The sequence below is a fragment of the Zalophus californianus genome, chromosome 3 (genome assembly GCF_009762305.2).
Source record: "Zalophus californianus isolate mZalCal1 chromosome 3, mZalCal1.pri.v2, whole genome shotgun sequence".
In the NCBI taxonomy this organism is placed as follows: domain Eukaryota; kingdom Metazoa; phylum Chordata; class Mammalia; order Carnivora; family Otariidae; genus Zalophus; species Zalophus californianus.
Window position 1 is genome coordinate 93,748,554 of NC_045597.1, and position 288,358 is coordinate 94,036,911.

Sequence of the window (288,358 nt, forward strand, 5' to 3'; positions counted from 1 at the left end):
GCTGTGAGGTGAAGGGCCGTATGAGCCTGCCTCCCTGTCTGAGGAAGTCAGAGAATCATTGGCAGCTGTGAGGGTATGAAGTGCATGAAGTCCCTGCTGGCTGAGATGAGAATAGGCAAATACTCAGCCCCTTCTGGAGATTTAGCACTGCCAGTCCTCCACCATCCCAAGACTTAATAGTTGGGCTTGGCAGGGACAGCTGGTCTCTGCTCCACGTGGCGTTGGCTGGGGCAGCTCAACGGGAGTTGGAGTTACCAAAATGGCCTCATGCATCTCTGTGGCATTTCAGCTGGGATGGCTGAAATGAACAGCTGAGTTCTGACTGGGGCTCTTTCTCTAGCAGGGTAGTTGGGGTGGCTCAAGCCTGGAAGCCTATTAAGGGAAATGCCCAGAAGTCACACCATGTCACTTCTGTTGCCTATTATGGTCAAAGCAAGTCACAAGGCCAGGCCAGTTCCAATAAGATCCCACCTATTTTTTTTTCTTTTAAATAAATTTCCTTTCTCTACTTTTTAAAAATAATTTCATTGAGATATGTCAAATATGATAAAATTCACCCATTTAAAGTGTACACTTCAGTGGTGTTTAGTATATTCACAAAGCTGTGCAACCATCATTACAATCTAATTGTAGGACATTTTTATTTCCTCTCATGGGAGAGGCAGCATGGGAGTACAGGGATGGGAGGAATTGTTGAGGGTCATCTTTGCATCTGTATCTCAATAAAAAGCAATGGTGATGATTATGATATAGGAGGGAGGGAAGCTATGGATGTATAGATGAAACAAGAAAGGGCCATAGTTTGAAGCTGGGTACATAGGTACATTGAACTATTCTATTTTATGTATAGGTTTAAATTTTTTGCATAATAAGTTCTTTTTAAAAAAAATACTGTCTGGGCTATATACTTCTTGGAAAGTCTTCATGTATCCCCCAGGGGACTGATTACCCCAGTTTGAAAACTACAGTCTTTTTTTTTAAGATTTTATTTATTTATTTGAGAGACAGAGAGTGCAAGCAGGGGGAGGGGCAGAGGGAGACGGAGAAGCAGGCTCCCTGCTCAGGGAGCCAGACGTGGGGCTCGATCCCAGAACCCTGGGATCATGACCTGGGCCAAAGGTCGCCGCTTAACCAACTGAGCCACCCAGGCGCCCCTGAAAACTACAGTCTTGAGTGTCATCCCCTCAGTCTATCAGGGCTGTCTCCCTCCAACTATTTATTACGCAGCATCTACACATTTGAAAGCTGCATTGTAATTTATCTGTTTACTGACCAATAGCATTTTCTGTCAAGACGTAAAAACCTACCTCATTGTCCTAAACTGTTGCATAGCTCACCAACTGGAGAAAGAGTCCTCTTGTCCCCTTCTGCTGAATCTTTATCTCTACCTCCTGTCAAGGGTGGGGTTGAGGGAGGCTGTGAATAAGGGGAGAGAAATAGGTGAGAAAGATGGTTATAGGCTGAGGGAAATATGAAGACTTGGGGAAGAAGAATGGAACCTAAGGACTTAAGTCATGCGAAGTTGTTCATGCTTTAATCATGTAAGATTATTCTTAATAATAATTTGTCCCCTCCCCAAATCTTCCCCTCCAAGACATAAATACCCTCTCCAATATCCCTATTTTGTGGCAGTTTGGTCCCCTAATTGGCTCCCACCAGAGTCAGAGAAGTTTCTCTCCTGGAACACAACTGAATTAAGTAAAAATGCTTTTGGCTGCAAGTAATGCACAATACAACTAACTGTACATAAGCAAATAAGGATTTAATGTTTTTCACATAAATAATCTAGAGGTAAATGGCTGCCTGATATTGGTTCAGGTCCTCAACAATGCTATAAGGATCCTAAACACTTTTGCTCTTTCTCTTCTGCCATCCTTAGCATGTTGAGTCTGGTTTTTATGCTCTGGCCACAGAAGGGCTACAGTATCTCCAACCCTTCTGACTTTCACGAATGAAAGGGAAAGGGGAAAAGACCTTCATGAAGACTTGTATTTTAGTTCAGGGAATGAAGTCCCACCACCCACTGTGTCATCAGTCAGAACTAGATTAGCTGCCCAGACTTGGACTACTTACTGACCATAGGGTAAGGGAACACCATGACATCTTTACACCAATCCTAATTCACTCTTGGGGTTTGGGGAAAGGCCTGCTCTCCAATCTGGGCTCTCCATTAACTTCTTTTTTTTTTTTTTTTTAAAGATTTTTATTTATTTATTTAATTGACAGAGAGAGAAAGAGAGATAGCGTGAGAGGGAACACAAGCAGTGGGAGTGGGAGAGGGAGAAGCAGGCTTCTGGCTGAGCAGGGAGCCTGATGCGGGGCTCGATCCCAGGACCCTGGGATCATGACCTGAGCCGAAGGCAGTTGCTTAACCAGCTGAGCCACCCAGGCGCCCCTCTCCATTAACTTCTTGAACAAATCCAAGTTTTATTAGCAGGAAAAGGGGGTGTTTCAAGGAAGAATGACTATGGGTGCGCTATAGAGGGTGCCTACCACAATAACCAACTTTTTGGTGGAATAGTCCTAACCCATGGAAAGATTTTCCTTTATTGAGCCAAGAGGTGTAATAAAAGGAAACTGTTTAGAATGGAGTGGAGAGGCCAGCAGGGGGAGCTCTCACACTGTTCCACTCAGACCCAACAGGAGAAGATGTACCTTATGCAGGTTTAGCTTCTACTTTAATATCCCAGCAGGAAGTAGAAAGGTTTTTCTCCTTCCCAGCCAATGAGAGACCGTCACAACTCAACCAATGAAAAGCCCCTATGCTTGGAACTCCCAGTTTACTTCAATGGACGTTTTGTCTTCCAACAGCCCTCTCAACTTCCCACTCTCCTGTATAAAAGAGCCAACCTCTCCTTGGTTTACTGGACTTGCCTACGGTTTTGCCATAACTTCCTTGTCCTGAATTGCAATTCTCTTTTATTCCTGAATTTTTTGCCAGTGAAATTATTGACGGTTTTAATAGAACATCCTCACTCTAGATTTCCCTTTCTATCTTAGGTCCTGGTTTGCTCTCTGGAGTCACACAAAAAGAGATAGATCCAATTTTGTGGGTTCTAAAATTCATACAACCGAGAGAGGGCTCTTAAGTGAAATAACACAAATTTAAGGATTCAATATTAGGTACAGGGGCTTGGAAGGGACCCACACAAGTCTGGAGACCTAAAGCTTAAACCTAATTATCTTCATCGTATATCTGCCTCTGCCCACAAAGAGAAACATAATTCCTTTTTCACGTTGGAACTCTAAATAGTCAAGGACGGGGTGCCTGGGTGGCTCAGCTGGTTGAGCGACTGCCTTCGGCTCGGGTCATGATCCTGGAGTCCCAGGATCGAGTCCCGCATCGGGCTCCCTGCTCGGCAGGGAGTCTGACCTCCCTCCCTCTCGTGCTCTCTCTCTGCCATTCTCTCTCTCTCTCTCAATAAATAAATAAAAAATCTTAAATAAATAAATAAATAAATAAATAAATAAATAAATAAATAATCAAGGACGTTTGTCCCAAGCCTGCAAAATCTCCTTCTCTTGTGCTGATTTCCAAAAAAGTAAAGAACTCCCTAAATAGTTTTTTTCTGAATCGGTCCACACTGGTGGGGTCACTCATGCCAAGGTATTCTGAGCAGAGGGAAGTCCAATGTAAGACTCACTTCTCTTGGAGACTGAAGGACCCCTGCATTCCAAAAATTCTCCATTTGAAAGAAAATACTCTCAGGGGAGTGGGTATCATAAAGAATTCATTTATCAGACACTGGATCTAAGAGAGCATTACCTATTCAAAAAATGCATGCAAATAAAATAAATCAAAAAACAAACCCAGTCATCAGGAAACACCACTAAGATAGGGAACGTTGTAAGTAGACTGCGAAGAGTCTAAACTTTAGAAGCTAAAACATCTAAAACAATTTTCAAGTCTGTTTGGATAAAGATGATACTACCTTCCTCGCAGGGGAGTAAGGAGTGTTACAGAAAACAAGTTATCTGAAAGTGTTTTCAAAAGTGTACAACATGACATATAAGAGAATGTAAATACCACAGATTAAGGAACAAAAGTACCTGGGGATGCAAATAGAAGATGAGGGGCTACAAAATGGGGCCATCACTTGTGCCTAATTTCATGTGGTTGGGTAGTTCCCTCTACCCAGCTAAATCTTTCCTGAGCCAGAATCTCATGTTTGAGAGTCCACCTTTTCTCTCTTTGCAAGTGTCCCTGGAGGGAATAAGATCTTAAACAAATTCACACTAAAGTATTAGCCATACAGGCTAATTGAAGAACACCTTAAAAGAACGAGGGATGGCTGCGGGAGACATATGCATAGAAGGGACACAGAAGGATGAATTGAAGACAAGTCACTTCTTTCTCCAAAGTACTCGGGCTTTTCCCTACATCTGGAGACTCAGGGAAGAAGACCTAAGTGTTCATGTTCCATGAATCCATATTTCAGGCATCACTTTGTCCAGCATTATTTGGACCAGAGTCTACTGATCTGGTGGCCTATGCATCTTCTTTATAATGATGAGGAGAAAAATTGAGAAAGCCTTGGATGGCTCCAGGAAAGTTCATAATATTTGGTAATAGAAAGGCGGAAATAAAAACATTTTGCCATTAGATTTGCCTGATGGTGAAACTATGGTGAGACTGAGTCAAGGGAAGAAAAAGGAAGGAGCCAAGGCTCAGTATTTCTAAAAGTTAATGTGCATATGTCACTGGAAGACCTTATTCAAAGGTTTAAGTCTAGGGTGGAGACCTAGAGTCTGCATTACCCACAAGCTTGCAGTTTGTTGATAGTGCTCATTAGTGGGTACATTTTGAGTAATGAGGTCTTTCACTGACTGCCCCACACCTGTGACTACTGACCCAACATCAGGGCCTGTAAAGGCATTAGAAGACATACAGTAGAAAGATCAGTGCCAGTAACTCACTTGAACAAGGATTCATTTTTTTCTCATCAGTTTTCTCATCTATAAAATGTAATTAGAACAGATGATGGGTTGGATTGTGTCCTATAAAAGATAGGTTGTAGTTCCAATCCCTAATACCTATGAATGTGACCTTAATTGGTCTTTGCATATGAAATCAAGTTAAGATGAAGTCACTTAAGCAAACCCTAAACAAATGTGACCAGTGTCCTTATAGGAAAGAGAAATTTGCCCCCCCCCATGTTTATAGCAACATTATTTACAATAGCCAAGACATGAAAACAATCTAAGCATCCATCAGTGGATGAATGAATAAAGAAGGTATGCTATAGGGGCTCCTGGGTGGCTCAGTCGGTTAAGCATCCAACTCTTGGTTTTGGCTCAGGTCATGATCTCATCAGTCATGGGATGCAGCTCTATGTCAGGCTCTGCGCTCAGTGGGGAGTCAGCTTGAAGATTCTTTCCCTCTGCTCCTCCCCCAACTCCCTTGAGTGCGCATGTGTACTCTTTCTCTCTCAAATAAATAAATCTTAAAAAAGAAAAGGTATGGTATATATATAATGCAATATCATTCAGCCATGAAAACATGAGGAAATTCTACCATTTGCAACAAGATGGATGGAGCTTGAAGGCATTATGCTATGTGAAATGAGTCAGACAGAGAAAGACAAATACTGTATTATCTCACTTGTTTAGCCATTAATCCAATGATGGACACTTGGGCTGCTTCTACTTTTGGCTATTGTGAATAACATTGCTACGAACACAAGCATATATATATATATATATATCTCAGTGTGTGTATCTTTTAGTTTTATCCTGCTTCAGGTTCGTTGAACTTTTTGGACATGTGTATTCATGTCTTTCCTCAGATTTGCAAAATGTTCAGCTGTTACGGTAATCCCCCCCCCACCATCTGCAGGGGATATATTCCAAGCCTAATTGATGCCTGAAACCACAGGTAGTACCAAACCTTATACACACTACATCTTTTCCTATACATGCATACTTATGACAAAGTTTAATTTATAAATTAGGCACAGTAAGAGATTAATAGTAACTAATAAAATAAAACAATTATAACAAAACACTGTAATAAAACTTACATAAATGTGGTCTCTCTTGAAATATCTTATTGTACTGTACTCACCCTTCTTCTTGTAATGATGAGATGAAATGAGGTGAATAACGTAGGCATCGTGATGTAGTGTTAGGCTACTATGGACCCTCTGATGATACATCAGAAGGAGGATCATCTGCTTCCAGACCACAAGTGACCACAGGTAACTAAAACTATGGAAAGTGAAACCATGGATAAGGGGGTTCTACTATATTTCAAATATATTCTCTGCCAATTTTTTTTCTCTTCTCCATCTGAATTCCTTTAATGTTTATGTTGGTATGTTTTATGGTATACCACAGACACCTCAGTTTTGGTTTTTTTTTTTTTTCGGTTTTATTTATTTATTTGAGACAGAGAGCATGGGGGAGAGGGGCAGGGAAAAAGGGAGAAGCAGACTCTCTCTGCTGAGCAGGGAGCCTGATGTGGGGCCCGATCCCAGGACCCTGGGTTCATGACCTGAGCTGAAGGCAGATGCTTAACCAACTAAGCCACTCAGACACCCCTCCCCTCTTTTTTTCTTTCTCATCCTGACACTAAATAATTTCAATCATCTTACCTTCAAGTCACTGATCCTTCCTTTTGGCTACCTATACCTGTTATTGAACCCCTCTAGTGGGTTTTAATTTCAGTTATTTTACTTTGCAATTCCAGAATTTTTTTTTAAAGATTTTATTTATTTATTCATGAAAGACACAGAGAGAGAGAGAGAGAGAGAGAGAGAGGCAGAGGGAGAAGCAGGCTCCCAAGGAGCAGGGAGCCCGATGCGGGACTCGATCCCAGGACCCTGGGATCATGACCTGAGCCGAAGGCAGACGCTTAACCATCTGAGCCACCCAGGCGCCCCAATTCCAGATTTTTTGTGTGTGTTTTTTTTAAATATTTATTTAAGTAATCTCTACACCCAATGAGAGGCTCAAACTCAGGACTCCAAGATCAAGAGTCACATGCTCTACCGAATGAGCTAGTCAGATGCTCCTGTTTGGTTCCTTTCAATTCTCATTTTGTTCAAACATTGTTTTCCTGGTTTCCTTCAGTTCCTGTCCATGGTTTCCTTTAGCTTATTGAAAATATCTAAGACAGTTGATTTCACATCTTTGACTAATAAATCTATGTGGGCTTCCGTGAAGATGATTTGTCAAATTCTTATTTTCCCCCTGTGAATGGGCCATATTTTCCTATTTCTTTGTGATTTTGTAATTTAATTTTTGTTGAGAGATGGACATTTTGAGTATTATGTTGTGAGAACTCTGAAAACCTAACTTCCCCACTCCTCAGGAATTACCGAGTCTTGCTTATTGAGATCCGGAGTTGTTCATTTGTTACCTTTCCAAAACATTTTTGCCAAGTGTGTATTTCTTTCTGTATGTGGGTCACTTACATTCCCATTCTTTTAATCCATGGCAGCCAGTGACTGACAAATATTGCCTTAAGTATCTGGCTCTCAAGAGCAGGAGGGGAACCAAGTACAGTTTTTAATCCCTTAGAAACAGCTTTAGCCTACTGGGGTTGGAACAATCAATACCAGCCTCTGTCCCGGCCCCTTGCTGATCAAACGCAGCAATCCTCAATCAGAACCCACAATCTCAATATTTGGAAGACAAGGTCCTTATTGCCCACTCTGGCTCCAGCAAGCTACACCAGAACCACAGGTAGCCATCCCTATTACTCCCTGCTACAGGGATGGGGGGTGGTAGTTGCTACCATGTGAAAGGCTGAAACTCACCAAAACTTACCAGTCTTGTCATCAGCAATCTTGTGGATGCTGCAAATATTTCAACTAGATCCAGAATTCCGAAAATAGTTACTCAAGAGAGTATCTGCAAGCTAATTAGTTGTGTAAGTGGAAGGACAGATTCTTGGAACTTCCTAATCCACCATCTTCTAAAACATTACTGCCATTCGTTCTTTTAAAAAATATTTTCCTGGGCGCCTGGGTGGCTCAGTTCGTTGAGCGACTGCCTTTGGCTTAGGTCATGATCCTGGAGTTCCGGGATTGAGTCCCGCATCGGACTCCCTGCTCAGCGGAGAGTCTGCTTCTCCCTCTGACCCTCTCCCCTCTCATGTGCTCTCTCTCTTTCTCATTCTCGCTCTCTCAAATGAATAAATAAAATCTTAAAAAAAATAAAAAATATTTTCCTTATCTCTGTTGTCCTCTACATCCATGACATATTAATCCTACTTACTACGTGTTTCATTGTCTTTTTCTTCTCATCTCATCTTTGCCATTTCTGCGTCTGTTTCTCTTAAATGATTTTTCTCCACTGGGTCATATTTCCTTGCTTCTTCCTATCTAGTTTTTCTTTGGCGGCTGGACATGATAACTTTTACTTTCTTGGATGGTATTTATTATTTTTTTTTTTTAGAGAGGGAGGAGGAGCATAGGAGCAGAAGGAGAGGGAGGGAGAGGGAGAGAGAGAATCTTAAGCAGGCTCCACACTCAGCACAGAGCTGGATGCAGGGCTCCATTTCATAACCCTGAGATCATAACCCTGAGATCATGACCTGAACTGAAATCAAGAGTCAGGTGCTTAACTGACTGAGCCACCCCTTGAATACCCTTTGAATGGTATTTTTAAAATAGATTTTACCTGGGGGAATGCCCAGGTCTCAGTCAGTGAAGCTTCTGAGGCTTGGTTTTGGCTGGGGTGGAGATCTAGGAGTTGTGATATCAAGCCCAGAGGGGCTCCGTGCTCAGCACTGAGGAGTCTGCTTGAGATTCTTTCCCCCTCCCTAACCCTCCTCCTTTACTCCTCCCCCCACTCTCAGGCTCTCTAAAATAAATAAAATCTAAAAAATTAAATAAATGGACTTCGTATCAGTTAAGCAGTTAAGTAACTTGTGAATTAGTTTAATCATTCTGAAGCTTGTTTTAAAAATCTTCTAAATGAGTCTAGAGTAGCTTTTACCCTACAGCTTGGTTCTAAAGTTTGGTCTTTCTTGGGTTTTGGCTGACTACCTTGTATTTTCAAAGAGGCTTCTCTACTCTACCTGAAAGAAACTTGAATTATTCTCATCCTTGCGGCCAGCCCTGGAAATATTCATCCTACAACTTGGTAATTGTCTTTCCTTAGAAGTTTGGCCTCACGGGGTTTCACCATATTTGAAGATTATTATTCAGTCTAGGACCCAAAGTGACTATGTAAATTTATTGAAATCTTTAGGTGGTTTACTCCTCTCTGGAACTTTGCTCCATACCTTCTAACAGCCCCAGCTTCCCAAAACTTTGACACCTGTCTCCTAGGTAGCAAGATTACCAGTCTTGTTTGGGCTCCATATTCCTGCCTCAGTTTATAAATTGCCTTGACAAAGGAAACCTAGCTTATCATATGGCTCACCTCACTTATCTTTTCTCAGGAATTATAGTCTTCTTTAACTTTTGTCCAATATTGCAAAAATTGTTTCCTATATTTTGTCCTGTTTTCCAGTTGTTTATACCAGGAGGATGACTCTGGACCCTATTACTCCCTCATGGCCCAAATAGCTTTTTGTTGTTTAAATAGACCAAGCTGCGAAACACAAAGGACCTGAGTAAGCAATTCACTAGAAAAGAAATATGCATGGCCAATAAACAATATAAAAAGATATTCCATTTGGCAAATCATATTTAATATATCTTATTACATGAGAACATTTTTAAGAGAGTCATAATATCCACTAAGGGTGGAAACACAGATGCATTATTGATGAGATTATAAAGTGATACTCATTTTTGGAAGCCAATTTTGACAGTATCAACAAAAACTTAAGATATACTTAATGTACCCAGCAATTAGATATTTACTCAGAAATGAAAGCATGTGTTCACAAGCAGATTTGTAAAGGAATGTTCATAGCATTTTTTTTAAAAGATTTTATTTACTTATTTGACAGAGTATGAGCGGGGGGGAAGAGGGAGAAGCAGACTCCCCGCTGAGCAGGGAACCCAACATAGGGCTGGATCTCAGGACCCTGGGATCATGACCTGAGCAGAAGGCAGATGCTTAACCAACTGAGCCACCCAGGTGCCCTGTTCATAGCATTTTTTGTTGATAAAATCCCACAAATTGAGAATGTCTCAAAGTCCAGCTACCCATTAAAAGGAGGCTAAGCAAACTGTGTTATATTAATAAAATGGACTACTACTTACTAATAAAAAGAAAACAAGAAATGGATGAATCTCAGAAATTTTGAGTAAAATGAATATATATATATAAGAATTTGGAATACTCACCATTTCTGATTATGTTGTAGATTTTGTGTCCATCCCCACAAAAGATATTTTGAAGTCCTAACAGCCAGTACCTCAGAATGTAACTCTATTTGGGAATAGGGTCATTGCAGATGTAACTAGTTAAAAAAAATGAGGTGCTACTGGAGAAGCATGGGCCTCTAATCCAATCCAATCCATGCGCTGGCTTCTTTATAGAACGATGGCCATGTTAAGATGGAAGATTGGACTGGTGTATTTAAAAGCTAAGGAAGGTCTAAGGCTACCTGAAGCTAGGAAAGACACATGGAATAGGTCCTTCCCTAGCACCTTCAGGGGATGCATGGCCTTGCCAACACCTTGAGTTTGGATTCTGGACTCTAGAACTGTGAGACAATCAATTTCTGTTGTTTTAAGGCACCCAGTTTGTGGTACTTTGTTATGGTAGCCCCAGAAAACTAATAAAGGGAGTGAAGGTGACGGGGGAAAGGGAAAGTCTCTCCAGTGATGGAAATGGTTCTCTGTCAAATCCCTGTGTAGGTTTTTTCCTTTTTTTTTTCCTTAAGATTTTAAGTAATCTCTATACATAACATGGCACTTGAACCTACAACCTGGAGATCACAAGCCACATTCTCTACTGACTAAGCCAGCCAGGCACATCACCCCCTCCCTTTTTTTTTTTTAATTGAAGTATAGTTGACATACAACATATTAGTTTCAGGTATACAAAATAATGATTTGACATTTGTATACATTGTGAAATGATCACCTCAATAAGTCTACTTACCATCTGAGACCATAGAGTTAAAAATATTTTTTTCTTGTGATAAGAACTTTTAAGATTTACTCTCATCAACTTTCAAATTTGCGATACAATATTATTGACTGTAGTACCATGCTGTACATCCCCTTCACTTACTCATTTTATAACTAAGTTTGTACCTGTTGATCCCCATAGGGGTTTGAGTTCCATAAATATATACATTTGTTAAAACTTACTGAATGGTAGGGGTGCCTGGGTGGCTCAGGTTAAGCATCTGCCTTCGGCTCAGGTCATGATCCCAGGGTCCTGGGATTGAGCCCTGCCCTGGGCTCCCTGCTCAGCAGTCTGCTTCTCCCTCTCCCTCTGCCTCTTCCCTCTCACTTGTGCTCGTGCTCTCTCTCTCAAATAAAATCTTAAAAAAAAGAAAATAATGAATGGTAGACCTAATATTTGTCTTACTGATAAAAATTTTATGTCAAAAGGAGGTAATTATTGACTATTAGTGATATGCAAGCTGAGGTGCTCAGGGGTGAGGTATACAGATGTAGGCAACATCATTTTACAAATGCATAAAAGACTTATTGATGGATGGAGAGGCTTAGGTAGATGGACAAGTAATAAAGCAAGTATAGCAGGATGGTAATTACAGAACCTGGGGGATGGGTATATAGATGTTAACTGTTCAATTCTTTCAACTTTATGTTTGAACATTTTTATAACACGTTGGGGGAAAATTTATATATAGTTGACCCATATGTATAAGCATAATTTAAAAGGGAATATGTAAAAGTTTAACTATATCATTTTTAATAGCAAAAACTTAAAAACTGTCTAAAAACTGTCTTAAAAACTGTCCTAATATCTAAATATTAGGGAGGAATTTTTACATAATTATGGTAGAAACCATATTTGATGGGATCAAAACTAATGACCAGTTGGCTAAATAAAAAAACATTTAAAGGAGAAATAAAAAACTACATGCATTTTGTTTTTGTTTTAGCCTAAGGCAGATAAATATCTATTCGTTTTTTTTTTTTTTTTTTTAAATGTAGGGCTAAGGTCTTTTACTTTGGGTTTGAGCCCAATTATAGTCCCTTAGTCTCTGTTGCAAAAAAACAAACCCTGAGTGCATCATCTATTTTTTTTTTAAGATTTTATTTATTTATTGAACAGAGAGAGACACAGCGAGAGAGGGAACACAAGCAGGGGAAGTGGGAGAGGGAGAAGCAGACCTCCCACCGAGCAGGGAGCCCGATGTGGGGCTTGATCCCAGGACCCCAGGATCATGACCCGAGCCGAAGGCAGACGCCTAACGACTGAGCCACCCAGGCGCCCCTCATCTATTTTTTTGTTAGTTTTTCAAATACATTTTTTTAAAGACTTTATTTATTTGACAGAGAGAGACAGCGAGAGAGGGAACACAAGCAGGGGAGTGGGAGAGGGAGAAGCAGAGCAGAGAGTGGGGCTCGATCCCAGGACCCCAGGATCATGACCTGAGCCGAAGGCAGACGCTTAACGACTGAGCCACCCAGGTGCCCCTCAAATACATCATTTTTTGTTAAGTCTCTCATAGCTGTCTTGCTCATACCTATTTTTAATAAAGTTTTAATGACATCGTAAGGCTTTTGCAAAAACCCAAGCCTCTTGCTTTTCACACACATTTCACTGGCTTACATAATAAACCTAAGTTTGCATGTATAGGTTAGCAAATAAGCACAACTAATTTTAGTAAGCTTACAACCTAACTGGAACCGAAAGAGCTCTGGCATGATTAAGAGCGGTCAATGGTGGCAAGAAGAGAACAAGACTGAAAAGTAGAGGGATGCCTGGGTGGCTCAGTTGGTTAAGCATCTGCCTTCAGCTCAGGTCAGGGTCCTGGGATGGAGTCCTGCATGGGCTCCTTGCTCAGTGGGGAGCTTGCATCTCCCTCTGTCTGCTGCTCCCTCTGCTTGTGCTCTGACAAATAAATAAAATCTTAAAAAATAAAAGACTGGAAAGCTGGGTGCAGTCTGAGTGGGTTACTTGGATGGTGGTTAAGACAGCTTTCAGTCACAGATGTAATGCTAATAGGGATTAGAGAAAAGCTTTTGCAGGTATACCCCAAACTCAGAAGTCACTAAGGAGAAGACGGATACGTTTGTTAATGAAAGTATTAAAAAATGTCATCATGTCCCTCCAACCCTGCAAAAGAATAAAGTCAAACACCATTAAGAAAAAGGGTTTGCAACATATAAATATATAGGACTGTCAAGTGACTAAATTTTTAATTTCCAACATCTCATATGAATAAAACATTAAACAACCTGATATAAAAATAAGCAAAGGATATAAATATGGAATTTAGAAAGGTCCCTTACTTTGACAAGATCTTATGTTACGAATACCAGAAGAGGGGCTAGTGCTGGGAGAAGAGAGGAGTCAAGCAGTGGTCACAGTGAAGGAGTATTTCCTCAGACATTCTATAATCCTCTAAATCCCTTTTAGTTCCTTACTTAATAATCCTACCCCCTCCCCACACACAGCCATTAGTGAACCAGGAATTCTAGAAATAAACTTTGCACTTAGCATTTCCCAGTTCCTTCTGATCACCCATTAATGAATATAACCAGTGTTAGACAAGCCCAACAACAAAAAATAATCTTCAAAACTCCTATACTTTAAATTACTAAAGCACATCTTTATTTTGCAATTGAACAATTAAAAGTCACAGCTAGTTTTTTCACGTTTGTACCTGAACAACTATTGTTCAATCAAAATGAAATATGGCCAACAAAATATGTGTAAAAGCATTTCACATAACATAATCGCTCTTAGGACTCAAACAGTTTTAATGCAAATTGGCACTTTTATCCTGTCTGCTGTTAGTATTCATAGAATTTTTTTTACATGAATAAACTGCAGGAATTCTAATTTTTCACTGAAATTGAGACAAATACACAAGGCCTTTCAAGCATACAGTAAGCTGCAGTGACAGATGCAGAGTATGATTTTCAAATTATCCAGTGTTGACCAAATTCAAGCTTACACATTTTAAATGAATCCTAAGCTTCTCTGCCTCTTATTTATGGAAACAAACCATATGGAAAGAGTTGTTTTTGTGAAATGAGGGAAGATGGTTTAAAAAATTAAGGGGCTAATTCCATTTTGCTACTAGTTCAGTATGATCAAACGTGAAATGACAGCAGAAATGCAAAACCATATTTTAATTACGAAATAAACTAGACTTTTAACTAAGTGAGACTTTTCGCCCTTCATATTTACATATAGCACCTGTTACAAGAAAAAAAATCCCAAATTAATAACCCTCTACATAGAAATAATTATTTGTAAAACTACTTAAAAATATCACTGATGAGTATATAGTAAATTATCTGTCCTAAAATTAAGCCTACACTGTAGAAAATAAAGACTAGCTTTTCTCATCTGAAAAGATTACAATATGGATTTGTAACTGCAATGTCCTGATGCTGTGAGAACACTGGGTGGACAGTTTTTAATTTTTTTAAGCACATATATTCTAATGATAGAAAATGAAAACAGCTTAATGTAAACTGTTTTTAGTGTCTTAAATCCTGCCCCTTGACATGTATATAGAGTGTCAGGACTTTGCCCTCTTCAACTTACTTGTGGTGCAGTATTGACTTAACCCCTACCTACGACTTAAAACCAAACAAATGGATTTCCAAGTATTCATGTAATGTACAAAAAATGCAAAGCAGAAATGATTACTGTAAACCAAACCTGGTTGAAGCTAGCTGAGAGAACTCAAGAGTCCAGTAAGACAGTCAACTCAGTCAACTGGGTAGTCTTTACTGTACTAAATAAATTACAGAAAAGTGGCAAAGCTAAAATCACACGTTACCTTTTAAATATCAAAAGATCAAGAGATCATTGTAAAGCATTTTACTTGGGTCCAATCCAATGAGCTCTACATACTAATCCATTAAAGTTTTTTCCATATTTACAAAACTCCTACTAGATTTTATTTTTAAATGTATAAATTAAGTCAGTAGTAAGCATGAAATAAAGTGCTACTATTTAAAATTCAAGAAATCATTTCAGCATTGAAATCTGACCTACTCTACAGAATACAAGAAAGACTGGATGATCTTGTGAACTCACCAAAGGGTTGGAAAAGATGGCTGGCAGAGAATTCCAGAATTGGACTGAAATTTTCTTACCAGGGAAGGCAAAAACTGCAACACAACTCAGGAGCAAAACCCAAAAAGCTTCTTTTAAATAAAAGGTAAAATGGGCTCAATTGTGACTACAGTGGATTTGGGGAAATCAAACGTCAGCACCTATTTGGGTTTAAGATTGTAAACTGGGCTGATCCTCCCTGATGACTTTATGGTGATAATTTCATTTAGTAAGGTAGCATTTCAGTTAAAGTTATCACAAGTAAAATTTACTAAATTTTGGAAACTCTCAGGGTTGAGGGGGCCCGATAGTAATCTCTTAAAAACAGTTAAAAAAATAGCTAGTGAATAAAGATATCACCTTATAGTTGTTCAGGGTATTTACTTCACAAAGACTACTATAAAATGAAATTAATGACTTTTAAAAGTTAGAGGGATGGAAGCAGGAGTCAAAATAATGAAGGCCCCACTGAGTCAAGTTTAACAAGTAATAATTAATAAATACTACCCTTTAAAGAGACCATTGAACAAATTAATCATGCCTAAAAGATGGTTAAAAATGTAGGGTTTTTGTTGTTGTTCAGCTGAATAACCCTTAAGCATCTAAGACACCACTGTTACAAGTCAGAACTGGGCTCAGTGGTCTTATCTGTCCAAGATACAGATAATAGGCAAAACTATTTGCCAGGGGCCTCTGCACATATTTACTGTAGTAAATCTGAGGCACAGACTTCTGGCTTCACCAAAGTCACATTCACAACGATGTCCTTATTTGTGGCTGCCACAGTTGACAATGCCTGAGAACGTTCCCTCATGGTAAACACATGCAGCAGAATGTTTACCCTCACACAAAAACACCCTTCCACACTCCAGAAGTCTACAATTATTTTACACTTAAAAATAGTAAGCACAAATTTTCTTGACATTTTCTATTCTATAGCTAAAACAAAACAAAAAGAATGTACATTATATTTGAAATATGCTTCAGTAATGATTGCTCTTGTTTATAATGAAAATTACATTTCTCTTCTAAAACTGATTTTATAGAATGAAGAATACACTCTTCCTTTTTTTCAATCCTTTGCTGACTTTTTTAAACAAAGAGTATCCTTAGAATCAAGTCATAATTCTAATAACATTTCAAAGATACATTCATTTTTCTTACAGCATGAAAGACATACAAATATCATTCTCCTTTTTACACAATGAAGTAAAAGAAGTTAACAGTTTCAATCTCTTGTCCATAGAAAAATATTTTCTCTATCATTTACACAACAATAAGTAGGAAAATTCTAGTGCTTAACTGAAACTTTTATGAGCACAAGGCTTTTAAACACTTTCATTCTTTCATTGGAAGTTTTAAAAGGTTTCAGGAAGTTAAACATTAGGACTTTCAACTAAAATTGTAGTCTTTAACTTGCAATATTGCTAATACTTCTCACTTTGTAAATAAAAAAAAAATTGGTTTTCTCCTTTATGCACGGAACCACATCTAGTCAATGTTGATGGACTGCACCCCAGTAGATACTACCTATGGCCGCCCATTTAGCTTGGATTGCTAAAATAAAAATAACAATGACTATAGAACTTTAGAAATCAACAGTAAACTGCAGTAGAAAAACATACAAATAAGTAGCGGCAAAATCTAGAAATGGAAACAGAAATAACTATTTGGTGTCTACCCAGGACAACTTCACCAAGATTATGAAATTAAAGTGTCTAATTTCTCGCTGATATAGGACTTGTTTTTGATAACAATGAAAGGCTTACTGTACTAATTGCTACTAAGAATAAATGAAGTCAGAAAAAAAGAATAAATGAAGTTGGTATAGAACAAAAAACTATGTTAGTAGTTGTAGACATTGTAAAGTAAGCTGAACCCCAAAAATACATTTTAGGGATTTCATGGGCTCTATAAAATTGCTGAACTTATCTATTAGCAGTTAGCTCTCAAAAATGTTTTATTATGTAAATTCCTTAGTAGCTATAAAATTCCCTAAGAATTTTATGAAACAGTTGCTGTAACTTATGTTGTGATCACAATGAGACACAAATAAATCTTTGCCAACAGATCAGTAATTCTGATATTTGAGAAAATCCAGTGGGTTTTAATAACATAGCTGTTTTACTTAGAGGAAACAACACACACGCAAAAATGACTGCAGACATTGTGGTTGGAAAGTTAAAGCAACTCTGGGAAGCAATGATAATATTGTTACTTTGTTGATGTGGCATAAAAGCCAGCTGTGACATAATTCATCTTTTTCATGTCATTATTAAGAGATGTTTATTCCAACAAATATTTACCATAATGTATTTACTCTAAGTGACTTATATGTAAATTCATCTAAACTACAAAATAAGAGATGTAAACACATCCCACCTTATTGTGGTATAAATAATTTTAATGAATTCAAAACTACTTTGGCAACCTTACTATCAGAGTATCTTAAATATTCAAAACACAGGTATTAAATAGAACATTGTTAAAAATTCTTGTTTCTTTCTTCCTGATAAGATTATAAAATAAGTAATGCTTTAATTCTACTACATGTTCACATTATGAACATAAATTATTTTATTATAAGTGGACATATATTCTAAATCCTAGCTCTATGTTTTAAGTGCTTTTAAAAATTAGTCTTCTAATTTACATTTCAGAATGTTTTCATACTGCATGTGTATCAGCCTAAATACTTTACAAAAGCTTATGTTCTATCAGGGAAGCATGACTAGCAAACTGAAGTCAGGGTCCTAATTAGGATCACCTTTGAAAACCTACTTATTTTCTAAATTAAGTGACATCTTCTAAGGTCATCATAGTTATTAAATGAAAACACTGCCTGAGTATAATTCTTGAGCTGAAATAGACTAAAATTCACAAGAATTTATGCTCTTCATATATGATGCCTAAAATAACAGAAGGTGAGATTAGATAAAACCATTCAGGTTCCTTTCAGCTCTCAAGTTAAGAGTATTTTTAGTGGAGAGCGGAGACTTTTGCTCAAATACCTGATTAGACCTGATCAGATCTGCCAACACATTATAAACAACTCTGCACTTAAAATAATCCTTTACCCCTGTTAGCATCAGCCTTTATGAAACACACAAATATATAAGCACACAAAAGTGTGTGTCTTAATGGCTTACCATACCTCTTTAAGTTTGAAGTCAGTTTTTATATATAAATTTTCTCTTTACTCTTAATCATAACGATCAACTCCTTTCCCCCCCTCCTACTTGTGCTGGCAGGCCACACAAAGGGCGTTATTTCTTACACTGTTTACTCGGCCTCTATTTTGAATGGATGCACTTGTTTAACAAAAACTACCAATTCTTCTTGTGAATGTAAAGTCTATTCCAAAATATTCTTCATGCTATGTACACAGTGCTGACACAAATCTGATGCTCAATAAAACTTTTGAAATGAACCTGGTAAAACCATTTTAAATCAGAGAGGAAAGGTTTTCACTAACATTTCTTAGCATTTACAAAGCCCCTTGATTCACCAATACCTATTTCCACTTGTGAGAATAACAGCACTGACTTCTAGAGTGTGTGTGTGGGGGGGATGAATGAACAGGGGAACTATGGGAGGAGGGGGAGAGTAGTTCAGATACAAGAAATTTGACATTTTATTACACAATATTACACTGATATGAATGGAATCTAGAACTACTTAGCATATTAAAGCTAGGATTATTCCTAGAACCCTATTTAGATTGATAAACAGGTTAAAAAATTCCTAGGTGTAATGGATAAAGTCTTATCTGTTGGGTGAACAGAGAAGCATAATTAGCATATCCATTTTAAGAAGATGTGAAGGATAATTTATTTTAAATTTAAGATCCTAATAAATATGTCTTTAAAAAGGATCTTTTCTATACATAAAAATACTGACAGATGGTAGCTACCAGATGAAAAATCCATATGTGAGAAACTTAAAGGTAATTCTAAACTTCTAATATTTATCAGTTAAAGACTGGAATTAATGATTACAAAAGGCAACAGTGCTCATTGCCAACAAATTATTAGAGTTTATCTCAGAAGTGTAAACAAAACTGTAAGTTAAAGAACATACCAACCATGACATTTATCTGTTTATATCTATACAACTGTGTCTTTTTATCTTTTTAATTTATGGTTGTCATATTCTATCCATACTGTTAGAACAGATTTTAATTTAGGTAAAAACTATCAAAACAGTTATTAATTATGTAGACCCCCAACATGATTTTACTTGTTCATTTTTCAACTTACCATGATGTCATAGAGCAGCCTAAATTGTATTTATCTGTTGGTAGAGAATGGAATGTTCAAATAAGACTATAGTTATTTACTAATTTATACTTTCTTGGCTGTGAAACCCAGGGATAGGAGAATTTCTCTCTGACATAAAGGTTATGTTACTTTTCTCTTAAAAAATTAAAATATTTGATTATAATAATTTATTTGATATCTTAGCTATTAATGTTTAGGACTTAACTTCCTAAAATTTATTATTATGGATTCTGAATATTTGAAATAACATCATTTCGATTACACTGAAGATTTTTAAACGTGCATTCTCCCCCTCATACTAAATGGCATTCCGAAACTATTCAACTCTTAAGTTTTATCAAGACTATACAGAAGTATTTGGAAACCACTAGGAAATGAATCTGTTTTAACCATAATCCATATAATTGTGTAACATAACATTTCAATAGGTGAACAAATTTCCACTTATATTAAAACTGGGCAATTTTAAAGTTCTATCTCTCTACAGACTTAAAAAAAATCCTGAAGAGGAAAATATACACATCCTTAAAGGGAATCAGATCCTCCATCAGGCTGGACAATCAAAACTCTCCATATTAACATGCTTGTAACTTAATAAGTATATATATAAACTGGAGTAATTTAATTGTATACAAAAAAAACCCCAGCAAAACCCTCATTTCAGTTGAGGGATTACATTTAGAAATAAGTCAATAACATTTCATTCCCTGTTTGAAGTATCCCAACCAACAGACCAGTGTGAACAAAGCTTGAAATGAACTGAAATGAATGAGTTAGAGTAATAATTTAGACAGTGATAGAAATAAATCACAATGAACTACTCTATCTTTAGCGAAAATATGAATATGTTTAACTTTAATGTGCATATTAGGTGCCATTTCTAAAGTTAGGGATAAAATAAATAGAAAATTTGAATAATAAAGCATCTTTTGACTTGAGCTGCTAAACTGTAACCCTTGTCCCTCAGGAAAGGCATGAGCAGATTTTTGACAATTCCATAGCAGCAGCATGCTCACTCAGTAGAACACAAATTACCTTTGCTTCTTGTGGCAAAAAACAGGAAAATTGAGTAAGAAATAGAATTTCCATACCCTTTTTTGACTGCGTAACTCTTCATACAAGAAGCTATGTTTTAAAATGTGAGCTGATTCAAAATGCATAAAAATGTAAATGTACAATATACATACATACCTCCTAGTGGGGTCAAATGAGTGCCTTTTCATTAGACATACAAAGACGTCTCAAGGCACTTAAGGGGTTAAGACACAATGCATGCATTCCTTTACATCAAGTATGTGAAATCACATGATTTGGAAGAAGCCAACCTTATGATAAATATAAGTTACATTATTAAATTCAAGAAAATTTGTAGATTCATATTTATACTTTCTATAAGATGCTGGTAAATGGACAATGTGCAGCATTTCCTGGGAAAAGCAAATTCCATCTTTCTTCTCATGAACAGCAGGTCTCTACAGGGGGAGTACAGGGAAAGATGTGCTGCATCCATAGGCAGTGTACTGGCTAATATTGAGAATGATATTGCTAAAATTTAAAAAATAAAAATCTGGTAACCAGTATAGTAATAAGTACATGAATCACTGGGAAACACCAGAGCTGACTCCTGATGTTTACTTCTTTTTGCTTTCAAGATACAGGTGTATAACAGAGATGATGATAATTCTGAGCCTTGTTTGTGGCAATTCTACCAGAAGGGGACTGCATGGCACCACCACAAATTTCATAAATTACCCTGAACATACTCAGTTATTCACTATTTGTTCGGAGCAAAGCATGAAATAGTCTTCAAACACGTGAATTACAGATTTTGAGAGAGTGACATTTTCTTAAACATAAAGTGCAACAGTGCTGAAGTTTTCAGTTTTTGTTAGTTCTTCATTTGTTTTGTCTAAATGCCATTTCCTGCAAGCAGATTTATGGCACAGTGAATATAAGAGAAAGCAGTTTTCTGACACATGTCCCAGACTTTTGCTTTCTTATTTATTTGATGATGTTGTTAAGGGTTTAACAAATCCTTCTTCATAAACTTTCAAAATAGCTTCACATACAAATCTGTATTGACTCTGAAAAATAGAAAGAATAGAATTGATCAGAAAAACTAGAAAACAACAACAACAAAAAAACTCACTTGGTTTGCTTATTAAAGAAAGGCAAAGTAAAACTGCACAGAGATACCATTTTTCACCAACAGAATGGCAAAAAATAAAGTCTGACAACATACTTTGTTGGCAACACACTCATACATTGCTAGTAGGGATGTAAAATACTACAATTTGGCAGCATCCAATAAATTTACGTTAATTTACCTTTCACCCAGCAATCCCACTTCTAGGAATCTATCCAAAGATAAACTAGAAAAAGAAATTGAAAATATACATTCATAAATAAGGCTCTTTGCTGCTAGATTATTTATAATAACGAAGGGTAGGGACAATCCAAATGGCTACCAGGAAGGGCCTGGGTGAATAACGAGTGGCACATTCTCACAGGGGAATATGTGGTGGGAAGTTGGGAGGGGAAGAAATGAAAGTCTACAGATCACTATAAAATAATTCCAGAATATCTTTTTTTTTTTAAGATTTATTTTATTTGAGAGAAAGAGAGAACATAAGTTGGGGGGAGGCAGAGGGAGAAGCAGGTTCCCCACTTAGCAGGGACCCCAATGTGGGGTTTGATCTCAGAACCCTAAGATCATGACCTGAGCCAAAGACAGATGCTTAACTGACTGAGCCACCCAGGCACCCCCGAGAATATCTTGTTCAGTCAAAAAGTACTGCAGAGAAAAATGCACACAATGTATTCTCTTTATAAAAGAAAAGGGGGGAGGAATACAAATGTCTACCTATCTCAATATATATGTTATAAAAAAGGGTAGGACAAATCATTAAAACATGATTTCCTATAAAGGGACAGAGGGAATAGAGTACAGGAGAGGGGTAGAGACTAGACTTCACTGAATATACTTCCTTCTTTTACAGATTTTGCTTTGGAACCACATAAATATATCCCATAATTAGAACATTAATTTAAAAGATCTCTAAGTTGAAAATAACATGAAACAAATCAATGTGTCTGTCTAGTTGACAGCATAACCACACAGAGAGGAGCGATTTCAAGGGACTTTGTAACAGTAATACGAGTATCTCAAAGAATATACCCAAAAAGTGGAAAAAACTGAAAATTCTTTTTAGGAACTATTTTGTCGGTGGCAGTAGTGTTCTTTTTGTTACTATGAGACTGTTATGTCATGTGTAATAAAACAAATGAGTACTTGTGACAGTCTAAATCTTTCATTGCTGGTATTGTAGAGAACCATTTATTCTTATTAAAGATGAATGGGTATAAGATGTAAAGTAGACCACATTAAGTAAAAACACTGTGGTCCTAAATTTGTATTGGAAACATTGGTATTAACTCCTAAGTTTGTTTTCTTAACTCTGGCAATGGAAGATTTCTAAAGACAAATACTAACACCAACTGAACAGCAATAAAAACACCTACTTCTCAGAAGGTGGTCTCTAAAATAATTTCTCTAAAACAAAATAAACAAAAACACATTACTTTCTGGGGGAAATTATGGATTCTAAAACTGGGGCGGGGAGAGTTTAAGCTGGGGCATGGATATCTTCACTACTAGCAAAGAAGCTATCCATTACTAGGGTCTTGACAAAAAAAGATTAGGAGCCAGGCTGAATAGGTTCCTGCTGGCCCCAAAATGGGACATCATTAAAAACGGGGCATCATTAAAAAAAAGTAACTACAATGGGTTGAAACATATCACATATGTTTAAGTCCATGATTTCAGAATAATATCAAAACAAACAAAAGTATGAGGTCACCATTAGAAGAGGCAAGTGAACCAACTCATTATACTGAAAACTTATAAAGGGAAAGCATTAAGTGTTTATCTTGCTTTTCCTATACTGCCTGTATATACCACTGGCTAATCAATAGCTGATGGAAAATTTCTCTTTAAAGAAGGAATAATAGACTATCACCATTCTTCAAGCCCCATAAGTTAATAATGCAGGCACTCATCACCCAAGGCTACTAACATCATAAAAAGAAAGACAACCAGACATTAAGTGCCTTTTGAAAGAACAGAATATCACCTAATTTGTTCAAGTCTATAGATCCATTTACCACTTTTAGGAAATACAGAGAATACTTGGTTTGTTCATCAAATAAACTGCAAGAAAAAAGAAAGAGACACAGGAAGAAGTGATAGTTTAAGAGAGATTTAGGAGACATAAACCAATCAAAATTTGTGAATTGTATCTGAATTGACTTTATACAAACGGTAAAAAAAACAACAACCCAAAACTCATTATGTATGATATAATCCAACAATTTGATTTCTGGGTATACATATACAAAAAAATTGAAAACAAGATCTCAAAGAGACATCCATACATCCAGGATCACAGCAGCATTATTCATAATAACCAAAGTGTGGAAACAACCCAAATGTCCACTGGCAGATGAAAGGATAAATAAAATGTGGTGTATACACAATGAAGTATTTTTCAGCCTTAAAAGAAAGGAAATTCTTCCACATGCTACAACATGGATGAACCTTGAGAATATTAAGCTGAGGTAAGCCAGTCACAAAAAAGCAAAAACTGTATGAATCTACTTATATGAGGCACCTAGAGTAGTCAAATTCATAGAAACAGAAAGTAGAATGCTGGTTGCCAGAGGCTGGGAGGAGAGGGATATGGAGAGTTGTTGTTTAATGGGTACAGAGTTTTAGTTTTGCAAGATGAAAAAGTGCTAGAGATAGGTTACCCAACAGCGTGAATATACTTAACATTACTGAACTGTATACTTAAAAATGGTTAAGATGGTACATTTTATGTTGTGTATTTTACTATAATTAAAAATGCATTATGTGTGAACATAGATACAAAAACCTCAAGAAAATACTAGCAATTCAAATCAAGCATCATATATAAAAAAGAACTGTACACCATGTCCAAGTAAGATTTACCCCAGGAATGCAGGTTAGTTTAACATCGAAATCAATATAATACATAACATTGATAGAATAAAAGACGAAAACCACATGATCATTTCAATAGATATAGAACAAGCATTTGACAAAACTGGACACCTTTTCATGATGAAAACACTCAACAAACTTGTAAAAGAGGGAACTTCCTCAACCTGATAAAAGGTACGCCTAACAAGATACTTAGTAAGTGAAAAACTGAAAGCTATCTCCCTAAGACCAGGAACAAGACAAGGATGTCTGGTTTTACCACTTTTTTAACATTATAGTGGAGGTTTTAGCCAGGTACTTGAGTAACAAAAAAGGAAAATAAAAGAAAGCCATCTAAAATGGAAAGGAAAAAGTAAACTATATTTGCAGATAACATCTTGTATATAGAAAATCCTAAGGAGTCCACTTTCACAAATAAAAAACTATTAGAGTTAATAAATCATTTCAGCAAGGCTGCAGGATACATGAGCAACATATAAAATCAATTTTATTTCTATACCCAAGCAATGTATACTCCAAAAATGAAATTAAGAAAACATTTTCCCCTAAAATAGCACCAAAAAGCCTAAAAAAAAAATAATAAAGTTGACAAAAGAAGTGCAAGACTTGCACACTGAAAACTATAATACATCACTCAAAAAAATTAAGGACATAAATAAATGGAAAGACATTTTGCGTTCTTGGTTTGGGAGGTGAAATATCATTAAGATGGCAGCACTCTCCAAAAAGGATTGATAGATTTAAGGCAATCCGTATCTTGCTTTTTTTGCAGAGAAAACAAACTAATTCTAAAATTCATATGGAAATGCAAGGGACTCTGAATAGCCAAAAGAGTCTTGAAAAAGAGGAACACAGTTGGGAGAATCACATTTCCTGACTTCAAATTTTATTACAAAACTACAGTAATCAAGACAGTATGGTACTAGTATAAGAAAAGGCATACTGAAGAGGGGTGGGGGGATGGGTTAGCCTGGTGATGGGTATTAAAGAGGGCACGTTCTGCATGGAGCGCTGGGTATTATGCACAAACATGAATCATGGAATACTACATTAAAAACTAATGATGTAATGTATGGTGATTAACATAACAATAAAAAATTTAAAAAAAAAAAGAAAGAAAAGGCATACAAATCAACAGAAGAGCTGAAAGTCCAGAAATAAACCCTTACATTTGTCGTCAACTGATTTTTGACAAGGGGCACAGAGACACGACAGAACGGTCTTTTCAACAAATGGAGCTGAGACAACTGGATATCCACATGGAGAAGAATGAACTTGGAACCCTACCTCAAACTGTATGTAAAAATTAACTCAAAATAAATCAGATATATGTAAGTGACAGTGAGACTATAAAACTCTTGAAAGAAAACAGAGGAATAAACCTTGGCGACCCTGAGTTTAGGCAATGATTTCTTAGCTATGACACCAAAAGCATATGTGATTAAAAAAATATATGAACTAGACTTAATCAAAATTAAAAGCTTCTGTGCTACAAATGACATAATCAAGAAAGTGAAAGAACAGCACGGAAGAAAACATTTCCAAAACAGAGCTCTATAAGACACTTGTATTTGGAGAATATAAAGAAGTCTTATAAGTCAACAATAAAAGGACAAAAAACCGCAAACTGAACAAAGGGCAAGGGGCACCTGGCTGGCTCAGTTGGTAAAGCGTTCAACTCTTGAGTAAGTTTGAGCCCCACGCTGGGTATAGAGATTACTTAAAAATGAAATCTTTAAAGAAAAGAGCGAAAGATTTGGACGGTTCTCAAAAGATATACAGATATATGGCCAATAAACACATGAAAAAATGCTTGATATCATTAGTTATTAGGAAAATGCAAATCAAAATCATAACAAGATACCACTTTATGTTCAGTAGGATGGCTAAAATACGAAAAAGACAGGGGTGCCTGCCTGGCTCAGTCAGTGGAACATGTGACTATTGACCTCCAGGTTGTGAGTTCAAGCCCCATGTTGGTGTAGACATTACTTAAAGTTAAAAAAAAAAAAAAGAGAGAGAGATAATAACACGTGTTGACAATAATGTGGAGAAAATGGAACCCTCATACACTGTCAGTGGAACAGCCACTTTGGAAACAGTCTGGCAGTTCCTCAAAAGTTTTAACAGAGTTACCATATGACCCAGCAATTCCTTTTCTGGATATATACTCAAGAAAAATGAAAACATATTCACATAAAAGCATACACACAAATGTTTATGGTACCATTTTCATAATAATAAAGAAGCTGAAATGATCTAAATGCCCATGAATAGATGAATGGATAAATAAAATATGGTATATTCATACAATGGAGTATTATCCCCAAAAAACAGATAGAGAAATGAAGTACTGATACATGCTACAGAATAGATAAATCTTTAAATATTATGTTAATTAAGGAAGCCAATTACATAAAAGACCAAGTTATATGATTTCATGCATATGAAAGGTCCAGAATAGGTAAACCTAGAGACCGAAAGTAGATTAGTGGTTGCCTCAGGGACGGGTGGAGGGGAGGCTGGAGACCGTATGAGGGAAAATAGGTATTGGGTTTCTTTTTGAGGTGATGAAATGTTCTAGAATTAGATAGCAGTGATGGCTGCAAAACTCTGTGATAAACTAAAAACCACGGAACTGTACACTTTAAAAGGGTGAATTTTGTGGTATGTGAATTATATTTCAATAAAGCTGTTCTAAAAAAACAATTTATATGCGACAAATGGAAATTTGACTATAGGTTATTTGATAATATTAAGAAATTATTGTTATTTATACTTACATGTGATAACGGTATTATGATTTTGTTTACAAGAAAAACCACTCCTTATCTTTTAGAGATACACACTGAAATATTTATAGACAAAATAATCTGATGTCTAGGATTTGCTTCAAATACCAGGAGAGTAGGTGACAGTATAGATGAAACAATATGGCACATGTTGTTGGGTCTCAGTACTCAACACAGTGTTCATTTTATTGTATTGTCTACTCTTGCGTATGTTTGAAATTTTCTGTAATTAAAAGCTAAAAAAATGATAGGCATTTATTAGATCATATAGGTTAATTCATTTAGGTAACAGTGCCATCAACAATGCTAACATTTCACCATGGCTTAATATAAAAAACAATCTTAACATTAAAGTTCCATGATTCCTCTTTTTTTTTTAAGACTTTACTTATTTGTCAGAGAGAGAAGAGAGAGAGAGCAAGCACAAGCAAGGGGAGCTGCAGGCAGAGGGAGAGAGAGAGAAGCAGGCTCCCTGCTGAGCAGGGAGCCCAATGCAGGACTCGATCCCAGGACCCTGGGATCGTGACCTGACCTGAGCTGAAGGCAGACGCTTAACCGACTGAGCCCCCCAGGGGTCCCGCCATGATTCCTCTTTTGATTCCAGGAATATAATTTAGAGTCTGTGTAGAATACAATAAGCTAGTAGCTTAATTTCCATGACTTTTGTTGTTGTTGTTGCAATTCAAGTTCTTATGTTAAAAGAAGGTGATTTCACCATAGCTGTTTCATCAAGAACTGGTCTACCAAGATTCTCCAGTTCAGGGATGCTATTGTTCTTGGCATCCCACCTGACTAACAGAGGGAAACTTCCTCTGTACCTGTTTAAGCACTCAAAAATTAACATGATAAGGTGGTACTAACAAATAGTTTCTGTAAAAGACCAGTTAGTAAATATTTTAGGTTTTGCAAGTCATATGGTGCCTGTTACACTTCTCAACTCTGGTATTTTAGGGTGACAGCAGTCATAGACAATATGTAAACAAATGGGCATGGCTATATTCCAATAAAACTTTATTTACAAAAACAAGTAGCAGGCCAGATTTGGCTTACAGGCAATATTTGCCAACCCCTGTGCTAGCGGCTATTGGCTCCTGTCAGGGAATTAAAAAGATAAAAATATGGTTTGCCATATACATTGATAACAAAAATCATGTTGAGAACACACATATGTACATGAAGTGCAATACTTACAGGTGTTTGGATCATCATGGCTCGTTGATCTCTCATTGTTCTTACAATGTCTAGTGGATAAACTGGTTGATTGCATTCAATGAGACACATGGCTGTTTCCATAGTAATAAGAACCCCAGTTCTTCCAATTCCAGCACTAAAAAAGATAAATAAGAGGCAGTCTCATTGATACTATTCTGTTAAACTTCTTGTGGCTTCTGTGCAGTAAATAAAAGTACTGAAATACAATACAATAGAAGAATAATTTGATTTTAATTAAAAGCTTTATATTACAAAAGTAGAAAGCCAACTAAAAAATAGTTTGAAAATTGAAAAACATTTCACACTTAATACAGATTAAATGGTTTGTATCTACTCCTCCCCCACTGTTAGTTGTAAAAATGTTACTTTAAAAGAGTTACATTTCAGTTTTTAAAATGTGAACAAGGTGTATAAGCTTACTGGAGCAGCCTCCCTTTAAAATGCAAACTAACGGGGCACCTGGGTGGCTCAGTTGTATGGCTGACTTCAGCTGTTTATGATCTCGGGGTCCTGGGATGGAGCACCACGTTGGACTCTCCACTCAGTGGGGAGTCTGCTTGTCCCTCTGCCCCTTCCCCTGGCTTGTACTCTCTCAAATAAAGAAAGTCTTAAAAAAATGTAATAAAATTCAGGACGCCGGGGTGGCTCAGTCGGTTAAGCATCTGCCGCCTTTGGCTCAGGTCATGATCCCAGGGTCCTTGGATGGAGACCCACATTGGGCTCCCTGCTCAGTGGGGAGCCTGCTTCTCCCTCTGCCTGCTGCTCACCCTGCGTGTGCTCTCTCTCTCCCTCTGACAAATAAGTAAAATCTTAAAAAGTAAAATGCAAAATAACAAAATTACAATAAATCATTAACAAATGCAAAAAGACAACAATATTTTCCACACTCAAATTGGTTTTTAAAACCAAATTCAATTTTGATTAAATTTTGGAATTGGGATAGTCAAGAACAACTTTTTGAAGTATTTTCTCCGAACATAATAGCTATAGCAGCTGTTCGGGATTTAGGATATGAAATGACCAAATGTGTTCATCAATCCTGCCATGTTGCCTCTCAGACATTTGGTCTACAATCTGTTTTGATGACCTGAAAGTCTGCTCTGAAAAAAGTGCTGGAAGGTGTAAGGATGAGGAGATACCTTTATTTATTCAGAGGACTCAACACAGCTTCTGAATAAATCACTTTAATAACAGAAGTGGCTAGGATAAGGAGAAGATAATTCATTTTCCTAATCTGGGTCTATGGCAGTGAAGGCTGGAGTCACTGTATTTGGCCCTTCAAAAGGCAGAACGGGGCCTGAGTATGAAAGGAAGAAAAGGGTAGCCTACCGCTGTTCACCTGGAGCTCTTGGGAGTAGCATATCCTTTGATGGTATTGGGTAGGGCCACTCTGAGAGAGGGGAGAGTACTTAACAAATGTCCTGGGAGGGGCCACAGGGCGGGAAGGAGTACACTGCTGGGAGGAGGAAATCTAAACCCTTAGGCTGCGACTGAATGCTTAGTATACTGGATTTCATCAAATCTAAGATACCATCCATTGTAAGACACCCAATGTCTGAGATGTTAAACTATGAAAAAGACAAGCTTCTAAGAATCAATCAAGTATTATTTTTACTTCTTATGATAAAGATTCTGACAATCATATGTTGGAACATACCCTTTGCCTTCCAGCTTCAGATCATAGCTCTGGGTTCAGTCTAATTACCACAGTGATGATAACAATTTAAGGACAAAATAAAATACACATTCCCTTTTAAAAGTGACTTATCAGGTCAACTATTCAATCATAAAAAACAGAAAATACCTGCAATGAACAACAATAGGTTCTTCCTTGCCAGCCCTCTTATTTCGTACATGACAAACAAAATCCAGAAAGTCACTTGAATCATCAGGAACTCCATGGTCAGGCCAGGCTATGTACTGGATCTGAGTGAGTTGACGACTCTCATTTTTCTAAGTGTAAATGAAAAATTATGCACCTTAACTTAGGAATTACCTTTAAAATAGAAATATTTGTGTCATTTTAATTTTAATTTTAGAAGAAAAGCAAAAGAAACTATTCTCACTACCCCCCAAAAAGTAATGTAAATTCAATAAAACCCAAAATTTCAATGAAAAAGAAAGAAACCATTTTACAGAAACAGTTGTATCCATTAAGTATCAGCTACTTGGATCACTCTTCTTATAATTCAATTTCTGCGTTTGTATTTTTCAGATGACAAATAAATAGGCAAAAACAAATTAAGATACAGAGAAATGTTTAAAGAAAACTAAAGAAGTGTTAGGTGAGCAAAAATGGTAGGGGAAAATTTTTTTAATAAGCAAAGTTGGGCTAATTCTGAAAAACACAAGTGAAATAATGGAAATTAGGAAAATAAAATCTCAAAAATAAATGTAGATTAAAAACCGGAGATCACAAAAACACAAAGTCCAATCAGGGTTTAATTCTTTTTTGGGAGCCAAGAATCAGTAAAATGGAGAAAGGTATTATTATTGGATTTATACATCTTGGTTTAAATATTGACTCTGCTGGTTAAGGCACTTAACATTTCAGAGCCTTACTTTCTTCAACTGAAAAATAAAATAACATCTATACCTCACAGGGATAGTCTTATGTTGAAAGGATTCTATGAAAGGACCTTTAAATCACCCAATCAGCTGTTTGCAATCATACTCTCAAAAACTGGTCATTCAACACTATGAAATCTGGTTATTGTCATTTACATTAAAGGGGGCTTCTAGAAAAGACCATTAAAGTACAAGGTAATTTAAGAAAAGGACTAATGAACGAAATCCCAAAGAGACTTCAGTATAACTTGATAACTAATTTTTCAGAATCCTGTGAAATGGATTGAAGGTATTTAATACAGACTACCTTTGATTATTATTAACAAAATTTAATGGTACCAAAAATTATAAGAATGGGTAATGTAAAATGGGTATTATGTTCTGGGGTATGTGTGTCAGTCCATCCATCCATGTATGTATGCATTTGGTATATAAATGTAATTTATATACCAAATGTGTTTTCCCAATTATAATTCCCAAATATAATTTCCCAATTATATTTGTCTCAAACTTTAAAAACTAATTTGTGTCTTGTCATAGTTCTGAGGTGCTCAAGGTTTGCAAAGAAAAGCCACTGTAAGTTTATAATCTGCCATGGGTAACTTATAGGTGGAGCATAAAGAGATTATGCTGAAGATATAAATATTATTTTATATGGCCAATATACAGCCTTTCATACTCATTTGGGAAAATGAAGAAATATCTTATTTATTGACTTACCTTGTTACATTGGACCAGGAGCTACACAAGCCCTAAATCGATTCTAATGGAATCTCTAGTTCATAAGATTTTGAAAATTTAATTTTTTATTTCTTGTAACTTAGCTTTATTCAATATCAGATTCCTTTATTATAAATCCCCACAAATTCTGGCTCCTTCCCTTTGAGTCAGTAAAGCTCTGTCTTGCTGGGCTCCTTTATTCATATTCAGGGAGGTGGAGTGGGATGGGGTGGGGGATATGAAGCTTTCATTTTCAAAAGGCTTAACCACTGATGGGATAGGCATGGGTATTCAAAACCTGTGCTATTTGTTCTTCTTTAGCAATTGCTTTTTTCTTCTTCTAGCCCCCTTCAAAACCAAAGATGGCTATAGGGGAATATCTAGCTGCAGGCAGTGAAAGTGGGGTGTACTATCTTTAACAGCCTGACAAGACTGGCAACATGCCACGCTCTACACTCATCTTCCAATTGAGTTACTGAGCCATCATTTACTAATCAGTTTCCATTTCTGGCTCTGGATTTGGAAGCCAAAGAGGAATGACCCAGGTGGCAGTAGGAACTAGCAATTACACAAAGCTATAATCTGTCTGCTGTCAGAGGATCCTGCCTACAATCTTTTCCTTCCTTAATACTGGGGAGACTGAAATTGCGCTCCTTCACTCTTTTACAAAAAGGATAATAATTTGATAGCTCTCAATTATTCTTTGTATTTCCACAGATGTACTCAAATACTTTATTGATATTACTGGCAGGAAGAAATCAAAAACAACCATGGCATAATTTTTATGAAGAGGCAGAATATTAAGAATAATAACTATTATTTACTATAATAGCTTTTTACTGACCATATTTACCCAGAGAAATTGAAAATACATTTAATATAGTAGGAGAATATACTTCATAAGATTTCAAAGTGTTCCAATGAAGCAAATTCAGGAATTTTTAAATATTATTTCCTAGTAACCAGGACTGAACACATTTTCAGCTTTCAAAGTTTTTACCTTGAACATAACCGTTCTACCGAATGGATATCCTGCCTTCCTACCTCTTGGTTAAATAGTGTCATCTTCCTGAAGATATATGCTGTGTTTCCTTCTTCTGAGTGGCAGGTGACTTGATAGCATCCATAGGATGAACTTCCTGTGGGTTCTGGCCAATACTGGTGACACTTAACCTGACATCAATAGATTTAAGAAAAATATATAATTTAGGTTCTCCAATTTTAACATGTTTTAATTTTTAAAAACTTTCAAGCCTACAGAAAAGTTACAAGAGTAATCTAATGAGCCCTCATATATCCTTCACCTAGATCTGCCAACTATTAAAATTTCTTCATCATTTTTTTCTTTGTAATAATAATCTGTTTGGATATATTTTGAGACTGCAAATATCCTGTCTATTACAAGTTTTCACCCAATGTTTTACCATTCTTGATTAATTCTTGCCTGAATCATTTAGTACTATGAGAGTGGCAAAATGGTGCACTAAACTCGGTATTTTTAGATTTAAGTTAACAATGAGAAAGAATCGCTAACTAAAATGCCAATCTATTTATTTTCATAATTAGGGTATTAAAAAAACAGCTTTACTCTCATATAATTCACATACAATTTACCCATTCATTTAAAGCACATAATTCAATTGTTTTTAGAACTGTGCAAGCATCAGCACAATCACTTTTAGAACATTTTTTCACTCCCCAAAGAAGTCCCATACCCATTAATAATCACTGTGTGTTCCTCTATCCCACCTCCTTCTCTCACTCTGGACCTAGGCAACCATTAATCCATTTCCTGTCCTCTATGAACTTGCCTACTCTGGACATTTCAGGTAATGGAATCACATAGTGTGTGGTCTTTGGTGACTGCCTTTGTTCACTTAGCATAATGTGTTCTAAGGTTCACCCATGTTGTAGCATGGACCATTTCTTCACTTCTTTTTACTGCCAAATGATATACAACTGAATGATAACACCACATTTTATTTGTTATATTTGGATTGTTTCCACCTTTTGGTGATTATGAATAATGCTGCTATGAACATCTATGCACAAGTTCTTATGTAGACATATGTTTTCATTTCTCCTGGGTATACCAAGGAGTGAAACTACTGATTATTAACTCTATGTTTAGCCTTTTGAGAAAATGACACTGTTTTCCAACATTTTACAAATCTAGCAGCAGTATAACAGGGTTCCATTTTCTCCACATCATTGTCAACAGTTAGTATTATCTGTCATTTTTATTTTAGCCATCCTACTGGATATGAAGTGCTACCTCTTTGTGTATGTGTGCGTGTGTGTTTAAGATTTTATTTATTTGTCAGAGAGAGAGAGAGAGAGAGAGCGCACGCACAAGCTGGGGGAGTAGCAGGCAGAAGGAGAGGGAGAAGCAGGCTTCGGGCTGAGCAAGGAGCCCAACGCAGGACTCAATCCCAGGACCCCAGGATCATATCTTGAGCTGAAGGCAGATGCTTAACCAACTGAGCCACCCAGGCATTCCTCTCTTTGTGGTTTTGATTTTGCATTTCCGTGGTGACTAATAATGCTAAGCATCTTTTTATGACATTATTGGCCATTTAAATACCTTCTTTTGAGAAACATCTACTCAGAATATTCAGCCATTTTTTTTTTTTTTTTTTTTTTAAAGATTTTATTTATTTATTTGAGAGAGAGAGAGAACGAGAGATAGAAAGCAGGAGAGGGAAGAGGGTCAGAGGGAGAAGCAGACTCCCTGCTGAGCAGGGAGCCCGATGTGGGACTCGATCCCGGGACTCCAGGATCATGACCTGAGCCGAAGGCAGTCGCTTAACCAACTGAGCCACCCAGGCGCCCTATTCAGCCATTTTTAAATTGGGTATTTACCATTTCATTGTTGAGCTACAGGAGTTCTTCATATATTCTACATCAAATCCCTTATCAAATACATGCTAATTCATTTAGATAATAACTGATAATAACAGTGGCTAACAGTTATATAGCACATTTATTATGTGTTAGTCACTATGATTTTAATAACACAAGAAACAAAGTTTAAAGGTTACAAAAAAGACTAAATCAATGTGAATATTTTGACCATATATGCAATGTAAGCTGAAAAAAGCCCAAGCAAAAGAAAAAAAAGAAAGAAAGAAAGAAAAAGAAAAAAGCCCAAGCAATTTGTAAGATTCAAGTACGACTTACTCTGCCACGTTCAACTTGTGTAGTCAACATTACAACCATAGAGGAGCCTTGTTCCCAAGTCATCTGCCAAAAATCTGTACAAGTGTGTGGTAATGGCCCTTGACAAGCAATATACTGATTTATAATGCTAGAAGAAGGGATTTCCATCTAAAAAAGCAAAGGACACAAAACTCAAGTGGTTTTACATTATTACTTTTTGCTATGATCAAGTATATGAAAATCATCCATGAAATAACTGAATACAACTGATCTCAATAAATAGCAAAGTCAGTAAAATAAGCCTTTACCAATAACATCTTTAAAAAGAGAAGAGAGGGAAACAAACCGTAAGAGACTTTTTTTTTTTAAATTTTATTTATTTGACAGAGAGAGAGACAGCCAGAGAAGGGACACAAGCAGGGGGGAGTGGGAGAGGGAGAAGCAGCCTTCCCATAGAGCAGGGAGCCCGACGCGGGGCTCGATCCCAGGACCCTGGGATCATGACCTGAGCCGAAGTCAGAGGCTTAATGACTGAGCCACCCAGGTGCCCCAATAAGAGACTCTTTTTGTTTTCCCCAATAAGAGACTCTTAATGGTAGAGAACTGAGGGTCAATGGAGGGAGGTGAGTGTGGGAGGGGCTAAATGAGTGATGGGTATTAAGGAGGGCACTTATTATAATGAGCACTGGGTGTTGTAGGTAAGTGATGAATCACTAAATTCTACTCCTGAAACCAGTATTATACTATATGTTAACTAACTAGAATTTAAATAAAAATTTGAAAAAGAAGAAAAATCCCACAATCTTTATTAGTAATTTCTTTATCTGCAGAAGAAATTTCTTAATTGTTACACATATTTATCTCTTAATTATTGGAAACAGAAATTTAAATATTTTCCAAAGCACTCTTACAGGTTTAAGAGAAGCTTTACAGAAAACCCTGTTTTAGAGACTCTGGTACAGAAATAAAAATACTTGTCTCTAAACAACTTATTGGTAAAATTTGCAAGGAGCAAAAATTCTGCCATTTGTTTTAGTTCAGACTTAACAAATTATGTATAATATATAATACATACATACATATGAAAAGATAGTAGAAAATATTTTAAGTTCATTCTTTTCAGGAAGAGTAAGATCATGAGTATTTGGGGAAGATGAGTCATCATCCTACTACATTTTGAGACTTAATGAAAAAAGAAGAAAAGTGACACATGCACCATGGCACTGGAAGAATACCAAAGGGTGAATAGAGAAAAAGGTCTCTCTTCCTATCCCAGCTTCCAGTTCACACCCAGGAAAGAATCCTTTTTTCTAATTTTGAATATATTCTTTCAGAGATACTCTGTACACAACACACAAATGTAGATGCAAAATTCTGTTTTCTGTAAAACATAAAAGGTAGCTTATAATGTTGTTCTGCACCTTGTTTCTCTTTTTCCAGTTTATCTTTGAGATGTCAGATTTTATTTTTTTAATGGCTCTGCATATACCGTAATTTATTTAATGAACACTTAAGTTGCTGGTAATCTATTTGCTACCATGAAGAAAGCTGCACTGAATACTTTTGTAAACTCAACATTTTTGTTAGTTACCTCTCTGAAGAGGTTGTACCTATTTATACTTCCATCAACAATGTATGAAGAATGCTTGTTCCGCGATAGTCTCCTTAATATACTGATAATCCCTCATCCACAATTCTGAAACTCCCAGTGCTGTGAAGTGTAAGTCTGTCCTTTTTTGGGTACACCTGACCTCACCTGGACTCATCTGACAGCAATATCTGGCTAATCTAAGACTACTTATAGTCTTTACAAGTCCCACTCAATGGAAGTATCAATAGTTTGCTACTAAGTATCAATACACTGATTACAGGGTAATGTCTCATAGTCTGCTAGGGATGTTACTTATTACAGTCTATGGTGCAGGCACTGAATGATTGTTAAAAAAAAAATCCAAAAAATTCTGAATCCTAAAGTATATTTGGCTACAAGATTTCAGATAAAGGATATACACTTATAAATGATATTATCACACTCTTTGATATTTCAAGTCTAATAGGTGAAAAATAGTAATTCCTTCCAGTTTTGATTTGTACTTTTCTTTTTGTGAATTTAGACAAGGGTCTAAACTTTAGAAAAGTCTTTCCCTTTCTGAGATTTTAAGCCATTCTCATAGATTTCCTCCAACTACTCTCACGATTCCATTTTTTAACATTTATATTTTGATATATCTAAAATATGTTACATCAAGAGTGAGTAGGTGAAGTCTTTATAGATAAATGATATGAAACATGGATCTGTTTCAAAACAATCTGGACAACTGTTGAGCTGAGTGATGTATATATGAAGGTTCATTTTACTTTTCTTCTACTTTTGTATGTTTGAAACTTTCTACATTACAGAATTAAGAAAAGAAGTTAGTAATTCTTTTATCCCACTAGAAGGGAAGGAAAACATCTTTACAATGATATATTCTAGATTATATCTAGATATATTACTCAACTCATTCACTAGATAATCTATTTTTATCTTCAGTGATTTAAAAGGCCATCTCTACCATAAACAAAAGTCTAGGCATTATTTCAGCTTATTCTATTCCACTGCTCTATGAATATGCTAATATGCCAGTACCAAACTATTTTTTTAACATTAGCTTTATACTAATTTTCAGTATCTGAAAGTGTTAATATTTTCTCAAGGTTAAAAGGAACCTCAAAGTTTATGGTGGTCCCTCTTATTCCCAATGACAAAGGCATAATAAAAATAAACTTACATTTATATAATTTGCATTGATATAGTCTTCATTACCCTTTAAAATGACCCGTGTAGCATCATCTGAAAAAAATTTAAAAGAAAGAATGTTTTGATAAAGTTAGGCTAAAAAGATTAAACTTAACAAACAGAGATGGTAGATACTTACAAGGCGAAATATCTCTGTATCTATTTTTGGAAATATTTTGAGGTAATTTGGCACAAGACATTGTCATTCCAGGTTTTTTCCGATATAGTTGCTAAAAGAAAAAAAAAAAAAAAAAAAGGAGGGGGGTATAAGAAGAGTCCAGCAAGCCATTAAGAGATTCTGTTTTGTTTTTCAGGATTATTTTATTTTTTATTTTTTTAAAGATTTTATTTATTTGACAGAGACAGACTCAGCAAGACAGGGAACACAAGGAAGGGGAGTGGGGGAGGGAGAAGCAGGCTTCCCGTGGAGCAGGGAGCCCGATGCAGGGCTTCATGCCAGGACCCTGGGATCAGGACCTGAGCCTGCGAAGGCAGACGCTTAATACTTAATGACTGAGCCACCCAGGCGCCCCTTCAAGATTATTTCTATGCTAACAACAAACAGGTTTTTTCCTTAGGGTACCTCATTCATACAATGATGTACCTTAAGCTAGTAGGATATTGAAACAAATTTGCGAAGGTGAATTCTGCACAATTTCTGACATAAATTATATATTGTATTTTTTTAAATGATAAAACAATTGAAAATAATTTTGCTTACAGAAAAGTAACTGAAGTTATGAACAGCAAATCTGCAGAGAACATTTAGCTCTCATTTAATTTGAGAGGTTTAAACAGTATATGAACCAAGAACAACTTTTTTTTTCTTTTTAAAGATTTTATTTATTAGACAGAGAGCACAAGCAGGGGGAGCGGCAGGCAGAGGGAGAGGGAGAAGCAGGCTCCCCGCCGAGCAGAGCCGGACCTGGGGCTCAATCTCAGACCCTGGGTTCATGACCTAAGCTGAAGGTGGATGCTTAACCAACTGAGCCACCCAGGCGCGCCTGAAACGGAAACACTGACACGCCCTAAATGATTTACAGTCACAAATGTTTTATAGTCACTTATCAATAGCACATACTTTAGAGCAACAAATATTAATGATGACCAACTAGACAGACAAAAATTAGAGAAGTATAAAATATGACAAAGAACAAAAGTTATTTTCCTTTAACTCAGGATTTTTAGCTCTACCATAGCCTATCTTCATCTGCCACCTTTCATAAAAATAGCTATTGAATTACAGAAAAAAATTTAGTTTGATGACATGCATAAAATCTCCTTATTCCTCTCTTTTAAATAGGTATCTATTTATGTAACTACAGCTAGTATTTTGGGAGCAATGTTTAAAACTATGTATTTTAGAATATTTTTTTATGTCAAATATTTCACAGAATACCATTTCAGTTTATAAATTATAAACGATAGATTAGGCAGTTAAGAGACCATGAAATTAATTAGAAAATATGGCCCAACATCCTTTCCATGCAGTATTACTTACATCAAATTGGGTCAGGACTGTTCCAGTGATAAGCCCCTCAGCTAGCTGGATCATTGACTCCCGCAGGGAATGGTCATCCTGATGGACACTATCTAGTGGGGCTTTCTCTGGAATGTACTGGAAGTCTGGCTCATTTTCTAGCTTTTCTTCCACTACATCATATACAGCTAAAAAAACAAAAACAAAAAAGCCACACGGAAATCTTAATCAACCGGCAAAAAGAATTTACCAGATGTGTTCTTTAATTCTGTGTCAGGAAAAAGAATTCATCAAATCTGAGTCGGGTGTCACTGCACAAGAGACAAAGTGGCTGTGAAGTTGAACTCTGGCTGTACCTTTAGGAAAGAGAAGCGTTCTTGGCCATACTGCTGAAAATGTCTGTAACTTGAAGAGACAATTAGAAAAAGAGGAGCGGTCAAGCAGCAGCTCAGACCTGCCCTTAAACTGTTGGACCTAGAACAAAAGTAGAAACAGGGACCTATATACCATACATCCAGATACGAAAAAACACAACTTCAGTAGAGTGCTAAACAAAACCTGTTCTATCCTCTTTCCGACACATCTACAAAACCTGGGAGACCAGAACCCATGGTCACAGTAGTATGAAGAGACCCAGACCCCAGACTCTGGCCCGTAGCTCGCCTTCCTTTTTGTTCCCCCCTAAACTCCATTCTTTAACATGGGAGCCTATGAACATATGCGCGAACATACCAGCCCATATGTAAGTCTGTTCTCTGCTCCTCTGCAAACTGCTGCCTCTTAGCTACCCTGTTGGCCTAGGGGTACGTACACCGCGTGATCCACCCACGGGAGACTGGATCTAGGGAAAACAGCCACACAGGCCCAGGAAGTGGGATCAGAGCTACTTGGACAGAGAACTGAGGGCTGAAATGAGGTGGTCTAGACAAGAAGGAGTGGTCACAGGTGATAGCGTGGCATGTCCTCTTGGTCCCACAAAATCCTGATCCCCACAGATAAGGGAAAAAGCTGAGAGAGAGCCAGAGTAGAGCCAAGCTAGGGGCTTTTGCCCATGCTTAAGAGGTCTGGTTCCTGTTCAGATGTGTGCACTTCTGAGAAGAATAAACTTCTGAAAAGAAGAATGAAAAGAAAAAGAAATGTGTGAATGCATTTTGTCTACGAAGGAGATTTAAAGGAAAAAACCCAGAAAAACAAGCTGTTTGTTTTTTTGATACTTTTTGTAAATACAGTTTTAAAGTTTGATTAAGTGTTATTTTAAATAAGAAGGGACACAACAGACTCATACTGAAAGTAAATACAGGTCCCAGTCCAGATATTTTCTTTTTTAGAGAAAGCACGCAACATGCAAGTGGGGGAGGGACAGAGAGAGCACGTGTGAAGAATCTTAAGAAGGTTCTACCCCCAGCACGGAACCGCACACGGGGCTTGCTCTCACAGCCCTGAGATCATGACCTGAGCTGAAATCAAGAGTTAGACGCTTAACCGACTGAGCCGCCCAGGCACACCCCCCAGTCCCGATTTTGACAACAAAACAACAGAAAGATCTTTTGCAAAGAAATAAGCCCTAGGTGGTTTCCTCTCCTAATTTAAAGTATAAATAAAGTGATTTGAAATTGCAAAAAGACATGCCTTTTCCATTATATGGAGTTTTGTTCATATTCTGGCTCTGTACAAGTCATGAATTTATGAGCAGATAACTGAATGTCTTGGTGCTAAAGTGCCTTCAACTATAAAAGGGGGATAATTCATCTATCTCACTGGATGCCTGTAAAGATTAAACAAGAATATACAAAATAGCCCAGGTGCAGAACTTACTATTAAGTTCCTTAGGATCTGTTATCAAGAGAAAACAGAACAAGCAAAATTGAGAGAATATTATTCTTAGTATAAAATTTAAGTTGCATTATGTGACAGAAAATACCTAATAATGAATCACCTAAATATCAGGTCCAAATGAATGAGTTCCTTGAAAAGTCAAAATAGAACATTCTGTTGAAGTCCCTTGAATTTTCTCAGAAAGCCAATTCTAGAGCACAAATGCAGAAAAACACAAAGTAGAGAAGATAAAATGAAAATGCCTGTTTGTACCTAAGAGACAAAATGAGAGTTCTGTATTTTTCTTTTTTAAAGGAACTCTCTTGGAAAACTTTGCAGGGTTGGGTGTGCGGGGTGGGAAATGGGCCGATTCTAATTACATTTTACTTCCTTATGGTATATAGTCAACAACTGGTAGCGAGGCATTAACCATTAATTAATCTTGTGGCTAAAACTATAATTAATGGCAAACTGTTCAGAACAAAACTAGAAGATGTGTCTAATGCTGGGATATAGCCATGTAAGAACTTTTCTCAGAGGAGATTGATAAAGTGTTACGGAAACTTGAAGCAATACCATATGAACACTGAAGGATCTGGTATTGTTAAACCGGAGAAAGGGGGAAGGTTTCTGGTAAAATCAGCTATTGTCAAAAAACTGAAGGAAGGGGGATTTAACTTATTCTGCATAACACAAAGGGACAGAATTAGGAAAAAAGAGATTGAAAGAAGATGAATTTTTAGTTCAATTAAATGTTCAAGCTACCCAAAGGGAAAATGAGCTGCTTCAGGAGCCACTGAGTGCTGCACATTGCCAAGATGATCTTGAGGCTGTTGTAGAGGAAACTCAAGCAATCAGCAAAGAAGCTGGAGTGTATGGTATTAAGGCTTCTCCAAACCTGGAACTCTGGCCCTGAATTAACAAGTCAGCTGTCCAGATAAGGAGATGACATGATTAGGCTACTGGCATTGTCTACTGCCAACAAAGACAGGATTTTTAAAAATACTTTAACTATAGCTTGTTACAGAGTTTTCTAAAAATGGTTCAAAATGTACTCATCTATTTAAAAAGTATTTACTGCATACCTACCACTCCCAGAGCAATGAGGGAAGTGGGAGGCCATTTTAGCTATGGTAGTCAGAAGAGAAGGACTTTCTGGGGATGACATTTGAGCAGAGACCTGAATGAAGTGAGGGTATAAGTCATATCAAAATCAAAGAGATTTAGGGGGAAGGAACAAAAACAAAAAAAGCCAGCACAGAATAGAGTGAGCAAGGCTGTGTGGTAGGCAAGGGGCCAAGAACTGAATTTTAATCCAAGTGTGAATGGAAGCCACTGTGCTTTGAGCAGGAAACTGCATGACATGATTTATGTTTTAAAAAGCCTACTCTGGTTGCTGTGTCTAGTAACAAATACTAACGGATTATAAAAATATCCAGTGCTGCATAGACTACTTACCATTAGGTCGAACCAGGAGTACGAGTTCCCCAGAATGTCTCTCACAGCTAGCTTTAATAAACAGGACAACTTGATCATGGGTATGTTCTGCAATGTCCCGACCATTGATCAATACAACTTGGTCCCCTTCATTCAATCGAGGGACACAGAGGTCAGCCTGTAATGTAACAAATAAGGTTTCAGATGTGCACATGGCTTTCTGAAAGTAAAGCACAGGAATTTATTTTTATAGATTCTACAGCAAGAGAATGAAAAGTACATAAAGAAAAGCATCCATCCATTTATTCATCTGTTTGTAAAAAGCAGAAATCTAGCTTTCCCATGAAGCTACTTTTTTCCTTTTTCTTTCAACAACTTTTCCCCTGATGCCCTATTATATGCCTAGATACAGAGAAAAGTCTAATGACCTCAAGGTGCGTAGATAGTGGCAGCCCTTACTCTGCACTGTCCAGATATATACAAACTTCAGTTACCACAGTTCAGTTAAATAACACCAGTCTCCCAACAAGGTTCAAATCACAGTCACAATACATTAATTGTGAATAACTGCATGAAGTACGAGTTTGCTACTAACTCATGAGTCCACAAATCACTACATAAATAATAGACACACATCATGATCAGTGACCAATCACATCACTTCTCTCAAAGTCTGCGGGTGATCTGTTGTTGTGCATCTGTTACTCAGTTCACGCAGAGACAGCAAAGCAGGTACCTGTGTCACCTCCTTGTCTTCCAGTGATAAACCCACGTAAATCTAAAGAGGCAACTGGCCAGAAAAGTTAAAAACGCAGCAAAGAAACAAAAGAGTGGTAGTGATGGAAGGAAAACTCAAGTCGAACATAAACCACTGACAGTGGAAATACTGACACTACTAATGTTAGAGAGACACCAGACATACAGTGAAAGGAATTCAGTGAAGGTGGACTTATTAACATAAATGGTGAAAGTGGCTCTGATGAGAGGGATGAAGGTATCCTAGATGAAAGTGACGCTGGCAAAAAAGTTCTCACTGAAGGTCACATTTCACAACATTGAAAATGCACCGATAAAATGCTGGAAGTGAATTCAAATTTAGAAATGATTAGGACAATTTGCCAATGCAAGAAAAATGCTCCCTCTGTATTTTAAGTTATACGACAAAAAGGGCAACAAGCCACTGTTCAAAGTACTTGTGATAAGTTTCCACAAGGACATAGAACACTTTATTTCTCAGCGTTTCTAGTGGTTTGAATTACAGGATACTAAACCAGTATGAGTTTTACTATTTTTCACCTCCCTATGCATTTTTAAGAGAAACTAAGAGAGATTTCAATTATTTGATAAAAAAATGTAAAAGTCATAGAAACCACCATATCTTTCCCCACTGATTATCAAGATGGCTTTGCAGTTTCAGCTTGCACAGTCATTTTTACTGTCCTGCACTATTGTGCAAAGGGAGGACTGCTTGTATTTTATTGAGAAAACAAAGGCTTGATTAAGCTAAAAGAGGTAAGCGGAAATAAGGATTGCATGCTCCAGGAACAAAGCAGTAAGAACATACAGGAGTCAAGTCTGAAGGATGATTAGGCTGGTAGAGAAGGAAATGACTGGGTCAGACCATACAACAAAGGGAGCTTGAAGAAATGAAAGCACAACTACTCAAATTCATAACGAACACAAAGTCAATAAAATCCAACAAGATATTGTCACTAGTGGAAAGAGCACTGGGCTAGGAGGCAAGTTCTTCCTTTGCTGCTTATGAAGTGTATGATTTTAAACACCTGAAACTCTGAAAATGGAGCAGATATCTGCACAAATTATTTCATAGAGTTGCAAAGACAAAAATGAGATGATTCAATGCACAGCATTAAAACCTGGAAAACTGGGGTGCCTGGGTGGCTCAGTTGGTTAAGTGACTGCCTTCGGCTCAGGTCATGATCTCAGGGTCCTGGGATCGAGCCCCGCATCGGGCTCCCTGCTCGGCAGGAAGCCTGCTTCTCCCTCTCCCACTCCCCCTGCTTGTGTTCCCTCTCTCGCTGTCTCTCTCTCTGTCAAATAAATAAAATCTTTAAAAAAAAAAAAAAAACCTGGAAAACTCATGTTTAGAGGTTACGACCATTCTCTCTAGTTGTTTCTTTCTCTACCTCTTGTAGTGGAGCAGATGACATTCATATACTCCCTCTGTGCACTAGTAGTATGATACTTTTGTGTACCCATTTAGTCCCAAGTTTTTGAAGTGCCTTTGCAGTACCCAAAGAGTACTGAACTGGGAGGTATCAATGGTAGTGGGAGGTATGTAATGGCTAGAACAAAGAGTTACCCTCTCACCTTACTTTGCGGATAGTACAGTTGGCAGAAAAGACGAGGCAATCCATGTGATAGGGAGAGAATAGCTATGCATTTCTCTTACTGTACCTTGTACACATCCACTGATACTTCCAGTTCAGAGACTGAGGCGAATGGGGCACTATGTTAACCAATACGCTAAAACAGGCAGAGAATTTTTTTTTTTAAACTTTATCACTGATGGGAATGCTCATACTTAACCTGCCTTTCGTCAGGTATGTTCACAGATTTCTACTTGCATTCTGACCTGGAAAGTCTAGATAAGATGTTTATTTAAACGGATTTTGTTGCAGCAACAGCTACTTGTTCAGAGATAATCAGATAGAAAGAAAAAAATGAATTCAATTGGAAATTAAGAATTGGGAATTATTTTATCCATTTCAAAAGGTGTCCAATATAAAAGATAACATTAAAATATTTGAAATCCTGTTCTTTTCCCCCAATCACCCAAAATGAGGTTTCCAACTGGAACACTGTGATGGTCTCTAAATTAATGAGATAATGTAAAAATGATAAATTTCTTTTGTTCTAATTTGTTCTAAATTCAGCCAATATTTAAAAAAAAAAATTATTTATTTATTTGAGAGACAGAAAGCATGCAAGTGAGGAGATGGGCAGAGGGAGAGAATCTCAAGCAGACTCCCGGCTGTCACGGAGCCTGATACGGGGCTCGATCCCATGACCCAGGAGATCATGATCTGAGCTGAAACCAAGTGCCAGATGCTTAACCAACTGAGCCACCCAGGAGCCCCCAACCAATATACGTTTCTTTTTAAAGAATTTTTATTTTTTCCTTCTAGAAGCCTCATTCTTCCTCCCTTAACTGTTATTCTGCTTCACTGTTTTTTTTTTTTTTTTCTTTTTTTTTCCATCCCCCTTTCTTGTCTCTCATTCTCTGCCTTTTGGAAACGTTTGTGTCTTATCTTTTAAATATGGGTCTATTTTCTAGCCTCTCCCTTTTTTTAGGTAGGCTCTCCACCCAATGTGGGGCTTGAACTCATGACTCCGAGATCAAGAGTCGCATGCTCTACCAATTGAGCCAGTGAGGCACCCATTAGCCAATATTTATGGGACATAGTTCTACATGACAGAAAGGAAAATTACCAATAATTTGTATACCCTAAAAAGAAAATTTAGAGTCATAGCATTCTGTTTGGAAATGAACCTGTCTATACAAAGTTCCCTGAACATCTCTGACTTAACTGAAAATGATACACTGTCACTGCTCACAAAAATCAGTATTTCTTTTGTGTCATTCATTGGCTATTGCAACTGGCATATACATAAAAAAAGATTCATTATTTTTTCTAATTACAAGAGCAATACATTCTCATTGTCATGATTCAGACAATTAAAAAGAAGAATACAGAAGAAAGTGATAAACACCAATAATTCTACTACCCAGATGAAACGCTACTAACATTTTGAGCATGTTTCCGGACTTTTTATTTTTATTTATTTATTTTTTAAAATTATTTATTTATTTGACAGAGAGAGATAATGCAAGAGAGGGAACACAAGCAGGGGGAGTGGGAGAGGGAGAAGCAGGCTTCCTGCTGAGCAGAGAGCCTGATGTGGGGCTTGATCCCAGGACCCTGGGATCATGACCTGAGCCGAAGGCAGCCAGCCGCTTAACTGACTGAGCCACCCAGGCACCTCCCCCCTTTTTAAAGATTTTATTTATTCATGAGAGAGAGAGGGGCAGAGGGAGAAGCAGGCTCCCAAGGAGCAGGGAGCCCAGTGCGGGACTCGATCCCAGGACGCTGGGATCATGACCTGAGCCGAAGGCAGACGCTTAACGACTGAGCCACCCAGGTGCCCCCAAAATTAAAAAAATTTAAAAACTGGATCAAACATACATGCAGAGCAGTAATATGCATTTTCTTTTTATTATTTTAAATGTCAATTCAATTAATACATAATGTATTAGTTTCAGAGGTAGAAGTCAGTGATTCATCAGTCTTATATAATACCCAATGTTCATTACATCACATGCCCTCCTTAATGTCCATCATCCAGTTACCTCATCCCGCCACCCCCCTTCCCTCCAGCGGCCCTCGGTTTGTTTCATATGATTAAGAGTCTCTTATGGTTTGTCTCCCTCTCTGATTTCCTCTTGTTGCATTTTCTGTAACACCATCTTATTTCCATACTTATATGGAGCTACATCATCCATCATTTCAACAGCTGCAAAGCAGCATATAATTTATTTCACCAACTCTAATGATGTACATTTTTGTCACCCCCATCTTTATTATAAACAATATTACAATGAAGATCCTTGTGTACCCTTTGTTCCCTAGTCCAACTGCTTCATTAGAGGTAACTGCTAAAAGTAGAATCAATGGATAAAAAGACAGGTATTTGATTTAAAAAATTATAGTTTAAATTTGTTTTTAGTAAAGTCATATATCACACAGGTCAAAGAATTGACTAGGTCTATAAGATTACTAAGACAAGAAACAAATTCTTGTGTTCCTCTCTACCATTCCCCCACCCCAGGCAACTTCAACATTTTACCTACATCTTTTGTATCTACTTCAGTATCTCTAAATAACATCCTCATTTTGTTTTTCTTTAGTTTTCTATTTTATTTTTTTAAAGATTTCACGTATTCATTTGAGACAGAGAGAGAGAGAGAGAAAGCGCACAAGCAGGGGGAGTGGGAGAAGACGACTCCCCACTCAGCAGGGAGCCCAGCCTCAGGGCTCGATCCCAGGACCCTGGGGTCATGACCCGAGCCGAAGGCAGATGCTGAACCATCTCAGCCACCCAGGTGCCCCTTTAGTTTTCTTTTCTTTTCTTTTTTTTAAGATTTTATTTATTTATTTGAGAGAGAGAGAATGGGAGATAGCACGAGAGAGAAGAGGGTCAGAGGGAGAAGCAGACTCCCTGCCGAGCAGGGAGCCCGATGCGGGGTCCAGGATCATGACCTAAGCCAAAGGCAGTTGCTTAACCAACTGAGCCACCCAGGCGCCCTACTTTTCTATTTCAGACATTATCTACAGGTGAGAATTTAGCAATCTTTCATCTTCTCATCTGCAGTCTGTCCCAAACACGTATTACCCATACTTATGTACTAATAAATAATTTGACTACTTCCCTGATCTTTGTCCTCATCCTTCACATGCAGAATAGGTTCAGGACGCATTTTATACATCATATCCCTGTCCTGTCCCCCCCCCGCCTTGCCCAAAAGTGATTTGTTGAAAAGCAGACATCTGATATAAGCTGGATCTATGAAGGACTTACTTCCCAGGAGTCTGTAAATTGGATTAAGGTTTAATCCCTCTGGGTGGCTGAGCTGGTAATATATGAATCTGAAAGTTACCACTAGCCCATCATATCAACTGAAAAGAACAGTGGTAGCTACACAATTTTTCTTTAGTAGATATGCAGGGGTCACAATCATATTTGAAAGTAGAGTGTGTGGTGGTGATGGTATAGGACTAACTTGAAGCTGTTACTAAGTACACTCTTTTTATTTAGATTGCATTTTATTTAGAGGAGTTAGAAAGATGAGGCTGATTCCCTACACAAATTGGTTTACTGTGAGAGAGAAAAATGGAACATAAAAAGAAATAGAGATGAAAACTAGAGGGTCCTGATATTCATTTTTAAAGTTTTTTTTCTAGAGGTCTAATTGCATTCCTATCCTTGGATTTTGTGAGAAACCTCTATAGCTATATGATTATGTGTATGATTTTGTAGCTATGCTTAAGCCAGAGGTATTTCAGAGTACCCTGTTATTTGCAACCAACAAAGTCCTTAACAACCAGAACCAAAACTATGTATCATGATATCCCTGATCAGTCTTGACTATGATCTTCAAACTAACTTCAAGGTTGCTGCAAAGCACCAAAAAAAGCATAACTGGCCTTTTTCTCTCAGGCTGCTGGTTTATACCTGTCCTAGGACAGAGAGACAAGTAAATGATAAAAGGTGCTGATTGAAGAGTCCTTGAAGACCATTTAGGTAAAGTAGGTAACAACACAGATGGGAATTTGAAAGCAATATTTGCTACATATAAGAGCAATAAAGATAACACATCCACAATTAAGAATTACCCTTATGATGAGCAGAAAGTTCATGAGTGCTGAAGGTGAATGAAGGGTACAGGAGGGTTCATTATAATGGGTACATAGAGTGTTTTCTCTACTTTTGTGTAAAATGTCTAATATAATACTTTTATTTAGTATGTTTCAATAAAAAGTTTAAAAACTGTCCCAATAGGGAAAACACTGGTATCATTTCTATTTAAAGTAAATTTTTTAAACACAAAGTAGGCAAAGAGAGTCTAGGTAAACAATTCTAAATGAAAAGATAAAGCAAACAAAAAAGAAAAACAAATACTATACTGTCTACACTCTGCTGTTTAAAGGAGTTATTCTGATAGAATCTTTTAACACTTTAGAGACACTGGAAGTTATATACAGCTTCTTTACAAAAACAAGGATTAAAAAAACTTATAGACTGGAAATAAAAACAAACTTCCCAGCAGTTTAAGAGATTTAGCCAGTATTTGATACTTACGAATTAAAAGAAATGATTAATTCGTTCCTTTATTTAAACTAATAAAAATAAAATGAGTACATTTTCTTGAAAACAGGATTTACTTGCAAGATTTAGATAACTCACAGGTGTTCCTGGTGCTACTCGGGACACAATCACAGGCATCTTCTGATCATATCCTCCCTGAACAACAGAGCAAGTCAGATATCAATCAAATATTACCAAAATACATACATCTTAATTTAAAAACTGAGTAAAATGTAAATTCTAGATTACCTTCACATTGAATCCAAACCTTCCATTTTCATCAGGTTTCATTCTGATTAGAACAAGATTATCTTGTGGAATACCACCATTAGGCTTAAAAAGACAAAAATAAATAAAGTATAATTTTCTCCATTTATAATTTCTCCTTCAAAGATATACATGATGTATGCTTTTTGCATGTTGATATTATCTATAGTGTATACAAAATCATAATTTAAATTCAAATGTTAATTCAGGAAAGTAAATTTTGACTAATAAACTTGCAGTTACACCAACTAGATATAGCCTTCTTGCCCCTGCATGCTAGGCTAAGTGCAAGGAGGAACAGGCATTATGAATTAAGTTATTAATTGCAGTACCCCTGGAACCCAGCTCAAAGCTCTGCACACAATAAGTATTCCTACGTGTTATATGAATTCACATTCCTCCCTTTTTTTTTTTTAAGATTTTATTTATTTGACAGAGAGAGACACAGTAAGAGAGGGAACACAAGCAGGGGGAGTGGGAGAGGGAGAAGCAGCCTTCCCGCCGAGCAGGGAGCCCGATGCGGGGCTCGATCCCAGGACCCTGGGATCATGACCTCAGCCGAAGGCAGACGCTTAACGACTGAGCCACCCAGGCGCCCCACTCCCTCTGCTTTTTAAAAACAGCTTTACTGGAATATAATTCACATGCTATACACTTCATCCAAAGTGTTTAATTCAATAATTTTTATTATAGTCATAGAGCTGTACAAACATCACTATAATTTAATTTAAAAATATTTTCATCATGTCCCAAAGAGACCCTGTACCCGTTACCAGTCATTTCCCATCTCTGCACCCCCATTCCTTAAGTCCTATTCAACCACTAACCTACTTTCTGTCTCTATGCATTTGACTACTGTAGACATCTCACATGGTCATCTGTTACTGGCTTCTTTCACTGAACATGTTTTATGCACGCTCTTTCAGCGGAAATATCTGGCTAATTCTTGCTTATCCTTCAAGACACAGGTCAGAGATGTTCACTTTGGGAAGTCTTCCTGGAACCCTACGGCTGCATTAGTTATTTGTATATAATTATATTACCTTCAAACTGTCTTCCTCCTTGCTCTAGATCCAGGCCCTCTTCCAAACTCAAGGATATTGCTACAGCAATTCTCTACACTTCTACATTATCAATTTTCTCCACCCTTCTGAGAAAAACTCTTATTTCTCCCCTAAAAAAAAGAACTTTCTCTGGACTCCGCTTCCTCATCTATCTACTTCCCCAATTGTCTCCTTCTTCTTGCTGCTAAACTTTTTTAGAGTTGGCCACATTTGCTGTCTCTACTTACGCTGATCCCATCCTCCCAGAGGTATGTTTTTATCCCCAATGCTCTATCAAAACTGTTCTAATTAAGGTCACCAAAGAGTTTCACATTGCTAAATCCAGTGCTCAACTGTCAGCCCTCATCCTACCTGACTTACCAGTAACACCTGACAAAACTGGTTATTCTCTCTGTGACTTTCTTCCCGTCAGCCAGTTAATGCCAGTGGACTAGTTTTCTTCCTACCTCGCTGTCTGCGTCTTCTCAGTCTCCTTTGCTGGTTTCTTCATCTCCCTAATGTTTGCATTTTGGAGGGCCAAAGGCTCACTTTCTAGAACCTCTTATTTAGTTATCCACACACACCACACTTCCTTGGTGATGTCTTCCTGTCTTGTGGTTTTACATATTGTCTACATGCCACCAAACCTCAATGTTATAACTCTAGCTTGGACCTCTCCCTTCAACTCCAGAATCATATCTGTAAATGGATTTCCAGTAGCCATCTCAAACTTGGCATGTCCCAAACTGTGCTCATGATATTCCACCTATACTTGCTCTACCTGTAGCCTTTCACATCTCAGAAAATGGCAACTTCATCCTCCTAGTTGCCCAGGCCAAAAACTGCTGTTGTCTTTGATTCCTCTCTTTCCCCAATACTACACACCCAATCCCTCAGCATATTATGTTTGCTCTGTTCTCAAACTCCAGAATACAGCCATGTCATTCTCCTTCCATGGCTACCATCCGGATCCAAATCACCAGCACATCCCTGGAATACTGTACTACCTCACAACCAGTTTCTTTACTTCTACCCTGCTTTCAGTCTATTTTCAATACAACAGGCAGAATGATACTGTTACAACTTAAGTGACATCATGCTGCTTTTCTCCTCAGGTATGTCCCACTCCTTCTGATTCCTATCTCACTCAAGGTTAAAAAACAAAATCTTCAAATGTTGTTAGGATTTGGCCCTCTCCTGCTCTTCATTAGCTTGTTTTGCTCTGGCCACACTGACTCCCTTGCTGTTCCCTGAAGGTTATCAGTCATACTCCTTCCTTTGTACCTCTATTCCCTCAGCTCACCTGCTCTTCCACTAGTTATCTCTATGACTCATCAGTGAGGTCATCCCCGGCTTACACCATTTAAAGTTGTGGCACTCTACTCTTGAAACTCTCTGGCCTCTTCCTGCTTTATTTTTCTCCTAAATCTAATGCACTATATATTTAAATTATTTACCTTGTTTACTGTTTGTCTCACTCTTATCCTCAGAATGTAAGTTCCTTGAAGGTAGAGTTTTTTGGGGATTTTTTTCCCCCTTTTTATTCCACTATATCCCCAGAGCCTATAATAATGCATGGCACATAGCAGGAACTCAGTAATTAATTTTTGCATGAATGGACAAACAAATTAGATTGTAGATTAACAGCAGGGACCATGTCTCACTTGTCTTTATATTCCCACTACGTTCCAAAGTACGCAGTAACAGAAAGACCTCAATGACTATGAACCAATGAATGATACATGAGAATCACAACAGAGGTAACACCACAGTTGTTGTTCATTTTTGGTAAGGATTCTGATCTTTTTTTGACGTGTTTGTGGTGGTGGAACAATTGTGGGAGAAGAGAGTGGCTGCCTCTTGCTCTTCAAACTTTAGATACAAGAGGGCCATGAGAGCAATGCTCACAAGAAACTTTTAGTATTGGCAATACCTGCTGTGGACCCTTCACTCCCTGCACCTTACCCTGATGTCCCTTCAAGTTTCCTGAAATATGCCCATATTTGTCTGTCTTGATACTTCTTCATGAACACAATGTATCCCTAAAATTTACCAACAATCTCACTTTTGGTTTATTTACATCTACTTGAGAAAGCAATGAAAATTCATAAATCAGAGGATTCTAAAAATTTACCATTTTGTTGTGATAAAAGCATGTTCTCTAAAGGAAAAATACCAACATAATTCATAAATATACTTTATAGAACATAAAGACTGATCATATACTCCAGGGACCTATACTCCATTTCAAAAGATTGATGAAAATGATAGTCTCGCATCCAGAGAATTACAAAGTTAGTATTTAATGCATTATTAGCATTTTTCTGAAAATGTGTGTTTTGCAAGACTAAAATCAACATAAATTTGTCAAGAATGAACTTTTAGAGCAATGATAAAAGGAAATTCCACAATTGGGTTATATCATGGCAAAATTCATGAGGAACATATGATGAAAAAGAGAAAGTACAATAATTTACAGACAAAACATATCACAGTATAAAAAAACTTCACTTCTGATTAAAACATTTCAAAGAAATGTGAGAATATCTGAAAGCTACTTACAGTAGATTTTTCAGGGGAAGATGGAACATCAAATGTTTCGTTAATATGGTTTTCCAGATCTTGTTGAGAATGTGAATAATGAATTTGGTTCCAACTGTTTTTCTTTGATTGTTTGGGTGGTAAAGCTGGAGGCTGCCCATCTCCAGGGGTCTCCTGTGATCTGGACAGGAAAAAGGGGAAAAAAAAAAAGAGTATTTTGGAAGCTGTCTTCTAAAACTGTTATTTTAATTCTTTTTTTTAAAGATTTTATTTATTTGAGAGAAAGAATGAGATAGAGAGAGAGCATGAGATGGGGGAGGGTCAGAGGGAGAAGCAGACTCCCTGCTGAGCCGGGAGCCCGATGTGGGACTCGATCCCGGGACTCCAGGATCATGACCTGAGCCGAAGGCAGTCGCTTAACCAACTGAGAGCCACCCAGGCGCCCTAAAACTGTTATTTTAAAAGCTAGGGTCAGGGCACCTGGGTGGCTCATTTGGTTAAGCGTCTGCCTTTGGCTTGGGTTGTGATCCCGGGGTCCTGGGATCAAGCCCCACATCTGCATCTGCATCTGGCTCCTTGCTCAGTGGGGAGCCTGCTTCTCCCTCTGCCCCTCCCCCCGCTGCTTTTCCTGCTTGTGCTCTCCCTGTGTCAAGTAAATAAATAAAATCTTTAAGAAAAAAAAAAAAGCTGGGGTCAAAAACAAAACAAAATAAAATAAAAGCTAGGGTCAAGCAACTCAGATATTTACAATGTCTAGTAGGAGACAAGCTTTAAATACTATATTTACAAGTGCTACTGTTTAATGAAATCTTTCTTAACTTTGAAGTTTAAGTAGTACATCAAATTCCCTACTTTATCAAATCTGTAAACAATTCTACATAATAATCAAATATACTTTAAGGGTATCACGATGAAGATAACCATTAATCTACTATAACAGTATACACACCTTTCTAAAACACTTTTTTAAAATAAGGTTATCAATGGAGTCACATGGGTAGCCAGGGAAAAAGGCAGGCAAAGAGAAATCAGAATTGAGAGTTGAACCATTCCACAGATAAAACACCTGGTACAATCTAGAGAAGTTGTGATTGGCCCAATTTACCAAGAAATAAAACACAAGGGACGCCTGTGTGGCTCAGCCGGTTAAGCATCTGCCTTCAGCTCAGGTCATGATCCTGGGTCCTGGGATTGAGTCCCGCATTGGGCTACTTGCTCAGGGAGGAGCCTGCTTCTCCCTCTGCCTGCCACTTCCCTCTGCTTGTGTTCTCTCTCTTTCTGACAAATAAGTAATAAAATCTTAAAAAAGAAAAAAAAGGAAATAAAACACAATTCACGAAAGTAATGAACTCAATACTGCAACAAAGATTAGAATCTGAGTAAGAGTGCTGAGCTCACTGAGGAGATAAAAATGGACAAGACATTGTTGGAGTATGTAATTTAAAGAAACAAAATCCAATTAACATTAGGGAGCATAAGCCTCAATTTGTGACAGCAAGAACTGATAAAAAGAGCTAGGTAGGAGAAGCTTCAAAGTAAAAATACTAGCTTTTTTAAGAACCAGCACAATATATTTAATAACATTACTTGTAAGTTTTTCACAAAGGCCAGAAGGGGGAACCAGTGGTTCAACTTGCATCCTAGGAAGCATGCATCCATGGAGGTTGTGGAAGTGAGGAAAGTTAAGGCAAGGGGAAATACTTCTTGGTAACAGCAGTGACCATTTCTGAGGTTATTATTTATCTCTGCGATGCCAGGAGGTCTTTGGAAAAATAAGAGAATTATTGTCCCGTTGCCTAAGGTCTCATAAGGGAGTTGACAACTGCTATGTCAAGGTGCATGGCTGCTGGCTGTACTATTCAGGCACAGATTTCACTGAGTGACAACAGATACCTAAGATACAAGCTGTAAGGTCTTGAGGAAGTGGAACTGCATTAGATTTCATTATTGTTCAAAAATCAGTCTCCACCCTCTGCGGTTGACATTAGGCTTGGCCGTATGACTTTCTCTGTCCAATGAAATGTGAGTAGAAGTGGTCAGTTTTGAAAGTCCACTTTAAGAAACAGCTCATGATTCATTATGTGTCTCTTTTTCCTTGGCCATCAGACTAGCCATGCACCAAACAAGAGTCTGGGTCCTGGAATGGACATGACATGGAGGAGAGCCACAGATGATCCATGATGTACATATAATCTAAGAAAGAAATAACCTTCGTTGTTATACATCTCTATAAGTTGGGGTAATTTGCTACCACAACATAATTTATCACAAGAAAATGGATACAGAAATTAGAGTCAGAGTGGTTCTTCGATACATATGCTCTCCCTAGGTAGAGAAGGTGTGAAGCTTACTTAGAGGCTCACTGCTAAATACCTGGTAGATACAGGGAATGAAGCTAAAAATTTTATTAGTGCCAAGGAAGTCAGCCAGGATTAATAATAAATGGTTTAACTGTATGGTGCTCCAGGGAAGTTCCTCTTAAAGAGAAAATACAGTCATTCCAAATTTTCATTAAACTTAATCATTAAATAAGTAGGTAAACCATAATGCCCACTCAGTCTAACTTTCTACATAGAAGTCTTTAGGGAACAAAATACTCTAAATTCTGAGAAGTCTATAAGGACTGCATCAAAGAACATCCCTCTCTTTTTCAGCAAAGCCTTCTTTGAGGTCTACCTTCATGGTCAGGGATTCCAGGTACCAAACACAATACTTTTTTTTTTTTTTTTAAGATTTTATTTATTTATTTGAGAGAGAGAGAGAATGAGAGATAGAAAGCACGAGAGGGGAGAGGGTCAGAGGGAGAAGCAGACTCCTGCCGAGCAGGAAGCCCGACGCGGGACTCGATCCCAGGACTCCAGGATCATGACCTGAGCCGAAGGCAGTTGCTTAACCAACTGAGCCACCCAGGCCCCCCACAATACGTATTCTACTAGTTTCAAGTGCCAAGAGCCCAAGCCTTTAAGACCCAATACATTCAAGTGTTGCTAATCCAGGAAAACGTTCCCACAGATGAGAAAAGAGACATGGACCTCAAACATGGCCTGCCGGAAGGGATTCGGACATAAAGATGGACATTCCCTGGCACAGCCTCACAGATGTGACATTTTTAAAAAGCAGTTATCAAAAGCCTCCAAGACTTTACAAAAACCAGAAGTCACTGGACTCCACATCTACCAATTAATAGGTCTCAGTCCCTTGCTTAGGGTTAAGTATAACCATGTAGGCCAGGTGAATGGAAAGTTTTTTTCTAGTTTTGCATACAGCTATCACACTCAGGAAACAGCCTCAAAACTACAGATCTATAGGGCATAGTATAAGGTTGAGATCAGAAGGGAATGGAACTAGAGCAACTTACTTTGTTCTTGGTCCAGTCAACAGCCTAATATATAACAGTTCTAAAATATACAAGAGGGACAAACTCAAGCCTGATCTGTAAAGCAACATCCTAAGTGACCCAAATCTGGTGGTTATGGGCATAACAGTGGCAATGCTCAGTTACAAGAGAGGGACAGTACTGACATTATGGGACATTCTGCTAAAACTGTTCAAGCTACATTACTGGCACTAAAGATTAGGCATATATAGTAAAAAAAAAAAGCTCCAGAAGTGATTTTTATTACGCATTGCTAATTAGAAATCATTGTCCTGAAACCCTGGTTGCAAATTCATGGCTTGTGGGCCAATTTTGGCCAACATACATTTGGCCCATTATTTTTTCTTTATAAAATGTGAGTTAATTGGCTCATTTAAAAAATTACATATGTATCTGGATTTCCAGAATGGAAAATCTGGAAGCTCTGGAGAGAATAAAACTGCATTACCGTTGGTCAAAGCCAAGAATGAGCTGCTGCCTTTAGATGGGCCATGGGCATCCCAGTCCACCTAAATCCCACCCAGGGTTACTTGTGAGATTCCAGTAGGTATTTGAGTATAACCTCTCCTTTAAACATTCAAAGTCCGCAGGAAAACACAGAAAGGAAGAGAGCCAAGCACACAGGCTTGGGTTGGGATTTAAGCCAAGTTCTAAAGAAAAGGTGAGGAGAATGCAGCATGCACTGAGAGGATTAGTCAAGACAGACCATAGGAAAGAACACTGTCATTTCAGATTTCAGGAAAAGGGCTATCTGACTTCTCTCATTGTTTTATGTAACTTTCTTGTTAGAATAACTTCTCAGAGAGTGATGGTCAGGCTCTCCAGATGGCAGATTGCTGTAGAGGGATAGGTTGGTCTGGGAGCTTTTATAAACTAATTATGTGCTCTCCCAGTAATCCCAGTAACTGCCCTTTCTATGTCTCCACATCCAATAACCACACTCCATCTATATCTATGTATCTCTTTTTGTCTCTAATACAGTCTATCAAAGTAATCAAGGATGTCAGCACAGACTCCTGAAATTCTTACTTTGAACAAAGGTTATCAATTACATTTTAAGACATATTCCAAGTATATTAACTCAATTTATGGTAACAAATAACTTCCTACTTCAGATCTAATGTAGAGATTATGAGTATAGTTAATTTATTACTTATTCAATTACCTAGGAAGGTGACTTTCATAAGCAACCCATGCATTATAATTAGAAATTATAATACATTTAAAATAATTTCATAAAACAGACCAGTTCTAAAAAAAGATACTATTTCTAGGCAAAAAAAAAAAAACAAAACAACCCCCCGCACCTGCTAATTATAAAAGAACAAAGAGATATCATATATTTTGGAAGAACAACCAGGCAGCACAGTGGAACACAGCCACATTAGAAATAATTCCCCTGAGAGAAGGGACCTATGACTTAAAGAGAAAGCCAGCATCTATCAGACAGTTCAGACAGGACTAGGGAGATAGGAACCAAAGAAAAAAGTGGGCATCAGAGCTCTGGCTGACATCTTACAAGTAAAGGTAATCCTTTGGCTTTAAACATGGGAACTAGAAAAGATCTGTTACAAGGAGGATATAGAAAGAAGTATAATCCTAAAGGGATTATTTTGTTACTTATAAAAAAAGAAAAACAGGCAAGGTAAACCCTGAAATTTGTGAATTAAAAAAACAATGCTGAAGATTCAACTGTATATACATACCACTCATAGAAGAATAAAGTCTATTATAATTTAAGACTAGAAAACAAACAAAACCCATCTTTTCTTGGTACATGGTAATACAAACTTGCCAGGACTGACGGCTCATTTTAAGATTCTAATGTTCTAAGATGGATACCAGGAGCTCATGTCTCCTTCAACTACAGTCACTAGTGCTATCCAAGTTCTCCCCGGGCAGTAACCCTACTACACTTTACTTGTACTAGGTAAAATGTAGATAAAATTGATTCAAAATTCAGACTTCTTGACATGTTGGCTAATTTATAGTGACATTCACAGTATTTCAAAGTAAACACCATTGCAGACTGATTATTAGTTAATGCTCAAGAAAATTTAAAAAGTGCATATAAACTCTCAGGGATAAGATAAATATGAGAATAGAATTGAAAATGTCATATTACTGTATCAGTAGGAATCTACTTCAGAATCAAGGTCCCAGACCTGAAATGCCTGGTTTCAACCAAACTCCAAGTCCCTGACCTTAGCTCCCCAAAGGGAGTACTGGAGACATTTGCCAGAGGTGGAGAGCAGGTTAGGCATACCGCAGCTACCGTAGCCCAGCGACCTGTATAATTAGTCTTGCTGCCACAAGTACAGCAGTAAATACAGTGTGCCCTCTGAGTCCCCATGGCTCGATCATCTCCTCCCATCATACCTCCTTTGGTTCTTTTACTTCCTTGTCCTAGAGTGGTCTGGTATTTGCAGAATCCATAATACAGATGACCCTTGAACAACACGGTTTGATCCCTGCCAATTCACATACATGTGGATTTTTTACAGTACAGTACTGTAAATGTATTTTCTCATCCTTATGATTTTCTTGTTAACATTTTTTCTCTAGCTTACTTTAAGAATATAGTATATATTACATGTAACATATAAAATATGTGTCAGTCAACTGTGTATATTCTAAGGCTTCTGGTCAACAACAGGTTATTAGCAGTTAAGTTTTGGGGGAGTCAAAAGTTATAAGTGAATTTTCAACTATATAGGGGTTGGCGTCCCTAACCCCCATGTTGTTCAAGGGTCAACTGTATGTTGCTAGACTTGATCAAGATTGGCATGGGAATTGGGTTAAGCTGAGTGAGGACATAAAGTTTTCAGTCGTAGTAGCTCAGAGGAGCAAAGTGAAGGCAAATCTTTAAAGACTAAGTGAGAGGAATTGATGAAGTGCGGAGAAAGCTGTGGTGACTCACTAGAAAAGACTAGAAGGGGACAGTCCAGGCAAAACGGCTCAGGGAAATGGATTTGATATGAAATCTGTAAAGAGTCTCCTGTGATTAGAGCCTAAGGATAAAGCTAAGAATTTGGAGAATTCCTCATTGTATTCGACCAGACATCTATACTTCAAACATGTAGACAGATAAGTGGCTGATAATATTCTTAAAGGCTGCCAGTATATCCCCCCAAATTAACAATTATATAATTATTACAGTTAAAATCTACTAAGCACCTTTTCTCTGCTTAACAGAGAAATTATACATCTCATTTACTGTTCACAGCAACCCTATGAGGTAGATATTATCATCCTGTTTTTTTACAGGTGAGGAAATTGAGGCTTACAGCGATAAAATGACTCACCCGAGGTCACATAACTGGAAGTGGTGGAACCAAGTCTTAAACCCAGCCTGAATCCAGAGCTTGTGCTCTGAACATTATGCTATAGTTGCACTTTAAACAAAACAACTGTTAAAAGGCAGGAGCAAAGTTATTTTAACTCAGAGGTTTCCAAACACTATGTAGCAGTAAACTCTTCTCCAAATAAAATGCTTCTCAGAAGCCAATATATAAAATATACAAAAGCTAAGCAACCCTCCTGACAGTATCTGAGGCTTCAAAGGAACTTATCAGAGCACATCCTGAACACGACTATTTTCTATCATGCTATTTGGTTGTAAGTGGTAATACTGCTCTGTATTTTAAGTTCTAATAAAAATGACTTATATTTAGATGGAGAGAATGCAAGATCAATAGAGATCTGTGCTCTAATAACACGTATTTTTACTTAATTGAGAACGTATTTCTAACTCAATGGTTTTAATATACTGAAAACCAATAATTTGCCTAAAATGATGGGGGGGTGGGTATTGAATGAGACTGGAGCTTGAAACATAATGTTCAAAATTTACCCACACAAAAAATTTTTTGGACAGATTACCTGTATTAACTTTTGGACATTAAGAAAGGAGAAGGGGAGATGGGAATGTAATTTTAAGAGTGCTCCAATGCCCAATTCTCATATTGGAGTTTTTCAATACAAATAACTTGCTTATCCTCAACTTTGACATTTTAAAAAATGTTAAGTGAAGAGCAAATAATGAAAATGTTAAAGCGCACTTTGTTGTCAAAGAGGGCAATATATTGTAACATAGCAGCAAAAGATTTGTTAAAACTGTCAATGAAGCCAGGTAGGCAAAAACTTTGCTGATTAATTTCAGTCCAGTCAGCTTTAAATTTCTTCATGAATGCTTCAACAGCAGCAGTCAAAACAGCTCTCCGTTGCTGTCTTTAGCAATTTGTATGAAAATAGAAAATAAAATCTTAACCACCCAACTCAGATGCTTTGTGATGATTTTGTAGAAATGTCCAAGCTTCCCCATTACATATTAATGGGAATATATTAATATTTGTGGTATGAATTTACTAAAATAAACACCTGTTAAGTATTTTCACATTAATTGAGGGTTAATGTTTTTCTCGGAAAAATCACAAACTGAAACAGTCTAGTTTTCTGTGAAACATTTAAAGAAAGGGAGGAAATGGTAGACTGTAGTCTCAATCACCCCTGCCTAAAAATGGTAACTTTATTCTAAGCAGTACAAACAAATTCCTATTTGTTTTTATAATAAACACACCTATGAGTTAATAGTGTTTTCTCCTTGTGAAGCAGGTGACCTTACCAAGTGACTGAAGTCTGGACCCAGATTTCATCTCAAAGGCCCTGTACTCACTCAAAAAACAGGGAACTGGTGAGATGATCTCAAGATTTGTTTCAGTACGTGTTGAAATGCTCTGTGCTTCATCCAACACATTGTCCGAATTCTTTCCACATTTGGCCAAAACTAAAACCCTATGGATTCCAAGTTGTAAAATATTTTCTCTGGATTGCAAATATCAGCCAGCCAAGCAAGCAAGCAAGCAAGCAAGCAATTGATCAATTAACAAAGCCTTGTCTTAGACACCAAGTTCTGCTGGTTGGCTCAGGTAGGGAAGACCTGACTTTTAGTTATGTAAATTGGGACAAGTCCTGTTAAGTGTGGCTTTCTCGTCTACAAAATGGGGATTACGTGTCTTTCCTATTTCATTGAGTTGTCTTGAACAGTGAGATAATTTCTGAAGCTGATTGTAAGCAACTAATGTAAGTTATTCGTTTATCATTAAGCTTATCTTTTCAGACCTCTCTCATTCTTAAGCTTAAAACTAGCTGAATTTTAAATGCAGTGTTAAGAGATACAAAACTAAATACAAACACATAAGCCTCATAAAATACATGTCTGAAGAGAAAGGTCCAAGCATTTGAAATTCTTGTGGATCAGGATGGGAAAGCAAAACCTGCACAATGCCAATCTGTCCTGAACTTGCATCTCCATTTAACGTCAGGAAGCCAGAACAAAGGTTTTTTTATGGGTTGATGAACCTATAAAATGTACATATGGAGATACTCAATTTTATGTGTATGTATACATATGTGTGTGTCTGTATGAAAAGGACTCTTCAAAAAATGGACTGAGATAATTTGGTTAGGTCCTGGGAGTTATATTGTTTCATTCTGCATTAAGATGGGCTTTTGAGATTTCTCTATACGGTTTATTTCTATGTGCTAAAAATATATCATTTTCAAATTTAATCAATTAACATCTCGATCATGTGCTTAATTACTGTACTTTTTAAAGTTTTATGAATTTGAACCGTGACAAGTGGTTGCAAAGGAAATTGTGCTTCATGCAGAAAACAGAATTAACGTGGCTTTGAACGAATGGATCCTTCTGACATTAAAATATAAAAAAAAAAAAAGTTTTTAGAATTAGAAAACATAGTTATTAAAAATCAAAGTATACAATGATAATTTTTAAAGTAATCAAAAATTAGGGATGCCTGGGTGGCTCAGTCGGTTAAGCGTCTGCCTTTGGCTCAGATCATGATCCCAGGATCCTGGAACTGAGTCTCGCTTCCGGGTCCTTGCTCAGCTCTCCCTCTGCCTGCCACTCCCCCTGCTTGTGAGCACTCGAGCGCTCCCTCTCTGACAAATAAATAAATCTTAAAAAAAAATTAAATCTCCACCAGTCTTGTCTCCCGTCAACTCATTCTCCACATGTGTCACTGTGTAGTATGTGTCCTTCCTACTCCTCCATCCTTTTTACTGTACACACACAATCAAATTGTTTTACCAAGATATGTTACCAAGACTAAAATTCCACTTGTCTTAATAGCTTAGCCAGTCTTCCTTGGCTGGCCCTATAGTGAGGACAACCACACCTCCTCTATATCTTGTCACATGTTCTGAAGCTCCTATACCTACCTGCTTTGCTAATCAGTCCCTCTACTCTTCACCCATCACTCTCATACCCCTTCTTTCTTCAGCCCTGATCACAGTCACTACATCCTATACCCCTTCCTTCTTCTCAACATTAATCTTTTTACTTATCTATGTGCCTTATAAAGAATTTCTTTTTTCCCCTAATTCTCACACTGTTTTTACTTGCATATGGACTAACTGCATTATATAAACCAATAAATGAAGACATTGCATGTTATTGTGAGGGTAGGCACGTTGTGCATTAAACTGATGGGGTATAAATACTGAATTATGAAGCTGAATTTATATACGAGTATGTAATATGAGGTAGGAATGAATTTTAAAAAAGATTATTTTCAGTATGATGGTCATCTTACTACTTAGTTCTCCTTTGCTACTTAAATTTTTCCCACATTGTCTATTCATTCTTATGGTTCCCTTCCTGAAAAATATTAAGAAAACTCTACCTTTTAGTATTTAACTGCTTGACCACAGTGCTACATTATCTGCAGAAACTAAAGGTTTAGTCAACAAAGTAATAAGAGGGTTTTTTTGGGGGGCGGGGGTTGGGAGGTGAATACAAAGAACTCTCAGGAATAAATAAGCACATTTACAAATACATAAAAAATTTAAAACACTGCCTAAATAAATGCTTCTATCAAATACCCTAACTTCCCAGATTATTTCAAATGAAACAATGTGGGGCATTATTATTATTTTTTTTATTTTTTAAAGATTTTATCTATTTGAGAGAGAGAGGATGAGAAAGAGAGAGAGAGCACAAGAGGGGGGAGGGTCAGAGGGAGAAGCAGACTCCCCACTGAGCAGGGAGCCCGATGCGGGACTTGATCCCAGGAGTCCAGGATCATGACCAGAGCTGAAGGCAGTCGCTTCACCAACTGAGCCACCCAGGCGCCCTGGGGCATTATTATTTATAAGAAGGAAGCTAAATGAAAAAGGTCTTACGGTGATGATTCCAGAACGATGCTATTAGCTTGTGTTGAAGATGGAGATCTATGATTCACAAACACTTCACTTGGGGAAGTGTGAACCACATGGTCTACCAAATGACCAACTGAAGATGGTCGTAACCGGGTTCCCTCTTGTGTGAATGCAGAATTTCGACTACATAAAGAGGAAGAAAAATTGAGTGAAAATGTGGTTTAATTCAACTTTTTCCAGTTTCTTACTTATATGATTACATTATAAAGTGGGTATATGTTTTAACACTAACCACACTGACTAAGCAAAATCTCTGACAAAGATAGTATGATGCAAACAGAAAGAATACCAAACAGGAAGTGACGTCTAAGATCTGAACTACGGTCAGTGATCTGCCACAAGGGTTTTACCTGTTCAATCTATTTATCTCTACCAACCTTAATGTCTGAAGGCTTTAGTCACTACAACTTAGTGTCTTAATCAGCATTTACAGGATTAGAGCATTTATACCTCATTTTACTGCACTTTGCTTTATTGCTTCTTCTTTTTAAAAGATTTATTTCTTTTAGAGAGAGAATGAGAGAGTGCACGAGCAGGGGAGGGGCAGAGGGAAAGAATCTCAAGCAGACTCCCCACAGAGTGCAGAGCCTGATGTGGAGCTTGATCCTACAACCCCGAGATCATGACCTGGGCCAAAATCAAGAATCAGACACCCAACTGACTGAGCCACCCAGCTGCCCCTCTTCTTTTTTTAAAAAACATATTGAAGGTTTGCAGTTACTCTGCATGGAGCAAGTCTATTGGGTGCCATTTCTCCAACAGCATTTGTTCACTTCATGTCTCTGTCACATTTTGGTAATTCTTGCATTATTTCAGACTTTATCATTACTGTTTTTGTTACAGTAATCTATGATCAGTGATTATGACTCACTGAAAGCTTAGATGGTAGTCAGCATTTTTTAGTAATAAAGTGTTTTTAATTAAAGCATGCACACTGATTTTTTACACACTGCTATTGCACATTTAATGGAATACAGCAGAATGTAAATATAACTTCTATATGTACTAAGAAACAGAAACCATTCAGTGACTTGCTTCACTGCAGTGGTCTGGAACCAAATCTGCAGTATCTCCAAGGTATGCCTGTATAAAGTAAAGGGAGAGGATAAATAATTCAGAAATATCTCTGGTGTGTGTTCTTTTTTAATCCTTATAAAAGTTTTTATTTATGGGTCTTCTTAAAATTCCTAAAAATAAATAATGTATCATATTTCCATCCTCATAAGTGACAGTCACAGGAATTATTATTTTCATTATTATTAATTATGACAGCTAACATTTTAACACTTATTATGTGCTAGGCATTGTTCTAAGCATTTTATATATATCACCTCATTTAACCCTTTTAATAATACTACAAGAAAGACACTGTTATTATAATTTGTAGATGACGAAAATGGGACAAACTTGCTCAAAGTTCAAACTTTCAGTAATTCCAGGGCCCATGCTCTTAACCATCACACTATACTGTCTCTTTAGAATTGAGGAAAAAAACTTTTCAGATCATATCTATAACTGTTTTATTACCTAGGAAATTTAATCAGAGCTACTGCTAATTAATTAACTCAATCATCTTTCCTCTGTCTTCTGTAATTTGCTCTAATTATTTAGTGGTACTAGTAACAAATGCAGAAATGGGTGGCTGGAAAATGGCCCAAAAAAGAAAAATGGTTCTGGATTTTCTTCAAATAGTTGATTAACCTCCGAATATATGCAGTATTTTATAAACAAAGATGATTTAGCAATTTGCAATTAGTAACAGAAAAACCTGTGAGTATCTTTTTTTAGCAGCTTAGCAGCTAGGAAGACACATAGGTATGAGGTAATGTTCTCTAAACCGAACTTTACTTTTGTTATGGTAAAAGTTTATTCTTGGGCTGAAAAACACCCACTGGTGACACAACTTTTAGAATTTAGTACAGGGGCGCCTGGGTGGGTCAGTTGGCTGGGTGTCCAACTCTTCATTTCAGCTCAGGTTGTGATCCTGGTGTCATGGGATCAAGCCTCACATCAGGCTCTGCGCTCAGCACTGAGTCTACTTGTCCAGCACTGAGTCTACTTTGTCCCTCTCCCTCTGCTCCTTCCCCTGCTTGTGCTCTCTAAAATAAATAAGTAAAATCTTTTAAAAAAGTAGAATGTAGTACACACTTATTGGATGTTAATGTGTTTAAAATACTTCTGAAGTTAGACTACTTCAAATATTATATTCCATACCAAAACTCAAATATTTTGTATTCAACCTTTTGGGTGAACAAAGTCTATGAATACACTGACATCTGTTTATCATTATTTAATTACATACATATATTACACATAATACATTTGTTAATACATTATAAAATTAACATCTTCAGCCAGTACAAATTGATTATCTTATTATTATCTATACCAAAGCATAGTTTTGGTGAGAAATACTAGAATGAAGTATATAAACAGTAAGTGGTGAGTAATACAGGCTTCTTAGCACAGATATGGCTAACCTTGTGGGAACTTATGTTGGAAACCCCTTTTTCCAGACCAAAGAAAGCGGTGGAACAGTTGGGGTAGGAGGTTAGGTAAGATGATCACAATCATTTAGCATTTTCAAACAATATATGCTTCCCCAGGAATTCTGGAGAGCCATATGAAAAAGGATTATGTCAGGAGCAACCACATTTCCCAGATTTTAACTCTACTAACAGATTTTTTTTTCCTACTAATAGATCTTGATTTATTGGCTAGAGACCCATTACTGTAAAGGAAAGTGAGCATCCTTGTTCAATGTTCTACTCCCTCATTCGATGAGACTTTTCCATGCCACTTATGCAGTAAGCTGCAGGCTATGAGGAAATAATGCTCTGGAGCAACAAAAATCATGTTTGACTAAGATATTTAAATGTAAAGATTTACATATTTTGATCTTCAGGCAAGTCTACAGTCAGTCTGTACTTACTGATTAGGAGTTCCAGGTGGAGATCGTGATGGAAGGCTTTGTGTTTCTAACCTGTCATCAGATACTGAATTTCTGCTTACTACTTCCCAATCCATTAATTTCCGTGCCAAGGGCTTACTTGGGGACCTGCAGAAATAATTTGATATGTAAAAAATTTTATTTTTATACCCCCAACTATAAATCAAATTTTAGAATTTGTCTTAATAGATCATATTCTAGACGAGTCACAGTTTACTTAAAAGAAATTAATGCATTTAGTGGCTATTTACCCCATAATTTCCTAAGAAATTAAATCTGCTTTGTATGAAGAAGGAAGGAAAGACATGTTAAGAGTATATCTTAACACATACTTAAGAGAAAATAGGGAAGAGGAAAAAAGAAAAGAAAGGAAAAAAGCAAAGGAGTAGCGGGCTACCAAGTTACCTCAGAGAGCAAATTATAAATATTGCCTATTCCAGAGTTTCTGAAACTTTAGCTCATCTTGTGATGTATTAAACTGCTAGCATATTATCTTCTAAATACCCTTAAATCTACACCTTGATCCTCTACCTTAATAGAGGATGGGGTGAAAATGATAATTATGTATATTATAATTTTTTACATTTTACATATAGTAGTAGGCTAGTGGATTGTTTTGTTTTTTAAAAAACATCTAGGTTAACATTCTGTCTTGTGGTAAGATAGAAGACTACGTTTTATTACCTATCTATATATTGTCAACTACCACAGTGATGAAGATGAGAACTAAGTAATCTTTTCAGAAAAGATACAGACCTTTGCAGAATATTAAAAAATATTCAAATTCCTATAGTGGCCAAAATTCATGGAAAATGTATGACATCTACTTTTTGACATGCAGAGTTAATATGAAGGTTAATATAAGGAATTACACTACTTACATAAAAACACATAATAAATAATCTTTTAAGCTGACAGTTTTATATTTCACTAATAAATTCACTGAAGCACATAGAAATAGACTGGACTAAAATGCACGGTAACACCAAGAATACACAATAAAATTTACAGACGTAGTAGGAAGCATTAAAATAATGATAAGTAGAGTGTACTAGTTTTGACCTTTCATGAGACAAAGCATGTAAGTATCTATGTCTAAATATCTAAATTTACCAGGACAATTATGACCCTAGGTCCTTCCCTACCTCCTGCATTTTATGATTTATGAGTATCTAAATTTTCAGTGCAATATTTTAGTCTATTAATTAAACCACAAGTATCTTAAATTACTTATGAATCCAAACCACACAAGTGCCCCATCATTTTGGATATTCATAGCCAAAACCTTTTTTTTAGCTTGGCCGAATGACATCTCCTTAATTTAAGAACATCATTTCCTAAAAGAGATGTAATGCTATTGATTAAAAATAAAAAAAAAGACACTGGCTCAGATTTCATTTTACATAAATGAATTCAAAGTAATATAAGGATGAACATTTCCCATTATCCTGAGTTAAAATTACAGGGTTTTCCTACTTGAAGACAATCAGGACACCATTTAGCCCAACATCCTAATACTGCTGTGCAAACTCATATTCCTTTAGTCACAATAAGATGGAAAAAAAAGAATATTTCATGCATTTGATTTTTAAAATGAAGATTACTAAAAGAAACCTTAGCATTTACTGCTCTTCTATTAGCCAATTCTCAAAGTTAATAAGATACTCTTTCTCATATATTAGACTACTAAATGTAAACTGCAGGAGTTCATAATCATAGTTAGATCAACTACTTTTGTTTTCAAAGAGAGGGAAAAAGTCATTTGAAGGAGGAAAAAATCTAGCTATACTCACCCACTATAGAGCATCAGAACACTTTACTGTTGTTAATAAACTAAACATGGTTGGAAATGCTCTGCGTTTTTTAAAACTAAATTTCAAGTGTTTTATTAACAGCTTTAACCTCAGAGACCCACCCACTCAAGCCTGCTGTCTATGTTTCCTGTTGAATGTGGAAATTTCAGAGAAAAAGATACCACACTTCATCAGTGTGTTTGCAATGTGGTAAATATATTTTCTGACCATGGCACTTTATTCTTCTGTTGCATGTGAACATTCTTTTGCTTTTCTTCTTAGGTTTTATACAACAATTGAAAAAGTGTGAAAGCAATTCAAAGAGGAGATATACTGGGGGAAAAATTATTTATTTATTATTGCTGAAAACACTTTAAGAAGAAATCTTTTCTATCTATATATATACCACCAATTAAAATTCTAAGAAGTAGACAAGAACTCTAGAATTCTCTAATAGTTTAACAGAATAACTCAACAATTGTTAAAACCATGAGAGTATTTTGGTAGATATGCATCAGGTCTCAGGTCATCACAACAAGATTGTGATATATTACAAAAACAACCCCAGAGAAGCTTAAGTCTTTTGGAGATGGCAGGATCATTAAAACAATACCATTGAATGCAACTTTATCCCTGTTGATGACTTCTTATTCAGAGGAGGATTCATGGAATTCCATGTAACAAAAGAATTGGGACAGTTATTTGAGGCTTCTAATATTGGAATTTTAGCCTACTCTTCATTAAGTAATGCATATTTGTTTTATAAAATAACCTATTAAACAATTTCTCATTTTAATAATGCATATACAAAATGAAGAACTAAGATGCAGGTATAATTGTGAATATTTCTCAAGGTCACATATGATCAAAATATTCAAACACTAAAACTTATAAAGTAATTTGCATGTGATATTAACATTAATAAATACATCTATAATTTGGTGTTCATATTAGAATATCATACTACAGTGGAACTAATTATCAAATCATGTTCACTATTTTTTTTTTTTTAAAGATTTTATTTATTTGATAGAGAGAGACACAGTGAGAGAGGGAACACAAGCAGGGGGAGTGGGAGAGGGAGAAGCAGGCCTCCCACAGAGCAGGGAGCCTGATGTGGGGCTCGATGTGGGGCTCAATCCCAGGACCCCGGGATCATGACCTGAGCCAAAGGCAGACACTTAACGACTGAGCCACCCAGGTGCCCCTCACGTTCACTATTTTTATAAATATCAAGAAAAAAACTTTAAGCTTGTTAGGAAAAGAAGAAAAAGCTAAGTATTTTGTTAGATGCATTTTTAACAGAAAAGAATCAGAAAAACATTGATTTTGATTTTAACAAGTCTGAAAGAAATGATACAAATAAAGTGTATACTAAGAACTTGAATACCTTTTATATTAAAACAACAAAGTTAAGAGGAAGTAAATTATTTCATTCTTGAGAAATTTCAAGGGAAAGAATTTCAAAAACATTTTCTGTATATTTTACCTTCCTACAGGTGCTTAGCACTTTCTAACTGGAAACAAGGGTATCTAAGACTGTAAGAGGGAAGATTCTGAATAATTTCAGTAGCCATGTCTATTAGAGTAGGCATCTCTGTTATTAATTTTTTTCTTTTCTCCCTTCCCTAATAATCAAAAAGTAACCAAATAACCATTAATATGACACTAAGATTTATATTTAATAGAGAAATGACAATATTTCCTTCATAAATCTAAAAACAAGATGTAACAATAAATCAAATTCAGAATTCTGAACAAATGTTGAGACGATTTACATCATTCAAATTCAAATAAGTTTATCACAGCAAAATGCTATCTAGCCCTGACCAGATAAATCCTTCAAGGCATTGTCACTGATAGTCTTCCTTTTGGGTAGATTATTCATAGACAAATGAGGATGAGGCTAAGCCAGGAATGAAGAAAAACAATGCAGGTAAATTTTATTATTCAAACACATAAAAATCATGTTTGAATAATTTTTTGTTTCAAATGTCCTTACTCCAAGGAACTTAAAATAGCCTTTATTATTTATCTTTACAAGCATTCAAGGCATATAGTACTGGCAAAGAGTCAGATAGTTTTAGCAGTGACTCCAACTCCAGAGGAAAGGAAGTGACAGGTTAAAAGGAAGAATCATAAAGTTAAATCTACAGTTTAGGATAAAAGGATTTAACTGTTTAAAGATTTACTGACATAAATGACTAGATTTTTCAATATAAAAGAAAATGCCTATAATACATTAAGTGAAAAAATAAGCAATAAAAAGTATGAAATAATTTTTAAATGAAATAAATATATATATACACACACACACATGTCTGTGAGATATACATGGCAAAATATAGTAATAGTAATGAATAGTAAGTACCAATTTTTTAAGGGGGGAGAGGGGTGAGGGAGGAAAAGAATCCTAAGCAGATTCCACACCCAGTGCAGAGCCCAAAATGGGGCTCCATATCTCAGGACCCTGAGATCATTACCTGAGACGAAATCAAGAGTCAGACACTTAACCAACTGAGCCACCCAGGTGCCCCCCAGATTTTTTTTATTTTTTTTTATTTTTATTTTTTTTAAATATTTAATTTATTTATTCATGAGAGACAGAGGGAGAGAGAGAGAGAAGCAGGCTCCCAAGGAGCAGGGAGCCCGATGCGGGACTCGATCCCAGGACCCTGGGATCATGACCCGAGCCGAAGGCAGACGCTTAACCATCTGAGCCACCCAGGCGCCCCAGATTTTTTTTAAATAATCGTGTTGGGTCATGATTTTTCTTTATATTATTTAGCATGTTGGAGTTTTTCCCTTTTTAAACAGGGAAACCTTGAACCCAGCTGGGTTTCCCATGTTTGGGGAAATCACAGGGGTCAGAATGGTCTGAGTGCAATTTACAAGCCTCTCCTGAGAGAGCCATCTTTGTGATCATAGTTATCTTCCCTGCCACGTAAGTACTGGCATGTTGGGATTTTAAAAAAACAATGAAGTATCACTTATATAAGTACAACAAACAATAAAGCCATTTCTACTTTTGGAGAGAGAAAAGAGAAAAACAAAAACTCCTTTTACTCAAGAAACACAAAACAGGAAGGTCTTTTTGATGAAGACTAAGAGCAAAAAATTAAGGTAAAACCAAAAGCAAAATTCTATAATTAATTTTTTATGTCTCTAATGGCAGTAGACACCAAGCAGATGAACTTTTTAAGGACTTACCCTCTGTAAGCCATTTCCACTGAAAAAACACTGCTTCATTTAAAACACATCTACCATACCGCACACATTACTACAAGAGCTGGGGCCAGTGGAGTGAATAAAACAGACAAAACTCCTGCCTTCATAGAGCCTACATTCTAGTGGGGGAGAGAGACAATAAAGGAAGTCATTCCTCACAGCTCTGAGACAGGAGGGCAGCCAAGCGTTCACCTATCTCATGCAGAACAGCAAGAACTATTCTGTAGAGGTTAAAAGTGTGGGTAAAAACTGGGAGGCCTGCATGAGAATCCTGCTACATCCCTTACTACCTCAGTTAAATTATTCCAAATGCGCTGTCCTAGGTTTTCTCACCTGTAATGGAATTTATCTCACTGAATTATGGGGATTGTGAGATCATACACAAAAATTGCCTGGCATAGATAAATGCAAAGTAAATGTTAGCCACTATTAGATACACTGGCTATCTTCTGTCCCCTCACAACCCCATACAGTTGATTCCATCACAGCAGCCAGAGTGATCCTCCATCCACTCCCAGATTTTATTATGGAACATTTCAAACATAAAAGTATAGAGAATAGTTTAATAAACACTGCACTCAGGCCTCAGGTTCAACAATCATCATCATGGTCAATCTTGTTTCCTCCCTACCATTTACTTGAACCCTCTCACCCCAATTATTCTCAAGCAAATCCTAGAAATCATGGTATTTGTAAATATTTCAGTTTATCACCGTAAAACATGACAACTCTGCCAGATTGTTAAAAATGCAAGTCAGTTTATACTCCTTCCAGGGGAGGATCTCAGCCCTTAAATCCAAAGTCCTTACCATTTCTAACATGGAGCCACACAAGTTCTGGCTGCTACCTATCTTCCTCTCTAATCACTTTCTCTAGCACTGCCTTGTTCCTTCTGGCCCATTACTGGCCTGCCTACTCTTCCTTCAACATGACAAGTGGGCTCCAGCTCCATGGCCTTGTGTTGCCTCAATCCTTTACTTACATTAGATATCTGTTGCACCAATCAGAATTTAAGCTCCATGGGACTAAGCTGTGTATTTTGTTCTTCATTGTATTCCCAGGGCCTGACACAATGCTCAGCAGAGTAGGTCTTCGATAAATATTTGCTGCCACCAATTTGGTCATTCTTCCTCCTTTCATTTATTGGATAATCCTGTTAGACTGTTGCTCACACATCTCAAACTAGACCTGTGCCAGTTTAACTCCTTTTTCCAATACAAATTTGTTCTCTTTCCTGTATCCCCTTGTCCATTTTATGTCACTCAAATCTGATGGTCTTTCCAGATACTCCTGTCTCTAACACACCTCCATCTAATTGATCAACAACTTCTTATAGTTCTACCTACAAAATGTTTCCCAAGTTTGTTCCCTAGTCTCCATTTCATCACCACTGTTTCAGTTCAGGCCTTTGTTATTTTCACTTGGATTACTGCAATAACCTTCTAATTGGTTTCTTAGTACTGAATCCTTACTTCTAACCCATTCTCCATCAACTGCTCATAAACCTGTTTTCTAAAACATATACCTATGTCATTTCACTCGTTAAAAAGCAAACTGGTTACAAACAGCTCCTAAAAATATGAAGATAACTAAATGGCACCCAAAAAAATAAACTTATTTAACAATGTGATTTAAAGAAATACGGAAATGGACTGAATACTACATGAAATTAATCATTATGTTTTTCAAAAATGTTTTAAAAAATGAAGGAAATGAACTTTCTAACAAAATGTTACATTAATAATTACTTGATTCAGCCTCGTCAGAACTATAATGCTTGGCACAGGGTTTATCTCACTCATGTAAAAAACAAAAAAAGGGAATGAATAAACTAGACAAATTATTTCATTACTCCCTCAACATAACTTATTTAGTTAAATAAAGGATCATGTTATAATTCTGTAATATTTGGAAAAAGGGTTTTTAGTAATTTTAATCTTTTAAAAACAATTCAGACACTGAAATAGAGGTGGCTTACCTTGCAAATACCCTTTCTTTATTTGCTTTTTCTTTGCCATACTGAACTGACTGGACTTCAGTTCTCCCACTGAAATACATAAACATGCACAACAATAAAATCTTAAAGAGAACTCTAAGATAAAATAAGAACATACAACATGATTATATTACAACTTCATAAGAGACACATTTCTAGCAGAGACAAGGGGGCAGAGGATAAGAAGAAAAGACTGGACTAAATTCCAGTTCTACCTGAATGGATGAAGCTTATTTATGGCTCTTCCACTAATGAACAACGATGTGTTCCATAGACACTCCATTTTCAGATACTTCTTTATTTGAGAATGACTATCACTCTCACATCATCGGTTGGGTCTGTCATTTAGCTAGTGTTTCTACTACTCCTTGATGAAGGACCTGAAACATGGGGAATCTTGATTCTTGCTCTTTTCTTGGGCTTTTCTTTCTTGTCTACTGATGATCACAGATATGAAGACTGTTTATATCCTCAAATCCTTCCTTGTCCAGACATAGGCAACTCCAGACTTTTGTATACAGGAAGGAACTAAGGACAGAAATATGGTTGCAAATTGTGCACTATAAGCAATTTGTCCTGAAGCTGATCCGTCTAGCAAGCACACAGTTTACGCATGGAAACTGAGCCTCCTCTGTGGTAAAGCAATGTGTTCAGACCAAATCTGTTACTAAAAACTTGGTTCTCAGAGAATTTGCTACTTGACACATCACATTATTTAAGTGTGAACAGCCATAAATGTCTAGTATATCAAATGTAACCATTTACACATACAGGTATAATTCATATAAGAACAGGCAAAAATAGGTTTCCAAAGCAAAGCAAGAAATTTTAAGATCATCTTCCATGGATAAGTATGGATACATGTGAACAGAATGGTCTGTCTGTTGAAGTTTTAATGGAGAAGTCAGAAACCTAACCATGATTTTTGAACTTAGGTACACTGAAGTTTCTTAAGAAAATGTATTTCCTCTAAGAAGGATAAAATATACTTGCAATTGTGAAAAAGCTAACAAATTGAGGTTCACTATTATTTTGTATTTCCACATTAGAACAATGATTTTAATCCCTTGGATATTTTGAAAGAGAGATAATAAAGGTGTGTATTTGACTAGGTTGGTGGAGAATAGATTGTCTGATATCTGAATTCCATCTCTTAGTCTAAATAATATATCAACATTTTAAGTCTTACAAAAGTTCTAGTATTTCCAACCACTGCTTATTATGAAGGAAAAAAATATTTATTTAACGCATACCCATTAGGGATAGGACCGTGTCCAGATAACATTTGTCATGCTGCCACTCCTTCCTCAATTACAGGATTATTAATCATTTTGATGATTAAAAAGTATTTTGGATATGTTTTAAAAGTTCGTAAGGACTACAAACATAAAACTTAACTTTACAATTATAAACATATATGGCTTACTTATATATACTAATTTAATATTAACTGAGCTGTCATGGGTCTCAATCCTCCCTCCTGTGATCGGCTGTTTCATAGGAGGCTTGCTAGGTTCCTTTGTGAGTTGGCTTTCTGTTAGGTTCTACTTTTTTTTCTGGTGGGAGATCAGAAAGTAGAGGAAGTCAAAAGCAGAAGACTGGCAGACGCTGGTGGCTGCTGTAACAATAGTGGGAATAGAACGCTGGGAGAAACAGCACCTTCTGGATGCTATGTACCATCCTTGATCAAAGCAGCCCCTCTCGGGGCAGATCCAGAACCGACTGTGACAGTGGCTCTTATGATGGAATAGCAGGTTTAGGCTTATGGACACCGGCCTAGATGTCACACAAGTTTCTGATCCTTAAGTATTACCCATTCATCCTATTTACTTCTCTAAAACCCTCTTTCTCCCTTTTGTTTTGACAGCCTCTCTAATACCTGTGTAACCAATTCCCTCAAACCGCTTTTATTTGAAAAATCAAAAGAACTTTCTATGTCTCTGACTGATAATTTACCAGTGAAGAGGATTCAAATGGGACACTATTACTCAAAAGGCTGGATTAACAAGTTGGATTTTGTAACAAAAACATGAAATATGAGGGAGCATATTTCATATTTTCCATAATATTGTTTTTTAGGGTTTAATATTACTATTATTAGAACAAAATGCAAAACTGTACCATAATCTAAGAACACCAAATTCTGAGAGTAAGATACTTATTTTCAGAACAATGAAAAAATGACAATTCGTAAAAGAATACAGCCTCATTATAAGTAATTTCAGCAATATAGGAAAGCAAAACAAAAATATTTTTTTAAAACCCCAAATAAAAAAAAATAAAGTTAAATTAAAAAACAGTAAGACCCCCAAATTTAGCCAGAGTCTTATCCCTAAGAAATAATCTCCATTATCAGCAGGTAAAAATCATTCTAAAACTCTCTCTCTATACATAAAAAATGCTATAAATAGGGACATAATTCTATTAACAAAATGATTATGCTATATATCCCACTTTTAATGAAAACAGTATTAAACTGATTTCCCTTGGACTAAAAGAAAGAAAAAGACTGCCATTCATATATAAAGAAAGAGAGATTAGGAAAACCTTAAGGAGTTGGTGTTATTAATATTTAATTTTTGTTAATATGGATTCTCATACTTCCACTAATCCCTTGCTTCCTCATTTTCTTATATTGTCACTTTTACTTTATCAAAGTTTACAGCATTTTAATTCTGTTCTATAGTCATAATCATGATAGTTATCAAGGATTAGTTCTATGTTTAAAGGACCTAACCTTTATTCTTACTTCTTTTACCAAGATTCTTTTTGAGTCATGTTGACTTATCTCTCGGATAGCTTAATTTTCTTAAAAAAGTTTTTTTTTCTGGGTGCCTGGCTGGTTCAGTCAGTAAAGCATGTGACTCTTGATTTCAGGGTTGTGAGTTAGAGCCCCACAATGGGTGTAGAGATCACCTAAACATAAAATCTTAAAAAAATTTTTTTTTTCCCAATGGGCTCAGAGATGTTATATTCACTGAAGTTTTGTATATTTGATGTTTATTGGCTTTAGACTTGAACGGCAAACTGGGTAAGTTTGATATTTTTCAGTCACTTTTTTTCTTTAGGACGTGGTAGACAAAGAGTAGTTCATGTTATTATTAAAAAGAATACCATCAACTTTATGCCAAAACATTAACTTAGAGGGAAGAGATAACTTCCTTCAAAAACATGAACTACCAAAGCTCACTAAGAGAAAGAAAACCTGAACTGCTTTGTATCTATTAAAGAATCTGAATGTGTTGCTCAAAAGCTTCCTATAAACAAAACTTCTGCTCTAGATGGATTAATTGGTAAATTCTGCCAAACATTTTTTTTAAAGATTTTATTTGAGACAGAGTGAGAGAGAGTGAGCATGAGAGAGAGCACAACCATGGGGAGCAGCAGAAAAAGAGGGAGAAGCAGACTCCCCACTGAGCAGGAAGCCCGATGCAGGGCTGGATCCCAGGACCCTGAGATCATGACCTGAGCCGAAAGCAGATGCTTAACCAACGGAGCCACCCAGGCGCCCCTGCCAAACATTTTAAAAGGAAATAATACCATCACTACAGAAATTTTTCTAGAAAATTGAAAATGAGGGAACACTCCCAACTCATTCAGTGAGGCCAAAATTACCCTAACACCAAAACCTAACACTGATATTACAAGAAAAGAAAACTACAGAGCAGTATCCTTCATGAACACAGATGTAAAAATTCTAAACAAAAATTTGGCAAACTGAATAAAACAGCATAGGAAAAGGATAACAGATCATGACCAAATGGGGTTTACCCTATGAATGTGGGGTGGGGTTAACATTTGAAACTCAATGTAATTCATCATACAAACAAATTAAAAAGAAAAACCATATAATCTTTGTAATAGCTGCAGAAAAAAACATTTGTCAAAAACCAATATCCAATCCTAACAAAAACTTCCAGCAAATGAGTTGTAGAGGGAACTTCCTCAACATGTATTATATATAGCATCTATGAAGAGCCTACAACTAACACTGTACTTAATAGCAGAAGACTGAATATCTGGCCCCCCTCCCAAGATAAGGAAAAGACAAGGATATTTATTCTCACCACTTCTATTCAGCCCTGTACTGGAGGTTCTAGCTGGGGGAATAAGGAAATAAAAAGAAATAAAAAGGATCAGAATGAAGAGGAAGAATTAAAACTGCCTTTATCTTCTAGGTAGAAAATCTGTTGGAAGCTACAAAAAAGCTCCTAGAATAAGTGAGGTAACCAAGGTCTCACTAAACATTAAAAAAAAAAAAAAATTGCATTTCTGCTTAATAGTGAATAGTATGAAATTAAAATTTAAAAAGACCTCAAGAAATTAAGGATAAATTTAGCATAGACCTGTGAAACTTGTAAATCTGTGAAAGACCTGTACACTGAAAAACTACAAACTGAGAGAAGTAAAAGACAACTTAAATAAGTAAAAGACATACCATGTTTCATGAGTTTGAAAACTCAATATTTTTAAGATGTCAATTCTCCTGAAATTGATCTATAGTTTCAGCACAATCCTAATTAAAATCCAAGAAGTGGGTTTTTTTGTTGTTGTTTTGTTTTGTTTTTGAGAGAGAGAGTGTACATGAGCGGGAGTGGGGAGGTAGGCAGAGGGAGAGGGAAAAGGGAGAGAGAATCTCAAGCAGGCCCCATGCCCAGCACAGAGCCCCAAGTGGGGTTCCATCCCACAACCCGGAGATCATGACCTGAGCTAAAATCAAGAATTGGACACTTAACAGACTGAACCACCCAGGTGCCCCCCTAAGAAGTCTTTTCTGTAGAAACTGATCAGCTAGTCCTAAGGTTCAGATGAAAATGCAAAGGACCTAAAACATTTGAAACAACTTTTAAAAAGAACAAAGTTGGATGACTAATACTAGTATACTTTAAGACTTTATAAATAAATCCAAAAATAAGTCCACACAAATACTGAAAATTTTCAACAAAGGGGCAAAGGCAATTCAGTGGAGAAAGAAAGGGTAATCTTTGCAAAAAATGGTGGTGGAACAACTGGCTATCCATATGCAAAAAAATGAACTTATATAGCTTTTGTATATACTTCACACCATATACAAAAATTATTTCCAAATGGATCACAGATCTAAGTATAAGAACTAAAACTATAAAACTCTTAAAAGAAAACAGAGGAATAAATCTTTTCAGATTTGGGTTAGGCAAAGATTTCTTAGATATGACGCCAGAAGAAAGATCCATGAAAGAATACAACGGTAAATTAAACTTCATCAAAATTGTGTACTCTTCAGAAGAGGTAACAACAGGCACTGATGAAAACGTAATGGAACTCTGATAGCTGGTGAGTACATAAAATGGTAAAAACCGCTTTGAAAAAATGATTGGCAGTTTCTTGCAAAGTTAAACATACATCTACCTTGTAATCTAACCATTCCACTCACAGGTATTTAACCAAGGGAAGTTAAACCATATAAATATTTCTACATGAATGCTCACAGCAGCTTTATTTGTAATAGCTCAAACCTGTAAACAACCCAAATGGGGGAACAACAATCACTTAATATCCATAAGCAAGTGAATGGATTAACATATTGTGATATATCTATACAGTGGAATTATACACAATAAAAAGAAAGTAACCACCAATACAGACAACAACATGAATTTCAGAATAATTATGCTGAATCAAAGAGGCTGGATTAAAAAGAGTATGTAACATATGTTTCAATTTATATAAAATCCTATAAAATGCAAACCAATTTATAGAGACAGAAAGATCAGTGGCTGCATGGGGACAAAGAAGGGTGGAAGAAAGAGGTTACAGAGGAGCATAAGGGAAAAATGGGGGAGGATATGCTTGCCATCTTGATTATGGGGATGGATTCAGGGATGTAAATATATCTCCAAACATCAAATTTTAGAATGTTAAATATGGTAGCTTATTGTACACCAATTATGCCTTAATAAAGCTGTTTAAAAATATAAAATCTGCCCGTACTAGGCCCATAATCTCCCAAGGGCAATAACAGCCTGAATGGCAGGTATTGCTCCTCACCCTGCCGATATTTTCTTAGATTGTTCTTTAGCTTGTTTTTATTAACTTCTGTGGTTGAAATTTCATTCTGTTTCAGTGATTCTTCTCCCAAACCGGTTTCTTTAACTGTCTTTTGTACTTGTTGTCATTGTGACTAGATTTTGTTTGCTGCAGTATAGATTGGGTAAAATCCTTGATTTTTTCCTCATTGTATCTGACACCAGTGTGAATTACAGTTGAAGGCAGGTTACTACATTCTATGTATTCTTTGTTGCCTAAAAGAAATGGTGTGAGTACATTTATGTATATGTCGTATTTTCAAGGACAGAGGGAAGGAAGAATTCTGCTAAAGGTAAGTGTAGTCCTTAGATAATAACCCTGATGGTCACTTAATAATTAAGTTTATTGAGGGACCACTGTTATGGTCTATGCTATTTTCTCAATGGAGATTTCTTCTGCCCCTCCTCAGATTTAGATAAGGCTTTTTAAATTTTTTTCTTGACTTTCACCAATGATCTAATAATATTTGCTCTCCCAGTCCATCCATCCGTCCATCTGTCCGTCTGTCCGTCCGTCCATCCATCCATCCATCCACCCACCCATCCATCCACGTAGGCTCCACACCCAGCATGGAGCCAAGTGCGGGACTTGAACTCATAACTCTGAGATCAAGAGTTATGCGCTTAAGGCACTAAGCCACCCAGATGTCCCATCAGTCTATTTATTTTTAAATTTACAAGTACCATCACCTTACTTCTCTCAAAATTGCTTTTAGGAAGGTTACAGAAGAGTTAAACATGACACTACTTAAGAATCTGCTGTGCCATTTTTGTGGTTAAAAGTTTCCTAATTCTGTTTAAGTGTTGCCACTGAATTTGGGGGCTGATTTGGGGGAGCATATATTTTTAGTAGTATATTAAAAGCTTTATACTGTTATTTTTTCTGAGATTACAAATTGGGCATTTATAAATGTTTGAGATTTATAACATATATCTTTTCTGGGCCACATCTAAATATTTTCTACATGAATATATAACATGAATTAATCTAACATATAATGATAAAAGGTTTTATTTACTGAAGATGGAAAATCTTTTGTGAAGCAGAAACAGAAATGGATAACATTTGTTTTAGTAGAAGATTATGAATGACTTTGCTATGTGATTCTTACCAGGTTGCACTTAAAAACTAGCTTTCATGGATCTTTTAGAATTCCAGAGGCAAAATTAATCAGAACTTCTCCAAATTTAGAATTATCCCTCAAAGACTGTTTCCTTCAGGAAAAAATAAAAGCTATCAAGAATAAATAAGACAGTTTTAGGAAAAGGAATCTGGGGTTATTGTTCAATGACTAAATGTGATTTTTGCATAACAGCTGGTTGAACTCTTTATAACAAAGGGTTTAACAAACTCATTCATAAAAAAGCAAAGTACAGTTATCCCCTACTTTTTCAAAGTTTGTGTTATGCCACTCTGCTTTTACAAAAGAAGGGAGAAAATAGTATTCAGCATTTGTTTTGTAGCAAGCCACTCTAGACGCTGCACACACCGCAAGCAGTGAGAGTACCCCACCAAGCTCCTTCCAATGAAGTACACTCAGCATCTCAGCATTAAGCCACCAGAGCTTTGAACTGTGTCTTTGAGTATCTGTGCTTCCTCTCAATTTATTTTGTGCATTTGTTAGCAAGATGTGTCCTATGAGAGGTGATTCTTGGGGTCTGAAAATGCAAAATAATTTTTCCATATAAATTAATGGTAATGGCTTCTTCACACCATTTGGCTTACAAAAGGTTTCATAGGAACATTCTACTTTTGGATAGTGAAACTGGCAATTATATGCTCATGCAGAAGATACTTTTGCTTTTACAAATAAAGATGTCTTAGAACAAAGAAAAGTTTTCTTGCAAATATTTAACAAAGACAATGGAATTCATAACATGTCTAGAACATAAATAATTAAATATGATTAATTTATTTTAGAAAATAATGATCTGAAATATAGTCAATGGAAGAGGTTTCTCCATCTGGTTAAATCACAAGAACCTTTAGAACTTTTTGCTGATCTACAGGGTCCATGCTCCAGAGAGTTTGACTCAGTAGGTGTGTATGAATTATAAACATTCTGTGATTGATTAAACAGACCTTTATTTTAAAGTGAGGAAAAATACAATAACAAAGCATGAATGCATAAGCAATACTTACCAGTACCGAAATTTTGAACCTAATGTAAAATAATGTGCAAAAAAATTCTTTTGAGGTGGAAGTGGTCTGTCCAAACGGAAGAATGTGTGATGTTCTACACATGCTTTCCATAAATTTTTGCATGCTCTGTAATTCACCATATTAAATCCCAATAATGTTTCTCTAGATTCATGCTGTAATAAATGACAAAATGCAGAGAATACCAGGAAAACATCAGGGTCTAATGCTCCATTTAGTTTACTTTCTACAGATAAATATTCTAGCTCCATTTAGTTTACTTTTTACAGATAAATATTCTAGTCTTACAAACAACTAATCCTTGTAGCAGTACCTTTTTTGCTTATCCAATAAAAAAGCAGTAAAATAAATGGAAAGGTTTGCAAAATGTGGATCTTACCTCATTCTGTAATATTATGACTCAGGACTTTTATTTTAGAACATAGTTAGAAATAAGCTTAAAAATTGATATATATGTTTTCAAAACTTACTAGGTGTAATTCTATTTCAAGGTATAATCCTGGCCCATAATTAAGCTTTAAGATATACTATCACACCTATTAAAGATAATTTGAAATTTATAAATCTATCTAGATTGTCAATACATAGGAATATTCATTCAGTACTTCTGAACGCTATTACGCAACTCAAATTTTTAAGTAGCAACATAAGAGAATCATTTAATTTTTCTCTAAAAGTTTGGCACAAATTAATATTTAAATGGTTTCAATGAAGTAAACTATATATAGTAAGGCACACATTTTAAGTGTACAGCTCTGGTTTTCACACAATGAGTGCAACCATTAAAACCCAACCAGAACAAGAACTGGATTATTACTAGCAACTCTTAAGTATTTTTTGTGCCCCCTTTCTATGAGATTATCTTTGGAAAGGTAATCACTCTTCTGACTTTTATCACCACAGATTATATCTGTTTTTGAACTTTATATACATGGAATCATACATACATTTCTTTAGGTCTGATTTCTTTTGTTCAGTATTATATTTCTATATTCATCCATATGGTCGTGAAAGTCATTTTCATTTTATATAATATTCTATCATATGAATATACCAGTTTAGTTATCCATTTGTTATTGATAGACATTTGATGTTTCCATTTGAGGATATAAAAATACTGCTATGCGTGTGCAATTCTGTTGTTGGATCATAAGATATCTGTGTTCATCTTTAGTTGATAATGCCCAACACTTTTCCAAAATAGTTAGATCAATATATACCCCCTCACACCAGCAGTATATCCTCCACACATTCACCAACCACTCACTTATCAATCTTTTCATTACACTATTCTGGTGGATATGTAGAAATATCACATTATGGTTCTAATTTATACTTCCCTGATGATTAATGAGGTCCAACACCTTCTCATGTTACTGGCCATGTGGATGTCCTCATTTCTGAAGTACGTCTTCAAGTCAGTAGCATATTTTTGGATTGGGTTGGATATATAACCAAGGATGTGGTGTGTGTGTGTGTGTGTGTGTGTGTGTGTGTGCATGTGTACTATATACATCTTCTTCACTTCTTTTTTTTTAAAGATTTTATTTATTGATTTAATTGACAGAGAGAGAGACAGCAAGAGAGGGAACACAAGCAGGAGGAGTGGGAAAGGGAGAAGCAGGTTTCCCGCCGAGCAGGGAGCCCAATGCGGGGCTCATTCCCAGGATCGAGGGATCACGACCTGAGCCGAAGGCAGATGCTCAACCACCTGACCCACCCAGGTGCCCCTACTTCACTCCCTTAATGATATCTTTTGATGAATAGTTTTTAATTTTAACACAGTCCAGGTCATTGATCTTTTAAGGTTACTTTTTCTTCTATGTCCTGTTAAATGTTTGCCTATCAAAAGATATGAAGATAGTTCCGTAACTAAAATACAGTAAGATACCCATGTATAAACATTAAACTACTATGCTAGAAGATAATATGCTTAAAATACCTACTTCTCGATCACCGAAGAATTCTTAATTATGCTTAACACCAGCTTTGTAGGCCCTAACTAATAGTTTACATGTTGTACCACACTCCATAAATAATGCAAAATGACAGAGGTCTTACACAGAGCAGTATGCAGTAATGCCTCTCAGTAGAAGAGCCGATCTAAGAATCATATACGTTCTTTTCACACATCTCAGAGTTCAAAAATTCTATGTGATTTTGACCTTCTACTAATTGTATTTGGACAATTTGCAACAAATTTGCAATAAAATTCACCCTCCACATTTTGTATACAATAGATACAAAATGTTGTATTGAAAGATAAGTAGTTTCTATAAAGTCTGGGTATTTAAAAGTAAAGAGATGTTTCAGAGAGAAACATTAACAAGGCAACATTCTGTAGACTATGACTATATACATCTTTAATCAGTTGTTAGATGACTTTTGTTGATGTTATCTGTGACTAAACACATTCCTAATGATATACTACCTCAGAGAATGGTTTTGAGGATTAAATGATGAAAATAGCTGTGTAATTATCTAGTAAGACCTCAATAAATGTTAAATACCACAACTATTATTGCTAACAATGATAGTACTATTAATAGGAAAAAATTAGAAAAACTGACTTCTACATTGCCTCCTACCAATATAATAATTTAAAATATTTGTTCTCTAGTTTCCAGATGTTTTGAAACATGTACAAAAATGTTCATTAGCAGCATTAGTCATAATAGCCACAACCTGGAAATGCCAAAATTGTCCACTAACGTAAGAATGAATAACTTATGGTATATTCACTGAATATAATACCATGGAGCAATAGAAAAACTATTGCTATGTGCAAAAATATGGATGAACTCACAATGTAAAGGTTAGATTATAGACAAAAAGAGAACATTATTTATGACAATTTTTTAAAGCTCAAAAATAAATGAACTAATCCATGGTGATACAAACAAATGAGAACAGTATTTACCTCTCAGGAAGGTTAATGACACAAATGGGCATTAGCTCCATTAGCAATAATAATAAGGTGGTAGTAATGTTCTACAATACTAATATTATATATTTATTATATACTTACCAAACACTATCCTTAATATTTGTATACTTTTCTGTGTAATTCAATAGAACTATAGAAAAAAACTTTTATATTTTTGAGTATAAATGATAAATCATAGTCACTTAGATCATCATCTTCTGATAAAATGCAGCTGACTCCAATATTTTTAAGGTTTCAAATACATTTTACACATATATGCACACACAACCATCTTGAAATCTGCATTAATTTGTTAAGATTTATAAGAAATAACTTAAGGATAAATTATTTTAATTTTGATTAAATAGATAAAATCATTAACAAGGTGAAGTTCTTTCCAACACTGTATTTTCCATGATAACTCAGTGTGTTGTATTTAAAATATAAAAAGGACATCACCATTCCCATAAAGGGAGGAAATGTACTATACATTCATGAACTAGAAACAAAACTAAACACTCAGTCTCCCTAAAGAAGTGCTGCAGATTAGTAGGAGGAAAAAAAAAAAAAAAATATATATATATATATAAAATATTCAGTTACCACCCTCATGAATAGACTCTGGCAACTGACAACGAACATCACGATTGAGATCAGCTTCAAAGTTCAAAAGAGAGCAAAATGGATATATAGAAGTACTTTAAATCAGAACCACAGTGACACTGTGGAAATAAACATTGTCATAAAATGGAATTAACTCACTAGGCAGTTACCAACAATATTAGTAACACTTTCACTCATACTAAAAGATCAGCCATGAATGACTTCATTTCTTAAGACTTCATTTATGTAAATATTATTTATTTTTATATAAATGTTATTTATATTTATACAAATATTTATAAATATATTCATTTATACTAATAATTATTAGATCACTACTCACCACTTCTTTTCTAAGTTGAATAAAAAACTGTTTGCACTTGAAAGAAATTTTCACAATCTTCAACCTGGATAAAAAGAGAATGAATGGGAGTATTTAAAATACTGAATAAAAATAAAAACATTAACTTAAGAAAATAATGCAAAAAGTAACCTTTTAACTGTATTTCAGTAACATCTAAACATTCAATCATATATAGACACATTACAAAAAAAAATCTAAAAATTTTGGTGCTTCATGAAAAAATAATTAGAATCTATATACTCAACTGAAGAAAGTTTCATCAGAATATTTGCTGTGAACTATATACCTTTCCCAAGATTATATCTAGAGAAATACAAAAAAACACATGTCACAAATTAAAATTTCAAGATATACCAATAAGATATACCAAGAACTACAAGTAGTTTTCTGGTTCTGTAAGGAGCTTAGAAATCAACACCTCTTCTTGGATTCCTAAGAGAGGGGAGGGCGCAGGAACTGCTGCTCCCAAGATTTGAGAGACTAACAGGTGAATACAGAGAACTGCAGCTTACCAGAGCAGAGACTCAAAGAGCAGAAACTGCCAGAGGAACCAGTGCCAGAGGAATCTGAACTGTAATTTAAGAATTGTTGGAGGCTCCGTGTGGACAAATTCAAGACTGAAAAACTACAGAGGGACCCAGTTATGGGTGAGGGAGGGCCTCCTGTAATATTGTGAAATTTACCTCGAGATGCCCAAGCAGATTCCCATGGTAAATACCAGACACAAATACCCTTGGGTTTCCAGCAAGGAAAGGGGAAAAGGAACCATTTTGAAATACACTCTGTTCTTTTTTTTTTTTTTTAAACTAGTTCACCAAATCCTCACCTGTTCGGGTATTAGCAGAGCTTAACCAACCTGAGGAAGCCTAATCAGCTCATTCTAGTCATCCTATCCCACCTAGCAGGGAGGAAAAACACAGAGAAAAACTTACGAAGCTCACAGTCTAGAGGCATGGGCTCACTAAAACAGAGAGCTAATCATAGGATACAGAAAACTTGCCATCCCCCTACACCTCACAAGATTACTAAGGACCTATTTATAGCACTTCCTTTTACTGGAATATCACGTCTGGCTATCAAAAAATTATAAGGCATACCAAAAGGAAAAAACACAATGTGAAGAGACAGAGCAGAACCAGACATGGAAGAGATGTTGGAATGATCAGACTGGGAATTTAAAACATCTAAGATTAATATGCTAAGGGCTCTAATGGATAAAGTAAAAAGCATGTAAGAATAGGTGGGCAATGTAAGCACAGAGATGGAAATCATCAGATTTCCTTAGAAAGCCACCCCCCACCCCCGCAAATGCTATGGGTAAAAAACACAACCACAGAAACAATACCTTTCATGACCTTATTAGTACACTGGATACAGATGAGGAAATAATCTCTAAGGCAGAAGATATATCAATAAAATCCTAAAAACCCCAAAAGAAAAGAGAACAAAGACTAAAAAAAGAACACAACAGATTATCCAAGAACTGTGGGACAACTACAAAAGATGTGACATACAGGAAGATATGGTAATGGAAATACCAGAAGGAGAAGAGAAAGCAACAGAAGAAATGTTTGAAACAAAAATGATTAAGGAACTTACCCAAATTAACATCAAATGCCAAACCACAGGTCAAGGAAGCTCAGAGAACACGAGCAGGATAAATGCCTTAAAAACCACACCCAGGGGGGCACTTGGGTGGCTCAGGCGTCTGTCTGAGTTAAGCGTCTGCCTTTGGGACCAGAGTCCTGGGGACTGAGCATCTGCCTTTGGGACCAGAGTCCTGGGGATTGAGCCCCACATTGGGCTCCCTGCTCGGTGGGAAGCCTGTTTCTCCCTCCCACACTTCCCCTGCTTGGGTTCCCTCTCTCGCTGTGTCTCTCTCTATCAAATAAATAAATAAAATCTTAAAAAAACAAAAACAAAAACAACAAACCACACCTAGGTATACCACTTTTAAATTATACAAAATTAAAAATAAAAAATCTTGAAAGAAGCCAGAGGAAAAAACATCTTATCTATAGAGAAATAAAGGTAAGAAGAATTAAATCCAACTTCTCAAATCATGAAGCAGGAAGAAAGTGGGTAAAGTGTTGAGAGAAAAAAAACCCATCAACCCCCAAGTTTCATATTCTGTAAAATTATCCTTCAAAAATGAATGAGAAATGAGACTTTCTCCAATAAAAATTAGGGGAATTTGTTGGAACGAGACCTGCCTTGCAAGAAATGTTAAAAGGAAAAAAAATAATATAGGCCACAAACTTTAATCTATATAAAGAAAGGAAAAGCCCTGAAGGACTAAGTGATGGTAAAATAAAAACTTGATTTTTCTTATTTTTACCTGATTGAACATATAATTTGTTCAAAATACTAAATAAAAAAATGTATTCAATTATGTATGTTTTTGTACCTATCCTATATATACAATTATATATTTATATATGCTTATATACAAGTGAAATGATTGACAGCAATGATACAAGGGACAGAGGAAGAAATTAGTATTCTCTGATTATTTTTTTTAAAGATTTTATTTATTTATTTGACAGAGAGAGATGTGTCTCTCAGATACATCCCCAGAAAGGGAACACAAGCAGGGGGAGTGGGAGAGGGAGAAGCAGGCTTCCTGCCAAGTAGGGAGCCTGATATGGGGCTCGATCCCAGGACTCCGGGATCATGACCTGAGCTGAAGGCAGCCGCTTAACGACTGAGCCACCCAGGCGCCCCAATATTACCTCATTATTATAAGGTACTCGCAGTACCTGTGACATGGTATACTACTATTTGAAAGTAGACCTGGATTACTGTAAATATAATTGCAAATTCTAGAGCAACCACTAAAAAAAAAATAAGAAGTAAAACTAATAAGCTAGGAAAGAAGAGAAAATGAGATCATATAAAATGCTCAATTAAAACAAGAATGGCAGAAAAAGTGAAACAGAAATGGAAACAAAGAACAAGGGCAACAAACAGAAAACAGTAATGAATATGTCACATATTAACACAAATATATCAAAAATCCTTTAAAATGTCAATGGGATAAATATAACAAAAGACATTGTCTTTTAAGACATTGTAAAAATATTTAAATAGTATTTTGTTTAAATATAAAAACATATATAGGTTAAATGCAAACAAATGTATAAAAATATACCATGCTAAGACTAATAAAAAGCAGGAGTACTACGGATATAATGTACATCACGGTGACTATAGTTAATAATACTGTATTGTATATTTCAAAGCTGTTAGGACAGATCTTAAAAGTTATCATCACAAGGAAGAACAACTGTAAACTATGTGTAGTGATGAATATTGACCAGATATACAGTGATAACCACTGTGCAAAATATACAAATACTGAATCATTATTGTACACCTGAAACTAATATAATGTTATATGTCAATTATATCTCAAAAATGTAAGAATGAAAGCAGAGTAGCTCTAATAATTTCAAAAAGCAAGACGTTAAAGCAAATAGTTGAGGATAAAGCAGGGCATTCCACGATGCTAAAGAGATAAATTCTCCTAGAAGACATTATAAAATCTTAATGGTTATGAAACTAAGAACAGAGCATCCAACTACAAGAGGCAAAAACTGACAGAACTACATGAATACAGTATCATATTCGGAGACTTCAACACCCCTTCATCTGAAATGGACAAACTCAGCACACAGAAAATCATTAAGGACATAGGTGAACTCAACAATATTCTCAAATGGATATCACTGACCTTTATAGATTACTTCTTACAATATGAAAATATACACTTTTCTCAAGTTCATCTGAAACATTCACCAAGATAGATCATATTCTCGGCCATAAAGCACACCTTAACAAATTTGAAAGAAAAATCACATAATACCTACTTTCAAAGCACAACAAATTAAGAGGACGAGCAAGATGGCGAAGGAGTAGGAGACCTAAATTTTGTCTGGTCCCAAGAATTCAGCCGGATAGGGATCAAAACATTCTAAACGCCTACAAACTCAACAGGAGAGTGAAGAAAAGAATAGCAGCAACTCTCTGAACAGAAAACTGACCACTTTCTGGAAGGTAGGATGTGGGGAGAAGTGAATCGGAGGCGATTTTCGGGAGGATAGACGGCGGGGGAGGGGGCCTCCGTCGGCGGCTTCCGGCAAGTGATAGAGCCACGGAGCACAAAATCGGAACTTTTAAAAGTCAGCTCTGCTGAAGGATGTGGCTCCAGGGGCTAAGCTAGGGGTGGAACCCTCGCAGGACAGTGTGGTCTCAGGACCCTCCGGGTCACAGAGAGACTGGGGGTGCCTAAGTGCAACAGAGCTCCCACCTATCAGAGCGGGGAAGCCGGCTGCAGAGACGGAGCCAAGGAGTGGGCTCTCAGCTCCGGGTTGCCATAACCCATGATCCGCGGCACAGTTGGGCCACTGCTCCTCCAGCAGGGACCCAACAAGCGGCAGATCTGGAGAGACTCTCCTTCCTCCCCCAGGAGGAGCGGAGCGCACCGGAGGACTTGGCTGGGTTTGGAGACTCCACACCGGGCCGGGTGCCAGAGATAGAAACACTCGGTCACAGGCCGGGTGAGCTCGGAGTGCGGCTGGAGACCCGGGAGACGGAAGTGACTAACTGCTTTTCTCTGGGGGCGCACTGAGGAGCGGGGCCCTGAGTTCTCATCTCCTCCAGGGCAGAGATTGGGAGGCCGCCATTTTCACTCTCGTCCTCCAACGCTGTGTGGAAAGCTTGCAAGGAACAAAAGCTCCCGAGGGCAAACCCGAGCTGATTACTTAGCCTGGAACCGGCAAGGTGGGGGGAGGGGGGGGCAATTCCGCCTCCGGCAAAGACATTTGGAAACCACGGCAACAGGCCCCTCCCCCAGAAGATCAGCAAGAACAGCCAGCCAAGACAAAGTTTACCGATCAATGAGAACGGCAGAACTCCAGCGCTAGGGAAATACTACACATAGAATTCATGGCTTTTTTCCCATGATTCTTTAGTATTTCAAAGTTAATTTTTTTTTCTTTTTGAACTTTTCTTTTTCCTTTTTTTAACCATCTTATCTTTTTTGGGGGGGATGGGTTAGCCTGGTGATGGGTATTAAAGAGGGCACGTTCTGCATGGAGCACTGGGTGTTATACGCAAACAATGAATCATGGAACACTACATCAAAAACTAATGCTGTAATGTGTGGTGATCAACATAATAAAAAAATTTTTTCATTTTGAGAGTCATATTCTATCCCTTCATAGTAGTTAACCTTATTTTTGGTATATATATGTTGTTCTCTCTTTTAAAATTTTGAGATACAATTTCTTCTAACAGACTAAAATATACCCTAAATCTCTAGTGTATGGCTTTGTTCTAGTCTCCTGCCTGATCACATTCTCTCCTTTTTTTTCAAATTCTCTTCTTTCTTTTTTCAACCAACTTATCAATTCCTTTTATAAAATCTTTTATAATTTTCATCTTTACAGACATATTCCATCCCTTCAAGGTATCAACCATTATTTTTGCACATATATGTTTTTCTTTCTTTAAAATTTTGGGAGGCACTTTCTTTTGACAGACCAAAATACGCCCAAAATCTAATGTGTGGCAGTGATCTTTGCACCAGCCTAATCATATTTGATCATATTCTGGTTTTTGTTTATCTTTTTTTTTTTCCTTTTTCCCTTTCTTTTCCCCCAGTTTCAGGTCTCATCTGATTTGTTTAGTGTATATTTTTCTGGGGTCTTTGTCACCCTGTTAGCACTTAGTTCTCTCATTCACCTATTTTCCTCTGGACAAAATGACAAAATGGGAAAAATCACCTCAAAAAAAAGAACAAGAAGCAGTACCGACTTCCAGGGACCTAACCAATACGGACATTAGTAAGATGTCAGAACTAGAGTTCAGAATGACAATTTTTAAGATACTAGCTGGGCTTGAAAAAAGCATGGAAGATATTAGAGAAACCCCTTCTGGAGAAATAAAAGAACTAAAATCTAACCAAGTCGAAATCAAAAAGGCTATCAATGAGGGGCAATCAAAAATGGAAGCTCTAACTGCTAGGATAAATGAGGCAGAAAAGAGAATTAGTGATATAGAACACCAAATGATGAAAAATAAAGAAGCTGAGAAAAAGATAAACAACTACTGGGTCACAAGGGCAGAATTCGAGAGATAAGCGATCCCATAAGACAAAACAACATTAGAATAATTGGGATCCCAGAAGAAGAAGAAAGAGAGAGAGGGGCAGAAGGTATACTGGAGCAAATTACAGCAGAGAACTTCCCTAATTTGGGAAAGGAAACAGGCATCAAAATCGAGGAGGCAGAGAATCCCCCTCAAAATCAATAAAAATAGGTCAACACCCTGACATCTAATAGTACAACTTACGAATCTCAGAGACAAAGAGAAAATACTGAAAGCAGCTCGGGAGAAGAGATCTGTAACCTACAATGGTAGAAACATTAGACTGGCAATAGACCTATCCACAGAGATCCAGCAGGCCAGAAAGCACAGGCATGATATATTCAGAGCACTAAACGAGAAGAATATGCAGCCAAGAATTCTATATCCAGCTAGTCTGTCACTGAAAATAGAAAGAGATAAAAAGCTTCCAGGACAAACAAAAACTAAAGGAATTTGCAAACATGAAAACAGTCCTACAAGAAATATTAAAAGGGTCCTCTAAGCAAAGAGAGAGCCGAAAAGCAAGATAGACCAGAAAGGAACACAGACAATATACAGTAACAGTCACCTTACAGGCAATACAATGGCACTAAATTCATATCTTTCAATAGTTACCCTGAATGGAAATAGGCTAAATGCCCCCATCAAAAGACAGAGGGTATCATATTGGATAGAAAAACAAGACCCATCAAGATCCTGTCCGCAAGAGACTCATTTTAGACCCAAAGACACCCCCAGATTGAAAATGAGGGGGTGCAAAACCATTTACCATGCTAATGGACACCAAAAGAAAGCTGGGGTGGCAATCCTTATATCAAACAAATTAGATTTTAAACCAAAGACTGTAATAAGAGATGAGGAAGGACACTATATCCTACTTAAAGGGTCTATCCAACAAGAAGATCTAACAATTGTAAATATCTATGCCCCTAACATGGGAGCAGCCAACTATATAAGGCAATTAATAACAAAAACAAAGAAACACATTGACAACAATACAAAATAGTGGGGGACTTTAACACCCCCCTGACTGAAATGGACAGATCATCTAAGCAAAAGATCAACACGGAAATAAAGACTTTAAATGACACACTGGACCAAATGAACTTCACAGATGTATTCAGAACATTACATCCCAAAGCAACGGAATACACATTCTTCTCTACTGTCCATGGAACATTCTCCAGAATAGATCACATCCTAGGTCACAAAATCAGGTTTCAACCGGTACCAGAAGACTGGGATCATTCCCTGCATATTTTCAGACCACAGTGCTTTGAAACTAGAACTCAATCACAAGACGAAAGTCAGAAACACCTCAAATACATTGAAGGCTAAAGAGCATCCTACTAAAGAATGAATGGGTCAACCAGGAAATTAAAGAAGAATTTAAAAAATTCATGGAAACCAATGAAAATGAAAACACAACTGTTCAAAATCTTTGGGATGCAGCAAAGCCGGTCCTACAAGGAACGTATATAGCAATAAAAGCCTTTCTCAAGAAACAAGAAAGGTCTCAAATACACAACCTAACCCTATACCTAAAGGAGCCGGAGAAAAAACAGCAAATAAAGCCTAAACCCAGCAGGAGAAGAGAAATAATAAAGATCAGAGCAGAAATCAATGAAATAGAAACCAAAAGAACAGTAGAACAGATCAACGAAACTAGGAGCTGGTTCTTTGAAAGAATTAACAAGATTGATAAACCCCTGGCCAGACTTATCAAAAAGAAAAATGACTCAAATCAACAAAATCATGAATGAAAGAGGAGAGATCACGACCAACACCAAAGAAATACAAAAAATTATAGGAACATATTATGAGCAACTCTATGCCAGCAAACTGATAACCTGGAAGAAATGGATGCATTCCTGGAGATGTATCAACTACCAAAACTGAACCAGGAAGAAACAGAAAACCTGAACAGACCTATAACCACTAAGGAAATTGAAGCAGTCATCAAAAATCTCCCAACAAACAAAAGCCCAGGGCCAGATGGTTTCCCAGGGGAATTCTACCAAACATTTAAAGAAGAATTAATACCTATTCTTCTGAAACTGTTCCAAAAAACAGAAATGGAAGGAAAACATCCAAACTCATTTTATGAGGCCACCATTACCTTGATCCCCAAACCAGACAAAGACTCCATCAAAAAGGAGAATTACAGACCAATATCCCTGATGAACATGGATGCAAAAATTCTCACCAAAATACTAGCCAATAGGATCCAACAGTACATTAAAAGGATTATTCACCACGACCAAGTGGCATTTATCCCTGGGCTGCAAGGTTGGTTCAACATCCGCAAATCAATCCATGTGATACAATACATTACAAAAGAAATAACAAGAAACATATGATCCTCTCAATAGATGCAGAAAAGGCATGTGACAAAGTACAGCATCCTTTCTTGATCAAAACTCTTCAGAGTATAGGGATAGAGGGTACATACCTCAATATCATAAAAGCCATCTATGGGTGAAAAACCCACAGCATCATTCTCAATGGGGAAAAACTGAGAGCTTTCCCCCTAAGGTCAGGAACACGGCAGGGAGGTCCACTATCACCACTGCTATTCAACATAGTATTAGAAGTCCTAGCCACAGCAATCAGACAACAAAAAGAAATCAAAGGCATCCAAATCGGCAAAAAAGAAGTCAAACTCTCACTCTTTGCAGATGATATGATACTTTATGTGGAAAACCCAGAAGACTCCACCCCAAAACGGCTAGAACTCATACAGCAATTCAGTAAAGTGGCAGGATATAAGATCAATGCACAGAAATCAGTGGCATTCCCATACACCAACACCACAGAAGAAAGAGAAATGAAGGAGTTGATCCCATTTACAACTGCACCCAAAACCATAAGATACCTAGGAATAAAGCTAACCAAAGAGGCAAAGAATCTGTACTCAGAAAACTATAAAATACTCATGAAAGAAACTGAGGAAGACACAAAGAAATGGAAAAACGTTCCATGCTCATGGATTGGAAGAACAAATATTGTGAAGATGGCAATTCTACCTAGAGCAATCTACACATTCAATGCAATCCCTATCAAAATACCACCAACTTTTTTCAAAGAAATGGAGCAAATAATCCTAAAATTTGTATGGAAGAGAAAAGACCCCAAATAGCCAGAGGAATGTTGAAAAAGAAAAGCAAAGCTGGTGGCATCACAATTCCAGACTTCGAGCTCTATTACAAAGCTGTCATCATCAAGACAGTATGGTACTGGCACAAAAACAGACACATAGATCAATGGAACAGAATCGAGAGCCCAGAAATGGACCCTCAACTCTATGGTCAACTAATCTTTGACAAGCAGGAAAGAATGTCTGATGGAAAAAAGACAGTCTCTTCAACAAATGGTGTTGGGAAAATTGGACAGCCACATGCAGAAGAATGAAACTACACCACACACAAAAATAGACTCAAAATGGTTGAAAGACCTAAATGTCAGACAGGAGTCCACCAAAATCCTAAAGGAGAACACAGGCAGCAACCTCTTCAACCTCAGCACAGCAACTTCTTCCTAGAATCATCACCAAAGGCAAGGGAAGCAATGGCAAAAATGAACTATTGGGACTTCATCAAGATAAAAAGCTTTTGAACAGCAAAAGAAACAGTCAACAAAACCAAAAGACAACCGACAGAATGGGAGAAGATATTTGCAAATGACATATCAGATAAAGGACTAGTATCCAAAATCTATAAAGAACTTCTTAAACTCAACACCCAAAGAACAAATGATCCAATCCAGAAATGGGCAGAAGGGGCGCCTGGGTGGCTGAGATGGTTAAGCGCCTGCCTTCGACCCAGGTCATGATCTCCAGGTCCTGGGATCGAGCCCTGCGTCTGGCTCCCAGCTCGGTGGGGGTCTGCTTCTCCATCTCCCTCTGCCTCTCTCCCTGCTTATGTGCTCTCTCTCTGTGTGATGAATAAATAAAATCTTAAAAAAAAAAAAAAGAAATAGGCAGAAGACATGAACAGACATTTTTCCAAAGAAGACATCCAAATGGCCAACAGACACATGAAAAAGTGCTCAACATTGCTTGGCATCAGGGAAATCCAAATAAAAACCTCAACAAGATACTACCTCACACCAGTCAGAATGGCTAAAATTAACAAGTCAAGAAACGACAAATGTTGGTGGGGATGAAGAGAAGGGGGAACCCTCCTACACTGTTGGTGGGAATGCAAGCTGGTGCGACCACTCTGGAAATCAGTAAGGAGGTTCCTCAAAGAGTTGAAAATAGAGCTACCATATGACCCAGCAACTGCATTACTGGGTATTTACCCCAAAGACACAAATGTAGGGATCCGAAGGGGTACATGCACCCCGATGTTTATAGCAGCAATGTCCACAACAGCCAAACTATGGAAAGAGTCAAGATGTCCATCGACAGATGAATGGATAAAGAAGATGTGGTATATATATATACAATGGAATATTAATTAATGCAGACATCAAAAGGAATGAAATCTTGCCATTTGCAATGACATGGATGGAACTGGAGGGTATTAGCTGAGCAAAATAAGTCAATCAGAGAAAGACATGTATCATATGACCTCACTGATATGAGGAATTCTTAATCTCAGGAAACAAACTGAGGGTTGCTGGAGTGGTGGGGGGTGGGAGGGATGGGGTGGCTAGGTGATAGACACTGGGGAGGGTATGTGCTATGGCGAGCGCTGTGAATTGTGTAAGACTGTTGAATCACAGACCTGGACCTCTGAAACAAATAATACATTATATGTTAAAAAAAAAAAAAAGAAGAAGAAGAAGAAGATAGCAGGAGAGGAAGAATGAAGGGGGGGGAAATCGGAGGGGGAGAGGAACCATGAGAGACTATGGACTCTGAGAAAACAAACTGAGGGTTCTAGAGGGGAGGGGGGTAGGGGGATGGGTTAGCCTGGTGATGGGTATTAAAGAGGCCATGTACTGCATGGACCACTCTGGGTGTTATATGCAAACAATGAATCATGGAACACTACATCAAAAACTATTGATGTAATGTATGGTGATTAACATAATAAAGATACAAATTAAAAAAAGCACAACAAATGAACCTAGAAATCAGTAACAAAAGAACTACTGGAAAATCCTAAAATGCCTGGAGATTAAATAACACATCTATAAATAAAACACAAGTCAAGAAATCTCAAGAGCAATGAAAAATTATTTGAACTAATGAAAATAAAAACACAACTCATCAAAATACATGAAATGGCATGCCTGGGTGGCTCAGTCATTAAGCGGCTGCCTTTGGCTCAGGTCATAATCCCAGGGTCCTGGGATCAAGGCCGACATTGGGCTCCCAGCTCAGCTGGAAGCCTTCTTCTCCTTCTGCCACTCCACCCGCTTGTGTTCCTGCTCTCGCTGTCTCTCTCTGTCAAATAAATAAAATCTTAAAAAAAAAAAGAATATGGCAAAAGCAGTCCTTAGAAGGAACTTTATGACATTGAATGCATATATAAGAAGAAAGACTAAAAATCAATAATCTAAGTTTCCACTTAAAAAAAAAAAAAGAAGAGTAGGGTTGCCTTAGCGGCTCAGTCGTTAAGCCTCTGCCTTCGGCTCAGGTCATGACCCTAGGGTCCCGGGATCGAGCCCTGCATTGGCTCAGCAGGAAGTCTGCTTCTTCCTCTCACACTCCCCCTGCTTGTGTTCCTGTTCTCGCTGTTGTCTCTCTCTGTCAAATAAATAAACAAAATCTTTAAGAAAGAAAGAAAGAAAGAAAGAAAGGAAGAAAGAAAGAAAGAAAGGAAAGAAAGAAAGGAGAGTAGAGCAGCACCTGGGTAGCTGACTTAGTTGAGCACCTGACTCTGGATTTCGGCTCAGGTCACGATCCAAGCATCCAAGCTGTGCACTCACTGGGGAGTCTGCTTCAAGATTTTCTCCTCCCTCTGCCCCTCCGCCCCCACTTGCACACTCACTCTCTTTTTCTCTCTCTCAAATAAATAAATAAATAAATAAATGTGTTTTTTTAAAAGGGAGCAGATTAAATCTAAAGTAAGAAAAAAAATAAAAACAGCAGAAATCAATGAAATTGAAAACAGTACACCAACAGAGACTATCAATGAAACTAAAAGGCAGTTCTCTGAAAAGTTAATAAAATCAATAAGCCTCTAGCTAGACTAAGAAATAAAGAGAGAGGACACATATTACTAATATCAGAAATGAGAGTGGACATCAATACCATTAAAAGCATAATAAAAGAATACCATGAATAAGTCTATGCCCAGAAGTTTGATAATCTCAATGAAATGGGCCAATTCTTTGAAAGAGACAATCAAGCAAAACTCACAAAGCAAGAAATACATGATTTGAATACACCCATATATATTAAAGAAACTTAATGAATTAGGAAACTTCAAAAAAAAGGAAAGCACCAGGGCCAGATGTGTTCACTAGTGAACTACCAAGCATTTAAGTAAGAAATTACTCCAATTCTCTACAATCTCTTTCAGAGGATAGAAGCAGAAGGAATACTACAAGTCATTCTATGACGCTAGCATTACCTAAATACCAAAACCAGACAAAGACATTACAAGAAAACTACAAAACAATCACTCTCATGACCGAAGATTCAAAATCCTCAAAATATTAGCAAATCAAATTTAACAATGTGTAAAAAAAATTACACACCAAAACCAGGTGGGACATATCCCAGGAATGCATGGGTAGTTCAATACTCAAAAATCAGTTAATATAAACCAATACATTAAAGACTAATAAAGAAAAAAATCAGTTATATATGCAGAATAAGCATTTGACAAAATCTAACAACCATTCATGATGAAAACTCTTGCTATAGTAGGAAGACAGTGAAACTTTCTCAACTTGATAAAAGACTTTCTAAAAAAACCACCTACAGTTAACATTATACCAATGGTGCGAAACTAGAAGTTTTCCTACTAAGATCAAGTAAAGAAAGGATGTCTCAGTTCACCACTCCCTTTCAGCATCATATGGGAATCCTCCTGTGTTAATGCAATTAAGGCATGAAAAGGGAATGAAAGATACAGACTGGAAGGAAGACATAAAACTTTGTTCATAGATGACATGATCATTTATGTACAAGATCCAAGAGAACTGACAAAGAAATTCCTGAAACTAATAAGCAATTACAGCAAGGTTCAGGATACAAGATTAATAAAAAAAAGTCAATTTCTTTCCTATATGTCAATAATGAACAAGTAGAATTTGAAATAAAAAACACAGTAACATTTACATTAGCACCCTCAAAAATGAAATACTTAAACATAAATCTAAAATATATGTATGTATTAGGGGTGCCTGGGTGGCTCAGTCGGTTAAGGAGCTGCCTTCGGCTCGGGTTGTTATCTCAGGGTCCTGAGATCAAGCCCCAAGTCAGGCTCCCTGCTCGGTGGGAAGTCTGCTTCTCCCTCTCCCTCTACTGCTCCCCCTGCTTGTGCTCTCTTACTTGTGCACGCCCTCCCTCTCAAATAAAATCTTTTTTTAAAAAAAATAAAAAATATATATATTAGAACTATATGAAGAAAATTACAAAACTCTAATGAATGAAATCAAAGAACTAAATAAATACAAAGACACTCCATATTTACGGGTAGGAAGAATCAGTACTATGAAGATGTCAATTCTTTCCACTTTCAGATTCAATGCAATTTCAGTCAAAATCGATCATTATTTTGTGGATATTTACGAGCTGATTTTAAAGTTTATATGAAGAGGAAAAAGGCCCACAATAGCCAATATGATATTGAAAGAGAACACTGAAGTTGGAAGACTGACACCATCCAACCGCAAGACTTACTTTAAAGCTACAGTTGTGAAGACAATATGGTACTGGTACAAGAATAGACAAAATAGATCAATGAAACAGAACAAAGAACCCAGGAATGACACCCCAAAATTACATTCAAGTGATCTTTTTTTAAAAAAGATTTTATTTATTGGGGCGCCTAGGTGGCTCAGTCATTAAGCATCTGCCTTCAGCTTGGGTCATGATCCCAAGGTCCGGGGATTAAGCCCCCATCGGGCTCCCCGCTCTGCGGGAAGCCTGCTTCTCCCACTCCCCCTGCTTGTGTTCCCTCTCTCACCGTGTCTCTCTCTGTCAAATAAATAAATAAAATCTTAAAAAAATTATTTATTTATTTATTTGAGAGAATGAGACAGAGAGAGAGAGAGAGAGCAGGGGAAGGGGCAGAGGAAGAGGGAGAAGCAGACGTCCTGCTGAGCAGGGTGCCTGATGTGGGGCTCGATCCCAGGACCCAGTGATCATGACCTGAGCTGACAGCAGATGCTTCATCAACTGAACCACCCAGGCGCCCTCAAGTAATCTTGGAAAAAGGTGCTAAGGCAATACAATGGAGCAAAGACACTCTCTTCAACAAATGGTGCTGGAACAACTCAACATTGAAGAGTACAGGTATGAATCTAAACAGAGACCTTACATCCTTCACAAAAAATACCTAAAAATGGATCAGAGACCTAAATGTAAAGTCAAAACTATAAAACTCCTAGAAGAATTCACAAGAGAAAACTTAGATGCCCTAGGTATGATGATACTTTTTTAGACAGAACACCAAAAACATGATCCATGAAAGAAATAATAAATAAGCTGGATTACATTAAAATTAAAAATTTTTGCTCTGTGAAAGACAATATCATGCAAAGTAAAAGACAAACACTAGAAGAAAATATTTGTAAAAGACACATCTGATAAAGGGCTGTTACTCAAAATATACAAAGAACTCTTAAAACTCAATAAAAATTAAAAAACCCAACAAAAACCTAGCCAAAGACATTACAGACATCTCACTACAGAAGATATAGAGAGCAAATAAGCATGGGAAAAGATACTTCACATCATGTCAATAGGGAAATGCAAATTAAAATAATGAGATACCACCACACACCTATAGAACGGCCAAAATCCAGAACACTAACAACATTAAATGTTGGCAAGGATGTGGAGCAACAGGAACTCTCATTCATTTTGATGGGAATGAAAAATGGTATAGCCGTTTTGGTTGATAGTTTGTCAGTTTCTTGTGAAACTAAACATACTTGTACCATACCACCTAGCAATTACACTCCTTAGTATTCACTCAAAGGAAATAGGAATTTACATATACACAAAAACCTGCACATGAGTATGAATAGCAATTTTATTAATAACTGCCAAAACTTGAAAACAACCAAGATGTCCTTCAGTAGACAGATATATGAATTAACTGTGGTACATCCAGATAATGGAAAATTATTCAGCTCTAAAAAGAAATGATGTATTAAGCCATGAAAAGATGTGGAAGGAACTTAACTCCATATAACTAAGTAAAAGAAGCCAATCTGAAAAGGCTACAAAATGTATGATTCCAACTATATGACATTTTGAAAAAAGCAAAACTATGGAGAAAGAGAACAGTGGGTGACAGAGGTCAGGGGGGAGAGGATTATGTGGGGCATAGAGAATTCTTAAGGCAGAAAAATTATTCTGTAATGTATTATAATGATGAATATACATACATCATTATATATTTATCCAAACCCATAGAATGTACAAAACCAAGAGTAAATCCCAATGTAAACTATGGACTCTGGGTGATTATGATGTGTCAATATAAGCTCATCCTTAGTAAAAAATATACCATTATAATGAGTGGTGTTAATGGGGGGAGGCTATGCGTGTGTGGAGTTAGGAGATATATGGAAATCTCTGTTTATTCTTCCGAATTTCGTTGTGAATCTAAAACTGCCTCCCAAAAAACAAAATCTTAAAAAAATTAATTAAACAAGACTATAAGCAATATTTGGAGAAAAAAATGTTAAGGTTTCAAGATCTTATGGAATAACCTTAAAAATATATATTTTTTTAAAGTGTAATGATTTTTTATTTTTGCTTTCTACAATACCTTTCTTCTTATATCCAAGTCATATGATCCTAGAAGAGGCGAGTTCTCAAAGCTTCATTAGTATAATCAATACCAGCAAAATAGATTTGCCTCATTTTTTTAACCTTTTAATAAGTAATACTAAGTTCTTGTTTTAACCTTCACACCTAAGAGGCCAAGAGATTCAACCTTACTTTGCAAAATTTGCTTTGGGATCCTGGCCCAGTCATCAAAGTAAATATCTTCATGGTAATGCAAAGTTTAGATATTTATGATGTATGGCACTAATCAATCATTCAAAGAGCTCTCAGCAGAAGACAGAACAAAGATTTAAAGGAAGCAATGAAAGTATGAACTCAGGGATTACAGCAAAAAAGAAAAATATTAGAATAATCAGGGTTCCAGAAGGAAAAAAGAGGAAAAGGGCAGAGAGTTTATTTAAAAACATAATAGTGAACATCCCAAACCTGGGGAAAGACTTGGACACACAAGTCCATGGAACTAAGAGATCACCCTTCTTATCTCAATGCAAAAAGGCCTCCTCCTAGACAAATTATAATGAAACTATCAAAAATTAATAATAATGAATCTTAAAGGCAGCCAGGAAAAAAATAATGTAATATATAAAGAAACCCCCATTATGTTTTCAGTGGATTTCTCAGAAGAAATCTTACAGGCCAGGACAGAGTAGAAAGACATATTAAAAGGGTTGAAAGATAAAAATTGCCAGACAAGAATCCTTTATCTGGCAGTTATCCTTCAGATATGAAGGATAAATAAAGACTTTCATAGACAAACAGAAGATGAGGGAGTTCACCAACTCTAAAGCTGGTGAAGGGAGTTCTTCAAGCTGAAAGATGCTAATTAGTGACATAAAATATACCAAAAGTATACAACACACTGGGAAAGGTGAAAACTATAGTCAGACGTAGAACATTCACGACATAAAAAGCTCCATTTTGACAATACTAATATAAAAGGGAATAGTAAAAGGGTGAAGCCTTTGTGGGTGTTTGAAGATAAGTTGCTATCAGCCTAAAATGAAATTTTATTTATAAGATAAACTCATTGTAATCACAAAACAAAACCTATAGTAGATGCATAAAAGGTGAAGAAAGAGGGAACAGATGCACAAAAGACAAAGGAAAAAGCAAGTAATTAATTTATACAAAGGTATGTAGAAATGGAGGGAAAAAAACAGTGGAAATACAAGCAAGCTAGAAAATGATAAATAAAATGGCATTTTATTTTATTATTATTTTTAATCTTTTTCTTTAAAGATTCTATTTTTTTGTCAGAGAGAGCGGGCACAAGCAGGGAGAGCAGCAGGCAGAGGCAGAGGGAGACGCAGGCTCCCCGCTGAGCAAGAAGCCCAACATGGGACTTGATCCCAGAACCCTGGGATCATGACCCGAGCCAAAGGCAGACACTTAACCAACTGAGCCACTGCGGAGCCCCATAAAATGGCATTTTATATAAAGTTCTTATACATCAACGATTACTTTAAATGGAAAGAATTGAATTCACCAATGAAAAGGCAGAATGCCTTGACAGATAAAAAGCCAAAATTCAACTACAGTTTCCTCAAGAGATTCATTTCAGCTTTAAGGATGCACAATCCTCAAAAAGAAGGGATGGAAAAAAAATATTCCACGCAAGTGGAAACCAAGATATATATATACTTATATCAGACAAACCAGACTTCAAGCCAAAAACAGTAACAAGAAACAAGGAAAGTCATTCATTATATAATGATAAAGGGATCAATTCATCAAGAAGATATAACAATTGTTAATATGTATGCACCCAATATCAGAGCACCTAAACATATTACACAAATACTAACAGATATGGAGAAATAGTACAATACAATAATAGCCAGGGAAATTAATAACCCACTTTCAAAAAGTGAAAGATCATCCAGATAGAAACTCAATAAGGAAACAATGGACTTGAACCACACATTACATGAAATAGATCTAAAAGACATCCACAGAACACTCGATCTAACAGCAGCAGAATACACATTACATATGGAACATTCTCAAGGATAGATCATATGGTAGGACACAAAAAAGTCTTAGCAAATTTAAGAAGACTGAAATCAAACCAACTATCTTTTTCAACAACAATGGTATGAAACAGAAATCAACATGAGAGGTGGAAAAACTACATACACGTAGAAACTAAACAACACACTCTTGAACTACATGTGCGTCAAGGAAGAAATGAAAAAGATAACCAAAAAAATCTTGAAATAAATGAAACACAAGATAATAAAACATATGGAATGAATGCTGTAAAAGCAGTTCTGAGAGGGATGTTTATAGCAATAAATGCATATACCATTGACCCTTGAATAATGTAGGGGGGTTAGAGGCACCAACTTCACACAGTTGAAAATCCATGTAACTACTGGTAGCCTACTATTTACCAAAAGCCTTATCAATAATATATAGTTAATCAACAAATATTTTGTATGTATGTTCAATGCACGACATACTGTATTCTTACAATAAAGTAAGCAAGAGGGGAAAAAAATGGTAAGAGAATCCTAAGAGAAAATACTGTTTATAATACTAAACTGTATTTATCGAAAAAATTCACATGTAAGTGAACCTATGCAATTCAAATCCAGGTTATTCTAGGGTCTCCTCTATTAAGAAATTAGAAAGATCATAAATGAAAAACCCAACTACACCTCAAGGAACTAGAAAAAGAACAAATTAAGCCCAAAGTTATTAGAAGAAAATAATTAAAAAGATGAGAGTAGAAATAAATTAAATGGAGACCAGAAAAACAATAGGAGGATCAAAGCTAAGAGCTGTTTTTTTTTTTCAAAAGATATGGAAAATTGACAAGCCTTTCATAAGACTAAGAAAAAAAGACTCAAATAATATCAGAAATAAGAGAGGAAAAATTACAACTGATACTATAGAAATAATAAGATCATGAGACTACTGTGAACAAATTAGATAACCTACAAGAAATGGATAATTTCCTAGAATCATACAACCTACCAAGACTGAGTCAAGAAGTAAAGTCTGACTAGACCAAATATTAAGAATCAGTAATCAAAAACCTCCCAACATAGAAAACCCCAGGACCAGATTTCTTCACTAGGAAATTATACCAAGTATTTAAAGAAGAATTAATGCCAAGCCTTCTCAAAGTCTTCCAAAAAAATAAAAAAGAAAGACTCCCAAACTCATTCTATGAGGCCAGCAACACCCCAATACCTAAGCCAGATAAGGACACTACAAGAAAACTACAGACCAATATCCCTATTGAAAAAAGATGCAAAAATTCTCAACAAAATTCTACCAAACCAATTCAAGAACTCATTAAAAAGATTACACATCGTGACCAAGAACAATTTATCCCTGAGATGCAAGGATAGTTCAACACATGCAAATTAATAAATGTGACATGCCACGTTAACAAAATGAAAGATAAAAATCATATGATCTTCTCAATAGATGTAGAAAAAGTAGTTGACAAAAAATACCTTTTCATGATAAAAAACCTCAACAGACTGCATATGGAGGGAACATACCTCAACATACTAAAGGGCATCTACAACAAACCCATTGCTAACATCACACTCAATAGAGAAAACCCAAAAATTTTCCCCCTAAAATCAGGAAAACAACAACTCTCACCACTCCTATTCAACATAGTACTGCAAGTCCTGGCTACAGCAATTAGGCAAGACAAAGAACTAAAAGGCATCTAAATAGGAAAGGAAGAAGTAAAATTGTTATTTGTGGATGATATGATGACATATGTATTAAACATCACAAAGATTCAACTAATAAACAGTTGAATCTAATCAATGAATTCAGTAAGGTCACAGGATATAAAATCAAAACATGAGAATCATTTGTGTTTCTATATACTACCAATGAAAATCTGTAAAAAGAAAGGAAACTATCCCATTCACAATAGCATCAAAAACAAAGAAATAGCTAGAAATAAATTTAACCAAAGAAATGATCAACCCAATGAAAACCACAAGACTTTGTTGAAAGAAATCAAAGAAGAAACAAACAAACGGAAAGACACTGAATTCCATGTTAATAGACTGGGAGAGCTCATATTGTTAAAAAGTGTCCATGCTATCCAAAGCCATCTATAGATTTAAGGTAATATCTATCAAAATTCCAATGGCCTTCTCACAGCAACTGAAAAAATCCATCCTAAAATTTATATGGAATCACAAAAGACCCTGAATAGCCAAAGCAATCCATAAGAAAGAACAAAAATGGAGGCACATAGCATCAATTTCAAACTATACTATAATGCTACAGTAATTAAAACAGTATACTACCATAAAGATAAACACACAGACCAATGGAGAGAGTGAAGCCAGAATTAAACTCCAACATACATGGTCAAATAATATTTATAAGGGAGCCAAGAACACCTGATGAAAAGGACACTCTCTTCAATAAATGGTGTGGGGAAAACTAGATAGCCACATGCAGAAAAATAAAATTGGACCCCAACTATACACCATTCACAAAAATTAACTTGAAATAGATCAAAGACTTAAACGTAAGACCTGATTCCATAAATCTCCTAGAAGAAAACATAAGGAAGAAGTTCAACAATGGTCTAGGCAATGACTTTTTTGGACATGACACCAAAAGCACAAATAACAAAAGAAAAAACATAAAACCTTGTGCACTGCAAACAAAATTAACAAAGTGAAAAGGCAACTTACAGAAGAATGAGAAGATATTTGCAAACCATGTACTACATAATGGGTTAATGTCCAAAATTTATGAAGAACTCATACGACTCAATAACAAAGAAACCTATCTATTAAAAAAAATGGACAGAGGACCGGAATAGACATTTTTCCAAAGAAGACATACAAAAGGCCAACAGACACACAGAAAGATGCTCAACATCACTAATCCTCAGGGAAATGCAAACCAAAACCACATTATCCCTTTATAACTCTCAGAATGCCTAAAATAAAAAATACAATAAATAAATGGTGAGAATGTGGAGAAAAGGGAATCCTTGTGCACTGCTGGTGGGAACGCAAACTGGTGCTGCCACTGTGGAAAACACTATGGAGGTTCCTCAAAAAATTAAAAATAGAAATACCACATGATCCAATAATTCCACTATTGGATATTTATCCAAAGAAAACAGAAACACTAATTCAAGAAGATATATGCAACCCTACCCCAGCTTGTTATTGTTATTTGTTGCATTATTTTCATGAAATCCACCCACATCCCCTAATCCCCAGTGTTAAACTTCTGCTGTTGCCTTTCAGGAAGGCACATCTTTAGGTATGCCCACAATAATCCTGAAATGACAGTGGTACCAGTCACCACATTCTTTTAGTAAACACACCCAGCTGTAAAACTCCCCTAATTACCAACACATTGCTCTACTGTTTTCCACAATGCCCCGAGACATGAATCCTTTAGAAACTAAACCAAATCAAATTATGGCTCCTTCAAAGGAACCAGTTTGTGCGGTAGATGTTTGAAACTACTGTTTCCTCTAGTTTCCTTGTTTTTGTCTCCCCTGTTGTCTTCAGGTTTCCCTAAAGAATCCTTCTTAAATAATCATTCCATTGTAGTTATTTAAGTTGTAATCTCCTGTTGTTATACAGGAGCCATGTTGATGTGGCAGTAAGGTGAGTGGCTGCAGAGGGATTGTTCTTCAACTTATCATTAGGATTTAGTGGTTTAGTGGTCTGTGCTACTTGGTTATGTCCTCCAGTGCTTTTCAGCTCTCCCTCTCCTTGGGTGACACAAGAGGTATAAAGTAGGCTGGAAATGGTATTTCCTTCCCCCACTTTGGTTATTTTCTGGTAAAATCCATGTTGGTTGAGTACAGGTAAAATAGATTTCCTTGAGGGCAGATCTTTGTTAAGGAGAACAGAAAGCTCTAAACACATTTCAAAATGGTTACTTCCCTGCTCACCCCACCCTGCCCTCCAGAGCATGAGTGGATTTTTCTCTAGTCTTCAATTTGGGAACCTGATGGGGTGACTGGTGGTAGTAAAACTAATGAAAGCATAGGGACCTTTGTAAGGCTGGGCCTTCAGGAGTTTTCATCTCTCAAGCCAGTCTTTGCTCAGTCTCTGGCAACTAGTCAATTATCCTTTAAGTATTCCTACTAGTGTGCTAGTATGTACTGCCATGAGTAGTTAGGATCAGAAAAAACCCTTATGTTCCATGATGATGCAAATATAGTGGCTTTACCAACTTTGAATCCCATCTATTCAGTTTAACTCTTGAAAATGAAATTTAAAATAAACAATATATACTTTCCAATCAAGATCTTAAAAATTCACATCCTTTTTTAACCTAACTTGTATGATAAAGACTTGGAAGTGTGAGTTTTATTTCTCAACATTAAACTAATTCTAAGCATATTTACCAATAAAGTAATATGCCAACTCCTTAGCATACAGAATATGTAGGATCCTTCACAATCTGAATCTAATTTCTCTTCTATACAACATCTTCCTAAATTCTTATTCCTTTGTTTCTGTCTTCAGTAAGCACAACTGAAGGAGAAACCAAATGAAACAGCTCATCATTTCCTCAACTTGCCATATCCTTTCTTACTATTAGGTCTCTGCAAATGCTTCTTACCTCTACTTGAGTTAGCTAAATCCACACATACTTATTCCACATTTCCTTTTTCACTGAGGAAATTTCCATTCATCCTTTAAAAAACAATCTCAAGGGGCATGTGGGTGGCTCAGTCGTTAAGCGTCTGCCTTTGGTTCAGGTCATGATCCCAGGATCCTGGGATCGAGCCCCCCACTTCGGGCTCCCTGCTCAGTGGGAAGCCTGCTTCTCCCTCTCCCACTCCCCCTGCTTGTGTTCCCTCTCTCGCTGTCTCTGTCAAATAAATAAAATCTTAAAAAAATAAAAATAAAAATAATCTCAAATATCATGGAGCCATTAAAATTATCCCTAGAGAGATTGTATCCTTTGTGTTTCCAAAACAAAAGTCAAAAACTCTTCTAAAATCTTTGTAACAATAAAAAGGAATATATATACAATATAGGGTTTGGAAAATACAGAAAAATTTATATTATCAGTTATTTTAATCCACATCATCTGAAAAGAATTTTTCAGATTTTGACATTTGTATAAGATATAAAATACAACATAAAATATTTTTTAAAATTGTCTCTAGTAAAATCAAAAATGTATAAAATCAAAGATGTGCGTTTATTATTTCACTGTTGTAAAAACTGACAATGACAATTATCTTCTCTGAAGATTTTAATTACATTTTTTCTTATTGTTATTAATTTTATAATTAATTCTTGTGTGTCCACTAATAGGCAAGGGGCTATTGCTTGAATTGTTTTATATCCTCTGAACATACCAGGGTTTGAATTATACAGTAAGTGTTTAAAAGATGTGAGATGAGGGGCGCCTGGGTGGCTCAGTTGGTTAAGCAGCTGCCTTCGGTTCAGGTCATGATCCCGGGGTCCTGGGATCGAGCCCCGCATCGGGCTCCCTGCTCGGCGGAGAGCCTGCTTCTCCCTTTCCCTCTGCCTGCCGCTCTGCCTACTTGTGCTCTCTACCTCTCTGTCAAATAAATAAATAAAAAATATCTTAAAAAAAAAAAAAAGATGTGAGATGAAACACTAAATGATACTTAGTTTTCTTTTATGGGCTTTACAGAGGTGTTATTTACATATAAAATGAAATATACCAACTTTAATGAACAATTCAGAGTTTTGACAAATGTATTCAGTTATGTAACTACCAGCCACCAAAATCATCATATAACATTTGATCACCTCAAAATGTTCCCTTGGTGTCCCTCTGAAGTCAATTGCCTCCTCCCATTTTCAGTTCCTAGCAACCACTGGTTGACTGTCTCTAAAATTTGGGTTTTCTACAATTTCATATAAATAGAAACAAAGAGTATGTAGTCTTTTGTCTGGCTTCTTATACTCAGCATAAAGTTTTGGGGGCAAGGTCATCCACATGGTTTAATGTATTAACAGTTCTTTCTCTCACTTTTTTTTTTAAGATTTTATTTATTTGTCAGAGAGAGAGAGAGAGAGAGCACACAAGCAGGGGGAGAGACAGGCAGAGGGAGAAGCAGGCTCCCCACCGAGCAAGGAGCCCGATGCGGGACTTGATCCCCGGACCCCAGGATCACAACCTGAGCTGAAGGCAGACGCTCAACCGACTGAGCCACCTAGGCGTCCCAACAGTTCTTTTTATTGCTTAACAGTTTTACACTGTGGTAGTGTACCATAATTTGCTTATCCTTTCACCAACTGATATTTGTACGTCTGTTTTGTGATGCTATAAACAATGTAGCTATGAACATCACTGTAAAAATCTCTTTATGAACTTAGGTTTTCATTTAGCTTGGGTAAGTATCCAGGAACAGAAATGCTAGATTATATGGTAAATCTAGGTTTAACTTTAAAGAAACTGCCAAATTGTTTTCTAAAGTTGGTATACTAGGGGGCACCTGGGTCGCTCAGAGGGTTAGGCATCTGCCTTTGGCTCAGGTCATGATCCCAGGCTTCTGGGACCAAGTCCTGCATCGGGCTCCCTGCTTGGCGGGAAGCCTGCTTCTCCACCCTCTCTCTCTGTCAAGTAAATAAAATCTTTAAAAATAAAATAAAAAATAAAAAAAAATAAAGTTGGTATACTAGTTTGCACTCCCACCAGGAATGTATGAGATTTCAGGTGCTCTGCTTCTTGCCATTATTTGGTATTGTCATTTTTTTTTTTAAACTGGACCTATTCTGTGGGTGAGTTCACTGTGGTTTAATCTGCATTTCACTGATGACTGAACATCTTTTCATGTTCTCATCTGCCATCTGTATATGTCCTTTAGTGGAAATGTTTATTCAATATTTTGCCTATTCTTTTTAATCAGATTGTCTTATTACTGAGCTATGAAAGTTCTTTATATATTCGTAATAGGTCCTTTATCAAATATTTATTTTACAAAAGACTGTGTCTTGCTTTTTCATCTTCTTTAAAGTGTCTTTTGAAGAGCAAAAGTATTTAATTGTCATGATGGTCATTTCAATTTTTGTATTTTCTGGTTCTATGTTTTTGTGACCTATCTAGGAAATTTATCTTTATTTTTTAAACAAAGTTGTGGCTATTTTCTAAAATAGTTGCTTCTGTCACTTATCATATTCCTGTTTAAGTGTTATTAAAGTGACTAATTACAAAAACCTACTAAATAAAAATCAGATAGTGAAAAATCAGACCAAATCTTTTAAAAGGAGATATAAAGAGAAACAGATTAATACAATGTATTTCTTTTTTATTTGTTCTGCTAAAGAAAATTCCATTTATTTTAAAAACCAGAGCTACTCGTATAATATATAAGACACATGACTGATGTGATTTTTATGATTTTCAATTTATCCCCTAAAGGAAAGTGGCAGATGCTACTTTTCTTTTTTCCTCATTCTGGGATACAGAAGTAATGGTAGATGAGTCATCCTGGACAATGAGGACAACATGCTAAGGATAGTAGAGTAGTAAAACTAAAGAAAGAGGAGTTTTAAACCCCAGGAGCCACCATATTTTCCTAGCACCAATTTAAACTACTGTGACAGTGGATCTTAAATGCAGCAACCATGCCCATGTTCCAACTAATAAACTAGCACCCCACTGAATACAGTTAGATGAAATACTGATTTAAAGCAATCAATCAACATGGTACAAGACAGAGTAAACATGACAGTATTAGCTAGTACAAATTCAGAGATTCTCCAAGAGAAAAATTCATGAAGTAGTATTCTCTATAAATACTGCCCTGTCTGGATTATGCACATTTAAAAATAAATAAATTATTTTGGTATTCTCTAGTAGATTTCAAGTGGGATAAGTTGCACAACAACATTAATATAGTTTAACAACCACTTCCTTTTTTTTTTTTTTTAAGTTTTATTTAAGTAATCTCTCTACCCCATGTGGGGCTTGAACTCAGGACCCTGACCAAGGTCAAGAGAGCCACACTCTGACTGAGCCAGCCAGGCACCCCAACAATCACTTTCTTTAATATGGATTATGATATTTGGTAATAAATGGTAAAAGCAAAAGTACTGATGGAAGTTCTTACCATGGAAAGGTATTCATTCGTACTCTGTTCTTATAAATCAGAATTCCTCCTGACATCACTCCAATCATAATTTCATTGTTACTTTGATCCTTCAAAAAAAGAAAATGACAAATCTAAAATACTGGGCTTTTCTTGTTAAATATATATTTTAAAAATAGGATAAGTTTTTTTTAACACAATATAACATTTTCAAAGTCAGCACATAATTGCATAATATTTACAAACCCGTATGGTAATTGTCACCTCATAAAAACGAAGAACCTATTTCACATCAAACTTAAATGCTGCATTATTAAAATTCATTAATCCAAAGTAAAAATGATCTCAGGATTTACCACAGTTCGTAAGTGGAACTGAGTTTTGAGATAAGGAATCAAAAGCCTTTTCATCTTGTAGAAGGAAGAGTTAATATACATTTTTCCATTTCTAAAGCTATTCTGACCCAACTACTGTTTAAATATAGTGCCAAGACTGCAAAAGTGAATAAAACATGGAGAAGCTCAGAGTTTGGTAAAGTGTAACCTGTAATAAAACAAGATTCCCAATATAATGATAAATCATATAACTAATATAATACAACAAAAACATCATGGCAGTATAGAGTAGGGAACAACTATTGGAGAGTTTGAAAGATTCCAGAGAAGAAAATTTGAACTATGCTTTGAGGAAAGGGAGAGTTTTCATGTTAACTGATCCAACTTGAATAGCTAACCTGCACTACTGACAAAATGAGTAGAATTAAATTCTTTTCTCAGATGCTAATCAACCCTGAAATAGCTTGCTACTAACTTGAAACATTCTACAGGTAAGCTAATAAAGCAATAATGCTTTTACCCCTTACTTATATGGACAGGTTATAATTGATGAAATTATAATTAAGATTTTAATAATTGTGTCCCTCAGAAAAAAAACCCTTTAAAATGTAGTTTCAATAATTTCTACTTAAATAAAATCTTACTAAATTAACCTGTTCGATAGGATAACACATAACAAATGGCCAAAGTAACCAAACAGTGTATACTGCATGGCCACACAATTTATTTAGCAATAACCACCATTATTGTACACTATTATAACAGTCATAAATAATTTTTTTAAAGATTTTATTTATTTATTTGAGAGAGAGAATGAGATAGAGCACGAGAGGGAAGAGGGTCAGAGGGAGAAGCAGACTCGCTGCTGAGCAGGGAGCCCGATGCGGGACTCGATCCCAGGACTCCAGGATCATGACCTGAGCCGAAGGCAGTTGCTTAACCAACTGAGCCACCCAGGCGCCCCGTCATAAATAATTTTTTAAAGAACATCAATTAGAAGTTTGGGCTAAAATGGAAGGCTTAATATACGCTCCTATTGCTCCTTCTGGTCCCAATCTCATAAAACATTGGAGAAGATACATGCAAAAACGTGTAACACTTGAAAAGATATATAATCCATGGGACCAGACATTTTGAGGAATCTGTAAAGACCTAATGAAGAGGATAAAATCAGATTTAAGGAAAGAAAAAATTATAGAAGACCACAGCCCAAACTACACACAGAAGAGAAAGTTCTATTTGACGGAGGAAAGAAAAGTATAGTCAACAGATACAATTTCATAGAAAACAAATAAAAAAAAAATAAAGGGAGCCCTCAAATTAGTGTCAGGATGATCAGGCAGAGAGCAGCTACGGTAATTAGCTCCTAGCAACCCTATAATCCTGCCCTGTCTGGATTGAGCTATGGGACACAGAAGTAGGTGCAGCCCATCTAAAACAGTGAGTGTGGGTACTGGGGACAGAGTCAGAGTGATCTCCGGAAGGGATAAAGAACTCCAAACTGAGAGAGGCCAACTATAGGCATGTTTCCCTGGCGGTATATTCCTTTCCTCTTCCACCATCACCTAAGGCAGGCCACAGCAAAGACAACATCCACAAGCAGGTGAACCAGGTATCACAAATACAAAAGGAAGTATGCAACCAAGGATCACCAAGCACTTGAGAAGAACAAATACCATTAAAGAGATATGCAAAACTCAACAAATAGATAACCAGTCAAGCTGCTATGTTGGTAGAAAAACATGTTAAAAAACAAAGAAAGAGAGTAGACGAACCATGAGAGACAATGGACTCTGAGAAACAGACTGAGGGTTCTAGAGGGGAGGGGGTGGGGGGATGGGTTAGCCTGGTGATGGGTATTAAGGAGGGCACATTTTGCATGGAGCACTGGGTGTTATGCACAAACAATGAATCATGGAACACTACATCAAAAACTAATGATGTAATGTATGGTGATTAACATAACAATAAAAATTTTAAAAAAAGAATGCTGGGGGCAGGGGGGAGAAAGAAAGAAACAAAGAAAGAGAGAGAAAGAAAGAAAAAAAGAAAGAAAGAAAAAAGAAAGAAAGAAAAAGAAAAAAGAAAACATGTTCAGGATATCTAGGAACTCAAATTCTTAAATTATAGCTATATCTAGATTTGAACTGGCAGTTCCCAAGGTGATGCTGGAAGTGGGCAAGATCAAAATAACAAGTGTTATGTCCTTAATAGACACAAATGCTATTCATTCCAATGTATAGGAAAATACATGATGACCACCTTATTTTAAAATCTTTGCTTTTCATCACTTGCTACTATCTAATATTATGCCATAAAGTGCCTTGTTTAATCTGTTTATTTTTTACTCTTCGTCACTAGAACCTAAGTAGCAAAGTACACGGCCTCTGTTTATTCCACTGCTGTATTTTTATGTGTAGAAAAGTGTCTGTTAAGCTGAACTGCTTGTTATGTCCCATAGATTGAGGTCTGCAGCTGTGGTTCCCTACTGTTTCAAGATAAATGAATCCAGTGAGAGGACCATGAACAACACAGGTTTGAACTGTGTGGGTTCACTTATACGTAGACTTTTTTCAATAAATATATTGGAAAATTTTTTGGAGATTTTCAACAATTTCAAAACACCTGCAGACAAACCACAGAGTCTAGAAATATCAAAAAAAAAAAATTTTAAGTTAGGTATGTCTTGACTGCTTAAAATATATGTAGATTCTAGTCTACTTTATCATTTATTACCATAAAATACACATGAATCTATTATAAAAAGATTTACCAAAACTTCTACACACTTACAGACCACACATGGCACCATTACAGTTGAGAGAAATGTAAACAAATGTAAAGATACAGTATGAAATCGTAACTGTATAACATTTACTGTAGTACATACTGTATTACTGTAATAATTTCATAACCTCCTGTTGTTGTGGTGGTGAGTACAAATGTTGCCAGTATCTGCTTAAAACACGGTGTGACACCAATCACCTCTGTGTGAGCAGTTCAGTCTCTCCAAAAAATTGCATATAGCAGTAAAAGTGATCTCTCATAGTTGTTGCTTATTTTTCAACGTGTTTAGTGTAATACTATAAACCTCCAATAACATTATGGGGCCCATACCCATACAAAGTGCTACTTAGTGATGCTGGAACTGTTCCCAAGAAGCAAAGAAAATCATGACATTACAAGAAAAAGCTGAACTGCTTGATATGTCCCATAGATTGAGGTCTGTAGCTGTGGTTGCCTACTGTTTCAAGACAAATGAATCCAGTGAGAGGACTATTGTAAAAAATAGACATTGGGGAGGGTATGTGCAAGACTGTTGAATCACAGTTCTGTACTTCTGAAACAAATAACGCAACATATTTTAAGAAAAAAGAAAAAGAAGAAGATAACAGGAGAGGAAGAAAAGGGGAGTATGTCAGAGGGGGAGACGAACCGTGAGAGATGATGGACTCTGAAAAACAAACTGAGGGTTCTAGAGGGGAGGGGGGTAGGGGGATGGGTAGCCTGGTGATGGGTATTGAGGAGGGCACGTTCTGCATGGAGCACTGGGTGTTATGAACAAACAATGAATCATGGAACACTGCACCAAAAACTAATGATGTAATATATGGTGATTAACATAACAATAAAAAAATAAAAAAAAATGAACAGGAAATTTGTGAAACCATTGCTCCAACTACACCAGCATGCACAGAAACCTGGTACTTTGTGTCAAATACTGTACCTTTTCATCTCGTATTGAAAATGCTTTTATGTGGGTACTAGAGTGCTGTAAGAAAAGTACGCCTATACCTACAGACTGATATGATCTGAGAAAAAGCGAAGTCATTACACAACAACTTAAAGCAAAGGGAAGGTGTAGGACCTAAAGCTGAAGAATTTAATGCAAGCAAAGGATGGTTTGATAATTTTAGAAGGAAGTCTGCCTTAAAAAATCACAAGATAATAGGAAAAGCAGCTTCTGCTGAACAAGAAGCTGGAACCATGTTCCCAGATGCCATTAAGAAAATCACTGAGGAGGGGCACCTGGGTGGCTCAGTCGTTAAGTGTCTGCCTTTGGCTCAAGTCATGATCCCAGGGTCCTGGGATTGAGCCCCGCATCGGGCTCCCTGCTCGGCTGGGAAGCCTGCTTCTCCCTCTCCCACTCCTCCTGCCTGTGTTCCCTCTCTGTCTCTCTCTCTGTCAAATAAATAAATAAAATTTAAAAAAAAAGAAAGAAAGAAAATCACTGAGGAAAAAGGGTATCTACTTGAACAGGTTTTTATTTTTATTTTTTTATTTTTATTTATTTATTTATTTGAGAGAGAGAATGAGAGAGAGAGAGAGAGAGCACATGAGAGGAGGGAGGGTCAGAGGGAGAAGCAGACTCCCTGCTGAGCAGGGAGCCCGATGCGGGACTTGATCCTGGAACTCCAGGATCATGACCTGAGCCGAAGGCAGTCGCCTAACCAACTGAGCCACCCAGGAGCCCTGAACAGGTTTTTAATACAGATTAAAATGCCATATTCTGGGGGTGGGAGGTGGGGAAATGCCACAAAGGACATTTATTAGTAAGGCAAAGAAGCAAGCCTGTGGATTTAAAGCAGAAAAAGACAGGCTAACTCTGTTTTGTGCAAATGCAGTTGGGTTCATGATCAGGACTGCCTGTATCTATAAAACTGCGAACCTTCCATCTTTGAAGGGAAAAGATGAATACCATCTGCCAGTCTTTTGGTTGTACAAGAAGGCCTGGACAATGAGAACCCGTTTTCTAGACTGGTTCCATCAGTGCTTTGTCTCTAAAGTAAGAAAGTAATTTGCCTGTAAGGGACTGCCTTTTGAAGTTCTTTTTATATTGGACAATACACCTGGCCATCTAGAACCCCATGAGTTCAACACCAAAGATGTCAAAGTATTATACTACTCGCCCCCAAACATAACATCTCTAATTCAGCCTCTAGATCAGGGGATCATAAGGACCTGTAAGGCTCATTACACATGGTCTCTATGGAACGGATTGTCCAGGCTACAGGAAAGAACCCTGATAGTACATCATAAAAGTCTGGAAAGCTCACACTATTGAGGATGCCATTGTCATAAAAAAGGCTGTGAAAGCCATCGAGCCCGAAACAAAAAAATTCCTGCTAGAGAAAACTATGTCCAGATGCCATCCATGCATGACTTTACAGAATTTACAACACAGCCAGTCAAGAAAATCATGAAAGAGATTGCAGACACGGCAAAAAGATGGAGGGTGAAAGGTTTCATGATATGGACCTACAAAGAAATTCAAGAGCTAACAGACACCATATCAGAAGATTAACAGAAGATGACTTGATAGAGGTTGAGTGCTTCCAAACCAGTGCCAGATGACGACGAAGAAGAAGCAGCACAGCAAATGAACTGACATTTGACAATCTGGTAGAAGAGTTCCGATTATTTAAGACTGGTTTGACTTCTTTTACAACATGGGCCCTTCTATGATATACGCACTAAAACGAAAGCAGACTGTGGAAGAAGAATTGGTACCATCATAGAAACTTTTTTAGAGAAATGAAAAAGCAAGAGAGTCAGGCAGAAATTACAATGCATTTCCATAAAGTTACACCAAGTTACACCGGCCTCTCCTTCCACCTCCTCCACTTCTTACACCTCTGCTATCTCTGAGACAGTAAGACCAAGCCCTCATCTTCCTCCTCAGAGTGAAGACGACAAGGATGAAGACCTTATGACAATTCACTTCCACTTAATGAACAGTAAATAATCATCATGCCATTCAGTTAGTAAACTTATCTGTTGTATCTGTGTGTGGTTATCTTTGTGCAGAAATCTAACTGTATGGCAAGAAGTATATGAGAAATTTCTGTGTCATCATCATCAACAACGTCTAAGTATCTGCCTGTAGAACATCACGTGCAAGACTTGTATGGAAGTGGACAGCTTATCCTCATATAGGAATAAACTCAGAGGTATCTAATATAAAGTTAGTAAGGTGTTAATTTTCATAATTTTTTTTTAAAGATTTGTTTATTTGAAAAAGAAAGGGGGAGAGAGAGTGCGCGAGAGCATGTGTGTAGGGAGGGGCAGAGGAGGAGAGGGAGAGAATCTCAAGCGGACTCCCTGCTGAACACAGAGCCAAATGGGGAGCTTGATCCCAGGACCCTGAGATCATGACCTGGGCCAAAACTCAAAAGTTGGTCGCTTAACCAACTGAGCCACCAGGCACCTTAGTTTTCTTAATGTTTTATTAACTTTGCTTTCAAAAACTTACATTATCATGCAGCATGCCTCTTTCTCTCATAATTGGAGAGGCTACCTATCAGCCTGTCATCACAGGTAAGGAGATATTTTTTTAATTAACAATGTTTCCCATATTGCATTAGGGCTACAACTGCAATACTGTATGCCATGAACATTTTGTAAGGATTCATTCATTAAAATATAGGCTACACTACCATAAAGCATTCATACTACTTCTTAATTATCAATGTGTAATGAATCATTACACATGTAAATAAATATGAATTTCTTTTTCACATTAACTTTTCATTTTTGATGTCTACTGTAATACATTTAACGTCTACAGTGTTTTGTATCTATCAGATAATATTGATATAGGTACTAACAGACTATCTTGTAAACAGATGGAGTACACTTATCAATACAGTACTGTAAATGTATTTTTTCTTCCTGATGATGTTTTTAGTAACATTTTCTTTTCTCTAGTTTACTTTATTGTAAGAATATAGTATATAATAAATATATTTAACATACAAAATATGTATTAATCGACTATGTTATCAGTAAGGCTTTGGGTCAACAGTTGGCTATTAGCAATTAAGTTTTTGGGGAATCAGAAGTCATATGAAGATTTCTGGTTGTATTGGTGGGAGGAGTAAGGGGTTGACGCCCCTAAGCCCTGCATTGTGCAAGAGTCAACTGTACTCATACGTTAAATGAATGGATCTCGGGACACCTGGGTGGCTCAGTTGGTTGAGCATCTGTCTGCCTTAAGGCTCAGGTCATGACCCCAGGGTCCTGGGTTCGAGTCCGTTGTCAGGTTCCTTCCTGGGCGGGAAGCCTGCTTCTCCTTCTGCCTGTGCACTCTGTCTCTGACAAATAAATAAAATCTTTAAAAAAAAATGATGGATCTCTATCATCAGTAGGAAGATGTCTTAGCTGTTTAGCTTGGCACTGAAGGTCTTTAAACAACCATCTCATCCCATTTTATCTCCCCTTTCTAACTAGTTTAAAACGGTCTTTTCCTTTCAGGCCAGTTCCATGATGTTTTGTGTACCCATAATTACACGTTTTGTTAATGCAGTTCTCATGACGTCTTCATGTCTCTCTGACTAATCACACCAAACCAAAGTCTAGATGCAGTCCATCTCTGTGAAAATTTCCTTAGCCCGTATCTACAAATTTCTCACCTGGATATTTATCTGTCTCTTAAACCACTCATCTGAAATGCATAATTACTGTCAGCTATGTGACAACAGCTAGGATAGTATATACATAGGGACCACCTATGGTAAACTACCTGTGGTGAAGGACCAGTTAGGTTTGTTTGTTTTGATTAAATTTCTAATCTGTCAGGTATTAATGCTTCTACAAACTATAGTGATCATACGGTTGGTGTCAGAATGCTATAAAGTTTTCTCAATGCTAACTCTCAATTTCTGTACTTATCTCATCATGGACCAGTAATAAGTAGTCCATGGATCATCGCCAGTCTGTGGTCATACTCTGAGCATCTATGAACCATTATACAATTTCACATTCTTCACAGAGCCTGGTTCTCAAATAAGTGTTTCTCAATTGATTACTGATGGTAATATCCTTATATTTACTTAGTCACAATACTAGAGAATGTTTCATATAATCTCTGATTATAAATACTTGTAATGAGCTTTAAATATATAGTTACCTATGGAACTTAGGTTAAATAATGATTAAAAGGGAGAGATTATAATATGCAATAGGTATATGACTTGACAATGTAAATTTAAAGCAGCCATAAAAAAATGGGGAAAATTTTTAACCATTTCAGTAATAACTGATATGGTGATATTACAATTATAGTTTTAAGTGTAATGTGTGATAAAAACATAACTGTGGAATATTCTAATTCTGGAATCCCTTGAGTCCTCTAAGAATTCAAATATCCTATGTATCTCAATATAGATATGTAGAAACAAAGATTCCAACTCGGTACACTTAAACAACATAGAAATAATGACAAACCAGTAGGAATGAACATTGTTAACAGTCAGAATGAGATTTTGAAATATCATTTTGCATTAAAAGAAACAAAGACTTCTTGAAGAAATAGCTAATTCCTGGTCTATGGCAGTAAATAGATAAGATGAGCCTGAAACATCTCAAAATACTAGACAGCATGGAAGCTGACTACAAAGGTCATGTCAAAAGGACTGACGGATCAAAAGAAGAGACAAGTGGCCACAACGGACAATCTGAGCTTCAATAAGGAAAAAAAATGGTAATATATTGAAACCTGTCAAAAATATTTAATCCATGAATTAATAATGATATTATTTAAAAAATGTGTATCTCTGAGGATGGCAGGGAACCAATTCATTACCCTGAAAACTTGGTAAAATAAGAGGAAAGAATCAAGTAACACTTTCCTTGCTTTTCTTATATGAACTGTGCTACTGGGTAATCAATGAGTAAAAGGGAGGGGACTCCCTATAAAATTATCCCAATGAATAAATAAAAACAAAAATAGAATTAAGATATTTCTATTTTGCAGCCTCCAGTGAATTTACAGATCTAGGCACTGAACATCAATGGCTGCTAACATTAAAAAAAAAAAAAAAAGTGAAAACCAGACATTATGTGCCTCCTGATGAAATAACACAAAAAAGGGATCAATCTAACTGTGAATATGCCCCTTGATCAAGCTGCCAATCTACAAGAAATACACACAATAGCAGAACATGTTGAATTACACCATGAGTATGTGATCAGTAAAGTCCAGACCATGAGAAATTAAAGGTGAAATGGTCAAATTCTTTCACAAGAAAATTTTAAGAAAGGAGGGATTAACAGATTTAAAGCTATCTAGTTAAAAAAAACAAAAAACAAAAAGCAAAACCTAGTTGTAGGATCTAGGAAGGCACACTTGGGTGATAAAATCATAAAAAAAAACCTCAATGTAGGAAGAGGCTGTTATTGGAGGCTATAACACGAAGAGTGTTTCTGGAATTGCTGACTAAAATCTACTGCTTAGGGGCACCTGGGTGGCTGTTGTTAAGCGTCTGCCTTCGGCTCAGGTCATGATCCCGGGTCCTGGGATCGAGCCCTACATCAGCCTCCCTGCTCAGCGGGAAGCCTGCTTCTCCCTCTCCCCGACTTGTGTTCCCTCTCTCGCTGTGTGTCTCTCTCTCTCTGTCAGATAAATAAATAAATAAAATCTTAAAAAAAAAAAAACTTTTAAAAAATAAAATAAAATCTACTGCTTAAGGCACATGGCTGGCTCAGTCAGTTAAGTGTCTGCCTTCAGCTTAGGTCATGATTCCAGGGTCCTGGGATCAAGTCCCAAATCGAGCTCCCTGCCCAGTGGGGAGTCTGCTTCTCCCTCTGCTCCTCTCCCCTGCTCATGCTCTCTCTCTCATTCTTGCTCTCAAATAAATATAAAAAATTTTAAAAAATTAAAATCTACTGCTTGACCTGGAGGTAAGTGCCGATGTTCACCAAAATATAGTACATACTTGTATCTCTGTTTTATTTTATAACAGGTTAAAAAAAATCAACGTAAAAGGATGAGATTTAGGATATGAATGGATGTTCTAATATTTTCCACCCATCCTCAACCATTCATTTCATGTTCCCCTATAGTGCCCTTCCCTCCTTTCCTTTGGAGACTACTGTTCCAAACACAAACTAAACAGCTATGACTACTTAATATTCCAGCCTGTCTATTGTCACATGTTAGAAGTAAAGTAACTCAGTCCCACTAAAATTTCATGTATTGTGGATGTGAGCAACATGAATTTTAAGTGGTGTGGGGTAGCTATTAAAATAATTCCCTTATTTGTAATTATTAAAAGATTTCAAAACAATATAGAAATATCAAGTAAGAAATCAATGACCATCCCTTACCTTCTCTGCCTCATTCCCCAGAGATAGCCACTATTAATACTTTGAGATGTATACTCTTCTAGCTCTTTGTTTATAAAAAAATATAAATATATATTATATATAACTACACAATTTCTTTAATCAACAAAAACTAGGATATATTATTCTGCAATTTTTCTTTTGCACTTAGCATTTTGTAGACATCTTTTCATATCAATATATATCTCTAACTCAATTTTAATTGCTGCATATTATTCCAAACTATGGATTTGTCATAATTTCTTAACCATTTCTGTTCCTTCATTTAGTGTTTCTAATTTTTTAGTATTACAAACAATATTATAATAAAAATCCTTGAACACATTAATTAAAACACCTATATAAATATTCTAAAGGATGGAATCTGAGAAATGAATGATCAAAGATTATATTCACATAATATCTGCATTCCAAAAGGGTTTAAGTTACAAGTTATACTTCAACAATGTTTCAGAATGTCCACTTTGCATACTCTGACCAAAAATGGATATTTTTAATTCTTTGAATTTTTGCAAATCTGATGAAATTGGTATCTCATTGTTACTTTCATGGATTTCTGTTTTAAGTTTATTTATTTTTTTAGTAATCTCTACACCCAACATGGGGCTTGAACTCATGACCCTGAGATCAGAAGCTGCATGTTCTACTAACTGAGCCAGCCAGGTAGGTGCCCTTCATGGTTATATTTTAGATGATTAGGGAAAACAGGCAATTTTTCACAATATCAATCATTTGTATTTCTCCTGTTAAATGCCTATCTCTTTTTCCTATATTTCTAATTACATGTCTAAAAGAATGCTTGGAATAAATATGAAGCATGAATATAAAATAAAAATATTATGAATAAAATAAAAATAATATTAAATTTTTCTGTAATCTATGTTGAAATTATTTTCTATTTAACCTTTTAGTTTTGTTTTCCCCCATGACTGATTTAAAATGTTTATGTTTGTATAAATGTTTATGTACTTAGGTGTAACATTCACTAATTCAAAAAAATGTTTCTGTGTTCCTTACGTAGGCTTAACAGTGTATGTAAATTCAAATTATTCAGTGAAAATGAATACAAGTAGTTTCATAAAGATGCCAAAAACAAAACAAAACACACACACAAAAGCTATGTCTAGACGGTTGTGATGAATGAAAGCACACAGAATTATGGAAAGTCATTGGGTGGGGGCACCTGGGTGGCTCAGTTGGTTGGGTGGCTGCCTTCCGCGTGGGTCATGATCCTGAGGTCCTAGGATAGAGTCTCACGTCAGGCTCCCTGCTCAGCAGCGGGCAGCCTGCTTCTCCCTCTCCCTCTGCCCCTCATCCCCCCTTGTGCTCTCCCTCACTCTCAAATAAATAAAATCTTAAAAAAAAAAAGTAAAAAAGAAAGTCACTGGGTGATCTGAATGCTGTAGGGTGATGCCGATGAAGTCATATACACAGCTCCACTCTGACAGAAGAGATTTTCTCCGTTTCAAGGGAATATATATTTACAGATTTCATGTATTTGAGAGAGAGAGAGAGAGAGAGAGAGAACATGCGTGCAAGGGGCAGAGGGAGACAGAATCCCAAGCAGACTCCCCGCTGAGCACAGAGCCTGACACAGGGCTTGATCCCAGGACCCGGAGATCATGACCAGAGCTGAAATCAGGAGTCCGACGCTCAACTGACTAAGCCACCCAGGCGCCCCTCAGGGGATTATATTTTTCAATTGTTTGATTATTCTAACCAATCTGCCAAAAAGTTTTCAAATACATGCAAATTAAAAACAAGGCTTAAGAAGAAGCTATAAACTGGTTCTACAATACAGAAATAGTTATCATATAGCTAAATTACTTAACATCTCTGTGTCTCGCTTTCCTCATCTGTAAAGTGGAGATGATAATACTCTTACCTCACTGGGATGTTGTAAGGATTATATGAGATTAATAGACATAAAGTCCAGGGCACCTGAGTGGCTCAGTCGTTAAGCATCTGCCTTCAGCTCAGGTCATGATCCCAGGGTCCTGGGATCGAGTCCCGCATCGGGCTCCCTGCTCAGCGGGGAGCCTGCTTCTCCCTCTCCCACTCCCCCTGCTCGTGCTCCCTCTCTCACTGTGTGTGTCTCTGTCAAATAAGTAAATAAAATCTTAAAAAAAAAAATCTGACATAAAGTCCTACCTAAGAAGGCACTGGGGCCCTTAGTAATGCTATTAGGTGTTGACTATTATTATTACCTGTGTCCAGTACAGTAAAATCTCTTGAAATTACTATCTTCACAGTCTTTCTTGAATACTCTGTAATCAGCCTCTGGCCATCATAATACCACAAAACTGTTCTTACAAGGTCACTGACGATGTCCACATTTCTAATCCAGTTCTCATCTGACACAGCTGATCACTCCTGACTCGCTTGGCTTCAAAGAAACACATGTGTCTGAAAGAATGAAAGGCCTTCTGTCTAAACGTCTGCTTCCTCCTGGTCTCCTCTCCTAGTTCTTCCTCATCTCTCTAGCCTCTAATCTCTGAAGTATTCCAGCTCTGTGAATGTTTCTCTTCAGTATCCTCTAGATTTCCCCTCAGTGCTCTCATTTCATGGCTTTAAATATTAGCTGTAAGCAGACAATTCCCAGATGCCTATCTTCAGTCCAGACCTCCCTTCTGAATTCCAGGACTGTACACTGAATTGCCCACCCTCCTTCCTGTGGATCTGTAAAAGTCTTCTAAATTTAACTTGTCGTAAGACTAATTCCTGACCCACCCTCCCACACTTGCTTTTCTTGGTTGGTCCCAACGTCCTGAATAGTTACTCCATTTTTCTAGTTGCTCAGGCCAAAAACTTTGGAATCATTCCTGAATCCTTTTTCTCTCACACCCTATAGCCAATACATCAGTAAATGCTGTCCCTTCCATTTTCTAAATATATACAAAATCTGATTACTTCTCACAACCACCATTATTTCTCACATTGATCATGGTAACAGTCAGTCTGCTAGCTGGGCTCTTCTCTCAAAAGAGCTGCCACTGTTATCTTTTCAAAATCCCACGTCTTTTACCTGTTCAAACTGTCTAATGGCCTTGCTTAGAATTAAAAGCCAAAGTCTTTAAAAAACGTCTTATAAAATCCTACTCCACCTTAACCTCATCAATACTCTCCTCTTCTAGCTCACACTGCACCAGCCATACTAGTCTCTCTGCTATTCCTTAAGCAACCTATTTCATGGCCTTTCATTGATGTTTCCTTTCCTCTAGGTATATGCAGAACGCCTTCTGTTTATCTTCTCAGTGAGGGCTTCCCTGATACCCTACTTCTGGTTGCCTCAATCCCCTTTCTCAGGTAATTTTTCTACATAGCATCTATTATTATCTATTACTTATTCAGTTAACTAAAGAAAATTGAGTACAATGTATATATAGTAAAATGTACAAATCTTAAATGTGCAACCCAAAATTTTACATGTATAATATACATACGTATATACACATCTTTGTAACCACTACAAACCAATATACATATTTTCAAAATCCAAGAGAGCTGCTTCATGAGCCTCCCAGCTAATAAAACCTTTCCAGGGGTGACTGCTATTCTCACTTCTATCAGTACAGATTGGTATTTTGCCTGTTACTGAACTTCACTTCCATGGAACGTCTGCTATGTATTCTGATGTACTCAATTATTTGTTTATAATCTGTCTTGCCCAACAGAATGCAAGTTTCAGAGGGTTTGGTTTTATCTGCCTCATTCACTGCTGTATCCATGGTGTCTATAAACAGGACTTGCAACATAGAAGGTGCTCAAGAAATATTCACTGAATGAATAATCAAAATAGCATCATTAGAAGAGGCTTTCCTCTTCTTGAAACTCTGACAGGCAAAATTTACTTTTCAGTAGAATTATTTTCATCATTATTACAAATACCTATGGAAAAAAGATATTTACAATGAAGCTGAAAACTTGGGTAGATGTTCTATCAGTAATTGAATAAGGAATATTAGAATCTGTCACTTTCTCTTTTGCTCTGTGAAAGACACTGTTGAGAGAATAAAAGGGCAAACCAAAGAGTGGGAAAAAAATATTTGCAAATCACATATCTACCAAAAACGTGTATCTAGGGGCCCCTGGGTGGCTCAGTTGGTTAAGTTGTCTGCCCTGAGCTCAAGTCATGATCCCAGGGTCCTGGGATCAAGCCCTGTGTGAGCCTGCTTCTCCTTCTCCTCCCTGCTTGTGCTCTATCTTTGTCTCTCTCAAATAAATAATAAATAAAATCTTTAAAAAAAAAGTGTATCTAGAATATATAAAGAGTTCTTTAAAAAAAGAGCAAAAAAGAAACAATTAAATAATGCGCAAAACATTTAAACAGACATCAGAGAAAATACGATGCTCAACATCATTAGTATTAGAGAAATGCAAAGTAAATCCGTGATGAGATGAAACACACCTATTAGAAAAGCTTAAAAAGAAACAAAACAAAATGGACAGCAGCACATGCCAAAAAGGATGTGAATGACTGGAACTTACAAATATTGCCAGTAGGGATACAAAGTGGTTCAGACACTCTGGAAAACAATTTGACAGTTTCATGTAAAGCTAAATATACACTTACCATATGACCCAGCAATCCCACTCCGGGGTTTTACCTTACAGAAAAGAGAACTTAAATCCACACAAAAGCGTGTAAATGAATTTTTTGCCATAGTCTATTAATAAAAAAACAAAAACAAAACGAAATGACCAGAAACAATTCAGATGTTCTTCAATGGGTGAATGAATAAACAAAAAAAAGGAATGAACTACTGAAACACACAATAACTTAAATTTTAAATGTATTATTGTAAAAAGCCAGTCTCAGAAGGTTACATAACATAGGATTCCATTTATGAGGCATTTTGGAAAGGACAAAACTATAGAGTCAAAGAACAGACCAGTGATTGCCAGGGATTGGTGGGGCGGGGGGGGGGGGGGGGAAAACAAGGTTAGATTACAAAGGAGTAGCATGCAAGATTTTATGGGGTAATGAACTGTCCTTATTCTGATTGTGGTGGTGGTTACATGAATCTATACTTGTGCTAAAACTTACACAACACACACACACCAAAAGAAAAAAACTATGTTATTTTTTTAAAAGATTTTATTTATTTGAGAAAGAGAGAATGAGAGAGAGAATGAGCACATAAGAGGGGGGAGGGTCAGAGGGAGAAGCAGACTCCCTGCTGAGCAGGGAGCCTGATGTGGAACTCCATCCTGACACTTCAGGATCATGATCTGAGCAGAAGGTGATCGCTTAACCTACTGAGCCACCCAGGCGCCCCCACTATGTTATTTTAAAAAACAAAATATCCCCCTGCTCTCTCACCCCAAATCTTTCTCTCCCTTTTATTCTGAAGTTTTCATTCTTTTTTTCTTACATTTCCCTTTTCCCTTATTCATATAATCTCCTAGGCATACAAAATGTTCGTATTTTCTCAAGTATGCCATGTTTCCTCTTGATTTCAGGTCTTTATTCATGCTGATGGTCCACAGTGAAAACAACTCTCTTGGCTAATTCTTATTCATTCTCCTGGCTTTAGTAAATTACTTCTTCTTAGAAGCCTTCCCTACCCTTTGCTCCCAGGCTGTATTAGATATTCTATCATATAATCCCATAGCATTCTGCACTTTCCCCTTCATGACTTCACATATTTAATTGTCAAGACATGCCCCATTTCTTTCTCCCCCACCATCCTGCAAGCTCCATGAGGGCAAAGATAATTGATGTTTTGCTCAACTAAGTAATCCTTAGCACCAACACTATGCAAGGGACCTATCAGACCCACCTCAATGAATGCTCTAAAACCTATTTGTATTTTGCAGATTGCTATTAAATAACTTGTTCTACTCTCTGACTTTTTCAATCTACATTTTGAAGGCAGAGAGAAAACATCTTACCTCGTTTTTCCAAATAAAATATTATTTCAAACACACTTTTGCTTGTGACAGTGAGTTAAAACTTAAGTATTCTCTTTATGTATCCTCTCCCCTCCACTTTTTTTTCCTTTTTGTTCAGGATGTTGTAAAATTCCCCTTCACATTCACTGAACATCTGCATGTTTTCTTCTTGAGTTCTCTGTATCACACAACAGAAACATCCTTCCCTGGCATTTTTTATCAGTACAAATACATTTCTAAATAACTTTGACCACTTAAAATTTAAATTAACTTAATGTGTTACTCTACATTTCTGGCTTTTTTAGAAAGGATTTTATAATCTAATAATTTAAACAATAAAAAAATCCTACCTTAATCAAATCAATAAATAACAATATGGTTAATTATGTCTGAGACCCAGCATGTCACTTAAATTAAAAAAGGAAAGTCTTAACACTCTGTATTTCATTGATAGCAGTCAGTGAGATCAGATACCAACGTACACTACCTTTACCCAAAACTGCTAAGGACTAAAATGACTGAATTTAGGGGCCTTCTTATTGTTAACCACAGTTTACTTCACATATGTAAAGTCCCGTTTTACAAACTTTATTATGATAAAAAACAAAATCTAGTTGCACAAATATTGACCACTCTGTTATATTTTGGAGAATCATGTTAAAATATAACAACCCCCAAACAGGAATAGAGGGGGATGGGGCACATTTTAAAGAAAACGAAAAGTTTGAGAGAGCCTTACCTACACATTTTAAATGGAATCAGACAAATAGATTTCCAAGTTACAAGCACTCAGAATTACCAGATATAGTCATGTGAGGAAAGCAAGTTATTTGGTTTTTTAAAGGAGAGACGGACATAAGCTTTGTGAAATAAAAGAACTAACACTCCTCTCTAGAAGAACATGGCCAGGTGAGGCCCTCAACAATAAAACTACTATATGGAACAGAACTTTGAATGTGTATATTAAAATAAATTAAAAATATCTATCTAAGGAAAACTTAACTCCCTTTTAGGCTGTTATCTTTATTCGGCTTGGCAATTTGTCCCAAGAGAATATAAAACCTATCACAAACTCAACCAGTGGTTACCTATAATCACTGGTTACGGAGAAAAGCTGGTTATGTAGAAAACCTAAAGTTATGTAGAAAACTGGTTATGTAGAAAAGCTGTACTCCAGGTAATTCTAAAGGACTATAACCTTTTGGTAAAGAGATCATGAGAAGGAATCTAGGTAGAGACACACAAATGAAAGACAGCCACTTCAAATATGCCTATAGCAGGGGAAAAGGGTTTTTTGGAAGCGGCAACGTTTGGCACAATGAAAAAGTTGTTACAGAGTGCTGTGTAGAAGAAGCCAATGACTGAAAATTCCATATCAATAAAGGGATTTGTGGCAGAGAAGAAACACAACCAACGTACGATAATATACTTCACTCTGTGCTTTATAAATAAAAATTTATAATGATGTCACTAAATGATGAAAACAAATAACACAAGCCTCACTGAGGTGAAAAGCATCTTTTATAATAATGATGATGAATGCCAAAAACCCTACTTTTCCTGTATAGTTTTTATTATCTCTTATGGTCTGCAAAAATTATCTTTATAACATAGAACACTAGCTTGAGGAAAAATAACAAAAAATCCACTTCAACCATTCTTCTCTTCAGGTATTAAATAAATCTTCTGTGATTGTGAAAATACTTTTTTTTTTAAAGATTTTATTTATTTATTCATGAAAGACAGAGAGAGAGAGAGAGAGGCAGAGAGAGAAGCAGGCTCCCAAGAAGCAGGGAGCCCAATGCAGGACTCGATTCCAGGACCCTGGGATCATGACCTGAGCCAAAGGCAGACGCTTAACCATTGGAGCCACCCAGGCGCCCCGATTGTGAAAAATACTTCTATTCAGAGGAACTTTTCAGTGCAACTATGTTGGCAGCACTCACTAGTTATTCCATTTGTTGCTTAATCCTAACAGGGCATTAAATAAAAACTTTGGTACTGAGTAAATGGAGCCTAACTCAACAACATCAAATTAGTTCTCTTCACTTACCCTTGCATAGTGGAATTCAACTCCATAGAGTTCTAAGGTACGTGCTGTGTTCAGGTAATTAAATTCTGCTTCTGCAGGAGATAAACCTCTGTAAAGACATTATGTTAAAAATTATACCAATCAAAAATATGGCAAAATTAGAAAAAAAGCTTATTTACCTGGAAATATTTCAGCATTCTAGTTGAACCTTTTATATACACCATGCATGACTACTCCTCTTAGTTCTGTACAGTAATATCTAACTTACCTGGAGGGTACATTTTCAGGAACACAAATCATTATTTTGCAGAATATTTTATTTTCCAGAAATACAAGAATGCACCAGGGGATGTGGAGAAAAAGGAATCCTTGTGCACTGTTGGTGGGAATGCAAACTGGTGTAGCCACTGTGGGAAATAGTATGGAGGTTCCTCCCAAAATTAAAAATACCATATGTTCTAGTAATTCCACTATTGGGTACTCACCCAAAGAAAATGAAAACACTCTTTCAAAACAATATATGCACCCCTATCCTTATTGCAGCATTATTTACAACAGCCAAGATAAGGAAGCAAGTCAGTGTCCATTGATAGATGAATGGATATGACATGGTTTTCAGCCATAAAAAAGGATGAGATCTTGCCATTTGTGACAAAATGGATGGACCTAGAGGTTATTATACAGAGTGAATCAGTCAGACTAAGACAAACACCATATGATTTCACTTATATGTGGAATCTAAAAAAATTAAGAAACAAAAAGCACAAAACAGACCCATAAACACAGAGAACAAACTGATGGTTGCCAACGGGGATGGGCAAAATGGTGTGAAAGGAGTAGGAGATACCAGTTATAGAGATTCCAGTTATAGAATGAGTTAATAGTGAGGAATCATTAGGCACAGCATAGGGAATATAGTCAATGGTATTGTAATAGCGTTGTATGGTAACAGATGGTAGCTATATTTGTGAGTGTAGCTTAAGGAACAGACTTCCCCAATTACTATGTTATACACCTGAAACTAATATAACTGTGTGGCAACTATATTTTAAAAAAATGGATGAGGTTTTAAAAGTCCCTAGCTGTTCTTATGACCGACAAAGTCACTGGCTCTCTGACAACTTTTTAGAAGAAGTGTTTTTCAAAATTTTCAAAATTTGGTCCATATACTGTATCTGCATTTAAATCACAGGTGCTTCTGAAACATGCAAACTTTGAGACAACTTCCAAAGCATGCTTCTTAGAGTATGGTGTACAGTCAGGTGTTGATTCATAACAAGTACAGAAACAGAGTCAAAGTCTTTTATATTTCATAGCATTTTGGCAGAGTAATTTCAAGTCTATTGAATCTAATAAGAGAAACAAAGACTTGTAATTTTTTACATCTCTATTTCTCCATTCTACTTTCCTAGTAATTCACTTTTATTATATCTTTCAGAAGTTTCATTCCATGACAGATTGGGGGGAAAATTGGTCTTTCATCACAGATAGTTTCAGAAGTACTGCTGTATACATCTGATATAGAAGGGATAACATCCAAAGTGTTTATATTTAAGAAATGTGCCCGGTGATTCTTATGAACTCAAGTTTGAGAACTACTACTCTAGCAAAGGCTTTCAAAACAGATTTACTCCTATATTATATGTGCTTCTAAAAACCTTCATTATCTGATGTTATCTGACTATAGCAGAACAAAAACAGCAAATTACAAAAGCAAAGATATCAACCTTTCACTCACTAATGATATCAGAAAAGGAAGCCAAGAGCCTGCCAATGCATGATCACAAAAATGGGATTCCTAATAAAAGTACATATACCTCAATTTTCTATAAAATTCAATTAAGTTAAAAAAAATATTCTACCTCCCCATCCCACCCCCTACTCCTCAGTTAAACTGGATGATTCTATTTTTTCTTTGTTTAAAGATCTGAGGATCCTTTCTTTAAACCAAATACAAACATATAATCAATACCTTGTCAAACTTTTTCCTTACAGAAGAGATTTTTCCACTACTGGCAAATTTTTTAAAAAAATCTGGTTTATCTTTAAACGCTTGATTTGGATATGCTATGTGTAAAACTTTTATTACAAATGGCATTTTTACTGTTAGACCAAAATAGCCCCCTCACCGGCATTAGGCCAGTCTACTGAAATTCTCATTTTATTAGTCTCATTTTATGTCAGAGGTCAGCAAACTTTTATTGAAAAGAGCTAGACAGCTTTGCGCAGTGGCAGTATCGTAGCCAATGAGGTTTATCTGAGGCACGATTATCGCTAATTTAAAACAGCTAGATAGTAAATACTTTAGACTTTTAGCTCACATGGTCTCTGCTACAACTACTCAACTCTGCTGTTATTTGAAAGCACAGACATGAGGACAAATAAGGCAATCTATGCTCCGTTAAGTGTTCATTTATGGACACCAAATTGTAATTTCTCAAAATTTCACATGCCACAAAATGTTATTCTTCTTTTTGTATTTTTCTCAAACATTTAAAATGTACAGATCATTCTTAGCCCATGGGCCATACAAAAATAGGCAGTGGGCCAGTTTGCCAACCTGTTTTAGATACATGGATGGGCCATTACCAAATGAAAGTTAAGTTTCCTTACTATTAAGAGCTAATATTTCTTTAGTGCTTACCATGTGCTGGGCACTGTTCTGAGTACTTTGTATATAAACTCACTTAATCCTTACATTAACTCCAGAGGTAGATACTTTTATTATCCCCAATTTACATATAATGAAACAGAGAAGCAGAGATAGAAAGCAATTTGGCCAAGATTCTAAGTGTTAAGTTGTCTTAACCAGAATTTCAGACCAGGCAGTCTGGTTCTCTAGTTCAAACTTTTTCTTAGCCAGTAAGCAATACTGCCTTAGTTCCACCGTTGAGCATTTTGAATTGCATGTTAAAGCAAAAGTAAACCAATAAACAATATTATTTTCTATTCAAAGCAATAAATCTCTTCTTGAAACAAATTATGTCACAGAAAATTAAGACTCAGAAAATATCGCTTCTTGACCTTTTGGCTAAGATCAAGTGTGAAGACTCAGAAAATATCAAAGTTGAATATTGTTATGAATGAAAAAATGCTACTTTTAAAAGACTTTTAAAAATTAATTTATATTACATAAGGTTCCTTTTCTCCTCTTGGCTCATTACCAAATGATTCCTTTCACATAGCTAAAAACTAAGAAAGAATTGCTAAGTAGATTGATCTGTAACAACTGATCTGTGAACATACTATTAATATTCTAAAATTCCTTCTTAAAGAACTGTCAACTTTACATAATGGCAAATATTTTCCTTCCTTTCTTTCTCTCTCTCCCTCCCCCTCTCCCCTCCTTCCCTCCCTCCCTCCCCCTCCCCCTCGCCCTCTTTCTTTCAGTTTGCTCCATGTCCAGCATGGGGCCCAACATGGGGCCTGAACTCACAACCCTGAGATCAAGACCTGAGCTGAGATCGAGAGCTGGAGGTTCAACCAACTGAGTCACCCAGGCGCCCCAATAGCAAATTTCTGTTTACATATAGTTTTATGGTTCTCACTAGAAATGAAAGAAAGCCTCATATATTCTATGAAATTAGCTATGATTTTTTTTTTGGTATAGACAACTCACATTTCCTTACATCAATTCTACTATTTTACATAACAGTAACTGTTCTGTATTAAGTAAATATAACAATCACATTAGAAATAATTTAAAACATTTCTCTAGAAAAGATACCACTAAGAAGTTAATGAAATAAGCATAAAAGTAAGTAAATCCTTACATATGTTGCTGATGTAATTTTGCAATTTCTTTTTCAAAATCTTGAGGTTGATTAGGAATGAAAGAATAATCTGAGAGGTAGCCTGGCAAGTTTTCTGACTGATTGTAGTCTCCAAGTTCAGCTATTACATGGAAGGAAAGTAGTCACAATTTAATAGACACGTTTTGTAATTCTGATAGCCAAATCAGCAATGTCGTGAATTCCATTATTACTTCTGGAAGTAAGATATTTGTTTAACTGCTAGCTACCATGTAAGCAAGCTATTACAACACACTTAACTTTCTTCTAGGTTTCAAACAACTTCAGAAAAACTTTTTTTCAGAAATCTAAGTAACTGCTAACTAATTGAACGTTCCATTATATTTCCTTTGCAATCACTTTTTTCTGTATAGTAATGTATGTCTAAAGAACTCCTGCATTAAACGCATTGTACTATCAACACAGACCATGCAATCACATGCTATGTGACTCAGGAGTGGGTTGATACTTACACTGAACAGCAAATGAAGCCAAAAGGGCAGCAGTATTATAAGGACAGGGCAATCTAATAAAACAGAAAATACATAACCCAAGGTTAAATACAGTAATTTCAAAAGCACTGTAATTTATGTAATACTATTCACATATGAAGTTTCCATGACTTACATTTTAACTATAAGTAAAGAACTTACCTGATGAAAAAAAATTCATGCTGCATGTAACCATCTTTCAATAGATAATTCATTTGCAATGATCATGACTTACTTAAATAATACACAACTAAAAGTACTTTTAAAGCCCATCATTAAAAATTTAAAATAGCCCACCTTCCAGTAAGAATGTCTTGTTTAATTTGCAAAAAATACTGGTACCTTAAAAAAAAAAGCAAGAGATAGCATTTAGCATTTACTGGAATTACAACATTTAGGGTTTAAAAATTGTATACTTACATTAACTAATAAAACTGAAATATTTAAATATTTGCTAAAAGCAATCTATATATTAACACATATAAAGATATTTTTAAATAAGCTTTCATACATTCATGAATCCCAATCTTTAAAATTCTTTGACAAATGAAATTCTGTACTTCAAATAACTTGTTTCCACTAGCTTCTATTATAAAAACTTTAAGAGTTACGTGACCAAGGGACATTAGGGAGAATATTCTAAATATTGGTGTTTGTAGAAATTAGAACTGGGAAACACAGAAAACTTGAGTCAGAGACATAGGAGAGCTGACGGTAGCAATGCACTAGAGATCAAGTGGAGAAGTCATCCTTTCTGCTGAGACAGAAAGCCAGCTGCAGACAGGCCTATGGTCATCTCATCATTACACTGTCGGAGGCTGCTAAATGTAGAAAAGCACCTTTCCATTTTCATTTAAGAAAGCTCTCTTTAGTCAGAAACAAAACAAAACAAAAAACTTACGCTGCCTTCCCTATCAGAATTGCCAAGTACCCAACTTCCTTTAAAACCAACAAAAATATAAATTTCTATTAAAAGAATGCTGAGATTGCTTATAAGATGGCACTGTCTTTCTGTCCCCACTACTGGGGTAAGTCATTCCCTCAGAGATGTGTCAATGCTTGCAACAAGTCACCTGTGATGCATAACGGTGGCAGAAGACCAAATTTTGTGGCTTTAAAAAGACTTTATTTTACCCCACTGAGAAAAGCATACACACTCCAAGAATCAAAAATCATGTCTAACAATTTTAGTTGTCTGGCTGATCAAAATTATTAAAGAGCTCCATGACAATATTCAAATTACCAAAAAACATAAGGCTTTCAGAGAATCAGATATTCGCTAAAACGTTTTTTTAAAAGCTGATACAAATATTCGGCTTCACATATTAATGAAGTACATAAACTTCCTGTGAGAACTAATATGTAATATTGTAAATATTACCTAGTTATTCAATGTAAGACAATATATTTCTACCTAGCTTCTTGGTTTCATAACTAAAAGTTAAAAGGTTCCTCGTAGGAACCAATTTTTAGTTAAGACTGAAAAGGCACGTATATTCTTGACATAATATTGTAAATCTTACACAAATAATACCTATGCCTTGCTGAATTTTATTTATATACCACCCAGTAAGGACTGACAGAGTGGAAACCAGAATTCAAGTCCTAAGCTAAACCAGCCAGTGCTCTTTAGCAAATTACTTAAAATTTGGCTGAGCCTTAATTTCTGTATTTGTAAAAAAGGAAGTAATATCACTTGCCTAGTATATGTATCCCACAGGCCCCAAATAAGGTGATAAAAACCCAATTTTTAAAGACAATTAAGACTTTTAAGATAGATCAATAATGTTTGAGGTAAAAAACAGAAATGACATGTTTAATAATAACTGTAAAAATAATACAGCTTTTCTAATCCAGACAATAACCAATACCATGAGCACTTATTACGTATTGAGTATACCTAAGCACAAAAAAGGCACCAAAGAAATGTCATCTGTAGTGTCATGACTCCTGAGAAAACTCCACTTCTAAGGTTGCCAGCACCTGCTAATACCAAATGACCTGTAGGCTCTATAGGTCCTTTTTCCTATGACTTATCTAGAATGGAATCTCAAGGTAAGGAGGTGTAGCATGTTTCCTGTTTTGTGGGTTTAAACTAGTCTTTAAAATTTAGCAACTGTAGCTGAAGGTGTCATATTATTATCATGACCACTGCATTAAGGCTACCCAAGCACTAAAGTTTTAAAGGGGTATTTCTTACCCCTGGCTGCATATTAGAATCACCTGGGAAGCTTTTAATAATGTCTATGCACAGGTCCCATCTGAGACCTAATTAAATCAGAGTATCTCAGGGGTATGACAAAGGCATCAGCATGTTTTAAAGTTCCCCTAAGTGATTCTAAGTTGTAGTGAGGGTAGAGATTCACTAATATACTCTACGGTAATATAATGAAAACTAGCTACTTAACTCATTTTACCAAATATCACCAGTTACAAGATTCTAGGACATTCTATTATAAAGGACTCTTGGAAAGAATACATTATTTTTAGTGAAAACAAAGATAATCCTCTAGACAACAGACTGAGCACAAAGTAATTGCTTGATTCCTACCAAACTTGGCTCTACCTTCTACTTCAGGAAGATATTATGACTTAATTATCATTGAGATACATCTATTCCATGATTATGTTTTAAACACAGGCTATAAAAGAATCAACACATTCAAGCTCCATTAAGGAATTCAAAGACATTATTTTGAGTGAAGTAAGTTATGAATGTGGCTGCAAATGACAATATTTTAATTGCTATGCTAACAAACTTTTCATAAATATTAAAAACATTAGAAATCCAATTTTAAATTATTGGTCTTTTAATTACAAATATTTCTTATATATTTAAGACTCCGATTACATAAAATATGTATTATGGAATACTTTGCTACTTTATTTCAGGTTACATTTACCAGGAAATAGTAAAATGCCTTAAAAATGTTTTATAATTCACAATTTTCATTAATTCAGAGTAGTTTCCTTGAAGTTAAGCCAAAATTAGGAAAAGTTTTACAATACTAAGAATTATTTATTAAAATAAAAGATTTTGTTAATTATTTAACAACAACAAAGCTTGACTGATTAAGAGCTACCACATTAAACTGAAGGTTATTCATATAACACAACTTTGCTTTTCAACATAAATTACCTTGGAAATAATATTAGTTTTGAATGTTAGGACTGCCTAATCCAGGGCCTACATTCCTAAATTCTTTTATAAAAAGGGTAACACCCTGCCCTCAACAGACACACAGAAAAGGACTCTCAAGTATGTCAATCTAACTCTTCTTACTTGGTCTACTGAAAACCCTATATTATAAACACCTGAGGACTGGCAGATACAGCTAAATATCTTTAATTTATTCTTTTGTTGCTCCACATCACCACAGTATTCTAAACAATGGCCAACATGGCAACATCTCACAGCCCATCTACAGGTAGCTTTAGGTACAGATTGCTAATTTAGCACCTACCTTTTAGAGTAATTCTGAATATAATCACTGACCTATATTCTTATAGCTGAGACTTTTATGGAAGGTCTTACATGCTAATGTTTCCTTTAGTCTGTAAAAAAAAACTAATTACTAATTCTGTCTTTCAAACAATACACAAGATTCAGGTACAGATACCACACTCTGATTATTCCCATTTCTACCTTAAACAGCTCACGTAATTTTCATACACTTTCAAAATACTCATCTCGGTCATTCTTCTGTACACTTTGTCAAGTAGAAATGACAACAAAATTCAATCATCACTCAAGAGCAGACTTAAAATGGCCAATGAAGTGGGCACTTAAAGATCTAAGTGTGCTAGCGCACTCCCTGCCAACATCCTTTATAAAAAAGTTTCACATGAAACTAACATAATGTATGTTAATTATACTTTTAAGGAAAATGGTAGGGGTGGAGGAAAAAAAAAAATGAAAGACTTTTAATCTTAGCAAAAGGGAACTACAGATTCTATTTTCAGAGGGGAAAAAAAAAGGTACCTGTTGACCATTACCCCTGCACATAATGGTTATATATTTTTCTAAATTCTATGTTCTCCTCAATGGAAATAAAATATATATATAGAATACGCTTTTATATAAAAAAAGACAATTCTCACTATGCAGCATCACTTGGATACAATTATAATATCATCTGATTACTTCAATTAGTTACAGCAGTACTTCTTAACCATTTTTTACAAGTAGAAAAATCTAATTTCATATGGTTCAGGAGGCTGCTTGTGGCTGGATGGGATGGTCTTGGGGTTCAAATCTCCTAAAGCCCTCCTAGCCACCCCAAGAGGGGAGGAAACATGTTAGATCTATAACCCATTCTGTGTCATGGCTGGGAATCTCAGAATTACACACCATGACAATCTATATCTGCCTAAATAATTTCAAAATTTCATAATAGTTCTGACAATATTTTCAGGAAAAATATGCTCCATAAACCCACCTTGTGTATTCTTCTTGTAACTTGTTGGGGTCACTTACAAAAAATTTGACTCTAAAGTTCAAACTGTAAGGAGATCCTCCTAGAATTAATAAAAGCAGTTCTAATTAATCAGATTATATTAATCCTTTATCTTTATAAAGTATACTTGTAAAATGTCAAGTAAATAGGTATGCTCACTCTTCAGCTGCTTCCTTATTGGTTTGTTTGGATCCAGCCACCTCTGAAAAATAAATAAATAAGACTGATTTCTTTTTCCTTGAGGAAGTAATATATCAATTCTTGCAAATCTGTAACATTTGAAGATCAATGCTAAAAATTGCATTCTGAAAACAGTCTAGGAAAAAATAATCAATTTACAGATATTCATATCAAGTATAACAAAATTATACTAGAAAGTACTGAATGTATTTGTGGTAGCTCTAAGTTTTTTATTTGAATTTCCCATGAAATTATATAGTGTGCAATAACCTCTATCCTAAAAAGAAAAATGCTTAATAATAGCAATCTGAAGTTATTTCTGTTAATTTAACTAACAGAACATGTCACTTCTTTGCGTAATAGCTCTTGGTAATTTCTCAGTGCAAGGTCCAAAGTCCCTATTACTGCTTACAACATGACTTCTTACCTCAATTTACTAAGCTCCAGCCATAATGGCTTCTTGTCTGTTTCTCAAAGATGCCATCTTACGGTCTTCAAATAAAGGCTTCATTATGCATAGAATGTCCTTCTCCAAATTTCCCATGGCTGACTCCTTCCAATGCCTTTTAAGACTCAGTTTAAACGCTACCTCCTTGGAAAGGCCTTCACTGGCCATCACTGATCACCCTACCAAAAGTATGTCACAAAGCTCCTATTTCCCTATTTTCTATAAATAGGCAAGGAATATTTCTTTCATAACATTTTCTTAATCATAATGTTTGTTTTGCCTTTTTATTGCCCATCTCCTTCATTAGATTATGAACTCCATGAGATAAGGGATAAAATCTGATTCATTTAAAGCAGACAGTCAGCACGTAGGCACAGGGCTTGGCATATAATTTGTATTAAAAAAAATTTGATAAATGAGTGACCACCTGCTGAATGACTCAACAACTGGCACAGGGTGGGGGGGATCTGTTTCTCCTGCATATCCACCCATTTTCCATCTTCCAACCCATCTCTATTATAGTGATTTCATTCTTCATGTTTTCTAGAAAAAGTCATATACTACATTCATTTTAATGCTTGTCTATAATCAAAATTTGGGCTTGGGTAATCTATTCAAAGCCTGTCTTCCACATCCAGTACTCCTTTAAAATATTCTAAAATAGTAGAGATACAAACACATTTACATCCACAAACAGATGTTGTATAACCATCAATACTAAATGTCAGAACACTTGCATCACCCCAAAAAAGAAATCCCATACCTATTAGCAGTCAGTCTCAGTGCCCCCCACCCACCCATAGCCCCCTAGCAATTACTAATCTACTTACTGTCTCTATTATTTTGGACATTTCATATGATTTATGTCTAGCTTCTTTCATTTAGTGTAATGTTTTCAAGATTCATCCATGTTGTGGCATTTAACAGTACCTCATTCCATTTTATGGCTGCCATTTAGGCCTTTTCTATCTTTGGCTCTCATGAATTACACTGCTATAAACATTCATGAACAAGTTTTGTGTGACTTGTTTTGTGTGACTCAATCTCTCCAGTGTATGTCTAGTTGGTATTATTTGCTCATATGATAACTATATATTTAACTTTTTAAGGAACCGCCAAATTTATTTCCGTAGTGGGCTGCAATATTTTACATTACCACCATCTGTGTAAAAGGGTTCTAATTTCCTTGTATCCTCATCAATACTTGCTGTTGTCTTTTTAATTATACCTATTCCACTATGTATGAAGTGGTATGTCATTCCTTTTAATTGATAAATTATACTCTACTGTATAGACATACAACTTGGGTTTATCCATTCATCCGATGGTGGACATGAGTGTTTCCACTTTTTAGCTATTATGAATAATGCTGCTATGAACACTGAGTACTAACTTGTGTGTGTGGACGTTTTCATGTTTAGGTACATACTGGGAGTGGAACTGCTTACAGTACCTTTTTAAATTACATCTTGAAAACAAGTATTGTAAGCCATCTAATTTTGTTCCTATATAAACAGGAACTGAGATTATATCATTACCTCTATTTAGTCATAAACCATAATCTGCTGTGCCCAAAATTGCTCTACCAATTGAACTACTATGCTGTATCTAAGAGTCTTCATTGTTTGCAATGCAATATATATGAATTTAAAATGCGGTATCTTGGGGCGCCTGGGTGGCTCAGTTGGTTAAGCGACTGCCTTCAGCTCAGGTCATGATCTCAGGGTCCTGGGATCGAGCCCCGCATCGGGCTCCCTGCTCCGCGGGAAGCCTGCTTCTCCCTCTGACCCTCCCCCTGCTTGCGTTCCCTCTCTCGCTGTCTCTCTCTCTGTGTCAATTAAATAAATAAATAAAATCTTTAAAAAATAAAATAAAATGTGGTATCTTACTAAAAGTGATTAATACCTACCAAGTATAAATAGCTAATAGGAAGGTTCTGATTCAAGATAGCAATGTAGGAGAATCCTAACTCACCTCCTCCCTGAATCTAAAAGCTACATATAGAACTATTTCCTCTGGAAAAAACTTCAAAACTAGATGAATGACTTCATCCCACTGGGTGAAAGGGAAAAAAACCCATGTCAAAGGGGGAAGGACAGGCCAAGATACAATCTCACCATAAACCACACCCCCAGCATGGTAACCCACAATCAGGAGGGAACTCACAACCTCACACTTCTGCCTGAAGAGCAAAGGGTTTGAACCACACATCTAGCACCCCAACTTTTAAGACCTGCACCTGAGAGACGAGCACCCAAAATCTCCAGCTTTGAAAGTCAACTAGAGCCTGTGACCCCAAGACTCCCAGAACTAGAGTAAACTGAGGTAGTTTTTAAAGGGTTATGCAAACTCACCTACCCCAGGACAGAGCAGAGGCAGCTGACTGAAAAGTGCCCAGACTTTCTACGAGACAGACTTACTTGCGTATCTTAAAGCATGGGCCTAAAGACATCTAATTTAACACACATCTGGGGGTGCCTACTGAAACACTCTCCAAAGATGGAGGCCAGCAAGTATCATCTTTGCACTCCCCCTCCCCTTCACTCCAGGTCACTGGTATCTCCTGTATATTCCTTGTCTGGCACCCTGATTTTTTCAAATGCCGCCGAGGAGACACCTCTAGATTGCTTGGCTCTGGTGACCAGTGGGGCTAAAGATTGCAGATCCACAGGACTCTAACAAATGGAGAAAGTTCTTAACCAGCTACCACCCACAGTAGGTACAGCAGAGAGGCAACAGATTGAGGCACCCAGTCTTTCTGTGATGGAGGCCTATTAGTCTCTCTCATAGCTGTGGTCAGAGTAGCAGGCGCCCAATTAAACACACATCTAGGGGCGCCTGGGTGACTCAGGTGGTTGAGCATCTGACTCCTGGTTTTAAACTCAGGTCATGATCTCGCAGTCATGGGATCAAGCCCTGCATCAGGTTTGTGCTCAGCAGAGTCTTCTTCAGATTCTCTCCCTCCTGCTCTGCTTCTCCCCCCGACTTGTGTTCTCTCTCTCAAATAAATAAATACAATCTTAAATATACACACACACACATCTATGAGCTGACTGTAATCCTCTCAAGAGACCTCGGAGGGCAGGTACGATCTTCAAGTGCTCCTTCTGCTGTGCTCCAGATCACCAGGGTCTCCCAGAGCAGAACTTGTCCACACGTCTGCTGCCCAAGGACTACCCCTTGACCATCTGGTTCTACTGCCCCCCATGGCTTGTGTTCATGGGTCCAGTTGGGACTAATAACAAATGGAAAAACAGTTCTTGGTTGGCTACCACCCCTAGGGCAGAATGCAGAGACAGGAGAAGGATACCCACGCCCAGTCTTTATGTGTAAGAGGCCTCTTTGCTTGTGTTGAAGATTTGGCCTTAGGGGCAGGCTTCTAGTTTGGCACACATATAAGAACTTACTTAGGCACTCTCCAGGGAAGGAAGATGGTAGGTGCCATCTTTGTACTCTCTTGCCCCACACAGGTTGTTGGGGTTGCTAAGAAAGAAGCTTGTGTCTGCTGCCCAGAGAACACACCCTTTGATGGTTTGGCTCTGAGGGCCAGCAGGGCTTGTGTTCACAGGTGAAAGGGGGACAGCAGCAAACAAAAAACAGTTCTTAACTGCCTATCACCCCAGGGCTCAGCATGGAGGGAGCAGATACAAAAGTCGATCTCCCAGTATTCCCCTAAAAAAAGGCATATTTGCATACTTTAAAAGCTGCTGCGGCAGGTCGGGCTTCCCAATCAGACTGAATCTAGGTGCTGACTGAGATGCTCCCCTTTGAGACATTGACAGGTCTTGGCACACCTTTAACTACTGGGAGCCAATAAAAATAAAATAGACTGCTTGGGAAATCATGAGCTAGGGCAGGGGTGAATGATAAGGTTCAATACAAGGCCATTTCTTTGAGACTGGGAGAGATGACTGATTTATCTAATGCATAGAAACCAACAGGGAAAGTAAAGCAAAATGAAAAAACAGAGGAATACTTCCAAACAAAAGAACAAGAGAAAGCGTCAGAACAAGACCTTAATGAAATGAAGTACGTGATTTACCTGATAAAGAGTTCAAATAATAGTCATAAAGTTGCTCACCAAGCTCGAGAAGAAATGATGAACACAGTGAGAATTTCAACACAGAGATAGAAAATATAAGAAAGTACCAAAAAGAAGTCACAGAACTGAAGAATACAATAGATGAACTGAAACATACATTAGAGGGGTTCAACAGCAGACTTAAATGAAGCAGAGGAAAGGTCAGTAAATTCAAAGGTAAGATAGTAGAACTCACCCATCACAGCAGCAAAAAGAAAAAAACAATGAAAATGAGCAGATAGCTTAAAGGACTTATGGGACAATATCTCGCTGTTCAGTATTCATATTATAGGGCTCCCAGGAGTAGAAAAAAGACAGAAAGGAGCAGAAAACTTATTTGAAGAAATGGCTGAAAGCTATCTTAACCTGGGGAAGGGAACAGACAACCAGAGCCAAAAATCTCAGGAGAGGTTTTGAGAGGTTTCCAAATAAGAGGAACCCAAAGAGACCCACTGTAAGATACATTTTTTTTTTCAAGGAGAGAATCTTAAAAGCAGCAAGAAGGAAACAACTTGTTATGTAAAAGGGAAATCCCGTTAAGACTACCAGATTTTTCAGCAGAAAGTTTGCAGGCCTGAAGACAATGGCATATTCAAAGTGCTGAATGAAACAAAAAAACTGACAACCAAGAATATACGGCAGAACCGCCCTTCAGAATTGAAGGAGTGATCAAGAGTTTTCCAGACAAGCAAAAGCTAAGGGAGTTCATCACAAATGGACAAATGTTAAAGGTACTTCTTTAAACTGAAATGAAAGAGCACTAAGTAGTAACAAAAAACCAGGAAACTATAAATCTCACTGGTAAAAGTAAGTGTATAGTAAAATTCAGAATAATCTAATGTCATAAAGGTGGTGGATTAATTATGTATTAAGCCAGTACGAAGGTTTAAAGATAAAACTAGTAAAAATAACTATAACCACAATAACTTGTTAATGGATGCACAAAGTAAAAAGATGTAAATTGTGACATCAAAAACATAAAATGGGGGGAGGGTAAAAATGTAGAGGTTTAGGATGTGTTGACACTTAAGTTGTTATCAACTTAAAATAGACTTAAAAATATAAGTTGCTTTACGTAAGCTTCACGGCAAGTACAAAGCAAAAACCTACAGTAAATACACAAAAGATAAAAAGAAAGGAAGCTAACCATACCACTACAAAAAATCATCAAATTGCAAAGAAAGAAAATAAGACCCATCTATCTATATGCTACCTACAAGAGACTTGCTTCATATATTAATGATACACAGACAGAAGGTGAAGGGATGGAAAAAGATATTCCATGTGATGTGGGGAACAAAGGCAGAAGGAAATGCATATAAAATTAAATTTTCTTATAACCTGCAGCCCACTGACAAATACCTGAGGCAGGCAGAGTATGACATTCCTCCAGGAAACTCCAAACGGTCTTAATGTTAATGCTTTGCTAGAGGAAAAAACAGTATTAGCTTGACTAGGTCTTCAGGATCCTGTCAGTCTTCCTTAGCATATGAAAGTCCTTCTGGAAACTTCCCTTTGTCTTTACTTCCCTCAACTCCAAGTATATAGTCAGTTGTTCCTTACAATCCCAGGGTAGCAGCTATTTCTGCCCAGGGATCCTGTCCCCGTGCTTAAATAAAAATTACCTTTTTGCACCAAGGACATCTCAAGAATTCTTCCTTGGCCATAAGCTCCCAACCCCACCTTCAAAACCACATCACATGCAAATGGAAACCTAAAGAAAGCTCGGTAGCTATACTTATGTAAGACAAAATAGACCTTAACACAAAGACTACAATAAGAGACAAAGTTATTATATAATGATAAATGGGTCAATCCAACAAGATATAAAATTTGTAAATATTTATGCACCTAACAGAGCACACAAACATATAAAGCAAGTATTAATAGACTTAAAGGAAGAAATAGACAGCAATACAATGATAGTAGAGGACTTTTCTTAAGATTTTATTAAAAAAAAAGATTTTATTTATTTATTTGAGAGAGACAGAGATAGGGACAGAAAGCGTGAGAGGGAAAAGCAGGCTCCCCACTAAGCAGGGAGCACCCATGTGGGACTCGATCTGAGGACCCTGGGATCATGACCTGAACTGAAGGCAGACTGAGATACCCAGGGGCCCAATCAGTAGAGAACTTTAATATCCCACTTTCATCAGTGAGATCATCCGGACAGAAAATTAGGAAGAAAATATTGGCCTTAAACAACAAAGAGCAAGTGTTGGTGAGGATGTAGAGAAAAAGGAACCTTTGTGCACTGTTAGTGGGAATGTAAACTGCTGCAGCCATTATAGAAAACAGTATGGAGGTTCCTCAAAAAATTAAAACTAGAACTTCAATATGATCCAGCAATTCCACTCTGGTATTTATCCAAAGGAAACAAAACCACTAACTTCAAAAGATACCTGCATCCTTGTGTTCACTGAAGCATTATTTTACAATAGCCAAGATATGGAAGCAACCTAAGTGTCCACTGATGGATGAATGGATAAAAAAGATATGTATACACACACACACACGCATGCACATGTGTGTGCACACACACAGGAGTATTACTGAATCATAAAAAAGAAGGGTATCTTGCCACCTGCCAATTGACTTTTAAGGGTATCATGCTAAATAAATCAGACAGGGAAAAACATTATGATCCCACCTACAAGTGGAACCTAAAAACACAAAACCAAAACCCAAACCCAAACCCTACCAAAATGCTGAACTCTTAGATACAGAGAACAGGTAAGTGGCTGCCAGAGGTGGCGCGTAGGGCAGGTGTGAAATGGTAAAGGGAGTCAAACAGTACAAATTTTCAGTTATTTTATAACTGGAAGTCCTGGGATGTAATGTATAGCATGGTGACTATAGTTAGCATTTTGTATTAATGACAGTTATTATATTGTACATTTGAAAGTTGCTAAGAGAATAGATCTTAAAAGTTCATCACAAGGAAAAAAATTGTAACCATATGGTGATGGATGTTAACTATACTTATTGTGATCATTTCATAATATATACAAATATCAAATTATTATGTTCTATAACTGAAACTAATATAATGTTACATGTCAATTATATCTAAATTAAAAAAAAGAAGAAATAGCTGTTAGGGATGAGTACTTCTTCATCCACTCTATCAAATCCTGAAGGAATTTCAATTTAGGCCTGGAGTTCTGTTCACAGTCTTCTCAAAATTAACTGCTCATTCTTTTCCCTTCGTAGAGTCTACTGTTAAATCTTCAAAATGTCTCATATTTGCAAGTTAATTCTGTATCTTCTAAAATGTAGTATTAAAAAAACAAGGTCACATGATTGCCTGATAAACTGTTTTATTAAAATATTCTGTGCTTGTATTATTTGTTGTTTCTATTAATGTTGAGGCATTAAGTCTTCTACAGCATCTACTCTATTTATCCTAACCAGTGAGCTTTTTATTGTGACAATTATATATATATATATTTGAAAAGATTTTACTTATTTATTTGACAGAGAGACACAGCGAGAGAGGGAACACAAGCAGGGGGAGTAGAAGAGAGAGAAGCAGGCTTCCTGCAGAGCAGGGAGCCCGATGCGGGGCTTGATCCCAGGACCCTGGGATCATGACCTGAGCCAAGGGCAGACGCTTCACGACAGAGCCACCCAGGTGCCCCGTGACAATTATATTTTTAATGTCCAAAACCTTTCATTGTTCCTTTTGCATGGATACAATATCCTCTCTAATCTGCCAATGTAAATTCGAGTCCTTTTGTTCGTTGAACTTAGTATTTATCAAGTATTTACTATGTTTCAATCATGTTCTAAGTGATTTCCATGTAAAAAGTCACTTCATCTCCACACTAACACCAAGAATGATACTATTTCCATTTTTATAAATTTTTACAAAATATTTTATAAATGTTTCCATTATTTCTATTTTACATATTTCCCATTTCCATTAAATGTAAAATTTGCTTACCTTGGTGCATCTCTTTCTGTTGGCTTTCCTCAAATGGTGGCATCTATTTTGTTGAGTGCCTATTTTTAAGGCTAAAATTCCCTGCAAGCTCCTTTATGAATCTTTTATGTGCCTGCCTACTTGTGGTGAAGAGACAGGATATATAGCTTGACTCTGGTAGTTGGTGAAAGACACACTGTGCTGCTAGTAGGGTATTATAGCTAGCTAGTCTCCGGGCAAAGGGGATTTTTTTTCATTTCATTGGGTGTCACCAGCCCTCTGGGACACTGACTTGCCTCTCTAATTCACACTAAATGGTAAACTTAGGGGTTAAGTAGTGTTAATTGCTTACCACATGGCCAGTGGGTAGGGAATGACCTGACGCACCTTGCTGCTTCTACAGCAGGGGACCTCCTCCCAACAATCCCCTGAAGTCTCCACAGCCTCCCCACCCTGCTCCCCAACCATACCTTGCTCACCACTGAATTAGGCACACCCCTGGAACTCCTCCCATTCACAAACTGTGATCTTGAACAAGTTATTTCACTTCTCCATACCTTCATTTTTTCATATATAAAATGAGGGTGGTAGTATCCAGCTATGTTGTTAGGATTAAATTTGGTAAGATTAAAATACTTAGTGCACAGTGTTTAACGTACACTTAAATAATGTACACTAGTTTGCCATCTTGCTACAGAAAAATTATGCTTTTTAAAATAGAATGCTTAAATATTTTTAAATAACATAAACACAGGATTTCAAAATGTGTAAAAGCTCACCTTTGAAGCCATGAAACAATCACACACACACACATACACACATAAGTGAAAAGAAAATGAAAAATGAAATGAAATTAAACAACAGAGTTAGAGAGGGAACCAGAAGTAGGATAGCTACTTGAAACTGGATTAACAAAGATACTCTTTCCCGTGCTTTCTGATGCCAGAAGGCTCGAATCTCCCCAAATCTTCAGTTGGCAATTCTATATGCCACTGTAACCAGGGGTATGTCTAAACACAAGTCTTATGTAACTTGTATAAATAAATCTTTAGGTGAGTATAATGTTACAGATTAAAAAGTATTCCATAATCTGGCATACTATCCATACTGCATTTTAGACCCACATTCTCCCCTTGCTCTATATTCCATTGATTATTAAAATTTTCTTTCAGTTCCTCAAATACAACATTCCTCATCCTCATTCTGGAACATTACACATGATGCTGATTCTCTCTGAAACACTTTTCTGCACCCCAAAATCTGTCATTCCCTCCCAAAATGGAACAGGGTTAAAAGAGACCAGAAAAAAAATCCATATTCAGCAGACTACCAAAGAGGTTTATACAATAGGTAGTAAAAGCCTAAGATATTACAGTAAAACAGATGAAATATAAAATATGAGAAATACTGAGATATGTGAGATAAATGCAAGCATTTTAGCAATCATATTGTCCTAAAATGCAGCTTGTTGAAATAAGAGTCATCCTCTACATGACTTTTCCTATAGTTTCTCAAACCCGATGAATTCAAGAATTTTGAGTGTGTAAAAAGAATCTCCAAAAAACAGAACAAGTTATTTGGTATGAATTACTTCTTACTTCAGTAATCTTAGCCTATTGGGTTAGAGTAGTGATTTTCAAAATATGGTTCCTTGGACTAGCAGCATTATTAGTAGCGGAACTTATTTGCAATGTAAATTACTGAGCTTCACACCAGACTTTCTGAATCAAAAACTCTAGGCAAAGGACCCAGAAATCTGCTGTATTTTAAGAAGTATCCAAGTGATTCTGATATGTTAGGTTTGAAAGCCACAAGGTTAGGGAATATAGAAATGGTAGTAAACAGTAAAAGATCCTAACCACAACACAAAAGTATCAGAAGGATGAAACTGTAGAAAGAACAAGTCAACAATAGTTGATAAATCTACTCTTTGTCCCACACTAATGGACACTAAGTCACTTTAGGGACAAAAACCCAAAAAAAACAAAAAAACAATAAATGCACACAAATAATGTAATTGGAGGGTTCCAATGAATATCATACTGATGAAGGTCAATAAGGAAGAGCCACTTTAAGTGCTTATAAAGAAATTATGCATAATGAATTGTAACCACATTACTCAGTATTTTGTGCACTCGATAAACATTCACTGACTACTACTATTAAACCATACATTATGCTAAGAGCTAAAGCTGTGATAAATAGGTTTTAATGAAACAGAAGAAATTTTGAAAAGACAAAGCTTTTAAGTAATTTTGTTTGTTATAATGGAACTCCTTACCCAGGAATATTGTAAAGAAAAGGATAACCTACTATGAGTACGTATTTGTTATGTACAAGATCACAATAAAACATTTGGTGCTTTTTAAGTTTATCAATTATAAGTCCAATTAAATTAATTTCATTGTTTATGTGCCTGAGTGAACATTAGCTCTGATCCTCTAAAACTATTATGCACACACACACACACACAACACATACACATATACCTAACATATATATATATATATATATATACACACATTTATACAGGGGCACCTGGGTGGCTCAGTCAGTTAAGTGCCTGCCTTCGGCTCAGGTCATGAACCCAGGGTCCTGGGACTGAGCCCCACATTAGGCTCTCTGCTTGGTGGGGAGTCTGCTGCTCCCTCTACCTCTCTCTGTGTGCTCTCTCTTCCTCTCTTGCTCTCTCTCCAATAAATAAATAAAATCTTTAAAAATATATACATACATATATACAGGTATATATTAACTCAACAGTGAAATGGAAAAAATCTGAACTAAGGACTGACAAGGATTAATTCTTACAGAAATAACCAAATTCCTTTTGATCTATGCTGGCAATTTTATTGCATGGATACCTCCTCTCCTCAACATGTTCATTTTTATAACTCTTGTGCATCTATATATCATCATCTCTTAAGAAGCAATATTTTGTGGTAGGGAGAGTAAACACTTTGGAGCCAGATGCAAGTTCAAATCCTTTCTCAGCTACTTAATTATCTATGTCATTAGACAAGTTTTCCATCTGAAAATATTTTAATGATACATTCATAAAATTGAGAATTTGGTTTATAAACAAGTCCATAATAGATGTTTTATAAATGTTAGCCCCTTACTCCTTTCTTTTTTTCAGAATGGCATCTCTCTGTCAGTCCATTAATTATCCTCAGAGTCTTGATGTATTTTCATATTGACAATCAGAAACAGGACATAACTTACAACATTTGTGCTGTCTACGGGCCCTTCCATGGCATTTGGCATTTCACAGATTCTTCCGAATATTTAAATACTGAAATTGTAGTACTGTGGAAAAGACCTACATGGGGAGCTGTGAGACCCAAGACTAGTTTCATTAATGCCAGCAAGTAACTTGGGCTTTATCCCACTGGATTGGGATAATTTCTCATGATCATAGGGTGTTAGGGGCGCCTGGGTGGCTCAGTCGGTTGGGCGACTGCCTTCGGCTCGGGTCATGATCCCGGAGTCCTGGGATCGAGTCCCACATCGGGCTCCTGGCTCAGCGGGGAGTCTGCTTCTCCCTCTGACCCTCTCCCCTCTCATGGTGTTTCTCTCTCTCTTTCAAATAAATGAATAAAAAAAAAAAATCTTAAAAAAAAAAAGAAAAATAGGGTGTTAGACAAGATACTTCTAAGGCTTCTTCTGGGTCCTTGAAAATTTAATTCTAAATTTTGGGGAAGAATTATTTTAGATCATTAGCAATTGGACCCTTGGACCTAGGAATATATCTTCTTTGGGAAGGAAAGCTCAAAATAGAAAAGTAAGACAAAATAAGAAAAAGCAGGGGACTACAAAAAGATCAACCCAGCTAAAAATACCTCTGCTTCCCCATACTCATCCTGCTGTATCTGCCTTAGAATAAAAATGTCTTCCTGTATACAAATTATATAACAGGATTTCTTATCTCTTATAATATATGTGATCTCAGTATTAGCCCTTCTAGAGTATTGTGTCACAAGTAATGGTTTTTCACACTCATGGCAGAGACAATGGTGGTGAGTAGCTGCTCTTTGTTGTCCTATCACTTCTCTGATCAATCTACAGATAGGCTTCCAGCTAGAGGGTTGGGCCTAGAACTGTCAGCAAGATAATCTAAGAATTATTATTTTTTTTTTAGCTCACTGTTGCACAAAGTGAGGTACAGCAGACACCTTTGGGCAATTTGCCCGGTTCACAATTTAACTTTCTGGGAAAGACTGCATCACTGACATTTCTACTCACTTCCATTTTCACATTGTTTATCAAGAAATAATACTCCTCCTCTAGGCCCGTGTAGAAGCTCTAGCCCCTGGTGAAGGCATCAACTTATAGGGAAAATTTGTTTTTATTTCAGTTCAGTACAAAAGGACTTCTTTGCACTGAGACTAGCTGGCTCTTGCTTTCTTTTATCCACATCATCCTCAGTTTTTCATACAAAACCAGTAAATGATGCCAAGAAAAAATAATATTTAACATCTCATATTTACTTTCCATTAACCATTCATTCAGCAACCCAGGATTCCGACTATTAGAGAGACAGAACAAGAGATAGAGAGAAACTTACTTTCCACATAAAAGTTTTTTATTTTCTACAGCCATTTTTTAATATGCCCTTACAAACTGATTTTAAAGCACTGAACCCAATTTTCTAAACTATATATACACAAGGTCTCCTTCAAAATAGCCATTCTCCTGTACTAATCAAGAGAGTACCATATTCTTTTGTAAAAGGCTCTATCTGTATAAGCATATAAATTTTCAAAGAATTCAACATTTCTGTTACTCATCACATGCTATCTCCTATGTTTGTAATGTGATTTTTTCCAACAAAAACAATCATGGTAACTTAATGCCTAAGAAATTTAGAGCTGTTATATTTAATCTCTATCTCATTTGGGAGGGTCTCCTTTGAATCTTCCTACTTGGAAAATTTATATTTAACAAATTAAGAATTTTAGTTAGAAACAGATTGCCATTGGGGCGCCTGGGTGGCTCAGTCGTTTAGTATCTGCCTTTGGCTCAGGTCATGATCCCAGGGTCCTGGGATTGAGCCCCGCGGGCTCCCCACTCTGCGGGAAACCTGCTTCTCCCTCTCCCACTCCCCCTTCTTGTGTTCCCTCTCTCGCTATGTCTCTCTCTGTCAAATAAATAAATAAAATCTTAAAAAAAGAAACAGATTGCCATCAATGCCACAAAAAAATGATTTCATTTTAATGGAGGCTAATTTATGTAAGACTAAGATACATTAACATTTTAAAATATTTTATTTACTTCAATATTTTAATACTGCATTAATATTTTAACCTTTATGCCCAATGTTCTCTTTCAGTCAAGTATCATGAGTTAGATTTACATCTTAGTTGTCTGAGACACATAAATAAGGAAAGTGGCACTAGATTTAAACTGACTTATTATTATGAAAACCTTAAGGAAAAAACTCTACAAATTAAAACATCAAGAAAATGAGGAACAAAGGCAAAAGAATTACCTGTAATCATTCTAATTAAATTCTTTAAAAAAAAACCCTCACTAATCAGATTAGTAAACATTATAAATCGGAGAGAACTTTATACTATGAACAGAGAGAAAAAGTGAAATGAAACAAAATACAACAGCTTAAACTTACTGGGTTGTCTGTGGAATCGTCAGCCAACTGTAAACCAAAATAGTCACGCTCAGTCAAATCAAGATGCTTGAAGACTATATCCAACAGAACTTGCCCCTGATCATGTTTCTAGAAGAAAAATAAAAGGAAATCGAAACTGGTAGGCAATATACTTTCAGATTTTTGAGCACCTGAACTTTTGTCCTCTTCTATTAAATTGACAACCTTTTCCACAACAATGACTTGATTAGGGAAAAAGAGTTTACATGTTATATATTACTTAAAAATCAGTCTGACTTGGGGATCCGGGCTGGCTCAGTCGGTAGAGTATGCAACTCTTGATCTCTGGGTCATAAGTTTGAGCCCCACACTGGGTGTAGAGATTACTAAAAAAAATAAACTTAAAAAAAAAAAAACCCAAACAACACCACAGTCTAACTTTAGTTCAGATGGTTCAAAGAGCAATATAATAAATATGGCATTGGGGTGCCTGCCTGGTTGGCTTAGTTAGTTAAGCATCTGACTCTTGATTTTGTCTCAGGTCATGATCTCAGGGTTGTGAGACTGAGCCCCACTTCAGGCTCTCTGCTGGGTGTGGAGCCTGCTTAAGATTCTCTCTCTCCCTCTCCCTCTGCCCCTTTCCCCCACCACTCTCTCTCTCTCTTTCTCTCTCTCTCTCTCTCTCTCTCTCTCGCCCCCACTCTCTAAAATAATAATAATAATAAAGATAAATAAATGACATTAAGGAAAACCTTTTGACTGAAATGGATTCTGCTTTCAGGCTATTATCACCATATTTTTGTAATTGTATGTTATTGCCACATAAACTCATGCATATATCTTTATCATGTATCTTATTGTTTTTATTCTTCCATTTAAATTATGACTGAAAAGTGATGCATTCCTGGTATTAACTGTCTTTGTAGGCTGTTAACAAGATGGTCATAGCAATTTCAAAATTCATACCAATACATGACAATGTACAAAAAAAACCTTCTTTGTAAGGTTATTTTACAAAGAACTTTCCTTCATGTCTTATTGGCCAGACTGATGTAATGTATGGTGATTAACATAACATAATAAAATAAAATAAAATAAAAAACTAATGATATACTATATGTTGGCTATTTGAACATAATAAAAAATATATATAAAAGAAAAAAAAGCCACTTGCAAAACTCATCAGTGGCAGAAAATATGTGCTTCAAAGAGTGCTTCACAATGGTAGTTGTCATTCAAATAACATGTAAATATTTTTTATATTGACGTAACTTACCTCCCCCCCAACCCCTCTCCTATTCTCATTAAATTAGTCCAGGATGGAGATCAAGCATTAGTATTTTAAAAAGCTACTAAGGTGAGTCTAATGTATTCTTCTAGAGACAAGATGGAGTAAATTTCTCCCTATACCTCCAGCTAAGTGAAACAAAGAAACAAAAAACAGATTAAAAATAAGAAAACTCCCGGGATGCCTGGGTGACTCAGTTGGTTGAGCATCTGCCTTCGGCTCAGGTCATGATCCCAGGGTCCTAGGATCGAGTCCCGTATCAGGCTCCTTGCTCGGCGGAGAGCCTGCTTCTCCCTCTGCCCTTCCCCCTGCTTGTGCTCTCTCTCTCTCAAATAAATAAAATCTTAAAAAAAAAAAATCATTTAAAAAAAATAAGAAAACTCTGAAAGGTGAAAAGAAAGTGGAAGCCTGGCTAAGGAACTCCTTTTTTCTTTCCATTTCTTTTTTTTTTTTTTTTTTAAGATTTTATGTATTTATTTGACAGAGAGAGACACATCGAGAGAGGCAACACAAGCAGGGGGAGTGGGAGAGAGAGAAGCAGGCTTCCCGCTGAGCAGGGAGCCCGATGTGGGGCTCAATTCCCGGACTCTGGGATCTTGACCTAAGCCAAAGGCAGATACTCAATAACTGAGCCACCCTTCTTTCCATTTCTCTTCATTGAGGTAAAATTCACATAATCTAAAACCAACCATTTTGTACAAATTAGTGGCATTCAGTACACTGACAATACTCTGCGAGCATCACTTCTATCTAGTTCCAAAACATTTTCGTCATGCCAAAAAAATACCATTCCCATTAAAGAGTATCCCTCCCCACCCCCTGGCAACCACTAATGTGCTTCCTGTCTTTATGGATTTATCTGTTATGGACATTTCATATAAATGGAACCAAACATATGTAACCTTTTGTGTGTAGCTTCTTTCATTTAGCATACTGTTTTCAAGGTTTATCCATGTTGTATCCACCCTTAGTTTCCCTTTTGTAATGGTTAAATAATATTCCATTATATGGATATATCACAATTTTTCAGTTGATGGCATTTGGATTGTTTCCACTTTTTGGGTACTGTGAATCATGCTACCAAGAACACTACTTTCAATTCTTTTGGGTAGGTACAAAGTGGAATTGATGTTTAACTTTCTGAGGTACCACCAAACTCCTGACTATAGCAGCTGTAGCAATTTACATTCCCACCAGCAATGTGTGAAATTCCAATTTCTCTAAATTCTTGTCAACATTTGTATTTATTCTTTTGATTAAAGCCATCCCAGTAGGTATGAAGAAGTACTTCAATGTGGTCTTGATTTGCATTTCCATAAAAACTAATGATATTGAGGATTCTTTTCATGTGCTTATTGGTCATTTGTAGATCTTTGGAGAAATGTCTAATCAAGTTCTTTGCCTATTTTAATTTTTTTTGGAGGGAGGGGCAGAGGGAGAGAGAGAATCTTAAGCAGGCTCCATGCTCACCATGGAGCCTGATGTGGGGGGCTTAATCCCACAACCCTGAGATCATGACCTGAGCCAAAATCAAGAGTCAAGACACTTAACCAACTGAGCCACCCAGGTGCCTCTCTGCCCATTTTAAAAACTGGGTTGATAATCATTTTGTTGTTGAGTTCTATAAGTTCTTTTTATATTCTGCATGCAAATATTTTCTCTCATTTGTAGGTGTCTTGATCATATACTTGGATACACAAAAGTTTTAAATTTTTGTGAAGCCAAATTTATTCACTTCTTTCTTTTGATGTCATATCTACAAATTAACTGCCAAATCCAAGGTCATGAAAAATTACCTATGTATTTTCTCCTGAAAGTTTTATGGTTTTAGCTCTTAACATGTAGTTCTTTCACCTTTTGGAGGTTATTTTTATATATGGTAGGTATATACCTAGATAGGGGTGCAATTTCATTCTTTTGCATGTGGGTATCCAGTTGTCCAAGCACCATTTGTTGAAGAAACTATTCTTTCCCCACTGAATACATCTTGGTAACTTTGTCAAAAACCCGTTGACCACATATAATTGGATTTATTTCCAAATGAATGGGTTATTTTCTACTCTGAGTCATAGTTTTGTTTTCATCTCCCATACATCAAAGATCTGGTTCTAGAGATTCCTACAGCCCAGAAATGCCAATAGGCGCTGATGAAAACAGGGCAGGAAAAGCCTCCTTTCATGGGGTGCCTGGGTGGCTCAATCAGTTAAGCATGCGACTCAATCTGAGGGTTGTGAGTTCCTCCACGTGGAGCCCATAAAACAAACAAACAAACAAACAAACCAACCAACCTACTTTCCCTACCCAAATGACAAGGAAAACAAGGGTTTCTTCTATTTTCTTTTTAAAGATTTTATTTATTTTATTTGAGAGAGAGAGGGACAGCGAAAGAGAGAAAGAAAGAGTGCACACATGCACACGGTGGGGGGCGGGTAAAGGAGGGGATTTAATTTCAAGCACACTCTGGAATGCAGGGCTCAATCCCACGACCCTGAGTCCATGACCTGAGCTGAAACCAAGAGTCAGATGCTTAACCAACTGAGCCACCCAGGTGCCGACCCTACTCCTGCCAAATCCAATGGAAAAAACTGAGCCCATATCCAGTAGTGCCATGGAAATCAAGTAGAGAGCCTAGAGTTCTACATGCCTCCTGGTACTAGCTGGGAGCCAGTGGAAAGAGACTGGTCTACTTTCTGCCAACCAAAACCAAAAGCAAGCTGCAAGACTCCTTAGTGGTGGTATCAGCAGAAACTGAGTATATTGCTGAACTTTCACTTTAGCGTCATGGTAATAGGCAGTGTTTGGCTTCCCTCACTAGTGGAGACAGCAGAAGGTGAGAGGGAAGCCTAGACTTCCACTTAACACCACCATTCAGCTATAGCACGTGGCATCTATGAAACAGAAAAAAGGAGCATTTGGGAGAGGAGTTAACTATAAACTTAGAAAAACAGAAAAGAAGAAAGAGCAACAGAGTGGGAGAAACTAGCAAAAATACTCAAGGTAGTAAAATATTGTTACCAATATACAGTTGACTCTTGAACAACGGAGGGGTTAGGGGTGCCGACATCCACCCTCTGCCCCACAGTTGAAAACCTGTATATAACTCTTGACTCCCCAAAAATTTAACTAGTAATAGCCTCCTGGGGACTAGAAGCCTTACTGATGACAAAAAGAGTCAATTAACACACATTTTATATGTTATATGTATTATATACAGTATTCTTACAATAAAGTAAGCTAGAGAAAAGAAAATATTAAGAAAATCATAAAATACATTTATGGTACTGTACTGTATTTATCTAAAAAATTCTACACATAAATTGACCTATGGAGTTCAAACCGATGTTGTTCAAATGTCAACTACACTACTGTAATTTGTATATATAAAACATAATAACAACAGCAACCAACAAAAAAAGCTATGCAAAAAATATACTCTCAAAAACACTGAAATAAAAGTTAAATTCTAAAAAATGTTCACATAATCTATTAGAAAGGGAAGGAAAAAAACAAATTAAAAAATATAACAGATAGAAAGCAAGTAATAAAATAGCACACCTAAGCTCTAACATATAATTACATGAAAGTACATGGTCTAAATAGATGAATGAAAAGGTAGACATTAACAGAGTAGGAAAAAACCATGATCTACCTACTCTTTAAAAAAACTTAAAACTTAAAATATAATAATATAGACTGAAAGCAAAGGGATAGGAAAAGATATATCATGCAAACAATTTTAAAAAGTAAACTTGAGAGCAAATAGTTTTACTAGATGGAAAAAAGGACATTAGAAAATATGCACAAAACATAGCTAGGAAACAAATGAAATAAAAATAGAGTGGTAAGAAAATTAGAAAATAGAAAAAGCACAAATATAACTGGCAATGTCAAATATTTAGCAATTGCTAGAATTACAAATAGAAAATTAGCAACAATATAGAAGAATTCAACAATACATCAACTAACAGGATCCAACTGACATGTATAGGACAGTCTCCAGTCAACATCAGAATACTCATTCTTTTCAATTGTCAATGGAACATTCATAAGACAAGCCATATCCTGGGTCATTAAATAAACCTTATCAAATTAAAAACTAAAATCGGTGCTCTATAATCATAATGAAATCAATAAAAACAGTAAACAGTAACAGAAAGTTAAGAAAAAATTAGAAAGGAAACACTTGGAAATTAAAGAACACATTTTTCAGCATTCCACAGAGTAAAGATAACTCAGGGAAATAAAGTACAACAACCTGGAAAAAAGAAAATGACATACCAAATTTGACTAAAGTAGTGCTGAAAAGAGAATTTATGATCTAAATGTTTACATTAGATAAAAGGAAAGGTCTCAAGCCAATAGCCTGAACTCCCTCCTAAAGAAAACTAGAAAAAGAGCAAAATAAACAGAAGGAAAGGAGTAAAATACAGGTAAGAGCAGAAATCTATGGAGGGGCACCTGGGTGGTTCAGCTGGTTAAGTGTCTGCCTTTGGTTCAGGTCATAATCCCTGGGGGTCCTGCGATTGAACCCCTAGTCAGTCTCCTAGTCAGGGGAGAGTCTGCATATCCCTCTCTCTCTGCCCCTGCTCCCTTCACTTATGCATATGCGCTTTCTTCTCTTCCCCCTTCCAATAAGTAAATAAAATCTTAAAAAAAAAAAAGAAATCTATGGAAATCTGGTTCTTTGAAAAGATCAATAAAATTGAGAAACTTCTAGCAAGAGTGGTAAAGGAAAAAGAAGAATATACAAATTACCAATTATAGAATTAAAAGTAAGGATGTCACTATACACTCCAAAAACATTTACAAGGTAAGTAAATAGAAGAAACGTATCTATACAATAAATCTATCTGACAATGTGGATGAAATAAACTAATTCCACAAAAAGCAAAAAACTATGAAGCTGAAGGCAGACATTTAACCGACTGAGTCACCCAGGCACCCCGCATAATTATTTTTTAATGAAATTATACTTTAAAAAAAAAAAACACCTCGTAAAAACAAACAAACAAAAACACCTCCCCAAAACTGAAGTCTCCTGGGCCTAATGATTTCACTGGAGAATTCTAAGAAACATTTAAATAAGAATTAAGAACAATTCTACTTGGAGTGCCTGGGTGGCTCAGTCTGTTGAGTGTCCCACTCTTGAGTTCAGCTCAGGTCATGATCTCAGGATCATGGGACTGAGCCCCGCATCTGGCTCCAAACTCAGTGTAGAGTCTGCTTGTCTTTCTCCCTCCACCTGCTTGCACTCTCTCTCTCTCTCAAATAAATAAATAACATCTTTTTAAAAAAAATTATATTAAAAAAAGAACAATTCTACTCAACCTACCGCCAGAAAATCAACTCGCTCTATGAAACCAGTATACACAGACACCAAAGCCAAAGTACAAAAAAAGAAAAGTATAAGCAAATATTTTTCATGAAAATAAATGTAAAATTCCTCAACAAAATATTAATAGATGGAATTGAGCAATCCTTAAAGGATTATACACAATGACTAAGTAAGGTTTTCCAGAGATGCAAGGCTGGTTCGATGCTCAAAATCAACCAGGTAATGATGCCCTGAAAGCAGTTCCATTGATCTAGTCCCCAGCAAAACAACTACTGCTAAGGAAAATAACTTAAAAAACAAACGAAAACACACACAAACCCCAACAATTTAATGTCTCAGGGAATTGTGGTAAGAGCATAAAACAAATGAAACAGCATTTAGTCAAAAAACTGTACTAAATCTCGGTAAGAATAGTGTCTGTGGCACTTGAGCCATGATCCACTTTCTCTCTCTTCCTCCCAGGCCAATACTATGCAAGCTCCATTCCAGTGTGGCCAACAAGATGGGAATTCCTCTATTCTTAGATCTTAGTCAAGGGACACAGAATCTCCACAGAAGGGCAGGCCACCAGCATTTCTCGTGCGTCTCAACTCCATGTTACAGATTTTAAAAGAGAGGATGGTGTGGCCAAAAGTTGGAGGCCTCAACACAGCCCTAACTCATAGGGCAAAAAGTAGACTCAATCACAGAAAGTAAAAAATACTGAAGCCATAAAGTAGATGTCTTTGCCCAGGATCAGAAGAAAGAGTAAGGAAACAGCTGATGGAGAACCTTGACACGTGTCAAAATCCCCAGCAGGCAGAACAGTGAGTGCCAAAGAAGGCAATAAAAATATATTTGATAATTGAATAAGTGAATGACAAAATGGCCTACAGAAAAAAATTTAAGTTTATATGGCTTTCAAGTCCCTTTGCAAGCATTTCTGGTTCTTCCATTTTTCTGACTTCATAAGAGGACCAGTTAAATAAGGCATTTGAGAAAATCTCTAAAGCACAAGGGATAGTGCATCTGCACAGAAACTTACTGGAACAGTTCCTTTAAAGATGAAGAAATTGTTCCTAACAGAACTTATCTAGGTTTGTCACTAGAACTTTAAGTCAGTAACAACTGCCAGGCGAAACTGAGATTCCTCTTGGCAGGCCAAGCACAAGGACAGATGTGTTAGACAAGTTTATAAGAAAACACCAAGCAGCAGCACTACAAAACCTACTGGCAGAGAAAAATTCTTTGGAGGGTAGTACAGTAAAATGGAAATAATAAATACGCCATGTCCTTATTTGGCCAGTTAGTATGTAGCCTTGGGTGAATTTTGTTTCTACCTAGGCCAATTTCATCAACTCTAACCTATAGGAATAGACTAGGTCATCTGTGTATTGAGGGAGGAAAGGTCAAATTTAGGCTTCCTGCTTCAACCATAGTTAAGTGTAACTGATCCACTACACCCACCCACCTACCTACACATATACATGTGTGTATATCTTCACGGCAGAAAAAAAAAGGATTCCACACTTTAAAATGTCTGAAAACAACTAAATTAGATGATCTCTGAGGCCCCTTACTTCTAAAGATGCTCTCCTGAAGATGAAAAAGAGGAATGTTTTCACATAAGAAAAAAGACAATTATGTAACAGGTAAGCAAGTTGGAACACTGAAGGCCTGCAGAAAAGAGTTATTTTCATAATGTTTAGGTCAAAGGCATATTGCTCTTAGAGGATGGCCTTTGATTATATCCCTGGATGAAGCATACACAATGGTAAAAGATTTTCATTAGGAGTCTAAAGTGAGCAGAGATTCTTAACACACAACATAAACTTTAAGAGATTACATAAACACACACTAATTTTGACTTAACACACAACATAAACTTTAAGAGATCACATAAACACACACTAATTTTGACAAGAAATGGAGGTAACTTATTGATGGAAAATGTAAAACTTAGTAGGGCTTAAGGTTTCTTGTTTTTTCTTTTTTTTTTTTTAAGATTTTATTTATTTACTTGTCAGAGGAGAGAGAGAGTTCAAAAGCAGGGGGAGCAGCAGACAGAGGTAGAAGCAGTCTCCCTGCTAAGCAAGGAACCCAAAGTGGGACTCAATCCCAGGACCCCAGGATCATGACCTGAGCTGAAGGCAGATGCTTATTTAACCAACTGAGCCACCCCAGCATCTCAATAGCTTCTTTATTCTGCCTGGAATGAATTTATAAAACAAGATGAGGGAAACAATATTATGGTACTCCAAATATAAACTATGCCTTCTACAGTTAAAAAACTCCTTTTTTTTTCTATACAGAAGTCAGAGAAAAGGTTTTGCATAAAGAGAAAGAACCTGAAGAAGTAAGAATTATGGCTAGCAAAGTGAGTAATAATTAACAAGAGAGATAGCCAACACTTACTGAATACTTGCTATGTCAGATGCTATTGTAAGTGAACATGTATTGATTAATTTAATTATCATAACAACCCTATGAGGTAGGTCTTATTAAGACTTTTTAAAGATGGGGGCGCCTGGGTGGCTCAGTCATTAAGCGTCTGCCTTCGGCTCAGGTCATGATCCCAGGGTCCTGGGATCGAGCCCCGCATTGGGCTCCCTGCTCAGCAGGAGGCCTGCTTCTCCCTCTCCCACTCCCCTGCTTGTGTTCCCTCTCTCGCTGTCTCTTTGTCTGTCAAATAAATACGTAAAATCTTTCAAAAAAAAAAAAAAAGACTCTTTAAAGATGAAGAAACTGAGACACAGAAAATAAACACAGATTTCTAAAGATCACACAGGTAGTAGCAGAACTTACATTCTACCCAGATTATCTGGCCCAAAAGCCTATGTTTACAGCCACAATAAAAATACTTTGTTTTATAGAATTATTTTGCTGTTATCAACAACGGAAGACTATTTATACTTTGTCTTCCCATCTGAAAGGAAAATTTTTTAAGCTGAAAATACACAATTGCTTTGTATAACCCATTTAAAAATACCAACTTTCCTTTCCAGCAATATGGCAGAGTAGATTATCTAAGAACTCTCTGAAACAAAATCCCTAGAGATGCTGGATAAAATGTAATAAACATTCTTTTAAATGTACAGCTGGGCTGAAAAGCAGCCTACAGCATGGAGAAAAGAGGAAATAGAAAACTTAAAAGCTGTGCTAGGACTACCATGGAAAGGCTTGGTTAAAGAATGAGGAGTCATGTTGCCTGGATGGCTAAGTCAGTTGAGTAGCTGGCTCTTCAGTTTAGCTTGGGGTGTGATTTTGGGGTCATGGGATTGAGCCCCAGGTCGGGCTCCTCGATTAGCAGGGAGGAGATTCATTCCCTCTCTCTTTACCCTACCCCCGCCCATTCATGTGCCCATGCGTGCTCTCTCTGTAAAATAAATAAAAATTAAAAAAAAAAAAGAATAAGCAGTCTAAATTTATCACACACAGGTGAGACAATGAGTTGGACATGGGCTTAAATAAGGTGAGATACAGGACTAAGACTTTCCCACCAAAACTCCAAACTTGGGTGGTGACATTTATTAATGAAAAGCAGACTAAGGGAGAAAAAAATCCTCCCACCAGCCCAGGATGAAATTAAAGAAGTTTTTCTACCTCTACCTGGGATCCAGATGAAGAGGAAAAGTCTACCCTGAAAATTCACATGGGTCTAAAGTTAGAGTTTATACCATCTTTTGTTTGTAGATTCCCAAAGGTGAATAATTATGATCGAATATTAGTCCAGGGTAAAAACAAAACATCCTTCAAGGAACACATCTTTAACCCAGACTACAGATGATTCCCAGAGAACGCTTATCTGAAAACAAGGTCACAATCCAAAATTATAAAACACCAGTGGAATCAAGAGCAAAGGTCAGGAAAGCTGAATTACATTCCTTTTAAAATTTCAAATAAAAGAACTATAAAAACTATAAACTTCATGAGTAAAAGCATTAAAAATATAAAAGGATTTTCTCTATCCAATACAAATACTTACTATAAAAAAGCTAAAATAATTAAGACAGTGTGGCTTGGCAAAGACAGATGAAAAGATCATTAGTACAGGGGGAAAAGGCCAGAAAATAGACCCACACAAACTTTATTTCCAACAGACTACTACTAAAGGGCACTGGGAAAAGGAAGTTCTTTTCAATAAGATACCAGTGAACAAATCAGATATCCATAAGGAAAGAATAAAAGTTAACCCAAATCAACACTTCACCATACTCCCAAATTACTTTGGGAAAAGTAATTACTTTGAAAAAATTAAGGACATGCAAGCCTCTAACAAGACTAACAATAAAAAAAATTAACAACAAGAACAAAAATGCAAAATAGAACCACATAGAGCATATGGACCTAAAACAATGAAAGAAAATCAGTAAGCTGTTTAAAATCTCATACCTAAAAGGCACATACAGCATTACTAAATCTGTGAAGTTCTAACCTTCAAAGAATACATAATCTCCATTTACCAGTTCAGGTAATTTTTCAATTAAAAAACTGAAAAATTGAAAAATTCAATTTCAAAGAATAGAAAAGCAGGGAATGTTACCCAATTACTCTCACTCTAGTTCAAGAGGGAATAATAATAGTAAAAAGAACATATAAAGGCAAATCATATTAATGAATAGAGATGCAAAAATCTCGAAAAAAAATACTAGCAAACAATTTGGCATCACGACAAAAAAAGATTCAAAGATTTTGTGGAGGATTTAATATCACAAGAGCTATACATATAATTAATAATTTAACATTAACAGAATGAAGGAGAAAAAGCACACAAATAACTCCTTACTCAAAGGGGGAAAAAGTAAAATGAAACTACATAAATTTTGCTGTAACAAAACACAAAGAAGGGCATTAGATAAAAAGGGGTCAATTCAAAAAGAAAATATAACATTCATAAATATTTACTCACCCAACATAGGAGCACCTAAATATATAGAGTAAATACTAACAGACAAAAAGGGAGAAATTGACAATAACACAATAATAGTAGGGAACTTTAATACCCCACTGGAAAGACTGATCAACCAGACAGAAAATCGATAAGGAAAGAGCGGCCTTAAACACCACATTAAACCAGATTACCTCAGTAGGTATATACAGAACATTTCATCCAAAAGCTGCAAAACACACATTCTTTTCAAGTGCACATGGAATATTCTCTAGGATAAATCATATGTTGGCCCATAAAACAAGTCTCAATAAATTCAAGAAGACTAAAATCATATCAAGCATCTTTTCTAGCCTCAACAATATAAAACTAGAAATCAATTACAAGAAGAAAACAGGCAAAAACACAAACACGTATAGACTAAACAACAAGCTACTAAACAAACCATGGGTCAACAAAGAAATCAAAAAAGAAAGAAAAAATACCTTGAGACAAATGAAAATGGAAACATAACTTTCAAAACTCCATGGGATGCAGGGCGCCTGGGTGGCTCAGATGGTTAAGCGTCTGCCTTCGGCTCAGGTCATGATCCCAGGGTCCTGGGATCGAGTCCCGCATCGGGCTCCCTGCTCCTTGGGAGCCTGCTTCTCCCTCTGCTTCTCCCTCTCTCTCTCTCCTCCTCTGTCTCTCATGAATAAATAAATAAAAATCTTTAAAAAAAAAAAAAAAAACTCCATGGGATGCAGCAAAAACAGTTCTAAGAGGAAAGTTTATAGTGATAAAGGCATACCTAAAGAAACAAGAAAAATCCCAGATACACAATTTAATCTTACACCTAAATGAACCAGAAAAAGAACAAAGAAAGCTCAAAAAGTTAGCAGAAGGAAGGAAATAGTGAAGTGAAGTGAAGTGAAGATCAGAGCAGAAATAAATGAAACGGGTGCCTGGGTGGGCTCAGTCGTTAAGCATCTGCCTTCCACTCAGGTCATGATCCCAGGGCCCTGGGGTGAGTCCCGCATTGGGCTCCCTGCTCAGCAGGAAGCCTGATTCTCCCTCTCCTCTCCCTCTGCCCCTATCCCCCTTGTGCGCTCTCCTGCACTCTCTGTCTCAAATAAATAAAATCAAGAAAGAAAGAAAGAGAGAGAGAGAGAGAGAGAGAGAGAGAAAGAAAGAAAGAAAGAAAGAAAGAAAGAAAGAAAGAAAGAAAGAAAGAAAGAAAGAAAGGAAGGAAGGAAGGAAGGAAGGAAGGAAGGAAGGAAGGAAGGAAGAAAAGAAAAAGAAAACAAGAGACTTCAAAAAACAAAAGAAAAGATCAATGAAACTAACAGGTTCTTTGAAAAGATATAAATCTCTAATAAGACCCATGCAAAAAAAAAAAAGAGGGCCTGAATGATTAAGTTACAATTTACCCTGTAGAAATAAAAAGGATAACAAACTACTACAAACAGGTATGCCAATAAATTGTAAAACCTAGAAGAAATGGATCAAAGAAATAAAAAATTTGAATAGACTAATTACAAATATTGAAATTAAATCTGTAATTTAAAAACTCCTAAAACCCTAATGCCATGACCAGATGGCTTTACAAGTGAATTCTACGAGAAACTTTAAAAAGTCAGTACCTAGCCTTCTCAAATTATTCAAAAAAAATGAAGAGGAAGGAATGCTTCCAAAATCATTTTATGGAGCCAGATTTCCCAATACCAAAACGAGACAAAGACACCACCAAAACAAACAAAACATGTCGATATCCTTGATGAACACAGATGCAAAATTCCTCAACAGAAGGTATCAGCAAACTGAATTCAACAATATATTAAAAGGATCGGGGGCACCTGGGTGGCTCAGACAGGTTAAGCGTCTGCCTTCTGCTCAGGTCATGATCCTGGGGTCCTGGGATGGAGCCCCACATTGGGCTCCCTGCTGAGCGGGGAGCCTGCTTCTCCCTCTCCCTCTGCCTGCCACTCCCCCTGCTTGTACTCTCTCTCTCTAATAAAAAATTTAAAAATCTTAAAAAAAAAAAAGGATCATAACCAGGACCAAATGAGATTTATTACAGGGATGCAAGAATAATTCAACACCTGTAAATCAATCAAAGTGATACACCACCACATCAACAAAGGATGAAAATCATATGCGCATCTCAGTAGATGCAGAAAAAGCACTTGACAAAATTCAACATCTACTTATGATAAAAAGTCTCAACATTAAGTGGGCATAGAACACACAAAATAAAGGCTACATATGAAAAACCCACAACTAACATCATACTCAATGTTGAAAAGCTTTTCCAAGATAAGGATTAAGACAAGGATAACCACTCTAATCTGTTACTGAGCTAGTTTTTAAAAAAGGCAGAAACAACATCGAAAACAAAGTGAAATCAGGAAGCCTAGCTATTCAAAAATACTAACGTCAGTTTCCAGCCCTTATGCTTTCTAGCTTCTACTTTAACCAAAGGAACATATGGGAATGAAAAGTGATACCAGGGTCCATGCAGGATGGAAATACAAGAGACCCACAAACTTTATACTGGTAAAAGTAAATAACAACAACAATCATACCACACAGAATGGCACAGAAAAATACAAGAAACTGAAAAGTAGAAGTACAACTTACCTACCTGGTCAGAATTCATCCTACAATGTGGTCTAAGAACCCCAGGTGAAAAAATACAAGAGATCCTGGGATGATGGTGCCCCCAACTCACTGAAAAAGCATATAAAAGTCTTCTCTGGGAAAAAGCAATTTTCAACTGGGACTCAGAGATTGGCAGGCAGAGAAGATATAAAATACAAGACCTAACTATATGCTGTCTCCAAGAAACTCCAAATATAAAGATTTGTTAGGTTGAAAGTAAATGACGGAAAAGATATACGATGTAAACATTAATCAAAAGAAAGGATGAGTGTCCACATTAATATCAGATAAAATAGACTTATGAGAAAAAAAATTTACCAGAGACAAAGCAGACATTTTAGAATGACAAGAGTTAATCCACTACCAGAATACAAAAGTCCTAAATGTGTCTGTAACTAAAACAATATTGAAAAAAAAAACAAATGTTAACATACATTTCTCAATTTCAAAACTTATTATGAAACTATGGAATCAAGACAATATTTTGTTCATATAAGGGGAGACACTGGAATAGAAGAGAATATAAAATTGAGAGTCCAGAAATAAAGTCTTACATTTACTGTGGACTGGTTTGTTATAAGAGTGTCAAGACAACTCAAATGGGAATGATTTTGTCCTTTTCACACTCTTACACCATACACAAAAATAAACTCAAAATGGATTAAAGAGGGATGCCTGGGTGGTTCAGTTGGTTAAGTGTCTCCTTTTGGCTCAGGTCATAATCCCAGGGTCCTGTGACTGGGCCCCACATTAAGCTCCCTGCTCAGCAGGGAGCCTGCTTCTCCTTCCCCCTTTGCCCCACTCCCTGCTCTTGCTTGCTCTCTCTCAAATAAATAAAAATAAAATATTTTAAAAAATGGATTAAAGACCTAAATATGTGACCTGAAACCATAAAAATCCTGAGAGGACAGGCAGTAATTTCTCTGACATCAGCCATAGCAACATTTTTCTAGATATGTCTCCTGAGATAAGGAAATAAAAGCTAAAATAAACTATTAGGACTACATCAAAATAAAAAGCTTCTACACAGCAAAGGAAACAATCAACAAAACTAAAAGGCAACCTACAGATTGGGAGGCTGTATTTGCAAATGACATATCCAATAAAGGGTTAGTATCCAAAATATTTTAAAAAATGATACAACTCAACAGCCAAAATAATCCAATTAAAATATTGGCGAAAGATGTGAATAGGCATTTCTCAAAAGACATACAGATGGCCAACAAACATGTGAAAAGATTCTCAACATCACTCATCATCATTTGAATGCAAATCATAGCTAAAATTAAAAAAAAACACTCTCTCCTGCTCTCTCTCTAAAAAAAAAAAAAAGATACATGCACACCCCTATATTTATTGCAGCATTATTTACATAGCCAAATTATGGAAGCAGTTCAAGTGTCCACTGATAAGTCAATGGATAAAGCAGAGGTGGTACACACATACAAACACACACACACACACACACACACACACACACACACACACTCTCACACAGGAATATTATTCAGCCAGAAAAAGGAATGAAATCTTGCCATGTGCAACAACATGCATGGTGCCAGAGCGTATAATACTAAGTGAAATAAGTCAGAGGAAAGACAAATAATGTATGATTTCACTCATATGCAGAATTTAAGAAACAAATGAGCAAAGGGGAAAAGGAAAGAGAGAGGTACAAATCAAGAAACAGACTCTTAACTATAGAGAACAAACTGATGGTTACCAGAGGGGAGGGGGGTGGGGGGTGGGGAGTGAAAGAGGTGATGGGGATTAAGAGTACTCTTATTGTGATGAGCACCCGGGAATGTACAGAATTGCTGAATCACTATGTTGTACACATGAAACTAATATAACACTGTATGCTAACTAGACTGAAATTGAAATTAAAAACTTAATTTAAAAAATGGTGCTGGGACAACTGGATATCTACATGCAAAAGAATGAAATTGGATCCCTACCTCTCGCCATATAAAAAGTGAACTCCAAATGGACCAAAGGCATAAAATTAATAGTTACAACTATAAAAGACTCGGAAAAAAACAGGAGTAAATCTTTGTGACCACGGCAAAGGAAATGGTATTTTAGCTAGGACACCAAAAGCATGTGACAAAAGCAAAAAAGAAATTGTAATTCTTTAAAGATAAAAACTTTTGTGTTTCAAAAAAGGATACCATTAAGAAAATGAAAAGACAACCCACAGCATGAGAGAAAATATTTGTATATCATATAACTGATGAGTGACATGAATCTAGAATATATAAAGAATTCTTAAAACTCAGTGATAAAAAGGCAAATAATTATAAAATGAGCATGGAATCTGAACAGATATTTCTACAAAGAAGATATACAAAAGGCCAGTAAACTCATGAAAATATTAAAAGTTAAAAGACAGGAAAAAAATACAGAAAGCAAAGACCAATCAAAGAAACCTGGTAGGAATTCTTGTATCAAATAAAACAGATTTTTAAAAACATTGCTAAGTATCAAGAAAATCATTATATTACATAACGATAAAAGGTGCAATTTGCCAAAACAATATACCAATTCTTAACTTCTATGAACCAAATAGAGTAGTTCCAAAAATACAGTGTAAGCCACAATAAAAAAACAAATACTACCTCATACCAAGATAGCTATAATTTTTTTAAAAAGTGGAAAATAACAAGTGTTGGCAAATATATGGAGAAATTGGAGCTCTTACACATTGTTGGTCGGAATGTGAAACAGTGCAGCCACTATGGAAAACAATTTTGCAGTTCCTCAAAAGCTAAAAAAAATTATCGCATGATCCAGCATTTACATTCCTGGGTATATACCCCACGGAACTGAAAACAGGGACTTGAATAGATACTTGTATGCTAATATTCATTGCAACATTATTCACAAGAGGTGGAAGGTGAAAACAACCCAAGTGTCCATCAACAGTTGAACGGATATACAAAATGTGGTATATCTATACAATAGAATATTTTTCAAGAATAAAAATGAAGTTCTGATATATGCTACATGGAATCTTGAAACATTATGCTAAAAGAAACAAGCCATACATAAAAGAACAGATATTGTATGATTCCACTTAGATATCTAGAATAGGCAAATCCACAGATTTGGTGTCAGGGGAAAATGGGAAGTTACTGCTTAATGGTTACAGGGTTTCTGTTTGGAGTGATGAAAAAGTGGTAATGGCTGCAAAGCAGTGTGACTGTAATCAATGCAAATGAACTGTATACTCAAAAATGGTTAAAGTGGTCAATTATATGGTGTATATATAATATTCAAAAATTAATACCACAATATACCAAAAACCACTGAATTGTACAATAAAAAAGATGAACTGCACACTTTAAACATGAAGTATATCTCAATAAAGCTGTTAAAGCATACACAGTATAAAGTTGACAGGTCCTACAAAGAGGAATTGACAAATATTTCCCAAGCAGGAGATTTTAGCAAAAGTCAACAAAATTACTGGCAAACCATAGAAAGAGTGAGGTTAAAAACCGGAAATGTAAATGATCAATAATTATATGGGAAACAACACCACCAAAGCACAATAAAGTGGTAGATAGTGAACATTCTTGTCTTGTTTCCAGTGTTAGGGGAAAACTTTCAGTATTTCATTTCTAGGTATGATGTATGCCATAGGTATTTGTAAATATCTTTCAGCAGTTTACGGAAATTCTTTCCTATTTCCAGTGCACTGTTTTTGTTTTTTAATACATCGGGGAATTGATCACATGGATTTTTTCCTTTATACTTTACATTCTCGAAATTAACCTAACTTGGTATAAACACATAAGAGTATTTTTGTATATGCATATATAGTTTTAATTTGTTAATAATTTGTGTGGAAATTTTGCAAATTTTGTTCATATTAGTCTATAATACTCCTTTATTATACAGTAATCTAACTGGCTGTTAATATGAAAGTTATGCTGTTTTGCAAAACGAGTTGTGAACTGTTACTTCTCTTTTTATTCACTGGAAGGGTGAGATTGGTGTTATTTTTTTAAATGCTGAAAAAATTAATTAGTGGAAGGTAAAACCACAATACTACAACACAAGCATCAAAATGGCTAAAATGTAAAAATACCGAATGTTGTAATGTAATGAGCACTGGGTGTTATATAAGACTGATGAATCACTGAACTCTACCTTTGAAGCTTATAGTACACTGTATGTCAATTAACTGAATTTAAATTTTAAAAAATGGTAAAAAAAAACAATAATAAAAATACCAAGTGTTAGTAAGGATGTAGAACACATGTAACTCTCAAAAACTGCTGATGGAAGTGTACATGCAAATACAACCACTCTGGAAAACTGTTTCACAATATCTGACCCAGCTTTTCCACTCTTAGGTATTTGCCCAACAGAAGTACGTATATATATTCACGAATATATATGTATAAGAATTGTTTAGAGCTGCAGTATTCATAGTAGCCCCACAGTGTAAACAAACCAAGGGTCCACAAACAATGGATTGGATAAATTTTGGTATACTTGTACAATGATATCTCGCTATCTATTGTTTTATGGCAAACACACCAAAATATTTTTTAAGAAGTATTAATATCTCTCATGCTTCTGTGGGTTGATGGGCCCAGCTTTGGTTCTTACTTGTGGTTCCAGTTAGACGGCAGCTAATAAATTCATCTGAAGTTTGACATACTGTGATGTAAAAAACGGCTCACTCACACTGTTGGCAACTGGTACTGACTGTTGGCTAAAATATCAGCTGGGACTGTTAATGAGAGAGACTACATACATGGCCTCTCCATATGGTATAGACTTCTCACGGCATGACAGCTGGATTTTGAGATTGTTCCAAGAGTGTGAGTCCTAAGAAACCCAACTAGAAGGTGGAAGTCTTCATGTTACTGGTAGTCACAAAGAGTCTCTTTACTGCTGTGGACAAAAATGAATCACATAGACCAGGCAAAATTCAGGGGTGAGGAATTCTGCAACAGTGTGAATACTAAGAGGTATAGTCCACTGGGGGGCCATTTTTGGAGAATGGCTACCAGAAATGGAATAGTATACAGAAAAGGGGGGAGGGTATTTAGGTTGAACTATATATGAAACTGCTGACACCGACTCACAAAAACAGCAATTTCAAATGATTTATTCTAATAACAGTAAAAAACAAACAAAACTAATCTATGTCAGTCTGGTGACCGCTTTGGGCAAGTAGTGAAAAATAACAAGAAGGAAGTACAAGGGATGCTTCTAACATATTGGTAATATTCTATATCTTAATCCAATGGTGGTTTCACAGAAGATTTCACTTTGTAATTCTTATCAATCTTACATTTAGGCTTTTTGTAAGTAGGTTCCACGCCAAATGTGGGGCTTAAAATCACGACCCCAAGATCAAGAGCTGCATGCTCTACTGAGTGAGCCAGCTAGGTGTCCCTAACATTTGATTGTTATTGTATATGTTATACTTCAAATAAAAAGTTACTTCTGTTCCTCATGACTACCAAAACCCTCAATGAAACACCAATTCATACTCATTTAGACTAGGAAAATTTCCTGTTTTACCAAGGAAAATTAGCAAGTAAAGTGGCCCAGTGGGGATTCTAATGTAATTTTTTTTTCTTTTAAAGATTTTTTATTTATTTGTCAGAGAGCGAGAGAGCACAAGCAGGGAAAGCAGGAGGCAGAGGGAGAAGCAGGCTCCCCGCTGATCAGGGAGCCCGATGTGAGACTCAATCCTCCTGGACCCTGGGATCAAGACCTGAGCCGAAGGCAGACGTTTAACCAACTGAGCCACCCAGGTGTCCCATCTAATGTATTTCTTGCTGATGCACTCAAAACTTGCAAATTTTACTCTTTGCACAGTAGGAACCCCCTATTTCAAAATTAGTCCCTAAAACATCCTGCTCTCCTTCTTTGCTTTCCTTTAAAGGTGAACTAAAATAGACTTTGTCACAGAGAGATGAGAGATCTGTGCACTGGTCTGTCTTAATTTAGTCATTCTCATTTTTCCAGTGTTATTAATATGCAAATGCACAATGCAAACTATCAACTTAAGAAGAAATGTTTGTGTATGCAGGTGTGCTAAGGGACAAAACAAAATCTCTTGACTCTTAACTTTCAAAAGTAAGAACACCCAACTGGTAGAAAACTGCAACTATAAGAAGATTCTTTCAAAAAATAAATGTATTAGTCAAAAAATTTTCATTTAACATTAACTTTAGAGCACAGTTTCTCAACCAACTTTGGCACTGATGACATTTTATGTCTAATAATTCCTGGGGGCGGGGGGGGGTCCCATGTATTACAGAATGTTTAGCTGCATCCCTGGTTTCTACCCACTAGATGCCAGTAGCTGCTACCCAACTGTGACAACCAGAATGTTTTGACATTGCCAAATGTCCCTTGGGGGGGTGGGGGGAGAAGGTACAAAATCAGCCCCATTTGAGAATTATCACTATAGATGTACATGGGCTCAAAACCTCTTCCTAAAGACACTTGTAAGACTATAGATTAATTTCTCATTCATTTTTAGAAAAATATTAAACAGAAAACCTGCTCTATGAGTGAGAACATTAAATATAATACAGCTGGGATCTAACATGGATTTTGACTATGTCCCATTATAGTAATCCAATGAATAAACAGGAAAATGTGCTCTATAAATAATGGCTAATTATAGAATGTTAATGAGGCCAAGGCAGGCTTCAGTCCCTCCCAACCGTATTTTTCTATAAGGACAGAGACTACATACATCCAAATCATCTTGTGTACTCTTGTAAAATACAGATTTCTGAGCCCCAAAACAGACCTATGAAATTGATGTATGGAGGTAGCAATCTAAATTTCTAATAAGCCTTCCTTAAGAGCCCACCATTAAATTCCTATGCATACAAAAATATAAGAAAAACAGCACCATGGACTACTTATTTCCAAACTTTCGTGACCACAACTTTCAACATATTTTTAATCTGCGTCACTGATCAGAAGAAGATGCAGAGAAGGAACAGACCAGTCAACTGATTTAGCAGATGGTGAGGAAGATAAAAGCATCAGTTTGAAGAGTCAGAGGGCCAGGATTGCATCTACCACTTACTTGGCCTGTAGCTATGAGCAAGGCACAAACTCCCTGGGTTTGAATTCTCTGTGAAAAAGAGAAAATTGTCATACCACATTGTTATTGACAAAAAGAACCAAAAACAGATGTGAAAGCTCCAAGGAAATAATACAGCATGATTATGAAAGATTACTATTACCTGACAGATATTAGTACAAAGGCTACAACTAAGAAGAGAGCCATATTCAGTAAAATTATCCAATAAAATATTAATTTGGATATATAAAAGAAACCTGTTCCTAAAGAAACATATCCTAAATATTATTTAAACAAAAAGTAAAAGCATATTTTTTAAATGTTTTCTTTTCTCGTTTTTTTCTTTAATAAAGACTTTATTTATTTATTTGACAGAGAGAGAGATAGTGAGAGCAGGAACACAGGCAGGGGGAGTGGGAGAGGGGGAAGCAGACTTCCCACCGAGCAGGGAGCCCGATAAAAGTAAAAGCATATTCATGAGGTATCTATGTTAAGCAAGAGAACATATTGACAAGCAAGAAAATTTCTATAGATGAGAAGCTGAGAGTCAGTCAAGTGTCACTTTATAGAAACAAGTATGAAAGTAGGAAAGATCCTATATAACTACCAAAGAAAAACTTGCTCTAGTATAATACAGCTAAGAAAAGATTTATATTCAATTTCTGGTGCAGACCAACATGAAATAAGCACACTAGAAGCTAAATTTTCTCACTGATTACAACTAAAGACTCGAGATAAAAATATATAAGGCAATTATATGAGTGATCCAAAAAGTAAATTACAGCAGGCAGAGTGGAGAGGCAAAATCACAATCTGAGGTATGGTGAACTTGCCAGGTTTTTTGTTCCCCTTTCTTTAATTTTCTTTACTTAAAGCTTTGACTCAAAGATGGGGTTGAATTAGGGAACTGCACAAGGGGCATGGGCAGCAAAAGAGAAAAGGGAAGCCCAATTTTCTGATAAGAGAACCAAAGAAGGAGCCCTGTGAACTGAAGAGTGTGTGAGGGGGACACATTTTTCCTCTCTACCAGCTTTGCCCCAGGGACAGCCCCAGTCATGTAATGGCATGGCCATGGTGATGATACTGTGGGGACTAAGACTCCCAAGAGAACACCCATCTCTGCATAGAAGAACCAGAAAAAAAGGTTTCAAAAAGAGTAGGGAGTAATCTCCGCTTGTTTGTTTTTTATACTTCACTTTTCTCTCAGCACTACACTCTAAGGCAATCCTACAGGACTGCCCAACACAGAAGGACTGCACCACACAGAAAAGAACCTCAACCTTCTGGCCAGAGTTAATTATGAAAAGTGGCTACCAGAACCCAGAAAATGTGGAGAAAAGCCTGCAAAGTATAGGAGAATATAAATCAGCATAAGTACTGGGCTCCTGCCAAAGCTGTGCATGTGCCGAATACACCCAAAGAACCACAGCAGTGACTGAGAACTGAGCTACATCATCAGCCTCAAACTAGCCCTCCAATGCTACATGCAATGTCAGACCCAAAGATCATAGGCTTTGGAACTGATTTCATGTTGGAACCACTACGCCCTAAAATGAGAAGAATCTGAGTACTGGGTTAATCTCCCACTAAAATAACAACAAAATTCCTATTATATAATGGATTCTAACAGGACACAGGGTCTTGTAAGATTCCGAAATGTCCAGGATACAATAAAAAAATTACCTGGTACACGGAGAACCAGGAAAATCTAAACAATTTTTTTTGAAGATTTTATTTATTTATTTGAAAAAGAGTGAGTGAGAGAGAGAGGGAGGGAGCATGGGTAGGGAGAGGGGGAGAAGCAGACTCCCCGCTGACATAGGGCTTGATCCCAGGACCCTGGGATCATGACCTGAGCCGAAGGCAGACGCTTAACCGACTGAGCCACTCAGGCATCCCTAAACAATTTTCAAGATAAAAGACAGTCAACTGATGAATACTTTGAGATGATTCAGATGTTGGAATTATCAGGCAAAGACTTTAACGTGCATAGTACAACCATCTTTCATGAGTAAGGAAAGTGTACACTCTTAAAATGAAAGAATATACAGAAATTCAAGAAAAAAATATATACATACAGACACACACACACATATATATGTAACTGGAAAGTCAATTTAAAGGTGGTGAGTAACATCAAATCTGAAAAAAAGAGAAAGTTTTTATAAAAAATGAACAGACTCAGGACAAAATTTAAAATTCACATTACTAGAGTTCCTGAAGAAGACGAGAAAAATATTTGAGAAAGTAACAACTGAAAAGTATCCTAATTTGTTCAAAGTTTTTTGAAAGATTAGAAAATCTCAGTTAAATAAAACCAAGGCCAGATCCTTGGTTAGAAAGATTAGAAAGATTAGAAAATCTCACTTAAATAAAACCAAGGCCAGATCCATCAAAATCAAAGTGCTGAAAGCTAAATTCAATTTTTTAAAAATTTTAAAGGAGGGAATATTTTTAAAATATGCATTTCATATAGGGAAACAATAATTTGAATGACTGCAGTGTTTGGATCAAAGACTATGGGAGTGGGGCACCTGGGTGACTAAGGCGGTTAAGAGTCTGCCTTCGGCTCAGGTCATGATCCTGGGGTCCTCGGATCAAGCCCCACATCAGGCTCCCTGCTCAGCAGAGAGCCTGCTTCTCCCTCTTCCTCTGCCGCTCCCCTTGCTTGTGTTCTGTCAAACAAATAAAATCTTTAAAAAAAAAAAACTATGGAAGTCACGGAACAGCTAAACTACTTATTTAAAGTACTGAGAAAAACGAGCTATCAACCTAGAAATCTATATCCATTGAAAATATTGTTCAGGTATTAAGACAACTCAAAACACTGTCACACAAAGGAAAATTAAGAGAACTTAAGCAATTCTTCACTTAACTGAAATGAAACTACAAGAAAATCTGAAACTTCAAGCAAAAGGAATGGTAAATATCAAAAACACTTTTCTCCTACTACATTATAGGGGCAACTAGGTGTCTCAGTCGGTTAAGCATCTGCCTTTGGCTCAGGTCCTGATCCCGGGATCCTGGGATCGAGCCCCACATCGGGCTTACTGCTCAGCAGGAAGTCTGCTTCTCCCTCTCCCTCTCCATCTGCCACTCCCCCTGGTTGTGCTCTCCCTCTCTGTCTCTCTCACTCAAATTAAAAATAAAATAAGTTATATAAAATACGTATTACTGTTGAAAGTAAAACTTAAGCATGTTTGGGAGATTTCATTCTATGTAAAATTAATACATATGACAACCATAACCAAAAAAGGGAGCGGGAATAGGGAACTGTATGGATGGAACTGTACAGTTTTACTTGAAGTAGTAAAACATGAAATCTTAACTGACTGAGCCACCCAGGCGTCCCATTGTTTAAATTATTTTTATTTTTTTTAAAGATTTTACTTATTTATTTGTCAGAGAGAGAGAGAGAGAGCGCACAAGCAAAGGGAGTGGCAGGCAGAGGAACAAGCAGGCTGCCCACTGAGCAAGGAGCCCAATGCGAGACTAGATCCCAGGACACTGGGATCATGACCTGAGCCAAAGGCAGACGCTTAACTGACTGAGCCACCCAGGCATCCCATAAAACATGAAATCTAAGTACATCGTAACAAGTAGGTATATATATTATAATCCATACAGCAACCTCGAAAAAACAAATAAAGAAAAAAGATACACCAAAATTGAATACTAAAAATATTCAAATAATCCAAAGACAGCAAGAAAGGAAGAAGAAACAAAAAACAGAAGGGACAAACAAAAGAACTTAAAAATGGAAGGACTAAATTGAATGAATTCAATAATTTCATTACATTTAAATTAAAAGACGTTAACTGTCAGATTGTATTTTTAAAGAAGCCCTGATTATACACTGCCTACTAGATTTCCACTTTAATATAAAAATGTACACACATTAATATAATAATAAAAAAATGAAAAGAGACAGAATACACAAACATTACTCAAATGGAAGAAGAAGTGTACAATCGGACAGAGTAGGTATCAGAAGAAAGAAAATGACCAGGGATAAAGACGGACATTACACAATGATAAAAGAGTCAACTCGCCAAGAAGAAATAACAATCATAAATGGGTAATACAACAACAGAGGTAATACAAAGACATGAGGTGAAACTAACATAATCAATACACATGTTCAATTATAAAATTATAGTTGAAGACTTTAACATTCTTCCTTGAAAAACTGATAGAGCAAAGCAAAGAGAGAAATCAGCAAGGATGTAAAAACAATGTGAATCAATAACCTTACTGACATGTATAGACCTCTCCACGCAAAAAGAACAGAATGTACTTTTTTTCCAAGGGCTATACCATTCACCAAAATACGCCATAAACCTTACAAAATTTAAAATAAACCTGACAAAAGCAAACCTCATCAAATTTAAAAGAACTGAAATCATACAACGCACATTCACTAGACATAATGGAATTAAACTAGAAATTAATAAGAGAAAGGGGATTGAAAAATCCTCAAATATCTGTAATTCGACATACATGTAAATAACCCATAGGACAAAGAATTATCAAGAGAAATTTAAAAATATTTTGAACTGAATGAATATGAAGTTACAACATATGATACTTGGTAGGATGTACAGCTATATCAGTGCTTGGAGAGATATTTATAGCATTAAATGCTCATATTAGAAAACAAAGTATTTCAAAATAGTAATCTACATGCTTCTTCCTTGAAAAATTAAAAGAGTAAATAAAACCAACACGAAAGAAGGAAGAAAATACTAGAAATCAATGAAATTGAAGAGATAAACAACTGACCAAATTCAATGAAACCCAGAACTAGTTAATTTTTAAAAATCAATAAATTTGATAACCTTTTAGCCAGAGTGAAAGAGGAAGATAAAAAGAGAACACCCAAATTACTAATACCAGAAATAAAAGATAGGCAATCAATACAGCTCCTTCAGAGAATAAAGAAACACAACAACTTCATGCTCATAACGTTGACAAATTAAATGAACTAATTTCTTAAAAGACACAGATTATTAAAACTCAAGAAAAAAACTAAATAATTTGAACAGTCCTAAATCTATTAAAATGTACTTTAATTTATAGTTTAAGACATTTCAACAAGGAAAACTACCAGGAACAGATGATTTCAATGACAAATTCCACCAAACATTTAAGGAAGAAGTAACAATTCTACACAATCTTCTCCAGAAAAGAGAAGAGGAAGAAACATTTCCCAACTCATTTTGTGAGACTAGCATTAACCTGACATCAAAAACACATACAAAAAATACATCAAAACATTACTAGAATGTAAGAATACATACCAACATCTCCCTCAGCACAGACATAAAAATTCTCAACAACATATTAGCAAACCAAATCCAGCAATATATAAAAAGGATAATGCATCATAACCAACTAGTGTTTAGATCAGGAATTTAAGGTTGGTTCAACAATCAAAATTCATCACTGAAACTTAACCATGTTAACAAACTAAAGAAAAACCAATGATCACAAAGACGAAAACATTCGACAAAACTCAAAATCCAGTCATGATATAAACTTGGTCACTTTTGGTAAGCTACGCATAGACGAGAATCCTTAAGCTGATAAGGAGCACCTACAAAATAACTATAGCCATCAACATATTTAATGGTAAAAGACTAAATGCTCTATTCCAAAATCAGAAAAATGACAAAAATTTCCACTCTTACCACTCCTATTCATTTCTTATTATAGTCACAGCAGTAAGATAAGAAAATGAAAAAGGCATACAGATTGAAAAAACAATTTTAATTCAGACGTAAAAAATTTCATGCAATCTACAAAAAAATCTCTTAGAAATAACAAAGGAGTTAAGTTGCAGGTTACAGCATCAATTCTCTATCTGTATACTAGCAATGAATTAGAAATCTTAATTTAAGAAAAGATTACAATATACAACAGCAAAAAAAATTAATCACTTAGGTATAAGTCTAACAGAGTTTCTGTTTGGGATGATGAAAAGGTTTTGGAAATGGAATAGTGGTGATGGTTATACAACATTATGAATATATTTAATACCACTAAATTGTACCCTTAAAAATGTTAAAATAGTAAACTTCATGTTATCTATTTTTATCACAGTTAAGGAAATCTTTTTTTTTAAAGATTTTATTTATTTGTTTGAGAGAGAGAGAGCACGAACTGGGGGGAGAGGGAGAAGCAGGCTCCCAGCTGAGCAGGAAGCCAGAATCAGGGCTCGATCCCAGGACCCCGGGGATCATGACCTGAGCTGAAGACAGACATTTAACCAACTGCACCACCCATGTACCCCACACCAAAGAAATCTTTAAAAAGATTTTTTTAAATGGGCAAAAGGTTTGAACAGAAGTTAAAATGGACCCAAAATGTTATGTAGTAGGTGATGAGGGCACTCATCAAGGAGAAACAAAGAATATGATTAGATGGGGAGATGACAACTACTTTTGAATATGCTGAATGTGAAACAATATTCTGGTTATGTACTTATGACTAACAAATCACATCAAAACAGTGGGTTAAAACAGTAACAATAATTTATTTTACTAAGGATTCTGGGATTTCACTGGGCTCAGGTAGGTAGGTCTCGCTCAATGAATCTCATGTGGCTACAGTAACATGAAAGTTGAAACTGGTATCATCTCAGAGCCTCTTCACTCACATGGCTAATCTCTTGCCTTGGAAGACAAACTGGAATTCCCTAGGCATCTATGTGTTCTCTCCATGTGGTGTCTTCATAGAATCTCCACAGGGTGGCCTCACAATAACCTCTAGAATCTTTAGCAGACACAGAGTTTGAATTGAGGAAAGGTAATAGGACTGGAGATAAATTAGAGTCTTCAGAAACCAGGAAAGAATGGAAGACACAAAAAACAATATTAAATCCTAAAGGAACATCAATATGTACAAAACTGTTTAAGACAGAGAATATGATCAGAGATAGGAGAGCTCTCCTTAAAAGAAGAAGTAACAGTTTTAACAACTGTTAGAAGTCAAACACAGTAAGCCTCAAGAAGCTAGTTAATTTCTCAACTAGATGATAAGCTTTGAGGAAGCAGTTTAAAGTAGAAAAATGAGGGCTGAGGAAAGGTTGTGGTATCTATTTATTTTTCAACCTTTATTAAATTATAATTGACAAATAAAATTGTATATATTTATGGAGTACAATGAGATGCTTTGATATACGTACACATTATAGAATGATTAGACTGCAATATTAGATCCTTGATGACAAAGTAAGTAAGATGACTTGTTATACTGGCAAAAAGCACATAAAATAGAAATGGGAAGGGGAGGTAAACTGAAAAAATAAACACTTGATTTGAATGCAAATACAAGGAGGTAATTTCAAATTTGTAAACAATCATCCATTTTTGTTATTCTTATTAAAGAAAAAGAATTAGCAACTTACTGCTTAAAATGTTAAGGCAAATTTAGTAACCTTCCAAAGCAGAGAGCATCAGATCCAGATGGGGTCACTGGTGAATTATACCAAACATTTGGTAAGAAAAAATCCTATCAATTCTCTACAATTCCTTTCAGAGGGCAGAAGCAGAAAGAATACTTTCAAACTCACTCATGAAGCCAGCATTACATCCCCATCAGAGCGTGACCAGGCACACTGTCAGTGAGCAGTAATTTTGAAAGACATCTTCTTCTCTGAGCAGGTCTCAATAATGGGCTTAAAATACTCACTAAATCATATTGTCAACAAATGTACTATAATCCAGGCTTTGTTTTTCCACCTATGGATCACAGGCAGAGTAGATTTAGCATAATTCTTAAGGGCCTGAGGATTTTTTGAATGACCAGTGAGCACTGGCTTCAACTTAAAGTCATGAGCTGCATTAGCCCCTAGTAAGAGTCAGCGTGTCCATATAAGCTTTGAAGCCAGGAACTGACTTCTCTCTAGCTGTAAAAATCCTAGATGGCATCTTCTTCCAAAAGAAGGCTATTCTGTCTACATTGGAAATCTGTTGTTTAGTGTAGTTGTACTTACACTGAGTAGCTAGATCTTCTGGAATAACTGGCTGCAGCTTCTACATCAGCACTGGCTGCTTCACCTTGCACCTTTACATTATGGAAATGACCTCCTTCCTTAAATCTCATGACACTGCCTGTGCTAGCTTCACACTCTTCTTCTACAGCTTCCTCACCTCTCCTAGCCTTCATAGAACTGAAGAGAGTTAGGGCTTTGCTCTGGATTAGGTTTTGGTTTAAAGGAATGTTGTGCCCAATCTGATCTTCTATCCAGACCACTCAAACTTTCTCCTTATCAGCAATAAGGGTATTTCATTTTCTTATCATTTGCATGTTCACCGGAGTAGCTCTTTTAATTTCCTCAAAGAATTTTCCTTTGCATTCACAACCTGACTAACTGGTACAGAAGACCAAGCTTTCAGCCGATCTCACGCTGGGTGTGGAGCCTGATTAAGAGTCTCTCCCTCTGCCCCTCCCCCCGCTCCCACACGCACACATGCACAGTCGCTCTCTAAAATAAATGAATAAAATGAGAAACATGTGACTCTCCCTTTCACTTGAACATGCAGAGGCCACTGTAGGGTAATTAACTGTCCTAATTTCAATATTCTTATGTTTCAGGGAATAGTGAGGCCCAAGGAGAGGGGAAAAAGAAAAAAGACAAGGGAACAAATGGTCGGTGGAACAGTTCGAATACACACATTTAATCAATTATGTTCACCGCCTTATACAGATGTAGTTCATGGCACCCCAAAACAATTACAACAGTACATCAAAGATCACCATAACAAATATAATAATAATGAAAAGGGTTGAAATATTTCAAAAATTACCAAAATGTGGCACAAAGTGAGCAAATGCTGTTGGAAAAATGGGGCCAACAGACTTGCTCAACACAGAGCTGCAACAAACCTTCAATTTGTAAAAAAAAAAAAAAAAAAAAAAAAAATACAGTATCAGCAAAGTGCCACAAATCAAGTGTGATAAAATGAGGTATGCCTATAATTTGAAAACACAAAAGCTAAAAGCTACAGGAAGAAAACTAAGCATATTTTTAAAAAGAGGCAATGAATTATTCTAGGAAAAACAAAATACAATCAAAATATACTACTTGGCTTTCCAGTAAATTAACTTACATAATCATAAAAAAGTAACCAATGACACCAATTAAGGCAAAACCCGCCAACTGCCCACATCATACCAATTTTCTCTCATTTCTTTAAAATAAAACTCCAATACTGTTTGGAGTAGCAACAAGATCTAAAAAAACCCAGTACTGGGGTGCCTGGATGGCTCAGTCAGTAGAACATGTGACTCCTGATCTCACAGTCAAGCCCCACACTGGCATGGAGCTTACTTCAAAAATAAATAAATAAATAAATAAATAAATAAATAAATAAAATAAAATACCCAGCCTTGCAGCCCCAATGAGGGCATGTGACTAAACTTTGGCCATTAAGATAACTAGAAGCTATGGGGTAGAATTTATAAGCAACCCTCCTTAAGATTGGGGAAGAAAACTGACATGTGCCCTTTCTGCCTCTCCATTTTCCTCTACTATAAGCAGAAAGAATTAGGGGTTCCTGGAAAAATAAAGAGAGACAGAACTTTCTTGACATAAGAAAAGTCATTTTAGGCTCCCAGCCATCTTGTGAAACGGTGTAAGAGCAAAGAGCCACTATCAGGACAGGGTATAACCTAATCATATCAGGGATAATAAATCAATGGTAAAACTCCCAGTGCCAATTCAAAAGTTAAGACTGACCTGATATACATCCTTGAGTTATCTCTGCAAGATCTAAACCTCTCTGAGCACTCAGATACGGACCAACTGGAGCCAGAGAACTGATGACTGCCGGCCCTCATGACTGAGTATGACCCGGACTCAGTCACCCTAAGATGACTCCCCACCCCACCCCCGCCCCGTCCATACTGTATTCCCCATTGTGTAAGCCCCTTCATGAATATGTGCACACCTTTAGCTTAAAACTTCCTCAGTTTTGTTGTTTAGGAAAAACTGCTCTGGGAAAGATCCCCAGTGTCCTCCTCTACTTACTGCAAGTAAAAGCCTTTCTTTTCCTATTCTTTGGCTTAGTTTTGTCTTTTGGTTCAATAACCACCAAGAGGCAAACCCAGTTTTGGGTAACAGTGCCACCTACCTAAAAGCTGACAAGTGTGTTAGAGTTCTAAAAGCTTTCTTGGATCATGAAGTGATCTTATGTACACAGCCATGCTCTCAGGGAAGCAAAGGACAGCAAAGTCAGGGAGCCTTACTCCTTGGTAACTGTGAAGTTGCTATCGTATTCCTGGACCGTCAATCTCTAGAATTCTTTTATGTGAAAGAAAAATGAACTTTTAGCTCCTTTAATTTACTGTTATTTCCAGTTTCTTTTATTAGAAATGTAATTCTGATAAATATAAGATAGAAAAATAGTAGACAGAGGGATAGATAGATACACAAATTTAACTAAAAATTATGACAAAAAATTTAGGAAGGGGGGTGTGAAGATGTAAAATGGAGTAAATATTAAATCCTCATCTTGCATAATAGGAAGTGAGTATAAATAATTTCCAAAAGAGACTGGGAAAAGAGTGGTAAAAAATAATAATTATGTCCAAAATAAAAAACATAAACCAGCAAAGAAAAATGGGAGTAAATGCCTAAAATACAACTCCAAAGGTATTTGGAAACTAGTACTAAAAGAGTGGGAGTGGATTCCAGCCCCACCAAGCAGGAGCACACAGCCAGCATCCTGGCCATGGTCGCTCAGAAGCGTATGGTTATTGCCATCAAGCTGGATAGTGTGTAGTGCACCCTGGTGAGTAAGACCATCAAGCACTTAGAGCAGAAGAGGTTCCACCTCATGGCCATGAAGCTCCTACAGGCCTCTGAGGAACACCTGAAGCAGCACTACATTGACCTGAAGGACCACCCATTCTTCCCAGGGCTGGTGAAGTACATGAGCTCCAAGCCAGTTGTGGCCACGGTCTGGGAGGGACTGAAAGTGGTGAAGACAGGTGAGTGATACTTGGGGAGACCAACTCAGCAGATTCTAAGCCAGGCACCAATCGGGATTTCTACATTCAAGTTGGCAGGAACAACATTCATGGCAGCGATTCAGTAAAAAGTAGAGAAAGAAACCAGCCTATGGTTTAACCCTGAAGAACTGGTTGACTACAAGTCTTGTACTTTTGACGTATCTATGAATAAAAGGTAACCAAATGATCAGCCCCCTTTGGCACCACTTGATGTGTCCCTAGACACAGCTCTTCAGTCCACTGACTTGAAAGTAAAAGAATCAATATTTCTTTTCTAAAACATGCCTACCAATAAAGCCTTTGGAAACTGGAAAAATAAATAAGACAGTGGGCGCATGTCATTAAGCTTTCATTATATGCTTTGCCCTGTTTGGCTTTGAAAAACTATATAAAATTGTATGTTACTACTAAGATAAAAATTAATAACCGAGATATTAACTAGTAATGTAATCAGCTACTACAAAAATACAGCACTAACATGAAGAAATGATCTTTTTCAAACAGAAGTCTGGCCTTTGCCCTTCACTAATGGGAGGTGATCTCCAGACCCCTGGAATGTTCTACTTGACAGGAATGTCTATTTGCCTGGTGCCTTGGTCACCTGACAGTCTAACAACATGATTTATGATGGGGCTTTGGGCCATATCACATCAGTTCTAATCTCCAGAAGAACTGGAGACTAAGAATATTAGCCTGACCTCTGGAAGAGGTTAGATATTGGGTCAGTTAGGCAGGGAATATGTGATCAAGTCCCAATAAAAATACAAAAGGCTGGAGCGCCTGGGTGGCTCAGATGGTTAGGTGTCTGCCTTCGGCTCAGGTCATGATCCCAGAGTCCTGGGATCGAGTCCCGTATCGGGCTCCCTGCTAGGCCGGGAGCCTGCTTCTCCCTCTGCCTCTCTCTCTCTCTCTCTCTCTCTGCCGGGAGCCTGCTTCTCCCTCTGCCTCTCTCTCTCTCTCTCTCTCTGACTTTCATGAATAAATAAATAAAACATTTAAAAAAAAAATACAAAAGGCTTGGAGAAGACTCCCTGGTTGGAAACAGTCTGTGTGTATTGTCACACAGGATGGCCAGGAGAAGGTAACATCTTCTATGACTCCATGGCAGAGAGGACTTGAAGTTCTTGGTTTTGACTCCTCCTAGATTCTGCCCAATCCATCTCTTTCCTTGGATGATCTTAATCTGTATCCTTTCCCTGTAATAAACTATATCCATGAGCATAACAGCTCTCAATGAGTTCTGTGAATCCTTCTAACAAATTACTGAAAACTCAGGGTGGTTTTAGAAATCTCCCAAACATGCAACTGATGGCAAAAGTAAGGGCAGTTGGGTGGTCACTGTGCCCCTAAACTTTGCACCTCGGCTGACTCCAGGTAACTAAAGAGGAAGGAGGGAAAAGAAGATAAAGGGCAGGAAGGGATGTTACATTTCTAAAGTGCCTTAACAGAATCCTTATTGGCTGCTTTATATACATTCATTTAACCCTGATAACCTTAATAGATGATATTATTTCCACCTTATATATAAGGAAATTATATATATATAAAGGTCAAGTAAGTGGGACAATGCCACAGAGCAAGTATTTGATAGGTCCAGGATACAAACCTAGCCTTTTGAATTCCAAGGCCCATGCACTTTTCATTATACTATTCTACCTCCCTACATCACAACTTCATCAATTATTCATAATGCTTAATCTTAATTTTGACACCACTGTATGTTTAAATAATATGTGTGAGGTGGCCTAATAGCTACAATCCAGGACCAGATCTATGTAGTTCTTTGTAGAACTAGCACAGTTCCATTCAAGTTATTCTTTTTCTTTTTTTAAAGATTTTATTTATTTATTTATTTGAGAGAGACAAAGACAGCAAGTGCGAGCAGGGAGAGAAGCAGACACGGGGAAGGAGAGGAAGTGAGAAAGAATCTCAAGCCGACACCACACTGAGTGCAGAGCCTGACAAAGGGCTTGAACTCACGACCCTGAAATCATGACCTGAGCCAAAATCAAGAGTTGGACGCTTAACTGACTGACTGAACCACCCAGGTGCCCCTCAAGTTATGCTTGATGAGGAAAAATGAAAGTCACTTCACAGTAATTCAAATTATGTGATATCAAAAAATATGCAGTGAATCCAACATTGTAAATTAACCTACTACTAAACTTAATTGCCTATTCACTTCCAGATTTCTTTAACATGGGAAAAAATTAAAGAACTGCAAAAGGAACAGTGAAAAGCACTATAAGCACTGAAGTTTATTATAAACTTCAAAGGAAGCATTAAAAGGAAGTGTCTGCACATTCAGAAAAATGTTTGTCATAAGAGTATTACTGATTCATCATATATTACAGCTGTTGCTTTTCTTGGTGGAAACTAAACAAGTTACATTAAAAATTATGTGTAGAATTCAGAAGGTGAATGAAAAAAGTCATAAATCCAGTTACTAGGAAAAATACTTAAGAGGAAGACATATTACCAAACCAAATTCACAAATAGGAGGAGAAAAGAGTTTCAGGATAAGTAAATATTTCTGAAAGTGAGCAATTTGCTATCCTGTACATGCAATGCATGCATATATGCAAGTCCAGGGTTGTTTTATTTTGGAAGCATAATTATTTTAAGTCTTATTTTAGAAAAGAATGTTAAATAAGGACAAAGACTCAAAGAAGACTAAATGGATGCTACCTTTAATACATAACCAAATTTCTAATATATAGATACTAAACTATCTAATTTTGAGTTAGGAATAACATTCAAAATGGGTACAGAGGTGAGAAGCAAGTTCTTTTCTACAGTATTGTGATCAGCAAAGTCCATCCACCAACACCAACCCACACCAGCCCCTGGGCAGAGGGTCATACTGGGCATCAAGGATTCCTCCAGGGGATTCTTGGTTTCACAGGAGACTCAGAACAAAGAATTACCCAAGGGAAGGGGATAGGCAGTGTTGCATCAGAGAAGGAGTCATGTAGCTTACCTATATGGTAACAACTATATCTCTAGGTCACCAACACCATTCCAATGAATATTGAAAGCATGTTTTCAAGTATTAGCACAGAAACAGACCTATGACATATATCCTTTCTCAAAGAACAAGACTCAAGTAGCTGAGAAGGGCATGCTATTCAACTTCAGGAAAGGCACACAGAGCAAAGCAGAGGAAGCAGACCCCAAGCTAACCATCTAGTTTCATCAAATTACTCATGGTAACCTGTGGCCTAGGCAAACAGCCCTTACATTCAGCACAATACAAAAGAAAAACAAACAAACAGTATGATGGCAAAAACATTTAAATGATTATTCCCTCAAAGAATATGAGACAAGGTAATAAAATAGTGTGTTACCAGGTCTGTACTCCATATACACTGTAAGTATGGTAGTTAAGAGATGAACAGTGTGGGCTAAAATATTTAAGAATTAATTTGAAGATGCTGGATATATAAACAACAAACACAAGACAGTTAAATAATGAAGAGGGCGCCTGGGTGGCTCAGATGGTTAAGCGTCTGCCTTCGGCTCAGGTCATGATCCCAGAGTCCTGGGATCGAGTCCCGCATCGGGCTCCCTGCTCCTTGGGAGCCTGCTTCTCCCTCTGCCTCTCTCTCGCTCGCTCTCTCTGTCTCTCATGAATAAATAAATAAAATCTTTAAAAATAAATAAATAAATAAATAAATAAATAAATAAATAAATAAATAATGAAGAACTGATCAGCCAAACAAAGTCTCTCTGATAATAGGTGAGCCCAGACCAAGTAGGGTTAAGGTGCTTCTCAAATGTGGCAGATGACTTGAGTTGAGATCTTCTAAAATAACAAACCCAATGGCCCACATGCCTAGGGCTTCATCTTTGGAAAGCAAGTGCCATTTTATCCCTGTCACCAAATCAATGTATCTCAGACTAACTTGATTTTATAGAGTGCATACATTCACCGTTATTATTTACCATTATTAACTGAGATCTGAGATTTTCTATTTGGCTCAACTGAATATTGGACAAAGAACACAGCCAGCAAACATGTTAACTATTTCATATCAAAATCCACTATGATATAATGAGATACATTTTCACATTTTAAAACAATCAGGATTTTCAGTTCTTGTCATGAAGGAGTAGTAATGTTGGGATACCCTCCTGCTATAAACATCTATAAAAGCTGGACCAAATATACAAAAAATGAAAAAAACAAAAAAGCCTATTTGCAGGCCTTAGACAATAACCACCACAGCACTATGATCCTTGATAGAAGAGAAGCAGATAAATCAAATCCCATATTCACACTGGCTTTCTCCATAAGGCCATTTCCCAAATCATGGTGTAGAGAAAGAGAGCCCAAGGAGTGTAGCAGTCCCACTGGAAGAGAAGACTACAATTACTGCTTGGGACTGCTACGGTCACTGGATTGGGGGGGGGGGGCAGATTATTAGAGAGGAAAGAGCCAAAAGAAAAAAAAAGTTACAAAAATTCCCATCTGGGGGGCACCCGGATGGCACAGTCAGTTAAGTATCAGACTCGGTTTCAGCTCAGGACGTGATCTCAGGGTTGTGAGAGGGAGCCCCATGTTGGGCTCTGTGCAGAGCATGGAGTCTGCTTAGTTTCTCTCTCCCTCTCTCTCAAATAAATAAATGAATCTTAAAAAAAAAAAAAATCCCCTCTGGTTGTCATCTGCCTCCTAGGCTATACATGCACAGGGTTAGACTCCTAGAAGCCTAGAAGAGAACAGCTATTAGGAGGCTGTTAGCTAAACAAAGATTTCAGAGCTTGCACAGTTCTCAATAAATGAAGTGCAGACTAGTCAGAGGAGAGAGACCTTGATGAATACCACAGGTGTTTAGGTGAGACCCTAGATAATCCAAGCCCTAGGAATAAAAACCCAGTTGAAACAGACATACCTTAACAAAGCCTAAAACTAAACTTCAGAGAATCAAAGTGACCCACTGGCAATTTAACTGCCTGCCAGAATAAAAAGCAATTTTACTTAGAGGAAGATAACAATCCAGAGCTTCTATAACAGGGCTCAGCAAACCTTTCCAGTAAAGAGCCAGAAAGTAAATATTTTTACATTTTGAGGGTCACAGTCTCCACTGCACATTCTCTTAAAACAACCACCAAACCTTTAAAAAAGTAAAAACCATTCTTAGCTCATGGGCCACACAATAGCCACCAGGCTGGATTTGGCCCATGGGCCGGTCTGCTGTCCACTACTCCACATTACACTCACAATATCCATCATACAATGCAAAATTAGCAGATATGTGAAGGAGGAAAAGTGATAATCAAGAAACAAAACAGTCAACAAAAACAGACATAGGAGTGATCTACATATTGGTCTTATATAAGAGCTTTAAAATAACTACTACTACATATTAAAGACAACACAGTCAAAACACAGAAAATAGATTAAAATAGGATATATTTCATCACCAGAGAATCAGAGTCTGAAAATGATCACACAGATATTCTAGAACTGCAAAATATGTGAAATAGAGGAACTCCTTGAATAGGTTTAATAGCAGAATAAGCACAGGAAAAACAAAAACCCACAGAATTAGCACATGCAAAGACAGATTAATAGCTATTCAAAGGACAGAAAAAAATTATAAGCAAAATAGAACATATGTTAGATGTGGGATGCAGTCAAACAATCTAATATATATATAACTAGCATACAGAAGGAAAGAAGAGAAAATAGTTCAGAAGCAGTATCTGAATCAGTGAAGGATGAGAATTTTTCAAATGTTCTAAGACACCAACCTACAGATTCAAGGAGGTCAGTAAATACCAAAAAGGATAAACACACACATACAAAACCATATATACCTGTATTACAGACAGGGGACTAAAAAAATCAAAGAAAGAGAAAAATCTTAAAATAAAGGAGGAAAGGACCTCTCTCTTGTCCTTCAGTAGAACACAGTAAAAATGAAAGATGACTTCTCAAGAGAAATATGAAAGCCAATGAAGTGGCATCTTCAAACTACCAAAGGAAAAACCTATCAACACAGAATTCTATACTCAGCAAAAACATCCCCCAGAACATGAGGAATAATAAAAGTTAAAAGGATCTCTCATAAACAGAACTTATTTTAAAAAATAATAAAAGAAGTTCTTTAGGATGAAGGAAGATGATTCTAGATGGAAGCATGGATATATAAGAAATGAGTAACTGCAGAGAGTATAGATATAAAGACAAATGTAACAGACCATTGATTGTTTAAAGCAATAAAACCAATGTCTTACAGGCTTTATAACATATGAGGAGGATGTTAAAATACATAATAATAGCAAAAAAGTAGGAGGCGGGTAAATGGATTTAAACTGTTTTAAGGTTTTTGTATTTGGGGGGGAACACGCTAGAAGTATTAAAGGTAGACTTTGCTAAGTAAAGACACATTTTGCAATTTCTAAGGTAATCGCTAAATGTCTGATATGAAAAAATTAACCCAAAAAAGCTAATAGAGGAAATACAATAGAAGCAAGAAATACTTACAGGGGCACAAAAGAATCTGTTTTTGTTTTGTTTTTGATGAGGGAAGTATTCAATGACTTAATCTTGTGGTAGTTCCACAGATATATACATGTGAAAACATTCATTGAGTTTTATACCGAAGATCTATGCACTGTACAATATATATCATGCATATGGTAACAACAACAACAACAAAAACCTATATATAAGTTCCAGGGCATATGAAGACTGATCTGCAGTACCTTTCTAAACAGAATCCAACATATCTCCCCAAAATTTAATGGTTTACAGCTACTTTCACAATTATTTTTTCCCATAATATATACTGGGTACTCAATAATTACTATCATTAAATGCGTATATGAACAACCCACAATTTTATTTAATTTACTGTACAACTGCCAAGATAATAAATACCTGATTCTCAAAACTATAAACAATTGTTTTCTTTACTTTTTAAGAATAAACTGGCATTTTTACAATTTCTGTTTCAATGTATTTTTAATCAATATTGCCAGGAAACACACTAGGTGTTGGAAACAGTACAGAGACCCAGTACACAGATGATGAAAATATATATAAAGCAATTAGCATATTGCTATTTAATGGAATTTTAATTATAATATTCTTCTAAGAAAACCCCTGTAACTACAAAATAGATTAAATCTATTAAATCACAAGCAAGAGAAGAATCAACCATTCTAAATGTATGAGTCAGTCACATAAATAAGTACTTCACAAATATTTTATTCTGAGCATTCTATGCAAGGCAAATATTATTCTCCTTTAACAAATGAAGAATCTAAAACACTAACTTGTGTATAATCACAAAGCTAGTAAGTCTTCAAACTAAAGACTTACAAATTCAACACTGGATAACTGTCCAGGAATCTCTCAGTAGAAGTAAATGTCATTATCAGTAACAAATTTATACACGACAAATGTGATACAAGACCTAAGAACTATATGTATACCTCATGAAACATAGCAGGATTAAAGAAAAAAAAAAACAAACAAGAAATAAGATAACCTTAACTGTGCATAATTATAAACCTGATTAATAAAGTTTTCTAGTGCTTAATATAATATAGTTCGGGGAAAAAAATTTAAAGAAAAGCTTTAAAGATCTATGACATACTACAATGTTTGAATTTTCAAACACTATGGTAATTGGAAAATTATCACATATTTTTGCACTGAAGAAGACCAGCTGCATTTTAACATGTGATTTTACTAAAAAAAATCTTGGTAAATAGTAAATTCTCCTTCAGGGTAGACATTGTTGAAAATCAATCTTAGAGATGTCAAGGTTAAACAAGGCAGACTGGACACAAATGTTTGCTCAAGACACACTTAAGTAACAGTAAAGACAGTAATCAAAGTGAGTCTATACAAGTAACCATCTCTACATGACCATCTCTACACTCCCCTTCCAAATACCCATCACTCTAAGAACCAGAAATTTAAATTTCAGCTCATCTTTACTGAGCTGAAAACAGGGAAATCTACATAAGTGTAAGTCTACATACTCAAGAGTTGAGAGCTCTCCAGTCCCTTTCTCTCACTCAGTTCTATGAAGACCCAGCAAGGCTCCATAAACTCCAGGTAGATGACAGGAAGTTTTCTCTCCAGGGAAAAGAAATACTGAACTAACCAAATATTATTACATAACTATTTTGTTTATTGAAAAGATAACAGGAAGTATCTGTATATGGAGCAGGGAAAAGAAGTATAAGAGATCTAAAGTCTCATCCTTCAAAGTCAATACAGAATATGAACAACAAAAAAGGCAGAAAAAAACAGAAATAATATAAGCATGTTTCTTACAACCATAGTAACTAAATATGAGAGAAAAACTAAATGTGTTGAATGTGGTTTTTTCTAAGGCAGGAATCTGCTAGGTTTTGTTATAACATTTTAAAATCTATTTGGTGTTTTAAATTATATACATGAGGGGCGCCTGGGTGGCTCAGTTGGTTGAGTGCCCAACCCTTGGTTTTGGCTGAGGTCATGATCTCATGGGTCAGAGGATCAAGCCCTGCACTGGGAGTCAGTTGAAAGATTCTCTTCCTTTGCCCCTCCCCCCACTCACTCACTCCCTCTTTCTTCCTCTAAAATAAGTAAATTAAAAAAAAAATCTTGGGGTGCCTGGGTGGTACAGCTGGTTAAGCCTCCAACTCTTGGTTTTGGTTGGGGTCGTGATCTCAGGGTCGGTTGTGAGATTGAGCCCCGAGTCAGGCTCAGCATGGAGTCTGCTTAATATTCTCTCTCCCTCTCCCTCTCCCCCTCTTTGCTTGTGTGCTCTCTCTCTCTAAAATAAATAAATCTTTAAAAACTTTTTTTTGTTTTTAAAGATTTTATTTGACAGAGAGAGACACAGTGAGAGAAGGAACACAAGCAGGGGGAGTGGGGGAGGGAGAAGCAGGCTTCCCACAGAGCAGGGAGCCCGATGCGGGGCTCGATCCCAGATCATGACCTGAGCCGAAGGCAGACGCTTAATGACTGAGCCACCCAGGCACCCCAATCTTTAAAAAAATCTTAAATTGTATACATGAATAAACCAATATATGTAAAACAAAACACTTCTGAGGGAATTTGAGTGACATGTAAATGAGAGTATTTTTAAAGGAACTAACATATCAAATTTAAGTAGGGCTGGAAAATGACACTTAATAAAATAGTTAAAATGTTGACAAGAAGTGCTAACAGACGTTCTCTCTCTCTCTCTCTCACACACACACACACACACACACACACACATTCTCCTGGCTCTGTAATTGCTTTGGTAAGTAACCTAATGACTCTAAACTTATTTTCTCACATATACAATATGTAAAGTCAATGGAACAATAATCAGGGGAAAAAATATCCCTAAAATTCTATCCTCCTTTACAAATATATGACTATAGAGTGATTACAAATAAGTAATGGTGCCTGGGTGGCTCAGTCGGTTGGGCGTCCGACTCTTGATTTCAACTCAGGTCATGATCTCAGGGTCATTAAGATCCTGGGCTGGGCGTGGAGCCTGCTTAAGATTCTCTCTCAGGGCACCTGGGTGGCTCAGTCAGTTGGGCATCAGACTCTTGATTTGGGCTCAGGTCCTGATCTCGGGGTCATAAGATCAGGCCTGTTTTGGGCTCCACCCTGGGCATGAAGCCTGCTTGGAATTCTCTCTCCCTCTCCCTCTGCCCCGACCTCCTACCTCATGCTTGCTCTCTCTCCCTAAAACAAAACAAAACAAAAACAAGTAAGTACATTTAGCTAAATTCACCATCCTTATACTCTTAGTTTCCCACCTCAATCCATATCCACCTGCTAACCCTACCTTTGTAACTTGGTTTATACTACTAAATAATAATAATAAATGTTAACATATTATTTAACAGACAAAAAAAGTATAAGGTTCAGCCAATTAAATATTCATCAACCCAAATTATCACGTAACTAAAATATGTATTAATTGAATTTCACCTTATTTCAAGAGAAAACAAAATCTATGATTTATGGTATCTTTTGTTAACAACTGAGGTACTGGTATCATTAAAAAATTATCAGGGGGCGCCTGGGTGGCTCAGTTGGTTAAGCGACTGCCTTCAGCTCAGGTCATGATCCTGGAGTCCCGGGATCAAGTCCCGCATCGGGCTCCCTGCTCGGCAGGGAGTCTGCTTCTCCCTCTGACCCTCCCCTCTCTTATGTGCTCTCTCTCTCTCTCTCTCTCATTCTTTCTCTCAAATAAATAAATAAAATCTTTGAAAAAAAAAATTATCAGTTTTTCTTAAGTACATAAAAATAGGTAACAAAGAAAACACTTTAGAGAACAGCTTTAGTACTTTTAAGATAATTTTATTTCCAAAAAGTAAACTGAGGGAGGAGCCCCTGGCAAGTTCAATTGGTAGAGCATGTGACTTGATCTCAGGGTCTTGAGTTCAAGCCCCATGTTAGGCATGGAGTCTACCTAACATAAAAATTTTTAAAAAATTAAAAAAGTAAACTGAGGGAAAATTCAATGTGGACAAAAATAAAAGCCAAAAAAAAGAAAGAAAAGAAATTCCTGAATGCATAAGCTTTGTTCCCTGTCTCTATAAACAGCGTTATCTATGAAGCACCTTAAAATTGTACACTGAGGGGCGCCTGGGTGGCTCAGCTGGTTAAGCGTCTACCTCTGGCTCAGGTCATGATCCCAGGGTCCTGGGACTGAGTCCCGCATCGGGCTCCCTGCTCAATGGAGAGCCTGCTTCTCCCTCTCCCTCTGCTGCTCTCCCTGCTTGTGCTCTCTCACTCTGTCAAATAAATAAAATCTTAAAAAAAAAAAAAGGAACTGTACACTGAATAATGTGTGCTGAATAAATTTCCCTTCCACTGATCCTGAGTATGACCTTGTGATAGCACTGACAAACAGAATGTGATGGAAGTGATATTATATGACTTCCAAAGCCAGATCACAAAAGGCAATATGGCTACAGCCTGGCTCCCACTCTCTCTATGGATGCTCACCTTTGGAATACAGCCATTGTGCTGTGAAGAAGCCCAGGGCACATAAACAGATCATATAGGTGTTTAAGCCTCAGCTAAGGTCTCAGATAATAGTCATATGAGTGAATAAACCTTCAAATGATTCTAGCCTCCAGCCCTTGAGTCTTCTAGCTGAGATATTTAATGGAAACATGTTTTTAGTGATTGACAATGAACTCAAGGACATGAGAGAAAAAAACACACTCCATAGGCTGGCTACAGTAAAATAAATGGTTGTGCCAAAACCACAGTGAAAACAGAACTTCAAACTGAAGCAATGCTAATAGGCTTATCTCAATCCTGTGTCTATAACAGAGAAAGAAAAAAAGGAACTAATGAGGTTATATCAACTCCTTTATTACATCACTTTCTCCCAGGAAAATATTATAGAAAAGGTTTTGATGAGATGAATACCAGATGGAAAAAAAGCAGACTTTGGCAACAATAAACATTTCATTTCTGGTACAGAAATCTTTCAGGGAAGGGAATGATTCCAAAAGCTAAGATGTTACAAATCACTGCATGGTAATCTCCAGAGGAAACTGAGCAGTTCTCCTTCCCAGTGAAGAGAGAGATGCTGGTGAAACTAGGAGCTGCCCACAGTGGGTACTTCTGATACTTAATGGTACTTAGTGGACACAGAGAATACCAGAGATGCGAACTCCCCTCTTAATGTGAAGGCTAGATTACATAATGCTATACAGATTGTAAATGGCATAACCAGAGAGCCATACACAGATTAAAATATGCAGCATCTACACAAAAGTACAAAGCAACTCGGACATTCTGAATGACTTGGGTCTAAAACCGAGAGGAATAAATACACTACTTATCCAACAGTCAATTTCTCATACTGTTCCTCTTAAGTTTGTTGATGACCTGAAGTAATGGTAGAGAAAGTTTCTAGTATCATATAATATTTATCATTCTAGTAGTAATGCACTCAATTGTATTAGAACTGATATTTAAATATATATAATAAATAAAAACCCATAAATATATTAAATGTCTCTCTAAAAGAGCAATTCATACACTGTTTACTATATTGAAAAATACAACATTCCATTATTAACTAAAGTGCCCAACAGAAAGTATCTTGCTAGATGGGAAACACAGCAAATCCATCCGAAATATTTTAAAAAAATACAAAACTGTAAGTTAAAATGAAAAGTAAATAATAACTAGTATTAAGAATTATTAAACCCCCCAAAAGAATTTTAATGAGTCAAAAACAGGAAAAGGGGCTTATTTTCTTGTATCAATTCCTAAAACATGAGTTTCCATTAACTAAAAATTTTTTATGAAGAATTCTCTTCACTGAGTATTATCCCTTGTTAACAACCTACATTACCTACCTATTAACAGATGACAGAATACAAAAAAAAAAAAATTAAAGCTTAACATTTTGGAAAAGCACATTAGTTGGGTATGTCAGATAATACCCTTAAAGGTACTACTCTGCAGTCCCTTTTCCAATGTGAAATGGCCTGGAGTTTCAGTAAAAAAAAATAAATTAGCAATCGTGTTATATGGTAATACAGAAAATTTTAAGCTTAAGAAACTGGTAAAAGAAAGAAGATTAATATTTTATTTTCCCCAACTTTACTGACATATAATTGACATATGACATTGTGTAAGTTTAAGGTGTACAACAAGGGTGTGTTCCTTGTCTTGGAATATTCACAGTTATGTTACTGACGAGCCCAAAGTAGAAAAAAAATCCAAATATACACCAATAGTAAACTGGACAAGTAAATGGAGACAAAAAAATGATTAAGTAAATTGTGGTGTATTCATACACTAGAGTACTATACAGCAATGAAAATGAACGAACAACTGTTAGCATACCACAGGGTGAAACTCCCAATAATGTTAAGCAAATAAAGATAGATACAAATAGGATGAACAAATATTTGTTGAATAAATATTTCAGACAAGACTCAGATAAGATCAGGACTGTCCTTTATCTTTGTTTAGCAAGTTTTATTCACAGACAATACAAGAAAGATTACAAACAAGATGTATAAATTATTTAGGAGAACAAATTCCTTTCGAGCACCTCAAGCACATTTATAAAAACCACCCACATATATTGATCTGCTCCACTAATCATAATGCACTGTTCATCTGTCAACTTCTTAAAAGACCCAATTTATTTTTATTTATTTATCTATTTTAATTTAAGTCTCTCTCTCTTTTTTTAAGATTTTATTTATTTATTTGACAGAGAAAGAGATAGCAAGAGCAGGAACACAAGCAGGGGGAGTGGGAGAGGGAGAAGCAGGCCTCCCGTCGATCAGGGAGCCCGACGAGGGGCTCAATCCCAGGACCCTAGGATCATGACTTGAGCCAAAGGCAGACACCTAACAACTGAGCTACCCAAACACCCCCTGAAAGACCCAGTTTATTTTTTTATTTATTTATTTTTAAGATTTTATTTATTTATTTGAGAGAGAGAGAGAGAGAGCATGAGAGGGGGGAGGGTCAGAGGGAGAAGCAGACTCCCCGCTGAGCAGGTAGTCCGATGTGGGACTCGATCCCGGGACTCCAGGATCATGACCTGAGCCGAAGGCAGTTGCTTAACCAACTGAGCCACCCAGGCGCCCTGAAAGACCCAGTTTAAATGAGAACTTATACTAGAAGCTTAAAAACCCATACTAAAAAGACTTTCTTCATTGAATAAGGCTTTTCAAACTGTACTACAATTAGTTATAGTTTTAAAATATAATCTAAACTCAGAAATTATTAAAAGAAAAAAAGACATAAAATACTTACATTAACTTTGAAAGCTTGTACAGTGTTATCCAGAAGAAGGATGTTGCAAACCACCTCCGTATGCTGTCTGTCTCGGGCCAACTCTGATGCTCGTACATTGTAGGTTCTGCCAGCAGGCAATCGGAAACGCGAGGTCATTACTGTCCACACTCGGTCTAAGTTGAAAAAAAATTCACTAAATAAAAAAACAGTTGAAGATACTTAGCAGTTTAAAACACCAAGGTTATTATATAATCTTCAACTAACACAAGTAAAAAGCAGTTATAACTTTTGAAACACCAATAAAAATTGTAGCTATAAAAAAAAGATACTGTATATAATTTATCATTTAAACTAAAATTCAAACTGCCTGGAAGAGCTTTATTTTGAACTGTTCCACTGAGAAGAAAATACACAAATTGTTCAGGAACTCATAATCCAATTCAAAATATATAAATTTGGAAATAGCCAAAAAAGGGGTAGGAGAATATGCTACCTTAGAAAGTTGGACATTACTCACTGATGCAAATATTTAAAAACACTGTAGAACAGCAACAGGAGGGAAGACTATTTACCTCTAAAGGACCCTTACTTTTACTAAACTTAAGATATGGGGGAAACATGGAAGCTTGTTCAATTTTTTTAAATACAATAATACTCTTTAACCATCCTCAAATTTAAACTAATTCTAATAGGATTATTCTTATTATTCTCAAGAAAACAAAAACAAAATAGAAAACATAAGGCTACAGATCTTTGCTTCTCAATTTTTAACCTAAGAGGGAAAAAATGACATTGCCTATAAAATCTGAACAGATAATACACTGATATCAGCAATACTTGAAGTTAAAAGGCAATGAATAGGGGGGATAGGGAGGGGGGTAAAGGCAATGAAGATGTAGCTTTGAAGTTCTGAAAATTATATGAAACACAGAATTACATACCAAAAAAATTAGAATTCATATGGGAGAATAAAGGTAAAGATATTTTCAGACACTCAAGGATTCAAAGTTTAAAATCCACAAAACTTCCCTCTTAAAGACACTTAAAGAGAGGAAATAAAATATATTAGAAACACAAGTATACAGAATTTTTAAATAAGTAGTAAGAAATTTGAATAATGAGTAAGCAAAAAATAATAAAAAGAAACACCAGTTCAAATCAGTGGTATTCAATAACTGCAGGTGACATCACAGACTGTTCGTCAAAAGGATTAAAGCTAAAAGTAAAAGTCAGTGCTACACAAGTATGAGAATTGTATAAGGAAAACAGCTTTAGCAGTTGACAAAGAGGGGCTAGCCAAGTAAGATTCACCAATTAAAAGACAGGGATCGGTGGTTTCTGGTTCCACATGTTAAGAGTTTGCAAGTCTCCACTCCACTTTAACAAGTAAAAAGTAGAACAGACTGGAAAATCACCAAGGCTGCTTGGATTCATGAGAGGGAGAAGACACAGGGCAAACCGCTGCCCCCAAGACTGAAGAGACAGGCAAATACATAGGGTCTCAAAGGAGAGATTCACAAACAGAAACCATCAGGGGAGCCAGTACACGATTAGGAAAATCTGAACTGTAACTGGCGAACTGCAGGAGGCTCAATGTGGACAATGCTGAAAGTTAAAAACTCCAGGGGGCCCAGTCCTAGTAGGACTCCCACAATATTCTGAGGTTGAATTCAGGAATCCAACTAGATTCCCACAGTAAATATGGAGAAAAGTAGCCTTAAGCTTTCTGCCGGGGATGGACATACATAATACACACACACACACACACACACACACACACACACACACACAAAGACAATTACTAAATACACCAGAGCACCCTGTTCTTAATAACACCTGTCCTTAGGAGAAATCAGTTAACCAGAACCTAAGTGACCTGGGGCAAAGAAAATACTCAACTCCAGCTGACTCTAGCCTTCCAGTGGGAGAATGGAAATAACCAACTCCAGACCACTTTAGCCATCCTGTCCCATCTAAAAGGGGGAAAAAAAACCTGAGAAACCCTGTGACATTCATAGTCCAGAGGCATCGGTTCACTAAAATATTGAGGCTTAACCAGAGGATTACAGAATGCTTTTCCTCCCTACACTACTAAAGGGCTATTTACATCAGTTCCTCTTAACACAACATCATGCCTGCCTATCAAGAAAAATTTATAGCAGTGCCTGGCCTACTGTCAGTAGAGCATGAGACTCTTGATCTCGGTGTTGTAAGTTCGAGCCCCACATTGGGTGTAAAGGTTACTTAAAAATAAAATCTTAAAAAAAAAATTAGAAGGCATACTAAAAAAGGCAAAAAAGCACAATTTGAAAGGAAAAAGCAAGCATCAGAACCAGACAGGAAAGGGATGTTGGAATTATCACACACAGAATTTAAAACAACTATGATCAATATGCTAAAGCTCTAATGGATATTGTAGACAGCATGCAGGAACAGATGGGCAATGTGAGCACAGAAATGGAAATCTTGAGAAAGAACCAAAAAGAAATGTTATAGGTAAAGAACACTGTAAGACATATGAAGAATGCTTTCTGATAGACATGTATTGGGCACAACAGAGGAAAGAATCTCTGAGCTAGAGGATATATCAAAAGAATCATCAAAAAGCAAAAAGCAAAAGGAACAAAGACTGAAAAAAACAAAAAACAAAAAAACCAGAACACCTAAACTCTGTGGGACAAAAAAAGGTGTAACACAGATATATGAAAAGAATAGAGGGGAAGAAAAGAAAACATATTTGAAACAATCAATAATGACTGAGAGTTTCCCCAAATTAATGTCAGACATCAAACCACAGATCCAAAAAGCTCCAAGAACACCAAGAAGGAAAAATGTCAAAAAAAACCACCTATACCTAAACATATCACTTTAAAACTACAAATCAAAGATTTAAAAATCCTGAAAGAAGTCAGAGGAAAAAAACAGCTTACTTATTGAGGAGCAAATATAAAAATAGATCTGACTACTTAAGCATGCAAACAAGAAGAAACTAAAGTGAGATATTTAAAATGTTGTGGGGAAAAAACCCCTCAAGACCTAGAATTCTATATCCTACAAATCGTCTTTCAAAAGAGAAAGAAATAAACAGTTTCTCAGACAAAAAAAGAGGGGAAGGATTTGTTGCCAGTGGACCAGCCTTGTAAGATTATTTTAGAAGTTCTTTAGAGGTAAGTAAAATAATAGACGTCAAAACTCAAATCTACATAAAGAAAAGTATCAAAAAAGGAATAGACATGATGTGATGAGCACTGGGTGTTATATGTAACTAATGAACCATTGAACACTACACACCTTAAACTAATGATGTACTACATGTTGACTAACTGAACTTAATAAAAAAAAATGTTAAAAAGAAGGAATAGGTGAACGTTATTTTAAAACTTTTATTTTTCTTATCCTTAACTAATCAAACAGGTAACAGTACGATACCCTCTACTTCAGTGTGGGAAAGACTTAAGAAATTTGATGAGATTTTTCCTTCCACAATTAGGTGAAGGGTGAGGATTTTGCAGATGTGATTAAAGTCCCAAGTCAACTGAGTAAATCAAAATAAAGAGTACCCTTGGTGGGCCTGACTTAGGTGGAAGCCCTTAAAAAATTGGGAACTTCCTGAAGTAAAAGAAATTCTACTGCTGGCTTTAAAGACATGGTCTGCCACGTTGTGAAATGACCTGTGAAAGGGGCCTCTAGGAGCTGACAGCCAGCAAAAAACTGAAGACCTCAGCCCGACATTTGATTGTATTCATCAACAATCACATGAGCTTGGAAAAGAACCCAGGCTCCCAAAGTTCAGTCAACATCTAGACTGCAACTATGTGAAATGCAACCAAGCTGCGTCCATCCTCCTGACCCACAGAAAGTGGAGGAAAATAAATGTGTTGTTTTAAACTGCCAAATTTGAGGTTATTCATTACACATCAACAGAAAACTAATACACGTTTCACAATGGTACTACTCAATCAAAAAATATTCACCAGAGATAGAAAATATGAAACAATGAGGCACCTGGGTTAAGTGTCTGACTCTTGATCTCAGCTCAGGTCTTGATCTCAGGGTCATGAGTTCAAGCCCTGCACTGTGGAGCTTACTTAAAAAAAAAAAAAAAAAAAAAAAAAGCAAAAAATAGAAAGAACCTTCAAATAGAACTACTACAAAGACTATAAACTTACTGATTAAAAGCATCAAAAATATAAATGGATTTTCTCTAATACAAAGACTTACTGTAAAGCCAAAAAGAAAAAAGAAAACATGAAGCAACACACACACAATCATCTCTTTGTGCATGTTCCACTCTTGCTTCTAATGGATATATGTATTTCTCTTCTCCCCAACCCTGCCTTCCCTTCACCTGGGGTGAGTGGTCCAGACAAAGAAAGTGGGCAAAGACCTAAGAAATTCATAAGTAACAGCAGAATCAGCAAATTAGTTTTAACAGTAGGGGGAGCTACCAAAAAAAGAACACTGGTTGATGTTACAAAGATATCCCAATGTCAAAGAGTGGTACAGGAATGACAAGATACCAAAGATATTCTACCAAAATCAGTCTTCCCCATTTACTGGCACATTTACTTTTGACACTTGCACTTGAACCTAGATTAATGGTTTTAACTGAAATTTTTTTCTTTTTTTTTGTTTCAATGAAATTTCTGTGTAACTCACCCAGATACTTTCATATGAGATTCTTCCATAGTCTTGAAAATTATCTACCTTAACGATACATACCACTTGACAAATGGCACAATTATGCCAGTGACAACCTAACTGCCCATAAGTGATAAGAAATAAGATAACAATAAGCCAAATAAGTCTAGTCAGAATTTCCATTACATCTTGAAAACACACTCCTGAAAGGTTATGAGCATCTTAATATATGACATCTGGCTGGCAGATAAGTGTCTGCTTTTCTCAGAAGAGACACCTTTTCCTAGAGCACTTCAAACTTCTTCTATTCACTTACAAGAGCAAAATGTTCTTTTAGAGATGCTAAGAGAACATAACTGTTTGAAGTCCCAGCTGAGCAAAATATCAAATATTTCTAGGGGGCTCTTCTGATCATCCTCCATGCTACATAGAAACTTCCAAAAAGTCATTGAAGGAGACTATATGGCCAAAGAAAGAATATCCATTTTTAAAAACTCTTTAATTACTTTTCTCCTTGATGACTACTCAACATAGTCTAGTTTATGTTATCTCACACAACTCTCTAATTGCTTTCTAAGGACAGCTTTATTTATTTATCATCCTTTTTTTAAAGTTTATTTATTTATGTATGTAATCTCTACAGCCAACATGGGACTCGAACTCACAATTCCAAGATCAAGAGTCACATGCTCTTCTTACTGAGCCAGCCAGCTGCCCTTTATGCTTTAAATATTATAATTTTATTGTGAATATTATTTACAAAGTGAAGTGCAAACAGCACTTTTCAATATTTTGAAAATTAATTATTAACATTAAGCAAATACTCTATTGGGTATTACTTCCATGTCTGGCAAAAACAAACAAACAGAACACTCAGTACCCTTTCCACAGATATGTAGTTATTTAGAAAACTGAGTCACATGTTTTTAGGGACTACCCAAATCTACTCTTGGACAGCATACTTAGATAAACATATCCTGAAAGTAACCCATCTACTGGTTCCATGTTTAAACAGGTTTAGTAGATTATAAGTAAGGTTAAAAGCCACTGTTCTTTACAGACCAGAGAAACCTAAACGTGGCTACCCTAGGTAGGAAATATTCAAACAAAAAGCACTCATAATAAGACAGTAGATAATTACAATTAACATATGCAAATGTTCTTGGAATAAATGTACCTACCCTCTATCCTCACAATCTCATATTCCTTATATTTATGTTCATGAATAAAATTTTTTTCAGATTTATATGTTTTAATTTTTTATTTTTAAAGACTTTTTATCTATTTTAGAGAGAGCGAGCGAGCACACAAATGGAGGGAGGGACAGGAGAGAGAGGGAGAGAATCTCAAGCAGACTCCCCACACAGCACACAGCCCACCTTGGGGCTCAATCTCACAACCTTGAGAACACGATCTGAGCAGAAATCAAGTCAGAAGCTTAACCAACTGAGCCACCTAGGCGCCTTTTTAAACTGCACAACAAAGCTTTATATACAACCTCAAGTAGCTATTAATACCAAAATGTTCTTCTCAACCTCAAGTCACTAACAATAATGGGCAGAAAGTATTTAAGATAACGTTAACTAGGGCGCCTGGGTGGCTCAGTCGTTAAGCGTCTGCCTTCGGCTCAGGTCATGATCCCGGGGTCCTGGGATCGAGTCCCGCATCAGGCTCCCTGCTCCTTGGGAGCCTGCTTCTCCCTCTGCCTCTCTCTCTCTCTCTCTCTGTCATGAATAAATAAATAAAATCTTTAAAAAAAAAAAAGATAACGTTAACTAACTTTAAAAAGATAAATCTGCATTGCTAAGACCAACTACAGAAATGTACTACCTATTCTAAATATTCAACACTCTTAAATGTGGATTGTCACAAGATGTTGGCCTCCCATAACTTACAATAAAACCTTACTAGTTTACACACTACTAATTAAGAGCTTTAAATAACTTTATTTGATTATTTGATGTTATGCTCTAACCTTTGAGAAAAAATTCAATAATAGTAATCTTTAAATTTTTAAAAATATTTCTTGAAGAGAACAGACATTTCTTCAAAGAAGACATATAAATGGCCAACAGACACATGAAAAGATGCTCATCATCATTTTATCATAAAGGAAATGCAAATCAAAACTACAATGAGATATCACCACACATCTGTCAGAGTGGTTAAGATCAACAACACAAGAAACAACAGGTATTGGTGAGAATGTGGAGAAAAAGGAACACTCATACACTGTTAGTGGCAATGCAAACTGTTGTAGCCACTGTGGAAAACAGTATGGAGGTTCCTCAAAAAGTTAAAAATACAACTGGCCTACAATCCAGCAATCACACTACTGGGTATTTACCCAAAGAATAGAAAAACACTAATTCAAAGGGATATATGCACCCCTATGCTTATAGGAGCATTACTTACACTAGCCAAATTATGGAAGTAGCTCAGGTGTCCACAGATTGACAAATGGATGAAGAAGAGGTAACACACATACACACACACACACACATACACATACACACACACATACACACACACTGGAATATTATTCAGCCATAAAAAAATGAAATCTTGCCATTTGCAACAACATAGATGAAGCTAGAGAGTATAATCCTAAGCAAAATAAATCAGAGAAAAGACAAATACTATATGATTTCACTCATATGTGGAATTTAAGAAACAAAACAAATGAGCAAAGGGAAAAAAAGAGAAAGACAAACCAAGAAACAGACTCTTAATTACAGAGAACAAAGTGATGATTATCAAAGGGGAGTTAGGTGAGATGGGGGAAATAGGTGATGGGAATTAAGGAGTGCACTTCCTGTGATGAGCACTGGGTGATGTATGGAATTGTTAAATCACTATTTTGTACACCTAAAACTAATATACACTGTATGTTAACTAACTGGAATTAAAATAAAAACTTAATAAAAAATATTTCTTGAAGGAAAAAAAAACCTTAAAAGAATAGACTGAGTTTTATAGTCATGTACCCGAAAAATATCCTTCCCATTAAAAAACGTTAGGAATAATTTTTTTAAAATAAACTATTTTATTTTTTTAAAGTAATTTCTCTGCCCAATGTGGGGCTCAAACGCCCAACCTGAGATCAAGAGTTGCATGTTCTACCAACTGTGTGTGCCACCCAAGCACCCCCGAAATAATTTCTAAGCAGATTACCAGTAGATTCAGTCATATGTTCATTCAATCATTCAGGAAATATTTGTTAAATTGTGCCAGGCACTGATGTAGGCCCTTGGCATACATCAATGGGGGGGAAATCACAAATCCTTACTCTTATAGAACTCATTCTAGCATAAAATATTTTATTTGTGTAGCCCTCCTGCAAGCATCCTTCATAAGAAGCCATAAATGCCAAGTAGGCAGAGACTGGCTCTAACATAATTAACATTCTATTTCCCTCCATAACCTTCAATCCCATGTCTTACAGAATGCTGGGCAGTGAATAAGTATTCCTTAAAGTGACCAAATGAAAAGTGTAAGAAATTAATTATATATTCTGGGCTATTCTGATTTTGTACATCTTAGAATCTTAGGTCTGAAATACTTAACTTAGAATCTCAACACTGTTCCCACTATTCAGTTTCCTTAGTATTGAGTTACTTTCTTGGGTGACTTAAAGACTTCAGACCTAAAGCACAAATGAACTGTCTAATGAACTCTTGAGACTTCTCCATAAAATGGTATCTTCAGGTACAAGATTTAGTTACTAATATACTAAATATATTCACACTTCTTTCCACATTTACTTTCATTTCATAAAGCAATAATTCTGTTTGATTTTTGGAGAATTTTATTACTTGAAAATTCTAACTTTGTGGAAAAAAAAATACGCTACCTTCCATGATGTTTTAGAAACAAAAGTTCAAACAAAATTCTCCATTATAGCTTTCCTTTTTCATCTGAGAAGTGTTTCAGTAAAATTGATATACATGTATACATAACTGCTTTCAGGGGAAACGAGGCCATCTCTTAAAAAAAAAAAAAAAAAGATTATGGGGGGCGCCTGGGTGGCTCAGTCGTTAAGCATCTGCCTTCGGCTCAGGTCATGGTCCCAGGGTCCTGGGATCGAGCCCCACTCGGGATCCCTGCTCAGCGTGAAGTCTGCTTCTCTCTCTCCCACTCCCCAGCTTGTGTTCCCTCTCTCGCTGTCTCTGTCAGAAATAAATAAATAAAATAAATAAAAATCTTTAAAAAATAATAATAAAATAAAAAAAGATTATGATCTACAAAAATGTTGTCTTTTATACCAAATGCACTAATACAAATTTAAACATTCTGAAAGACCTAAAATTATGATAAATCTTTTTATGTCTACACACATTAAAAATCTGTACATATTAAGTCAAAAAGACCTGAATATATATGGTGATATTCAAGCTATAAAAACTATGGACACATATAGTTAAGAGACAGAAAAAGCACTTGGGCATATTCACATAATGATTAGTAAATTAAAACTGTGGGATAAAATTGTTTTCTATTTAGAATTCTATTAATTTTTTTTAAAGATTTTATTTATTTGACAGAGACACAGTGAGAGAGGGAAAACAATGTTTTCTGTTTAGCAAAAGTAAACACGTTCTTTCTGACTTTTAACTTCAAAGGACAAAATGGCAGTTTATTTTTCCATCATCATAAATATAGATCAAAGAGTTTAGGCTGTCACAGAAAGAGACAAATGACATGGCTCAGCAGTAGCTAGAAAGTAACAAGAGCCTGGGTGGCTCAGTTGGATAAGCGACCGCCTTCGGCTCAGGTCATGATCCTGGAGTCCTGGGATCGAGTCCCGCATCGGGCTCCCTACAGGGAGTCTGCTTCTCCCTCTGACCCTTCTCCCTCTCATGCTCTCTCTCATTCTCTCTCTCTCAAATAAATAAATAAAATCTTTAAAAAAAATTAAAAAAAAAGAAAGTAACAAGAAAGATGAAATGGGTGGTAGAGAATCAAAGGAAGGGACAAACAAATCTTCCTTGACCTGATAAAGGACATCTGTGGAAAACACAGTTAACATCATACTTAACACTGAAAAATGGAATGCTTTGTGGCTAAAATCAGGAACAAAACAAGGATATCTGGGGTGCCTGGGTGGCTCAGTCAGTTAAGCGGTGGCCTTCAGCTCAGGTCGCGATCTCAGGGTCCTGGGATCGAGCCCCTCATGGGCTACCTACTTGGCATGCAGTCTGCTTCTCTCTCTCCCTCTGCCCCTCCCCGGTCTCTCCCTTCCCCCAACTCTCTCAAATAAATAAATATTTTTTAAAATTTAAAAACAAAAACAAGGATATCTATCAGCTCTCATCACTGCTATTCAGAATTGTACTGGAGGTGTGAGCCAGAGCAACTAGGCAAAAAAAAAGAAATACAAGTCACAGATTAGAAGGGAAGAAGGAAAACTATCAATATTTGCAGATGACTGAACCTTCTACATAGAGAATCTGAAGAAATCTACAAAAAAAGCTGCTAAAACTAATAAGTGAGTTTATAGCAAAGCAAAATGTAACATCAATATATAAAAATTAATTGTATTTCCACAAACTAGCAACAACCAAAAATTATAATTTAAAAACAATATTATTTATAATAGCACTGAAACTGAAAACTTCAAAACACTGCTGAAAGAAATTAAAGAAGAAAATAGTGAAGAGATATGCTGTGTTCACAGGTTAGATGATCTGTAGATTCAAGGCAATCTCAATAAAAATCACAGCAAGCTTGCTTGTAGAAACTGACAAACCAACTCTACAATTTATATGAAAATGAGAGACTTGAATAGAAAATGAAAAGATTTGAATTTAAAATAGTTGAGAGGCACCTGGGTGTCTCAGTCGGTTAAGTGTCTGATTCTTGGTTTTGGCTCAGGTCACGATCTCAGGGTCATGAGATCAAGCCCAGCATCAGTTTCCACACTCAGTGAGGAGACTGCTTGAGATTCTCTCTCTCACTCTACTTCTGCCCCTTCCCCCTAAAAGCACATACGCACACTCCCCAAAATAAATAAATCTTTTTAAAAAAAAGGTGAAAACAACTTTGAAAAGAAACACAAAATGGGAAACTAAATCTACTGATTTTAAGACTCATTATAACCTCCAGAAACCAAGACACTGTACTGGGATCAAGATAAAAAGAGGAATGAAACAAAATAGAGTACAGAATAAGACCCACACATATATGGACAACTAAATTTTGACAAAGATATACAGGCACACATCACTTTATTGTGCTTGGCAGTTACCGAGTTTTTACAAATTGAAGGTTTGTGGCAATCCTGCATCCAGCAAATTTATGGTACCACTCTTCTAACAGCATTTGCTCACTTCATGTCTCTCTGTCACATTTGGTTAATTCTTTCAATATTTCACATTTTTCTTTATTATTATATTTGTTGTAATGATTTGTAAGAAGTAATTACAACTCATTGAAAGCTCAGTAATTACAACTCCCAGCATTTTTTAGCAATGAAGTATTTTTTTTAAAGATTTTATTTATTTGACAGAGAGAGACACAGTGAGAGAGGGAACACAAGCAGGGGGAATGGGAGAGGGAGAAGCAGGCTTCCCGCTGAGCAGGGAGCCTGATGCGGGGCTCAAACCCAGGACCCTGGGACCATGACCTGAGCCAAAGGCAGACACTTAACAATTGAGCCACCCAGGCGCACCTAATTATGTGGTTTTTAAAAATATTTTATTTATGAGAGAGAGAGAGAATTCAAGCAGAGGGAGGGGCGGAGAGAGAATGAGGGAGAAGCAGACTTCCTGCTGAGCAGGGAGCCCAACGTGGGGCTTGATCCCAGGAGTCTGGGATCACGACCTCGGCCGAAGGCAGATACTTAGCCACCCAGGCACCCCAAGATTTTTTTTTTTTTTTTTTAGAAATAATGTTACTGTACACTTAATAGACCACAGCATAGTGCAAACATAATTTTAATATGCACTAGGAAACCAAAAAATTCATTTGATTTGCTTTATTGCAATATTTGCTTTACTGTGGTGGTCTGGAATGGAACCCACAATATCTCTGAGGTATGCCTGCAAAAATTCCTTAGACAAAGGCTAGTCATTTCAAAAGATGGCTGAAAATATGCAAAAAAAAATGCACATCAATCCATACCTTGTACTGTAGGCAAAAATTAACTCAAAATGGATCAAAGATCTCTACAGAACCAAACACAAAAATTCTTAAGAAAGCATAGGAGAAATCCTTGGTGGCCTTAGGATGGGCAAATACTTTTTTTTTTTAAGATTTTATTTATTTATTTGACAGAGAGAGACAGCGAGAGAGGGAACACAAGCAGGGGGAGTGGGAGAAGGAGAAGCAGGCTTCCCACCGAGCAGGGAGCCCAACCAATGTGGGGCTCGAGCCCAGGATCCTGGGATCATGACCTGAGCCGAAGGCAGCCGCAACAACTGAGCCACCCAGACGCCCCTGGGCAAATATTTCTTAGAAAAACCACCATAAGCATGACTTTTAAAAGAATAAATTGATATTTTCTAATTCATCAAAATTAAAACATCTGCTTTTCAAAAGATACTGTTAAGAGAATGAAAAGACTAACTGGAGAGTGGGAGCATATATCAGATAAAGAAGTTGTATCCAGAATATATAAAGAACTCTCAGAACTCAGTATTAAGAAAACAAAACAACCTAATTTAAAGACAAAAGATTTAAAGAGATACTTTATCAAAGAAGATACGCATATTGCAAATAACCACACAAAAAGATGCTCAACATTAGACGTTAGGCCTGTGCAAATTAAAACCATAACACAATTTCACTACATACTCATCAGGACAGAGACAAAACAACAGAACACCAGCTGCTGCCAAAGACAAGAGAAAAATGGATCTCTCATTCATTATATAGTGTTACAACAACATTGGAAAATAGTTTGGCACTTTCTTATAAATTTAAACCTACTCCACCTCTATGAGTATCCAGGCAAATGCAAATGTCCATACAAAGACTTCTATTTGTTATAGCTAACCACTGGAAACAAAATAAATGTCTATTAATAGGTAAATGGATTTATTCACATGTGGTACATGTTTATTCACCTGTGGTATATTAATAAAGTGGAATACTAGTACATAATAAAATAGAAGTACTGATGTACACAACAATATGGACACGTTTCAAAATAATTATGCTCAAAGAACCTAGGTCAAAAAAAGAGTATATATTACATGATTCCATCCATATAAAATTCTAAAAACCACAAAGTAATCTGGTGGCAGACAGCAGAGCAGCAGTTGCCTAGGGTCCAGTGGTACAGTGGAAGGGATTACACTAGGGCACAAGGAAACTTGGGAGTAACGGGTATGTTCATTATACTGAGTGTGGTGATGGTTTTATGGATGTATAAATATGTCTAAACTTATCAAATACTATACTTTAAATATATATATAGTTTACTATACACTATTTTACTTCAATAAAACTGCTAAAAACATACAGTCAAACCACTGAAGAGGCAAAATATGTAAAGAATTTTGACATTCTGATTCATAATCTCCTGGTTATATAACAAAATTTAATTTAACAATGCATATCTGGACCAATTTTCTTCATCATGTTAACGTGGCTGATTTCTTCTAATAGTGGCAAATGCTGATAATACAAATTACAATTTTTAATATTCAGTTTGAACCTTAGATGTCACAACAATTCAGATAGAGAGATTGTTCTATACACTACAACCTTAAGACCTGTTATTAAGAAAATAAAGATGACGGAGCACCTGGGTGGCTCAGTTGGTTAAGTGTCTGCCTTTGGCTCAGGTCATAATCCCAGAGTCCTGGGATCAAGCCCTGCATTGGGCTCCCTGCTCAGCAGAGAGCCTGCTTCTCCCTCTCCCTCTGCCACTCCCCCCACTTACGCTCTCTCTCTCTCAAATAAATAAATCTTTAAAGAAGAAAAGAAAGATATCACTAGATGTTTATTCTCTTTAACCTATTTCTGCCTCATTTCCTTTATCTACAAAAATGTCAAAGTAATAGCACTCACCTCAAACGGTTATTTTAGGGACCATGATAAAACACAGGTGGTACACTCTAAGCTGAAATACAAAATGACTAGCCTTCAAGTGGTTAATTTACTCCCAAAGAATAATTTATATAATTATATTAAATGGTTCTACAAAGGACAGTCCAAATATAAAGGAAACAACTTTTTGTTTTCAATTCAGAAATTCTGTGAAATAAAAAGGCACAGCTTAAAACTAGATCTCAATTTTCATAAACATAAATCAAACCTTCTATGAATGTCATAATTTATGCTTGCAGGAACAAAATGTCACTGAAAATAAATTTCTATGATCAAAGCAACAAAGGGAAAACGGGAGGGAAAATTAACTTGGAAACTAGTCCATGGTTCTTAAAGTATCAGTTTCTAGAAAAGATGGAACATGTTTCATAAAGACATAAATCCTAGAGTCTACAGGCCAACAAAACCACCAAATACACACAAACTCATGCACTAAGAGTTTCTTATCAGGCTTTTGGAGTCTCTCTTAATATAAAAAGGATGATTTAAACTTTGGAGAAAGAAAGATTTAAATGACCATCAAAACCTAGCTGGAGTCCTAACAGAGGATAAGGCTAAACTAACCCACCAATGCACCATACTATGTCTATCACATTAAGTTATAAGAAGGTATCCCTCAAATATGTATGCATTAAACTAGGATTTTTTTTTTTATAAAAATGCCAAATAGAATTGTCGTCTAGGACTAGGTCAGTGATGCTTCTCAATCAAAGCTGTCTTTGTAGACAGCTTGGTGAAGAGCCAGTTTTTTTCAATTTCCAATCCATCATGGATTGTGGCAGATTGTATTTTCCAAAAAACGACAGCAACAGTACTTCTAGAACTTTACCACTTCGTCAAGAGGTGGAGTCGATGTCCCCTACCCCACTAGCCTGGAAACACCTCTGTGGCGGCCTCAATGAATAACAGTACAGCAGAAAAGACATACTGAGACCAGGTCATAACAGGAGACAGAGTTTTCACCTGACTTTGTCTAAGGACATGTACCCTGTAAACCTAGCCACCAATATCTGAGGAAGCCGAGTCCACAGGTGGAAAGGAAGCCAGGCCCCCAACTCTCAGACCTGGCAGAGCTCCTATCTGACAACCCCGACTTGCCAGCTAAGCAAGTGCACCAACTTCAGTCAAGCCACCGCAGCTGCCTCTGCAGAGAGCAGAGACAAGTCTTCCCTGCCAAGCCCTGACCAAATTAGATTTGTGAGTGAAATAAATAACTATTGTTTTAAAATACTAAGTTTTGAGATGGCATGTTTCTCAGCGGTAGGTACCACTAGAACACAGACCAACATAGTCCTTTTGTAAATACTATAAAAGTGACTGGTAGAATTTTTAAAGATACACAAAATATAAGCTCCAATGTTTTATTAGATGTAACAGAAATCAAATTCTCTGTCAATTATTATGACACTTATTCTCAGTTACAAGGCCATGGACCAATCCAGTCACTTAAGTAGCACTGCTCTAAATTATGTTAAGGGAAAAGACGCATAATTTAACTAGAGTGATGGTAAAATAGGTAAGAAATATGGCAAGGAAAGAAAGTGCTCAAGTATTTAAAAGCTTTGCAATCCATTATACTACATTAATTTCCCTAAGAATAACTTAGTGTCCTAATTAAATACCAGGGAGGTAGATGGATTAGTCTATCAAAATGGGAGTTTTTATACTTCAGAATACTACATCTAGCCCTCCCTTACTTTGATATGAGACTCACATGAAAGCTTCTGAGCTCTCATTTTCCCTCTCCCTTCCTCCCTGTCTTGCACACACACACACATGCACACATAACAAATATGACAAAATTGTAAAAACTTTTTCCCCAGCTTTACTGAAATATAACATTCTGTAAGTTTAAGGCGTATACCATGATGACTTTATACATGTATATATTGTGAAATGATTACCACAAGGTTAGTTAATACATGCATCACTTCACATAATTATATTTTGTGTGATATGAACATTTAAGATCTACTCTCTTAGCAACTTTGAAGTATATAATACAGTACTATTAACTATAATCATCATACTGAATATTAGAACGCCCAAACTTATTCATCCTATAACTGGAAGTTTACACTCTCTGACCAACCTCTCCCCATTTCCCCCACCCACCCCCTGGCAACCACAACTCTACTTTCTGTTTCTATGATTTTGGCTTTTTCAAGGTTCTGCACAAAAGTAAAATCAAAAATTATGTTTTTCTTGTCTCACTTATTTCTCTTAGTATAATGCCCTCAAGGTCCATCCATTTTTTTTTTTTAAGATTCCATTTATTTATTTAAGAGCGAGAGAGCACACGCATGCAAGAGAGCACAAGCAGGGGAAGGGGCAGAGGAGGAGAAGCAGACTCCCTGCTGAGGGGAAGGGGCAGAGTTAGAGGGAGAAGCCGACTCCCTGCTGAGGAGGGAGCCCACTGTGGGGCTCTATCCCAGGACCCTGGCATCATGACCTGAGCCAAAGGCAGACGCTTAACCAACTGAGCCACCCAGGTGCCCCAAAGTCCACCCATGCTATCACAAACAGCAAGATTACTTTCTTTCTGATGGCTGAATAATATTCCATTGTGTTACACACACACACACACACACACACACACACACACACACACACACACACACACACACACACACACACACACACACACCCCTTCTTTATCCAGTCATCCATCCATGGACACTTAGGTTGTTTCCATGTCTTGGATATTGGGAATAATGCTGCAATGAACATGGCAGTACAGGTTATCTCTTTGAAATAGTAATTACATTTCCTTCAGATAGGTAACCAGAAGTGGGACTGGGGGCTCATATAGTAGCTCTATTTTTAATTTTTTGAAAAACCTCTATTCTGTACACTCCCAATAGTGCACTAGGGTTCCCTTTCCTCCACATTCCTGCCAATACTTATCTCCTCTCTTTTTGGAAACAGCCATTCTAACATATGTGAGGTGATACCTCATTGTGGTTCTGATTTCTATTTCCCTGATGGTTGGTGATGTTGAGCATTTTTTCATATACCTGCTCATTTGTATGTTTCCTTGAGGACAATGTCTATTCAGGTCTTCTGTCCATTTTTAAATTGGAAAGTTCTTTGCTATTGAGTTCCTTATAGATTTTGAATATGAAGCCCTTATCTGATCGTTTGTAAGTATTTTCTCCCATGCTGTAGGTTAACTCTTCATTCTGTTGTTTCTTTTACTGTGTAGAAGCTTCTTAGTTTGATGTAGTCCCTCTTGTTTATTTTTGCTTTCACTGCTTGAACTTTTGGTGTCAAAAACCAAAGAACTGTCGCCATGACAAACATCAAAGGTTTTTCCCTATGTTTTCTTCTAGAGGTTATGGCTTCAATCCTTACAATTAAGTCTTTAATCCACTTAAAGTTAATTTTTGTGGGTGGTATAAAACAGGGTTCAAGTTCATTCTTTTGCATGTGAATATCCAGCTTTCCCAACACTATTTATTGAAAACATTATCTCTTCCCCACCAAGTATTCTTGACTCACTTGTCAAATATTAGTTAACTGTATATGCATAGGTTTATTTCTGGACTCTCAATTATATTCTATTGGCCTATGTGTTTGTTTCTATGCCAGAACCACACTGTTTTGATCACTATAGCTTTGCAGTATAGTCTGAAATCAGGAAGCGTAATGTCTCCAACTTTCTTCTTTCTCAAGACTGTTTTGGCTATTTGGGGTCTTTTGTGATTCCATAGAAATTTTAAGATTATTTTTGCTATTTCTGTGAAAAACAACATTGCAATTTTGAAAGGGATTACACTAAACCCATAGATGGCTTTGGCAGTATGAACATTTTAACAACATTAATTCTTCTGATCCATGAATACAAAATATTTTTCCATTTATTTGTGTCCTCTTCAATTTCTTTCATCAATGTTTTCAAGTTTTCAGTGGACAAATCCTTTACCTCCTTGATTAAATTATTCCTAAATATTTTATTTATTCCTAAGTTTTTGATGCTATTATAAATAGGAATGTTTATTTCTTCTTCAAGTATTTTATTGTAAGTGTAGAGAAATGCAACTAATTGTTGCACGTTGATTTTATATCCTGAACTACAAGTAGACTGAAAATCAATAGAATTTTATTGCTTTGTTTTGTTTAGCATAGACTATTCTTTCTAACCTCTCCCAACAGCTTCCCAAGTTTATAAATCAATATTCAAATGGAATCCTACTGCAAAAAATGAATGAATGGAAATGAGTGCAAATGAATAGGCAAGCAGCAAAAATCAAGCACCCATTTAGCCAATTATTAAGCTATCAAAACATAAATACGTAAATATTTCTGTTACTCTGCTGCACTCATATGGAAGGCTTCACAGCCTAAGGCAAAGGTCTCATTCTTTTCTATCAACAACTGCTGTTATACTACTAAACCTGATAAACCACAGTTTCACTATAAACTTTAACATTCTAATTCTGTTACTTTCTAGCTCTGATCTACCTTGGAACAGTCACTACATCTTTCTGAGCCCCAATTTCTTCATCTGTAAAAAGATACAAACCTTGTGTGATCTACAATCTCCACTGTCCTATATAGCAGCCACGCTACATAGAACAACTAAACACTTGAAATGTGGCTCATCTAACAATTTTTTTAATTAAGTTAAATTTAAATGGCCACATTTAGCTAGCGGCTGACCTACTGGGCAGTGCAGGACTAAATGATCTTTAAGTTCCCCTCTAGTTCTAAAATTCAGTAATTTTTTAAAATTGCCTTTCTCCTTAAAATGGAAATAATTAACTGTAAGTCAAGTAGATAACACAACCACACAAGGGGGCGGAAAACATCCTAGTAACTACTGAACACAATATTCTTTTTTTTTTTTAAGACTTTATTTATTTATTTGACAGAGAGACACAGCGAGAGAGGGAACACAAGCAGGGGGAGTGGGAGAGAGAGAAGCAGGCTTCCCGCTGAGCAGGGAGCCCGATGTGGGGCTCGATCCCAGGACCTTGGGATCATGACCTGAGCCGAAGGCAGACACTTAATGACTGAGCCACCCAGGAGCCCTGAACACAATATTCTTGATTAGGGTTGACAAAATTGTTTTTCTTTCTTTTTAAACAATTTATTTATTTGGGATGTCTGGGTTGCTCAGTTAAGCGTCTGCCTTGGGCTCAGGACATCATCCCAAAGTCCTGGGATTGAGCCCCACGTTGGGTTCCTTGCTCAGTGGGGAGCCTGCTTCTCCCTCTGCCTGCTGCTCCCCCTGCTTGTGCGCTCTCTCTCTCTCTGGGACAGGAAACATTTTCAGTGTTACAGGTGAAACAATCTCAGTCACAACTATTCAACTCTACCCTTGTAACATGAAAAGAGCCATAAACTATGTAAACAAATGACTGTGGCTGTGTTCCAATAAAACTATGGATACTGGGGCGCCTGGGTGTCTCAGATGGTTAAGCGTCTGCCTTTGGCTCAGGTTATGATCCCAGGGTCCCGGGATCAAGCCCTGCGTCAGGGTCCCTGCTCAGTGGGGAGTCTACTTCCTCTCCTTCTGCCTCTCCTCCCTCTTGTGCTCTCTCTAAGTGAATAAATAAAATCTTTTAAAAAGAAAAACTATGGGGGCGCCTGGGTGGCTAAGTCAGTTAAGCATCTGCCTTTGGTTCGGATCATGATCCCAGGGTCCTGAGATTGAGCCCCAAGTCAGGCTCTCTGCTCAGCGAGGAATCTGCTTCTCTCTCTCCCTCTCCCCCTGGCTTGTGCTCTTTCTTTCTCTTGATCTCTCTCAAATAAATAAATAAAATCTAAAAAAAAACAAACAAAAACCTATAGATACTGAAGTTCAAATTTCATACAATTTTCAAAACTCAATAATGTTATGAAATATTATTCTTTTAACTTTTTCCCAACTATTTAAAATGTAAAAGTCAGCCTTGGTTCATGGACTATACAAAAACAGGTGGCAGGTTAGATTTGACCAGTAGACCACAGTTTGCTCACTCTGGCTCATGATGATATACCTACAACAGCATGTAACCTGAGGACAAATCAAGAGAAATGTAAAAAATAACCTTGATTTTTACTTAGTAAGTTTGCTGCCCGCAAGTGGTCTTGTAGTAGCATTCTGAACCTATTTTGTGTGTATTCTATTACTGAACAAATGAAAAAATACATTAATGTTATTGGGAGCCAAAGGTCCCACTCTAGGAGACAGGAGGTCAGATATGGCATGGGAGAAGGTCCTGGTACTGGGACTAGAATTAGAGATATTGATAGGATTTCATTTTAAATATATACATATTTGCTATCTCCATCAACTATTAGAACCTAGAAGCAAAAATACTTCAGTAACAATTAACATATGTAATGCCCTATATACTTTCCACACTAAAAGGAAATTTTCAGGACTCCTTGGGAAAAATATATATAATATATATATAAAATTGAATGGGCCAGATTCTCTTTGGACAGAACTATGAAAACTATGAACTATAAAACTGATACCCCATGGAAGGAAAAAAAAAACAAAAATAGCAACAGTTTTGCTCTAAAATTTAGCTCACTACATTTAATACACCGAACAATATTTACATAATTATAATGCAATAATTTATACAAAAAGCTTATTTAAGAAACTGTATACAACCACAAAGACGTATCCCAGATAATCACATACAAATCAATTACTTGAAACATCAATGCATAGCAATGGGCCTGCACACTGATTTACTGATGGACAGGGAACATTTTCCAAATGTCCTCTATTCAACTGTTACTGACCCACTAAAAATGCTGAATTACAATGTCAAAATAAATTTGAAATTCATTCGAAACTATAAACATTGAATATAATTGAACCATTTCTTGTAAATTTATCTGAGGCTTTTTCTTTTTTTTTTGCTATTTAATCTTTTATGTCTCATTATTTCCTATTTATATATTACAGCGTTTAAAGTACCATGTGACTCCGTGTGTGTGTGTGTGTGTGTGTGTGTGTGTGTGTGTGTGTGTATGTGTGAGACAGACAGACAGACACCTGGACCCATGTAGGCCCACAAAGTACCTAATCCTGTGCCTTCAATACACCTGTTTATTCATGTAAACATGTCAACAGCTCCTAATTGCCAGATACAGTACTAGATGCTAGACACAGAAATATGTATTCACCTAGATCTCTTCCCTCATTGAGCTCAGTCTAGTTGGGGAAAGAGACTTTAAACAGTCCAGTAAAATAATATACTAAAATAGATATAAACAAATGGTTTTAGTGAGTCAAAAAACTACTCTCTTTCTCCTGTCTGTAGCCCATGACCTAAGCACTAGAAACAACACGGCAGCCGCTAGTTCTTTCCCACTCTCTCCCTCCCCACTTTCTAAATGTCTGTTCTTTAGTCCCCTGCATATGACACACCAACAATAAAGTTAACCTCTTTTTTTAATTTTAAAGTTAACCTTTCATAATGAAAATATTCTTTTTTTTTTCTTGTCCAAAAAGGGCCAGCCATGTAGTGTTTTCTTCAACAAAAATTATTAATTAGGGGTTTAGTGTAGAGCATTTTTTGGACCAAAAAAAAAAAAACAAAAAAGAACGCTAGCCTCTAGAATTTTCACCCTTGTTTACAAAGCAAGTGTTTCATATAAGTAGAGTTTTCTCTGTACCTAAACACAAACAATAGAGCTTACAGCACCTAAATGTTTAATGAAATGTTTCAAACTGTTGGCTGAGACTCACTGGCTATAAAATCGACTTAGTGAGTCAAAAGCAGTATTTTTTTTTCAACGAAAGAGAATACAGCTGAATCTTGAACAACACGGGTTTGACTGACTGGGTCCACTCACATGTAGATTTTTTTTTGATAAACAATACAATGCTGTAAATGTATTTTCTCTTCCTTATGATTTTGTTAATAACATCTTCTTTTCTCTAGCTTACTTTATTACAGGAATACAGTATATAAGTCATAGAACATACAAAATATGTGTTGTGACTTTATCGGTAAAGCTTCTGGTCAACAGTAGGCTATAAGCAGTTACATTTTTAGGGAAAGCTATACATGGATTTTTGACTACGCAGGGGTCAGCACTTACTAACCCCATGTTGTTCAAGGTCAACTGTAGAATAGGAGCTATCAAGGACTGGGTGGCTCAGTCATTTAAGTGCCTGCCTTTGGCTCAGGTCATGATCCCAGTGTCCTGGGATCAGGCCCCACATTGGGCTCCCTGCTAAGCTCCAGGCTCCAGCAGGGAGCCTACTTCTCCCTCTCCCTCTGCCTGCCGCTTCCCCTGCTTATGCTCTCTCTCTCTCTCTCTCTCTCTGTCAAATGAATAAAATCTTAAAAAAAAAAAAATAGAAGCTATCAAGAGAATGACATAAAAAGGTATCTCTTAATGTGGCGTAAAGTCTAAACAGTGGGAAAGCCACTAACTTTATATCTGCTCATAAGACTGTCTTATTTCCTCAAGAGTCCTTATATCTGTTGAAGATAACTGTCAGTCTTTCACAAATAAAGTAAGATTAAAAGGAGAGGGTTCTGCAAAGGGGCCAAAACTATAAAAATACAAACTATTAGCAAACATGGAAATAATACTTCTGAATAGTAAGAAAATGGGCTCAGTAATCAGACTGTCTTAAGGTTCAAATCCTGACTACCTTTATGACCTTGGATAGTTACTAAACCACTGTGCCTCAGTTTCCTCATATGAGTTGCTAAGAGCATTAAGTGAGATAATACATAAGAAGTCCTTAGCACAGCACCTGACACTTAAAAGCACCTAATAAATGTTGGCCATTATTATCATCATCCAGGGTACTACCTCTCTAAATATTCAAAACTGACTTTAGGAAAAATTTGGAAATACTTACTATGCTTTTATCAAACTATTCTAGTTACACCAGAATTAAAACAGAGTACTGATTATTAAAAGCCTCAGAAACCTGAGAATGTCCAAGGAACACCAATAATACAGTTGGATGGAAGACAATTCATCAGGAGAATAGTAACAATTAAACCTGGAAAGATATTTGGGACTAGAATGTGGAGGAGTTTGCTCTAATTTGGGCAATAATGGCATAGGCCAGGGATCAGCAAACTACGGCCCACAGGCCAAATCTGTTCACTGTTCGCCTTTGGGCCATGAATGAAGAATGGTTTTTATAGGGGCAGTTGGATGGCTCAGTCAATAGAGAATGTGACTCTTGATCTCGGGGTTGTGAATTCGAGCCCCATGTTGGGTGTAGAGATAACGCCACTTAAGTGAAATGTCATCCCATAAAAAAGAATTCCATTCTTCTCATCAGTAAACCAATACAACAACAACAACAAAAAGTCTATCATTACTGCTATATTTTGGTTTCATTAATAAAAATCTATGAAAAAAAATTTTAAGGCCTCAATTCATTTGTCTGTATGTTAGACAATTAGATAAATGTTCCTCCTTATTTTCCTCTAACCCTTTCCTTGTTCAACATTATCTACCAAATGTCTCAAAATGTGCCAGATAAGGAGAAGCAATACAAATATATGGAAAAATTAAACAAGACAGAAGCCCCTGCCTTTATGCAGCTTCCATTCTAAGTAAAGAAAAAAATTTAAGGTGGTGAGCAGGGAATGTGGAAATAGGGATGCAACTTTAAAAAAGCATATTCAGGAAAAGCATGACTGAGAATTACACTTTTGGGCAGAGCTGAAAGGAAGTAAGAGTGAGCCACGGGATACTCTGCCTGGAACACTTGGAAGAAAGGTATTCTACACAGACAGAAGAATAAGGAGAAAAGACTGAAGTGTGAGCATATCTGGGGTATTCCAGGAATAGCAAAGACGCCAGTGCCACCTTGAGAAAAGTGAACAAGAGTGGTCAGAGATGGGGTCAGAGATGAGGTCAGAGACAGCAGCACCCACAGACCATGTTGGGCCTTGCTGGCAATGGTAAAAACTTCAGCCTTTAAAATAAGACTGGAAGCCATCAAGGCACTTTGGGCATAGGAGGATGGTCATCTCCCTTATACTATAAGGAGATGAGTTTTTAACTCAACAGCATTTCCTACTAGTATGTTAGATACAAAAAACTTAGAATATGTCACAAGTGGCTACTGTGCTAACAGAACCAGTTAGCATCTATAATACTGTAAACTGGTAAGAAAAAAACATTACGACCCTAGCAGATTAATGAACAAAAAACTTGAAGAATGTATGCAACAAGAAATGAAATTAGTAAATACACATGAAAGAAGGTTCAACTACATTATCACTAAAAAGAAATTCAAAATAAAACAAAGTACCATTCATCACCCATTGCTAGGGAAAGAAACTGGTGGTAGTGCAAATTGGTTCAGGTCTACAATCCTGTATCTGAAACCACTGGTTTGAAAACAGTTCTGAATTTCAGAATATTTGGATTATAGAGACGTGATACTGTATAAATGCCTCGTATTAAGTAAGATTCGTGGTTGGGTCTAGGATAACACCCTGTATTAACCATAATGCTATTTAAAATGTCCTTAGAGTACCTTCGGAATGTTTGATATAAGTAGAATATAAAGTCTCAGTAGCCTCACATCAGTTTAGGTCAAGTTTGGCTGTCAAATTAGTTATAAAAAGTTTTATTTTTCAGGGCCTTGGGGATCTCAGAATTGCATATAACTATTGACCTAAATAATTGTTCTGTAAATAATTATGCGAACACAGATCAAAACCCATAAAAATAGCTACACGCAAGGTGGGTCACAATATCACAATCATCTAAAAACTTTTCCAAATCACAAAATCCTAGAAATAGTAGTTTCTATAGTAAGCACAGTAAGTGACCACAGTATGTATTAGGCTGGAAAAGGTAAGTTAGAAATGTAAATAAACCAAGTATAGAGATATTTTTTTTTAAAGATTTTATTTATTTATTCATGAGCGACAGAGGCGGGGGGGAGAGAGAGAGAGAGAGAGAGAAGCAGAGGGAGAAGCAGGCTCCCAAGGAGCAGGGAGCCCGATGCGGGACTCGATCCCAGGATCCTGGGATCATGACCTGAGCCGAAGGCAGACGCTTAACCATCTGAGCCACCCAGGCGCCCTAGAGATATTTTAAATTCCAAGGTAAATAAAACAACTTGGAAATCCTTGGAGTTTGTAAAAATATTTTACTTCCATGCACTAAGAAATAACCAAAAAGAAAAAGAACATCAACATTACTTTAAAAATATTTCCTAAATAATTTTCATCTCCTTGGAAAATTCATTCATTCTACTCAAAGAATACTCTATTAAATTAGCACCTATTACATGCAAGGCACTGTGAATACCATGAAATATGGGAGTGAGGCTTGGAGAGGCAGACCGGGGCTGACCATGAGTTTAGATTTTTATCTTACAGGCAAATGGAGAGGCAATAAAAAAATTCTGAGTAGGGTGTATGTAATGTGATCAGATGTGAATGTCAGATCACTCTGGCTACAGTGCAGAGAAGGATTAAAAAGGGCAAAACCAATGGCAGAATACACTTTACAGAGTCTTATATAAGGGTGCCTGGGTGGCTCAGTTGGTTAAGCGACTGCCTTCAGCTCAGGTCATCATCCTGGAGTCCCAGGATCAAGTCCCGCATTGGGCTCCCTGCTCAGCAAGGAGTCTGCTTCTCCCTCTGACCCTCCCCCCTCTGGTGTGCACTCTCTCTCTCTCTTACTCTCTCATTCTCTCTCTCTCTCAAATAAATAAATAAAATCTTAAAAGTCCAAATAAGACATGATGAGCTTTTTAAAAAATCATCCCCCCAAATTTCAGAAGTTTTGCCCAAGCTTCATATTGCCAAAATGAAGCTCAAGTGGTAACAGGGATGCAGCAAGAAAAATCAGAGAAAGGGAAACTCAGCAATAACAGGAGACAGACAGTTAAAAAACAGTATCCACAGCTATAGTAGTGAGCAACAGGCAGTGATCCCGGCAAGCAGGGCCTATTCTGTGGAGGTCAGATAAGCAGGCGCTATCCCAGCAATCAGGAAAAACATAATAGGGAAACATGCCTAATTTCATGGTTCTTGATGAAAGGCATATAGCAGAGAGCAAAGAGCTCCAGCTATAAGACTAGAATTCAGGAATTCAAAAATAGGAGACAGAAAATAGGACAGCAGCAGAAAAGATATAGATTCTGGACTCAAATTAACCTACTTTCAAAACCTAAATCTGCCATTTTCTAGCTGTGAAAGTCTAAACAACTCAGCTTTTTGAGCCTCAACTTCATCTATAGAAAGGGGATAACACTATCTACTGAGGGAATTAAATGAGATATTATATTTTAAAACACCCAGCAGAGTTCAACAAGTATTAGTTCCATCCCTTTCTCTTTGCCTTCCATTTTTCATCTAAGCTACTACAATAAGGAAGTCTTTTGCTTGGCTACAAAATCTGAAAGGCGTCTCTGACCAGGCATTAGAGGACTTTAGGTACAGAAAGTAAGACAGATCACTGAAGCAAAATGCCTCATGGGAGCACTAATTCATACAGAAACGGTGAAAGAAAATGAGTTCCACAAGTAAAAGGGCCTAAAAAACTGAAGTAGAGTAAAAGTTTAAATAATTAGAATCAGGGACGCCTGGGTGGCTCAGTCAGTTAAGCGTCTGCCTTCAGCTCGGGTCATGATCCTGGAGTCCTGGGATCGAGTCCTGCGTCGAGTGCCACGGGGAGCCTGTGTCTCCCTCTTGCCTGCTCTGCCTCCTGCTCTCACTGCTTGTGCTCTCTCTCTCTCTGACAAATAAATAAATAAATCTTTAAAAAAAAAAAAGAGTAAATAATTAGAATCAGTTAGCCTAATAGCACATCCACACAAAAGAACATGTCATTATATAAAAAAAGAAAAATGGGGAGAGCTCCCTGTATATTGAAGTCAAAGGATTGCCAACATATATTTTAAATGAAAAAGCTGTAATAGAAAACATTAAGATAATGTTGCCTTCTACATAGAAAGTAGGGGAAATAGTGATCTATATTTATATTTTGCTTCTATTTGCAAAAATACTGGTAAAATACACAAAAAATAAAAGTGGTTACCTATAGAGAGCAGAGAAGGCAGGGACAGAGTAGTAATGAGACTCTCAATACATACCTTTTTATATTATTTTGAAATTTGAATCAATAACCATATTACCATTAAAAAAGAAAACTTAAATTTTTAAATACTTGAGAAGTCAGTTTTGTAATATATTCTGCTACACTTATTAGGACTTACCTGTACATATTTTAGCTGTATACTAACATAGTTAACCATGACTTATCTGTATACATTCCTAGCAGTATAACAGACTTTAAGTTCCTCCAAAGAAAGACGTATAATCTCCTTGAAGATAAAGATCATGTCTTATTCATTCTGTAACCCCTATGCCAAGCACAATGTCTGATGCTCACTGCCAAGCACAGTGGTTCAAATAACCACTATACAGTTTCTTTCTCTTAATCCCCATGTTAAGGTGTATGTAACCTTAAAAAAAAAAAAAAAAGATATTTTTCTTGATTCTGTCCCCTATTCCACCATGACCCAAGAGACCTTCCTTCTTCCCTTTATGACCAAATTTCTAGGAGTTGTCGAGTCCACATTCATTGTATGTCTAATTTCCTCAATTTAGTTTTTCACTAAACCCTTCTATTATAACTCTTCTGCTATGACAATGAATCTCAAACTTTAGTATATATCAGAATAACCATAGCAGCATTTAAGCAGATTTCCTATGCATCCACCTCCCCACTCCTCACTTGCCTTTTAATAATCTATAAGGTCTAGAAGGGCAGTTAAGCATCTGCTTTCAGCTCAGGTCATGATCCCATGGTCCTCGGATCCAGCCCCGAATCAGGCTCCCTTGCTCAGCAGGCAGCCTGCTTCTCCCTCTCCCCCTGCTGCTCTCCTGCTTGTACTCTCTTCTCTCTCTGTCAAATAAATAAATAAAATCTTTTAAAAAAATAATAATCTATAAGGTCTGAAATGAAACCTGGGGAATTGGTTTTTTTTTTTCAAGATTTATTTATTTATGAGAGAGAAGAGTGAGAGGGTGGGGGGAGGGTGTCAGAGGGAGAGAAAGAATCTCAAGCAGAACTCCCCACTGAGCTCAGAGCCCAATGTGGAGCTTGATCTCAGGATGCTGAGATCATGACCTGAACCAAAATCAAGAGCTGGATGCTCAACAGACTGAGCCACCCAGGCACCCCAGGAATTAATATTTTTTTAATCAGTATCTCATTTAATTCTGATACAGGTAACCTGCCTAAACACATCTGAAAACCAATCAGCTAAGGTCATCAATAACTTTCCAATAGCCAAATTCAAAGCACTTTTGTTCCTCTCTCTCTCAGCATTTGATACCTCCCTTGAAACTCCTTCCTTCATGGCCCTCTACCACACAGCCACACACTCCTCTCTCACTACCATTTAGGCTTCTTCACTTCTAAGAGCCCTTAACCTTTAAATGATAATGCTTGGGGGCTCTGTGAGTGACCCAATTCCTAACTTTATACACTTCACAAGTAGTAAGAGTCATATCCACTGCTTCAACTACCACTAATATAACCCTAAATCCTGAAACTTTAAATTCCAGAGGATATAAAGTATAGGAGGAAAAAAAAATACTTTAGCATCACACAAATCTGAATTCAAATTATTTGTTCTGCTATTTAAATGGTAACATGCTTAAAGTCACATACTTTTCTAAATTTCCACTTTGTTCTCCTTTAAAACTGAGAACACCTAACAAGATTTTGTCCAGATTAAATGAAAAAAATAAAAAGATTAAATGAGAGAAGTTCCTTTCCCTTCCTAGCATGCCCAGAGGACCCCATGCCATGGGCCTCAGAGGTGGCAGGCAAGGGACAACTAGTCTAAAGTTGGGAGACTGGCAGATACAAGGTGACTGAGCATATAAGTAAATATACTGAGGATAATGGAAGCCAATTTCTTACTGTGGAAAAGGATTTACAAATACAGAAAGGGGGAAGACTAGAAAGAACCCTGGGGTGTTGGATTGGAATTGGATGTATCAGTGTAAACTTTTTAAATATATATAATTAGATACAGAAACAGATTCAGATGTGTACATATATATATTTCCTGTGTCCACTCTAGAAGTGATTATACCGCAGTAAAACGAGCATATTAAGCATACAAATTTTGGTTTCTAGATACCACCTCTACTAAAAGAAATCAGAATTCCTTGGGAAATGCATGATTCCAGAGCTGGGACAGAAAAAGTACAAAATGAGTCTGGAACATCTCACGCCAGAAAGTAAGGAATAAGTCAAAGGATGGGGACGTATCAAAAAGATTGAGAAGCCCTTTTGAAGGGGGTCCCACTAGCCATATCTAGGACAATTTGAATTTCAAAAAAAAAAATTTAAAAATAAAATCCACTGAATAGGAATAGATCCATGAGTACATACTGATATAAATAAATGAAGGAGTAAATAAATGCATGGGGAAGAAGGGAGACATGTGTTTTCAGTAGAAAATCAACCAGTAAATACAGATGGCAACCTTCATAGTAGTGGCTGAATCAGGCAGAAGTCATCAGTGGTCCCAAAGACTGGTGGATGAAGGTTTGATGAAGGAAAGACTACTTGGAGCCTTAGAGTTCTTCCCACAAAGAGCTACCAATTACAAAAGTAAAAAAGATGACTTTACAGTATAGAAACCTAGTAGACATGAACATAACAACGTGCTCAGGGTAAACATCACAGTGGTGGGACAACACTGTATGCATCCTAGTGATGCACTAAGAACACCACATCATTTCTATGGTATTCCTGCCAACAACTCAGTTAGTCTGCACATGAGCAAACCACTGGATGAACTGAAGTTAAGGGACATTTTACAAGTCAGGGTCATAAAAGACAGGAAATACTGAGGAACTGTTTCAAACTGAGGAGACCAAAGAGACATTATAATTAAATGTGATGTGTGATCCTGAACTGGATCTTAAACCAAAAAGAGAGAAACTGTTGGGATAACTGGAAAATTTTGAATGGCATCTGGGGATTTGAAGGTAGTGTTGCGTCAGTGTTGATTTTCTGATTTGGTGATTATGTAAAAGACCATCCAGGTTTTGGTAAAGACACACTAGATTATTCAGGAGTGATGGGCATCATGTGTGCAGCTTGCTCTCAAATGGTTCAGAAACAGTCTAATGAGATTTAAAATGGTACATTCCTCTGAAATGGCTGGAAGTAGGGATAAAAATGAGAGACCAGAACCGAGATGACTAAGTAGTTTTGCTAAAATTTGAGAATTCAATAAGATATAGCAGAAAGAGAGAAAAGGTCAAAGACAATGTTACAGTTCTTTCTTTGGGCATCTGGAAGAAAAGGCCTCATTAAGCCCACTACAGTGAGTCACACACATGATATTGCACACTTATCTTGTGTACACACACAATATATATGCAATATATATACATATATTTTAATAAAATTATTCAAGGAAAAAATTTTTAATTTAAAATAACTCAAGGGAAAAATTGGTTGAAGGAGATTCAAGAGCTCACTTTTCTGGAGGCCTGAAATTATTTCAAAATAAATTAATTTTTAAAATTCAATAAGAACTCATGACAGCCTTGGCTCACTATATGTACTCAATAAAAATTATTGGGCCTTCCCTTTCCAGCTGCCCAAAGAAGAAATCTTACTATCATCATGAACTCTCTTCTTCTTTCTCTTATATCCAAATGGACTCTCTGTTACAGTGAAACCACCTAATTAGTTTTCACTTCTAGTCCCACATCCTTATTTTCATTTCCCCATTTCCAGCTATAATCTCTCTCCTGGACCACAGCAAGAGCATCCTAACTGGTCTCTCTATGCCATTTCTAACTTCATCTTTACACATCCTTATATCCTTGCAGTGAAATCATTATCTAGAAGTCAAGAGTTACCCTTCAAAATTCATATCTAATCTTATTCCATTACTTAAATATTTACAATTGCTCCCCAATGTAAATTCTGATTTCCCAAGAGGCAGACTAAACACTTGTGCAGGGCACTAGCAATGCAGCAGCACCAAAAAGATATTTCACATACACACACAAAACAATGAATTACTGGGGGGAAAAGGGGAGAGAAGAAAGGCAGGTTAAAAGAGGGACTGTGCATTGACCTCCTTTGTGTTTATTTTAGGATTTGGTATTGGTTATTTTTTTTTTTATCACATGTGGGAATGCCAAGGGTGAGTGGGTACCATAAACTTTCCAATACTTAGGGCCTCTAAAACAGTGCTTTTCTCATTCCTTTTCCCACCTTGGCACCAAAGAAGATATTTTTTAGCACACTGGGATAAGCCGAGACTATTTAATTAAAGTCAAAAGAAACCATCTGGGGGTTCCAATATGCCCAGGTTCAATAGGTTGATGGGTACCCTGCTCTCTGGCACACAGTAAGCCATTCATGACACACCAGTTGGGAAGTTCTAAAGTTCTTACTGTAATTCCACACATAGTCCAAACAAGGATCCTCAGAAGGTTTCATCTTCTAAGTAACCAATATCCACATACAGTAACACAGACATCAAGACCCATCCCACAGAGACAGACATATACGAGACAACTTGCATTTCTCCAAACACATCATGCATCCTTCCATACTTCTGATGTTTTGTACATGCTGTTCTCTCGACCCAGATTAATTCCAACCCATCCTCCGAGACACTGCTCAAATGCCACTTCTCATTTCCCCCAGATCTTATTACACCTGTCACTCTAAATTGTAATTGTTTGTTGACATGTGTTACCATCCTAGAATTAGAGTTCAAGGACAATAATCATGTCTTATTCACCTATATACCACTGATCCCTATGATAGACACTCAAATATTTAATTCACATAAAAACGAGTGTTCACTACATCATTTCCAAATAAACCAAACTTTCCTAAATATTTAATTAAAACCATTTAGGTAAAATTAAATTAAAACCAGGTAAAATTTTACAATCAATTAGCATTTTTCCCCCAAAACAAGAATGCTCATTGTTCTTTAAAACAGAAATCTGGCATAGAAATACCACTGGACCATTATCCTAGTCTTATGATTTTTAACTGAGGAAACAAACTATAAGCACAGAGATATTCACTGCAGATTATAAGAGTGGAAACTTTACTAACAACCAATGGTTAACAAAAGGTAAATGATTAAATCAATCACCTGATTGATAAACCATCTTAATTTTTAAGCAGTTGTTTAAATTATATTCATTGTGATGGGAATGGAAAAATGAGATAAATAATATCAGCTACCATTTATTGACCATCTCTTCTATTTAAAGAGTACTAGATACTTTATACATATTATCTTAATCCTCATGAAAATTCAAGGTCAATTATTATTATCCTAATTTCATAGACAAGGAAGTACACTTTAAGGTTATATAATTAGCCCAAAGTTTTTATTTTTTTTTAATATTTTATTTATTTGTCAGAGAGAGAGAGCACAAGCAGGGGGAGCAGCAGAGGGAGAGAGAGAGAGAAGCAGGCTCCCCGCTGAGCAAGGATCCAGATGCGGGACTCGATCCCAGGACCCCAGGATCACAACCCGAGCCGAAGGAAGACACTAAACCAACCAAGCCACCCAGGGGTCCCACCCAAAGTTTTTTAGACCAGATGCCAACCTACATCAATGTGACTCCAAAATCTATCATCTTTTTCCTACATTGCAATGCTTCTACTGGACAATGTCTCCAATATGTTAAACTCAAAATTTTATCTCTACCATACAACTATATTTATAAAAATAGGGACAACTGCCTGGAAAGAAACAAAAATATCTATTAAAGTGGTGATTAAAGGTGAATGTTGTGACAGTATCATTCCTTTATTTATTTATTTATTTATTTATATCATCCCTTTAAATTAACAACTCTTTAAAGCAGAATTACTGAGCAAAGAACTGAACTCCTGTGGCAATAAAAAAGAACTCCCATTTTAAATTTTTTTTTAATTTTTATTAAGGACACAGAATAGGTTAACATGTAAAAACTTAAGGATGTACTCAACTAACTATATTTAAACAATCATATATTAACCCCAGGGTACTTATTACTAGGATTCAAAACCGATGTTAATAAACTGGATTAAGCAGCATTTTACAGAATAAAAAGGTGAATTTTGGGCGCCTGGGTGGCTCAGTTGGTTAAGCGACTGCCTTCGGCTCAGGTCACGATCCTGGAGTCCCGGGATCGAGTCCCGCATCGGGCTCCCTGCTCAGCAGGGAGTCTGCTTCTCCCTCTGACCCTCTTCCCTCTCGTGCTCTCTCTCTCTCTCATTCTCTCTCTCAAATAAATAAATAAAATCTTTAAAAAAAAAAAAGGTGAATTTTGAGGAAGACTTAAGGAAGCACACGGATCGGAGACAGGAATGTTTAAACTGAGGAAACAAGGGCAGAGGAAAAAACAAGAATATTTTCTTTTTAAGCAAGAATGAGAAACAAGGTTAGTGAGATGAAGTTGGTGGAAAGCCTTCAAGGCCAAGCCAGTAAGCTTGAAATTAATTTGATAACAGTTGTAATAGACACATTTTTAAATGGGAAGGCAGCATGCTGAAATATGGTCTTTAAACATTCAAACTTTGTTCCAAGGTAAAGTACTGTCTTTGGTTAAACAATGTTCAATAATGGGGGCAGGGGGGATAGTCCATCTTCCTTTATGTGTGCTTTACATATACTCTTCTGGAAAAGAAAACTGACTAAACAAAAACGTTTACATAAGGAGTATTTTGGGAAGAGGGGCCCTTTCAGATCTTTCAGATATATTAAATACCACTGTACATTTTAATATTTTGAATACTAAATACCACTGTACATTTTAATAAGAATCCCAGAACTCTAGAGCAAGAAGGAACGCTGGAGATAATCTTAGAGTGACAACCTCTTCATTTTCACAGTGGATTAAATTGAGGCTCAGGAACTAAATAATTTGCCTAAACTAGTGGAAGATTCAATACTAAAACTCAGATTTTCTAGGCAGCAAGATCTAAAGCTGTGCTACCCAATATTATAGCTACTAGCAACATCTGGTTATTTAAATTTAAACTGGTTAAAATTAAATACAATTTTAGGGGCGGCTAGGTGGCTCAGTCGTTAAGCGTCTGCCTTCGGCTTCAGGTCATGATCCCAGACTCCTGGGATCAAGCCCTCCATCGGGCTCTCTGCTCAGTGGAAAGCCTGCTTCTCCCTCTTACACTCCCCCTGCTTGTGTTCCCTCTCTTGCTGTGTCTCTCTCTGTCAAATTTAAAAATAAAAATCTTAAAAAAAAAAAATTAGGGGCGCCTGGGTGGCTCAGTCATTAAGCGTCTGCCTTCGCCTCAGGTCATGATCCCAGGATTCTGGGATCGAGCCCTGCATCGGGCTCCCTGCTAAGTGGGAAGCCTGCTTCTCCCTCTCCCCTCTCCCACTCCCCCTTCTTGTGTTCCTGCTCTCGCTCTCCCTCTCTCTCTGTCAAATAAATAAATAAAATCTTAAAAAAAAATTACATACAATTTTAAATTCAGTTCCTCAGGCATGATAGTCACATTCAAGTGATCCATGCCACACATGATTAACGGCTGCATACCTGACAGGGCAGAAAGAGTATTTCCATCACTGTAGAAAGTTTAATTGGACAGCATAATCTACAGAATAAGCTTCAGAGTCAGACAGACCTAGTTTTAATTCTACTTATTTGCAGTGTGATCCTTGACTAGTTATTTAATTTTTCTTTGACCCCATTTGGGGGGGGGGAGGGGAGGAAACGGAATAAATAATACCTACCTCACAAAGTGTACTTGATGATTATGTGGGATAACATGAAAAGCCCCTTTACACTGTCCGGCACATAACAGACAACACTTCCCTTTGGATACTTTTTTCTTTCTATTCCTCTATGTAACATTTTTATTAAAAGATACAAACACAAGAACACCCCAATTAATATCTTCCCCTCAAGATAATCCACAGTACCTAATTTTCAATCTGTTCCTACCAATTTTTCAAATATTTGCATCTTTCTTCCAGTGTTGCTACTTAGGAATAATGAAATGAATGAAGGTAGGGGGAAATGCCTCTAGTGAAGTGGAAGAGAATGTAATAAATTTCCCATCTTATTTTAAATAATGACTATACTGACTGATCATGCAAAGAAAAAGAAATAAATTACACTATCCCTCGATACTGCACTACCGCACCAATAAAGAAGATTCTACAGTACTTCTACATTACATTCCTTCTCACCATCTGTACTACTAATTGAATATTAAATGAAGAAATAACACCTTCCTCTTACTGATACTTTCCTGGTAAACAGTAATAAAGAGGATTTCCAGAATGTTAAACCAATCTTTACTACCTTAATCCAGTAAACTGACAAATTTAACAAATCTAGGCTACAGCACATAAAAAACTTCACAACGTGCATGCTATTACACAGAAAAACAACAAAATTCAACTCAGTTTGTAGCCAGGGATTTTCTGCACACTAAATTTTATGTAGGAGCAACAACTCATGTTTCGCCACATCAGTTAAATAGACCTGCCATTTCTCATGAGGTCACCAATTTTACACTTTTAAAAACTAGCATAAAGAATTAAAGAACATTCACGTTTAGACATCCACCAAACAAGACTTCTACATATTTTTTAAAGCTTTCTCGTTGCTTAAAACTGACCATATTAACTCCCAAAGGGCGGTCCCCTCAATGTCTCCTCGATATTCATCTGGCATTCTCTACCTTGGTCCTTAAAGATAATTTACTCAAAAACATGACCAACCATCCCCCTTAAAGAGTTCAGAACAAGTCAAATAAATGCTAAAGAGATAACACTGCATATTATACTGTCACTTGACAACTCTAATTAATTTTATTAGATAAAACTAAAATATTTTGAATATACAAATCAGAGATTAACAATATTCTATGGAGGGGGTCACATAATTTTTTTTAAAAATGAAAAAGAAGAAAAGAAAAAATTTCATTACTATCCTACATAAAGTATACATTTAAAAAAAGTTAGGCTTCTATGCCTCAACTGATGAAATCTAATTTGTGAGCGTCTATAATTTTTTAAAGTCCTTCAATAATAATGAAGTGTACATTGGTCACATTAGAATAGGTCAAATGAATTTTCCTGAGGCTGCATTCTAAGTACATCTGACCCAGAAAGTATTTTTAGCAAGTGTGTTCAATCAATGCTGGTTTTATGCCTAGCTTAAATTAGAAATTGGGTGTCACAAATTTAAAGTAACCAAGTTAGTAGGGACATTTTAAAAGATACTCAGAACATAAGAAAAAACCACAAGTTTGAAACAATTCGATAGCCACAGCCCAAAAGCTAAGCAGGTTAGGAAAGAGGCAGTAAGAAAGGCACATCCTCTTCATTAATACTTTTCAGTAACATGTGATTTTCTTACTTAATAAACTTTAACCTACTCACTATTAATAAAAACTACAAAATAGTGATGGCTCCTAGTGTTTTTAATCTCTTGCCAAATGTTTAAAACAGATTAGCTAAATCATAAATATTCCATGTCCTAAAAAACCATGTTTTTCTTATTAAACCAAACCACTCAGGAACATGATATTGGACCATGTGCATGTGTCAGTGAAAAACAGTAACAAAGATATGTGTGTCATTAAAGTAAAACAAAACAAAAAACAGAAATAGACATAAAAATAGCTTCTGTGGTAACTAGAGCATAAATTTATTCTGACAAAAAATGGTGGGGTCCACAAAAGACTGCACTCTTATTGTAAGTCAGTAAAGAAGTTCTATACAAACTTTTGCTTACGAAAAATCTCTTTTGAAAAAAAATCTATAGGTTGAATTTATATTCATCAAATCCAAGATCTAACTGATATATCTAGCTCTATTCCAAAAAGCACACTTTGTACTCTGAACAACCATTTATTTTAAGGTCAGTTCCTCCTCCCTTAAAAAAATGAAAAATAATTGTTCTCTCTGGCATGTTAAGGTTCGAAAACCAGGATAAAAAAATATCCCGGTTTTTACTGTTCCATAGTCTTTTTACTCAAATCTTCTTTTACAAGTCGGATATATTGGCTTTTGGGTGGTTTATTTTTTTTTTTTTCCTCCATAAACATGTGTTAAGCTGTACTGTTTCAACCAGAGCCAAGATTTGGTCACATAAACCTAATATTACTCCAACTCTGATTTAAAAGCAGTTGGTATATTGCAGATATACAGGTTCCCCTGGAACAAGCGCTTGAAAATCCTCCAAAATCGTTCTTGTCCATAGTGGTGTCACTATATAAGGCAACCCTAGATATAAAAGCCTCCCATTCCAAATTTCGCAGAAACACGGATACATGTATCTGTGCAATTGTAAACTGTTCCATTTTAAGGAAACGCTGGGAAATGCATCGGTACGTCTACTTAGCTACATCTCAACTTTTTTTGGCCCAACTACAGTATATACCGGTAGAATCACAAGAGGCTTAAAACTTCAATGGAACGGACAATCAGCCCAGGCAGCATATGCAAGAAGCACTCATATGAGCCAATAAAAAAAAAAAAAAAGAAAAAGAAAAAAGAAAAAAAGGAATCCTATCAACAATGGAAAACTCAGAAGATTCTAAAATCGTACCTAGAGTTTAGGTCCTGTGGAACATTCCATCTCCGCACCGATTCCATCCCTTCTCCCTTCGCTCACCCATAACATCCCAACTATAAGCCCCAGGAGCTGCGAGAGCTGAGGTCCCGGAGAGAAAGGGGGGCGGGGGGGAACAAGCATCATTTTTCTCCTTCTCTTAAATCAACCTTGTGCCTCCGACTAGCCCTACCTGGCTCGCCTCCCACACCCAGGTAACAGCCTCGCGCACCGCGCAGGGCCGAGAGGCCGGCCGGGACCCCAGAGCCTCTTACCTTCGTAGCACAGCCGCGTCCCCTCGGCTGGAGAAGAAAAGCCTCGAGGCCCGGGCGCGCCGGGGGGAAGCGCGTCCGCCGCGCCGCTCCCGGGGGCTCCCTCAGCGCCCCCCCAGCAGCCGCCGCCGCAGCGGCCGCGCCACGGCCCCGAGCCGCCAGCACCACCTCATACTGCGGGGTTGCCGCGGGCCGGCGCCGCCGGGGAGGCGGGAGGCAGGCGGGCGGCCGGCGCGCTCTCCCACCTCCCTGCGGGGATGAGATAATCCACACCCCCCAAGGTGCCGTGGGGGAGGGGAGTCCCTGGGCGGGGGGGCCTGGCCCCAAACCTCCGACCCTCCCGCCAAAGCCAAGTCTCTCCTGTCCCCGACTCAGGCCCCGAATTCAGCCCCTGGGGACCCAGGAGTCCTGAGAGAACAATGTGGGGGGGCCCCGAGGAGCGGAAAAGCGCGCAGCGCGGCGTGAGCAGGCGGGTAATCCTGGGCAGCGTTTGTGTGTGAGAGTGCAAGAGGAGCTCAATCTACCCACTCCTTGTCCTCCTCCTCTTCCTCCTCCTCCTCCTCCTCCTCCGTCTCCTCCTCCTCCCTCAAGCACACCCCGTCTCCCAGGCCACAGCATAGCAACCGAACATGGCGGCTGCGCAGACGCCGCCACTCAGCGGCCAGGAGCGGCGGTGGCCGCAACTGGAGGCGATCTCGCGAGAGGCGAGGCCAAAATCCTCCCAGCTGGCGCCGGCAGGAAAGGTTGCACCAGCGCGGGCGCGGGGGGACACGCAGGTGCGATGGAGGCCGGACCTGGGTAGGTTGGGAAAGGAGGGCTGGGAGGAGGGGCGGAGCGCTGTGGCCCCGCCCCATGGCCCAGCCTCTATTGGTTACTTGAACTGCGACCCCTGCTGGACCTACTGACCTAAGGGACTCGACGGAGGGGCCGAAACCTATGTTTTAAAGGGGAAAACCAGACCTCTTGGCCCCAAGTCGTCCCAACCTCAATGTTAATAGAGGATACAGGTTTTAGGATGCAGTTTTGAATCATTTCCTCTTCTAAATATAGACACTAAAACAAAGAACAATGTTACTTTATAAAACGAACGTCTGGGTGCCTTCTGTGTGCCAAGAATGGTGTGCTTTTAAAAAAATTGAATGAATTCATTCTAATAATGCATATGAATTTGGTGTTGTCACGCCAGGGTTTTTAGCCAGGTGCATTCATATTTTACTGATGATACAAACTCATAGTGATAAGACTGATGCCTACGGGCTGGGTGATCTCAGCTGAAATGATGGGTGGAGGGATTTGGAGACAGGCACACCTCTTTTTGCAATCCTTTTTATCAGTGCCCGCTCCTGTAGCCGGGTCCTTTCTTGCTCTTCCTTGCTCTTAGCTTCAGTACCCCACCAGGGCCGAATTCATACGAGTATCGCTTTTTCTCCAAGCCAACAAAATGCCTATTTAATTAATCAGGGCTGGTTTTTACAAGGTGAAATCTTGCAAATTTATACAAATCTGTAAGGCAGAGATTTCTACTGACTCCCTTCTCCTTCGCTCAATTTTTCCATTTTAAAAAGACAGCTTGTCAGTCCATATTTTTCCTGCTTTACGTCGTCGGATTACTCTCCTTCCCAGAGCTTAGCTCCAGCAAGTACTTATTCATCCTTCCCTAATATGCTTTCTGGCCTCTAGCTCTCCATTTTTCCATACCGTTGTTCATACTATTTCCCCTAATAAATGCTCTTCACTCCATCTCCACCTATCAACCTCCAATCATCCTCCAACCAAAGATTATGTGGTACTTCCACCATAAGTAAGAATTTCTTCCTCCTTTGACATTTATAGTTCTTGGTTTATATACCTCCCCCCCCCTTTTTTTTAATATATACGATACTTAGCCCTGTGTGGATCTTATTGCCACTACTACCTGGTAAACGGTTGAGGGCAATTGTCTTTGTATCTGACTTGTAATATAAATACAGCTGGAGTCTCAACATTGGAGAGGCTGGAGGGGACACCCTTTGTTTTGGGAAACTGCACAGAATGAGCCCTTTAGATAAACAAATGTAAGCCTCATATCCATCTACTGTTCTTTAGGAAAACTATGAAGTCACTTTTTAGAAATTCATAAAAAAATCACGGCTATCATTTATCTGGGGGGGAGGGGCAGATAAACACTCCCAACGACCAAAAAAAAAAAAATTGATATATAATTCACATACCATAAAATTCATCCTTTTAAGGTGTACAGTTCAGTGCTTTTTTAGTATATTTGCAAAGTTGTGCAGTCATCACCACTATCTGCTTCTACAACATCATTACCCCAAAAAACTCTCCTACCCATTAGCAGTCACTCTCCACTCCCTCCTCCCCCAACCAACAACCACTAATCTACTTTCTGTCTTTATAGATTTGCCTACTCTGGATGTTTCATATAAATGGAATCATACATACTGCAAATTAACTACAAAAATATGTAAATTTTTGCTCTTCTTTAAATTATAATCTTTCAAAACTAATATATGCCTATTCTAGATCATTTTGATGACCACCTTGTAACCAAACACTGCCACTTGATTTTGTATTTGGCACCAAGGACTGTAACTTTAATTTTCCTGGGCAAATGAGGAAAAAAATGGAATACTTCTTGTGGAAATGACAGCATTCTGGCTAAGTGAAGATCAAGCATCCTCATGGCACACCGTACAACAGTTTCACAGAAATTCAAACAGAAAAGAATGTCAGACAATTAAGTTGATTATAAGCATGCCCTTAAAAACCCATACCATAGAAATGAGTTCCGTATTCTCATCACAAGGGACACTTTAATTTCAGCAAAACAACATCATCTACTACATTACATACATAATATTAATTGAATTTTTAATTTTGTTGATTTAATTTGCAAAATTGTTTTAATTTGTAAGTGTAGAAAAGCTGTGAGAATAAGGACTTTATGCCTAATCTTGTGTTTACACATGATTAAGAAACATAATTTAAGTAATTTAATTTTACATTTAAGAGTTAACAAGATTTTTCTTTTCATTTAAAAAGTAGCCCCCCGGAAAATAAAAATTTAAAAAATGGCCGCAAACATTGCTAGGTATTGGCAGACACTGCTATTGACTGTGATTTTTTTTCCCTCATCTGCAGCCTGCCCCTGGCTGTACTTCCGGAGAGCAAGAGCAAGGGTTGTGTCCATGCTTGGAGGGTGTTGGCAGGAGAGGACTGGCCTTTTTGCACTGTGTGGTTAACATTAGGACCTCTTCTAACCCTGGGTAGCCACAGCCAAGAAGGAATAGGCATTTGTTCTAGCCTGTGCAGCCAAGCCATGCTGCTTGGGCCTTGGCAATGACCTCTGGCAGCCACAATGCAACAGAGAATGAGGTTTGACCAGGCACTGTGGCTGACTGGCCCTGCCATCAGCAACTTGGGAGGATCCCTTTGGAAGAAATGAGTGACCCTTACATCATTGAAGATATCCAGGGAGAACCCCAAGGGAAACCTGGACTCAGCTTGCTGGGTAGACCTCAGAGTACCGTGAATTTTAACATTAAAAAACACGTGACTTGGGGACACCTGGGTGGCTCAGTTGCTCAAGGGTCTGCCTTGGGCTCGGGTCGTGATCCCAGGGTCTTGGGATCGAGTCCCCTATCAGGCTCCTTGCTCAACAGGGAGGCTGCTTCTCCCTCACCCCTCCCGCTGCTCATGCTCTCTCTCTCTCTGATAAACAAATAAAATCTTAAAAAAAAAAACAAAAACGTGACTCAAAGTGAGTTGATTTTGTTGCCTAAACTGATGAGGTAGAACATACAAGGCACATAGGCTTTCAAATACCTGGTCTCTGACATGTGATCTTAACTGGATATCAATCTGCCTTAGATTGACCACAAAGGGGCAAAGGGAGAATTTCATCTTTTTACCTATCTGGGATTTTCAGGCATAACTTTAAGCAAAACAAAACAATTTCTAGAGTTTAAACCTTTAAAGAAGTGTCATACATTTTTCCAACAAGTTCAGAATCCTGTGGCTTGGGCTTCTTTTAATCATGAAGCTACTTTAAATATGTTTTTTTTATTACTTATTTTTTTTTTAAATTAGATAGCATGTATCTCTGAAGCAGTTGGCCCAGATTTGGTCATTCTGTCAACATGGCCCTCTCCTCTTCACTTGCCAACAATTCTTCCATCTTTCCTTCCTTTTTTCCTTTCTAAAGCCGCAGAAGACCCAAATCAGCAAACCCTGGGAGCAAGAACTCTATAGAAAAATGTAAAACTTTAAAAATCAAAGACTTCCCAGTCCCACTCTCTAAAGATAAGCACTATTAACAGCTTGTGTATACTTCTAGAATTTTCTTTGCATCTGTAAGCTCAATGTAACTTACAGATGTGTAGATCCTTACACAAAAGGGATTATACTATACATACTATATTTCACTTACAAATGTCCCTAATAGAACAGATAGATACATGTCAATCTTTCTCAGGGCTGTGCCATAGTATATTTAATCTTGTCTGATAAATTGGCACTTAGGCCATTCCAGTTCTCTGCTATCACATGCAATGCCGTAAAGAATATTTTCACCATAAAGCTTTGTATGTATGTACAACAAAGTGTTTCTTTAAGATGAATTCCTGGAAATGCAATTGCTGGGTTAAAGTGTATGGGCATGTTTAATTTTGATAAATGTTGCCAAGTTGCACCCACCAACTATGTGTGAGTTACTATTATCCACCTCTTATTGTGTCTGGGTTTTGTATTTTCCTCAGTCAAAAACAAAAACATTTTCTCCTAATACTTTCAGTTTTTCTTTTTTTAATACTTAAATCTATGACCATCTGGAAATAATTCTGGTGAAAGGAAATAGGGATCCAGCTTTATTTTTTTTAGTAACTATCCACCTGTCCCAGTATCAATCTTACTGAATAATCCATTAACAAATTACCACAACTTTAGTGGCTTACAACAACACACACTTATTATATTACACTTCTGGACATATGAAGTCCAAAGTGGATTGCTAGGCTATGTTCTTTCTGGAGGAGAATCTCTTGTCTTTTCCAGCTCCTTGGGGCCGTGGTGTTCCTTGGCTCGTGGCCCCTTCCTGCATCTTCAAACCCAGGAGCCTGTGTCTTCCCATCTGTGTCTCATCACTTCTGTATGTTCCATGACCCTTAGATAAGGACCCTTGTGATTACATTGGACACACCCAGGCAGTCCAGGATGATCTCCCTATTTCAATATCCTTATTTTTAATCACATCTACAAAGTCCCTTTTGCCATGCAAGCTACCATATTCACATTATCATTCTGTGCTGGACAGTGTGAACATCTTTGGAGGCCATTACACAGACCAAAAAAATGCAGAAAAAATTAAATTTCCTTACAACTTGCAGCCCATTGACAAGTGCTTAAAACAAGCAGAGCGACCTTCCCCAAGGAGTTCAGCTGCCTCAATGTTAATACTTTGCTAGAGGCAAAAGACAACTTAGCTTGACATTAGCCCAACTTCCAGGATACTGTAAGTCTTCTTTAATATATAAAATCCCTTTGGAAACTTCCTTTATCTCTACCTCCCCACAAGATATATGTCAGCAATCGTCCTCCAAGCATATGGCTCACTGATACACAGCTGAAGGGGCTCATGACTAATGTTTTACTGAACAGTAGTAAAAGACCTTATCTTAACAGCAACTAGCCCCTCAAGGTCCTGAAAACCTTGCTTCCAAATTCCTTAGAGACTTACCCTAACCCTAACCTCCTCCCAACTTAAAAGTATATAATCAGTCACTCCTCACACCCCCGGTGCAGCTCTTTCTGCCCATGGGTCCTGTCTCCGTGCTTTCATAAAACCACCTTTTTTTGCACGGAAGATATCCTGAGAATTCTTTCTTGACTATTCACTCCCTGACCCCAAGACACATCACGTCATGCCACAGTCTCTGATGCCAAGCTTTTTACCATTAGAATTTCTAATTGGTTTTAATATCTGAAAAAAAGTTAATTTCTCATGACTTCTTTTTCCAAGATGAACATGTCTTTAGCCATATATGAATTTAAAATGCATGAGCCCTAGATTGTGACTAAAAATTAAATTACATCGACAGTATATGTGGTGTGCCTAGTGTATAATCTGTATATTATCTGAAAAAAATATTATTTGTAGATATATGAATATAATCTGTATGTATGAATACATTCTTCAGACTTATCCATATTATCCATATTACAGGCACTTAACCTATATCTAAATTTTCTTAATTTACTTAATATTGATGTGAATTAGTTCTCATAATATTCATTTAAAAAACAGTAAAACATTCATTCATTTAAAAAAAAGTATTGCTGGCGCACCTGGGTGGCTCCGTCGTTAGGCATCTGCCTTTGGCTCAGGTCATGATCCCAGGGTCCTGGGAAATAGCCCCGCATTGGGCTCCCTGCTCCGCAGGAAACCTGCTTCTCCCTCTCCCACTCCCCTTGCTTGTGTTCCCTCTCTCGCTGTGTCTCTCTCTGTCAAATAAATAAATAAAATCTTAAAAATAAAATAAAATGAAGTATTGCTCACTTACTATTTGCTAGGCATCTAGAATACAGGTAAGAGGTGGCTCTTGCCCTCAAGGCAAGTATTTTTCATTCTTAGGTTGTGACTTATTAATGCCTTGCAAAATCAGCATGGTAGATCGTAATAAGAATCTTGAAAAAAAGAAATGAATTAGATTAGCCTAGAAAATAAAGCACATCACACAAAGGGAAGGTAAACCTGGTACTACGAAATTTTAACTTTAGTTGTATGTTTGTGTATTTTGTGTGTATATGGGTTGTGATATAAAATGTCTTTCTTCCTTTGGGTGTGGTGGCCAAAAAAAGTTCGAGAGCCTCTGGTCTGAGGGAAAATTCGTAAGTAAATAAACAACACAAATTACTATAAGGGCTTTCATAGATTAAACTCCATGAGGGTAGGACCCATGGCTCACCATTATTTCATCACAGCTTAACGTAACATCTGGTCTTAACATCAGCCTCAGTTACTATTCTTGAATAAATGAAGGAATGAGGTAGGCCTAGGATGCTAGGGAAAGCAGTGGAAGGAGACCAGACAACTAGCACATGGTGTGCCTTAAGTTTTGCCTGGCTTCCACTGGGAGTGTGGACTGCAGGGACAAAGTTTGGAGATGAAAATGATCTGTTGGAGAATTGATGGCTGGGCAGAGCCTTGAGAGGGAAGCCTGAGGGACCTTGAGTGACATCTAGTGGCTTCTTTGACCAAATGGGAGGCACCAGGCTGAGGAATCTCCCATCAGGTGGAATATTATGGGATGTGCCGTTTGCTTAAAAAAAAAAAGAAAAAGATGGCTCCATCCCTGCATGGTGTATAAATTTTCCTTTATTTGTAGATGAATATTGTGGTTTTTTAATGGTCTGTACACTTCCTTGTGTTAGCTTTGTCTGTAGGAGTTTTAACATCTTGTTAGAAAATCTTGATTGGGGCGCCTGGTTAGCACAGTCAGTTAAGCCATGGACTCTCGGTTTTGGCTCAGGTTGTGATCTTAGGGTTGTGATCTCAGGCTCATGAGATGGAGTGACAAGCCCCTCTTTGAGCCCCACGTGGAGCCCCGCCTCCAGCCCCACTTCGAGCCCCACTTGGAGCCTGGAGTCTGCCTAAGACTCTCCCTCTCCCCCTCCCCCCGCCCCCCGCACATGCTCTTGTTCCCTCTCTCTTTCTCAAATAAATAAATCCTTAAAAGAATCTTGATTAATCCTCACGCCTTTGTAGCATGTTACTCAGCACCTCGTACGGCATTGTAATAAACATCTGCTGTTGGCTAGCTGACAAGTTTTGGTCATTCATTCAAGTTGTGGTCATCGATTGGCTACCGCCCACATTAATATTCTCATTCCTGGCCACACATTAGAAACAACAAGGGAGTTTTTAATAAGCGCAGAAGACTTTGCCCCACTCAGATCCCACCTCTATTGTCACTTAATTGGCCAGGGTGGAGCCCAGGCTTCTCTTACAGGTGTGGATATAGATGAAGATTTTCTCAACTCCCAAGGTGATTCTACTGTGCAACAGGGTTGAGATCCACAACTCCCATTTGGACAGGCACCAAACATAATACAGAGTCTGTGCAAAATGGGGATCTCTGCCCATTTTGCACAGCACTTCTCAATCTGCCTGGAGTGAAGGACCAACTTGTTATGGCCCCATTATTTTTGTAAAATATAAATAAAAATGAATTACTAGAAAGTTAAATGAGAAAACAAATCACATATGAATAGAATACAAATGCCAATTTTTTTTTCTTAGATTCAGCAGAAATCAATTTCTCTGTTAAATTTCTCTAAAGGGTTCTATCTGTTTAAACTGCATTTTTGTATTTATCTTACTGGGAACGTGATAGACCATCGGTGGGGAGGCACTTTGAGTCATACCATTCTAGATTATATTCTGGATGAAGGTGGGAGCAGGGAGAACACAGAGGACATGCCAAACCTGCAACAGTAGCAGGAAACACAGGTGGTTCTTGTTGCTTTTGAGGAGGAGGCCCACTGACTCCCCAGAGCCCCCAAAGCATCATAGCCTCATGGGGCCCTGTCCTCAGCTTTGCAAAGCCAAACTTTACTCTTATCAGGACACTCACATGATGGGGCACTTAGCACTGTACAGATGCTCAAAATTTTTTAGAAACTGATTATAAACCAAGGTCGCTCTTTTTAAAGCAAATATGATGTTCCAGGGACCAGACACTGATGTTTGCTATGAAGATAGCTTCTTTCCGGTATGAAGGTCTGCAGGCATGAGTAAATTATTTAGGGAACAGAGAATGAAGATCTCTCCCTACAACAGAGCACTCTTCTCTAGTGATGCAGTACGCATGCCCACTCCATGCATTTGTCTCCTCCTTGGATAAAGCTTAAGAAATGCTGATAGCCTTTGGTAGCCTCTCACCCTTCCAGGATGTCCCCTCTGTCCATCACTGCCTCCAGCAGGCAGGTTGAATATGCCAGATTAAGTGACCACTTTCTCTGTTTTTACATCACTTCTGAGAATATCCTGTCACCTTGATTGGACTTGAGTAATCCCTGGTTTTTGTTGGCACTATGTTTACCAACTGCCCCCAGCACGTGTTTCATCCACAGATGACTCATCTATCATAAGGCAATTACTCCTCCTCATCTCATTATGTGCAGGCTTTTCCCTCTGCCTATACTGCCCTGCCTTTCCTTTCTTTGCCAAACTCTTACTCACCTTTTAGATTTCAGCTCTCAAGTTGACTTCTCTGAGAAGCCTTCCTTGATCTTCCCCTCACCCAGGGCTCAACTCTTTGCATCCCCAGAAAAGCACATAGCCCATGATGCTGCAATGGGCCAGTTCCTCTCTTCTCCCCAGTTGACTTTTAAGCTTCTGAGAACATCGATCCTGGCTTCCGTTTATTTTTAGATCCCCAAAAGCCATACACAGTAGAGTCCCCCCAGAAATACTTGGTGAAATAAAGTGATTTTCTAGTTTCATTCTCAGAGGGTGGTGTTATGGCAAGGGACAATAGGATATATGATTAATTTCTAATCTTAAAAAACCTTGGTGGTGGGGGTGGGAGGAATTATTTCTTGAAAGTCAAGCTGGGGATGCCTGGGTGGCTCAGTCATTAAGCGTCCGCCTTCGGCTCAGGTCATGATCCCAGGTTGGATCGGGGCCCGCATCGGGCTCCCTGCTCCGCAGGAAGCCTGCTTCTCCCTCTCTCACTCCCCCTGCTTGTGTTCCCTCTCTCACTGTGTCTCTGTCAAATAAATAAATAAAATCTTTAAAAAAAAAAAGTCAAGCTGAAGAGTATGAACATTAAGTGGCAGATGATAAAAGTGTGTAAGGAGTATGATGATGTAATCAGTGATTTAGGAAAAATTAATTTCATGCTGCCGAGGAAGGAGAGAATAGGCTTGGGCAGACTAAATCTAGAAGACCATTGAAAACAGTAACAATATCTCCCCATAAGGGGCATGTCAGAATCACCGAACTGCGGTGTCAGGACTGTGTCTCATCTTCTCCCTCCCCCCACCCCGAATTCTGATATGTCACCCATACCCTCCCTAAGCCCCATCCCTGATCAATAATCACAGCCATGGGGAAACTTGATGTTGAGGGGAGTCTATCCTATGCCTCAGGTGCAAGGGAAGGAAATTCAAAAGTCTGTTTTAATAGTCGATATGTGAAGTGTTAGAAGCTTGAGGTATAATTGTTACATATTTAACCAGTTTAATAATGATTCCAATGTTATACCTAAACTTTTGATGGAGACAAGGCAAAACATCTAATGGAAGGCAACGACTGGTTTTCTTGAAGTTCATTACTAGTCATCTAAGTTTGTATTAATTTCTAGTAAGGGTAGTGAGTCCCTGGATTGGATCTAATGCATGCATACAGTGATCTTTGATGGAGTGTTTGATTTTAACACTGTATGTTACTAATGGTCTGGTAATTTTCATTGGAAAAACTGTCTATACTGTTCTTGTAGGAATTTGGCAAGTTATACTTTTTTTTCCCCTTTAATCTCAACATCCAGTAATATATTAAACCCAAAATTAAGGTCATGCTTCATTCTCTTCAACTCTCTTTAGGCTGAACTCAGGAATGAAAACAACTACCCACCATGAGTGAGACAAAGAATGTCTCTTTGACCAAAATCATTCAATTATAAAGTCCTATAATTGCCAATCCCGGTGTGCCATTCCTAGTTCTTCTTTAAAAAAAAAAAAAAATTTTTTTTTTTTTTTAACTTTTAATCTTTACACCCAACATGGGGCTCGAACTCACAAGCCAGAGATCAAGAGTTGCATGCTCTACAGACTGAGCCAGGCAGGAGCCTCTTTAGATTCTTCTAATACCAAGAGTTGTTCTGAGGATCATCAAAGTCATACAGTCTAGAACACTCTCCTTCCTACCTAGGCATCAGGCTTGAGAGAGAGAGAGAGACAGAGGCAGAAGGAGAACAGGGAAAGCCTTATACCTGAAGCTTAAATTTGTTTGCATTGTTCCTTCTTTTTAAAGGCAGTCTGACTAATGGACCAGTCCAAGTGGGTCTGTGTATCTTCCTTAAATACAGACTCAGGTGTCCCCTGGAGTGTAAAAAAGACACTCTAGTAAGAAGAAAATCACATGTAAAGGGAATTTGCAGTTAGAGGAATTTGAACGTTCTGATGAGCCATAAAGATTAATCCAATAGGAATCTATAGTCTATTAAAATCAAATTTAAAATTAAATGAAGGAATTTGGAAATGGGCAAAAGAAATACAGAATATTTGACAAATCAGTCTCAGAGGGTACCATTTGTCTTGAATGGGCCTCTGGAAAAGCATCAGTGGTATCAGCCTGTATCTGATGCCGGAAGTAAGATGAGAAGAAAAGTTCGTGGGCATTTTCTATTTTCAATGATTCATTTTTTGAGAACTGAGGAAAACTTAGTCTAAAAGCCAAACTGGGGGTTGGGGTTGGGGAGAAGAACACAGGTCGGGAGGAGGGTAGAACAAGTGTACTCACAGACTAGAAATAACTTACAGAATCAAGAGTTTCCAAGTTTCTAACAGAGAATGTTAAAAAAATCACAGCAGTTGTACCTACTTGTGGAAGCTGACACACTTCCTTGGATAAACGCACCTTTAAATTAAGGATGCTGGGTTGAGTTTCAGGAGTCCCTTAACCCCCACCCCAGGACTTAAAAAAACCAACCTTCAAGCCTGACGACAGGGGATAGGTTAGTTACGGTTCATCTATGCACATATACAATATCATCCAAGCATTAAAAACTGTGTTTATTAAAAAAAGTGTGTTTATAAAGAAATTCTACTGACATGGACAAATGCTTATTATGTAATATTAAAGAAAAAAGGATGCAAAATTAATATATGTAGTATGAGCTCTGCTTAAGAATGACATGCATCAGGGGGCGCCTGGGTGACTCAGTCACTTAAGCCGCTGCCTTTGGCTCAGGTCATGATCTCAGGGTCCTGAGATCGAGCCCTGCAGTGGTGTTGGGCTCCCTGGTCAGCGGGAAGTCTGCTTTTCCCTCTTTGCCCCTCCCCCCACGTGTGTGTGTATGTGCGCATGTGCACGTGTGCTCTCTCTCTCAAATAAATAAATAAAATCTTTAAAAAAAAAAAGAATGACATGCATCAGGAGGGATGAATAGATGGAGCACAGGGGCTTTGTAGGGCCAATGAAGCTATTCTTTATGTCAGTATACATTTGTCAAAACCCACAGAACATACTACATTTTTATAGAATATACTGTATTTTTCTGTAAACCTAAAACTGCTCTAGAAAACAAAGTCTATTAGTTTAAAAAATGCACGCAAAGAAAAAAGACTGGAGGGAAATACAATAAAGTATCAGCCAGACTGTGTAATCCTATAAGACAATGATCAAATAAATACTCAGGTTGTAGACTCAGATTGCCTGGAATCAAATTCTGTCTCCCCTGCTTATTGCTTAGGCACGTTACTTCAGTTCCCTGTGTTTCAGCTTCCCCATCCATTAGAACAGAGATTAGAGCATCACTTACCCCATAAGATTTGTTGTGAGCATTAAATCAGTGAACACACATATTGTGCTTCAAACATAGCATTATCATCTCTGCAGGGGGGAAATTGTGGTGATCTTAATTTACTGTCTATATTTACTGACATTTCTCCAGTAAACATATATTATTTTGATACTATGGAATACATATTATACATTTTGTGTATAAGATATATCCATGGAAAATATGTATGCATGTCGTGTTAGTTATCTATTGTTGCTTGACATAAAACAACAGCAAACATGTATCATTTCACAGCTCCTATGGGTCAGGCATCTGAGAGTGAGCTGCTGTCATCTGAAGCTGAAGGCTTGAGTGGGGCTGGAGGATCCATTTCCAAGATGGTTCATTTGTATGACTGGCTGGCTGGCTGGCTGGCTGGCACAAGCTGTTGACAGGAGGCCTCAGTTCCTCACTGAGTGTGAAACTCTCCACAGTGCTGCTTGAGCATCTTCATGACATGAGAGCTGGCTTCCCCCAGAATGAGTGATCTCAGAGAGAGCAATGCAGAAGCCTCCATGATTTTTACAGCCCAGTCTTGGAAGTCACTCACCATCATTGCTGCATATCCTGTTGGCTGCACGGGTCCGCTATCTTCAGTGTAGGATGGAACAACAAATGGATGTAAACACCAGGGGGCAAGGATTGAGGCCCATCTTGGAGGCTGGCTAACCCATATATGTATATGTGTCTGTGTACGTATGTATGTGTGTGTGTGTGTGTGTGTTTCTGCCAGCTGAAGCATGACCCCAGTGTCCCTGCATGCACGTTTTTGTCTTGTTTATTTTATTGAAGCAACCCTTGGCTCTCAACTCTTCTTTGGCTGCCTATTACTTGGAGTTAGCAAGTCTTCCTTTCCTTTCCTCCCTCCCTCCCTTCCTTTCTTCCTTCCTTCCTTCCACTCCTCCACTTTCCTTCCTTCTGCCCTGTCTCCTTCCACCCTTCCTTTCTTTAGGAGATACTTATAGTCTACCTATTAAGTGCCAGTGAATCACTTCTGTGCACCCCTCTGACCCTATATTCCTCTTTTGCTCCCTGATCTCCTTTAGGGTCCCCAGCACCAGACCCTGTGGGCTTTCACAAGAGCATCTAAAGCTTCCGTCTCCAGGTCTGCTTATTCTGAGATGTCCCCAAGCTCTGGCCCCTATGACACTCTCCTCCCATCACCGAACCCACCTCACTTCTGGGCTGGCCTGTGTAGTCTTGGTTAAAGGCTAGGCTTGCTGCAGATTCCCTGTCCTGCTAATGATAGTCCTCCCTGTCCCACTTAACAGGCAGTTGAGTCTGAGGTGGCGCTCAGCATAATAGCTGGGAAATCAGAGAAAAACACACACAAAACAGTTCAAGAGGGACCGATTAGCTTCCTGAAAATCCAATATAGACCAAAAAGCCTCATATTTTATTCTGAGATTTTCATTTCCCTGTAACTATAAACCTCTAAAGATTAATACAAACTCAGCTTAGATAGCTTACCACGGTCATTAACAATAGATCACTAATAAATATATGGTCTGTGAGACACTTAGGGGCTCACAAAGTGGAACAACCGAGACTGTGGCTCAGCTTCAGCCCCCTTGGCTTAGCAGAGAGGCTCCTAAGAGACCTCATGCACCGACAGAGAGGACGTAGAAATAAACAAAAAACCCAAGAGAGGCTGAGATGCTCCCTCTTTGTGCTCCCATGGCCCACATATCTATCCCTCTCATGGTCATGTTTATACTGTATTGCAATTGCCAGCTAACTTTGTCACTACCCCTGCCCCCCTGGATTGGCAGTAGCTTGTGGATGGAGAGTATAGGTTTTTCACTGTTGACATCCAGGCATGCTCAGTACGGAGTTGTAGGTTCTGGGAAGGTGTCCCCGGGGCTGCTGGGTTTTTTTATTTGGGGATGATGTGTATGATTGTTGTTTAGTGGGGGAGAGGAAGCAGAGAGTAAATAGCTGCTGCTTTAAAAATATTTGAAACCACCGATGTGGATGTTGGCTTAGGTTGCTTCTAAACGTGACCTCGAATCTATAGGAGGGAGAGAGGTTCGAGAGTGTCGGATGGCACAGACACGTGAGGGCACCTGGTAGGATTCTGGGCACACAGTAGGCCCTCAGTAGGGTGAACCTGGACCGAAAAGGGAGAAATAAAAGGGAAACATTTGACAGAAAAATCAAAATACAGTGGCTTATACAAAGAGGGGGTCATTTCCCTCTCCTGTGAAAGACTGCAGAGAGTCTGGCAGTCCTGGGGTGGCATGGTAGCCCTACCCTATTAGGTCCTCAGGGACCAAGGCTCTTTCCAGCTCCCTGGTCGGCCATCCCTAGGAGGTGGCTCTCATCTTTATGGTCTAAATTGGTGACTAGAGCGCCAACATATCCGTAGTTCAGGCAGCCATTGGAGAAAGGGACAAAGAAAACGGGGCAAAGCCAGTCGCCTATCATTCGAAGAAGGTTTCCTGAAGCTGGCACACACCCCTTCATCACCGGCTTGCGCTTAGTTTTGTGGCCACACCCAGATGCAAGGGAGCCTGGGAAATGGGGTCTTTATTCCATGGCTGCCATATTCCCAGCTCAAGTGTGGTGCATCTCCCATGCTAATACCCAGGGAGAAGGGGAGACTGGGACCTGGAAGATATGCAGCAGCATCTGCCACCGTGGAGAATGACAGATTGCCCGTGACACAGGCATCAGGGCCCCTCTCTCTCCTGTGCTTCTCTTTCTCTGTCAAGTATGTTTATGCATGTTACAATTGACAAGAAACTTTTACATACATGATCTGTCTTTAATCTATTGCATTCTGATTATACCAGTATTAAAATAATATATGCTCCTTGTTAAAAAAAAAAAAAGAAATGATAGTGCATAGAGGGCACGTATCTCTGCTGATGGCCAGGCCCAAGCTTTGGCCTTCCCCATCTCTCAAGACTTGACTGCTATCATAAGCTCAGCGTGCATTCCGCCAAGTGTGCTTCCATCAGAGAAACCTTGAAGAGCTGCTGGTAGCCTTGGGAAGAGTCCTGCAGTCCCTGTAAAAGGGGCTCTATACCATGAGCCTGGCACTCAAAGACAGTTACTGAAACCATCAGACGACATTCCCCCTGACACGTGCTCCCCACTGCCTTCCCCCAACCCTCCTGGTCTTCAGTGAATCTCCATGTCGCCCTACCAGTCTCCACTGGCCCCGCCAGCTCAGAACTCTGGACCAGTGGCTCCTGTTGAAACAGGTTTTCACTTTGGTTTTAGTTTCTCCTTCCTGGATCAGATGTTTGAACAGACAACCGTCAGGACAGCACATGCCCCGTGGCCCCATATTAACCTGTGCTCTGAGCCTCCTCTTCTGAGCACTGCACCCACTCCGGGACCCACTGAGCTGTCTTTCTCTGTGCAAAGAGCATCTGCAAAGAGCAGCAACGGTTCTCGAGTGTTGGCCACACACTCTGCAAGCACTGCCCTCTGCTCTTCAAAAGCCTAAAGTCCTTTGCTCTTCTCAATCCCGGAGCTAATGAGCACAGCTTTCTTGACAATGCCAAACCCTTGTCCTGTCTGGGAAATACCCGTTCTGTAGAAAGAAGCTGGGCTTTGGAGTATGGCAGATCTATTTGTTGTGTGCGTTTAGGCAAATGTCTCGAACTCTAAGAGGATTGTGGACACCTACAGAGCTGTGAACATGAAAAGAGGTACTACATACAAAGCACTTAGCCCAGTGCCTGGCACAGACTGCTACCAAGTAATGGTAAGACTCCCTCTGTAGATGAGAAGTAATTCAGTCCTGCCTGATGGAGAGTAGGTTATTTTGAGGCCCTGCCCAAGGCTCAGCCAAGCAATGGCAAAGTGACTGGGGTGGGGAGGAGCTACCCCTCCAGGCGATCTCTCTTCAACTGCCAGTTTTACTTGCTTCTACAATTGGGCTTTGCCCTAAGCTTGCTTGCTTGCTTATCTATCTATCTATTTATTTATTTATACACTTAAAGATATTCCAGATTTAATTGTGGTAGTACATTGAGAATTTTTCCAAGGCTGTGCCTTGTCTCTGTTTTGGACTTGCGACATTTGGAGTGATCGTACATATCAGAATCTTTCCATATGTGGATGTGTCCTACGTTTAGGTAGTAAGGAAGGATTATACAGAATCACAGATCTACCTTCATGGGAAAAGAGTAGGGAAAACATCAATCAAAAGAGGAGACAATTGGAATTGTACCTCCATTTGGTTTATAGGAGAGAGGGAGCATGCGTTATTATAAACTTTATGTGTGACAACTATAAAACATATCTTCTCTCTTTAAATGAGCATATCAGCAACATCTACACATTGAATTTCTAGTCCTCCAACTTAGTCATTTTGGGAAGCTAGATGTTTTCCCAAGAACCTGACTCTTTTTCAAATACTGTCAAACCCCATCTAATTTCATCTCTACCACTTAGATTCCTATATGGGAGGATGCTTTCTGTCCCTTGTAAGTGCTCTGCCCCCTGACCTCCTATTCTGAACAAATCCCAATCGAAGCAGGAGGTAAACTAGGACCTCTACCAGGAGCTGGACTGAGCATCTGGCTTGATGGAATGCTATCTCTGTGCCCAGCACCATGCTAGGATCTGGGTTTGCAGGAATCAATGCAATAGCACTTGCCCCAAAGGACTTCATAGACCAGTGGCGAAGGGGTTGACCTAAAAGCCTGAACCAACAGGGGCACCTGGGTGGCTCAGTCGTTAAGTGTCTGCTTTTGGCTCAGGTCATGATCCCGGAGTCCTGGAATCAAGCCCTGCATTGAGCCCCTCATTGAGTCCCACATCGGGCTCCCTGCTTAGCAGGAAGCCTGCTTCTCCCTCTCCCACTCCCCCTGCTTGTGTTCCCTCTCTCTCTGTCTCTCTTTCTCTGTCAAATAAATAAATAAAATCTTTAAAAAAAATAATAAAAGTCTGACCCAATATTCTCCCTTTCTTTACAAGGGATAAAATTGCTAAGTGTTCATGAAGGTGAGGCCAAACACTGGGAGACCTGTTTGTATTGACGTAAGGCACATACTCCAGTTCCTGGGATACATTATTAAAGTTGTCCTGGAGCACCACTGTTGAAAGTTTGGCTAAAATCCAACGCAAGTAAAACAAGGTAAATACTGTGAGCATGGAACACTTTGCTTTAGCTGAAAGTCAAGTTAACCCAAATGGGAAGGCACAAGTGCCCTTGTTTTAGAGCTCCTGCGAAATGAAGAATGTGAAATGGCAATTTGGAAAAGATCTAAAGAGTCAAAGTCTCTTGGAAGCAATTTCCAAAGGACTTTATTTGCAGAATAATAGATTTAACTTCGGTCTGAATTATTTTGGTATCAATGACATCAAACCAATTAGTTGCTAGATCAATTCAGTGGACAAGAAGAGCTTTCAAATTATTGAGAAGTTGTTTTTTTGTGGTTGAGGACATCCTATTGGCTTTATACTAACATTCCAGAAATTAGTCCTTAGATTTGCGTATTTTTCCCCGATTTATAACACATTCATTAGGAACTCCAGTGCATATAGCTAAAGCCAATGGATTAATTTAATGGTCTCCAGTCACGAAGAGGTAGCGTTGCCTAGTGCTTAAGGACATAGTGCCTCGTGCTGTTCTGCCAGGATTCGTATCCTATCTCTGAAATTCACTATTGTGTGATATTGAACAAGCTACTTGTTATGGGCTGAACTATGTTCCCCCCGCAAATTCATATGTTGAAGTCCTAATCAACAGTATCTCAGACTGTGACTGTATTTGGACATGGAGTCTTTAAAGAAGTAATTAAATTCAAATGAGATCATTAGAGCCCTAATCTAGTATGACTGGTAAATTTAGATACAGACACGCACACACACACACACAGAGGACCATGTGAACACACAGCAAGAAGGTGGCCATCTGTGAGCCAAAAAGAGAGACATCAGGAGAAAACAAATGGCCAACATCTTGATCATGGACTTCCAGCCTCCGGAACTGTGAGGAAATACATTTCTGTTGTTTAAGCCCCCAGTCTTCCATACTTTGTTATGGTGGCCCTAGCAAACAAATTCACTACTCAAATTCTCTGTGCTTGTTTCTCCATCCATAAAAATGGGAATACTACTACTTACCTCAAAGGATTGTTATGGAGATCGAGGGAAACAACAAACATAAGGCACCCAGAGCTGTCCTGGCACAGAGTAGGACTGCTCCATGAGTAGTAGCTGTTATCACTAATTGGACACTGACTATGTGCCATGCTTACTATACACACTGCTGAATTTATACCTCCAGCTCTTATCTGGGCAAGTATTAGTGTCCCCATTTTGCAGGTAAGGAAACTCTAATGTGGAGGTTTCAGGGAGCCTAATCACATTTAATATTGACCTCCCACAATGGAGCTGTAAAACCCAGAAAGTGCTATACATAAATGCAAGCAGCTCAAGTTATTAAAGGTATAACAGTGTGATGTCAGTAGCCAGCATGGAGACAGCATAAGCCAAGAAGAAGAAAGGACAGGAGTAAGGATGGAGAGGTGGACAACCTTTGTAAGCCATAAACCTTGTGTTGACAGCAGTGAAGAGCCATACAGGGAGATGTGATCATCTGCATATTTTATTAAAGATCACTAGGAAGATAGTGGAGCATAGACTGGGGGGTAGGGTAAGCATAAAGTGAGAGACATCAGCTTCAGACCCTCATAATAACCCAGCAGGTTATGGTAAGTGTTCGGCCAAGGTGGAAATTGTGGATATAAAAGAGAACAGAGATACTTAGAGATATTAACTAAGTAGAAACAAGATGACTTGATCATTTATTATATGATCCAGGTGGGATCCAGGTTTCTGTCTTGGCCAAGTGGCTGGATGGATAATAGTGCCAATCACCAGGATCAGGAGCACAAGATAAAAGAGAGTAGCAGGTTTAAAAGACATAATGATGAGACCAACTTTGAAGAAATTGAACTTGAGGTACTTGTGCTATTCTAGGTAGAACCATCCAAAAGTCAGTCAAACTTACAGGTCTGCAGCTCATGTCTCCAGCCGGTATGGGAGCCAGATATTGGAGATGGTAGTGCATGTCCTAAGGACAGTGTCTGAAGAAAGAAGAGAAGGAAAGGAAAGAATCCTGGGGAGTGAGCCCCAACATTTAGGAGTAGGCCAGTCAGGGTGAGGACAGAGTAGGGTCACGGGCCTGAGAGCTTGTCAAGACTGTCGGAAGGGTTAACTGCGCCATGTATCCCGGAGCTGCGTAAACCATGAGTGGGAAAGTATGCTGGGGATTGGGAGTTGAATATTCATTCATGACCTTTGCTAGACAGTTTCAAGGAAGAGGTAGGAGTGGAAGGCAGATGACAATGCATTGAAGAGGGAGTGGGAAGTAGAAACAGAGTGAAGACAGGTCACAAGGAGTTTAGTTGATTAAGGAAAGTGAAAGAAATAGAGGCCATGGTGGAGGGAAGCTTTCATTAGAACATGGTACTAATTATACTATGTCGTGGGATTCACGTCTCCATAAGAGTCCATTAATGCTTTTTTTAAATTTTTAAAAAATTTTTATTTATTTATTTGATAGAAAGAGAGAGAGAGCATAAGAAGGGCGAGCGGCAGGCAGAGGGAGAAGGAGAAGCAGACTTCCTGCTGAGCAAGAAGCCCAATGTGGGACTCGATCCCAGGACCCTGGGATCATGACCCAAGCTGAAGGCAGACGCCGAACTGACCGAGCCACCCAGGTGCCCCCCCCGCCGCCTTTTTTTCTTTTTTAATTCATGCTCTCTTTTTAAAAATGGTAATTAATAAACTCTAACCCAAGGCGACCATTTGGTACATGACTGGTCTATGCTTTGCTAGCCCCCCAGTGATGATGGCGCATCCTGAAGTGTTGTGATAGCTCAACTGACCACATACTCAACAGCCGTCGTCCCCTTCTTCTTGCTGACAGAACCCAATTTTGGGGGTGGCAACTTGCCCAGCCTTATAGTGTAAGTTATGATTATTCTAAAGCAATTAATGCAATGCTAGTTCCTTTGCCAGTAACCGATCTGGGGGGTGTATGTGGGACCCTGTCCTAGCCAAAAGGATGATGGAGGAAATTTGCTGAGGGCTTCTAGAAAAGGCTTCCTTCTCTCCCCTCGCCCCCTAAAATGGAGAGGAAAATGGGAAGAAAGCCATCTTTCCACCCTCCCCCTTCCATTCCATTTAAGACATCAACATAATTGTAAGGAAGTCCAACAAAGTTCTGATGTTTCCAACAATGATTGCTTTGATGCAGTCTTAGAAAATTCAAATTGACAATTATTTTTAAAAATGATTTTTAAATATTCATGCTTTGCAAATCTCATTTTACAAAAAAATTTTATTTATTTATTTTTAAAATTTTATTTATTTAGCAAATCTCCTAAGTAGACTTTTAGTTAGCTTATTTGACAATCTAACACTGACCTTGAGCGTTATTATTTGACTTGTATGAGCCTCAGTTTCCTCACTGGTATCCTGGAGGTGCGACTAGCTACTACTATATGAGCGTGTGGTGAGAATGAAGACAGCAGGTGTAAAGTGCCTAGGGTGAAAGTGATAGTGCCTAACTCCTATTTTCATGTGAGTTCTTTACACACGCCTTTACCTCCCACTCCTACACCCTCACTAGGAGAGACAAGGAATGGCCAGAGCCATGGGTAAATTACTGAGAGTCAGCCCCCACCCCAGGATTCCCTAGGACACCCAGATCCCATCCTTCATGGCTCCAGGTCACCCATTGGCTGCCAGGTCCGTGGGTTTTCTTCCAAGTCAACCATAGCCTGCCGACTTGGGCACATCTCCCTGCAGCCTGCCTGCCTGACCCCATAGTCCAGACTGTCCTGGACTGCTAGCCTGTTGAGCCCACAGACATAATGCCTAGGCCTTTTACCCACTCTTGCTCCAGGCCTGTGGTAACCCAGTTGCCCCAGCCCTTGCCAGCCTATTCCCAGCCTCCAGCCCTGCCCACTGCCCAGGCAGCCAAGTTTTCTGAGCATTACAGCAGGTTCCAGAGAGCCAGCCCCACTTTCTGACTAATAAGCCACAAAACCAATCAATCAATCAATCTGTGGCCAGGAGGTAACATTGACCAAACCCATACCTTTAGATATCTTGATTCCCCTCGAGGAGAGAGGATGGGTGTCTCTGTCTTTTTGTCTTTCATCCTCAGCTTAGAAAGAGTGCTGAGTAAAGAGGAGAATGTACTTTGGACTAAGACAGTGATGGAAATCCAGCGTTAGCATTTAATAGCAATTTTATTTTTTTATTTTTTAAAAATATTTTATTTATTATTTTGAGAGAGAGAGAGAGCACGAGTCGGGGGATGGAGAGGCAGAGGGAGAGGGAGAAGCAGAGTCCCCGCTGAGCAGGGAGCCGAATGCGGGGCTCGATACCAGGACCCCGAGATCATGACCTGAGCCAAAGGCAGCTGCTTAACCGACTGAGCCACCCAGGCGCCCCTTAAAAGCAATTTTAATTTGAGCAAGCTACTTAACTTATTTAACTATAACAATAATAGCGGTACTTAATATTTATTGGTTGTTTATTTCTCTGCTAAACACTTTGCAATGTATTCTCTTCATCCTCTCAGGGGGATTTTCTTATTCTTTCCATTTTACAGCTGAAGAGCTCAGAACATAGAGAGCTAAGTAACTTGCCAAAAGTCACAGCTAGTTGGTGGAGGAGCTAGATCTTCTTGATTTGGAGTCTAGGCTCTCCAGGACTCAGCTCCCTTATCTGTGAAATACGCATGTTAACAACCTCAAAAAACTGATCAAGAATAAGTGACATAACTTCTATAAGTCTCTTAATAGATGCCCAGCCATGCTAGTTCCTTTCTACTGTCTTCCCTTCTAAAGGAGTCAACATAGACCATTAGAACAGTGGGCTTTCAGCAAAGTTTTGTCCCCAAGGCAGATATTCCCAGAGATGAACTGATTTGCAATGAGGAATTGCTATTGTCATTTTGGGGGCCCTTCATCAGCCCTTTGGAAAGAGTTCTAGCAGATGTCAATCCCTTTCAGCTCAGTATGTTGGACACGCAGAAACACGGGCTCTTTATACATTCCAACACTTCTGACAGCAAATGTGTGGATTTTCCCTCCCAACAACACCGCGTTATCCACCTCTCCGGATACCAACTGGGTACCCCACAGTTTAAATCAATTCTGACACTGACTACCCACAGTGAGTGTCGGACCCCACTGGTTAAAGGCTCAGTCCCACAAGACTGCCCTGGCTTCAGAGTCCAGTTGCAAATCACCAGCCTCCTGTAGTTCTGACTGACTGGCCACAATTAGGGCCTCCCATGACTCCATTCATGGGTTTGATCATTTGCTAGAAGAGCTCACAGAACTTAGCAAAACTGTTTACTTATTAGTAATGACTTATTATAAAGCTACGACTCAGGGACAGCCAAATGGGAGAGATGCATTGGATAAGGTCTTGGTGGGGCTTGGGGCTTCAGTGCCCTCTCTGGGCCTGCCACCCTCCCAGCACCTCAGTGTGTTCACCAACCCAGAAGCTCTCTGAACCTTGTAGCTCAGGGGCTTTTATGAAAGTTTCATTATGAAGGCATGAGTGATTAAATCATTGGCCAAGCATTATTAACTTAATCTCTAGCCCTCTCCCCACCCTGGAGGTCCTGGGTGGGGCCAAAATTTCCCAACCCTTGAGTCTAAGCTATGTAGGAACCCCTCAGCCAACAGTCGTCTCATCAGTATACCAAAGGAAAGGCACTCTTATGACTCTGGAGATTCCAAGGGTTTTAGAAGCTCTTTGTGACAGGAACCAGGGACAAAGACCAAATATATATTCCCTATTATATCACAACATCACACAGGACCACTGCTGTTGAAAATGTCTGCCAGAATCACACTTACTCTTAGAGGACGACCCATATTAGTGGGGACAGGACACAGACTGTTTAGCCAGGTCTGTGGAGAGGAGGGGAATTTAGATACTAATCTTGTGGGAAGTTCCTCAGAGTTGACTCAGGTCTATAATTTAGAACTGCACATAAAAATTACTTTTTTGAAAAAGACTCAAAATTACTTCGGTGAAATCTCTTTCTTTCCATAATGTGAGAGCCAAGTGCTCACAGACCCACCCACACTCTGGTTTCCTCTACCTTCTCATACAGTCATTTAAGAGTTTGTCCCCCTCCCTGCTCATTCATGTCTTTCCCGGCACCGTTAAGAATAGTATAATTTGGAGTGGGGTTTTTTTCCCTTTCTCTTTTGGTCTATGTAAATTGTCTGTGGATGTATTTCATTCCAGATGTTTTTCCCCAACCTGCCTTTCATAAAAAACCCAGAATTATTTTTAAACATAATTTTGGGGCTTCCAAATAAAACAAATATCCTAATTGCCTGTGGGTTCCTGAGTTATAGGTCCTTGCCTGGTGGTGGGGAGAACAGAACACGGGGGCCAACAAGACAAAGTATGGCCTCTGAGGTTTACCATGTGGGCTGGTCTGTCTTCTCTCTTTTCTACTTCTTGGGCTCTGTCATGGACTGAATGTTTGTGCCCCTCCCCCATTTCATTTGTTGAAGTCCTAAACCGCCGCCCCCCCCCGCCCCTCCCCCCCCCCCCCCCCCCCCCCCCCGCGCCGTGACTGTTTGGACATAGGACCTCTAAGGAGGTAATAAAGGCAAAATTAGGTCATAAGAATGGGGCCCTGGGGCACCTGGGTGGCTCAGTTTGTTAAGCGACTGCCTTCAGCTCAGGTCATGATCCTGGAGTCCCTGGATCGAGTCCCGCGTCGGGCTCCCTGCTCATTGGGGAGTCTGCTTCTCCCTCTGACCCTCTTCCCTCTCGTGCTCTCTATCTCTCATTCTCTCTCTCTCAAATAAATAAATAAAATCTTAAAAAAAAAAAAAGAATGGGGCCCTGATCCCATAGGATCAGTGTCCTTATAAGGAAAGACACCAGAGAGCTCCCTCTCTCTCTATGCACACTCAGAGGAAAGGCCAGGTGAGGACAGAGTGGCCATCTGCAAGTCAGAAAGGGAGCTCTCTCAGAAAGGGAACCCACCTGGACCTTGATCTGGGACTTCCAGCCTCCAGAACTGGGAGAAAATAAGTTTCGTTGGTTTAAGTCACACAATCTGTGGTATTTTGTTATGGCAGCCTGAGCTGACTGAGAGAGGTCAGTGCCCTCTGGCTGCCCCTGGTGTGCCTTCGTGGAGTAAGTCACTTCTGTCCCACGAAACACACCACATAGTCTTCTGCTGAATTTCATCAGCAGCCCTTGTCCCCAGGAGCTAATCTGCGAGAATGATTCATATTAAGAGAACACCAAATCACCACCTCTCCCAGGTAATACATTACCGGGACCCTTAATGCCTCAACCCAGTGGTTCTTAACCTTGGCTGCATGTGGGAATTGTCCGAAGAACTTATTAAAATACAGACTTCTAAGCCCCACTCACTCTGGATCTGTGGGTAATGCCCTGGAAATCGGGTTTAAAAAAAAATAGTTTCATTTTGTCTTATAAAGGTAACACATGCTCATAATTTATGTTGTAACTTTATCAACATCACAGACATGTTTTAAGAAAAAAGCAAAAAATCTTCCTCCTCGCCACCCCAGTCCCACTCCTTGGGAAGCAAACGCTGTTAACTGTTTTATATGTCTCTTTTCAGAAGTTATCTCTGTGTGTTTTGCTAAATCATACACATTTATTTTTTACAAAGTAGATTTTTTTACAAGATTTTTACATTTTTTACAAAAATGTGATCAAATTGTCACACTTGCTGATTTCATTTCTAGTAAATCTTGGAGAATTTTCACATCACTACAAACAAAGTGACTTCATTCTTCCTAAGATTTTCTCCACATTTTTAAAAAAGATTTTATTTATTTATTTGGGACAGAGAGAGAGAGCACAAGTGGGGGGGGAAGGGCAGAGGGAGAGGGAGAAGCAGTCTCCCCACGGAGCAGGGAGCCCGATGTGGGACTCGATCCCAGGACCCTGGGATCATGATGGAGGGTGAAGCTCAGGTGGTTGGGGAGGGCCTATGGAGAGTCGGGGAGCTGGGTCAGTGCTGCCTGGGATGTCCTCTAACTTCAAGATCCTCTTAAGGAAATATATCATTTGGAAGGGAAGCTTTTCCTTAAATTGTACTGTGAATGGTTGCCTGCTGGTGTGAAAATGCCTCAATAGAGACCTGAAGTTTCCTTTCTTTCTTTTTCTTTCTTTCTTTCTTTCTTTCTTTCTTTCTTTCTTTCTTTCTTTCTTTCTTTCTTTCTTTCTTTCTTTCTTTCTTTCTTTCTTTCTTTCTTTTTCTTCCTTCCTTCTTTCTTTCCTTCTTTCCTTCCTTCCTTCGTTCTTTCTTTCTTAATCTCCACACCCAACTTGGGACGTGAACTCATGACCCCAAGATCAAGAGTACCATGCTCTACTGACTGAGCCAGCCAGTCTCCCAAAGACCTTAGGTTTACTGTTACATTTCTTGAGCATCCTTCTTCCTTAGAAGCTAATCTAAATGATTGTCTAAAAGGCAGCACCATAGCACCAAGATAGCACCAGAGCATAGTACTCCTCCGAGGTAATATATTGAAGAGAGCCTGTGTAAATTGGAGGAAAACATATACAGTTGGCCCTTGAATAACACAGGTTTGAACTGTGTGGGTCCACTTCTTTTTTTTTTTTTTAAATAAACAGTTTATTTATTTATTTAGAGAGCATGCGAGCAGGGGGAGGGGCAGAGGGAGAGGGAGAGAGAGAATCCCAAGCTGACTCCACACTGAGTGCAGAACCCGATGCAGGGCTAGATCCCAGGACTCTGAGGTCATGACCTGAGCCAAAATCAAGAGTTGGACACTTAACCAACTGAGGCACTCAGGTGCCCCTATATGGGTCCAATTCTATGTGGATTTTTTTTTTTTGATACAGTAAAGGGTACTGTAAATGTATTTTCTCCTCCTTAGGATATTCTTAATAACATTTTCTTTTCTCTGGCTTACTGTATTATAAGAATGCAATATAGAATACATAGAACATACAAAATAAGTGTTAATCGACTATTTATGTTATCAGTAAGGCTTCCGGTCAATAGTAGGCTATTAGTAGTTAAGTTTGGGGGGAGTTAAAAGTTATACAGGGATTTTGGACTGCATAGGGGGTCGGCGCCCCTAACCCCCACGTTGTTCAAAGATCAGCTATACTTTGGAGAACGTCAGCTACACCCTGGCTGTCAGCAGTGCTCTGTTCACTTGCGTATGGACCTCGGGACCCGGTAGTGGACCATGGGAGGTGAGGTTTACCTGGATGGTTCATCTCTAGAAACAGATGAAAGAGTGGGTACCTCTCAGGGGGACCATCTTGAGAATGAACCTGTGACTTCACAGAGACAAAAAGACTAGAGGAAGTGTGCGATTTCATTTCTTAGATAATTAAACTAATAATGTAGTTCCCCATTGGGTAAAGTGGATTATCCTCCAGATTTTGGGACTATTTCATCCTCCTTTCCCTTGGAAGAGAAAAGGTCCCTCTAGCTCTGGTTCTGTCACTTACTTGGCGTGTGATGTTAAATAAATCTTTTAACCTAACTGGGTACCAGTTTCCTTATCTATGAAATGAGCTGAGAAATTTAGATGATTTATTTTATTATTATTTGTTTAAACAGGCGCCACACCCAGCATGGAGCCCACTGTGGGACTTGAACTCACGACCCTGAGATCAAGACCTGAACTGAGATCAAGAGTCAGAAGCTTAGCCAACTGAGCCACCCAGGTGCCCTAAAAAGTTGGATGATTTTAAGGTCCTTTCTGGCTTTAAAATTCTGGGTTCCAGGATTATGACCATACACAGACCATATAGGAATTTTTAAAAAATTACAACTGAATTAAGTTATTTGAGAAACAGGTGGTGGAATCCCATTACCCAGATGGTGCTTCCTATTTACACTGTTGTTTTCCTAACTTGCACTTTTCCTTTCAAAACCTTTCTATAAGTATGGAGATTTAGAGCATTTGACCTTAATGGCTCCAGCCTGCTTTCTTCCAGAGTTGCCACCACCCTGTCACTTTATTCCATGAGGATATTGTCCAATCTAATGCGTTGTAACAATAATTATGTCTTCTATGCATATAAGCTTTCACCGTGCACTGTGAATGGTGTGTTGGAAAGCACATGGGTGTTTCTGGAAGAGATACCTGGGTTTGAATTCCACTTGTAGCAGCCAGGGATTGGTTTGCAAATAGAAACTGTTACTGCTTAACTTAAGCAGAAGGGAAATTTATATGAGGAGCAGTGGGTAATTCATAGAATTACTGGGTGGTGGGAGGCCCTGGCTGGGGCAGGACCCAAAGGAAATGAGGCACAGTCGAGAGGCTGCCTGGGGAGACACCGGCCTGACAAGGTGGGGGGAGCTCTTGTCTCTGCACTTCAGGGCCACCTCAAATAATCCTGAACTGACCTGTGCCTTGCCTTGTCTTCCTCAAGAATTAAAGTTTTGAGCAACTGGAGAATGGCAAGAGGGAACATCTTCCCCTTCAGCTTGGTTTCCATAGTGGCTGGTAGAACCCTCCTCCCACTTATTTGACGTTTCTCCCAAATAAAAAGTCTACCCTCAATTGGACATCCGTAGACAAAAGAAAAGAACCTTGATTCTCACCTCGTGTTATATACAAAAATTAAATTGAGTTGGACCATCGACCTAAATATAAGTTTCAAAATGACAAAACTTCTAGAAGAAAGCATAGAAGAAGGCTATCCGGATGCTAAGCAGCCAGAATGACAAAGGTTCACCATAGGGTGAACTACCACCTACTATTACCCATTTAGTGACCTGGGTAAAATGAGCAAGGAGACAATGCCCACCTCTGGGACAGCCGTGTGGATTCAATGGGAACTTGTATCAAACCTCAGCCCGGAGCCTGATGCTGCACCCCTGTCCCTCTGTGTAGCCATGTTCTCCTGAGCCTACCCTGAAGCTTGGGCATTCCCGGATTCCTGGGCATGTCCGGTGTGTTAGCTACACTCCCAGCCTCCAGCTATCATTCTGAAACAAAGAGGGTGCGAGGGCTCTAAGAGGGAACAGATCACTTGGACACCTCCTGGTTTTTGCAGCTTTGAGAGCCCTGATATTTACCTTCCCTGGGGGTACGGGTCCTTGTACGAAGGGCCTCTCAGGCAATTGAAACGCTTATGTGGCGCTTCTCCTGAGACACCCCAGTGGCTCCCCAAAATATCTCTGGTGAAACTTATTTGGGGGAGTGCTGGATGCCCTGTGTCAGCAGGTAGGAGGCATGAGCCAGGATATCTGTTAATGTGGATTCATCTGTCCTTCTGGCTGCCAGGGCCTGAGGGAATGTGGGATACACAAACACCCTCTCATTGGATTCTCATTACAACCCTTTGAGGTCAGCAGAACAAGTACTAGTAGGCTCAGTTTTTTTCCCTGGAAGAATCTGAGGCTCACAAAGTAAAAGATACTTGTTGAGGCCACTCGGCTCGGGCCACGGGGCTTGTTTTCCTGATCCTGAGCTCAGCATCCTCTCTACCATTCGAAACTTTTTCCTGTGTTGGTACCTCCATTATTAGAACACCTGGATATTCTTAGCTAACAATGGGTGACATAAATAAACACACGGCCATTTCCCCATGTTTCCGCACAGATCCATGCAGATGGTAGAGCCGTTTCAATGAATGCACTGCGTGAAAAGGCATTTCCCAGAGTCGAGGGAGAACTGCCGCATTAATCATCGTGGAGCAGCGGAAACTGGCCTTGCGGGGGATGGAATGGACTTCAGGAAAGATGGACATCTCCCGCTTGTTGTCAGGGGGCCCCTCATGATGACAAGTCCGGGCTGCCATGCCAGGGCCTAGGTGGAGGGCTTCTGCTAGACCGGAGAACAGGCATTTGCACTCAGTCCCCCAGGGAGAGCGCCGTCTGCTTCTGTCCCCTGCAGAAACTCAGCTGAAGCTCTGAGTGCTTTATTAGTAGGCCAAGATCCTGCCCTGGCCTTGAGGCCAAGGCCGGAGGGGGGGTGGTGGGGGTGGGGGTGGGGGGTGACGGACTACCTGGAATTCTCTGTGCATTTACTGAGCCAAGGAGGAGGATGAAAAATAAGACCCTGGAAGAAAGCAGAGGTCAGAGGCTGAGAGAGGCCACTTTTTGTGTTGGGCTGGAAGGTTGTTGTAGAATTGGGGCACAGAGGGATGGTGTCAAGAGCCACTAAGGATGCAGATTAAAGTAAAGAGCCCCTCTTTCCTAGGACTCTTGTGTCTAGCAGACGGTAGACGGTAGACGATCAATGATGGTTTGTTGAAGTAATGACTTTAATTGTTCAGCAACCAGAGTCTTTGGGGGAGAAGGTGGTTCCTAAAAGGGTTGCAGGAGACAGGGTGGGGCAGGAATGTCTACATGGCTGAGGCCCTTGGGGGCCCTCAATCTCATGTGGAGGCCTCTCCGCCTCAGGGCCCCAGTGACTTCCCTGTCCACTGTTTTTCACTCTGCCATAGGGGAAATCAGGCCTTCCACAAAGTGCATAACCCCATGGATGGGGGGACCTAAGCAAGCCTTCATTTGTCAGCCAAAAAGGGAAAGTAGGCCTTGATCTAATGCTGTGAAATTTTAACTCACAGCCTAGAAAGCATGTTTTAGATGGAGAGAGGAGAAAGAAAGTTGAATTTGCTCAATCACTCAGGAAATTAGCAGGTTGACCTTAATTGATGTGTTTAGCTGTTAACCTTTAGAGAACAATTTGGACCTGCAGAAACTGTGTACATTTAGTAACTCTGAACACATGTTTATGATCATGGAAGTTGGTGGTTATTTTGGCAGAATGACGTGTGCTCAGCGTGAGGTCCAGGCGGCTCTGTTTATCTGGTGTGTGACCTTAGTCATCTTGTCCTTTTGCAGGTGGAGGAGGGGTGGTGACCGAAGCAGATGGCAGGACCAGCTCCTGCACTCCCATCTTGGCTGCTTGGCCCTCAGGCACCCATCTCAGACCCTGATGGATACCAGGTGCTTATGGCTTTATTAACCCTCAGGGACGCCCTCTTGGCTGACTGGGCCCAGCGTCCTTTAGCTCTCAACTGTTGTTGCCTCCTTAATTCCGCTGTCATGCCTGTCTTTGGAATCCCGTCAGCCAGGGCCCCTGGAAGATGGATTCTCCGGCAGTTGACCTCAGCTTCCTTCTTTCCCTCGTTCCATGTAAAATGACATGGTTGAAGTGGACTGGCTCCACATCCCTTCCTGCTCTAACCACCTCATGGGGCCAGGAAGGGGTCACTGAGATATCTGGGCAGGGCCCCTCTTGGAAGCCACCAAGGCAGGTGTGTGCTGAAGTTCCCATGCTATATCCATACAGCTTTTCTCTACGACAAGAGTTGAGGTGGCTTTCTGGATAAAGTCAGAACACCAAATGAGCCAGCCAGGGAGCCATGGAAAATAAAGGAGGACAGAAGGCAAGTATTCAAGGACCAACTTGCCATCGGAGGGCATGCCCATCCGACTCGGGGCTGTTTGCAAAGCGGCTTTGTCATCCTATTCTTTCAGGCTGACAAGCAACTCATTGTTCTCAGAAAACAGCAGCTGCTTCTGGGGAGCTTCCAGCATTTGGGTGTGACAACCTAGGGAGGCTAGCTTTCAGCATCAAGCTTCAGCCCTCTGACAGGGAAGGGGGAGGTCCTTCTCGGCAGGGTACTCGTTTTCTGTTGATGCTATAAAAAATCACTACAGAGCAGCTTGAAACAGTGCAATTTATTATCACACAGCTCTGTAGGTCAAAAGTCCGACATGGGTCCCCCACACAGCTGCAGGGTCATAGACTTCTCTGGAGACTTTGGGGGAGGAACCATCTTCTTGTTCACACGGTTGGCAGAACTCCGTTCCAGGTGACCTGGGACTGAAGTCTCCATCTCCTTGCTGGCTGTTAGCTGGGGGCTCTCTCTGGTCCGTGGACATAGCCCCCCACATCTCTGAACCAGCAACAGGGCTTCTTATTCTGCCACCTCTCTGAACTTCTCTTCCACTATCACATTGCTCTGTCTGACCACAGCTGGGAATGGTGCGTCCGTACTCACGTGGTTACCCAGATAACCCAGGATAATCTCCTCATCTCAAAATCCTTGACTTAGTCCCATCTGCAAAGTCCCTTTTGTCATGTGAGGTCATATTCACAGGCTCTGGGGATTAGGGTGTTGACATCTTTAGGGGGCCATTATTCTGCCTCCCACATTTAAGGTTAGGCCATGTGAGTTGCTGACTGTCAGCTTGGTGTCACACTGGGGCAATAGACCTTTATCATGTGACTCACCTTTTATGCGTGTTGAGAGACACAGCGTTGTGTGACCTGCAGCAAGGCAGTGCATCTGGGCATTGTGCAAAGTAAGACTTGAACATATCCGTCCCGGGCACTCTGTGGTCAAGCCGTCAGATTCACTCAGTAATTAACATTCACAGGGCTTTGTGAAATGCAATTATATAGGCTAGCTCATAAAGTGTTTTTTTTACAAGATCTGACACAAATGCAGCCCACTCAGCCTGCTTTTCCTGTTCTCGCTTTGCAGTCATAGTCAGGACCCTTCTGGAACTTCTACTGCCAACTCCCCATCCGCCTCCCACCAGTGTATTTCGGTCTCTTTTAGCCTCTGACCTACAGGCTGAAGCCACAAAGGCAATGTTGGCATGACCTGAACTCCTCTGCATTCACACTTGCTGTTCCTTTGCTTGCAAAGCCCAACCCTTCCCCTCTCCCCCAAGGGACTTAGCAACTCCTCCTATGTGTCTCTCTAGCCCCTCAGTGTTCAAAGCGTTTGTGAGGACATCATCTGAGAGCTGTGGGAAATGCAGACTCTCAGGCCCCACCCAGGCATGCTAAAGCCAAACCTGCTGTTTATGCAATCCCAGGGGATCATGGGCACTTTAAAGTTTGAGCAGCACTGGGTGAGGGCCTGCTAGGTGGTCCTGACTGCCCCAGACCCAGCTAAAACACTCTTCCCACAGGTCCCATGGTGCCCCACTTGGACTTCTTTCATAAGGACGGAGTGTAAATGGATGTTAAAAGGGACTTTTCTTGTTATCCAGAAATTTCAGCAGAGGCCTCAAGAGCAGAGAACAAAGTAGTGCCAAGGAACTCCCCATCCACACAAAGTGCTGAGACCCCACATAGGACGACAAGCTCAGAGAATGGGAAACTTCCTCTGTCAGCCTTATTAACCCTTCCCCATTTCTTGCCTATGAATCACAGGCAAGAGGGTTTCTATGGAGAAGGCTGACTGAGGGCTCTGTGTCCCCCCCGCCGCCGGACCCCCAGTGCCCTTCCATGGGGCAGGGAGACAGGCGCTTCCTTCTCACCTCAGAGTAAGTAGGAAGGGCATCAGGGGGAGCTTTCCTTATACCTTTAAGGGTTTGGGGAAAGGGGAGGTCTGGTCCCAGAAGGCAAGATGGCACTGGCCAGCGTTGCCCTGCTCCGGAGGGCGATGAGGTAAAGGTGCACGGTTGCTGTGGACTAGATGTGGCTCATGAAGTGGGGAGACTGCCTGGAACCTCCTTGAAAGGAACCTTACCCAGGGTGCCTGGCTGGCTCAGTTGGTAGAGCACGTGACTCTTGATCTCAGGGTTGTGGGTTTGAGCCCCACGTTGGGTGCAGAGATTACTTAAAAAAAAATTTTTTTTTAGCGGCGCCTGAGTGGCTCAGTCGTTAGGCATCTGCCTTCGGCTCAGGTCATGATCCCAGAGTCCTGGGATCGAGCCCCGCGTCGGGCTCCCTGCTTGGCGGGAAGACTGCTTCTCCCTCTCCCACTCTCCCTGCTTGTGTTCCTGCTCTCGCTGTGTCTCTCTCTGACAAATAAATAAAAAAAAATTTTTTTTTTAAGATTTTATTTATTTATTTGAAAGAGAGAGAGAGAGCACAAGCAAGGAGCAGGGGAGGGGCAGATGGAGAGGGAGAAGCAGATTCCCCACTGAGCAGGGAGCCTGGAACAGGCAGCGGAAGCTACCCAGGTGCCCCTAAAAATATTGTTTTTTAAATTAATGAAGCAGAAAGGGACCTCACCCATGAGAGCTGCCTAGGGTGGGGGTGGGGACAGAGGGACCCAGCAGAGAGATGGACCACTGGAAAACTGTAGGCTGAAGGATTACTGCAATCTCTGCCCCCAACATACACACACCCCAACCTCATAATGAATGCTGTAGTTGGGATAGGGTTGCCAAGATTTAACAAACAAAAATACAAGATGGCCATGTAAACTCGAATTTCAGAGAAGCAAAGGATGAGTTTTTAGCATAATGTGTGCAATGTTTGATATATACTAAAAACTTACGTATTGTTTATCTGAGCTTCTAATTAGCTGGGCACTCTGTATTTTATCTGGCAACCCTAAGTCGGAAGCTTTGCAGCAGAAGTTCTCATGGCTTCTCCAAGAAATCCACAGAAATGCCCTAGATAGATGTTAGTTATCAAAGCCCCTGATGTCAGGTCACTACTGACGCAATCAAGTAAGATCCTTTCTGTTCCTTTATCTTTGTTCCTTTCCCCTTCTCTCCCTCCCCCACCCCTCACCAATAACCCTGGCTAGTGCGTGGGAGATGGGAGAAGGGAAGGTGCCTGGGGGAGGTGGCCATGCCCACACCTTTCTTTCCGCCACTGCCTGCTCCCCAGCTGGAAAAGAGAGACACTTGACCTTTAGGTGAAATTGAGCATTTTGATTATTACCTGAACCAGACTACTGAACAGCTATTGTTCTTGTGACTTAAATGGACCTATGCATGATGCCTGCCTAACACGTCATGCTGGGATGGAAGGAAGGAAGGAACTCTGGAGCCAGATTGAAAAACTGTGGGGGAAATAGAGTTGCTTTATGATTGCACCCTGCTGAGTGTCGCTGGTTCACAAACTGACTTCTTGTTTGCATATCCATCTCTCTCACTGGAGTCCTATTTTTCATGATTATTCAACACAGTGCCTGGTGTATGTAGTAGATGCTCAGTAAGTTTGAGTGTTGAAAGTCAAAAGCTGAGTTTTTTTCACCCATAGAACCTCCAGAGAGGTATTTCTGGCATTGTCCAGTCCTTCCCAAAGGGACTTTGGCTGTGGTAGGTATTGTTACAAAACACTTGCCAGGTATGATGAAGAAGGTAACCGAAACGGGACTTGAGTTTTCTCTAACTAAGTATGTGTGTGGGCACTATGTTCACAGAAGGGGCACGTCTAGGTTTTTGAGAACCTGAGACCTGGGACTCTTTCTAAGTAAAAGAAGATCAAATTATGAAGATAAAATCAGGCATAAGTGTGAATATTCAATTTAGGTGAAATCACAACAAATTTTAAAAAGCTGACAAATACCACAAATATCACAAAATCCAGAAAAAAAATAGCATAATAATTGTAGTGGTTAACTATTGGACATACTGCTATAATACACTCTTCTACATTTTTTGGCTAGATTTTTTTCCTACATTTTTTGATCAGTGTCCTTGTAGTGGTGGTGTATTATGAGTCTATGCTCTCCTTGTTGATGACAGTATTTTGTGGTCAAATCACTGAGAATGCCAACTTTTAAAATATATTCTCGTGATTCACTCTTGTTCATTAAATTGGGCGATTCAAAGAATTTATGCTCAAAATGTATCTCTTGCTCTTAATGAAGTACTGCTTTTGGCATGTTCTAATTCTTTTTTTTTTTTTAAGATTTTATTTATTTATTTGAGAGCTCCCGCACAAGAGTGGGGGATGAGCAGAGGGAGAGGGAGAGAGAGTCTCCAGCAGACTCTTTGCTGAGCCTGGAGCCTGACATGGGGCTCTATCTCATGACCCTCACTGAGATCATGACCTGAGCCAAAACCAAGAGTCCGAGGCTTAACTGACTTAGCCACCCAGGTGCCCCTGGCATGCTCTAATTCTTATCATCTTTCTCTCTTCTCTCATCATTTTAATTATTTGTTTTATCTTGGTTGCGATTCTTTTATGTGATTCCGTTTCTTAACTTCATGCCTTCGTCCGTCAGATTTTTTAGACTGCTATTAGGATAGAACAAGATAGTATTTGACATTTTGAAGCTTATTCTTGTCTTTTATCTGTCAGTTTTTGTCTGAGGCTTCCACAAAGATGCTTCTTTCCTAATACGTTTGAATTTTGTATAACCTATAAATCTGAATAAAATATACACAATTAATCAGAAATAAGACATACTTAAGAACAATCATTCAAGTGCACTTAGAAATTGCCAAAATGCTGTCCTGAGTTACTTATTGCATGATCAAATTACCTGTCAGCCCTATAAACCGATCAATTGGTGAGTATGGATAGGGGGTTGGTAGCTGTGGAATGCTTTTCTCCTCTCTCTCTCTCTTTTTAAGATTTTATTTTTTTAAAAAGATTTCATTTATTTATTCATGAGAGACAGAGAGAGAGAGAGAGAGAGAGAGAGAGGCAGAGGGAGAAGCAGGCTCCCAAGGAGCAGGGAACCCAATGCGGGACTCGATCCCAGGACGCTGGGATCATGACCTGAGCTGAAGGCAGATGCTTAACCATCTGAGCCACCCAGGCGCCCTAAGATTTTATTTTTAAGTAATTTCTACACCCAACCTGGGAACTCACAACCCGAGAGCAAGAGTCGTATGCTCCACTGACTGAGCCAGCCAGGCACCCCTCTTTCTTTCTTTCTTTTTTTTGGTCCTGTATCTGTAGGTATTTGTGCAGTCTCACTTAGAACCAGCAGATTTCACTACAATAGCAGGATCTGTTCATCCAGGACAGTAAACCTAGGAAAGGTATCACATGAGCAGTATGATCTCCTTTCTTTGCAGAGTAAGGTGGACAAGCATTGACTCCAGACTGAGTTTTGGTGTGTACGACTATGACCTTGTTGAAAAGTAGTGTGCGCTGAAAGCCTTAAAAACATTTATATCCCCCTCAAACACACACGTACATTTCTATACTTTGATCTAGTAATTTGACTTTGGGGCATTAATCTTAAGAAATACTCCCAAAATGAAAAAAAAAAAAGATGGTAACACTATATTCCTAGCAAAAAAACACTTGGAATAACCTGCTCCAACAATAAATGATTGGTTATCTAAGTCATGAAACATCAAGTTGATGGGTATTATTACTACTGTAGTTTATAGAAGATTTGTTGGATGGTGCAAAATAGTTCTTACATAATGTTAAGCAAAAAAGAAAAAAGCACAATACAAAATAATACATACATATATATTTTTTTACTTTAACTAGATTGTAATAATCCCTATGCTCAGAAAAATCCTGGAAAATACACGGTTTTTAAAATGTACACTTTCTAGGGGCGCCTGGGTGGCTCAGTCAGTTAAGCGTCTGCCTTCGGCTCAGGTCATGATCCCAGCATCCTGGGATCGAGTCCCACATCGGGCTCCGGGCTCAGCAGGGAGTCTGCTTCTCCCTTTCCCTCTGCCCCTCCCCCGGCTTGTGCTTTTCCACGCTTTCTCTCTCTCTCTTTTCAAACAAATAAATAAAATCTTAAAAAAATGTACACTTTCTAAGTATGTTCATAACATGAACAACCTCTCACGTCAATCAATACAGATTTAAGATTTCATTCTTAATTAGTTGCTTGTTATTCTACTATATATATGAACCAAAATTTAACCAATTTCCTATTTTAAGATCTTTAGATTATTTCCTATCTTTTTCTGTCTTCAGGGTATTGCAATGAATAATCTTGCACATTACTCTTTAGCCGGTTCTCTAATTATTTCCTCAGGATAAATTCCTAGAAATGGAATTGCTGGGTCAAAGGCATTTTTAGGGCTTTTGAAACTTATTGCTAAATCACCTTCCAGAGAGGCTATAAATTTACATTCCCACCAGCAGTATATGAGTATCTGACTTTTCCCTGGCATCTTTGCAACACTGACTCATTAATTTGCTTTAAAATTGAGAAAATAACTTGAGAGAATATGCCTGCAACAGATCTGAAACTTATTAAAGTTTTTGTTACACCATCGCAGCTTGAGGTACTCATGTCGGTAGCAATTAGCATTTCTTGTGCCCTTACCGACTCCCAGACACTGTTACATGAGTTAACTTTTACAATCCTCTGGATAATTCTATGAAGTACACACCACGCTGCCCCGTTTCTCTCTTGAGGATCCCTGTTGAGATGTTCTTAACACCCAGGGGGACCACTGAGTTTAGGGTTCACCAGGGCACCGGAAATTACTCCTGTTCGTATTTGAAGATGGGTTTCAGCTTAGATAGAGGTCTCAAAGAGAACCACTTAGGAGGTGCCAGGAAGCTACATCTTAGAGCCGGGTGGACCCTCTAAGCAGGACCTGCTAAGAAAGCCTAGAGCTGGCCTACCCACTCTCACCTGCCCCCCCCCACCCCTCCAGGTCGCTCCAGAGTCTCCAGAAAATGATTGCTTTGGAGGGAGCTGGGGAGTCTGATGTGCCTGGGGAAGGTGACCAAATCCTCCTGGTTTGCCTGGGGCTGCCCCAGTTTTAGCATCGAAAGTCCTGCATCCTGGAAAATCCCGCAGCTCTGGGCAAACTGGGACAGTTCCACCCTAGAGCCAGGGGCCTGGGCAGAGGTAACTGTCTTGCATCAGACACCCAGGGGACCCCGTGCCAGGTCACAGGGCTCTGCTCTCCTTCCTCCATCCTCTCTCCCTGTGAGTCTGACCTCAGACATTCGAAATCCAGCTAGTGAGCACGGGCTGGGGGTGGGGGTGGGGGGCGGTTCGGCCGAGCTGGGAGAGAGAAGCCAACCATACAGCCCCCCAGCCCTCCCCTCGGCAGCTTCTAAGCCTGAAGTAGGCCTCAGCGTGTGGGAGGAGGGAGCAGGAGCTTAAAATCTAACACAGTTTAGAGTTTGATTGTTACACTGGCTTGGATATTTTAGTCACTGCAATGAGACTTGAAAGGGCCCAAAAGCATGATGGGAGGTTGGGGAGATGGTTCCCCGGGGACGGGTAAAGATGATTGCAGAGGGCAGTCTGCTTCGTGATTGCATGCTGCTGAGTCCGGCCCTTTCAATAACAGGGTTATAGGGTGGAGTGCTGGGGGCCCCATCCAGGGCCTCCCTCCTGTCCTCCTCGACTTCTGCCTGAGGGGCAGGGGTGGGGGCCAAGAATCCGGGTCCCCTCACTGTCTCCTGTCCATCAGGCCCAGGGCAGGAGCCTTCCTCCACCCCAGAGTCAGCCTTCACAAACAGGGCATCCCAGATCTCTAAACAGCCAGAGCCCATCCTTCCACTTCTCCCTTCCTCTGCTCCCCTCCCCCAGGCCAAGCAGCGACAGTAATAAATGATTGCTTGTGATGTATGCAAGGCACTTTAATAAGTCCTCTTAATGCACTGTCTTCTTTTGTCCTGATAACTTACCCGTGAGGTAGGCTAATCATTCTGACTTGTCAGAGGCTCGGCGAGGTTAAGGAACCAGCTCAGCTCCTAACTTGAAACTATCTCATTTTCATGCAAGGCCCATGGCCAGCTCAGGGTTCTGTTGGGACTCCCCTAGCTCAGCTGGGAGGCACATCTTCCTGCTGGGGCCTCCCTCCTGGAACTCGGAACGTGCTCTTGCTGGGAAATGCTACGATGAAGGGCTGCTTTGACTCTGGTGTGGTTGCTTACTGGTTAAGTCGGCCTTTGTGACCTGGCCTGGGGTTCTACCCACACTTGATCACGTGATTTCCTGGGAAGAAGACACATCCTGCGTTCTAAATAGCAAATCCCAAACACACTGTTAGAACTGCAGCTTATTTGTGAGTTAGGGAATGTCTGCCTGTAAACTGTTTTATTCTGGATGACAAGAAAACTAAGCTGGGCCCTTGGGTTTTACTATTGGGGTTGTTGGTTAAAATAACATAGAAGCAGTGGGGCTCTTCTTCTGTTTGTCCTTCCTACAAGGACATTGTCTGTCTGAATTACTAAATCTCTAACAAGAGTTTGCGGAAATGGTCTGATGAAAAGGTCTATCGTATATTGAGCAAAGCCTAAATGAAGAGTCAGGAGATGTGTGTCAGGTCCTGCCCTTTGCCCTTAACTAGTTGTGTGATCTTGGGCGAGTCCCTTTACCTCTCCAGGCAACTGCTTCTCAATCTGTGAAACAGGAGGGTTTCCATTAGAGTATTCCCAAGTTCCCTTTCTGGTCATAGATTCCGCCAGATGCAGCCCCTCAGGTGCAGAATTACAAATGAGGGGGTCTGCTCCCAAATCTTGTTTCTTTCTTTGATTTCCTTTTGTAATTTTTTTTTTTAAGCTCTTAGTGGTGGTGTTCTCCTCAAGCGACGGCATTAGAGAAAAAGAGAAAGTCAGGTTCTTTTGTGTTAAATGGAGCATTTAATGATGGATAAGCAAAAAGATGCATGATGGGTCTTTTTCTCACGTTGGGTGTTTGGCTAATAGATCAGAAGATCCTGGCATCCGAGTGACAACCTGCATTGAAAAGGGCAGAACTTGGCTTTCCTGCCCCACCAGCTGTGAGAGCTTGAAAGGGAAGCTATAGGGGGAATGCCTTTCATTTCCCCCTGGAAGCTGAGAGAACGCTCAGCTTCGCATTGCCAACTGTGTAATGTGGGCTTGCCTCTAAATGAAGCCTTTTTCCTTGGAAGCATTCCCTTTGGCACTCCCACCCCCTTGGAACAAAGCCTGATATAAAGTCTGGGTGCTACTCAAACCAAAGGATTCACTTAATAATGGCAGAAAGTCCTTGATGTCTTCAGAGGCTTTTTTTTTAAAAGCTAGGATTTGGTTTGTCTGCTTGTTTGGTTTTGCCCTATCTCTTACAGTGAAAATGGCTTAGGCCAAGGACACTCACAACAAAATGCTTCTGGGAAAAGAGATAAAAACAGAGGTTAACATTCAGGCCCAAGGAAAATAGAAATAGAAAATCAAGATCAGGTCAAAGAAGAGTTCAGATGGTGTGGACTATGAAGGCCATCTAGTTGTTACAGCTACAGTTCAGATTTAGCTAGCTAAAATTTCTTAGTGTCAAAGCAAGAATGGGCTCCACAGTTTGTTGCATAATTCTTCACTTTAGGGAAGAGAAAAACGTTCCAGTTACTCAGAGGAATGTTCTTTTGTCCTTTCATTTAGCAAACATCTCTTAAATGCCCGCTATGTGCCCGGCACTCTTCAAGGTAATCAAAGATGAAAGGTTGCACTCAGCCCCTGGGAGCCCAATGGCTAAAGGAGGCTGGATGTGCGCCTACCACATGTCAGTTACTGCGCATGTAATTATGCGCCTACTACATGTCAGTTACTGCGCATGTAATTATGCGCCTACTACATGTCCGGTACCATGCACGTAATTATGTATGTATTAAATGTCAGATGCCACACAATTAATTATGCACTACTATATGTTACACACTATGCTTTTTTTGTTTAATGTAATGCTCCTTTGCAAACAGTCATTCAGGTAGACATTCTATTTCCTTTTTACAGATAAGAAAACAGGCTCTCGAAGTCAGCCCCACAACTGGTAAAGATCGAAGTTGGGATTCAAATCAAAGGCCATTTTCTCTTTTTATATGGCACTATACCGTTGCCTTGCTCCCTGACATCCATTATTCATTGCCCCTTCTCTTACCTAACAGAAACTCAACTTTGTTTAATTATTTACCATTCCTGAAAAAATAGTTTATGTGGGCTTAGGGACAATGACCCCATTTCGATTCTTCTTTTTTCTTAAAGATTTTATTTTTGCATAATCTCTATGCCCAATGTGGGACTTGAACCTACAACCTCGAGGTCAAGAGTCACATGCTTCACTGACTAAGCCAGTCAGGTACCCACCCCATTTTCATTTCTTGGTGGCAGGGTGGGACGATTGATTAATCTTAACCAATCACAACAAACCCCTATGCTTGCCCGTGAGTGCCTTAAGAAGTTGGGGTTAGGGGCGCCTGGGTGGCTCAGTTGGTTAAGTGTCTGACTCTTGATTTGGGCTCAGGTCATGATCTCAAGGTCATAAGACCGAGACCCGCCTTGGACTCCACACCCAGCGTGGAGTCTGCTTGAGATTCTCTGTCTCCCTCTGCCTCTGCCCTTTGTCCCCACTCTCTCACTCTCTCTCTCAAAATAAATAAATGAAATCTTAAAAAAAAAAAGAAGAAGAAGAAGTTGGACTTAAACCAATCAATCTATGACATTCTCCTGGTGACTCTCTCAGGTCTAGTGTGATATAAGTGGGCACAATAAGACTGAAGGAAAGATGGTCTATTCCATGATTGGGGGATAATCTTTTCCCTCCTTGCTAGAAATAAACGAGTAGGTCTATAGCTATCAGCAGCCTTTTTGTGACTGTGGGGGGAGGCTGACTATCCTGATATCAACTGTACTGACATCAGCTTGTGCACTGCAATACAATCCCCCAGAGAGAAATACAAATCCCACCTGGAGTCAGTGTGGACCCCACAAGTTAAAAAGCACAGTTCCCCCACAAGACTTTCCCCACTTCAGATGGCAGCTGGCAAGTGGGGTCCCAGCCACTTGCATTTCTGACCAACTGGCTATAGATCTGGGGGTTCCCATGACACCCCTCAGTTTTAATAATTTGCTAGAATGACTCATAGAACTCAGGAAAGCACTATCCTTATGATTAAAGTTTTTTTATATAAAGGATAAAAATCAAGAACACGGGGTAAGTTCTGGGAGGGTCCCAACTTTGGAGGACCTGTCCCCCCTCCCCCCGTGGAATCAGAGTGCGTCACGCTCCTTGCACGTCAGAGTGTTCACCAACCAGGCAGTTCCGCTGAACTTGAACTTCAGCATCTGGAGTTTTTACTGGGGTTTCATTCCATGGGTAAGATTTATTAAATGTTGGCCACATGACTGAACTCAGTCTCCAACTCCCCTCACCTCCTTGGAGGTGGGGATGGCTCAAAACCCTAACTCTCTTATCACATGGGTGGTCTTTCTGGTGACCGGCCCCCATCTCAGGCCACCTTGTTAGCGTAAACTCAGGTGGGATCCCAGGGGCTTATGAAAGACAAAGACAATCCTATCACCCAAGAAATCACAAGAGTGTTAGAAGGCCTGTGCCAGGAACCTAGGCCAAAGACCAGACACAGTCTTTATTACATGACACTTACGTTCAGACAAACTGCTTGGAGGAGAGCATTGATAGGAGAACAGGAGAGACACAAAGCTGGAGCTCTGGTTAAACTACATCTGGAGTCCACCGTAATTTGAATTCTATGAAATATGAAATAGTGCCTTTCTCACTGTTTTAGGCACTTTATCAGTTGTTTTTGTCACTTGCAGCTAACTGATCTTATATTTGTTATTACACTCTGAGCTGTAGCAAACAGAGAACCCATCTAAAAATAACGTCTACAATACAACTTTTATTATTCCACATAATGAAAAGTCTGCAGGTAAAACATTCTCAGAGTTTTTTTTTTTTTTAAGTTTATTTATTTATTTGGGTAATCTCTACACCCAACATGGGGCTCAAACTCACAACCCTGAGATCAGGAGTCCTGTGCTCTCCAACTGAGCCAGCCAGGCACCCCTAGCCCCTAGAGTTTTCATTTTAACTCTGGCCTGGTATTAGGTGAGATGAGTAAGGTACTTGCCTTGGGGCAAGTAAATGTGTAAAATTTAAGGGGATGGGAAAAATTCAGTAATTAAAATAAATAGTATTTAATGCAATATTTTTAAAAATGAAAATACACACATTCATGATGGACAAGATATCAAACTTTTAAATAAAAGCAGGATCAACATTACTTATTTTTCCTTTTGCCTCAGGCTTCCCTGTTGCTTAGTATGGTATTGATACTTTCCTATTTCACATTGTGATATTTTGTTCATTGTGGATTTTTTTTAAAGATTTTATTTATTTATTTGAGAGAGAGAGACAGAGACAGAGCGCAGTGGGGGAGAGGGCAGAGGGAGAAGCAGATTCCCCGCTGAGCATGGAGCCCAAAGCAGGGCTCGATCCCAGGACCTGGAGATCATGACCTGAGCTGAAGGCAGATGCTTAACTGACTGAGCCACCCAGGCGCCCCTCATTGTAGATTTTTTTTTTAAAGATTTTATTTATTTATTCGAGAGAGCACAAGTAGGGGGGAGAGACAGAGGGAGAGGGAGAAGCAGACTCCCAGCTGAGCAGGGAGCCCGATGTGGGACTCGATCCCAGGACCCAGAGATCATGACCTGAGCCGAAGGCAGACACTTAACCGACTGAGCCACCCAGGCACCCCTCATTGTGGAGTTTTTGCATTAACTTTCATTTTCAAAATATGGCATTAAATATTTTTTATCTTGATTGCTGAGATTTCTGACACCCCCTTAAATTTTGCACCTCAGGTCAATGCTTCACTCACCTCACCCTTATCCCAGCCCTGTTTTCACTATTTCATCCTTGGAAGTTGATTTTAGACCTCAGATATTTCCCTTCATTGTTATAAAGCAACTGCTCCTATTCCAAGAACAACAACATCAAACAGAAACAAAGGAATGTTTTTGTCTGTGCATCTTTTTCACAAAAAAAGATTTTCCCAGAAGCCCCCAGCAGTCTTTCCTCATTGGTACCACATGCCCACATCCAAACCGATCCCTAACAGGACTGTGGAAAGCCCATGCTTGGCTTAGAGAAATTGCCGTCTGGGCCTGTGGAGAGCACATAGCCTTGTGGAGGCTGGATGCCTAATCAAGCTCAGGGCTTGATCTCAAAGAATATATGCTGTGTTAGTCAGTTTGGGCTGCCATAACAAAATCCCACAGACTGGCTAGTTTAAACAACAGAAGTTAATTCTCTCACAGTTCTGGAAACTGGAAGTCCAATATCAAGGTTCTGGCTGATTTGGTTTCTCGAGGAGACTCTCTAGGTTTTAGATAGCCACCTTCTCTCTGTGGTGTCACATGGTCTTTCCTAATTGTGCTGCTGGAGTGGGAGAGGGAAATCTCTCATGTCTCTTCTTACAAGGACGCTAATCCTATGGGGCCAGAGCCCCACCCTGATGACGTCATTTAACCTTAATTACTTCCCTGGAGACTCCATCTCCAAATACAGCCACACTGGGGGTTAGAGTTTCAACATACTAATTTGAGGGAGACACATTCAGTCCATAACACATGCTATATAAAGTTCAAACACAAGCCTCACTACCCTATGGTGTTAGAAGTCAGGAGGGGTGTCACCTCTGTTATTATCATGGGGTGGGGAGGGGAGGAGTGATCGGAAGGAGGCACAAGGCAGCTTCTGGGACACAAGTTACGTTCCATTTCTTAATCTGGGTTTTGGTTACGCGGGCGTGCTTGCCATCAAGCTGTCTGCTGTGGTTTGTGCATTTTTCTGCATGTAGATTGCAGTCGTGCTCCTCAAGTGTGGTCCCTGGCCAAGCAGCATCCACATCACCTGGGAGCTTGTGAGAACTACAGAGTCTCATGTTCCACCTACTGAATTAAAACTGCATTTTAATAAGACTGCTGGGTGATGCACTCACACATTGAAGTTTGGGAGATAACGATATTAAATGTCAGTTTTAAAACTGCTTTTACGGGGGCGCCCGAATGGCTCAGTTGGTTGAACGTCTGACTCTCGGTTTCGGCTCCGGTCATGATCTTATGGGTTGCGGGATCGAGCCCCACGCCGCACTCCTTGCTTCGTGGGGAGTCTGCGTGAGTCTCTTCCTCTGCCCCTCCCCCATGCTCACTCTCTCTCTCTAAAAATGAATGGATAAATCTTAAAAAAAAAAAAAGCTGCTTTTACAGAAAATACCAGAGCTTTGCCAGCAGTGAAACAGGTGTGGGAGAATGGGCTTGGGCAGAAAACAAACAGCAATGGCCTTCCGTTTGATACACGTGCTGACTCTCGGGCTAAATGATAAACTCTTTACAGCAACGAACTGCACCTGTTCCTTTCCGCCCCTCCACAGGGCTCCCAAAGTGTTACTTACCCTTCCCTATTCAGTGGCAATTTTCCCTACTATTTCTCGCCCTATCTGGATCTGTTCTTCACTTCCCTCTGTCTTAGTCCATTCGGGGCTGCTGTAACAAAAAGACCTCAGACGTGATGATTTAAACAGCCAACATGCATTCCTCACAGTTCTGGAGGTTGGAAGTCCAAGATCAAGGCGCTGGCAGACTCTGTGTCTAATGAGCGCCTGCTTCCTGATTCATAAAGGGCCGTCCTCGCGTGGTGGAAGGGGCAAGCTAGCTCTATGCGGTCCCTTGTATAAGGGCACGAATCCCATTCATGAGGGCTCTCCCCTCATGACCTAATCACTGCCAAAGGCCCCCCACTCTTAATACCCTCACACTGGGGATTAGGTTTCAATGTGTGGATTTGGGGGTGTGTGGGACACAAACATTCAGTCCATAGCACCTTCCTCAACTCTTCACAATCAATTTTTCTGTACCCTTTCTGGGGGCTCAGACAGCAACCGGAGACTCAAGACATCCTGGACGCTGACCTGTTCTTGTAGCAAGGATAGCGTGGAAGTAGGGAGACAGATGGCAATTCCTTTGAAATGTGACCCCCATTCCTTCGATAATAGCAAAGAATTCTCCAGAGACTTTGGGGAGCCTGTAAGAAAATCTTACGGGTGAGAAACATCAAAGCCAAAGGCCCCAGGTAACCCTTCCCGTTGACTGTAACCAAGCACTTGCTCACCTCAGCTGAAGCCACCAGATTGAAAACAGAGCCCTGGTCCCTGGTTAAATTGCTCATCTCAGGGCAGGTTGTGGGGGAGGGGATGTCTCTGGAGGTGCGTGTGTGGTGCCACATGTGGCTAAATCTTTCACCCACATGAATGGGGGGTGGGTGGTAACAACTCAAAGTCTACATCCACCTAACTGGTTCCAGAAACGCCACTTTGTAAGGGATGTTGCTTTTGTAAAAATACAAGTTTTGACAAAAGGAACATAAACTGGGATTCTAAACTCCAGAAACATGGGCATTTTAGGAACTGCACAGTTTATTCCTTTTGCTCTGATTTAAGATAAAAATTCTGCGTATGACTCCTGCCTACAATTTAAGCTCTCTCAGACCCATTTGGGACATCCCCCCCACCCCACGTTGGTGCTGAAGAGTCCCCAGCAACAGCTGTAGGAAATACTCAGATTTAGCCAGGCAGGCAGGAGCACAGAAAGAGGCTTCTAGTAATATGTATCAGGCACACCCTCCTTTTAAAGTCTTAGGTTAGGGGGCACCTGGGTGGCTTAGTGGGTTAAGCTTTTGGCTCAGGTCTTGATCCCAGGGTCCTGGGATCAAGCCCCGGGTCAGGCTCCCTGCTCGGTGTGGAGTCTGCTTCTCCCTCTCCCTCTGCTGCTCCCCCAGCTTGTGCTCTCTCCCATTCTCTCTGCAAGTAAAATAAATAAAAATCTTTAAAAATAAATAACTAAATAAATAAATAAAGTCTTAAGTCGGGGCAAAGATCAGCACTGGGGCCACCTGGAGAGGTTCCAGACAAAAAGGAATATCACCAGTTGGGGCCCACGTAAAGGTTCCCGAGTCACTCAGGACTCCTTCAGGCAGGTGACATGGCGCCCCCACGCCCCCAGTAATGCTGAGCATCAGTGTCTCTATGGGCATGTGACCTGTGTAGTCACACAAGGCTCCGGGCTCAGAGGAGCCCTGTCACTGTCTCAAAACTCTTCATAAATTTGAACAAAGTGCCCCATACTTTCCCTTTGCCCTGGGCTGCACACGTTGTGTAGCCAGTCCTGCGTATGACAACGGCCAGCCAGGGGAGCCGCCTTATTAAGCCTCCTCACCCCGAGGTCCATGGTGTCCCATAAAGAACCCGATTCAACTTGTCCTGTGTCTTCCTGTCCCCAGAACCAACGGCCTTCTTGTTCTGCAGCTCACCATTTCATGCCGTCTCTGGGTCTTGTTTCCAATCTCTTCCTTTACATCCCTGCGTATTCATTTCCTACTGCTGCTGTAACAAATTACCGTACACCTGGCCGCTTAAACAATGCAGATTTATTATCTTACAGTTCTGCAGGTTTAGAAATCCCCTATGGGTCTCACTGGGTTAAAATCCAAGTGTCTTCTCGATACGAGGAAAGGAGAATCCATCTGTTTCTTGTGTTTTCCAACCAACTGCTTGAGGCCCCTTTTTTTTCTGGCTGATAGAGCCTCTCTCCATCTTCAAAACCAGCAAGTGTGGTTGGAGTCCCTCTCTCACTGCAACACCCTGGCTTCCCTTCTCTACTTTCAAGAACCCTTGGGATTCCAGTGGACCCTCCTGCATATTCCCCTATTTTAAGGTCAGCTGATGAGTGACCTTAATTCCCCTTTGCCATGTAACCTAATGCACTCACAGTTCTGGGTATTAGGACGTGGACATCTGGTCACTACTCTGCCCACATCACTCTCTTTATCCTTCTTTCTCCAACCTGGGGTCCAAGTTTATCTTGTCCCTTGGCATGTTTTTGCCCAGGGTGCTTTTTTATTTTTTAAAGCTCCTTCATGCTAGCCATAAAGAGAAACAGATGCAATAAGGAAGGAGAGAGAACGCAAGGGGGCTTGGAGGGGAAGGAATAGGTAAACATTCTGGTAGCCTTTCAACTTGTGATTTTTACATTTTACAATTTTTTTCACCACCTCTCTTCTTTCCTTTTTTTTTTTTTTTTTTAAGTAAGCTCGTATCCAACGTGGGGCTTGAACTCACAACCCTGAGATTGAGAGTCACGTACTCTACTGACGGAGCCAGCTGGGGACCCACACCACCCTCTATTTTCTTAAGCACTGCCATGCCTGACATATTGGAAGATCAGCACAATTTTAAGGTTTGGGGGAAAAAATTACTTTGAGAAAGTGGTAGGAATTCTACCCATTGAGCTGGCACAGTTAAGACCCTAAAAAAGGCCTTTTATTTTATTTTTTTAAGATTTTATTTATTTATTTATTTGAGAGAGAGAGCATGAGTAAAAGAACATGAGCGGGGTGAGGGGCAGGGGGAGAAGCAGACTCCCTTCTGAGCAGGGAACCCGATGCGGTGCTCAATGTGGGGCTCCATCCCAGGACTCTGGGGTCATGACCCGAGCTGAAGGCAGGCGCTTAGCACACTGAGCCACCCAGGCTCCGCTAAAAAAGGCCTTTTAGGAGGAAGCTATAAGAGAGACCCTTGATTCACTGCATTGCCCTCTTCCACTTCTGGATGTGAAATCTATGCTCTGGACCAGATGAACGGCCCAAGACTCTCACGTTTCCTTGGAAAGTCTTTATCTCATCCTTCCTTTCAAGGTCGGGACCTCCCTTCCTTTGGGGGGAGAAGGGCTCCAGGGTAAGTGTGAATTGGCCCCTGTGCCTTCCTTAAACTGCATCCTCCCACAGTTGGGTTTCGAGCGTTGCAAACAAGAACTCTTGGGCAGATTGCAGAAAGGATCCTGGCTTGGAAAACGTGGCCAGCTGGTCTCGTACCCACATCTTTTCAGTAAATTTCTCTCAAGCATATGTACACATACAAATACGCCTTCTGTTGAAGGCAATGAAATAATCTCTCACCATGGATGCTGGAGAAAATATGCTGAACCATGAAATTGAAGCCATGCTTTTGGTCTGGGCATGTTTTTTCATGGAGTAAAGACTGATGCCACAGTCTCCGAGTAGTGCAGGGCACAAATATTTGGCAGGTTGGCATGGTCCCTGGAAACATGATTCTGAGTGTGGATGTCCCCCCTGGGCCGGGCTCATCTCCTTCACTGCCCGCCCCCCCCCCCCCCCCCCCCCCCCCCCGCCCACAGTCAGCCCCGGGCACTGTCCCCTTTCCCTACGTTCACAGCACAGACCACTGTTGGAAATCACCTTACAGGTGTGTTTATGTGTGGTCTGTCTCCGCGCAGGAACGCACGCACCACCATCTGTTTTGTTCCCAGATGAATTCCCAGCACTGAGACCTAGATGCTCAGTCTTTGTCCTGCCCACAGGGAGACCGCCTGCTGGTCCACTTGGGTCACCCTGCCCCTCCGGCCCTGGGCAGTGGCTTCTGATCTGCCAGCCTCTCTTCTTGGGACTCTGACCTAAGACACAGGGAAAGGCTTTGCCAGTTAGAGGTCACCCCTCGGGAGACCTGGGCCGAGCCCAAGTCCCAGGAAAGCAGGGAAGCTGGTGCCACCAGGGGTGGTAGCCAGCAAGGAGGAAGCCGAGAGTCGGCCCCGAGGGTGTGTGCAGTCCAGGCAGAGACAACGAGCGAAGAGCCTCTGAGAACTCTGCTCCCTGCGCGCTCTCAAAGGAGTCAGCTCTGGGCTGTGGGCGAGCACAGAGGAGCAAACTGCTCTCCACTCTGGGGCAGTCCAGGGCGGCTGTCAGAGGAGAGGCGCTTGGGGAGAAACTTGAAGAATGAGTGGGAGTCTGTCAGGAGCAAGGGGATTAGTGCAAAGGGATCTGGGTTCAAATCCTGTCACTGCCACTGCATGAGACCCTCACTCTTGGTTTCTTCTTCTATGGAAGGGTGATAATAGCTTCCACACTGTAGGCTTGTAGAATTTACAACAATGGAGCCAAAGGGCCTGGTTCCGGGCGTTCAGTTGCAGGTAGCTCTCATTCAAGTGTCGGGGGGCACACACTTCCTATCTTCTCTCTGCCCTCATTCTCTCCCCATTGCCTTGCCTGGGTTTAAACCCTCCTCCTGGCCCAAGCTTGCACCTGTGCCAACTTCACCGTTAATTCCCTGGGCCCTCAGCTGGGGCCCTACCTGCACCCTTACCCAGCATGGCCCTTGACCAGCAGCCAAGACTTGCCTTTATCACCTGGACCTGGATCTTGAATATGTTTTGTTTGTTTGTTTGTTTGTTTTTTGGTAAGATTTTATTTATTTATTTGCCAGAGAGAGAGTGAGCATGGGCACAAGCAGGGGAGAACAGGAGGCAGAGGGAGAGGCAGGCAGAAGGAGCCCGATGCAGGGCTCGATCCCAGGACCCCGGGACCATGACCTGAGCCAAAGGCAGACACTTAACCGACTGAGCCACCCAGGCGCCCCTGGACCTGGATCTTAGCTTGCAGTGACCCACCCGGCTGCTGGCATGGTTTGTGCAACTCTGCCTGCCCACCCCCCCCAACCCCTTTGCCACTGCACATTCGAGTCCCTGAGCAGCCTGGGTCTGAGGAACAGGGCGGAGAAGCAGCCTGAAGAAGTGAACATTCAAGAGGCATCCCATGATAAAACCTTCAGCTGCCAGTTTTGCTACTTTGGGGAAGTTACCCACACTGTCCCCACTTTCCTTCTTCCTTCTATTTCTCTCAGGGCTCTGGAAGGAGGATTCATGACCTCATGTCTCAGAAATGCTTTGAAGATGAGAAGCACTGAGCATTTTCTCAACAGCCCTCAATTTACTTTTTCAGCATTCTCTCTGGGTTGTCAAGCCTTTGTAGTTATTTTTATAAATAGCAATCGCTGGCTGCTTCCATTTTTACCCAGGAAACTCCACCTCCAGCTGGAACCGGCTACCATCCTACAGCAGACCAGCCGTGGGGCTGGATTTGCCCCCATTTCTCCTGCCAACCCCTTCTTTCCACATTGCTTCCACCACCTCAGACACCCCCCGCCCTTCGCTGTCTCTTGTGTGCTTACAACGTCACCTGTCTTCCTGTGGCTAAACTACTGATCTATCCCAATTACTCCCCTCTCCATGCAAAGCTCAACTTCTCCAGCCTGGCACGCCACATCCTCCACAATCAACATCGTCCAGGTGGCTCACCTGCTCGGCCACACCTCTTGCCTTGTCCCCTACCACGCCCTGGGCTCAAACATCCTGAGCTCCCCTGCTCTTCACGAAAGCGCCAGGCTCAGTCACTCCCACAGGTGGGGAGAGAAGACAGTTCAAAGAAAAAAACAGTCCGGTGGCAGGCCCGCCCCACCACGGAAGGACAGTGGGCTTCTTGATTGAGCGATTGCATTCTGTAATAAAATATTGAAACCCTACAAAAATATATGGGGGATAATAGAATGAACCACCTGGCTCATAAAATGAAATGCTACCTTTATGTCTAGGAACCTCTTTTTTTTTTTTTCTTTCCAGCTTTCCCCACCTTAGAAAACTTCTATCTTAAACTTGGTGTCCGGTATTTCTAGGAAAATCTTTATGCTTTCGTTATATATGTGTGTATATATACCTAAATAATATATAGAACTCTTTTGTGTGCTTTCAGA

The 288,358-nt window shown here is 38.2% G+C and overlaps 1 protein-coding gene and 3 pseudogenes across 6 annotated transcripts; 2 read left to right on the forward strand and 2 right to left on the reverse strand.

The window, feature by feature from the left end:
- Positions 1-21,186: 21,186 nt before the first annotated feature.
- Positions 21,187-207,892, reverse strand: PTPN4 (protein tyrosine phosphatase non-receptor type 4). Of its 6 annotated transcripts, none has more exons than XM_027589018.2 (27): positions 207,767-207,892; positions 199,291-199,445; positions 153,338-153,445; positions 139,237-139,279; positions 139,060-139,138; positions 134,918-134,962; positions 134,603-134,655; positions 134,112-134,232; positions 130,360-130,447; positions 111,973-112,061; positions 85,814-85,877; positions 81,924-82,096; positions 73,698-73,766; positions 66,681-66,806; positions 63,713-63,871; positions 53,152-53,311; positions 49,529-49,612; positions 49,379-49,435; positions 42,413-42,569; positions 39,161-39,327; positions 37,799-37,889; positions 37,652-37,713; positions 34,902-35,048; positions 32,766-32,894; positions 30,238-30,386; positions 28,413-28,548; positions 21,187-21,490 (listed from the first exon to the last, which is right to left on the reverse strand). In XM_027589018.2, exons 1-27 carry the CDS (start codon positions 207,771-207,773, stop codon positions 21,404-21,406), a joined length of 2,805 nt encoding a protein of 934 aa, XP_027444819.1. In that variant the 5' UTR covers positions 207,774-207,892; the 3' UTR covers positions 21,187-21,403. The 6 variants fall into 6 exon arrangements, with proteins under 6 accessions (XP_027444819.1, XP_027444818.1, XP_027444823.1 ...); XM_027589017.2 differs by having other exon boundaries at positions 139,060-139,159; XM_027589022.2 differs by lacking the exon at positions 153,338-153,445.
- LOC113921220 lies at positions 71,318-71,443 on the reverse strand (annotated as a pseudogene).
- Positions 132,556-132,714, forward strand: LOC113921063 (annotated as a pseudogene).
- On the forward strand, positions 185,255-185,713 carry LOC113919555 (annotated as a pseudogene).
- Positions 207,893-288,358: the final 80,466 nt, after the last annotated feature.

What these genes read in the sequence shown, in the direction of transcription:
- PTPN4 (XM_027589017.2), bottom strand. An exon ending in AAATTACATCAGCAACATAT is followed by an intron (nt 130,448 to 134,111) that starts GTAAGGATTTAC and finishes ATGTCTTTACAG; the next exon opens with AGGTTTATCTCCTGCAGAAG. An exon ending in TCAATGCAAATTATATAAAT is followed by an intron (nt 35,049 to 37,651) that starts GTAAGTTTATTT and finishes TTGCTTTTTTAG; the next exon opens with ATGGAAATCCCTTCTTCTAG.